This window comes from Micromys minutus (genome assembly GCF_963924665.1).
Source record: "Micromys minutus genome assembly, chromosome: 30".
Classification (NCBI taxonomy): Eukaryota; Metazoa; Chordata; class Mammalia; order Rodentia; family Muridae; genus Micromys; species Micromys minutus.
The window spans coordinates 3,164,242-3,452,599 of NC_137965.1; the positions used below are offsets into that span (position 1 = coordinate 3,164,242).

At 45.4% G+C, this 288,358-nt stretch overlaps 3 protein-coding genes across 7 annotated transcripts; 2 read left to right on the forward strand and 1 right to left on the reverse strand.

Annotated features, from left to right (window-relative positions):
* Positions 1 to 5,010: 5,010 nt before the first annotated feature.
* HEBP2 (heme binding protein 2) lies at positions 5,011 to 8,137 on the forward strand. Its single transcript, XM_080941959.1, has 4 exons — positions 5,011 to 5,157; positions 5,617 to 5,752; positions 6,416 to 6,596; positions 7,674 to 8,137. The coding sequence occupies exons 1-4, from the start codon at positions 5,056 to 5,058 to the stop codon at positions 7,870 to 7,872; spliced, it is 618 nt and encodes a 205-aa protein (XP_080798085.1). The 5' UTR covers positions 5,011 to 5,055; the 3' UTR covers positions 7,873 to 8,137.
* Positions 8,138 to 15,389: 7,252 nt separating this feature from the next.
* On the reverse strand, positions 15,390 to 217,786 carry NHSL1 (NHS like 1; the record flags this gene model as incomplete). 5 transcript variants are annotated; one of them, XM_080941498.1, is made up of 8 exons in its annotated part: positions 15,390 to 16,095; positions 19,370 to 19,490; positions 20,006 to 23,263; positions 33,006 to 33,137; positions 37,286 to 37,478; positions 48,746 to 48,870; positions 70,985 to 71,137; positions 217,495 to 217,786. In XM_080941498.1, 8 exons carry the CDS (start codon positions 217,784 to 217,786, stop codon positions 15,390 to 15,392), a joined length of 4,980 nt encoding a protein of 1,659 aa, XP_080797624.1. The 5 variants fall into 5 exon arrangements, with proteins under 5 accessions (XP_080797624.1, XP_080797625.1, XP_080797628.1 ...); XM_080941499.1 differs by lacking the exon at positions 217,495 to 217,786 and adding an exon at positions 135,020 to 135,221; XM_080941502.1 differs by lacking the exon at positions 217,495 to 217,786 and adding an exon at positions 73,789 to 73,877.
* A 53,784-nt stretch (positions 217,787 to 271,570) lies between these two features.
* CCDC28A (coiled-coil domain containing 28A) lies at positions 271,571 to 286,382 on the forward strand. The gene is made up of 6 exons (XM_080941834.1): positions 271,571 to 271,705; positions 273,599 to 273,795; positions 277,193 to 277,356; positions 281,818 to 281,972; positions 285,069 to 285,091; positions 285,885 to 286,382. The coding sequence occupies exons 2-6, from the start codon at positions 273,641 to 273,643 to the stop codon at positions 285,937 to 285,939; spliced, it is 552 nt and encodes a 183-aa protein (XP_080797960.1). The 5' UTR covers positions 271,571 to 271,705; positions 273,599 to 273,640; the 3' UTR covers positions 285,940 to 286,382.
* The last annotated feature ends 1,976 nt before the right edge of the window (positions 286,383 to 288,358 follow it).

The following is a 288,358-nucleotide window of genomic DNA, read 5'->3' on the forward strand; positions in this document are numbered from 1 at the left end:
ACTAAGCCTCTGAACCTGTAAATCAGCCCCAATTAAATGTTTTCCTTCATAAGAGTTGCCTTGGTCATGGTGTCTGTTCACAGAAATAAAAGCCTGAGACATCCTTGTAACACTGATTGCTCTCACTCCAAGAAACAGGAAACTTGAAAAAAAAATCACATTCAGAAGAATTAAATTATTAACAGCTAAGGAGTATTTGGGTGAGAAATAATTCTAGACAGATAAGATTAAGAATGGAAGGGAATATAATCAAACCACTGAAGAGAATGTGCATCTACATACAGTGAAGCAGAAAGTATCATTAAGGTATTACTTCAGAGAAAAAACCTTATAGTTCTTATTCATAAAAGGCTGTCTAATAGCTATCATGTGTCAGGACAGAACATGCAAAGTACTAGGCTAAGATATAACTTATTTCTTTATAAAACTCCTTAATAACCACAGAAGATGAATGTCTGTATAAGCTATTTTTTCTTGTTGCTGATAAAAAAAATCAACTTAAGAAGATGTATCTTGGCTCACAGTTTAAGGAAACAGTCTATTATGGTAGGGGAAACAAGCGTCAGGAGCATTAGGAGGAGGGTCACACTGGTTTTTTGTAATTAGAAAGAAAGTAGACAGAAAGGGGTGGAGCTATAAACTTGCAGACCTGCACCCCCAGAGCCATTTCCTCTAGTTAAACTCCACCCCGTAACATTCTACAACCTTTCAAAATAGTGCAACCATCTAGGGACTATGAATATATAAGAGACATTTCATATCCAATACACAACAGCATCTACTTATATAAGCAAAAGAGGTTAAATAGGGTTGGATCATGTGCCCAAGACCACACAGCCAGGAAGTAACAGAGTCTCCCTAAAAACACACATTTTAAAGTGTGAATTTTAGTTAAGAGGGAAGCAACATCTTGCGGTTTGGGGGAGGAGTGATGTCTGTGGTGGTTTGATTAAGAATGGCCCCCAAAGGCTAATATATTTGAATGCTTAGTCCCCAGGGAGTGGAATTGTTCAGAAAGATTAGAAGGACTAGGAGATGTCTGTTGTAATGGGTATGGCAAACAACAGACATGTACTGCAACACAGAAGCATGCTTTGAGTATTTTGTCTATGGAACTTGGGCTACAAATGCACATGAAAGAACCCCAGCCTAATGCTGCTTGTGTCATGTTAATATTGATCCCCAAAACTGCTTACAGTGTCTTCATGAAAGACACTGAGGGACCCTGTCCCCAGCTGGCTCTGTTGATAACTAAAGATGCCAGCAGCTAATGGTTGGGCACAAGAGATAGAGGCCGATTCTTTAGGATTCCTGGGATTGGCAGACGGTGGCAGAAGGAAGGGAGGAAGAAGAGAAACTCCATGAGAGGGATGTAGGATGGACCAGCCATGTGAGAATTCCAAGAGGTGGCTCTAGTGGACACTTCTCCGATTGGATCTGGGGTAGCAGAGATGAAATACAGATTTTAAGGATTTTAACTCCATACCAGAGGGGAACGTTTGTCAGCCAGGGGAAGGATTAGAAGTGACCAGCTTTTCAGCTAGCCAAGACACATCAAAATTAACTGGTGTGTGTGTGTGTGGGTGTGTGTGTGTGTGTGTGTGTGTGTGTGTGTGTTTCATTTGGGAATCCAGAGGGCTCTGGAGAGTGGCTGAAAGAGGGAACCATCGAGAGGCACAGCAGCTTAACTAATTCACCGATACTCTTCCCAATTTTGGAAGCCAATCTAAACTATAGATCCCACCTGGTGCTCAGATAATACAAACGGGCAATTAAAAATTATGTCAAAACTCATTAGTTTTTTACTAAATAATTTAAGCTTAACTCTGCCTAATAATAGATTTGAAATAGAACTAGACAGTGGTTTGCGGCCAGAGTTCTTCCCATGGTTGTTCAGTCAGGGAAGGGCAAAGAAAGAAAGTAGCTTAAATTATCATGTCCAGACAAATGGGTTGTTTTCCAGCCGTGAGCTAGACCAGATTTGACTCATCCCATAGCACAGGTAGAGCTTGAAATGCTACTGCTCTCGGGAAGTGGAAGAAACCAGTCCATATGCTCATATAAATGGTTACACATATGTAATAGTTATTATATTGTATATTATTGTGATTATCACACACTATCTGATTCTACTGATTCAAGAAATGCTCAGAGGAGGCAAATCTACAGATGGAGGACGAACACCCGTGGATGGCAGGGGTTAGCGGGGACACGGTCACAGGTGAGAGGGACTGTTCAGCATTGCAGGATTTCTGGTTTTTTTTTTTTTTTTTTCAATGGTAGAATAGAATTCTGGGATTAGATAGTCCTGCTGGGTTTACAACTGAGAGAATTTGTTAAACACCACCTAACTGAACACTGTACATCAGTGAAATTCACTGTATACACTTATGGTTTTCAAAGCCAGGAAACTAGAGAGGATGTAGGTAAATAGAGCAATCTGCTGGTCAAAAGGTTCAAGAACAGCTTGGCAGAAACTGTGTAACAATTTGTAGTGTCTCTCTGTCTCTCTGTCTCTCTGTCTCTCTGTCTCTGTCTGTCTCTGTCTCTGTCTCTGTCTGTCTCTGTCTCTGTCTCTGTCTCTCTCTCTCTCTCTCTCCTTCCCCTTCTGCCCTTCCCCACACAAAAGCTGATTAAGTCGTCCAATCTAATTGAAAAATGCAAACAGACATGCATTGAAAAACTAAATGTTTATAAAAGGCTTTCTCTAACCATTACATAGCGATGCTGTAACCTGCGTGAACCCTGAAGCCAAGGCAGTTAATCACAAACCCCAGCGTGGTTCTCTCTGAAGTATCTGAGGGCTGGGGGAAGATGCAGTGAATCTGGGAGACTCTTAGACCATCCTGGTTCTTTGACATTTTCTAAAAAGGACCCAAAGAGAGTCAGTCAGTCACCAGGGAGGGTGTAGGGGGGCACGGTGGGTAGGCCCTCTGATTCATTTTGTTTTTGTTTTTGTTTTTTTTTTTTTTCAATCAAACCACAAAGAAAAGTTCAAGTTACTAGTTTCTTGGAGCATGACTCTAGGAGTTGGGTGTATCCTAGTTCGCTTTGTGTTGCGGTCATAACACACTATCCAAAAGTGACTCGGGGCAGAGAAGAGTTATTTGGATACACTTCCATACCACAGACGATCACTGGGTGACATCAGCAAACGAGGGGCAGGAACTGAAGCAGAGACCATGGAAGAACTGCCTTGTTCCCAGGCTCACCTTTCTTTCCTTTTTGCTTTTCTTTCAAGACAGGGTCTCTCTACACAGTCCTGGCTGTCTTGGAACTCACTATGAAGACTAGGCTGGTCTCCAACTCACAGAGATCCTGCTAACCATCTCCCCAGTGTGGTGCTGGCATTAAGGGTGTCTATGCCACCACTCCCAGCCCCAGTTACCTTTCTTATACTTCCCAGAACCAGCCGCTCCGGGTGGCACCACCCATCACGTGCTGAGCCCTCCCACATTAATCATTCATCAGAGAAAATGCCCCATAGACTTGCCTACAAACTAATTTGTTGAAAGCAGGTGTTTTCTCTGTTGAAGTTTCTTCTTCCCATATGATCCGAGTTCATGCCAGACAGGAAAAAAAAAAAAAAAAAAAAAAAAAAAAAGGCAAACAAAACAAAAAAGCTAACTAGCACAGGAGCTTAGAACGTGCTAACGGCTGAGGTAGGGGAGATCATTAAAAGACGTCCTAGCATTGTGATTATTGTTGCATAACTCCATAAATGTAATTGAAAGCCATTAAGCAGTACTGTTCACTATTATTACTGCTTTTCTGTTTTTGAGGCATTCTTATATAGCTAAAAGGGGACGGGAGAGCAAGTGGCTTCAGACTTGGTGTGTAGTCAAGGGTCACTTAGAATTTCTGAGTTCCCTGCTTCCAAACTCGTAGTTCTAGGATTGCAGGGGCGCTCCACCGTGCCTGGTTCGTTAAACAGAGGTGTGTTAATACATACACGTGTAATTAAGAATAAGAATTTAAAATTTTTTTCCAGCATGGGTAAGGGATGTCTCTGGAGTACTCCTGGGAGCTCTTTGTCAGCAATGAGTTGCTTGGGACATGGAGACTCATTTGTTTTTAGGAGTGTGGGCATTGGTAGGTTCCCAGGGCCTCAGCCGATGCCTCCAGCCTAAGTGTATGTGGATAGTCCCAGCTGAATCCAATGAGTTAAATAAATACTAAAATAATTTTGGAAGGTGGGATGGGGTGGGATGGGGTGAGGTGGGGTGTGGTGCGGTGGGAGGTGTTTTTAGGAGTTGAAGGGGGAGAAAGGGACGAGTGGATATGATCAAGATAAATTGTGTATTGGTATACAAGTTTAAAAAAAAGAGATGAGTTTTATATATAAATCTGTCTTAATAAATATTTTGGAAAAAGTAAGAAGTCTAGCCAAAATATCTAAAAAGCACCAGTGCATGCTCTCGCCCGCCCCCCCCCCCACCCCCGGGCTGATGGGATGACTTAGATGGTTAAGAAAGCAGATAGCCCAAGTCTCCCCCTACTCCCAAAGTCGCTGGGTCTCCATCGACTTCCCACATTGAGCAAACCTGAAAACTGTTTGTGGGCCCTGGATGCCCTCCTAGGTCTGCGGATGCCAACTTGGAGTCTAGAGTCTAACCTGCAGCAGGAGTCTTGGAGCTGTGACGGTGGGGAAGGAAACTGACTTTGCAGAGGCGCTGGAGAGGCGCCCTGAATGGGTGCCCGGACTGGTTCCACAGAAACCGAGCTAGCAAGCGGCTCAGTCCTCCACCCACCACAGCCCACGAGCGAGCTCTGCAAAACAACGAAGCGGGAGGGACTCTGCCCGGCCCACGATCCGACCAGCTGATGGATCCAGACCACAACCCAGCAGAGGGGTGTGGCCAGGGCTGGCGCAAGCTCCGGGTGGGGACTCGGCTCCCTTAAGATCGCGACGCCGCCTTGCGGCTCAAACCGAGAATGCCCGATGGACCCGCAGTAAGAGCTGCAGGACCGTGCGTACGCCGGTGGGGCGGGGACTCAGAACAAGGTGGCCGGTGGACGTAGACGGGGCGCACCCCTCGCAAGCTGCCCTTGCTCATGGCAGAAGAGCCGGAGCCAGACCTCGGGGTGGCGGAGGGTTCGGAGGAACAGGCCATGGAGATGCCGACCTGGACGGCTCCGGAGGATATAGACCTCCAGGTAGGCGTCTTCCAGGGCCCGCAAAGATTCATGTGGGCTCCTTTACCGCGACACGAAGAGTTTCCTAGAGTAAAGTTTAAAAAGTACAATTTTCGATCCTGCGCAAACTAAGAGATGCGTTTTTTTAGCTGACCCCCCAGCAGAGAGCCATACATCCACTTCCGGTAGTGGGGGGGCTAGGGGGCGGGGTAGGGAGGGACTGGTTACTACACAGACCCAGCGCTTCGATTTAAGAACTGCTTGTAACCTGTCTTTAGGCCAGCATCTGCTCCCCATCCCTTAGGGAAACCTCAGGAGAGTCCATGATTGTCCTAAAGAACCGGAACCCCAGGCTAGACCTTGGGGAACCCAGCAGCTCTTTCAAAGGCAGTGAAGGAGCTAACTCACCTCCTAATGTTGTTCATGAGCTGCTGATGTTCATGAGCTGCCTCTCTTAAGTTTTCTCTGTACCATTTTTAGCCAGGAAGTTATGAGATCCGACACTACGGACCAGCTAAGTGGGTCAGCACTTGTGTGGAGTCTCTGGACTGGGATTCAGCCATTCAGACTGGTTTCACAAAACTGAATGGCTACATTCAAGGCAAGAATGAGAAAGGTAAAAGTAGCCTCTGAGATCCCGAGATGACTGAGTTTTAGCTTGCTGACCGAACCTGTTTTGTAATAGACAAATAAACAGACCCCTGAAACTCTAATGTTTGTGTTCACGAATGGCCTCAAGAACCTTAGTGTAGCTACAGGAGTGTGTGCTGGGTTCTGCTTGTCAACGTCTATAACTTTCCTCAGTGTTTGCTAGATAAAATGGGACTCTGTAACTAGGGAGAAGTCCTTTCCTGTGCCAAATGCCTCTAATAATCAGTGACTCATTGTGATAGCAAGGGACATGAAGATGTACAAAGGCATGAATCTCAAGTCACAATTGTGTGTGTGTGTGTGTGTGTGTGTGTGTGTGTGTGTGTGTGATTTTGCAAGTCTCTTAGCCTTAGGACCCCACTTTCTGAGATATAGAGAAAAAGAATTAGTTGGCCCAACGTTTTCTGTAATTTCATCTTTATGTTTAAAAATATATAATTCATGAACCCAAAAATACATACTGCAGAAAATGCTTAATGCAATGTGTCGTTCTACCCTTAAAAAAAAAGATGAGACATCTCAAGTGGTACAGTAAAGAGAATCAAGAAATTCACATAAAATAGATTAGGAACTTTGTGTTAGCCACAGACACACTAAAGTTGCTTTCATTTTGTTTTTCATGACGTAGAGATGAAAATCAAGCTGACAGCTCCGGTGACGAGCTATGTGGAGCCCGGCTCAGGTCCTTTCAGTGAGTCCACCATCACCATCTCTCTGTATATCCCCTCTGAGCAGCAGCCTGATCCACCCAGGCCTTCGGAGTCAGATGTCTTCATCGAAGACAGAGCTGAAATGACTGTGTTTGTACGGTAAGTGGCAGATAATTTACAGCCCTGCTGACTGCTAGTTTTACCTGTGAGCCTTCACCATTTCCCTCCTATGTAATTTTAGCAAGCTTTTCACTCTTCCATAAGAAAAGTCTACTGTATTTCAGGATGTTTTCCTACTCTCTTGGTTTTGAAATGTCACTGAAGTCTATTGCAAGAATCGATTCATTGAGAAGCCACCTTCCACATATAAAACAGCACAAATTACATCACCCAGAGCATAGGACTGTCCTTCCTGACAAAATAGATCGTCCTGAACAACAGTGCCTTCAAAGAACAGCATACGGTGTCTGTCCACGTCTGTTTGGGCTGCCACAACAAACCATAGAGACTCCATGGCTTACCACAAACAAGTTTGCTTTTTTTATTCTTTCTAGAAACTAGGTTCAAGTTCAAAGCACTGGCTAGGAACTGTTTCCTGACTCATATAAGCACCTTTGACCCTCTTTTGTAAGGGCAATAATCCCTTCCTTAAGGGCTCAACCCCCTCGGATCTAACCACCCTCCATTGGGGTGGCTGAGTTAAGAGGACCGTGAGTTTGAGGCTTGCCCCAGCTACACAGTGCTTCTAAAGGTTGCCTGGCTATGGAGGAAGACTCTCTGCTGCAGTCTCTCAGAGCAGCCTGAACTGTATACAAGAGAGAACAAAGGAAGAGAAGGGGTGGGGGGAAGACAGAGGACTTGGGGTGTGGAAGAAAGGTGAGCAGGTAAGGGGGCTTCTGCATGGTTCTCTAAATTGCAGCACCGGTATGTTTCTGGGAAGTTCCTTGTCATGCACTTGGGCTTTATCCCAGACACCCATTATGTACATTTTCGTAAGGTTCTATGGTGAGTTTTGTACGTATCAGTCCACACAAGAAGATATAAGTTCCAACTCTGTCAAAGGATGGGTCTTGATCGTCCTCCCGAGTCTCTCCTAGATGAGCCATGAGTTCAGTAGTTGCCTGAAAGCCACTTCTTCCAGCATTCGGGGCCCCAGACCCTGCTGTTTCCTTCATGTCACCACTGCCATCCGTAGTCAAGACGGCCACTCACGCACATCCGTTCTCTCATTCGTAGGTCTTTTGATGGATTCTCCAGTGGCCAAAAGAATCAAGAACAGCTCTTGACATTGGCAAGCATTCTGAGGGAAGAAGGGAAGGTTTTCAATGAGAAGGTCTTCTACACAGCAGGCTACAGCAGTCCTTTCCAGTTGCTCGATAGAAATAATGAAGTGTGGCTGATTCAGAAAAATGAGCCCTCCAGCAAAGACAAATGAGGAAAGGAGGGTCACTGGAAGGTCACCCCAGACCCCCTGCCAAATGCAGACATTGGCGGCACTGTAGTAATGCATGTCATGTCTTTGGTTGGCGCTACCCCTGGGTATCATGCTTATCCCCAGTGTGCCTTCCTAAGTAGCTTTATTTAGATACAGGGTATTAAGACAAATCTGGAAACGGGTCGCAAAACAGGTGGCCTCCGTTTCAGAGAGGGTCCAAGACAATGCCACGGCATTTCCCTCTAATTGGCGCTGTCACCATTGCCTTGCCTCTGCCTGGACTGACGGCATTTGAATGCTCTCCTGTCCTTAGAATAGCATCGAAGATGTTAAAGATGTATTCTGTGTAGAAGTAAAGTTACAATGGCTACAAAGATAACCTTAAGGCCTCCACTGTTGCGTTTTTCCACCGTGTCCTGAACCAGCTGTTGCTCCCCCAAACAAAGAAAGGTCTTGCCTTAAAGTGCTGGCAAAATTTGGAGGCAAGAAAAATAAGTTTTGCAAGATGATGAGACTTCCCATGCTGCTTGACCTTTAGAAAAAACACAACCTAATTGTAACATTCACTAATTGTCACATTCACTAATTTTAACAGTCACTTGATTTCTTAAAGTACCTCATACAACCGTTCTAGACATTGTATGGAAATCCTCCCTTTCCAAGGGTGGGTTGTTGGGAAGTCAAGGTTAGAAAGCCTCGCCTCCTTGCACTGTTTATGGTTAGGAAGATCAAGTCACACTCAGATCCTTGGAAGCTGTCATAGAAATGGCTCTCACTCCAGGGCAGGCTTCTGGGATGACAGCTCTGAGAGCAGCGAGGAAAGTGGGCTTATAATCGTTAAAGTGGCTCACAAGGGGCATGGTTTCCACTTCTATGTAAGCAGAGACCACACAGTCACTCCTTCAGAAATGGCCATGATGTCGGCTGGGGGTCCAGCAGACTGCACATGGCTAAATGACACGCGGAATCCCCCCAACTTTCATTGTGTCTTTGTAAAATTAAACTCTCTAGATCAGTGGTTCTCAGTTTTCCTAATGCTTTAATACAGTTCCTCATGTTGTGGTGACCCCCAACCCTAAAAATGGTTTTACTTTTGCTACTTCATATCTAATTTTTCTACTGTTTTTAATTGCAGTGTAAATATCTGTTTTTTCTGTTGGTCTTAGGCAGCCCCTGTGAGGTCATTCATCCCCACATGACCCACAGGTTGAGAACCACGGCTCTAGCAACATTTGGCCCCGCAGTGAAAGGTTTTTTTTTTTTTTTTTTTTTTTTTTTTTGTAGACTGTTCTGAGTATTTCACCTAAATCTTCACAGGCAAGCTTCCGAATGATCCACAGCTGAGCACCATTATTTTATAGAGGGTGAGGCTGGGGCGTGGAGTTCTTGGGTAACTCTCCCTAGACAAAACTCTAAGGCTCGCCTGGTTTTTCCATTCATTCTACTCTGACTGTGGTAATAAGCTTCTGGCTCAGAATCCTTTGAGATGGTCATTTTTGATACAGAACAAGCTACATTTCTGGTTCTGAAATTATTGTAGATATAAGAATCTAAACTCAGCATTATTTGCTTGAGTTGCATGTTAATTTTTATAACACACATATGTATATATATATGTATATATATGTATATATATATGTATATATATATAGTGTGTGTGTGTATATATATATATATATATATATATATATATATATATATATATATATATATATATATATATCACTAGCTGCCTTTAAGTCTCATCATCCAATGAAAAGCCCACACAGCACTAACTTGTACTGTTAAGAGGCAAATATTTTCAGTCTTTAATCTGTGACCTTGTGTGAAACGTGCATATCTTTTTAGTTAGCAATTTCCACTTTAAGTGAGAGGAATCTATTTCTGTAAAATTCAGTTACAGCTGAAACATACTAAAAAAGAAAATTGATTTTTGTCCCATTCGGGTTCAATGTATTCTGTTTTCCTCTCCTCTTAATAAGTTAAAACCTTTTCAGTCATGAACTGGTAGATCCATGCAGTGTTTCTCACGGCAGTAAATTTCATTTCATAGCTGACACTGATTGTGTAGCATACCTCGGAATAACAGACATGTTTAGACTTTCTTTTCCATGTTTCAGCTTTCCACTTTGCTACTGGTCTAAATTTGGTCCATGAACAAGATCTTGTTTTCTCTGCAGACTCAATACCCCAAGTCATTGCACCCAGAACAGACTCTGCTTTGGGAAATCTGATTCCCCCACAAGAAATCCTCCTTGTTTGCTTTGTTTTTCTCTTGACTCTCACATAGGGCAGTCCAGCCTTCTCGCTTGCTCATGCGCCATCCCTGCCCCCTTGCCTCTCTCTCCAGCGGCCCTGGAAAGAGTCGATCAAAGGCTTCCTCGGAGCTTTGGGCTACAGGTTAAGTCAAGTTTTTCAGAAGACGGGTTTGAAAAGAAGGCCAAAAAGAACTCACCATAGTTCACAGAATTCACTCACTCCTTTACAGTCATCACTTGGCTTTTTAAAGTTTTCAAATTTCTGCCCAATTTGGGACTCCTCCAATAAGTAGTCTTTGCTCTGGAGCCCCCTACTGGGCTGGTAGAGAAATTGTTTGGACCTGTATGGCAGGCAAAGAGCTCTCTTCTAAATCTTGTTTCCCCTTGTCCTGGTTTAACTCATATGAACAGTTCAAGACAGTAGGTGGAGACACTGCATTTGGAGAGGTGGTGTAGACAGCCTCTGCTGCCAACAGCTGTCTGGTTAGTAAACTGATAAAGTAGCATCTTTGGTGCAGGGAAATGGAATGACAGACCAATGATTTTATCCATGGCAGGAGGAGAAAGGGTGGATAACAAATACAAGGTAGACTAGGAGTTTGACGTAAGTCATCAACAAACAAGGGCTCAGTGATACACTGTTGCTTATGTCCTCTCTGTAGCTGTGATAAACACCATGGTCCAAAAGCAACTTGGAGAAAATTGTGTTTATTTCAGCTTGCATTTCCACATCACATAGAGGGAAGCCAAGGGAGGAACTCTACCATGGAGGAACACTGCTTAGTAGTTTGCTGCCACTTCTGGATGGTTCACAGTTACCATTCTTGTGCAACCTAAGCTCCTCTGCCCAGGGTTGGCACTACCCACAGTGGGCAGGGACTTTCCAATCAACAAGATGCCTTGACAGCTACACCCACAGGTCAACATGATGAATGCAATTTTTCCACTTAGGATTCCTCTTCCCAGGTACATCAATTCAGCAGCCAGGATTAGCCACCACACCCACTGTCCTGAAGAGCCTTGGTCCCATCTCCAGCACCTCAAGTAAACAAACAACTTAAAAATCACAAGGCCCTGAGGTCAATTCTAAGAACCATTTTAAAAATGCTCGGGTGTGGTGGTTTACACTTGTAATCCTACTGATGAGGAGGTGAACCAGGCAGGTGGCTGAGGCTTGTCCAGTCAGCTTAGCCTACTTCATGAATTTCAGGTCAATTAGAATCACTGTCTCAAAAAGTTCAGGTGATAATGCTTGAGGAATAACACCTGATGTGGTCTTCTGACTTCAACATGCACACACACACACACACACACACACACACACATACACCTGAATATGTGTATGCACACAAAGGCACAGATGAAAAAGATCAACTATTACAAGTCCTTAAGAAAACTCTGAAGGTCAACTGTGAGCTATAAAACTAGCTAAATAATACCAGGAAATATCCAACCAGGCCAGGTCTGTAATGCCCAGACAGAATCAGACAGAGGAATCCAAAAGATAGTGAGGACAGGCCGATAGATACACCATGACTAAAAGCAACTTACAGCACCACTAACTAGGGACCAAATACCTGTTTAGCCACCTGGACCATATGGTTTAGTAGATCCTGTGGCACTGGAGGTATTTTTGGTAAATAAAATAACAGACCATGTTTAGTGTATAGTGGGTGGTGGGACCAGATGGGAAGGAGATGTTTCTGCTGGTAAAGTGCTTGCCATACAAGCATGAGCATCTGAGTTCAGAACTCTGGTATCCGTGGAAGAAGCTGGGTATGGTGCTGTGCACCTGAAACCCCAGGACATAGAGACAAGCAGATCCCTGGTGTTCACTGGCTGGATGGCCTTGCTCCACCAAGCTCCATTTCAGGAAGAGACCCCTTCTCAAAAAATAAGATGGAGAACAACTGAAGACATTCAGCGTCAAACCTCTGACCTCCGCATGCATGCACATCTGGATGTGGGTGTTCTCTTTCTCTCTCTCTGTCTGTCTGTCTGTCTGTCTCTCTATCTCTCTCTGTGTCAACAGGAGAACTGTAATACAGGTTCCTGAGGTCCTAAAATCAAGTTCTAACTATAATAATTATATAAGACATGCGTAAGAATATCTTGTGGAATACTGTAAGATGCTGGGAGAGATGGAAACATGGGGCTGTGTTCCTGTGCCCCAAGCTGTTGTTACGTAGATCCTGTAAGAACCACCATGTTAATAACGTTGGCAGAGCTGCAACATCCATAGGTTGCAAACGATGGAGTCTCACCAGTATAAGCTTTTGTTCACGTGTAGGCTGAGAAAAGTATTCATGCACCAAGAATGGGATCTACTATGTCATGTACCCCCAGGATACCAGCTACAGAGTGTGGCACATCGCCTGTTTATGAAGATAAGGGAGACAATGAAATGCTGCTTTTTATTTCCATTATGATTTTTCATATGAACAGATACAAAATGGTCTAATATGAGCCTCAGACATGGAAGGCAAGCCTAACCTTTTCTCAAATGGTTTTTGATCCGTAGTTAGTTGGCTTCATGGATACAGAACTCATGAATATGGAGGGAAATGTGTATATTATAAATAATAAGTTTATTATATAAATATGTACCTTGTATAACTTAATGTGTAAATTTATTCATTCTTGACCCCACATGAAAGGTGACAGGTTTCAATGAAAATTCTTCAGAAATTCTCAGAGGACCACAAGCCAACCAAAGTTAAGACTGTTTCCAACATACAAACCAAATGATTATTTCTCCCCAACTCTTAGTAAAATGAAGTGGATTTTAACCCTGGGGCGTCTCTAACTCTTGCCCAGTTAACTCTCACAAAGCTGTGAGTACGACCTAGCCCACAAGCAGACATGGTCCTCACACCAGAAACATCAGCAGAGCTGAGAGTACTTACTTCTAGCTGAGTCTAGATGCGTCTTTCCCTGTGTATGACCTCTATCTGCCAATAGTTTTCCTATCTCTCCACACACCACCCCAAATAAATGACTGGTTCACCCATCACTCACACTTCAGGATGGTACCTTTGGATGTTTTTCCCGATGTCTTAAGAGGTAAGCAGCCTGTGGTGTTTGTCTTCTTTTCTGACTCCCAAGACATGGCCTGGGTTTTACTACTGGTCACTTCGTCTCCAGTGACATGCTCAACAATTCTATAGCAGTAAAGCAGTGTGGTTATTCAAAACTGTGCACATGAAAAGTAGAAATTAAACTGTCTAAGGGATCAAAGCAACAAACGGGAGGTGGTGGGAGGAGAGAAGAGGGGGTGTGAGAAAGATTATGTTCAATATACAATATGCACCTCTACGAAAGCATAAAAAATTAAATGCACACACAAAGAAGCTTCAAATATTGGCTTTACAATTGTTTTATTAAAAAAAACTTAAAACCTAATAAATACCTTTTAAATGGGGATTTAAAATCATTTTATAATTAGTTCTAATGCTGCTTATCTTACCTTCAAACAAATATTGATATATTAAGTTTAAGATTTCTGATATCCACAACATACATTCTAATCGTTTTTAGGAATCCAAACGTCAACATGACCTTTCTAAGATGTATGAGAGATGATCTGTGTGCCCCACGCAGCTGAAAAATGACATGGTGGATTAAAAATCTGTGGTCACATGTCGGGTTGTCATTTGTGGCTGTGAGAAATGCTTGGTTTGCTAAATTCTTTCCTCAGAGATGTATTTGAAATGGCTATCAAAGGTTCTGTGGAAAAAGCCTTGTGGTGCTTTGGCTTGTGTGGTTTAACTTCCAGATGCTGTCACACGTTGTCAACAGCAACGGTCAGCAGCTTTAGAAGCTCATTGTAACCAGTGTGAGAATAAGGTAGAGTGTGCTTTATCTGGATACACCTAGAGGTGGGTAAGGATCACAAGGGCATTACATTAAAATAAATACATTTGCACACTTTAATCCCCATTCTAGAGCATGTTTGGAATCCTGACTGGAGGAACCTGGAAGGGACTCAGCAACTCATAAACAAATATAAAAATCACACAAACCAAGCAGTGCAAAAAAAAAAATCATTTTAATCTAAAAACTCATTTTCCAGGGCTAATTTGTAGCCATGCCCTTCTGATTTTCATTCATTTCTTTCACTAACAAGAGTCAGCATTTTCTTCAGAGTGAGATAATGTATCATGGATTTTGGTAAACCTTCTAAATTAAAACAGGATGCTGTAAGCAGTTCAGGGGTGGAAAAATAGCCATATTATCTTTTCTTTGGTCTATCCAAAAGGAGCCAATGTCAGGTGTCACATTCTCCAGTGACAAACTGTCACATGGAAGTTTAAACTCTGGTTTTAAAACAACTCTTTTTAAAGGAAAAGCTTCACCCATATGTCTCCAAGTGCACGTTTTTCTGACTTAATTCTGAAAATATTTTATTTAATAAGCAGAAAACAAATCGGGCAGTATCACCCAGTCCCCTACCCTTCTCTCACGAGACCTCTCAGGCTCCTGACTCTCTTACCTCATTCTTCTCTAACAACTCCAGGAGGAAATTCATTTAAACAAACATCCCACCCATGCTTCTGACATCAGGGCTAGAAATGCCTGCAGTGGGCACAGGACACGGCCTTGCCACTTTATTCGTGTAATTTTTACAGGGGGAGGAGGTAGCTGTGGCAGCATGGCCTCCCCCGCCCCCTAAAAGTACCTGAACCAATGAGTTACCTAGCCACTTCCCAGCCCCTTCATGGTTTCCACGTGTGTCTTGAACGAGAGTAAGATGTACACACAGCCATGCTCTATACTCAGAAGCAGCCCACTGCCTGTTAGAAGTAACAGCTCCCAGTCTCTCAGTGAACTCACACATTCCCATACCCATAATGCATTAAGAGCAGTCACCACCCTGGTCCAGAGGACTCCGTTACTCTACCTGCACTCTGACCTTCTCTATTTCTATACATAACATTAGTGTGTGTATTTTATTAGAATGGAGTATTTAAAATTCACACATATACACACACACCCAGCAGTTTGGGAAAAACAAAACAAAACAAACAAACAAACAAACAAAAAAAAAACCAAACAAACCAAAACCATCTTCCCCAGGAAGCACTTTCAGAAGTTGAAGCTTCTACTTGCTTTTAAGCCACACGGCGAGTGAGTCCTAGGAGACCTGCAAGGCTGAGACCTCCCAACACCAATGCTGAGAGGGGTCCTCACCAGCCAGGAAACCCTACAGTGATGTACAGCTAACCTTCCTGCCTCAGCCATGAGAGGCAGGTTCTGATACTAACTCTTCTGTTCAGGACCCCCACACTGCTCGGAGGGACCGTCGCCCTCAGCCCTTCCTATCCCACCCACAGAGGCAGGATCCTCGCTACACAGCGGGCTGTCCTGGTCCATCTCCTGCCCGGCCAGTCTGTCCAGAGAGCATCCCCCGGTAGTGTCCAGGGCCCTGCGTGCTTTGTTGTCGGCCGGCTCAGCAGGCTCTCCCTCTCCCTCTGAGATGACCGTCATGGGGCTGCTCTGGATGCGGTTCCTCATGCTGTACCTGCTGCTGGCGGCAGAGGGTGGCGTCCTGCTGCGGCTGTACCGAGGGCCCGAAAAGGACAGACTCCGAGGCATCAGGCCTTCATTCTTGGCCCACTCCTCCTGAGCTCTCCTGTTCTTGTTCGGGGAGCAGCTGGATGGGCTGTCTGGAACGTCTGGCGAAGGCTCCGACCTGGACCTCTGGAACCGAGGGTCCGTGGACTTGAGCATCTCCGCGGCTGACATGCGAGCGCTGGTGTCCGTGCGACTCCCCTTCTTCAGCAGCAGAGCTTTGAAGTTGTCGCTGCTGGTGGTGCTCTTTTTTACGCTTCTCTGGATGGACCCCACTTGCTTTGGAGAGGCCAGGCTAGGGGCAACACTCGTGGGTGTCACAGGCGGGGAGGGAGAGTGATTTCGAGTGTGATCATCTTCTGAGTCTTTCCGGCCAAGGACTTTCCTTTTGGATCTGAAATAAAACAAAATTAAAATGACTTGGCAACACTTGCTCAAGTCACCTGCCATCTTCCTGTGACCACTTACTGAACACACAGACACACATACAGTCACACAGACACATACAGTCACACACACACACACACACAATGCATACACAGACAGACGCACACACATAGACACGCAAACACAGACACACACAGTTATACACACACAGACACAGACAGACAGACACAGTCTCACACACGCACACACACCCACACACACACACACCCACGCACCCACCCACACACACACACACACACACACACACACACACACTCGAAGAAATACTCAGCACCACTCTGCCTCAACAGACCTTCTGGCCACATGAGTGCACGTCTCTCTTGCTAACACTGACCCACCAGAGTGAGCCTGCTCTTCTCCATCTTTTAGGCTTTTTGGCCAAGGACCACAAGCCTGCAGTAAAAGTTATGATTGTGTTGAGACACAAGAAGACACAGCAACACTCTATGAAATCGAGGGCACGTGACTGTAGATACAGAGCTAAAAGAGACATTTAAAACAAAACAAAACAAAACTGGTGTTTCCCAGGGACTGCTGCCTTTAACAAAATGAACTAAATTTTAACTTCTCATACCTCTGTATATTCTCTCTCTCTCTCCCTCCCTCTCTCTGTGTTTCTAAAGATGGCATTTAAATAGTTAACAGCGGCTTAAAGTCTAATGACTTCAATAAATATAAAAACTTCACACCTCGACTGGTGCTCTATGCTTTCCGCCTTTAGATCTGAAAAGAATTTATCTGCACATTACAGAACCGGAAAGTTAGGCCTCGATTGGGATCGTCGTCTGTATTTACATCATGAATGCCAATGTTGTAGGACCCGAAAGCAGAGCTCTAAGGGACCCAGGATTCGGATGGACCCTGACCACATCTAATCCGAATTAGCAGCAGAGCTTGGAATGTATCCGAACTTTCTCTTTTTAATCCATTCCTAAGGCTACTTGGCCTTTAATTCTCCCCCTTGTACAGATAATAGTGGAATCTGAATGATTTCTGGGTCTGTAATACATGACACCATGTCTGTGGCAGAAATCACACATTCTTTAATGCCTTCTGAAGGTTACCAAAATAAAATATACAAGATCCCTTTGGTGTATTTTTAGAAAAAATAAATCTGCACGCAGTAACATGGCTCCGCAACAGTTGGGTTTCCTTAAGACAGAGTATTTAGTACACACAGCAACTTGGCAACACACATCTCTGTGGCTTGTGACTATAAATACAGATTCCTGTATATTTAGAAACACAGTGCATTCCATACCAAATGAAAAGCATTAAAGCCTCAAGAATATCCTGACAGTTAAATTCCAATTGGTTTCATTTAATTCAGAAAGTATTTATTGAGCGTTTATTGTGTGTCCAACACAGCTACAGTGTGAACCTCTCCACAAAAGCCACCTTATTTGCTTGTTTTCAAAAGATGCATTTCTCATTTCCTTGTTTTAAGGAAGAGCCAGGTAGCTAGCTCTCTTTTTCTTTTTAAGTTATTTATTTATTTAATATGCATACACTGTAGCTGTCTTCAGACACACCAGAAGAGGGCATCTGATCTCATTATTGTGAGCTACTGTGTGGTTGCTGGGAATTGAACTCAGGACCTCTGGAAGAGCAGCCAGTGCTCTTAACCGCTGAGCCATCTCTCTAACCTCACTTTCTTTCTATTTCTAATGAAAACAAAGAAACTAACGAGCGAACAAAGAGGCTAATTCTGTAGCTGAAGGGCGAGAACAAAGCCAAGAGGAGACCTGCATACTTTTCGTTGTTAACTCAGTATGCTGACTCACATTCTAGCTTGGTTTGCCCCACGTTAGATGGTCCTATGTTGCACAGAGTTCAGGTAAGGATGGGTCTTTCTTCTACCACACACAACAGTCTTTTCACTTAAACTCAGAAACATCAGAATTTGAGAGCTTGCTGACACAGGTTATTTATACTAGGAATCAAATGAGCTTATAGGGTACTTTGTCTCAGAAGGGAAATAAAAGATGGTCACTTGGGTCAGAGAAAAGTCTTAACAACGGCAGAGAAATACTCACAGGAGTTATCTGAAAACCTAGTAGAAAAATCTAAGCAGCCAGAGGTTCCCTTATGCAACATTGGTTCTTAAAGTACAAATCTGAATCTTATCATTAGCTCCTATGATGCCGATGTGGTTCGGGGGCACACTGGGCTGTTATACAGCCAAGGGATGTAACAGGTAAGGCTGAATTACTAATCAGTTACACTTAAACATAACTATCAGTTGTTACCAGGTAACAAGCAGTTCCTTTGAAAAAGCAACTGTTGTTTTAAAACGCCAGCAGATGGCGCTAGGGGTATATAGTAACAAATTTAAAGAGTTTGCTGTTGTTTTCCTCCTGCCGATTTCTTGGGAGACTTTGGACAGCTCATCCCTGCACCCTTACCAGCAAAGCTCTGGGATACAGAAGTAGTGGGTGGAAAGACTGTTGGAGCCAGAGATGGTGGACAGTTTTAGGGAAAATTAGAATTTTCTGGGCATGACAGGACAGACGGACCAATGAACTCACCACCCGTAAAAGACTTAAATAAGTTCAAGCTTCAAGGGGGTGACTGGGTATTTCAAATCACATTCCAGGGCATCAGCTAGGTGAGATGGCCAACAGAAATTGGATTGTTAGTGGCTTTTAATTTTTGATGGGGGGGTGAAAGGAGAAAGGGGGGAAGCAAGAGAGACGGAAAGAGAAAGAGAGAACGTAAAGTTGAACGGGGGTAGATCTGAGAGGAGTTGGGGGAAAAGAAACGAAGTCTTGATGAAATATGGAAGGAGGTTTAAAAAAGCAGTATGAAATTATGGATATTCTGAACAGACAAACAGAAAAGTAACAAACCAACTGAAGCACTCTTAGGAAGGTGGCTCTGTAGAGATAGTCTATGTACCTAAGTCCACAGAATGAAGCATCCTCACCCCAGACTGGATCCAAATCTCGTAAACCCCGGTCACGTGACCGACACACTAGGTCTTGCCAGCCACAGCTGTGTCTACCAGAAGGCATCACACTCTGTGCTCAACATCATTGTAGAAACCAACAGAACCAAGTGGAATGGAAATCCAACGTAAGAGGTACAAGAGATGCTTTAGAACAAGTAATGTGGAGCAAGCTGTGGCCAGCCGACAGACAAAACCCGAAGCAAACGGAGGAGCCCGTCTGGGAAGAAGACATTATGAAGTATATTAAAATATGACAAAAGTTTGGGGGTACCTATGAATGGCTGCAAACAGGTCTTCTGTTGTCCTGGGTCTAGTGGGAGTCAGCAACTCATCATCTCCTTCTTCCTTAGACAAGCCCACCGTGTCTGAAGAGGAGGCTTCCAGCAACCCAGCTAGAGAGAAGAAAGGCAGGAAACACTAGACTCTGTGACTAGCGCTTCGGTCCTAAGCCCAGCTCTGAAATATGCCAGTTTGCTGCCATTCCTGACAGTGTGAGAACCACCGGGAAGCCCTGTGCCTCTGTGGTTTGAATTTTTACCGAGAGAGGTAGAAATAATACAGAGTGATTTCCTGCTACAGACTTTGGACTAAACTGCTCTTGAGTTTGGTTAGGAGCCGTTCTTTGTAGCCCTGCCAAAGGGGATAACTCCTGCTACTGAATACCCAGCCTGCCTCGGACCTCCCTGCACCTCCACTCCCACCCCGCTCTCTTTCCCTCTCTTCCCTTGGATCCAGAGTTTTTACATTTTTCACAAAGCAGCTTGGGTAATAAGGTGTGAGAAGCCCACACATTGCTGGCTTTTGGCCGGTGTATAGGCTGCTTCCCTTGGTTCCGTGAGGGCTCAGTAGCCCTGTTTGGCTCATCTCCAGAGGCTCAGGGAGTACAGCAGAAAGCAGCCAGTCTTACCTTCTGTGTCCTGTTGAGACAGGCAGCTCTTCGCATTTCTCTCACCATCCACACTGTTCTCGTCTGACTCTTCCTGCGTGGCGCCCGGAGATGTACTAGGTTGGACCATGGGGGCATTAGCTTCCACAGTGCCAGGGGACAAGGACCCTGCAGTTCCTCTTTCTAGAACCGGACTGCCGGAGGTGGGGGCCGTAGCATGAGAGCCAGCTTGGGATGCTGGGCTGGATTTCTCCTCTTGGCTCTTCACAGCTTCCCCCTCTGCCCTGGTAAGGCTGGGTGCGCCTGGGAGAGCTTCGCTCCCGTTCTCTGTGGGCTCCGCTGTGAAATCTCTCTGCGGAGGTGGTACCACCAGGAACAGTTTGGGCTTCTTGGAGATGGGGGGTGGCTTCCTGCTGGGTGAAGAGTCTGGGAGCGGAGGGGTCCTGAGACTGGGACCCGGGCCTGGAACTCCATCGCTGCAGCTCTGAAGGCCGCCACGCTCGACTGCACTGTCATGGTCACCCTGACTCTGGCTCTTGGCAGGCATCGGAAGCGAGCTCGTCACACAGAGAGCCTGGCTTTCACTCTCCATTTCATTTATGCTATTTCGGGATCTGAGGGAAGCAGATGGCTTTAAGTGATACTGTGGAGCGGTCGGAGTTCGTTGTTCCTGAGCTGATGGTTCACAAAGCAGGACTGCCTCGGCACCTGAGTTCTTCCTCACTGGCCTCAACTGCACCATCTGCAAAGCTTCCGTGGTGATCAGGGGCATGGGGGGTCGGCAGCCCTCCTCCTTGTTGGCAGGCCGCCTGAGGGCCTCCCTAGAGGATTCGGGCTGGCTAGAGTTTTTGAAAAGGGGCCTGTTTTCTTTCATGAATTTGGGGTCCAGAGGTGGAGCGGGCGGGGGTTCTGATAAAGGCAAGAAAGGTGGAGGTGCTGGCGAGGGAGGCGAGGATCTTGGAAGAGAGGGGCTAAATGCCGTAGGAGGAGGAGAAAGGCACCTGTCAGTGGGGGAGCAGAAGGGAAAAAGTGCTTCTGGTGGTGGAGGAGGGAACACGGGAGAGGACGGTGAGGGAGAGCCCTCAGAGCAATCTGCTAAGGGAGGAGGAGGTGGAAGAAAGGGGGACTTGTCTGCCAGGCTTGGAGCAGGCAGAGGGGGAAGAGGAGGAGGGGGAGGAGCAAGGACCGAGGCCAGCGCCGGATCCGGTTTCTTCATGGTCCCACTTCCTTCAGTGGACGTATTAGAGGACAGGGACGTGGAGGACGAGGAGATTGACATCGAAGAGATCAGAGACGACTTTCTTTCTGGTACCTTGGGCTTGGCCTTCCCCTTCCCATTTGCTGGTGACACTGATTTTAAAAACACAGGCACGGGGGTGAGCGCTGTGGGCGTATTCGACTGGCTAGAATACCCACTGGATGGAGAGGTGACTCTCGGTAACTTCTCTGGTGAGGTGATCTTTGGTTTAACTGGGCAGCCCGGCGCTTGGGGCACCGGGACTCTTGACCCCTCCTGGGTGTGGCGTCCTGGCCCATTTCCGGTAAATGCCTCACTGCTGGCTGAGCAGCCCCCCGTGGGGTTCCCTGGATCTTCCTGCAAGCTGGTGTAGTCGATGTAGTAGCCCCAGGGGTCCGTGTATTCTGACTTGACGCTGCTTGTATCGCTCTGAGACGGAGTGACCCCGCGCACAGAATACACGTTGGGCGTGGTGGTGGAGGTCAAGCTACTACCCTCGCTCACAATGCTCTGGCTTCTGGACCTGGGGAGCCAGGGTTCCTCAAAGTCGCTGCAGGGGCTCTGGGAAGGGGAGCTGCTGCCCTTGCCGGGGAGGCTTAGCTGCAGGGAATGCTGCAATGAGGCGATCAGGCTCTCGTTGAGCACCTGCCCATTTGTCTGGTTCTTCTTGGGAATCCTTCGCAGAGAATCCGTCCGGGATGGTGGCGGGGGTGGTTTCTTGGCTTTCTTCAGAGAGATGTTTCTCGAAAGGATTTTGTCCTGCTGATTGGCCTGATCCCCTTGGCTTCTCTGGGACCTTTCATCAAAAACATTCACCGTGCTGTGCCTGGGGTTTCCAAAGCCATCGCCGATGCTGCACAAGTTCCCAGGCTCGTGTCTAGGATCGCCGTGTGTGTAGTAGCCGTCGTGGTCCTCTGAATACAGGGACCTGGCATCCTCCTTGAGAGATGTTTGGTCCAAACTGCAACTGCTCAGGTTACTTGTGGGAGTAGAGCAACCAGGAGTTACCAGGTGTGGCTTCAGTGGAGATGCCCGGCCATTGCTGGGGGCTTTGTATTCCCAGGACTCAGAACTGCCACACCCCCTGTCCCCTGAATAACTGTACTCGCTCTTGCCATCCCCGTCTGGGGGATGGGCAGGAAAGCTCAGGTTGTTTCTACAATGATACAGCATGGCTCCAGATCCGTTCTCCCTGTTGGCTGGGGCATTTAGAGAGACCTCTGAATCATGGAGGGACAGCAGTGCGTCGGCAATGGAGGCGGAGGAGGCGGAGGCCTTCGAATGAGCCATATGACCCTCATCCCAGTGATGGCGGGGAGACTGGCGGTCGCCTTTCACAGAGCATCGCGGTGTGGGACGGTCCCTGGGTTTTATCTTTGAGTACGAAGATGAGCCGGGTACTCTGCTGTCCAGCTGCGCCACACTCTGAGCGGTGTGAATGGCGATGACCTCCGAAGAGGACAGCAGCGTGGCGTTCGGGATGACGCTGGTAGAGTAGGCTGCGTGAGGTGAAACCACGCATGCTGGACTCTCCAGGAACCGCAGCTGCTGGGATTTGGGCCTCGAAAGCATCCCAGTACTCGCGGCACCTCCTAAATGTGCCGAGCTTTCGTGGCCCTGTGAGGTGCCCGCCTGGTAGGGAAAAGCGTCACCCCTGTGTTCAGCAGAGCCCAGGGCACCCATCCTTGCCTCCAGGGAATAGGTGCTTGCTCTTGTGCCAGTGCGTGGAAGACTGTGGAAACCAGCATCATCGCTGAGGCGAGACGGGAACACAACACCAGCTGGGTCGCTCAGCACAGACATGTTGCCGGAGGAACCTGAGAGGTGACTCATCTGGGCGGCAATGCCTACCCCCTTGTGAGCCCTGATCCTTCTCATCGATGGTGGGATGACTTTCACGTCTTCCGTCTGACAGCTGGAGTCCCTGGTTTCCGAGCATTGCCCGGGGGGCCGATAGCTGCCAAGCCTCCCTAGTGTAGAGTAGTGGTCTGGGATGCACAGCGAGCGGGCACTGCCGTTGTCATCTTGACCGGTGGCTGATGCTGGAGAATAAGCAGAAAGAAGCCTGTTATCTGAAAATTAAAAACCCACGTGTTAATAATATCACCTATGCCCTCGAACCCTGACTCTGTTGTGACAAAAGGAAAAGAGACACTATCAGCAACAAAACCCAACAACTCCTCTCTGTTTGCTCCGGTACCCAGGTGGGCTTAGCTATTCCTGGCATCCCCTAAAACCCCAGCCCTCAGTTTCATGTACTTTTCTCCTTAGTTTGCACTGTAAATGCTGTAACGTGAATAGCGCACATGGAGTTCTTGGGTGCCCCCTTTGAGACTGTGGTTGCTGAGTACTGTGGAGGAAATAGGTGTTTTTTTCATTTTATTATTATTATTATTATTATTATTATTATTATTATTATTATTATTATTATTATTTTGCAGTGTGTAGAAGTAAACACCTACAGTCTCAGTCCTGGGGGAGAAGAGGCAGACAATCTTGAGTGGTAGGACCGTCTGAGGTGTATGTACACTGACACCTTGACCTTGGCCCCACAAACAGGACCCAAGGTCAGGAAAGTGCTTGTCACCCAAGTTTGAGGATCTGACTTCAATCCCTAAAAACACACAGAGCAGCCCAGGATGGTAGGCTTGGCATAGCAACCTTGGCTAGGGAGGTGAAGACAGGGGATCCAAGAGGGCTCATTGGGTAACCACTCTAGCCTACTTGGTAATTTCCAGACCAGTGACACACCTGTCTCAATAACCAAAGTGGAAGGATCTGCAGCCACCACCTACACACTATGTCTCCACATCACACACACACACACACACACACACACACACACACACACACACACCCCACCCAAATAACTACTTATTAATAAAGACCTCATCGGAGCCTTTCCTCTACCACGTGACAGACCCAAGTACTTCATGCAGCAGGCATCCCATAAATGGAGCCCTTAGACAATAGGGCCAGAGAGATACCACTCCAATGATAATGGTCTGAAACCACTGTTAATTACATTGATTGTGTGTGTGTGTGTGTGTGTGTGTGTGTGTGTGTGTGTCTCAGAAGGAAGTCCTAAGAAAATGAAAATTGATTTATGAGCCCATCTGTGCTTCAAGCATTTCATTACCCATCTCAAGCCATTCTCATCTGTCTGATGGTGACATTCAAAATTCAACAGCAATCTGCTGTGTTCTGGTGTGTGTATGTGTAGGGGGCTAGAGGAACAGATCCAGGGAACAGTTCCCCAAATTAGGGATATTTATGCCTTGGCGTTTACAACCAATCAGTGAGTAGTATGTTCAGAAGAGAAAGAAAGACCAGTAGGGATAAAACAAGAAGTGGAGGGCAAAAACTGGAACTGTAAATAAACAGATGGCAAGCTACACAGAAAGGACAGAAAAACCCACTAAGAAATCAATCAATCCTCGGTACAAAGCAAATCTGTAAAAGCAGCGGCGAAACCATGGTTCCACGCTTTGTTTTGTTTTTCACTCAACAAGAAATGTGTGTGGGGAGAACAGACAAATATAATCAGATACCAACCAAATAATTCTATCAGAGTGTAAGATATGGAAATTCTTTAACGTGATGCTCACATACATCACTGCGTCATCTTGGGATGGGGGGGTTGCGGGTCATGTGAGTAGGGAAAGCTGGATGGACTTTAAGTGGGGAGGGAGGGAATATTAAAAACACTAAGACCCAGTGTTTGCATCTTAATTAAGCAGCACTTTGCTCTGTCAGCTGGTGGGGGAAAGGCCACACTGTTTGAAACAGCCATAGAGGGTCATATTTTACAGTTACCTAAAACTATTAATAATGTATGTTATATATACATACATATATACATATATATCTCGATCGCTTGGGATAATAATGCTCCCCCAGTGAGCTATACAGTAACTAACAAAGTCCTCAGTACCAGGCAGAAGAAACCTCTTTTCAAGCTGTTGGTCAGAGTGACTCCCCAAACAATAATATAAGGTATTGCTGTTGCCTCTGGTTGCCTCCCAGAAGTCGAAGGTAAGTTTTTATTGTTGAAAACATCACACACTTCGAACACAGGACTTGGAGGAATTAAACGGAAAGCCTCCTTCGAGGACTCCCCTTCATAGGACCGTGCGATGCAGGCTGCCAGAGGAGAAAAGCAATCAACAGTCCTACCCAGCTGTGGTACTTAACAAACTATGACAATGATCATCATGAAAAAATATCCCTGAAGATGCAACAGTGGCCAACAGCTGTCTCATTGGCCATAAGGGCATGTACTGGCTGGTTTTGTGTCAACTTGACACAAGCTGGACTTATCACAGAGAAAGGAGCCTCAGTTGAGGAAATGCCTCCATGAGATCCAGCTGTAAGGCCTTTTCTCAACTAGTGATCAAGGGGGGAGGGCCCAGCCCATTGTGGGTGGAGCCATCCCTGACCCAGCCCATTGTGAGTGGTGCCATCCCTGGGCTGGTAGACCTGGGTTCTATAAGAAAGCAGGCTGAGCAAGCCAGGAGAAGCAAGCCAGTAAGTAACATCCCTCCATGACCTCTGCATCAGCTCCTGCTTCCTGACCTGCTTGGGTTCCAGTCCTGACTTCCTCTGGTGATGAACAGCAATGTGGATGTGTAAGCTGAATAAACCCTTTCCTCCCCAACTTGCTTCTTGGTCATGGTGTTTTGTGCAGGAATAGAAACCCTGACGAAGACAGAGCTAATCGGCAGGACGTAGCTGAGGGCCAGTACACCTAATCAATTATCTGTGACTAGCGAAGGTCATGGATTTTATTGTTCCCGCTTCCCTAGGCTGATATAATTCCTGACTACATTCTAAACACACATCCTTATACCCAAGACAGGTGTAGCTTATACCCAAGAAGATTCTTTCTGTATCAGTAGACGACTATTAAAGAAATCCACAACTGGTAAAATGCTGGTAACAACTGACTGTGGGATGCTGGACACAGCTGACACCCCCACCCCCACCCATGTCAGGAACATCTGTGAAGAGGGTGCAGAGGACCAGGAGGTCTGCTCCAGGATTAAGTCCTGTTTCACCCATGGACTCTCGATAATATGACGACCTAACTAAAACTCCAACAAAGAGAACACCAGGTGGCGTCCAGTGTGGGTGGGGGAATTCTCAGGGGCCCCAGTCCTGATGAAGAGCAATGAATGACTGCTGAGTTATCCCCCTGGATGAACCAAGTGGTCCATTACCAAAGGATCAGTCTTTAAAACATATGAAAGAGCAGGAATCCAATATGGATGCCTCCTCAGAGGCTCTGCCAGAGCCATACTGATACAGAGGATGATGCTTGCAGCTAACCATCGGACTGAACATGGGGACCCCAATGAAGGAGCTAGAGAAAGGACTGAAGGAGCTGGAAGGGTCTGCAACCCCGATGGGAAGAACAAAATGATCAACTAACCAAACCCACCACAGCTCCCAGGGACTAAAACACCAACCAATGAGCACACATGGAGAGACCCATGGCTCCAGGTGCATGTGCAGCAGAGGATAGCATTCTCTGACATCAGTAAGAGGAGAGGCCTTTAGTCCAGCAAAAGCTCATTTTCCCAGTGTAGGAAAATGCCAAGGCACTGAGGTGGGAGACGGTGGTTGGGAGAGAGAACCTTCATGGAGGCAGTGGGAGGGATTGGGAGAAGGGGATAACATCTGAAATGTAAATGCAGGGAATATCCTATAAAAAATTTAAAAACCATATGAAAGAGCAACATCAAATGAACTCAGCAGAATGCATCTACATATTCATAAGTGTATAACACACATGCACACATGCTTGAAAGGAACAACGAATTTGGAATGGGGGTCATGGGAATGATTGGAAGGAGGAGGGGGATACTGTATATATAGGTATATATAGTACACATATGACATCTTGAAAGGTAAGTTTAATTTAAATAGAGTAGTAAGAAGAAAAGGTGATTTTTTTTTCCCTACTCAAATGAAATGGAAAGGAACAAGTTATAGGTCATTGGGTATGCTTTGGAAACAAACACTAAAGGAGTCAAGACCCAAGCTTTTCTGAGCACTGTTGTCTTACAAAGGACAAGGGTCGGGATAGGGTTCATAAGAATTTTCCCTGCCCCACAAATCATAAACATGTCATAAAGATGGACATGTTTCCAATTGTGTGTGTGTGTGTGTGTGTGTGTGTGTGTGTGTGTGTGTGTGTGCGTGTTCTCATCATCCTCAGAGAGGTCACAGTGCAAGGAAGGCTACCCTAACAAAAAAGCCCTATCTTCACTGTGACAATGGAGACTCTTTTTACACCCGTGCTATTAGCAAAGATGGCCTATCACCTTTTTCTACCCTCTGGCAGGGATTCACCAAAAACAGCCACACAGACATATACATAAAGGAATCTCCCAGAAGGAGGGCAGGTGTTACAATTCAGCCTCACTGATATCAGACCCTTGGAATGAGACTCCTGGCTAAGAGAGACCTCACAGTGTTTAATGAAGGATATGTGGCCCCTGCACGCTCAACATGCGGCACTAGGTCAGTAAGGGAACTATCCGAGAGAATGCCTGGAGAGAAGCTGTTTCTGCACAAACTGATTGGCTGTGGTGATGCGGAAGCGTTGGACTATTATAGGACCAGAAGCTAATCCCCTCATCTTAAGGACTTCATCCCCATGAACAGCAAATCCCTGTCTGTGTCTGTGTTAGAACCAGCACCCTGGGACTAATAGATAAAACCTTTGGGAATCTATTAAGCTACCAGACCACTAACTTCTACCAACCCAAAGCTAAGAGCATCATAAAGACAGCAAGCGAGGTGCAGAGAGAAACGCTCCCTCTTTGTGACTGCTGTGAACACCTCTCTGGCACACTCACCAATAGATTTTAAACTTGGCTTCCTTAAAAAGTCTTCTCTAGTCTGCAAAACTGTAAAACTTCACAAAGCTGCTTCTGTGTTGAACCATAAAATTTAGGGTAATTTAAATCTTAGGCCATGTTCATGTAAATTTGCATCTCAAATAAACTATTTCTTATTCCTGGAAAGAAGGAAGGGAGGAAGGTGGGCCCGTGGGCAGGAATGGAGGGAAAATATCTACTCTAAGGAGAGAAAAGTACAAGGTTCAAAATATTTGGTGGCCTGAAATATGCACCAATCTTTAAGTCAGTATTTTAAAAATAGAATGTAATAAAGGCATTTTGAGAAGCTATATGGAAACTTACTACTGTAGAAGCTTAGACAGACAGACAGATATATAAAAGGAATTTAAATGTAGTTACCACATAACACAAGAGAGAATGCCCCAACTAGACATCATATACCACCAATTAAGAATCCTAGAACCAGAAATCGGTTATATGTTTTTGAATTAATGGCCAAAGGGGACCTTCAGACCCTCTACCACCACTAAACATCACAGGCTATGGCCAACATTACTGGTTGTCTTCTACACCACTGCTGAAAACACTTCATACGTGTGGCATTACGCATGGAGAAATCAAGATGGCACCCAACTAGAGTCTTCCCTTTTACGGTATGTTTACAGTACAAAGTACTGCCCATGCGACCTGAAGACAGAGACTTATCAGCGTCATCCAGCCATGAACTCTCTGAGCTACGGCAGTGATCATGATCACTCTGCAAAACACACTGCTATAAAGTGACAGGAACGACCAACCACCTGCTGACCAAGTTAAGAATATGAGATGGAACCCGTGTCTGTCTGACACTGCTAGAGTGGCCAAAATAAACCTACTACTAGCTAAAGGAATGTAGCAAGTAAGGACTCCTACTGACATTCCCATAGACAAGTGCTTTGCTCAACCTTCAGTAAAACTTCAAGTACATGGGAAAGGACACAGAGACCCACAACTGGACAATATGTGGAGGGAGAGACTTTGGAGAGTTAGTTCTAAGTGGAATGTTTTCATCATCACCACCACCACCACCACCCCCCCCCCAAAAAAAAAAAAAACCCTGGGAGCTATTCAGAAAAGAAGATAGAAAGGTTGTAAGGACCAGAAGTAATAGGTGCTTCTAAGGCAGCAATGTCTTCTGGACCCAACAGGATTGATGTACCTATGAGATCACTAGACTGTGGCACCGAAGGCGAGGCCTGCGCAGGTCCAGGACAGACAGGCTCCCACACATAACCAAGAAGTTCTGTACAACTGATACTTGCTAGGAGAGGGAAGACCAGGTTTCTCCAATGCCGTGACAATGGATCACTTTAGTCAGGCTCCGGAGCAGTCGGCCAACACAAAGCACACTCCATGTTGTTGCTGTTTGTGTGTATTCGTGTGTGCACACATGTGTGCTTTGTCTTGTTTTTGAAAAAGGACATGATGGGTGGCTGAGGAGCCCGAGAGGTTCTAGAAGAATAAGAACGTGATCAGAATATATTGTATGAAAAAAACTGAGAACTAAAAATTTAAAGAGTTGTTATCTAATTGATTCTTTTTCAACCAGTTTCCTTCCATTGTAGCTCAACACTGCCTCACGCTTTCTGTGTTGGTGTGGTAACCCTGAATTTGCACATGCTAGTAAAATCCCCTAACACTGAGCTACAGTCCGAGGTCCCCTCACCTAATTTTGTATTTTTAACTTTGAGATAGTCTCACTGAGCTATATAAAACGGCCTTGACTTCCTCCTGGAGTCCAAGAAGACCTTGAACTTGTTACTCTCCGGCCTTGATCTTCTGAGTAACAGGATCACAGGCCTGAGTCACTGGCTTTCAGACCCAGTATTCCACGATGCCACCCAAGTACGTCACTGACCCTCTGGTTGTCTCTTGACATGGGAAAGGTTGTAGAAAAGACAACACAGGGAAAGCGATGCTCCTTCCAGCAAAGCAGCAATCCCAGTCACATGCAAAAGAGAAAGGGACTTTTCATCAACTAGAAATGATATTATAGTGGCAGAACACGGGACCGCCCTTGATGGATGGAGGCTGAGCTACTGGCTCCTCCTGATTGGTCCAATAATGGAAACGACTGAAGATTTTAGTTCTCAGGCCACAGGGTTGGCTCTGCAGTTAAGAACACTGTACCCCGGTTCAATGCCTACCACCTACATAAAAGCTTACAACCAGCTACAAGAACTCCTGTCCTGAGGGACAGGATACTCTCTTCTGACCACCACAGACACTGGGAATATGTTGTCTATATATGTGTGTGTGTGTGTGTGTGTGTGTGTGTGTGTGTGTGTGTGTGTGTATGTATGTATGTATGTATATGCAGGCAAAACATTAATATACATAAAATAATAAAATAAATCTGGCCCCCATCCTAACTCTCGGGTTTTAGGTTTAGTATAACAGACATCAGAGGACAATTCAAATAGAATGCTTGTGTAGATCTGCATCTTTATTGTGGCTAAACTATCCTTATATACTTCTGCACAAAATCATCTAGAAACCACTATTTTGGCTGGAAAGGCAACCTTAGTGGCTTACAAAGAGCCTAACTGCCCGATCACTCCTTTGAGGCACATCTTCTGAAAAAGCCAGTTCGTAAAGAAAAGGTTACGTGGAGCATCATGGGAGAGGAGCCCCACTAAACAACAGCTGCTCATATGAATACTGATCATTTTCCCACAGGCGTGGCCTGTGACCTCAAGAGGAGAAAAGGCTTGAAAGAATGAGATACAGCTCTTGTCAGTAATGTATAGATTCACAGACAGTTCATGGAGGGCTGGGATACCATGTGTGTGAACCAAAGAGAGGCATGAGAAACTCCATTAATGTAATTCAGTCTTGTGTGCTCTGGTGTGTGTGTGTGTGTGTGTGTGTGTGTGTGTGTGTGTGTGTGTGTGTGTGTGTGTGTTGTTTTTGTGGACAGTTCTGCTTCAGTGTCCCAAGTGCTGGGCCTCATTCCGTAACCAGTGGCAATTCTACGGCTTAAACCATCCAAGTGCACATCACTACCCCTGGTTCTGCCTTTGTTCTATTTTTGTTTGTTGTTGTTCTATGTTTGTTTTCTTTTCATTGTGTGGGATGTAGGCGTGTGGGGTTGGGGGTGCTATGTACTTGAGATTGTGAGTGCCCATGGAGGTCAGAGCTGTGGGATCCCAGGCAGGTATGGGCCACCACTGTGAGTGAAATCAAGTCATATATTATATATATACATATATTATACACATATATTATATATTGTATACGTTATATAGAATACATGTTATATATTATATATAATACATGTTATATATTATACACACACACACACACACACACACACACACACATATATATATATATATATATATATATGAATGATTGCTTTCACTCCCTTTGCCTTCAAGTAATTTCTCCAGACCCTGCCTTTGGTTTTAAAGCCTTGAACTGGAACCAGGTCACTGGAGGTAATTGAGGCAAAGCACCTCTGTTCTTACCCAAGTGTTTCTGCAGGGGGAGAGGATAAACACTCTGGGACTAGATGGCAGTAAAGGAGAAAATGCCAGTTAAGAAAGAGTGGGTCTGCCTTTCCTCCTACAAGCCATTTACACTGTGACCCTGGAGGAAAGTGAATGCAGGTAAATCTCTGTAGCCTGCTAAGCTAAGCTGGGATCTCAAGGCGCCGAATTAATATGTCAGTATTGCTAGGATAAGCTCATTCTGACTAAAAGACTTGCAAGCAATTTCAGAGATAATGATTCCTGCATGTCTCGAGTGTAACCTTCAACAGTAAATAAAAGTAAATTAAAGCATCAGGTTAGGTGGCCAGAGAATTGGCCCAGCAGTTAAGAGCACTGACTGCTCTTACAGAAAACCTGGGTTCAGTTCCCAGCACCCACATGGCAGCTCACCGTTTTCGATAACTTCAAGACCTGACACCCCCCCCCCCCCATACAGACACACATGCAGGTAAAACACTAGTGCACATAAAATAAAAATAAATATTATAAAAGACAAAACAAAAGGCCATCAGGTTAAAGTACATATTATGAAGGAAGCCAACCGGCTAGACAAATGTGGAAGAATTTCAAGACAGTAATATGCCCTAAAGTAACAGTGGCCATTACTGTGTGAAAGGGACCAGGTACATCCTGGAAATAAATTCATTTGGTCCCCGAACAGTGAACTCTGTGAAGGTCACCATCCCGTTTGTTGAATAGAAGGGGGTCCGGAGAGGTGGGGTTATGTGTGTATGGTTATCCGTTCAGGGGATAGAGTTGCTGCTGCAGCTGTGCTGGGCCCACTGATGCACAGGGGAGGAAGGCACATTATCTAGAATACGGGAAGACAAGCATGAACGTAACCGGGAAACGAACGGCGAGCTAAACTTCTCCACCAGCCAGATTTGTTTCTAAATTAAACAGAGGAAACGGTGAGACTGTTTGCTTTAGACAGAGGTATTACCAAACACAGATGACCGTATTTTATACTTCCGCTAAGTGTCCTTATTACATGAGTGTCATGGCAACTTTCTCTGTCACCTCAGACGGCTCCCTCTAAAGACAACATGCCACCAGCATTTCCAGGATTAGAAGGAGATTTTTAGTTTCAAGGACCCAAGATCCAAACAAAAGATCTAGATAAAAAACAAGCTGAATCGTAGATAGAACCCATGCTCAAGGTCCCTGAAGATAATAATGAAATTCTCCATTTCCATCTGTGCTAGGGCTTCCAGAACCCTCTTCCCCATCCTTCTTTCCCAAAGCATATCCACCTAAGACCTCCTTCCAAAAGCTGGCTATCAGGACGTGTGGATTTGACAGCATCACATGGGGGCCGGGGTGGTTAGTGTGGTAAATTCGAGCAGCAAGGGAGGAAGACAGAATGCAATGCTGGTGAGGCATACCTAGCTCCTTCTGAATGATGTCAGGGATTCCTGAAATAGTCTTTCTCCTTTTGACTTTCTTCGGTCGTCTTACCAGAGTGTCAGGGTAAATTAGAGACCGCCGAAGGCTGGCCTGACGGTCGAAATTCTCCCCTAATGTGGAATAGTAGAGCAAGAAAAGCGATGTTATCGTCAAGCAAGCTGACACCATGTGCGTTCTCCGAGAGGCTTGTAAAATGAGAAGAAAGTATTAATCATGAGGTTAGGCAGTCACATGGAGGATGGAGGCTGAAGGGCAAAAAAAAAAAGAAGAAGAAGAAGAAGAAGAAGAAGAAGAAAAGCACATTATCGTTAGTAGACGATTTCCAGCACCGCAAAGTGCTTCTTTGTCACTTGGGAACGAATCGCCCAGCAAGTGACTGCTTAGTAGAGCACTTTGATCACCAAGATCAGCCTTTCTATCGGCGTGTGTTCACAGCAACGGTCAGGCTGTGCTTGCCTAGTCATCTCGCAGAGACTAGTGCCTTGTGAGTGAGCAACGGCAAGTTGAAGTCTGCGCTTGCCAAATGCCGGTCAAGGTTAGCAATCTGGATGGGGTGTGGCATGATGACAGCAGTGGGTCTCGGCCTGTGAGCTGTGACCCCTTCGGGTTGGCTGAATGACCCTCCCATGGGGGCCGCATATCAGACATTTACACTGTGACTCATGACGGTGGCAAAATTACAGTCATGAAGTAGCGACTGATTTTACGGTTGGGGGTCACCACGACATGGGGCACTGCATGAAAGGATGAGAGGCAATTTTAATGGAAACCAAAAAGCCTCATAATGATAAAGCTGAACTCTTCCTTTCTTGTTCACAGTGTTTTTAAGGTGCTGGGGCTTGGAGCCAGGGCTCTTACACACGATGGGCAAGCGCTCTACCAATGAGCTGCATCCTCACTTCCTATCAGCATCTTTAAAGTTAATCCCATTGCAAGACCCCAGTACCACACCCACAGTCTTCCCAGAGTTCAAGCAGATTAGCATGTTATGGAGAACTCGAAAATAACAAGGTCCCTGACAGAATCAGTTTCAGACTGATTAAAGGAAAAACTTTTGATTAAAGGAAGTTTTGCAGTGTTTTGCCTTTTTACATAGTGACTATCTTTAAAATGAGATTTTAAAAAAAACCACATATTCACACATTTCTATCTTCATCTTAATCATGAGAAATGTATAAAATTCTCATTCTTGTTTAGTAATTCTACCATAGCTTCAAAGTGGATGTGTGTTAGATACACACATAGGAATGACGTGTGAGCCTGGTCCCGTTAAAACAAGCTAAAACCATCCACCGAGGAGCAATCTAATAAATGCTTGTAAATTTGACAATCTTTGCAACTTTGCTCTGAATAGAGAAAAACAGATGGAATTCGAAGCAGGCCCTGAGATGTTAGTGGGTACCATCCTGTGATTAAACAGGCCATGTAGACACAACAGCTTAAAAGGTGCCTAAAAATGGAGGCTGTTTAGTGTTTTGTTAGTGTCCTGCGGCAAAGAAAAGACACTCCTTCTATGGAGACATTAAAAACAGGCAAAAGTATTCCTAGAAAGCTGTATCTGTCTCCAGGCATTTTCCCCACTATGGGGAAGCAGGGTGTGTGTGTGTGTGTGTGTGTGTGTGTGTGTGTGTGTGTGTGTGTGTGTGTACCATTCAAGTACTAAGAAAATTAAGAAGTAAGCCATATAAGGATGGAATTCCTTCTACAACATTCACACTGTGACCCTAAAAGGCTATGTCACAATCCATTAACTAGAGGCCGACTTCTCTACCCTGGTGTCCTCAACAGCAATCACCTAACGTTCAGTGCCACGTAGTCAGGAGATAATCGGTCCAGTCGAACTGCTCCCTTTCTCTCCTACGCAGCATCAGCTCAAACACTGGTACAAAACAGTTGGCCGGTGCTTTCTGGGCGTGCTGACCCACACGCTTATCTTTTAGGTAGAAGACTAGATCCACGTGGCAGATGATGAGAAATGGTCACATGTTCTTTTTATTGAAAACGTTTCCCCTCCTGAACCTTTAGAACATACCAAGTCTCTACAAGACTGTAACTGAAGGGATTAGATCCCCGTTCAGGCCAGAGGATCACTTTGTTTCTGCTCTGCATCCCCAGGCCTGGGAGGCTGGGCTTTGGCTGTGAACCCTTACATGTATTGGCATTTGGTTTTATGAAGATTCAAATTACGGGGTCATAATCACCCAAATTAACAAGCATGTGACTATTTCCTACAAGCAATGGCATTTCTGTCTAAAGAAATCTGGGGTTTTAGAAAGGTATAATTTGAAGAGCAGGAGAGTAAAGAACCCCGTGCCAGTGCAACCCCCCCAAAGTGAAAACCTTAAACTTAACGCTTCTTTGGACCAGATTAGAGAGATGCATATTTTAGAGGCCCGTGTGTCTATGTGACACACAGATCCAGAAAGCAGACTAATATGTATATAACTGTCAACGCTGACATCCTGCGAAAACGCTCACAACTCACACTGTGTTTTCTAGGACTCGGGCTGTGCGCTGTGTCCTTGTTCGGGTTCATTCACCTGGTGTGGATGGCATTCAAAAGCCTCCTTCTGTATCTACGCAATCCAAATCCACCTCAGCTACCGAACTGGTAAGAATGAAATCTCAGAGAAACAGCTCGGTGATCCGTCTGGTAGGGTGGATTTCACTGCAGACACTTCTTTATGCTTGAAAACCTTTAGTAGCTCCATCTCAAGGCAGAATCTTTGACTCCAATTCTTTTTATCACGTTATGATATGCATTAGCTTATAACATTATGTTGATGCTTTTAATCCTATATAATTAATGTCTTTTTCATTTAATTACCTTGTAGAAAATATAAGCATACCGATGTCTAATGAAATATCAGTAAAATATCCCTGTTTTGCAGCATAGTTACTTAAACATACAGTTCTTTAAAGATATGAGCTAAGTGAAAAGAAGGTGTGCTCATGGAGGCCAGCAATGCTATTTACAAAGAAAACGGATTAAAATGTCATGCTGTTTCTTTAAGGCTTAAGTGTGTAAAAATATAAGAAGTATATATACATGGGGTTGAAAATAATTCATGTACTTATTAATCAAGTTTCATTGGAAATTCTAAATATAACTTCTGAACACACTCTAAGACATTTTTTTTAAAGACATCATATCTAAATGTTATTAACTCTTGCAAGTTTACGGGTACCATGGCAACAAGCCTTCCAGCAGCAATAGTCTCAGAAGATAGAAGGATGCTAAAGGGTTTCATCCTAATTGTTAATGAAAACTGCTTTCTTTTGGTCAGCCAGATTTACGGACATAGGGACCAGGCTATGTGTAGATTTTGTCTGTATGACACTCATCAATTATTTCTATGTAATACATGCTTGTTTAGATGGTAGATGCTACCAGTGTGTGTGTGTGTGTGTGTGTGAGTGCGCGCGCGCGCATATCCCCTGAGGATTAAACTGGGGGGGGGCGGGGCTCGTCCAGTCACTGTCAACTCTTTAACTACTTTGTGTTCTTCCCATACTGCTGACCAACTCTCTTTGCAGGTTGTAGAAGGGATAAAGATAACAAATTTGATTCTTTTTAATAGTTCTTCTAAAGCTGTGAAGTTCAGCTTGGAGCTCTCTGTGTTTTGTTATTTGTTGCCTTAATCATCAAAAAAGGTTGATGATTCAACCTGGCAATTAGCAGCCAATTCTTAAAGTCATTCCCTTGGTAGAAATGGATCTTTATTTAGGCTTAAGACTCAAATTATAGAAACCAGGGCATACTTTTATCATTCTACTAAGTTTTGTTTTTAAAGATATGCTTTAGTTATTCATTTACTAGATGCTTTTCTCTCAAAAACTCCCTTCATTTTCTATTTGAACAGACAAAGTAAGAAAATCAGAAACATAATGATTTTTTTTTTTCATTTCTAGAAATATTTCTCATGGGAGTATACAGTTTTTTTGCAGCTAAGGACCACATTTATGGGAGATCACCTACATAACCAAAATCTTAGCTAAGAAAAGTGCAATTCAAAAGCCATCTTTTACACGAATTGGCTGAACCACAAAGTTCTCTGACAGAACATTTGTTGTAAGTCTCCTTATCTAACAAACAACAGGTGTTTTTTATGCATACACATATGTAGCTCAAGTATTTCCCCAATCAAACAAGGAACAGGAGGCTAGATACATAAAGAAAATGCTCACAGCATAGAGCGAACAAAGCCACTGTGCTCTCCCAAGCACGCCCGGACTCTGTCCACACCACCAAGCATACCGGTTATGTTAATGGGAACTACATCAGCCTGGACTGTCTGGGCTTCCTGTCTCGTCTTCTCCTCTGGTGTTGGCAGCGGCAGAGACTTGGTCCAGTTCGTCTGGGTATGAAGGTCAGAGAAGTCACCTGAGGTTGGCGTTTTAGGTCTCCTGATACCGATAAATCTTTCTTCTTCAGATGAAGAAAGAGAATACTGCAGAGAGAAGGGAGGTGGGTGTGTAAGTAGTTAACAGGAACAGTTACAAATACAGTTGTTTTTTTTTTTTAATAAAATTAAGACTAGTTCACAGCAAGTCCAAGAACGGTCCCTTTTAAGAACAGAGCAACAATCTTCTCTTGCACGTGACCTTCCACATATATGACCCACCCTGCCCATGGTCTGGAAAATCTCAATATGGCAGAAGGTTCTGCAGACCTGCAGACACTTCACAGCCTCCCAGCTTTGTTTTATTTTTTTTTAAGCTTTGTTAGGAAGAGGTTGCATTGTTTTCCTTCTGCACCCGGAGGTACTTACTCTTCATTCGTAATGAATGTACATGGTAATGACTGTTGGGTAGAATACCAGTGAGCACGGCACACACAGCAAAGCGAAGCCCATGGACTGAAAACTCGCCAATTTTTCTTTTATTGCAAAAAACCGATAACAGTAACAATAATAAAAACATCATGGGGATAAAAAATATAAATCATATCATTAAATATCTGAGTATCAACTTTTACTGCCGCTACCTTACAAAACACGAAAAGAACATGTAGTTTGTTTTCCCTCCAGGGAAAATGTGGGTTAGTATTTGTGACTTGAAAAATACACTGAATGTGTTGAGCACGTGTCCCTGACCACTTATTTGGCAGCACTGTTCTGATGAGACCTTTCACAGATCCCTTAGAAAATTCCCAGCAAGATGGTTCAGTAGGTAAAGTACTTGCCACTAACTCTGATGCCCTGAGTTCGATCCCCGGAACCTACATGAAAGGAAATCATCGAATCTTTCAACTTGTCCTCTGACCTCCACCTACACACTGTGGCTGTGTTTGCTCACACATGTACAAAAATAAACAATATTAGGATTATCAAATGGATTTCTGAGGTGTCAGAAAGTTGAGACCACAGAAGCAAATTCACTTGTCATCTTTTTTTGCAGTTTTGACATTCTTGTTAAGTCTGACGGATAACATACATTTATCTATCTGCAAGGTGCAGACACACACAAATGCAAATTAAAACTGGTTTTCTTTGAGAATTTTCATGGCAGTTTGGATAAAAGTCACGTGTCTGGTGCGGAATCTCGAGCGAGCTAGAAGCTTACTCCAGCAAAACAAACAGCTTGAAATACAGCATTAAATTTGGAAGGTCGTAAGAACCAGTTCCTGTCTAAAGAGCTGTGAACAGAGGAAGAAAAGTGAAGGTCTGGACTCATGGAGGACAGAGGAGCTTGTGACACAGCCAAGGACTGGGGGACAAACACCCCTCTCCCTAGCACCCTGAGGAGACTCTGCAGGCCCACTAACCTACTTTCCTTTCAGATGGCTGATGATGTCAGAGACCACAGCTTTCACAGAACTTCCCTGCAGTTTTGGTTGCCATGGGAAGAACCCCAGAGCGGTTAGAGGGACAACTCACTCACAAAGCAAACCATGTTACCAAGCTCTCTTCTCTGGTGAGCAAATTTCCCAGGCAAGCGGAATGCAAAAGCAATATGCAAATGTGGCTGTTTCCCCAGTACCACCCTCTACTAAAGAAAAGGCCAGGGAAGGATCCAACTCCCAGGCCCCATCTGCTTATAAACACCACAGGGACCAGGAAAGCCCTGCCACGTCTTTCCCGTGGTTTCTATTAAGGGTTCTGTATGATGTCCACCCCATGTGCCAGACCCCTGCTTCCCAGCTTCATGCTGTTAACCAGTACTGGATTCTTGGGAGGTAGGTCGTGGTGAGGATGGGACTCTGTGTCCTTCCTTCTCAGGAATGTTTGCCTTCTGGCCACAGGTGAATGGTTTTGTTTCATTCCTCACTGATGCTGTAAATTGTTGCCTCTCCATAGGCCCCACAGGCCTTTTTGCAACACATTATTTAGTATTAGATGACAATCTTAGTCCAAGTTTTACTGCTGCAATAAAACACCATAACTAAAAAGCAAGTTGGGGAAGGAAAGGGTTTATTCAGCTTACACTTCCACATTACTGTTCATCACTAAAGGAAGTCAGGACTGGAACCCAAGCAGGTCAGGAATCAGGAGCTGATGCAGAGGCCATGGAGGGATGTTACTTACTGGCTTGCTTCCCTGGCTTGCTCAGCCTGCTTTCTTATAGAACCCAGGTCTACCAGCCCAGGGATGGCTCCACCCACAATGGGCTGGGCCAGGGATGGCTCCACCCACAATGGGCTGGGCCAGGGATGGCTCCACCCACAATGGGCTGGGCCCTCCCCCCTTGATCACTAGTTGAGGAAATGCCTTACAGCTGGATCTCATGGAGGCCTTTCCTCAGCTGAGGCTCCTTTCTCTGTGATGACGTTGTGTCAGTACGATGACCCCTGGTTACAGCAGCAGCCCGGCAACTGGTCTCCTCCCTCTGACTTGTTTATCACCCATTTCTTCTCCTCCCTCATGCAGCAATATATCCTTTTTTGCAGACCGTAAGGCACGCTGTGGTACTCCTCTCCCCAAACCACCCTCCTGAACACCTACTATGAATATTAGGCAAGTCAAAGATGAAGATACATCAGAAGCAGGCATTGCAGTCGTGAAGAAATGGGTGGTGCGGTTATTAATGTCACCCCTTTAATAAGTAACATGATACAATGAAAAGAACTTGAATCTAAGAGGCTCTTGACCCATCCCCTCCCTGATGCCAATTATGTGATTATTTGAGAGTATTAAAACACCCACTGCATGGGATTCTTATGGAAAATGGAAGCCGACATGGGACCAGATTCTGGAGATGTTCTAAAGTACATTGCTAGGATTAGAAAGCCAGGAACTGCCTGACTCATGATAGGACGCACTGAGGACCTATGAAGCCGGGATAATCAGATCATTTTTTATAAAGTAGCTGCCAAAAGCACTCAAATCCATCGCTTCGGGCACAGAACTCCATGTGGGCAGGATCAGAGACAGGATGATTGGGAGGGTGGCTAAGTTTTCATAAAACAGACATTGTCTATTGTGGCACTTTTCTTTGATGTCCGGGCTGGAAAAGTTTACCAAAAGTAATCATCTTTATCCAGGCACAGGGCATGGTGATCTGGTCACTGTACACAGTGAAAGAAAAGAGAATGTCAGGAAAAGATGATGTCCCGAGTTTCGGCACCAATGTTAGGAAAAGGATGAAGAGAGCTGTGTGTGTGGGGGGGGGGGGGAGGATATGCTCCATGGGGGTGCAGCAAGGCCTGGGGGTAAGGGGGATGCCTCTGGCGGACCATGTTGGGAATCCCTTTCCCCTGAGGGACCAGCCACATGAGGGTATAGTACAGAATAGAGTTTATTCAGGGCATGGGGAAGGGAGTTAAGAGGGTAGTAGAGGCAGAGAGAGGAGAGAGAAGAGGTGGGCCATGAGCATGTGGAGGGGGGGGAGAACGGAATGGGGGGTGTAAAGGGGCAATGGGAAGAAAGAACATGAGGGAAAGAGAGAGAGGAAGGGGAAAGCAACCCCCTTTACAGGTATCTGTGGGGTGGGGTTTATAGAATCCCAATATACAGGGCTTCACAGACATTTATATACTTAATTTTATAACACTTGGGGGAGGGGGGCATAGCACAGTGATATCATCTATCTCAAAACTCCAATACTTTTGAAAGCAAGGTCAGTACTATTAATAATTACACAGGAGAGCAGCTGCGGACCAGGGTTGTCCCCTGTGAACCACATGTGTTTTTATCTCTTTACAGTTACAGGAACCAAAGCTCCAGTAAGGAAGCAAAGGAACCAGCCTGAACAGGTGGGGAAGCCACCCAGGCCTGTGCTCTCTGCAACCTGTGCAGAGGAGCAAAGGAGCCTCCCGCTCAGTTACAGCCAGGAGGGAGGCTCCTGCTGTTTAATTCACAGTCTTCCTTTGATTTAAGTATTTCCTTTAACAAAGCCTAAAACACCCCCGGGGTGCCAGTTCAAAAAATAACAGGAAATAGGAAAGACAACTTCAGTCTCGGTAACTACCACCAAGGCCAGCCATTTATTGCCAACATTCCAATCCAACGCATCACTGCGAGGGTAAATTTTATATAAGAGGTTGAGTAACTGGCACCTGGTGCCCTTTCTCTAAGACAATGGGGCCTCTGTGTGTGTTTCCCAGAATCAATGAACTCACCATCAAATGCAGCCTCTCATAGGCAGCACCTGCAGAACCCCCCATCTTCTTGCAGGCAGCATTTTGGCACCTGTAATGGCTCACCCTTCAAACCTAACACACACCGAACGAACGGGATGCTGAAAGGAAAAAGGTCAACCCGAGAACAAAGTGACTTGTTTCTTGATTTGCAATTGAGGCATAAAAGCTTTTTCTAGAATTTCTAGAATTTCAAAATCCCCTCTGCTAGCAGCAGCTTCCCTCGGGCAGGTTAGCTTGCTTTTTAGGCTCACAGCACTGATGACTGGGAGGAATCTTTTTATTTTCCTTGCCACTTTCGCTCTCAAGGACCTGTGGCTCTCATTAGCAAATTACCTTTCCTCATCCCTTAAACTGAATGTAAAGCTTATACTGGGTACAAGTTTTTTCCACAAGGATAATTAAGGCTAATTATTCTAGCACAGTTAGCCAGAGTAAAGAAGCTGAATGCCTGCCCTCCAGGTTCTCTTGTCTAAAGGATCACCCCTTGCCCTCTGCCCTGTCAACAATTTTCACTTTTGGACACAGCTCCCACAGTGTCTAAAGGATCACCCCTTGCCCTCTGCCCTGTCAACAATTTTCACTTTTGGACACAGCTCCCACAGTGTGATGTTTGCAAACCAGAGGCTCTCGCTTGACCTTGTGAAGCCTAAGCCATTTGTTAACTTGTAAACTTTCTGTATTCTTCACCCTTCTCACCCTGTTGCCCCAAACCTCCCTAGAAAACAGAAAAGGGGTTTCCCTGTGGTATTTGCCCTCAAGAATGGCTTCTGCAAGCTCTGAAGTTTTTCTGCCTGGTGTTGAGAGTAAAGTTTTGTTTTGCTGGGCCTTATGTTCCTTCTATGATTACAGTGTTGGGATTCTGTAAACCCCACCCCTCAGTTACCTGACACTGTAAAAGGGGGCTGCTTGCCCCCTCCTCTCTCTTGCTCTCCCACCTTTACTCCTCCTCTTCCCCCCTCTCCACTTGCTCATGGCTGGCCTCTACTCCTCTATTCCTCTCTCTCTCTCTCTACCACCCTCTTAACTCCCCTATGACCTGAATAAACTCTATTCTGCATTATACTGTTGTGTGGCTGGTCCCTTAGGGGGAAAAGGGATTCCCAACATGGGCCCCCAGAGGCATCTCCCTTGCCCCCAGGCCTCGATGCACCTCCATGGGCCATATACACCCCCCCTCCGCCCCATACTCTCTTCATCCTTTTCCTAACATTGATGCCGAAACCCAGGACCGTCCTCTTTTAACAACGCTGGTGCCCTGTGTAAGAAGATTAGATTTTCTCACGACCGATATCTTTTTCTTTTCATACAGGAGCCCATCTGGAGTGAAGCATCACCCCAGTGGCTCTACAATTGAGGCCATTCCTAAGCTATAGTCTAGTTTGTGTATCAGGTTCTGCTGGCCCATGCATTCAGGGTCCACACTGCAAGATTCCTGCCTGCCAGCAAATCAGCACAAGCGGTTTCCCTTCCTCTTGTTCTTCTGTTTTTCAGTCACCATAGCTACTAATGCTTGACCCAGCCTCCATGGTCCTCTTCCAGTTGTCCCAAGACAGAACAGAGCAAATGCGTTCACTTCTCTATGGAGCTGACTGAGTTAGTTCACTCTGGAAGAAATGACAGTGCTTGTGCACCGAGGACATTTCTTCATGTCATATTTCTGCTCGTTCACACTATGCTAGAGCCTCCTGGTATAGATCATGTATGTTCCGTACTAAACTTACTAAATTTAGTGCCTTACTAAACTTGGTTCTTTTGTCTGCTATAGTAATTTTAAAATTCCATCTCTTACCCCAAATAGAAAAGCTGCTCAATTCTACATATTAACTTCATACCTTCCTAAATCAGTGAATTGCATTACTTATAAGAATTCAAAGTTTGTATGGTTCTGAATGTTTCAAGTATACATATTTAAATCTGCCAAGAGAAGTAATACGACCACAAACTTCCCAAATATTGTGTTTATCATATGGGAGGCAACTTCTGTTTGTTCTGTGCCGTCGGGTACTTCGCACAGGGTCTCACAGGAGTGCTAAGCAAGCATGCAGTCGCTGGGGGCGGGGCGAGCAGCTCCTGCTGGCTATACTGCCTTTCTAATGGTGCTGGGCGGTTCTTTCCACTCAACGGTAGTAGCAATGCTGGCGCATCCTCCTATGTCCCATTCTGACAGGGTCAGAACACATAGCAAGGCCAAAAAACAACCTTCAGGCCTGGCTTCTCTCCTTTCATCTTGGGTCCAAGAGACAGAGCTCAGCTCATCAGATTTGCACGGTGAGCATTTTGCCCTCTGAGCCCTCTCCCTAGCCCCCATTTCAATTGTCTGTGCCAGGAATTCAGCTGGGAAGTAGACAATTTGCTTAGTGTGTTAAAGGTTCTAGGTTCTACTTCCAGTTCTGCTTTAAATAAAAGAAGAAAAAAAAGAGAGAGAGAGAGAGAGAGAGAGGCTGGAGAGATGGCCCAGTGGTTAGAGCACTGGCTGCTCTTCCAGAGGCCCCGAGTTCAATTCCCAGCAACCACATGGTGGCTCACAACCATCTGTAATGAGATCTGATGTCCTCTTCTGGTATGTCTGAAGACAGCTACAGTGTCCTCATATAACTAAAATAAATAAACATATCTTAGAAAGAAACAAGTGAGAGATTTTCTATTATACACTCATGGTGGTTTGAATATGCTTGACCCGGGGAGTGACCTTTAAAGTCGGTGTGGCCTTGTTGTAGGAAGTGTGTCACTGCGGGGGTGGGCTTTGAGAGCCTCTTCCTAGCTGCCTGGAAGACAGTCTTCTGGCTGCCTTCAGATGAAGATGTAGAACTCTCGGCTCCTCCAGCACCATGTCTGCCCGAATGCTACCATGCTTCCTGCCATGATGATAATGGACCGAACCTCTGAACCTAAAAGTCAGCCCCAAGTAAATGTTCTTTATAAGAGTTGCCTTGGTCATAGTGTCTCTACAAAGCAGTGAAAACACTAATTAAGATACCATGCAACAAGTAAAACTCATTTACCCACTCTTTCTCTCCCTCCCCCTCCTTCTCTCCCCTCCCCCTCCCTCCCTCCTCCCATCCTTTCTCTCTCCTTTTCCTATTCCCACTCCTGGTGGTGAAATTTTCTGGCAGTGAGAGGCAACGATCCGATGTGCCCTGTGCCCTTTGCTGAAGCATCTGGTGGAGTGGTGTGGGGGTCACTGAGATGGAGAACCCTGTAGTGACTGGGCCTCTGTTGTGTTTTTAAGGGGATTCTGAGACTCCCCTTAAATTTGGACAAGTCTGTGGTATGGGAAATTGGGGCAGTTAGCAGACGAATGTTTAAGTTCAGGCAAAAAGGATTATATATTTAGATCTGGGCGAGGTTGTACACACCTTCGCTGTCAGTTCCCAGAGAGCAAAGCAGGGGGACTGTCATGGATTCAAGACAGCCTGAGCTACACTTCAAGTTCCAGGTGAACTTGGTCTACAATTCGAGACCCTGTCTTAAAAAGAAATGTAGAGAACTTCCATGCGTGGGATTCGAATCTGTTCCAGGGGAGCAGAGGGCATGGTTTGAACCTGTAGGAGAAAAAACATCTCTGACTGGGAGGTCGAGGGAGCCAGGAAGGGGTGTGGTGCCACAAAAGCTAAGGGGACACACTAAGATTCATAAGCGCTGTCAAACGCAAGATGAATTCTGGGAACCGCTGGTTTGGGGACCATGGAAGTGACTACTGGACACGAGGGTGGTTTCGGTAGTGGGCTGAGGACAGAGGGTTAGAGGGCGTCCATGAGACCGTGAACAGAGGCAGTGGGACACGTAGTCTAGACAGCGCTTTGGAGAAACAGAAGGAAACTCTGGTGGAATTGGAGGGAGATGAAGGTCAGAGGAAGGCTCCTTCAAGACGAGGGAAGACTCAGTGCGTTCGCACAGTGGTGGTTATGATGCAATCAAGGGCTCATTAGGCCAAAGGGGGAGGGGCAGATTGGACGTCTGATGTCCCCTAGGGACTGTCTTTATTTGTCCCACTGGGAAGACACTGAGTGCCTGCCGAATGCCAGGCTCTAAGCTGGTCACTTGGAATATAATGGGAGGGAAAAGGATTAGGACGGTTTACCCACGGTGGTGGCAGGAAAGGGTTGAATGTATCTAGGAACAGGCACACACGGAGCAGTCACACAGTTTGCCTTGTGATTGCTTTGGTTTTTCAGAGGCTGCACCAGACACAGGGGCGCAGGGTTTGGAGATGCAGGAAGAGGTGACATACAGCGGCCCTGGTGCCTTTCTTCAGCTCTGATGAGCTAGAGAGGCTACAACGCAAAGCAGGAGGAAACCTGGGCCAGACGGGGGCGGGGTGTGTGCTGGTCAACTGGCAGCAGAAACAGCAGAGCTGGACGAACACACAGAGATGGAGATGAGTCACATCGTGGGAACGGAAGGAAGGGGTAAAGGTACAGAATGGGGTCTGGGCTAGGTCCGCCTAGTAATGAGAAACAGCGATGTAAAGAATTCTTGGGATGAGCATTGAGAAGGATTGAGTTGAACAACACAGACTTATCCTCAAGTGTTTGACTCCAGCAAATCCCATAGGTCACACTTCAGAAACAGATCTAGAACCTCTACCACTGCCACTCCTGTCCCTGTCCCCGTATGTCCCTGGATTACACACACACACACACACACACCCCATCACACCCCATCCCACACATACACACACACCATCTCTCTCTCTCTCTCTCTCACACACACACACACACACACACACACACACACACGCACGCACGCACGCATGCACGCACGCACCATCACACACAATAATAAATAAGCATTAAAGTTTTTAAAATGGAAAGAAAAGAAAGAACATGTAGGCTTGAGGAGCTAGGTCTGTGGTCCCACTTTCTGGTTCCAGCTTGTCTTAGTCAGGGTTTCTGTTCCTGCACAAAACATCATGACCAAGAAACAAGTTGGGGAGGAAAGGGTTTATTCAGCTTACACTTCCACATTGCTGTTCATCACCAAAGGGAGTCAGGACTGGAACTCAAGCAGGTCAGGAAGCAGGAGCTGATGCAGAGGCCATGGAGGGATGTTGCTTACTGGCTTGCTTCCCCTGCATTGCTCAGCTTGCTTTCTTATAGAACCCAGGTCTACCAGCCCAGGGATGGCACCACCCATAATGGGCTGGGTCAGGGATGGCTCCACCCACAATGGGCTGGGCCAGGGATGGCTCCACCCACAATGGGCTGGGCCCTCCCCCCTTGATCACTAGTTGAGAAAAGGCCTTACAGCTGGATCTCATGGAGGCATTCCCTCAGATGAGGCTCCTTTCTCTGTGATAAGTCCAGCTTGTGTCAAGTTGACACAAAACCAGCCAGTGCACTGGTCCAGGAGTGAAAATGCATCCAAATCTTGCTGCAGTCAGAGGGAGTAAGCAGCCAATGAGAACTCAGAAACCAGGTGTCCATTCTACTAAAGATCTAGGGACCCATCACACTTGGATCCTCACACCTTACCCAGCCAGGCCACTCCTAGACACCCTTCCAGCTCATTCCTAGGCACTGCTTCTGGACCCCTCTTTGGCTTTTCCTCCTGTGTCGACCAGTGGAAGGCTGAGGTCCACCTGACTGCACATGGGTCTCAGTGTACACGTCACCACTGCTTTTCTAGTCTCCTTATTCATACCAATAGAGAGGAATAGGAGCTTTTGGTATTCGAGAACAGATCCATTTTGAAATGGCTACCTGAGCCATTCTATAACAATAAACAGCCATGTTACTTAGCAAAAACAAAACAAAACAAAACAAAAAAACCCTAGGCTAATATGTAAACATATCCTTAAGGAAATACAAAAAAACTATTCTGTGATTAAAAATCCAGGTAAGGAAGAAAGCAATGGAAAGTTGGCATACTTTTGTGGTCTCTGAAGTATCGGCATGTTATAGACTACCACACACTCCAGACACACACACCACACATTCTAGACACACACACCACACATTCTAGACACACACACCACACACTCCAGACACACAAACCACACACTCCAGACACACTGACCACACACTCCAGACACACAAACCACACACTCCAGCCATACACACACACCACACACACACACACACACACACACACATGCAGACAAAGTAAAACAATAAAAATAGATCTTTAAAAATGTGCTTTCTGAGCCAAACCTTACTTTCTTTAATTAATTCCATTGTCTGGCCACAACATTTAATAAAATGAAAAGAGAATGAAAACAAAAATCTCCACACACGTTCATTCTTTCGTGTGTATTTAGAACTGAGGAAGTATTCACTGTGATGTCTGTGTGTATTATAACAGATGGCATGAGAAAAAGGAACCCAAAGGTGCACAAAGTCACCAGCTGAATTGGAAGCTTGAGAAAGTATTACTTATACATCTGGCCTGGATCATAAACCACTTTTGAAATAGTAGCTTTTACTTTTTTTGCTAGGGTCTGAATGTATGGTTTACAGCTCCGAGGCCCATGTTTGCAAGCTTAGGCCTAAGAGGACAAATTTCGGGTGTGCTCTTGAAGGGAACAAGATAGTTCTTGTTGGAGACACCCGGCTAGTCCCTGGCATCGGTTAATGAGATGTGAACTGTTCTCTGGCACATTTTTTCCTCTCACTGCATCCACCAAGATGTGACAATCAGGAGGACAGTCACCAGAGCCCATGCCATGTCTGTAATCCCTCAAACTACAATCTACACAGAACTCTCCCAGTCAGAAGCAGCCGTCTTTGGCATTTCACTACTGCTGAGGTCTCGCTGACTGCAACAGAGCTCTTTGAGAGATGACTGAGCTTCCTGGTCACAAAAAACAAAACGCTTCTGAAAGACATCTCTGCCTCTCAAAACATATGTAGAGTACATATTGCTGTTGTGCATTGCTTGGGTCCTGAACTCACCTCTCTTTTTTATAAGAAGTAGAAGAGTTTTACATTGGAGGAGAAATTGAAGAGACAGTATTGAGAGTTTCTGACGGGCTCTTCCAACCATTTCCCCTAAGATCATAGAGTCGGGGTACTTTTGTCAAAACCGAGAAATTATCCTAGGGCATGAGAGTACTCAATCAGAATGGTTTATCTGAGTCTGTCAGCTTTCCCCTGCTACAGGGTGCCATGCGGATGCTGATGCTGAACATGGCCTCACCTTTCGGTCCGTTTCTGCATCTTCCTCTTGATAATCATCGCATGGGCTGGAGCTAGCTGCAAAGGTGGGTCCCTGAGAATAGTACTGAGAACTTCGGCAGCCATCTCGTCTCAGCTTGTCACATTCTGCGGGGGGGACAGGCAGCAAGGGAAGAAGTCATCAGAAGGCACAATTTCTCATGAATCCTCTTTATTTAACTTTTTAATATTATAATATTATAATATTATCCCAAGAAAAACGGAATTTCAAGATAAGGATGGTTAAGGCACTAAACATTACTTCAATGCACTTCAAATGGGGCTTCAGAATGCGGCGAATACGGGAAACACTTGTCAGCGACGCTGTTAGTGGAAACTGAAAGCCGGCATTATCAGAACTCATGTTCAGTAGGCTAGGCAAGGGCACGGTGAGCTCAGAATTCTACCCCAGGGCCTTAGTTACTGAACTAGAATTGTTCTAAGAACTGCCGATTATGTTGCAACAGCTTTCTAAACCCAAAACACAAGTGGTGGCCAAGCCTTGCTTGCTTCTAGGACTTAGGAGATGTGATATTGGGAAACCCTATAATAACTGTGATCTCCCTTACTTTACAGGAAGGCAGGGTTGGGGGATGGAGATGGGAGGGGAAGACAGGGCGGGGTAGGGGGAGAGCCCAGGACACTGGAAATGAAACACACAGTTCTGGAGATTCCGGGCAGGTGCCACACCACTCGGCTTGCAGTTTGGTTTTAATATCAATTATGTTGTGGGGTACTTCATAAGAAGCTGCGTGCCAGCCTGAGATGTCTGCCGGGCCACAGCGGAATGGCTGACAGAGGCATGGTCCACAGGCTCTAGGGAGCAGGAGGCTGTGTTTGCAAAGGGAAGCCACTACAGGGGGACTCTCATCATCTGGGCTAGTGGGTGGAAAAGTCAGTGGGGGCCTCTCAAAGCACCAGGTCCTTTTCTGCTGCTGGCCAGACTCATTGAAGGAGCAACTTCCAATCAAGAGGAGCTGTAATGTGGTTCCCTTAAAACCCAACTTTCTAAAGCAGGGGGAAAAAATCTGTTCTGAATGTTTCTCTTTACAGGACTTTTTAAAACCTTACACCTGAAGGCACCAAACTAATGGCTTCCCATGGCACCTGGGTAGCACTGGACCTACGACTGTCCCTCAGTAGAGAAGGCAGGCACTTCTGTGGAAGACACAAATATGAGGCTCTTGTTGTTGTTTTTAAACAGAGTCTAAAAGTCCTCATACTTTATTGCAGTGGAGTGGATGGAGGAGGTCTCTAATTCAGAACTGTGAATCTGAATTAACAAGACAAAATACAACAACAACAACAAAACGTGTCTATACAATAGTCATGAAGGTATTAGAAACGTGTCGAGGTAAACAGAAAATGAACATCGTGAGAAAGCTAAGTAAGAGATGGGCTGGCAGCCATTTTAACATACTCTGAAGAGCGATCTTCAAGTGCCTGAAACTTCTGAGAACCAAACAACTTTTAAAATTACATTTACTTATGCATTTATTTGTCACGTATGTGTAAATGAAACTTCACTCATGATCTAGCCCCATACAAAAGAACATGTTAACAATTCCCGAACAGTTATCACTGTCTCTAAGGTAAATTCAAATGACCTATGTCCTCATTCTACTGAGGTGATGTCACAGGAAACACGCAGGGAAGTTTCCAAATGGGATTCTCCAAAGGTTACTGGGATTCTTAAATATTGGATTTGGTTTTCTTTTTGATATCTACCTTATTGGAGGGTTAAAAGCAGTAAGACTCAATTCAATAGTTTTAAATACCATATTTTAGCACAACCCAGTGTGTTCAGTACTTAATTTTTGCTATTAAATTCACTTTCCTTTAGTCCCAGAAATAAACTGTTTCAACCGTCTCTGTCACACTGAGTCTTCTAAGGGCTGGAACAAACATGGCCACTATAAACCATTAGCATCTACAGCTACATATGCAACGCAGGCAGTCAAAAACTTGACAAATATGGGAAGCCAAAGCCTTTAAACTAAACTCTTGGTCACAATCTTCTTTTCTGGGCACACTAATTAGGCATGTGAAGGTCTGAATGGTAGCCACACCTGCACTCAGAGGGTGGAAGCAAGGATAAATGTTCACAGCCAACCTGGGACTCCACAGATAAGCCATGCCCTCCCCCCCCAAAAAAAAGAAAAAATAAAAGAAAGAGGAGGAGGGAGGAGGAGAAAGAGGAAGAAGAGAAAAGGGGGAGGAGGAAGAGGAGAGAAAGAAGAAAAGGAGGAAGAAGAGGAAGAAGGAGGAAGAAAAGAAATAGGAAAGGAAGAAAACTTTAATTTTTGTTTTATGTATTATAATATTTGAAACATAAAATTTTTTCCCTAGGAAGTATGGACTCTTGGACGAGCCCAATTCTAAGGGTGATATTACTTATTACTCTTTAGAGAAACGGCCAATAGTATTAAACACAGCTAAAGTGATTGGTACATGTTAAATCTTAAAAGCCCCAAATATTTCCAGAGCAGCCACCCGTCCATGATAAATCATGAAATCCAATTTCTAAAATGAAGCAAACTGACAAAATTTTACTGTCACTTATTCCAACTCTAGGGGACATTTAGGAGAATTTCCTTTATCAGCTTGAAATAGACCTTGGCCTCTAAAACCATGGCCTTTTCATTAAAACTGGATGTATTGAGTGCAAAACGAGACAGGAGTAGATCAAAGCACCACAGATACACAAAGGCCCCTCCACCACGAGAGCCAGGTAACCGCCACACAGTTCGTAATTTACAGTCCGGTCACACCAACGCCAAGACAGAAACAAGATCCTAAATGGAACCGCAGGCCCGCGTTTAGCACAGGCTTTTGGGATAGAAATGAAGGCTAAAAGTGAGCTATTGTCCTGGAAGGACTGCTTAGATAAGGATCGCTGTTGAGGCCTCTGCTTGCCCAACTCCGAAATTTCCCTTCTTTCCTTTCATGAAGGAAAATAAGCTCTTTAGCATAAGAAACAAGCATCAATGTTTCCAGTAAGCCAATTTTTTTTAGAAAGAAAGAGCAAGGTCATAAAACAAGACAGCCATCTAACCATCGAGTGAATTTAACTTAGAAATGGCAATAGAATCTACTGTAAGGAGGAGGGAAGGAGGTACCACGTGAGACTGGATCCCTGGCACAAATGTAAAAAGCACACGCACCCCTGTAATCCTAGTACTGGGGAAGCAGACAGAAGGAAGTACGGTTCAGCCAGTGAGCTCCAGCTTCAGTGGAAGCTGTCTCAGAGCAGAAGGGACAGGGAAGGAAGCAGGGGCGTGTTCAATAGGTAAGAATACTTTCTACACCAGAGAGAGGACCTGCATTTCTATTCCCTGGACACACATGCATGCATGTATGACTATGCATGCATGCTTAGCTTCAAGTTCAGTCAGAGATCTCTCAAAGAATTAGGTGGACATTGGTAGTAAAGGACACCTGGAATTCTCAGGGCACACACACACACACACACACACACACACACACACACACACACGCATACACACATCCCACATAAAATGTAAAAAATAATCTGTTATAGTATAGTTATAAATAAATAAAATATTTATTTATTTATTTATTTATTTTATGTATATGAGCACAGCGTTGCTGTCTTCAGACACACCAGAAGAAGGCACCAGATTACATTACAGATGGCTGTGAGCCACCATGTGGTTGCTGGGAATTGAACTCGGGGCCTCTGGAGGAGCAGTAGGCGCTGAGCCATCATCCTTACAGAAAGTTTTCAAGAGCTATTTTCAAAGTTTATTTCTCTCTGGGCACTACTGCGGGAACTTCTTTCTGAGGTTACTGCTTCTAAATCTACTTGAGCAGCCACTAGGAACTAGAAGATATTCAGTTCTGTAGCTACGAGTAGTTCCAGGTTCTCAGTGACTTAACACAACAACTTTGACAAGAGACTAGCTATACTTCCCTCACAGGGCCAAGACTACCTACGTCTGGTCTTCGTCCCCACTTAAAGTCAGGGCAGACAGAGCTCCAACCTTCCTGGGCACTTGGAGGAGATTCTGAAGTTTCTCCCACTGGTTAATTTGCACAGAAGTTATAGCAGCTCCGCCTACGCCGGTGTTGTTGGAAGGAACAAGCCAGATAACTAGATCTAACTTCAAAAAAAACGGGAGATGTAGCCCCACCTCTGGCAGAGGCAGGAAACTGGTAATGGTGGAAGAAGGGCACTGAGTTTCATCTCCAGATTCGTTCTTGCCTCTCTCAGCATGTCCTTATTTCCGCTCCGTCTAAAAAAAACGAAGCAGAGCCTTCTGACAAGCAGCTTGCAACTTCAATAAAGACCAACCCTTTTGTTTCCATAAAGGGTGACTGATTGTTATTAAGAGTATGCATTATCGTAGTCAAGCAGCTGCTTGGTATCCGGACAGACTTTCCACATAGCTTACGATGTGTGATGTCTAGAAAGCAGTGTGTGACTCTTAGGAACTCAAATTCCAATCTGTCCAAATACTTTCCATTCCTCTGTCGGCTTGGGAGCTGTGCTGGACTCCAGGGTACGAGGACTTCCACAGAGCCTCCATAGAGAGGGTGTGTAGAACAGTACCCACCCCCACCCTTACCCACTGCTGTTGGAATTCACATATAATCTCTAATGATCTATTACTAAAAGTCAGGAAGTAACTGCATAGCTAGATTTGCTTCACTGTAAAGTTATTAAATTCTGTTTTTTTAAAAAGCCATTTTAGCTACATTTTTACCAAAACACCACAAAGTTGTGAGCACTTCTTTTCCTAAGAATCCAAGACACTCCTAGTGGGGTCCTTTCACTGTCAGTGGCTGGGGCCTTTCTAACACCCCTCAGACCAAAACATAATCAGTCAAAATAATTTAACTCTCAGATTTATAAAAAAAAAGATTATATGTCTAATTAATTTTACTTGACACAAAGCTTCAAAATTAAAAGTGGTTTTACTCTAGAAAAGTAAATGTATGTCAGGTATATAGCAAATACATTGTAACTTATCACAAAACACATTGTAACTTATCACAAAATACATTGTAGCTTATCACAAAATACATTGTAAAATATCACGGCACAGGAAAAGATGGAGGCTTTCTGTTCTGAAAGTATGGTGTCTTCAGCCCAGTTGCTCACATCCTTCCGTGGAAATGAAATCCTTCCAGATAGACACAGGTTAAAATGAGGTTGTATAGAGTGTCGTGTAGTGACTGGGACTAATGTCCCTATAAGAAGTGCTAACGGGAAGACTCTCTGAAGACACAAGGGGAAACAGCCACATGAAGCTAGAGGCAAGAGTTTGGAGCTAGCAGGTGCCACAGAAGCCGGAGAGGCAAAGAAATTCTCCCAGAGAGGATGGAGGGATCATGCCTTTACCTCCAGTTTACTTGTGAACTTTCCGTCTTTAGACCCGTGAGACAAAACTTTTTTTTTTTTTTTTTTTTTTTTTTGCTGTTATTTTAAGCCACCCAGTTTTATAATCTATTGCCGTGACAGCCCTGAAGTCTTAACACAGAGTTCATCTCCAGGTCCTTCGGATAGGAAAAGTTAGGACAACTCACAGAAGTCCTAGCAGTAATGACAATGTCAATTATGCCTCCTTGGAGGAAGGGACTTCCTGTGTCACTGCTCCAAGAGACCAGGAGCAGAATGCTCACACGTTACACATGAAGACTTAAAGAGGCGAGAATGCAGCACGCTGCATGTGGTGGGACACACATTGGGACCTCAGAACTCATTTTCTCCCCTAGGAATAATACCATACATAGCTCTGTTGCTTAGAAGGGGAGATTACATCATCTCCAGTGTCCCGCCAAACCCATGCTGCAACTTAACTGCCAGTCACAGCCCGGGAGCTGGGAACTGGGAGAGAGTCACGGGGGCTTCGCTTGTGGGGGCTTTGCTCTCAGACTGGCACCACTGTGCCGGAGAGGAAGTGTGGTACAGGTGCTTCCCTAGCCTCTCTCTGCTTTTGGATCACTCACCCTGACTGGATCTTGGATTTCCCAGCCTTCAGAACCACAAGCAAAATGTCATCTGCACAAAGACTTCTCTCCTGACTACACAATGCACCCATCCACCACTCCGCCACCCCTGTGCTACCGTGAATTTGTCAGTATTACAGTGGTGTCTCTGTCCCCTCAGGACTTGTTTCTCCTGACAGCTGCCTTCTATTCCCAGGTCACTGTAATCGTCTCTGTCTTCATTGCTATACATTTTTCCTTCCCTTCTAGGCTTTAGAGTCTAAATAAAGAAGCTAGACCTCATGCATTCATAGGTCCTACTGTACCCCACATGGTACAAAAATATCAGACTAGGCCCTTTTGAAAGAAGAATAAGTAAAAGTTTACAGATGCACAAGAGAAGTGATTGCCAAAGAAGCAGATCATAGTGCCAGGAAATCACCAGCCTCCAAGACAGTTTTCCTTCCTCTTAGGTAGGATTATCAGGGCACAGCATCCCTGCTCTGAGTACCTACTATTTCAGCATCTACAGTTCTTAAGAATCTACCCCCTGCCAAGCACTGTCTCATGCAGAGATTTCCACAGTGAACAAAAACACCCTAGACCACAGAGCCTATGTTATGACGTCTATACAAGACAGTAGATAAAAACTGTAAATTTAGGGCTGGAGAGATGGCTCAGTGGTTAAGAGCACACTGACTGCTCTTCCAGAGGTCCTGAGTTCAATTCCCAGCAACCACATGGTGGCTCACAACCATCTGTCATGGGATCCGATGCCTTCTTCTGGTATGTCTGAAGACAGCGATTGTACTCACATATATAACATAGAAAAATCTTTTGGAAAAAAAAAAAACCAAATTTTTATAATAAGGTCCTAATTTGAAAAAGTAATGGGTTGATACATGGGAAGTAGAGGCTTCGGGGAAATGTAACATCCAAGAAGGGAAGTTGGCTTCTACTTCTTGGAGAAAGAACTGAAGGTGAACGTGGTTAAGACTGAGTGTGGGACAAAGAACAAGAAGGAGGAGGTTAGCCTTACCAGGACAGAGGGACAGCCAGAACTAGGCCTTCTAACCCCAGACACAGAGTAGCCTTTGGTAGCTCAGAGCAGAGGTGGGTGAGTACACTTACCGTCAGCACTCTACCCCCACCAGCTCTGAAAGCACAGGGAGTCTGTCCAGACTATGCAGACACACGGTCTTAATAAACCACGGGTAGCGTCTGGATGAAGGGAAGTCACCAGTGAGACCAGGACAGCGCCTGGTATTTACCTCCAATGTCTATACCTCATAAATGATTTCTTTGTCATATATTTAATCAGTGGGCTGGGATTGCGGGGGGGTGTGCGTGTGTGTGGCTGTGTCAGCATTCTCTGAAGTTGACTACAGAGAGCTACAGTATTATCTCGGGCTATTCTGGTGCTCTAATTAGCTGTATCACCCAACAGTCTAATGTCAAAATCTAGTAAGTCTCTTTGGATGGACAAAGAGCCCTCTAACTTCTGCCAACACAAAGGCTAAGAATGTCACCAGGTAGCATCTGAGGCGAGAAGAGATGTCCTCAGTTGGCGTCACTCACCTACCAATGTATTTGGCTGCGAGAGACAAACAAGTCTTGGTGTATGATTTTCTTTGTCCTGTGACTATAACAATGTCATGAAGGGCTGGCCTGATGGCTCAGTGGGTAAAGGCGCTCACCTCCTTCTCTGTGCTTGCTGCAGGACACGTGCCCCTCCCCACAACAGGAATCATAATTTCACTCAAAAGCCTTCATGAAACTGTTACCACACTGACACGTGGCATTAGTGATGTCTGCCCAGGCCATGGCCACTTGAATTGGCTCCTTCAAGGGGACAGCTGTGCTTGTCTGAGCTGACGAATCCCGTGAAAGATCTGCTATGCATTAAAGTTTTTCTTAGAGTCTAGAGAGATGGCTCCACAGTTAAAAGCAGTGGCTACTCTCCCAGAGACCCACATTTGATCCCCAGAACCCATAAGGGCAGCTCACAACCGTCTGTAACTCTGGGTACCAGGAATGCATGCGGTGTACAGATGCGCATACAGCAAAACAACCATGCACGTTCAATAAAACAACCCTAAAAACATCTTTTAGAATGTTACTGTTTCTTGGAGTTCCCACAATGATCGGGACATGGTCTAAGAATAAAATTTTCACTTCAATAGATAGCTAATGCCTCAGACTTGGAGCTGAAGGTACAGCTCAGTAGGAGAACCCTTCTTGTGTATTCACGGAGCTTGGTTTCAATCTTTGTAACTAGAACCTCCCCCACACAAGATTGCTGAATGCATATTCGGAATAAAATGCGACTATTTTTCTATTCCCCCAAAAGATAACACAGCAATATGAGTATTTGTTTCTAAAACAACTCCAAAAAAAAAAAAAAAAAAGAAAGAAAGAAAGAAAAAGAAAAAAAAAGTTTACTGGCTCACTAAACCATATGATAAGACAGTTGGATATATCCAATCAAAAAGCCAGAGGATCCAGTAAGTTTTCTACCTTGTCATTTTTCAAGCCAGTACAGTAGCAGCAGCGCATATGAGTCTATATTTCTTGGGAGAATGGGAGGTGCTATGGTCAGAGCAGACTCGGGAATTTCACAGCATCGGGTTCCAATATGTCATATTTTAACATCTGAATATGGTTTATCTTGAATAGTAGTAAATCTTCCAGAATCCTCTTACTAGGACTCAAGGTCATAAAACTTGAGGAGGACTCCAGTTCCAGCATGTTAATTGTAAGGATGACGGCCGTAATATGCTGCTCAGGGAAAGTGCCCTATCAGGAGCCGGGTGCTAAAACATTGTTTCCAGATCGCTGATTTTTAAAGCCAATACTCCTGACGTTAAAAAACAAAAAGAAAATCAGAAAGTCCGTTGTCATTACTTGATTTGTGTTTAAAATAACCATGTCTGAATTGAAGGAAAGTGTGTATTTTATCTGTTCCTCCTATCAGGAAACTCTGTGCAACATCTCTAATCGTCCAAATTTCTATAGTTCTATCCCAGTTACTTTTCACTGATTAAGATCAGCAGGGTCTAGGGTCAGAGCTAGCTCATCTTTGTCTCAGTCAAGGGATCTAAGAGCACTTAAGGTCTAGAATAAAATCAGTTCCAGGCAATACTGTGTCAGGTATGATGTAGCTAACAGAATCTAGTTTTGCACTTGTAAGGAAGCACATAGGAAAAATTGACTGTACTTAAACATCATGCTTTGTAACTATGCAAAAATGTTTCCTTCATGAAAATCAACCCAAGATACAGTTTTTATTTTGACCTCTCCTCTCATTAATTTATTGGGTTTGAAAAGATTGGAAAGGAGAAAAAAATCAAACTGTTTTCATATGCTACTTACTGATAATGAATTTCCCAAAATACATTTGGATTTTCCAAAAATTCTTTAAAGCAGATAATATTAATTTTATTTAAATTGTCTTCAAGCACCAACAAACTTGAAGATAATTAAAAGCACATAGATGTGCCAACATTTTAAGTGACTCACTCATTTAGAGAATTTAATATAGATCTTATCCATAGGTATTTTTCTAGATAATGTGACAGAGATCTTAAATACTAAGAAGTCAAATAAATATACACTTTAGGTTTACTGTTGGGCTAATGATCAGTCTTTCTCTCACTTTCAGTTAAGAGTTATGTAATTATACAGAAATATGGAATGGCATCAAAGCACATTTTTGCAATCTAAGTATTCAAATCATAGCTACCTTGTAATTCATGTATATTCTATGCAGAGACCAGTCCCTCATTAATTATCACTTCTGTGCTACTCAACATCAGAAAAAAACAAAGCAAAAAAAAAAAAAAAAAAGCAAACCCAAACAAAAAAGCATGGCTTTGGGCAAGGACATCTAGCCCCAGCCTTTCCAGGGTTCTAAAAGTAGGATCTGCTTAATTTTGAGTGAAGAAAGTCAGGCCAATCTGTGAGAGAAGGAAACTTTGGCCTAAGCATCAAGAGAGGAGACTCCTAACAGGACTGAATCTGACATAGTCTAAGAGGGGAGTGGAAAGTTTGCCAGAGCTTCTGGAAAAAAAAAAAGTAGGGAAGGCAAGTCTGTGACTCTGCAGACTGGATTCCCCCTGCCCTGTGTGTGTGTGTGTGGGGGGGACATATATGTAGGTTCACATGCACACAGAGGCTGACAAGTATCTTCTTCAATTCATCTCTCCTTCACCTTATAATGTGGTGAAGCTCCCCACTAAATCAATTTGGTCAGACTGGCTAACCTGCAAGGCCCAGGGTCCTTCTGGCTCTGCCTCCCCAACACTGGGATTACAGCCATGCACCCAACTCTGCCTTTTAACCTGTGTACATCCTTTTTGTATGACAGGGCCATCTATCTCTGCCACCCCTGAATGTTCTTCTCCACCTGAGGCAGTGTTAACTGAAGGGAAAACAGAGCAAGCAGACAGAGAGACACAAGTCAGAGAGACAAGAACGTCCACTTTCTCAAGTCACTTCTGCAGGTGGGTCTTAGTCCAGCCTTCCACGGTACTTACAACTCAGCTGTTTAATTAAGTAAGGTCACCTAACCTGGACAATAGCTCTCCAAACTAAGGTGACTCTGTGTCCTCAGGAGGGTTCATTAAGGCTTTGTCAGCTCTGCTCCTAATGCTCTTTAGGTCAGAGGTCATGAACTTTCATTTCTAACAAGCCCCCAGGTGACTGATGCTCATGCAACTGGCCCGTGGCCACCGTATGAGAACATGGTTCAGAGGCAGGTAATGTTTACAAAATCAAAGGTGGATAGTGTGATGACAGTTAGGTGAGGACTCCCCAAAGACGACAATAGAATTTTTATAGCTGGAGACATCCTGCATGCGTATTTCAAAGCAAGAAATTATTTCTAGGGAGAAGGGTAGCAAGATTGCCCATGCATAAAATACACACACACACACACACACACACACACACACACACTCATGCACACAAAATTTTTAAAAATTCCAAAAGAAGAAAGATGAGCTTTCATCATCTAGTAACTTAGCAAGAAGACAGGATGAAGATGGGTTTGGTTGGTAAGATACAATGGGAAAAACATTGTATCTGATAACTACTTTCATTTCCTATTGTGTTTCCAAAAAAATGAAAATAAAAGCTTCAATTCTGTTTCTTACAGGGGCATTTTATATGTCAAGATGCCCTTTAAGTGTGTGGTCGCCTTAACTTGTATTTGAATATCCCAGTCCAACTCCAAACATGGGGACAGCTTCCCAAAGGCTGTTACCATGCCTAACCTGAAAACTGTTCATCCTTTTTCCCCGTCTACAAACCTTCAGCACAAAGCTAAGTGGAGCCATTTAGCAGCAGTGAGTTAGATGATAAGACTCCTGAGTTTCAGTTTCCCCGGTGGCTTCCCATGTTCTGAATAGAAATGTCAAAGTCTTCCTAAGATCTCTAAGCCCCGAGTGAATTCAGTCATTGGCACCTAGCAGGTGCTGAGCACATTATAAAATAAACAAAAGGTTCCCAGGAGTTCGGTTGGCAGTGGACCCTTCAAACGATAAAGAATGAAACCACCACAGAGGCGCTCACCCCACGTTATCCTCGGTCAGACTTTCTACCCTAGCTTACCGGAGGCACATGGCCTGTGTGACTAGTTGGTCGTCTGTCTATTGTCAGTGTCTCGTGTTTCGGAGGTGGTAGAGGATAAGCATCAATATGGAGTGTAATAATCTCCCAGGAAGTTGGCCCTTTTTAAAGCTTACAGTAATGGAAGAACAGAGCAAGGTTAGCTGGGAATGGGGTAATGAGACTCAGTGCCCCTTCAGGTTATCTACGGAAAGAAACCGAGTCTCGGAATTTCAGAAAGACTGTTCTGGTTTGGAAATGAAACGTCCCCAAAGACGTATATGTTAAAGAATTCTTCCCCAGACAGAGCTCCGAAGTGGGGCTTTAGGAGAAGGACTGGGTCATGGGGGTTCTGCCTTAGCCAATCGGAGGTTAATCCATTGATGGGTTCTTAACTGAATGGACTATTTGGGTGGTAGAAATGGTGAGATATGGGGCCTGACTGGATCCCTCCAGGTCACTAGAGAGAAGGGATCCGCTTATTTCCTAGTTTCTTTCTCTCAAGTGTGAAATGAGAGAAACAATGCCCTGTCTCCAAAATGTTACCACTGCTGCTGGCCTAGGGGATGTTCCGCCTTTCTACCGCTGCTGCTGGCCTTGGGTGTGTGTGGGGGAGGGGAGGAAATGCAGTCATCCAATGGAGAACTAAACCCTCTGAAATGCTGAGCTAAAATAAATCTTCCCCTTCTAAGTCCTTCACTTCATGCAATTTGTCACAGTGATTAAAAAAAAAAAAAAAAAAAAAAAAACCAACGCGCCCACCACCCAGACACCAAAACCAAACAGCTGACTGCATCACCGGTAATTCCTAGACGCCTTCTGGCCAGCCGGATCACACAGATGTCCGAGGGAAAACCGAATTTCCAGAGAAAACAGCAGTCAAGTGTAAGAAGAGTAAGGCAGGGAAGGAGATAAGGACAGACTGTCACCGGACAGATAGACGGCTCTTTCTGCTATGGGAGACAAACCAAAACATATTCCTACCCAATTCTTACGGGGCTCCTCATTTCAGTTTATACGGTGCATTCAACAAAATCCAGACTGAGCTAGGGAAGGCGGAAGCCCCAGACAGAGGTAGGACACACTGTTTGCTGGTCACCAGCTCAACAGTCAAATGAAAGGGAATTCGCTGACTAATGTGCTAACACACGCTGTTTGTCCTGCGTGCTGGGGCCAATGTCACCCATCCAAATTACCACAGGCAATGTCAGTCTTACAATTTTATACATATGCAAATTATGTATGCACACACATACATCTATATGCAATTCTAAATTCAGATGCATGAGGAAATATGTGACAGGTAAAGCTGTGAAAAGCTTTAAAATCATTTTTGTGCACATCTCCCTGTACAGCTAATGAGGCAGGCAAGGGACTTTGGAAAAAAAATACCAACACCTGAGCCACTGGATTCATTCTCCGCAATAATTACTGCTAAAATGCAATTTACCGTCTTCTCTTCGCACCCCCCAAATTAATTTAAGAAGGAATGGAATCTGACTGAAGTGAGGGTGGGAACCTTCCGGCTGGCACCCATGTGTGAGCGAGTGTGTGAAAGCCAGGGGTCCTAGCCGAGCACAGCCAGAAAGCCATGGCGAGGGTGATCCCAGTTCACATCAGAGTCGGGGCAGCTACAGCAGCAGCTGAGGACTATCAGCAGAGGCCTCAGTATCAAGTAGCCCCCAGGGACTCTCGGCCCACAGCAGACACTGGGGCTGTATGGGGAGCCAGGGCAGACCTTATCAAGGGACCTTCAGTGTAGCTTTTTTTTCTGCCACACTAACTGAAGCACCGAAGCCACTCAAGTTACTTTATCGGGGAGTAAACGCAGAATTGCTGAGACAGCAGACTGGCTGTGAACAAAAAAAAAAAAAAAAAGCCAAAACAAAAGGTCTTTGTTTAAACAATCCCCAATGCTTTGTCCAGACCCAGATCATCTGAAGGCAGGGGTCTATCTTTTGTGGGCTAGTGACCATTAAAAATGGGGGGAGGGGAGTCCTCTTTACCCACTGAAAAGTGAAGATGGTTGACTTTTCCCAGCGCCTGATTACTCTCTCACGGGTTAGACCAAGGGAAGCCCCCCCAGGGTCTCCGTGAGGTAGTAACTAGAAGACAGCGAGTCCAGTGGGAGACATTAGGCAGCGCGCTTTGTCCAGTTTCCATCCCGTTGGCCCCATGTTTCCATCTTTGCTCCCCTCTATTCCTTAATAAAGGATTTAAGGCCTTGTTTCAAGTCAAACGTTTTTCCCTGGGGATAAAAATTCCACATTTAACGAATGCCAAACACGTTTTAAAAAAAAAAAAAAAAGAGGAGCGGCTCCAATTACATTATTGTGTCCTTGAAGACATCGGCCTAACTCAATTTGTAAGCACTGGGCACAGATTAGCCATTGAGGTCATCTTTCTCACCAAAGGGCTAAGGAATACAGTGGAGCCACATTTCCACCAAGCCTCCAGCACCTCTCTCAAGGGAACCTCATGGCTTCTGATTCCGACCGCAAACCTTCATTCTCCACGTGCCTAAGGAGACACAGGTCACACCTCTGGTGCTATATACACTGTTCCCAGATTCACTGCCTTTCAAAGGTTACCAGTGGCTTCCATCCAAAGCCTCAGACTCTTCCTGTCACAAGCCACTCCCTCCCCGTGACTTTCTCCTTCCACGGTTGCTTTCTTGCACCTTTTATGGCCCTTTCAAAATATAAAATAATTTAGGCTTGTAGGGTTAACTGAAATCCACCCCCCTTCTTCATTCCCATGCCTGGTACCACACACAGCCCTACGGTGGCTGGCTTTGACTCGGTTCTAGATCACAAATGGGAGTGGCGTTTCCAGTCTCATATGCTAGACTATGGGCTGCGGATACACAGGACAAAGTCCTGTCACTAAAGTTCTTGCTTTAGGCGGTGACCACACGTGGAAACACAATTGCTCCATGCTTTAAAACTGTCTCCATAAAGAGTTATAAGGTTCTGTGGGAACGTGTCGCCAGGCAGAGAAGGCTTGCTGGGAAGCCCAGGAGAGCCTTGTGGAGGTTCGGATACCTGTGGGACTATCAAAGGGGTGTAGTAGGAGGAGGCCCGGAGGTCATAGTTCAGAAGGGCAAAGACTGGACTGGAACAGTGGGGGGGGTGGAGTGGGGGCAAGGCCAGTTACAGCACGTTATCAAACTTCCCTGTAGAAATGATAAAGACCGTACAAGAGGGTCTGAGGTACATGGAAGAGAACAGGTGGTTTTGTGCAGGGACACACTTCACACTACAGCAGGGGTCACTTCACACGGGTTGTGGGGTTAGAGATCTGGACAGGAGCTAGGAGAGAATTTTAGAAGAAGCATAGAAATGATTATGTTCTGAAGCCCACGCCCAAGGGTAGGTGAGGCTCAACAACATCACACTAAGGTCTTATCTCTCCTCCTGGCTTAAGCTGCTGGAAGAAAGCGACAGTTACTCATCTTTGGCTCCATTACAATATCTACCCCAGTGACTCACATGCGATACTTGGCCTAGAAAAAAATTTTTTATGAGAACAGAAACTTGATTTTAGACAATTTGTCAGGATTTAGGCGCAGCAGCTGGTATGTCTCCTCGACAGTAATCTGCATGTTTATCACACTTACTGAGTTGAGCCAATTAAAATTTTGGAGCTTGAGGGAATAAAAAAAAAAATAGAGAGATAAACCATAAGCTGTTTTCCAGAAGCCAAGAACAACACTGAGATACGATTCCCAAGATGGACTTGCTGTGTGCCAACAGCTCGGAGATAGTCTCCCGTCTCAGTTTGCTGGAGTATTTATTGACCATGGATCAAGACCCTAATCCATTGCTGCTGTGCTTGAGGGAAATGAGAGAGCAGACCTCACGCCTGTGTTCCATGGGGCTTTTGTGACTATTTTATGGCCACCTCTGCCCAATTTTATGCCCATTTTTGTTTAAACTAGAAATACAGGGTATGGGTGGGGGGTAGACATGGTGTTTTGTGCTTAAAATCCCAGCACGGGGGAGGCTGAGACAGGATATTGACTATGACTTTGTGACTAGTCTGAACTACGCAGTGAGGTCACAACCAGGCTAGGCTGTAAAGTCCCTCTCTGAAAGACAAAAACAAAAACAAACAAACAAACAAACAAACAACAACAACAACGAACCAAAAAACCACCCCAGGACATGATTTTGAAAAATCTGTAAATAAATCACTTGCTCATAGAATTTAACGTGCTTTTTCTTTAGCTAGCAATACTCTGCATCTTTTTTTTAATGTCTCCGTGTCCTTCAGGAAGTCAGAAGCTAGGCAGAGTACCAAGTGCCAGTGACGGATCATTTACCTATTATTTCCAAGCCTTTATAGTTCTCCCCTGGAATCTATACTTCATATATCTTAAGTCTATTGAGGTACTAGAGACTAATAGAACCTTAGGAAACAAGCACCAAATGGAATTAAGATGGGCCAGTCACACCTGGAACCACAGTTCTTCTTGGAGCCTCCTGCACTAATTTGAATGCTAATGAAATCTGGGTGAGGAAAAGACTCCAGGGACATCTGTGAAGCTACCTTGGGCCACAATGAGCTCATCGGAATCCCCTAAATGAACTTCCTCAAGAAACCAAACCTGCCTTGAACATTAAGCTCCCGGGGTGAGCCCGGTCCCCAAGAACTTTCAGGAAGTTGACAGTAACTATTCAAGTCTCCTTGGGATGCCCAGGGGACTAAGATCACGATAGGTCTTCAGGATGGACATCCCTCCGCTTCTCAGGGCTTCGGTTTGTCTATCTACAGAATGTGAGAGGGCTGACCATTGGACTGATGGGCCCCTACCAGACCTCCACTGTAGGTGTTACTCAGAGGCTGCTGATAAATGTGGATGTCCTGAAACATAGCATCATGACTATAGCTTTCAATGTCAACTTACATCTCTCCCCTCTCCTCCCCCTCCCCCCTCCCCCTCCCTCCTCCCCTCCTCCTCGTCCTCCATTCTCTTCCTATAGTGTATGATGAGAGCAAAGCATTCAAGTACCAACTAAAACATGGCAGCCGTTTCAGAAAGGGACCCACGTTCTGCTCACTTATATCTGTGCCGCCATACTAAATTAAGACACACCCCTTCTTCCACAATGCCTCTTCAACAACGGGGGGGGGGGGGGGGGGGCAGGGATTTCGAGGTTCCTGTTACAGGATCTCCAGGACAAGAGTCTATTGCCTAAGACAGGAAATATATCTGTGAGGTCTCCGAGACCCACATGCCCGAAGAAGATGGATGGCAGCCGTCGGTCTGTCGCATCAGGTCCAGAGAAGACCGGATTCAGAAACCCGGCTGAGTGGCTCAGAAGCCTGGTCCATAAAGTGAAGCACGCTGTCCTACACCGGATTGGAGCAGGCTGTGTGAACGCACACTCTTCTCTCTAAGCATCTGAGGAAAGTAGTCTCTGTAGCACCGCAAACCCATGGTTCTGTCCGTTCCTAAAAGCCCGGGGGCCAGACTGAGTACTCCATCCTGTGTTTGCTCCTGTGTCTGCAGCCACGGAGCAAGCTGACCTGCTAAAGTGCATTTCTCAGCGAGGAACTTTGACGACAAGAACATTCCTGATACCAACAGCAGATGCTCCATGAACTAATTCAGGCAGCAGTGTACACAGACACAGTGACTAAACGGTCTTTTACACACACTGTGAGGAACTGTATTTATATCTCCCAAGTTGAGCTTTTTGGAGACTTGAACAGGATGCCTTTATTTCAGCCTTTAATGTGCTCATTATTTTCAAAATGAAGTCTGAAAACTATAGAGAAGCAAACAAGGACCCTCTCCTGGAGACAATCCCTGGCTTCCAATCCCCCTTCCCACTCAACTGAGATTCTTTCTAGAAAACTAAAGGCCGTGTAGATGAAATGTGGTTACCCAGAGGGTATTTTTCACCAAAGCTGTCTCCAGTAAAGTCATAAAGGTTCATGGGCTTACGGAGTTGTCTAGTTAGTGTTCCTATTGTTGTGTAGAGACACCGTAACCAAGGCAGCGCTTATAAAGGCAACTATTCAATTGGGACTGACTTATAGTTTCAGAGGTCCAGTATCACGGTGGCAGGAAGGACATGGCAGTGTCCAGGCAGGCATGGTGCTGGAGGAGAACCTTAGTGTTCAACATCTTGATCTGAAGGCAGTCAGGAGAAGACTGGCTTCCTAGAAGCTAAGAGAAGGGTCTCAAAGCCCACCCACTTCCTTCAACAAGACCACACCCACTCCAACAAGGCCACACCCACTCCAACAAGGCCACACCCACTCCAACAAGGCCACACCCACTCCAACAAGGCCACACCCACTTCCTTCAACAAGACCACACCCACTCCAACAAGGCCACACCTCCATGGGCCAAGCATATATATTCAAACCACCACAGGAGATAAAAAGGGTAAAATCTTCTGTGAGTTCAGTATAGTGCTAAGAGAATTAATTCTTCATGGATAATGGAATCCATCTTCAAACCTCTATTTTCTGTAAGCCAGACGTCTTATTAAATAAAACAAGGGGCTGGAAAGATGGCCCCTTGATTCTGTTTCCAGCACCCATATAATTACTTACAACATTCCAGCTCCAGAGAACTTAACACCTTATCTTGGTTTCCATAGACACCAAGCTTGCATATGATCCACAGAAACACATGTAGGCAAAACACGGATACACACAAAAATAAGAAAACCTTTTTTAAAGGGAGGTCCAAGAAACAAACGAAAGAAACATCAAGATGCTGTTTCCAAATGTAGCTAACAGACATCTTCAAGGGCAGTGAATCATAACCTAAATCACTAGTAGCAAGTGAGCAAAACCAGCATTTGCCCTAAGAATGTGGCCACTACGCTTTACCAAGCAGTCCAGAGACCGGTCGTGAGCCGTGAAAGTTCGCAAGGGACCCCTGCTTCCAGATGCGCCGTGTTAGACATCTGGAAAGACCAACTAGGAGATTGATGACGAACTTCCCTACGCACCTTGCTACACCTCACCTAGAGCTGCCTGAGTCATTAGGACACCAGAATGAGCCCCTGAAACGGGAGAGCAAGCGGCTCACTCTAACCCTCCTCACGTGAAGATGGGCCTGGAGGCACAGGCTAAAAATCCCAGCGCGGGGCATACGGCAGGAGAAGTCTAGGGCAGCCTGGGTAATCGGAACAAATAAAGAAGTGGACAGACGGGCAGGCAAACAAGTACTTGGGAAACGGACGCTCGGACGGCAAGCAGGTCCATTACCTGCCTCTGGGCATTCACTTAAACCTAACTTTTGAACAGCATGTTTCCCACCGGCCACCAAGCTCTGCCAGGTTACTTTAAGAAGAATCCATTTATTTTTATTTATCTATCACTGTTCACTGTACCGTTGCCATTTGCACGTTGTGGTCCTTAAAACGAGGCAAGCTTCCTCTCCTACAGAAAGGGACATGATCTTCCTCAAGAGTACTTGAGTGATAACAAGACAGCACTCACATATTTAGCAAAACTGAAATGTTACGTCTTTAAGATGAAAGACAAGGTCTCAGAGAGATTAGATTGTACACTACAGAGAATGATACTTTTCTGTATTTTTTGAGAAAGATAAAAAATAATGTTCTGGGAGAATTAACTTAAACCAGTAGCTCATACACGTGGAGATACTCAGTCTGTCTACACTGTGTCCACACTGTGATGCCCGCACTAGTGTTCCCGTGATGCTCTGAACCTTCACAGGCATGGGGGTAATGGACACCCTCCTTTTGTTTCTCTCCGTTTGCTAAGATAACACAGGGGAAGAAGGACAGGGGTCCTGAGTGGATTAGAAGTGATCAGAAGAGGGACGGGGGTCCTGAGTGGATTAGAAGTGATCAGAAGAGGGACGGGGGTCCTGAGTGGATCAGAAGTGATCAGAAGTGAACACAGAACAGAAAAAAACTGAGCTGCTCTGACACTTCATCCTACCCAGCCGCGGTTCGCAAAGCCACACGTTTAAAACCAGGAGGCTTAAAATCCAGACTTTAAGAAGTGTAGTCCAAGACTTTTCCAAGGTTATTCATTTTGGGAATAAAACATCTCTCTGATGGAACATCTCTCTGTTGAAGGCTTTAAAAAACAAAAACAAACAACTGGAATTATCTTTTCAAGGTAAAAGTTCAAGTTTTGGTGAAACTTGGGGTGATGCTATCTCCTGCGTGGTACTGAGGAATCCATATACAGAGCTCAGTCTTTGAAGGGAAGGGAAGGCCTGATGTGGGACTTGAAAATACAGGAACTGGGGAGTGAGACATAGTTTCCTGGAGAGCTATCAAAAGCCGGGGAGGCCTGAACATTCAGACTCAAACGTAGCATCACAGAAAATCTCTCTACATGCCAACCCATGCAGCGCCTGATGCTCAGGAGCTGCACAGAGCAATCTGAGCTAAGCACTGCCTCGAGGGTTTGTCCTGGGAACCCTGCCACGGTCTCGTTAATTATTTGGTGGAGGAAGGTAAGCTACACTGTGTAGAGATGCCGTCTGCTGAAACTGACTGAAGATGAACCACTGGGGAGCTGAACGGCTCTCCGCCATGGTTGAACTTAAGTACACTAAGCCACCAGTGCTATGAGGGTAAGTTAGCTCAAAGTATAACTCCAAGGCCGTGCGGATGAGCAAAGCAACGCTGCTCTCATCTCAGCTTGAGGTCATTAAACATGTAAGTTACTCTGGCTTAATGAAAGAAAAGAACCTGACGATGCCCTAAGTTTTAGGCCCTAAACAAGATACTTACTCTAAGACATCTGAGATAAGCTATGCATTAGGAAAATTACGGGGAAAAGAAAGTGGACAAGAGGGTTCAGCAGGGAAAGGGGCTTGCCACTAAACCTAAGGACCTGAATTTGATCCCCAGGACCTATACAGTGAAAGGAAAGAATTGTTTCCGTAAGTTAACAGGTTGCCCTTTGACCTACACACATTTGCCATAGCTTATACACACACACACACACACACACACACACACACACACACACACACACAAAATGTACACAGACAGACAAACAGGCAGGTGATAGAAAGACAGACTGACAGACAGACAGACAGACAGACAGACAGATCATCTATCATATAGATGTAAAAATGATTCAAGGAAGAAAAAAATCAGCAATAATTTTATGGTAAATCTACCACTTGTCTGTGGGTCTCTGATCAAAAATTATCATATTTATTTATTTATTTATTTATTTGCATTCCCAAAGAGCAGTTTTGTGCATACCTCCTGAGTGTTTTCTGTGGTGTGATTTGTACTACAATGCACTAATTCCAGAATAGTCAGGATTCTGACTTCATATTCTATGCTTCCTTCAGAACAATAGATTCCCAATAAATAGTTATTAAAGTCAGTTTAATAGAGTGATGAGTTCCACAGCCTAAGGGCATCCAAGTCTAAGTCCTGGTTGTTACAACTAACTCTGGGGTTTACCTCTGTGGATTATCGCTTCATCTAGGTGCAGAGTGAATACCAGAACAGCCATGGAGATGAAATGAGATGAGGCATTCGTAGTAAACTAGTTCTTGGGATTGTAATAAATCAGAGGTTCTCAACCTGTGCATCACAACCATAGGAAAACGCATCTGTGATGGGCCTCGGAACTGAGACCGGCTCAGAAGCAAAGCCACCGTTATGAAGTAGCAGTGAAAATAAAGTTATGGTTGGGGGCTCCTGAGAACATTGACAAAAAGCATTTCCTGAGGGTCGTGACCCGCAGCTTGAGAGCCATTGCAAGAAACTATCTGATGCATTGACACCATTGTGCTAAACATTAACAAACAAACCACTTAACAAATGACTGATACAAAGCCAGAGCTTCCTCCCGCTTTCTCCTTGGGTCAATGTTCAAGTTTTAAACTTATTACAAAGGGGTAATAAAAGTGGTGTTCAGATTCCTTACATTTCAAGTAAAGCACAAATACCTCTTTGGTTCATTTCTGTCCCAAATGTCACATAAGAGATCCGATAGGAACAGTGCACTGAAGGGGAAGGACTTTGGTGTGTTGTTTTATTACAAAGTCTCTCCAAGTCTTTCCAAGAGAACCCTTTCCTTCAGAAGAATCCCCCTGCCTCCCACTTTATGGTCTTTGTAAGGATCCTTCCACACTCATTTCAACACCAACAGTCTGTTAGAATCTTACAATCTCTGTAGAAATGTACGCAGGCCTTTTCTACTTTCTAGCGGCTGCTGCCAATAGAATCTATGGTCAGAAGGGCCCTGCTAGGTATTACCCAATTCTGATACCTTAATTAGTTAGCATTTAGAAGCACCTCCCCCCCCCCCCCGTCCCGCCTTCTAACATTAACCAAACAGAACAAACCCATTTAAAAGCACTGGCTTTTTAAAAATTTGCTTTCAATGCCTACAACAGCTTTAAAAGGCAGCAGCACAATCCCATGTTGGCCCAGGTTTATTTGGATGAGATTAACACTGGTGGTTGGAACACGAGGAGGGGATTCTAAGCATCACTGAAGGCAGATGTGCAAGCCAGTTCAAAGGACAGGGTCTTACAAGGCCCAGAAGCTTCTTGGCATATGTAAGGCTGTACTTATGGAGACATTCAGGGTCCAGTCACTTCTACAGACAGTGATTAAATCGGTTCCGTCAGTTCCTAACCATTAGCAACTCAAGTCCAGCAAGGCCAGAGAGACGTGTGTCTTACCCCTCAGCACTGATTTGAGGTTGAGCTTGGCTTGGCGGTGCAGGTCCTCAACACAGGGGGGCCTTGTGGCGGGAAGGAACACATTCTCCTGCTGGTGCCATGGGGCCGTATAGTGGACAGTCCATCGGCTCTCCTCATCTAAGTTGGAAACCGCTACAGAGGAAAAGAAGAGAGCCGCATGTCAGTTACGGACTATGAATTTGTGACATTAAGGTAAGGGCTCGGCCACCAGGCGTGGCGGCTCACGCCTTTAATGCCAACCATTGTGGGCTGAAGCGTGAAGATCCCTCCAAGCTTGATGTCAGCCTGAGTTCCACACTGGGTTCCAGGCCAACCTGCACTACACTGGTGAGTGAGAGAAAGATGAGGCAGGGGTGATTAACACACCCACGGGCAAGAATCTGCCAGGAACAAAGGAACAACCTCCTGGGAGGCTCCAGCTCAGGCTTTCAGGGCTTTTATCCACTGAGCCACATCTGAAAAGAAAAAGTGAAAACTGTTCTACCACACAATACCTGAGTTCACAGCTGTGCCTGCCCAGCTTCCTGCACCCCAAAACCCCAGCTCCTTTTCCATGTTTTAATGAGGGACAAAGTTGACAGGGGCCTCTCATTCCTCTCCACACACACACACACACACACACACACACACACACACACCAAACTCAAATTTACCAACTAGACAACTGTGAGGTCGGAATCAAATGTTTCTCTAACTAAAACAAAACAAAAAAAAAAACAAAAACAAAAACAAAACAAAACCACTGTTGTTACAAGTGTCAAGAAAAACTTTACGACCTGGCATGTTAGATTAGAACACCATCTGTGTTATAAACTTCTCTCATTTCTGCTTTCATGGGAAACTCACCCAGTGCAGCTGACTTCATCTAACACAAATCAATTCACTTGAAAAATTTCAATGCAAAAGTCCAAAACCTCGCTGGGAGGGAAAGTAGCCTAAGATGGATTTCGGAGATACTTTTCTTACACTCTACTAGGGCTTAGGGTTTCTTTGCTCTATATCTCCCATCAGCGCTTACTATCCTGGAGGGGGAGTGGTCATCTAGAAGCTGGCAGTACCCAGACACATCCGCCAGCGATGCCTTCTTGGTATCTGCCACATGCTAACACAGAGAGAGACTACACAGATGTAGAAGCCCCTGCCACATGCTAACACAGAGAGAGACTACACAGATATAGAAACAAGCCTCCAAACTGGGCTTCCACCTGGGCGGCGAATCTAACTCCTGCAGAGTCAGGAAATGTTATGACTGTGAGTCAGAGGCAGGTCTACCCTGACCGTACCCTGCAACGAACAGTTGCCCAGGACAGTGCGTACCTGGGGACTAGCTGATAAAAGAAAATCTCAGAAGAACAGAAAAAGAGAAATGAATGAACTAACGACTTTGAACATACTTGAAATTAGCTAAACACAGGGACTGAGGCCACTCATGAAGTAACTTGTATGAAGCACTGGCAATGAGCAATAAAGGAGCCCCCAGAACTATTCCCATGGGAGAACAGTGCCTTTTGTGGACTGGCTCCCATACGCCTAAAACCCACCCTACCAACAATTTCTCCTGCAGCCTAAAGGCCCATGAGTCTAAAAAGACGACAACTACTTTCTCCATTAATTGCTAACTGGTAATCGACATTGGGAAGCAGACCTAAAGTTAAAAACAGAAATGCCGTTTTCTGTGCATAACGTTTGACAAAGGCTGGTGTATCAACTGGGCCCCTGCTCTTTTACACATAAACAAGCATTCAGCAAGGTTCGTAACACCACCAGCCTTAACATATAGACTCCTGAAGCAGGGTCTTCGCTCTGACGTCTGGTTCCGAGAGTGACATAGCTCCAGGCAGCCAGAGGCCCCACAGAGTACACACAGGGATCATTACAATGCTTTTAGAATTTTAATCGCCTTAGATGGAAAAGGGGAAGTTTCCCTCTTTGCTCTTTACTAATCAAACCCAAGCGACGGTGTCTGAGCCCCTGGAAATACCACCAGCTCCAGGGCACAGATCGGAGCTGGCCCCTCTGAATTGTCTCTACCTGCCTCCCTCCCGGGCAGATCTGTATCCGTCTGTCCGTCCGTCCGTCCGTCCGCAGACAGGCTTCGAGCTAGAGAGATGCAGACATTGAAAGAGGGTGTTGTTCTTTGTTGCCGGCCCCCATCCCTGCGTACAGACCCCCCCCCCGCACGTTTATCCAGGCCGTGTCACGGATCAAAAAAAGCAACACGAAACCACACAGAGATAACAGAGGAGACGAAAATCCGTGACACTGTAAAATTAAATTTTCACGGGCGCGAAGAAGCACCTAGATTAATGTAATTCGAACTGGCAGGAAGGACACAAGAAAGCCACAGCACAAAAGCTCGGTGCTTTATGACAGTCATCTGTCTAGACAGTTTGTCCTCAAGCTCTGAAATCCGTAACGCAGAACACCAGGGGGCTTTGGAGGATCATCCCCGGCAGAACTGTGTGACCAGTACACATGGGTTCAACCAGTGCTCCACCCCAGCACTCAGAAATCGCGCAGTTTATCAAGGCAAAGTCAACACAAAGCCTTCTCCCTCCCTTACGGCGCTTCTTTTGAGAAGTATAAAAGAAATAAAAGCCACGTAAAACCCCAAACACAAATAAATAAGACAGACCAAGGGTACGTAATACTGCACATGGTATTTCAATGACCTGGTGTACCACACAGATTAATTTAAGGTTCTTTCACTGTGATTTCAGCACTCAGAAGCACACACACACACACACACACACACATACACCACACGCCCCAGAACTACTTACTTTTCTTCTTAAAAAGTTTAAAGAAAGATTTAATCTTTGCATTAATGAAGACCACCATTTCCTCTCGGCAGCACCTACATAGGTTCGGAATTAGAAGTCACTTTTGAACAAAAGCTGGGTCCAGTAGGTCGGTGACAAACTGCCCCACTGCTCCCGAGTCCACCTGTCTCCCTCAGGTGGCAGTCCTTCCACAACTGACTGCCAAAGCTGTAGTAACTCTGAGGTCAAGTTTATAGTCAGGTGGTTACAAACCATTAGCAACCCTTGAACCAGAAAAACTCGCAGCACTGAAACCTAATCTGAAAGGCTGGGAGCAGCCGGTGACAACAGGCAGAAAGAGCCAATCACGGTCCTCATTTGCATGAGCGCTGCACTCAGCGCCCAGCCTCGGTGCCCAGTTCATTTCCTCCTTACACACTGGAGTTTTTTCCTGTCTGGAGCCCGCAACTAGACAAATAGATTTTGCTTTCTGGAAGTCACACATCATGACGAAACAAATGTATGCCCCCTTTTCACGGGGCCACTGTGGACATCCAGGGTTTTTTTTTTTTTTAAACGGGAGCCAGAGAGTCTGAGTGTAATCCCACCCTGGGTGAAAGGGAGGTGAATTGATACAGGGGAAATGAACCAACCTTTGTTTCCCGGCCACGCCCCCGGCTCTGCCTCGGACACTAAGCAGTAGAGCTTTAGAACAGACTCACCAGAAAGCTTGGAGAGGTGACTTAGTAGCATTTTTATGCAAATGAGGGTGCTCAGTCTTCTTACACTTCTAGATACACAGCCTTGGTCTTGGGAAGTGTGACCTCATTTGCATCTAGCTGACTGGACTCTTAAAACACAAACAAAACCCTTTAACTTCCACACTCCAAAGAAGAAATTAGACACATTACTGGAATTACTTTAATCTCTTTTAAATGCAGTAATTACCTAACAGTCTAGTTCAAACGAGTACACCCCAGCTTTACTGGGTTGTAGTTTTAAATAAATGCTATTTAAATAAATGCTAACTCTTTAGCTCAATGTAACTGAAGGGAAATTAAGGCACTGTTAGAAAAATACAATCCCAGAGGAAAGAGAGATGCATGGGAAAAGCTGAAGAAAACAGATCAAAGACCAAAGGGGAAAGCAGAAAAAGTGCCCCACAACTCACCTCATTCCACACAGAACAGTCTGTGAAGCAAGTTAAAGGACCTCTTAGTTCATAGCTTGGGGCCAGACTTGTAACTGAATGGAAAAATGTAATAATCCTCTAATCCAAAACATTTACTTTATAACAAGGCTCTTAGTCAAAGAACTGCAGTCTATATCTGGGGCTCCCTTAGGGAAAGCTTGGTAATGGTGGCCCTTCAAACTTCCTGATCTTTTTCACCATATATTTAGAGCAACAAAAAAGGACCAGAGAAACTAACGTATCATTATCACACACAGAAATCCTGAAGTTTGTTCTTCAGTCTTTTACATGGCTTCACTTAAAAGTCATCAAAGTGTTACATAGCAAACGAGTAACAACCTAGACTGTAATCAGATTATATGGCTGTCTTAAATTGAGAGCAAAGTCCCCCTTCAGCTGTATCAGTGACTGTGACCTCCCTCTGTGTGTTACTTTAGAGACAAGTAGAGTTCCAGAAAGAAGCAAACCTTGAATACACTCAGTCCTGTACAACACACAGCTTTCTCTATACACAGTAATGATCTGCAAACACGGGTAGATTCATTGAACAGGTAAGTACCGAGCACCTACTAAACGCTCCCTCGGGCTTACGTTATTTGACGAGAAACTCTAATCATGTGGCAGATCAGAGAGTGGTAAGTTCAGCTTCGTAAAAGAAAAGTTTGGCAGGAGCAGAAGAGAAGAGGATGGGAAGAGAGGAGGGTGGGTCTTGATGGATTTGAAACAAGTCCTTGCTGGAATAATGAGGCTTGAGCATATCTAGACTTAAAGGAGAAGTAATAAAGTAAAACTCAGTGATAAATCCCACTGGCTCTGGGTTTTAAAACAGAGGGTTGGTTGCTTCTCACATCTCCAATCCCCCCCACCAGTCGTTGAGAGAATGTTCTTTCCCATTCTTGTTACAAATGAATTATAAGAGTCAAGCATGGAGTAAAATACATCCTTCTCTCCCCAGACTGTCTGGTGGTGAGAAGCTAGGAAGGTAAACCCCATCTGTTACACAGTAGCCAATGGTGAACTCTGCCACAGGAGACAGGCTTCCAGCCCCAGATCCAGGGACACTTCGTCTTCTCTGTGAGTACTTACGTACACCCTAAGTCCTTGTCACCGGGCAACAAACCAGATAAATTATCATGTTTATTAACTGTTACACACTGTTCTATCTCGGCACCCTACATTTTATTAACCATCAACTTCTCTTAATTGCAGTCTTCCCAATAATACTGCCACCTCGAAATTTATATCCTATGGCTTGGCCTAAGAGCTGGGACATTTGCCTACCATATAATGTGAGCGCCTTCCTGACATGATTTATTTAAGCAAATGTCTAGCAATTTGAAGTTGTTTAGTTTATACATTCGACAGGAAACACAAGCTGTGGACAACCACACGAACAGCAGCAGAAACAAAACATCTGTCAAATCCTAGACCCTCAATTCTGCAACCAGCAACCTCCTGTCCCAAGACAGAAGCTGCTCACAAGGAGACATCCATGTACTGCTTTGGTCAGTGGAGAAAAAGATGGTATTTTCATCTAGGGTTATTATCAGAACTTAAGACTTTATGATTGGTAAACTCCATGGGATACTTCTTTGGTATGTGGTAAGCATTTGTGTTGATTAAATCTGCGAATAAAATCAAGAAACAGCTAAGCACCCTTACCTTATGCTTAATAAAAATTATGCTTATCTTTTAAATTTTACGTGCATGTGGTCTATGTGAGTGTGGAGTGTGTTTGCGCATATGTGTGTGTGTGAGTGCATGGGTGAAGATAAAAGGACAACTTGCAGCAGTTGGTTCTCTCCTGCCACAGGGTGCCAGATCGTCCGGCGTGGTGACAAGCAGCTTTATCTATCTTCAATATTCTAGTGAAGAAGAATCAGCTTTGCTGACGCCATAATTATCTGTCCTCTGGCCTCAGAGTTAAGCCATCAGCTCTGCAGATGGCTGCTCTAACAACCGCCCATAGAGAATTCTTTTCTATCACCTTCACATGGAGATCTCCCCAACACTTCTCGGGCTAGCCAGCTGGCTTCTCAGGTGTTTGCTATACAAGCATGAAGATTTGAGTTCGATCCCCTAGCACCCCTGGGAAAAGGCAGGTGTGGCGCTGGACAACTATAATCTCAACCCTGGGGTAGCAGAGGATCCTTGAGGCCCGCAGAGCCGGGCTAGCTCCGGGTTCAGTGGGAGATCCTATATCAGAAAACGTAAGGCAAAAAGTGACTGAAGAACGTAAACATTAGCGTGGGGCCTCCACACACAGGAACATGTACGCACAAAACGGAAAATAAGTAAACGAATTGAATTAAAAATAAACGTGTGTGTCCTGTCCTGTTGCAGTAAATATTAAATATCAGACTGGTTCAACTCTTTATCGCCCCCACCCTGAGGTCTCACTCCACGGGTGCAGCACTGTGAAGCCTCGTGCTCGGACACTGTCACTCTGTCCAAGCCGCCCCCGGGGCCTCACTCCGCCTGCACTACTCCGTCTCTGGTGGAATTATCGCCCCGGCGTCTTTTCTCTTCCACTGACCGTCACTAACATAACTAAGGCCTGACAGCTTTTCCTACAGGTTTATATATTCAATTCTCAATCCACAAACCCTCTAAGACTACATCCAATGGACAAAGATACAAACTGCCCTTCCATATAAGATAAAAAACATATAAAATCCTTAAAATATTCCTATCTGCCCATCGCCAGTTAAGTCCACCTGGATCCAGTTCATCCTTCTTGATCTTCTCTCCCTCCCTCTTCCGCTTTCTTCTTTCCTCCATCTACCTCTCCCTGCCCAATCATGTAACGCCGTAACATAAATCTACAGTGGCCTAGTACTTAACACACTGAACTCCGATAATCCTATTGACTTATTCTGATACAGAGCTCTGGACTTCTGTTTCTATTCCTGTGCTACGAAATTTGTATCCTTATTTATAAATAAGCTCCAACTTCTCTGCTTAAACTTTTTACATTAATAAAAATCCTCTAGTAGTCAGTGTTATATTTAAAGCTTTTTCCTAGCCAGGAGTAGTACCAGATGTCTTCAATCCTGGCAGTCTGGAGGCAGAGTCTCTGAGAGTGCCAGGCCCAAACTGGTCTAAACTGGAATCCAGGATAGCCAGAGCTACACAGAGAAACCCTGTCTCAAAAAAATCAAAATAGAGCTGGAGAGATGGCTTGGTGGTTAAGAGCACTGGCTGCTCTTCCAGAGGTCCTGAGTTCAAATCCCAGCAACCACGTGGTGGTTCACGACCATCTGTAATAAGATCTGATGCCCTCTTCTGGTGTATCTGAAGACAGCTACAGTGTAGCTCATATAAAATAAATATATAAAAAAAGAAAAAATCAAAATGAATAAGTAAAAATAAAGTGGTGCTGTGAGCCTCTATTTCCAACAACGCAGGAGTCAGAACATTTGCTTGAGCCTATGAGTTCTCGTTCAGAACCGTCTGGGCACAAAAGTATCTTTATTAACAACAAATTTTCCTTGGGACATCACGCTATCACCTCCTCTGGTAGGTATATCCGACATGTCAGCTAAGAGAAGACATTAACCGTAACAGTGGTTTATGTTCAATCTTTACAGTTTTCTGCCGAACACTTGTTAGTTCGCTGTGTGTCCAGGATAAAAGTGCATCATCCCTGGCCACAGAGGTGCTGATGCCTACAATCCCAGCACATAGTAGGTGCAATCAAACTTCCCTGAATTCAGGGCCACCCTAGGCTACTTAGGGAAACCCTGTCTTGGAAACATTAACCTAGAGATAGAGCTCAGCAGTTACGTGTGTATGTGGATTGCTCACAAGGTCCTGGACTCTAATGCCTCCTTAAAAAAGAAAAAGAAAAAGGGCAACAGGCCTTCTTAGGAAGTTCACAGTCCAGTGGGGAAGACACACCCTAGAAGATAAAGATGGTGGTAAAGATGAGTGTGAACAGGAAATCCCGAGGGGAGGTGATGAGGAGAGAAGCAGACATCTGAGGTGCTGTCGGAGGTCTCAGTGACGAGTAAAGGGAGGGGCCACAGCTAGACTCGGGTCTGCATACCACGCTGTAAGAAGACTCTTGGGACAGGACAAGAGAACACCCATACTGCTCGTCACCAGGAGGAGGCAGCCAGTGGCTGAAGAAAGACACCATGAAGCCTGTGTGTGTCACCCTCCATGCTGAGAAGTGAGGAGATCCGCAACTCATTCACAGCTAACTTTCTTCACTCGCTCTAAACATGTGGCCCGTCTCAGACATGTAGTGGTCCCAGATCCAAAGCTGCCTGAGCAGGACCCTATGGGGCAGTGGCAGCGAGCCCCATGCCCGCCATGAGCGACAACAGAGGGCACGCATGCACATGGTGTATATACATGCATGCAGGCAAAACACTCAAACACACAGAAATAGACATTAAAAATTGGAAGAATATACACTATTATATTATATAAAATATGAAATCCTTGGAAATTTTCATGTACTATGTTTTTGAGGCTCACTGGACAAACTGAAAAACATCATGCAGTTTAAGCCTACCAGGCCAACTAGATTAAATTACATGTGCATACGTGACAAGAGACTGCAGAAAATACTAAAAGTTAACACAATCTACTTTGTATATGTACATATATCAAAGGTGTCTCAGAGATGCTGTTCCCAGAAAGAAAACATGCAACGAAACTTCACGCAGAACTATAACTGTCTCATTTATGCTATTCCACAAAGCACATTTGAATTCACAGACTCAATGACGGGATCTTCTGTTTCCAAATTAATTTTTAATGACGTAGCCATGATATATTGCAAAGGGTGGCTAGAAATCCCCCTTTACCAGTGTGTGGTGGAGGTGGTGGGAGGCAGAAAGGGGACCTTCAGAGAGAGATGCTGTTGCATCTGCTCTTCAGAGGGAACTTGATCCGGAATCCATCCTGCCCGTTAATTTTGGTGCCGAGAAACCCCCTCCGTTCTGCATGCGGATCCTGGTTAATAATTTAACCCGGCCCCGCCGTTCCCATATGCTCAGTCCATTTTAAACCGTCTGCCGTCGCAGCGGCTAGCTGAGGCAAGCCACAGTTCCTGTGACAGTGAGCGACTGAAAGGCAGACAGAAAACATGCGGTGAGATGAGGAACCCCTGCCCGCCCTCCCCAATCAAAAGCGCAAAACATAAAACATAAAAAGGAGCTGCGCTCGCACTGAACATTCAAAGTTCGGCTGGCCTGCAAGGATGGAAGGGTGCGAAGTCCTCCCAGACAGGGTGGGGCCATCTGCGGCTATACCGAGACAGGAGAAGTGATTTGCGGCCCACATGAGGCAGCTCTGTAAGGAGCAAGCCTTGGTAATGGCGCATAAACCCTAACATGGAAATCCAAAGGGGAGCTTTCAGGGGCACCGAGAGCTAGAATGGGAAGGAGCCACACAGAGCATCGGGTCGCTGGCTTCTCTAATGAGTGGCTTGCAGCTTGTAGTGTGCTACTCCTGGCTGAACTGAATACCTTGTCTCTAGTTTGCAAGATCCTACATGTCTATGCTGAGAAGGGGTCATGTGGCTGGGGAACCCCTTCTCATTTTCCCCCTTTGCATAGGCTATTACATTAATCTCCCTAGATAACCGGCCCCTGCCCTACAATTGACATGTCTCTGCTCACTGTACAAGTAACGGCCGAACGGGACCCTTCCTGAAGCGCTTTAACAACTTTACTTTTAAAATGTACCATTTTAACTTCAAGCGGTGGGCCGGAGAGTTGGCTCGTTGCTTTAGAAGACTTGCTGTTCTTGTGGAAGACCCAAGTTTGGTTCCCAGCACCCACATGGTAGCTTGTAACATCTAAAAGTTCAGATCCAGGGGAACCAACGCTACCTTCTGACCCCTGGGGGCACCAGCTGTGCAGACACACACAGACAAAACGTTCATCCATAGAAAAGAAATAAACCTAAAAAAAATTTAGTGTTCCAATGGAAAGCAAGCTGTGCCCCACAGAAAGAAAACCGGGCATTCCATTAACTATCGCTCCTACACTCAGTCAATATTCTTCATCATGTTGTGTATGTAGCTTACACCCTTGCGCCCAAGCCACACTGAGACCCCCGTTCACCCCACAAAGCCTATGGGTGCATAACGGCTCGGTGAGAGACACAGTGTATATGAGGAGAAACAAGCTTCACCGCGAAGTTAATTTGTTTTGCTGCCTGAATACACATTAAGGGTCTGATTGCTCTAGTGTATCTCAGAGAAAAGAGTAATTTTCCAGGACTTCAGAATTAAAATATGCCCTTTTCGTACTGGTTAAACGTAACCTACCTTAATTTAACGGAAATAAATTTTAAAATTTTAAAAGAAAAAATTATGTCACCTTTCTTGGTAAAGAAAATCTTTGGGGAGCAGAAAGAAAATGTCAACCTGGGATAAAGATCCAAGGTATAACAGGATGATCCTAGATATGTCTTTGAAAAGAGGCGTGTGATTAGCCAGTGCTGGGTAATAATAAGGACCTGCTTGATTGACACTTATGAAACATACAAGGAATTTATACTTGAGAAGAATGTATTGCAGGGGGAGAAGAGAAGGAAAAAGACTTCTGTTTTAGAAAGGGGAGGGGGAAACTGCCACAGAAAAAATGAACAAAATGAAGGCAGGAAGTCGCCACCTACAGGGGACACCAAGACACCTGTGTGAAGGACAGATTGTGAAAACGACCGTGGGCAGCCTGGGTTCAAGTTTTCTTTTACCCTCAGAATTCCTGTCTTCCTTCATGAGGGAAGTGTCCTTTCATTTCTGTACCCTTTGAGCTCGAATTTGAATAATTTCCTTCCAGAGGCACAGATATTCATAAAGTACATCATCTGTGACCGAGCCCAGTTAAAGAGGCTCTTGGTACTTACATCACTGCAGGAAAAGGAGGTGTGTATTGGGGCAGGGGTGGGTGAGTGTGTGAGTGTGTGTGTGTGAGTGTGTGAGTGTGTGTGTGTGAGTGTGTGTGTGTGAGTGTGTGTGTGTGAGTGAGTGAGTGAGTGAGTGTGTGTGTGTGAGTGTGTGAGTGTGTGAGTGTGTGTGTGAGTGTGTGTGTGTGAGTGTGTGTGTGTGTGTGTGTGTGTGTGTGTACATGCACTCTGTAGACTAGGCTAGCCAAATCTACCTGCCTCTGCCTCTGGAGTCCTGGGAACAGTGCATGTATTACTATGCTCAGCTTTGAAAAATGGGGTCTTAAAGAGTTTTCATACAAAGATGGTTCTGAAACACTATACAAAAACAGGAAATGCAGTTAAAGTGACCACTGGAAAATCAGATATATCACTGCCCAATTTCTTCACGATCAACCATCAGTGAGAATTAACACTCGAAAGATACCTAGAATTTGGGATTTTGGCCTGTAGCTCAAGAGCTTCCTGGTTTGGGCTCCCAAGTGCAGAACTAAGCCATCTGTTATCTGTCTTTCACTACGGAGAATTGGGGGGGCATCCAAAGGATATAACCAACTGTGGGCTGGGGAGACAGCTCAGTTGGTAAAGTGACCACCACACAACCACACAGACCTTTTCGGGTAAACCCGGGTGCATATGTGGACTCCCGAAACCCTAGCCCTAAGAAGACAGAGACAAAGGGATCCCTGATCTTGCTGTCTCAAACAATAAGGTGGGGCCTGGGGTTGGTGGATGGCTCAGCAATTGAGAACAATGGGCGCCCTTCCAGAGGACTGGGGTTTGTTTATTCCTAGGATTCTCACAGCAGCGTATAACTATCTGTAACCCCAGCCCCAAGGGACCTGATGCCCTATTCTGGCCTCTATGGGTTTCAGGCCTGTACAAGGCGCAGACATGTGGGCAAAACACCTTTATACATAAAAAGTAGTAATTTAAAAAATGATCAAGTGAACTACTCTGTCCTACACACACATGCACACGCACATGTACACACACACACACACACACACACACACACACACACACAACTAGAAAAACTTAAAAAGAACTTAGTTAAGACATAAACCATAGAACTAGAATAAGAGAAAAAGTGTGATGTGTCCCAAGTGAGCTAAGCCAGGTGGAATTCACCAGCATCCCCAGGTGGTGCTCACCAGCAACCTCAGGTGGAATTCACCAGCAACCTCAGGTGGTGCTCACCAGCAACCTCAGGTGGAATTCACCAGCAACCTCAGGTGGTGCTCACCAGCAACCCCAGGTGGTGCTCACCAGCAACCCCAGGTGGTGCTCACCAGCAACCCCAGCACTTGGTAGGCAGACACAGGCCTGATTTATAGTGAGCTCCAGGTCAGCTGGGCTAATAGTGAGAACTTGTCTCAAACGATCCAAGGATATCTACAAAGAAAATGAATAAAATTCCCCCAATACTACATAAAGCCTCCTTTAAAATGTCAGATGAACTCGGCTTTATCAGCAGGTCTGAAATACCTGTCTCTCTGAACGCAGCCAGCCACAGGAGTTACTGCGTGATAAAAAACGCAAAGTCCTGGGCTTGCTCCTCAGCACCGAACTAAAATGAAACATTGTTTAAACTGCCGCAGTCAGTTTTCACGTGCAGAGTCTATTTAATCATGTTTTGCAGCACCAATGAGCTTTAAAATACTTACACTTTCCCACCCTTGCTACATGTTTATACACAGTCACCTGTTATCCGCTGACTTCTAATTATTTCAGCAGGAGAGAGACATACTCACCAACGGCAGCCCACTGGATAGCGGAATCAGCCACAGATTCCAGACGGTATATTGCATTCATCATTGGAATAAATTCCCAGGGGTTTTATGCAAAACACACTTCATCAGGACAATCCATGCTAATACTGTGTAAAAGGCACCTCTTCCTTGGGTAACCCCATGTCAGCTACAAACCCAACTCCTTAGCCAGATACCTCTGCATTCTGAACTTTCAGCTTCACTGAGATTGCCCCCCCACACACACACCCCAGTAGGAAAATAAAGCCCCTTCATTTACAGCTGCTGGGCACTACAAATAGCTCCTTGTATAACTGGACTTAGAATGCACCCCAAACCAGACATGTTGAATGGCAACCTGAATGCTCCATTCATAGAGAACTCAAATGTGTAGAATGTGCTAAAAACACCACAGTGGTGAAGGGGGTCATTAGGAAGTCTTGGGGCAGAAGACTGCTTTTTCAGCCCCCCCCCCCCAACTCTTTCCAGGTCTGTGCAACTGGAGAGAGAAAGAGGTTTCAGAAGATTCCCACAGTGATCAAAGGAAGACGAGAAAACTCCCTGACCATGACCTCTAATCTCTATAACAAATGTGTATTCCTAATAAAAACTCCCTGGCCCTGACCTCTAATCTCTATAACAAATGTGTACTCCTAATATAAACTCCCTTGCCCGGAATCCACTCACGTTGCCAATCAATTGCCCATCCCTGAACTCAAACATCTTAAAGCAGCTCTGTTTTATTCCCAAAGCGCTCTACGCAGGGTAGACCTGCCTCTGACATTTCCTAGGGGCCCAGAGTCAAAGCCGCCCCGCACTATTCATTTTGCCCAGTGCCAACCTCGGTGCCAGGCCAAACAGATAGGATTTAGCAATTCGGAACTATAACAAAGATGTGTGGGGTCAGAAGGAGCCTAGAGAATTTAAAAAGAATATGTGTGTGTTAGGCTATGGTTTTCTAACCTGTATGAGTGGCCAGAGCGCTCGTTAAGGTCTCTTACAGAGGCCCTGGGCTTGATTCTCAGCATCACATGACAGCTTACAACCTCCTGTGAGTCCAGTTCTAGAGGACTTAACACTCTCTTCCAGTACCCATGGGAGGACTCTCCTCTAACACCCACGGGAGGACTCTCCTCTAACACCCATGGAGGACTCTCTTCTAACACCCACGGAGGACTCTCTTCTAACACCCATGGAGGACTCTCTTCTAACACCATAGGAGGACTCTCTTCTAACACCCATGGAGGACTCTCTTCTAACACCCATGGAGGACTCTCTTCTAACACCCATGGAGGACTCTCTTCTAACACCCATGGAGACTCTCTTCTAACACCCATGGAGGACTCTCTTCTAACACCCATGGAGGACTCTCTTCTAACACCCATGGAGGACTCTCTTCTAACACCCATGGAGGACTCTCTTCTAACACCATAGGAGGACTCTCTTCTAACACCATAGGAGGACTCTCTTCTAACACCCATGGAGGACTCTCTTCTAACACCCATGGAGGACTCTCTTCTAACACCATAGGAGGACTCTCTTCTAACACCCATGGAGACTCTCTTCTAACACCCATGGAGGACTCTCTTCTAACACCCATGGAAGACTCTCTTCTAACACCATAGGAGGACTCTCCTCTAACACCTATGGGAGGACTCTCTTCTAACACCATAGGAGGACTCTCTTTCAGTACCCATGGGAGGACTCTCTTCTAACACCCATGGAGGACTCTCCTCTAACACCGATGGGAGGACTCTCCTCCAACACCGATGGAGGACTCTCTTCTAGCACCCACGGGGACTTTGCATACACAGTGTACTTATGTATATGTAGACAAGACACTCTTACAGTTAAAATAAAAAACAAATCATTAGAAAGGAAAAAAACATAACAGCTCTACAGGGTTCATTCTTTTTTAAAAAGATTTGTTTATTTATTCTATGCATATGAATACACTGAGCTGTCTTCAGACACACCAGAAGAGGGCCTACCGGATTCATTCTTATTGCTTTAAAAATTAATAATAACATTAAAGTATCGGTGGGTTCTCAAATCAATAAAACGCTTTTAACCTGTGAGAAAGTCACTATCAGGAAACCATTCAATTCATTTGCAGATTTGCAATTAATCAAAGCTTTAACCCAGCATGCTGCCCTAGGCTCTGGGGATCCTGAGATGGAGAAATCCTCCCAGGAAGCCCTTCTTCACCTTCTATTTTATGGCTACTTCTGGAGTGGAGTGTCCGCCCTCTATCACATATTTATGCTATCATGATGTTCTTCTGCCCCAGTACTCACACTGTACTTCCCGGAGACAGGGACTAACCTATGCTGGCTCTGGGAGTTCTCCTTAGTTTGTCCATCAGATTATATGAGCAATGAGTAACCTCTTCCTTAGCCCAGGAGAGTCCCATTGGCTAGAAGAAGCCACATAAAATCTAACGGTATATAGGCATGAACTAGCGAGTTCATACCTGGAAGAGTAGTCATACAGAAGTAACGTCAAGGCAAATCTGATGGAACCGGTGATCCATGAGCTAGACTTTGATGAGGGAGAATTTGCTAGAAGGAGCATGCTACACATCCGGGGTAGCAAGGAGAGGAGCACAGCAAAAAGAAGACCTGATGTGGTGAGTTACAAATATGGAGATATACAATGGTGCACAGCCCCTCGCACAAGTCCCAGGCAAGCTGCCTTCTACAATGCATTGCTTTTCACACATGCTCTTACACATATGAATCGGTGCCTGGTCCAGTATTTGCAAAGTAGGTGCCCATTGCCAACTGGGTGACGTCTACTGACAACTCTGACTGTTGAAGTAACCCAAGTGTCTGTGTCTAGCCTCTGACTTCACAGAGGTTGGGAACATGTGACACTTACTTGGCTGGCAGGGTATTCAGCTGAAACAATGTGGTCACGGGCTCAAAACCTGGTCACTGGCTTTGCCAGGAGTGAGGGCCACCTCCCGGGTCAGCCTGTTGTGAGAGCTGTTCCTCAAAGTTAGGCTTGAGCTGATTCCCTAGCCTCTTCTGTTCATCCTCTGAGTACCACGTACCCAGGTGACATGTGCTTCTGCTTCTACCTCGTCACACCTCCTAGTGGCTGCTAGAGTTGGATCATGAACGAAGGGATGTGAGAAACTGCCTGCCACGCCTCTCTCAGCTGGAAATAGTTGAACATCAGAGGTTTTTTTGTACAAGATAGAGGTCTATGTATTGAAAAAAAACTGACAGGGCTGGGGATATAGCTCCATTGGCAGAATGCTTATCTAGCATGCATGGAGCCCAGGCTAGATCCCCAGGACTGCATAAGCCAAGAGTCACTGCCTGACTGTGGTCCCAGCCCTTCGGAGAGAAGTTCAAGGTCATCCTTGACTACACAGCCAGTCCAAGGCCAGCCTGGGCTACACAGATATCCCATCTTAAAAGAGGGAGGGGAGCTGGCAAGGACTCAGTGGATAGAGGTACTAGCCCGGCAAGTCTTACAACCCAAATTCAGTTGGCAGAAACCATGAAAAGGTGAAAGGAGAGAATCAATTCGCCAGGGTTGTCCTCTGGTCTCATGACCCCCCAACACACACACACACACACACACACACACACACACTTTTAAAAAAAGGTGTGGGTGAAAACTACTTGGAAAAACAACAGAGCAAATCGGTACATCCACAGTAAACTAATGTTGATGAAAGAGAAAGAGAGCAAAAGGATTCCCCTTTTGTGGTGGGGTCGCAGAAACAACAGTCAGGACCAAAGACGCTGCCATAAAAGGTTTCTTTGTGATCATTTTTAAAATACTGGTTTCCTGCCAACCTTATTCATATACAACTCTGAAGTATTAAAATTTTTTTTCCAATAAAGAACATATCACAAATCAAAGCATTATCTTTATTCTGGGAAGAAATATCAGATCATTGAACCAAAACAGACAGAGCCTTTTAAAAGTAGATGTCGAGGTAATACCAGGGCACACAGAGGCAAACAGAATCCACGCTAGCAATGTTGAGCAGAATAAAACAGAAAATGCACACATGCGTGTGCACACACACACACACACACACACACACACACAATATAAAGGACATCTGCCAAATCTCCAGACAGACCTTCTACCTAGCCAGGACTGCTACGGCAAAATGCACTGCTGCCCCCTGCTGGTCAGCGCTGATGGCACACAAGTCTGACGACCTACTGGCAGACCAGGGCTGTTCCAGTTGCCAGTAGATCCAGATTCAGAACGCGAGCCTGCTGCAGCTGCCTTGTTTGCAAACCTTCGTGTGACTGCAGGGGAGTCTGGAAGGCGGGCCAGCCTGGTAGGATGGAAAATGAGTAAGAGTGTGACAGTCCCCACTGCAAGCCGGGGAGCATTGGGAGTGACAGGAAGCCAAACAAGTTAGAGCAAACTTCAGCTCCAATTCCCCCAATGGCCCAACAATTCACCCAGCTGTGTTCAGCACCCAAACACTCAGTGTATCACTCAACACAGTCTTCCTCTCATGGACTGAAAAGCCAACCACAAAGTCAGCCTTAAAGACACCTCCAAACTCCTCAAGATGTTAAAAAGGCAACAAAGTAAAAGATTCAAACTTCACAGAATCTGGCATCAGAAAGGCAGAGTTCTCAGTGGGCTTCCCTACCCCACCTCGCCAACTTCTGACTCCCTGCAGTCACCCAACTTAACTAAAGCTGAAGATGACCAACGCACACCTACAAGTGTTTGCTCTTGACTCGCTCTACTCCCTTGTTCTTATGGAAGGGGCAGGGCAAGCAAGCACTGGCACAGTGATGCTCTTAAAATGTGTACCTTCACACACACCCACACACATCCACACCCACCCACAAACACACACACACACACCCCTAACACACACCCACACACACACATCCACACCCACCCACACCCCTAACACATACCCACACCCACACCCCTAACACATACCCACCCACACACACACACCCCACACACACATCCACACACACCCACACACCCACACACACACACACCCACACACACTGGGGAGGGTATTCTTTGTTCAAAGCCCCGTTCCCCACATCATCATCTAATCCCTTCCAACAAATCCTTCCCTATTCTGTCTCCTGTTCTCCTGTCTTTGGTTTTGTCTGCTCACGTTATCACTGGGGTTGCCTGCATCAGTGGGGGTTGATGGTTATTTGACTGCGTGGCTTCCTCACTAAGGAATATCGCTCCCCCCTCCACATGCAACCTTCTATAACTCCTCCAGGAGGGGCCTCATAAGAAGACCCTTCACAGAAGCAATAACTCTTAACAGTCACAGATCCCAAAATACTAAGAAAGAAAAAAATAACACTCCACGGCTAACTATCTACGAAGCAAATACGCTGTTTTTCAGAGCACCACAGCATAAATGAGCCTCTCTCAGGGAAGCTGAAAATCCCTTCACCATCTATGTAGCAACAGTATCAACAGCAACAGTGGATTTTCCAAAACATAATTTACTGGTAACTTAATACAAAGTGAATCTTGTAAAGGAAAAAAAATTGCAGTTTAGTTTTTCAGTGGATGAGGTAAGGATTTGATTGTTTGGGTTTTATTAGAAAGTTAGCCATAACGGCATACCTGTAATCTCAACTCAGAAGGCAAGAGCTAGCCTGGGCTACACAGCATACAACACCCACCCGCTTCAGCCCCACCGTGTCCATCTCAAAAACCACTCAAAGCCCAAGTTAGGGCTGGAGGTTGACTCCGGTAGAGTACTCCCCTGGCCTGGCCCTGTTAGCTGCTCAGCACCACAAACACAAAACAACAAAACGGCAAAACAAGTGTCATTACTCAAAAATATTGATTTCCTCATAAACATCCAAATATTATAATGAAACATTAAATATTCATAGTTTGTTTTGAATATCTTGGCTGAAGAGAGTGATTTGCAGCTGCCCCAGTTCCTGAAAGCTAGAACTAGAGACGTTTGCACACCACAGACTCACCCAGAGCTCATCAGGGGAGCCGTGAGTGAGGGCTGGGGAGTCAGCGGCATCCACAGACAAATGCAGGGTCTGCAGGCTGAACCAAGTCGGTGGCCCCCTAAGGCCCTTTACGGCAGCCATTCCTCTAGCAGTGAGTTAGAAGAACCAGGGCATTTGCAGTGGTGGTACTCTGAATTCCCTGCGGAGGAGAGAATTACCAAACATTTGCCTCACTACCCTATTATCTATTAATTATTACTATTGATGGAATTATACCCAGGGCTTTTGTGTAAGGCAAGTGGTCTCCCACGGAGCTACGCCCCAGCCCTGAAACATTCTCTCAAAGGGAAACAAAACAATAACAAGGAAAACTTCCAGAGCCACCCTTTTAAAAGTCAGGAGGAAAGCCAGCCAATCGAAAATTCTCCTATTGCCTTTAACTTGTTCGCTCTTTGTTTTCCCAGTCCTTAAATGCTTTCTTGAACCAGGGGGACACTCTAAGTATTTTTATCATGAACATGGACATTCAGTGTAAATTACTAACTCAAAATCAGTTTTCTTCTACAGGAAGTGTAACAACAGTCACATAGCAAAGCTCAATAGCTTATTCTAAGTGAAGAAAAATAAGTAAAATGTTAGTCTAGGGAACCTCGGCGTACAAAGAACACTGACTAAACAAGCAAAAACCCAAAGGACTAATCAATAAACTTCTAACTTTCTTAGCTAGAGTTTTCCTAAAGCCAGGGCTGCAGACAGGTTTGATCCCAGCACTGCATTCTAAGAACTCTAGTAAGTCACCTGATCTCTCTGGGCTGGGAACCATGACGCTGGGGATTCTGAAACCTGCTTTTCAAGGTCGCATTTTATGTGTCCTGTCTGTGCGAGAGGCCTGGTGAGTAGAGGCCACCTGCACATCTGGAGTCCGTCTTCTGAAGCAACGGCGCAGACTTGCCCTGACCACCATGTGTGGGAGGTGGGCATAAAGACGGAGTGAGAAGCTACTGCTGCAGAGCCAGCAAGAGCCGGACCGCTGAAAAGGAAACACATGGGTGGATCTCAGGTAGACGGGAGGAAGACTTAACTGTCCACTAAAAACAAGACGGACAGCTCCTACAGGCAGAATTCTGAGCGGAAAGTGACTAGGTGGAAGACCGTTGTCACCGTGTGGTTGAGAGAGAAGAAAGATTGGCTGCAGGGGGAAGAAATCAAAATAGCTAGGCAGGCAAGGGGAACACTCCGGTGAGCACAGGAGTCGGCAAGCCAAAGACAGGCCACAGAGGGTGCAGAAATCTGACACCTGCTGTGAGTATCCCAGAAGAGAATCGGGTGTGAGAGAAAACACTACAACCGGACTTGGGCGAGCCAAAAAGAACAGGTAAGAACTAGGGAGACCGGATCGTAGGCTTCTACTGTCAGGCCGAAGAGTCAAGTACTCTTGCCTTATGCAGCCCACACTGACTGAGAACTTGCTGTGTGGTTCAGAATGGCCCGGAGAATTCGAGATTGCAGACTGATGCTCATACCTGACCTACCTCCCCTGCCTTTCTGTACTCTGGGGCAGGGCAGTCCAATGCAGCCCAGGCTTCCCTGGGATTTGCACTGGTCTTGCTTAGATGTCCCAAGAACTAGGATGCTGGGTACACAGCACCACAGCCATCCAGGTGACTTTCTGAGTAAGAAAGTTCTGCCCCAAAGATAAGGAGGGAAACTGGATAGACACTCTAAGTCGGAACAGTTAGTGCAGAGCAATTTCGTTTGACTTTGGGTGTGTTTATCTCAAGCTTTGTTTCATAGACCACTTTATGAGTAAGTTTTAGATCCACACAGGATGTTAAGTGAAGATTGATGAATGACAATAATAATCCTCAGGCAGAAAGGCTGACAATTATCTTCCGAAATAATGAGTCTCGTTAATACACACAAACACACACACTGAAAAAGTGTGTGTGTGTCCATGGCCCCCAAGTCCATCTTATCATGATTTTTCTGAACAACTTCAGGCATCTCCAGTTTCCTACCAACAAAGTGGCTAGGTTTGGCTCTCTTATTTGGGCAGAGAGTACCCACCAAAGTACATTATAACTCATCTGGTAGTTTTTTTAATAATGGGGGGAAGGAAGGAAGGGAGGGAGGGAGGAAGGAAGGAAGGAAGGAAGGAAGGAAGGAAGGAAGGAAGGAAGGAAGGGGAAAGAGAGGGGAAGAGGGGGGCTATATAAATAGAAGACATGGGGATTCTTGGTTATGATGATGGGAAATGGTCAGGTCTGCAAAGGTGACTATCTGAGGATTTAAGGTTGGGAAAGGCCAGACCCAAGGCTTTTTTGCTGTAGGTCTAGCCTGACGCCAGGTGGCAAGATTGGTTCTCGTTGTAAAAAGATTACTCTTTAGAGAAACAAAACAAAGTAATAGCCAGAAGTGAAGAGCCCGTCCTCTGAACCACGCAAGCACTGTACATCACCTCGCTGGGCTCCCACCACATCCCTGAGCTGGGACCACTCTCCTCAAGCCCATGCTTTAAGACCAAGAAATGGAGGCTGCAAGAAGCTAAGCCATTTTTCAAGCTAACCAACTTGAGACGGACCAAGATTCTGGAGGCTGTTCTTAACCGCTCATTAGACAGAAAGGAGGCACCTAAGTAAACAGAGCCCCATGCAGACAGAGCAGAAGCAACGGAGACTTGCATCACACCTAACTGCTAAGCACACTTTTTACTGGGTTCAGACAAGTGCACATCTCAATAGATCACCATGGAGTGGGTGTTCACGGGGCTCACACGGAACCACCATCCAGACTGAACCAGTGATGTTTTTCTTTCTGGTTTTGGAGCTTTGGAACTGGAATGCATTCTTCTTTGTCTTGTGAAATTCAGCTAGGCAGCTGCACAAAATCGCACAACATTTATTCTTACGGTTGTGGGATACATATGAACATCGTTGTCGTGGAATGGTGTGGTATTAGCTTCCGGTTTTATTGTTAATGGATGTTTGTTTTGTCCGAGGTGTTTGGGAAAACATGCAGCTATGGACATTCTCACACAGTTTTTGGCGAGCACGGGTTTGCCCTCTGGTGAGTCTGCACCCGGCAGAGGGATCTGCTGGGTCAGAAGGTGAACACACAGCTGGCTTTCAGAGAGGCTGCCATCTGACTTCCCAAAGAGGAAATAGCACTAGAGTGATTTACAACTTTTTTTTGTCCTCATCATATGGATACAGCAAGACATAAATTAAATTTAAGTTAAATATGCCATAGGGCTGAGAGGCAGCTCACAGTTGAAAGTGCCTCCAGACAACACAAATTCAGTCCCTGGCACCCACACCGGGCAGCTCACAACCACCCGTAACTCCAGCTCCAGAAACCCAGCACCCTCTTCTGTCCTCCACGGTAACCGCACACAGTGAGGCATACACTTGCAAAGACATATACACATAATCTTTTAATTAAATGGATAATAAAAAGTATCAGAAATCCATCCAGAGATGTCAGAAATGGACTTAGTAACTATTTTGATAATGTCTTCAAAGCCTCACGTAATCAATGCTAAGGGGAAAACACTGGAGGAAAGGTTCTCAAAGGGGGTTTATGCAAAATAGCAACTGGGCTGCCTACGATCTCTGGTGAACTTTGGATGAGCTTAGATAGTTCTGGTCCTCACACTGAGACCATGATAGAGCTCCCAGCCTCTGGGCCTTGGGCTTTTCACCTCTACAGTCACCTTGGTGATGACAAGGTTGTACTCCACGGTCTATTTCAGGCACTATATTGTGTGGTACAGATAAGAGAATATTTCTGGCCTCTGAGTGATAGAGACGTCTCACTCCAACAAGTTTACTATATAATTCACCCAAAGCTAACGTGCCAGAACAGGGAATGTACTTTGGTACAAAATACAAAACCAACAATACCAAAAAAAGGAGGAGGGGGAGGAGGAGAACGGAGAGGAGAAGGGGGAGGAGGAGAAAAAGGAGGAGACAGAGGAAGAAGACAAGGAGGAGGAAGAGGAGGAGGAAAAGGAGGAAGAAGGACGAGGAGGAGGAGTTAGCTAGCTGGCCAGTTACACCAGGACACACAGGGAAGCTTTAAATAATAGCTCAGGATAAAGAAACTTTTAGGGGAAGGATTTGAAAATATTTGGCTATGATTATAACCATGAAAGATTAAGATGTGAATACACTCTAAAGTTATTTATTAAGATCTGTTTTCCCCACACACCCAATGTGAATACACTCTAAAGTTATTTATTAAGACCTGTTTTCCCCACACCCAATGTGAATACACTCTAAAGTTATTTATTAAGACCTGTTTCCCCCCCCACCCAATCTCTCTTTCACTAGTACCGTTCCCTATGCTCTCCTGCCAAGAAAGCCTTCAAGTAAATACAGCAAATATCAGTGAGTTTGATGTGTCCCCTCTATTTTTACTATAAACTCCCCCTACCCCAATAGCTGGATCCTTTGTATTTTTCCCCAAGGTGAGACCTTATGTTTTTTGCCCTTTGTTATTGTTGGAAACAACACTTTGAGCCACCTGTCATTCATTTCGAAATTAAACTTTCTGTTGTCATTTCTAAGTCCCTTTCCTTCTATTTTTAATCGTGTGATAGTGGATTTTAAAATAAGCCGACACATGGTTGTATGTCAAGCAAAACCCCAACCTGGGGGCACGGACACGTCTCTGTTACTCTTGTTAGCTTTTGAAATTCCGCAGGCAACTTTCCTGCTGCTTGATACTTGAAGATAGGCTTTCAAGAGACTGCGCCCTGTCATGTGTCTGACATTAGCTTCTTTGTCTTTGCTTTGTAGTGTTTAAACAAGAAAGCAAGTCCAGCCAGCTGTGTAAGCAACATGGGACTCCCTGGGGAGGTTCTTCAGCCTCCCTCCTTAACCTGTTGACACAGACGGTTAAGACCAGAGCTGGGGCTGCACGCTAGATTCTGGACCAGTAAGAGCATCTTTTCGTAGTACTGTATTTTGGAAACCTCATGTAGACACAGAAGGAAGGAACCAGCAGACATCAGAGCTCTGAAGGCAGATTACTGGTAGTTTGGAGAACACTCAGAACTGGGTTCTGGGTATCTAACCCAGGGAAGGCAAAAGCGAAAGGGGAGAGGCTCTTTTTATTTAAAATCTAAGCGAGGAAAGTAATAAGGCTTCTGAGGCTGGCAGCCGCCTCATTTACATCAGTGAATAGGGACTGAATTCATGGCTGAAGACAATGGCAAGCCAGAGAGGCAGGGCCACCTTGTCCTGGCATTTGTGGACACATTTACATATGAACAGTCGAGAGAAAGGGGTGCACACTCTGGCCCGTGCCAATCCACTTAGGAAACTGAAAACCCAATGTGAAAAGAGCCTCCTCGGGCACTGCGGTGTGACAAAAACCCGTCAGATGTTCGGGGGCCGTGTAGCATTTAACACACTTAGAACAGCAAGAAAACGAGTGGTTAACAATTATTGGGTAACCAAGCTCCAGACAAGCCGTGTGTGCATGGTCCGTTGAAAGTTCTTAAGGCTCTTAGGAGCCAGGGACCACCCATTTAAGAGATGAAAAGAGCCGGACCCCAGGGAGCTAAATGGCTGGTCTCACTGCAATGTACTTCTACCCACGGAGCCAAAGTTATTAGTGATTAGAAAGCCCGTTCCTGTCCTCCCATCTTCACCTCTCCTACAGGCCTCTGAAGCACACACACGGCTGCTCTCTACAGACCTCGGAAGCACACACACGGCTGCTCTCTACAGACCTCGGAAGCACACACACGGCTGCTCTCTACAGACCTCGGAAGCACACGGCTGCGCTCCAATGGGTGTTTTCAAATCCAGTAGAAACTAGTGAATTATACACATACGACTCAGATGTGATAATTACGCTGAGAAAACAAGCTATTTTAACATAATTATAAGGCTGTATAAGTAAATATAATTCCAGGTGATTACATGATAAGCCCTAAATACCAAGACTTTATGTCTTACATTACTTTTTAAATATATCCCTGATACTCAGAGAGAGTCATTCCAGTAACAGAGAAATAAAGGAGGGTGGCAGACCAAAAGAAAGACTCTGCAGGGTTTTATTCAGAAGGGAAAGGTGAAATGGTCTTTAGAAGGGGGAAAGCCTCAAAGCAGGTCAGTGTTGTCAAGTGTACTGAGCGCTGAACAAGAAAAGAACTTGAATGACAAATACCGGCCAATGTGGCCTTCAAATCAAAATGTGCAGCGGGCGTGTTCTATTCTACATCAGGGCTTCTTTGGGGGGAAAATAATTCTGCTAAGACAGAGATGTCTTCGGAAGGTGGGACGATGTAATGACAAGCTTATGTGAAGGAGATTTCAGAGTGGGGCTGAAGCTAAGCAGGAGCACACATGCTTGGCACATACAAGGTCCTGGGTTCGATCTCAGACACACACACACACATACACGCACATACATACACGCATACACACAGACACACACACATACACACATGCATGCACATACACACACATACATACATGCATACACACATACACGCATACACACAGGCACACATGCACACACATACATACACATACATACATGCATACACACATACACGCATACACACAGACACACACATACACACATGCACGAACATACATACACACACATACATACATGCATACACACATACATACACGCATACACACAGGCACACATGCACGCACATACATACACACAAACATACACACAGGCACACACATACACACACACACAAGACAGACAGACTCACACACATGCACAAACACTTCCTCTATAATAAGCTCATTTCAAAAGTGAGCAATAGTTTTCTAATTCATTACATGTGTAAAATAAAACAACAAGAGAGGAAGAAGAAAACCCACATGTTCTCATAGCCTTGTAGTAAGCAGCCTGTCTTTAATGTCTACTCATGGACTCATTCGAATGGTTTTCTACAATCATGTTATCTGGTGTTCTAAAGGGAATCATTCCTGATTACTCCCTGAAACACATATGCAGGAGTCCCCTGACTTCTACAAAGGTGAGGACGGAGGTGGGAGTTATGAACTATATTTATGTCTGGCTGCTGTCGCCTTCTGACACACACCTAACTGCTCTCTGCTTTGATACTGAGCCAATTGTTTCGCCAACTGCCAAAGACTCGGCCTATCCTGTTTATAACAATTTAAATGAATGGCTTTCATTGCTGCAGTCAGAAAGTTCTGTTAATGTTTCCAAAGGGAGGTAAACATCAAATGTGTGTCTGATGGACAAAAGATTAGTATGTTTGAGGCACTTGAGGTTTGAAAGGGGTCCTCTGACAAAAAAAGCCTGGCTCTCGGTGACAGAAGAAAAAGCTGTGCTGCAAAGAAGTAAACATCTCAAACATGTTTCCACAAAACATTTGGAGAGATTGAAAAACGAGCCTTTGATATTCCACCACCAAAAACAACCTCCGCTCCTTTGATTTAGTATTTTTAACTTTCCTGAACAAAGTCGCAACGGTGTCTTTGGTTGCTTTGTCAAGGAAACCCTCAGAGGTCTGAGACACACTCAGGACTGTGCCTGGGTGTTTCAAAAGGTATAGAAAGATCTTCGGTCAGACGGAGATGAGGGCCTCACACGGGTGTCAGAAAGGAATTCCATTTATTGTCTGTCAGAGGTAAATTCAATAATAGGATTTGTGGAAGTCAGATCTTCCTAACAGGAGGGTTTGGGTACAATCCCTTCTCCCAACTCATTTATGGCTTACTTGGTGTATCTGTTTTCTATTGCCTCTAAGAAAGGCTATTCCCAATCTGTGCTGTCTTATGAGACACTAATACCAAGTTACCATGAGTCTGGCACCTTGAAATAATAGCCCTTTATCGTCCACATTCCAGTAAGGTGGTGATCCCACAGCCAGGTTGGGATCATGGGTAGTCTCAGGCCTAAAGCAAGGCGTGGGAAGGGCAGGCTTCAGCCTGGCTCAGCTTGGTAGCAGAGCCCAGATCTCGCCTTCCCAGTGCCCGGCTCCTTCAAGCAACCACACCGATTCTTTCTCATACTCATCATCTCTAAGGTTTCCCTACATCATCAGATGGAGGTAGCTCTACCTTTTAAATGTTGCCGGGACAACCTCAGGCGGGCCTGGGTCATCTAGGCTAGGCACTGGCATGTAAAGCTGTTCTTACATCTGCGAAGTCTCTTTCCACCATACAGTGTAACACCCTAACAAGGCTTCACACCAGGAGATGAAGATCGTGGTGGCCAAAAATGTTACCCATTGCTATGGATACAGTGGAATAAAAAAAATGTTCAGTTACTCATATTCATCAGTTCAAAAGAACACATACAAATCATCTGATTTGACAAATCAATTACAGATGGGAATGGAAGCAAAGTCTGTCTCCTCCCAAATTCCCATGTTGAAACCTTAATCCCTAAAGCGACCATATTAGGAGGTGGTTGGGTCAGGGGATGTAGACTTCATAAACAGTATGTGGAAGTGAAGAGGCTGCAGCCCACGGCCCTGAAAAAGAACCTCTGGAGACCCCCACGCTGGCACCCTGATTTCAGACTTCCACCCCACAAAACCTCAAGCAATCTTGTTAGTTGTTTGTGAATCAACCAGTCTGTGAACATTTCTTACAAGTGACTGAACTAGGGTTGCCAGTCAACCGGTCAATGATTTATCTACATCTGAGTAATGAATCTTAGACACTTAGCCTTGAAAGTCCTTGGTTTGGATGATGGTTGGTGTCTCTACTAATTTACTTAGGGGTGGGGAGGGGAGAATTCCAATAATTTTAGGATGTTTGTTTCTTTTCTGGCCTAGAATCTTCTTTCCCAAATATATGATCTCACTTGGAAGTCTTTTTTTTTTTCAATCTCTGCTTCACAAGAAATTACTTACAGAGAACAGAGAAATAGGGCGTGATAGCTTTTCTGCTGTGAATAGCAGGTGACTTTTGTGAGGGCAAAGGCCAATGCTTTCCACTTTGCTTCTAATACTAAGCCAGATGGCATGCCAACATCCTTTATGTTTTTAATGATTTTTCGATTAATATGAATTGATTCCGCCAATATTCATGTGAATCTTGGCACTGAGTCGAGTGGAAAGTTCAGAGACCCTGCACTCTAGGTTCCAAGGACTATCGCAAGGAGACGTCGGAACAGAAAGGGATGGTTCGTGTTATAGAAAGCCTCCGTGAGGAGGAACCATCTGAGATGCGTCCTCCAAGCCCCATTAAATGCCAAGTTCCTTCTAGGCAGAGAGGCATGAGACACAAAATGAAAGGGGACGAGAAGGGGACAGGGACAAGGAAAAAGGTTAGTCAATTTGGGACTGGAGGGGAAACGAGCAAGCACGATTCCAGAAACACCTCTCCACATCACAGATAAACTTATACTTTATCCTGAAGGATATGGGGTGGTTGGGAACTGAAGACTTTCAACCAGAAAAGAAACACATTGAGTCCTGATATTCGCACTAGAAGGGACTCTGCAGGATCTAGGTAAGGAATCTGTGAATGAGGAATCTCTGTTCAGCAACAGAGACATGAGCGGATAATCATAACCTAAGGCAGTGGCGACCTGCAGGGTGAGGGGAGACATGGAACTGTCCATAAATGAGGAAACATTGTCAGGGAACAGAAGATTCCTGTCACATTCTGGGCATCTTATCTCTTTTTCTACTCTATAAAAGTCATTTCACTGGGTCAGCATGACAGTCGCCTCTATTTATCAGATACAGCTATGAGTTGAGTATTTCAGTAGCTTCTCCAACATCAGTAATGCTAAGCCAGACCCAAGACCTGAAGCACAAAGACCTCTGATTCTTAAACGCCCTTCTGCATCGCACAAAAAAGTCCTTTTGTTTTATAAATTTATTTAACGTATATGAGTACACCACAGCTGTCCTCAGACACACCAGAAGAGGACATCAGATCCCATATGGATGGTTGTGAGTCACCATGTGGTTGCTGGGAACTGAACTCAGGACCTCTGGAAGAGAGGTCAGTGCTCTAACCACTGAACCATCTCGTCAGCCATGAAAAAGTCTTATAGTGCATAATATCAGAGATGTTCTTAGGCTCATCTTTAATGTTTGAGGAGGCGCACACACACACACACACACACACACACACACACACACACACACACACACACACACACGGGGTGGGGAAGGAGAGAGATGGGAAAAGGGAAAAAAGGAGGGAAATAGAGACAGAGGAAGACCCAGGGTGGCCTTGAACTCAGCATCCAGGGTGGCCTTAAACTCAATCTTGCTGTCTCTGAGCATTGGGATTATTGAAGTGCACCATAACGAAAGAAAAACCTTTCATGGTAAAGTAAGATCTCAACTGGGCATTAAAATAATAGATCTAGTTTTAAGACAAAAGCTATAACCAGAACCTACATCAGAGGTCTAATGTCCTTGTACTGTTTTTTTAATGTCTACAGGAAATGGGGAAAGAAGAAAAATATGGTGCCTATTCCAACTAAGCACCCAGGCACTTACTAGAAATAAAAAGAGCACCTTTAGGTGCTCCCTGAGATGGGCCCTGCCTGATAAACAGTACATTTGCTTGGTATTCATTCAGTGCAGACAAAAATGGCTACAGTCAGGTTGTAGATGCTTTTATAGAGGAAAACAGAACAAATGTTACATTGCTACAAAAACCAAAAGGATGTGCCTGAGTGGAGCCCTACAAAAGTATCCAGGAGATCTAAAAACAGAACAAGGGACGAACACCAAGTGAAATAAGGCTATAAAAACATTTCAAACAGAAATTACGTGGTGGTATTTCATATTTAAGTGATTATCTCATGAGAAAATAACATATTTCTATAAATCATTTCCCCCACTCTGATCAATTGCCTAGTCATTAAACAGGTACTTCAAAGACCAAGGGCAAACCTGGGCCATGTCTTCTCCAGCATCACAAAGCCTAGGCTCCTTTGCTCAAACACCAGAATTCCTAGAAACACATTAATCTTTCTTTCCTCGATTCTCTTACCTGTAACCATGATTCCAGTGATTAGTGATTAATCTGTTTCTCTGTTTCTGTGTCTTTCCTCCCATCTCTCTCCTTCCTCCTGGGTTCTCCTGCAGCCAAAGCTGGCCTTAAACTCCCTCCACAAACAAGGACGGCAAAACTCTTTATAGTTTACCTTTACCTCCCAAACCCCGGGGTTACATTGTGTGCTGCTATCCTAGGCTTCATTAGGTTTTTCTACTGGTTGTTCTAGAAAACAAGACAAAATAACAATAGCAACAAAAGGTTCGGGAAAATGGCGGCGCTTTCTTGTTTTACTTAATGCTTTACGTACTTTTAGTCCTGTTGAGAATAGCAAGCCTACTTTTATATTTTATGCTATCTTCAAAAGAGTTATGTTCACAGAAAGCAATGGTTAATAAGCTTTTAAATATGCCATTCCTTTAATGGGCACGTATCCATAGAGACCTTTCTTGGCTCAGTTAATGAGCTAAGCCCTGGAGGGACCTACTCAAACCCTGCTAGGGAAACCGGAGTTCCTCAGCACTTCCATACAACATAAGTAGTCTCTGTCCCAAAGAACATGTGAATGCTAATCCATGAGCCAGCGTGAAGCCTGCCCTCCATCTCATTGCTGCTAGTGAAGAAAGAGTCATACTGTCCTGTCCCGGAGAGGACTTTACCATCGGAACACAAACCAACCTGAACCCAGTAGCCATGCATAAACCTATCTAAGCTGTTAAGCATTTAAAGTTTGCTTTCCAATTTAGACACACACACACACACACACACACATCACACATACCCCCCATTGTTGTCCTAAGTGGATCACCATCAATAAAGCCACTAGAATTAAATTTTCAATATTCTAACAGGAATTCTATTACACTAAGTTAATAAAGCCCAAAGGGAAATCTCTGCAGCTGCATTTAGCATTTAGACTGCCACTCTCAATGACAAAATGGGATGGAGTGAAGTGATTTTTTTTTTCCTCTCACATTTTAGGAAAATATGAAGTCACTCTAAAGACATACCTTCCACGAGCTCCGGATAAGAACATGGCTCACTTGGGATTGCAGTTCTGGCAGAGAACCTTTTTTCTTGTCCTTCATAGAATCAGATTCTAAAGTAGAAAGTTCTGCAGTCCCTCTATGGCTTAGCTTTGGTCTGTGGCTGGCGCTGTCAAAATAGAGAGCTGGCCAACAGAAGCCTGTACCACGAGAGAAAGGGGGTACGCTACAGGGAGAGTTGGCTCTGGCTCTGTAGCAGAAGCTTCACAGCGGAGTGTAGACTTCAGATACAAACTTTGAAGTTACACAGAATACTGGCTCATCCAACCACAGGACTCTCCATCCTGACTGCAGAATCCTTGACGCACCAAGAACCGTTCCCCTCCCCGAGGACAGGTTGCCTCTTACTGCTCTGCAGAGCATCTATACTGTCATGACCCAATTCTTGACCCCTCAAGGTCCTTGACTTGAGGTCCGAGTCAAGGCAGCTGGCTGCTCGTCATGAGGCACAGAACTTACAGGCCACTTTTCAAAACTAAAAGGGGGAAAAAAATAAAGGATCTCATCAAGTGAGCAGGCTGGAGAATTCCTGAGCACGTTACATACCAAAGCAACCCCATCCCAGCTAACAGAAACATTCCAACACTGGGTCCATTTTACAGTCTCATGGAAGTAAGTGAACTCTGGGGACACCAATGACACCCTATCCTCAGGACGATTGTTATATCTCGGGGGGTAGAAAAGACAACATGTTTCACACCACAGGCATGGGACAGTTAACACAGAAGTGTCCCAAGAGTGACTGGCCTTGGCAACTCAACCCTAAAACTAATGACAAATATCAAACTGATATTTTATATCTGACTTGCTGGAACTTATCAAAAGTTAGTCATTGGTATCTAACCCTTGCAGAATTTATTAATGCTGTGATTTTAGAGACACATATACACATATTGACATCTCTTCATTTATGTGACAGATTTTGGTCCCAAGATGCTCAGGATCAAAGGCAGCTCAGATTTTAGTTTAGTTTTAATTTTGAAGACCAGGGCTGGTGGTATAGTAAGAAATCCTGGGGTACACCCCCAAGTCTAAGCAAACCCTCAGCTGTTCACATGTACCTGTACATATGTAGCCTAAAAATAAACAGTATAGGGTTTGGGGTGTCACCAGTGTTTTTGACTACAGCCAAGCCAATGATGATGTGTGTGGAAATTTCCACTTATACCACTGCTTGGGATCTATAAGCATGTCAGACGTGTGGTTTTCTGTAGAGGAAGTTCTACCTACTGTTTTAAACGTTCATTGTGATTTGTTAACATTAAAGCTCACTCGCCATTTTTCTCTCAGATGCAAGGCAGGCTGGTGGTTATCAACAGAAGCAATACAGAAAATAACCCCCAGGTCAAAACGAGCTCATTAGCGGTCCCTCAGCAGGGCACCCGGCCTATATCAGTAAGAATTAAACTATCCACCCGCACGGTCCTCTCATCTGGCTGTGCAGAGATTTTTTTTTTTTTTTTTTTTTTTTTTTTTTTTGTAAAAATAAAACACGGTTTACAAAAGGCACCATCTGAGCATTCCAAATCTCACTTTAAATTTTTTATCAAGCATTTGTTCTGCCAGGAAACCTTTCCAAAAACTGAAAGGGTTTGTTTCGGTTGCTGTGGCAGCAAAAGCTTCCTTTGGAGAAGTCAGAGAAGCCAGCAGGAGACTGGCCCAGCCTCCACGAATTTCGGAGTATTGTTCTACTTCAACCCTCCTCTGCCAGGACACTCAACATGGGAGACTTTCCCTTCATCTGGATGTATTTATACAACTCAGAGCCCAGAAGACTTTGTATAGCCTGACCTAAAATGGAAAGTGAGGAATATATCTGCTTATATGGAAATGCGGTGATGGTGCGCAGTGATCAGCAAACTAGCATTCATGCCCAACATTCCATCAAGATGTCCATGCTAACTTGATGAACGTCAGGTGTGTCAGAGTGACAACACATTCTGGATAATAAATCTAGACATGTAAATGAGCTCTCCTGTGACAATATTGGATGTTATCACTCTACTACATGATGGACCAGAATGTCTTTTGTCCGGTTAAAATTAAACCTGGGTCTGCTTTAAGGGGGGCAGGGGACTTGGTAGGACGTGGCTGCGGAGGGTGGGGTGAAGTGTCACTGTCCCTGGGTACTACGTGTGTTCCCACACACTCAGTTTTCTTCTGTCATGCCTTCACCTGGAACCAGCAACTGCTAGGTCCCTTTTCTAATTTCCCAGAAGTGACGGGATGGCAGACACGTCACTGCTCTGGCTTCTATGGAGCCCAGCCCCCACAGTCATCTCCCCGCTTCCTGAGCGGTGCCAGTCTGGCTCCCGGCACGCTCTGCCTCTCTGCACCCTACACCTCTTCTTTCTCAAGACAAGCCTCAGGTGCCAATGCCTCCTGCTTCCGCTTATCCCCTCTCCTCCCCAACCCCCCACATAACTGCCTGTCACAACTTTACTGTTTGGTCCCAGATCCTCTGGGCTGGCCTGGAACGCACAATGTAACTCAGAGCCCTCTCAGAATCTAGAACCTTCCTGGCTCAAGCTCCCCCAGTGCCCAGATTACAGCCTCGAGCCCCCACACCAAGACTTGTTTGCTCTAACTTTGGCTTAAAAGTTTTGAGTGTCAATGAACAAAGCTGGCGTTAGGCTGCTGCTCAGTGAAATGGAACAGCATGGGCCCCACACAGCCTCTCTCCACCACAAAAGATGGTGTTCCTGTTGCTCTCCAAAGCCCTGCCTTGCAGTTCTCCCCTGGAACAAGTATGGGGTCTTTGGGAAAATGGCTGACTATGTCAGTATAAATTCAGGTCCATGACATGACAACTCACCACTCCTAACAGCTCCCTGTGCGCTGTTCAGATCTTTCCCATGGAAAGTACTCAAAAGAAAAAGAAAAAGTGGCCACGAATACCCCCAGTTCTCTCACCCTGCACCCACCTACCCTCCTGTTTAACCCAGTGCCAAACTAGCTCGTCCTTTTGTTCTGACTGCTCTCGAGACTGACAATATTTTAGCAGTGAGAGATGTCAAGGAAGAAAGTCTAAACTCAACCTAGGCTAATAAAACCCGATAATGATAGATAGTCACTAGACAGAAGGTGAACAAGGGTGACATCACACCAGATGCCTTTTGTTGGGTGCAGCCAGCTTACAGCAAACAGATCTTCATTTCAGTTGCTATATATCATCTTATAAAGTATACAACTTTCAATCTACACTTAGTCTTTACACCCTCAAGACCACATCTTGCCAAACGGCTTCTGCCAAAGCCATGCTTAAAGACTTTTAGACTGTTGTTGGCATTCGGTCGTCCAGTTTAGTTAGCGCTGTTCAGAACGCTACGCGACATAGCCTGAATACCTCTATGCCCAGCCCACAGCACGCTGCTCTGACCACCTTATCCCCTCTCCGCTCACCTTCACTGAGGCATGCCGAGACTACAGATCACGTATTTGTACCAGGGGAGACCCAGCAGGACACGGGTATAACCGGGCACCTGTGTGTGTGGTCACGTGGATGTGGTCACGTGGATGTGGAACGTCTCTAGCTCACATGTTTGAACACTTAAGTTCCCAGCGGATGGAACTGTTTTGGAAGGCTGTGGGATCTTTAGGAAGCAGAATCTCACTGAAGCACGTGGGTCATTAGGAGGCAGATCTTAAGGTTTTATATCCAAGTCCCACTTTCTGGTCCACTCTGTGCTTCCGGATAGCGGAAGTCATCTGCCTAACCACCTCAGGCTCCTTCCCCTGTGCCGTTCCCATATCCCCTTTAAAACTACGAGCCAAAAGGTGGTGTTTTTTGGGCATTTTCTCTAAGCAATAGGAAAAATAATTAATACAGACCGTAAGACAGAAAGGCGGCTAAGAAAAGAATTAAAAAACCATCGGAGAAGCGCGAAAACAAACACAGGTTAAAATAGAGATGCGGATATAGCTCCCTTTTTCAGGTGTCTGCCTAGCATGCGCTAGGCCCTAGCTTCTGTACCCAGTGTGGCGAAAACTGAATGAGTGTGGCAGCACACACCTATAATCCCACCACATAGGAAGTAGAACAAGGAGTTAATTCGGGGTCCCTCCTCCCCCACACAGTGAGGAAGACAAAGCATGTGTTTGCCAAGGTTTTCCTTTGCTTCTGCCCCAAGAGGTCCACAGCTTTATCTTTGCACACAGCAGGAACTACAAATGGACAGAACTGAAGGCCTGTGCCCTTTGTGCAGCAAAACCAGAAGCTGCTCTTTCAGCCCTACGGGTCGCACCTCCTAGATGATCCCATTGCACATTCTGCCTAGTGAGGGGACCAGGCCTGCCCTGTAACAGTTACATTAACAAGACATGGCTCTTTGTGAGTCGCTTGCTTCTCTCTGGTTTTAGAAATGTGAGATCCCTGGGGACCCACCCCATACACAGTCACCAAACCCAAGCACTATTGCTGATGCCAAGAAGTACTTACTGACAGGAACCAGATAGAGATGCCTCCTCAGGGGCTCTGGCAGAGTCATACAAATACAGTTGAGCATGCTTGCAGCTAACCATCGGACTGAACATGGGGACCCCAATGAAGGAGCTAGAGAAAGGACTGAAGGAGCTGAAAGGGGCTGCAACCTCATGGGAAGAACAACATTATCAACCAACCAAACCGTCCATAACTCCCATGGACTAAATCACCAACCATTGAGCACACATGGAGAGACTTACGGCTCCAGTTGCATATGCAGCTGAAGATACCAGTGTCTGGCATCAATGTGAGAAGAGGCCTTTGGTCCAGGGAGGTCACATTTTCCCAACATAGGGAAAGCGAAGGCACTGAGGTGAAGAGGGTGATTAGGAGAGGGTGCACCTTCCTGGAGACAAGTGGAGGGGGTGTTGGGAGCAGGGTGTGTGTGGGGGGGAAGGGATTACATTTCAAATGCAAATACCGAGAGTATCTAATAAAAAATAAATTTAAAAAATGTGAGATCATAAGAGAGTATTTGTTAGAAGTGCTAATTTAAATGGCAGGTGTAAAGAATTCCCCTTGGTAGCCACAGATTACTGGCTGCCAATCACAGGCAGAGTGCAGGAATGAGAGACACTTTTAAGAGAGATGGTCTAAAGCATCTAAAGGCACAGCCAACTCACAGGACACCCAAACTCTGAATGTCTGACAGTAAAATACCGAGGACTCCACAGAGGTGATATTACCAGCGTTACTTTGCTTTTTCTGCCTCCAAATGAATCTAAGAATCAACCAGGAAGCCAACAGGTTCTTTGCTTACTTAACGCCTGCTAGACAGCTCATTGGGGGACTGAAGAAAGGGCTGGGTATGGAGTACACCAAAAATCCCAACACTCAGGAGGGGGCAGGCAGGAGGAGTGAGTTTCAGACCATCACAGTGAGACGTCTCAAACAAAGGGGGGTGGGAAGGGGAGGTTGGGGAGGGACCTTCGGAAGCAAATGGCTGCTCCCTAACACACTTGAAACAAGCACTTGTTCCAGCACAGAACCAAGTCTGTTTCTGATTCCTGACATTGCTTTCTAAATGCTGCCAAGAGAAGAATCCGAGGAATTCTTCTGCATACACGATACACACATGACAACTGGTAAGAGGTCAGTGCTCCATCCCAGGGAGCACGTCTACGAAGGAGCAGGGAGCACTTGTACGAAGGGGTGGAGCTGCTTTCAGCAGGAGCTACCCCGGGGAGCACATGCCTGAGATGGTTCGTGGCCATTCTCTTGCTCTCTAGCATAACTCGCTGCTATTCTTAGACAACCAGAGGGTTTCCTAAATCCGTAACTTGTGGAGCAGAGAAGAGTACAGAAAACACTATCATGTGGAGCAGGTAGGCAGCTGGGACACACCCAACTGCACTCCATCAAACCAGCTTTCTAGATCTTGGAAGACGCCAAAAAGAACCCAGCCCCACATCAACCCCTGTTTTCAAATCCCTGTTTAAGAAATACGTGTGTGTGTGTGTGTGTGTGTGTGTGTGTGTGTGTGTGTGTGTGTGTGTGTCTGTGTGTGTGTGTGTGTGTGAAAGACCAGAGAAAGCAAATATAAAATTCAACTACTTAAGGCCCACAGTATACCTTATGTACTGAATTGATTCTTTTTGGCCAGCCTGCATTGATTCCTCCCAAATCAACATCATTTTTAACATATTGTCTTACTTTTGTAACTCCAGACTAACATAAGCCAGAGAACAGTGAGAGGTGGATCATCTAGAGGCCTGAGCTATCTAATGCAACTGTTTAAAGTTCGGCTCACGTCGAGCGGACTGCAGCAAACTTAAGTTCAGCCTTGTTTTTCTGTTTTTCCCCTTCTCAACAGGATAAAAGTTCATGAAGGAAATAGAGTCGTGCAATGGAAGTTTTTATTTCGCATGTCTGGACTTGAGTAGACTTCCAATCAATCTGTGTACAAACTGGCCTTAAACACGCACTGTCAGGTTTCAAAAGCATCCTCAAAGCAGCTGTGCTGGACAATTACAGCAGATCACAAGCATATCTCTTACAGAGTTTACACATGTTCTACTCTACTGGCTTCTATGGTGCCCTCTCAGAATCCACATCCACCAGAACTTCAAAATAGGACTTTACCTGGAAACAGGTTCTCACCGGCATGTTCAGTGAAAACGAGGCTAGACGTGAGATTAGAGTAGGCCCTAATTAACTGACAACCACCCAACACACAAACAACAGAGTACCACACAATGAAGGTCTCTTGAAAACAGGGAGAATCTGGTGGGATGCTATTACAGTAAATGAATGTTCAGGGTCCACCAGAAATGGAAGAGTCAAGAAGAGTCTCTTCTAGACCCATGTTACATGGGAAGATGCTCACAACTGCCTGTTCAGTCCAGAGAGGGCACTGATGACAAACCAAAGAAATAATTCTACCTATGTGTCTACCTTGGTGGACTAGTGAGGTTAACCTTAGTTAGAGCTTTCTGCCCAGCTGACCTTGCAGGCAACTCCACCAGGGAGTCTCTTCTTCCCCAATAACAGCTACACACACACACGTGCACACATGCACACACATATGCACACCACACAGGCACACATGAATATACACATGTGCACACACACACACACGCATACACACATGTGTACACACACAGGCACACACACATCACAGGCACACACAGCACACAGGCATACTTAATGCACAGGCACATACACACACAACCTTGAGGAGAGGCCTTCTAAACCTTGTAATTGTGTGTATGTGTGTATATGATGTGGGTATGTACAGTTTATGTGGAGGTCAAAGGACAACCTCAGCTGCCAATCTACGATTTTCACCTTTTTTTGAGACAAGTTTCTCTAATAATTGTTGCTACATGGGACAGACTAGCTTGCCTGTAAACTTCCAGAAATTCTCCTGTTTCCACCCCATATCAAGCCTTAGGAGGACTGGGATTATGGACTTACGTACGGCACCTGGATTTACAAGGGTTCTGGGAATCCAAACCCAGGACCTCGCCTTTGCAAAGCAAGCACTTTACCAACTGAGCCATCTCCCCTGCCCAAATCTCACTGCTGTCTGAGCTTCCCAAGCCCTGGAAGTCCCCTTAGCTACTTGAGTACTATGATCCCCCTTCTCCTCTCTCCCACAGGGAATGTTTCAGTCAGGCAGACATGCTTACATGCCAAGACAACATACCTTAGTTTCACATGTATGACTTGTGATGCTGCTCTAGTAAATTAATGCAGGTTTTTCTGCTGCTGGCCTTAACAGGACAAAACTCTGCTGAAGTCCAAAGAGCAAGTGCGTCGTGACATTGTGGTGACATCGCATAGCGCATGATTTAATGCTTATGATGTATGTTAATGTATGTAATGGATTAGAATATTTTAAAAATATCTGCCCCACATTTAAAAAGCACTTAAAGACAACATTTATAAAAATGAAAACTAGTGTACTGTATTTGATACATTGATAACTGGTATCCCTTGTGATTTTGGTGGTTAATATTGAATTTTGGTTTTGGAAGACAGTCATCTATGACTATACATTTACATAATAAACATATGGTGGTTTATTATTATAATGTTCGGTCAGCTAGAAACTTCCCTCCTGGACCTCGAGGGATCACTTAATAGATAGTGTAGGAACATTGCTTATCCGTGAATCTGTTAACCACAGGAGCCTTGGCAGAACTTCCCCAAGAGACTAGGAGCTCAGATGTTGCTCGAACAAATTAATTTGGGGGTGGGGGAATATACTGAGATACTTCAGGGTTGACAGCGAACAGTGACTCTCTTTACTAAAGAATCTATCAGGCTCATTGATACGGAACAACTGTGTGCTGGTCTAGTAACAGTGATGGTAATGACAACTTCTTCTATAGAGACATTTACCAGCACAAAACCAAGAGAAAGCCAAGAAAACATGACTTTAGAAAGAAAAAAAAAAAAACAACTCCAAGAAGAGAAACATTGCGTCAGTGTGGAAGGAGCCTATCTGATTAGAATGTTTTCTTTTAGCAATTACAAGAAATACACAGGAACACGATTTAAACCAAGGGGGGGGGGGGTCAATGTTAATCACAGTCACATACTCAATAGCTCCAGGACAAGAGCTAGCAACAGAAAGAAACCAATGATGAAAGTGCTGTCCTTTGAAAGTGAGAACACCAGCCATCAACAAGTGATCCTTAGTATTCCTGTGTTTAATCCTACTTTGTCATGGTTTTTCCTCAATAGGAACACAAATGACTATCCACAATGCATGTGCGAACTAGTGGGCGGTAACTTACTGGAAGGGTGAGGATTATCATAGTTTGATGCTTGGGGGGGGCTTTATTCACTCTGCTCCAGCAAATGTTAAAACACATGTTAAGACACACACTTTGCACACACACATACACCAATATACACACACATTCACACTGCACACACACTCATACTACACACACATACATTCACACTGCACACACACATACACAAATATACACACACTCACTCTTTTCAACATCAAAGTACTTAGTTGTCACTATATACCACACTCCTGTCTTAAACCTGTCCAAAGTTGACTCTGAAACTGAGTCCATGGCATATCGATCAATTGTATCATATAATTGATCAATTGATCAGTAATATTGTTGACTTCCTACACCTTTTCCCCCACCAAGAAAACATAAGTTTAAGGGAATCAATTTCACCACAGTTCATAATCCTCTTCATTAAAAAAAATTACTTTTTAGAAATACTCAAATTCGCTCAGACTGAGTCTGGAGAAATCCACTGCAACTCTTTACCGTAAGAACTAATCAAGGCTGGGCAGTGGTGGCTCACCTTTAATCCCAGCACTCAGGAGGCAGAGGCAGGTGGATCTTAGAGTTTTGAGGCCAGCCTGGTCTACAGAGTGAGTATCAGGCCAGCCAAGGAGACACCATGTTTATTAAAAACAAATAAATAAAAATGAAATATTAGAAAAGGAAAGAATGTGATGTTCTTTTCATTTTTGTCCCCTCAGTTTGGTCACCTCTGTACTTGGTAGAGCAACAAACACCTCCGACCTAAAGTAAAACATCGAAGACTCTGGCGTGTTTTAAAGAATCAGACTTGAGCTGAACCCCACAACCCACGTGTGTCCCCCACTACCAGACTGAGAACAAAGGGGTGGCATGCAGAGCGAACAAGGCAGAAACACCTTCTTTCACAGAAAGGCTGACAAGGATCTAACGTCACCAGGATGACATGAAAGATATGAGCGTCACACCCTGCTGTTCCAAGGAAACAACTCCCTCATTTCGACAGTCTCACAGAAAAAGCACATTACCACACAACCTAAGTTCTTGAGCTGGAAGAAACATAATCTTCAAGTTTAACTGTCTAACAAAGAAAATCACCCGTTATCCGGGAATCACCACAAATACTCGGTTCCTCGTCACATTAGACAACTTAGGAAGTCACAACTCACATGTAGCCAGAGTAAGACGTGCCCTCTACAGTCAAATCAGTTTAATTCCTGAACTCATGCACCAAGACTGGAAGCAATGGAATTCCCCCTGCTCTATTGTAACTGTGCAGGAGTGATTCCTAACATGAAAAAAAAGTCTCCTCTAGGATGCACAGTACAGCACTAAACAATTCTTACATTATAGAACTTACTTTAAAAAAAAAAAACAACTCTTTATCTTGAACTTTTAATCACTTTTGTCTATGACAGAATAATGCATACAGAACACACTGAAATGGAGAAATCTTTCGTCTAAAAGAATTTCATTTTTCTTCCTGCTTGCAATCAAAAAAAAAGAAAGAAAGAAAGAACAATACTTTCACACTAAACTCCCTCAAATTCTAATTGCAGTGGATCCAGCCCTGTGGCTCGAATGGCAGTTTTCCCAAAGCCCCCTCACCTTTCAGGCAGAACATTTCTCAGCAGTTCCATGGAGGGGCTGGCGTTCCGGAGCCGATGTGGCCTGCAGAGCTAGGCACAGCTGTCTCCCACCCACCTCCTCAGCGGCCCCCGCCAGAGAGCGGGGCAGCCGGCCAGCGCCTGTTACTACCGGAAGCCACTACCCAATCCCAGCTTTCTGGGCTGGCTGCTAACACCTCCCTATCTGTCCGTCATTTCACACCAGGAACCAGCCCGGGATCCTCTAGAAAGAGAGGGAAGCCGGGGGTCAGCAGTCTCTGTTCATCCAGTCTGCTGCAGCCCCGGGACACAGAGAGCCCGTGCGTTTGAGCGCATCTCTCGGTGTTTTCCAGCCCAGCAGATGGGGCTCTTCATGTGATCGACAGAAATCACTGGATTCGGCTGATTACCACTAACCTTGCCTTCCCTGGTCCTTTTTGGTCACATGCTCTCCTCTCTTTTCTGATGTGGGACAATCACATACTAGTGGAATCACATACACAACAGAATACTACAATCACATACTAGCGGAATCACATACACAATAGAATACTAAACTCTGCACAACTGAATACACACAAACCGGTGGATACGTATGAAACATCCGTAGACCCAACAGGAAATCCCAGGTGCACACTCACTATTATTAGCCTACAAATGCTATGAATGGAGGCATTGGCATAGAGATGGGAACTGTGTCACACTTCTGTGGCATCGCCCCTTTCTCAGATGACGAAATGAAGTCGGTATTAGTGCCCACTTCTAACTGCTGTGGCACAACTGGGTCATTTAATCTCTTCACTTACAATGGAAAGCTAAAGCTAAAGCCCTGGCAAAGTCTCCACCACGGGTTCTAATGAGAAGAAAACAAAGTCCATGGATGCTGACTACATCCAGGGTACTCCCATCTGAACCCCGAGTGGCCCTTGGGGTCCTTCCCCACATACACGGACTGCAGGAAGTGAGCATTGTTCACAGGCCCAGCTGCTGGCAGGCCTTCCTCTGGACACCACAGGATGCAGGAAACTGACTCACAGACCCGATCTGTCTGTCTGTGGGCTGGGTGCCAGCTCCAACCCTTTGCTGCACCGCATAGATGTTCTATGCCTCTGCTTCCAGCTCCTGACTCAGCATAACCAAGCCGAATGGCTCCTCACCATCCTGGATCATTTACTACTTCCTATGACCAAGGAAACAGGAAATGAGGTCTTGGGCAAAAAGACACAAGGGCCTAGCCATGAAATGACACACCAGGACGTGTGACTCCTAGAACACAACTACAAGAACCTTCATGGCTCAGCTGGGTCAGTAAAATCACAAGGCAGTCCGTTTACCTAAGCAGCCAGCCATATCAAGTTCGAAACCACACTGTGCTCTTTCATGTCACCCCCATGACCCTTACTTGATGAGCAGGGGTCACTCTATGTCCCTGCTATCTGCAGTGACCGCCTATGTGAGGCATGAATTGCAAATGCACTCCTAAAACGGTTCTTGCGGGTGAGATTCAACATTTTAAATCTGTACACTTATGTACTTTTACTTTTTACGTGTGGGTGTTGTGCCTGCGTGCTATGTACACCCTATGGCCACAGAGGCCAGAAGAGGGCGTTGGATCCAAAGGAATTGGAGGTGTAGACCGACCGTTAGGGGTCACATAGGCGCTGGGAACCAAATCATGGTTGAATGGAAGGTGAGTGGAAGAGGGAGATTATATTTCAGTGGTGGAGCACTTGCCTGCCACGCCCTGGGTTGGATCCCAACACTTGCACAAGTTGGGGGAAGGGCATAAAGAGGGGGATTGCTAGAATCATTAGGTTCTATAAGTAAAGCTAAGCAATAGAAGCACAAACTAATAATGATCAGTGATAGGCTGTTGTCCGTTAGCATCTAATTAAGCTGTTCTGGTTAGCCACTCACAAGAGAGCAAGTGTAACTCGGAGTTTGAGTCATAGGATGATTGTGTGACCGTGTGCACACAAAGCACCAGACTGTCTCCAATGTCACAGGAGCTGGGCATGGTGGAGCCAACAGGAGGACAAGGCTTTCAAGGTCATCTTCAAGGTCATCTTCAAGGTCATCTTCAGCTACACAGTTAATCAGAACCCAGACCAGGATGCACACACCCTGTCTTAAGGGGGGGGGGGGCGCAGGCGGGGAATAGAAGGCAGTCTAATCCTGTGATGTGGTTAACAGTGCCCATCCAAATTTCTCCTCTCTCTTCACAACGTGATGTCATCCCTTACAAAGTGACCTCATTTTGAGCAAGGTCTTTACAGATAGGACTAAGCCCAGGGTCACGATGAGGTGACATGAATTAGGTGGTTGGCCTCTGCATCCAATGAGAAGATCCTAGTCAGAGAGAAAAAGACTTACAGACATAGAGAAGGGCTTGTGAGGACTGGATAGACGGTAACATGATACACCCACGGGCCAGGAACACACGCAGCCACCGGAGTCTGGGACAGGCAAGCAAAGAGGGCCCCCCCCATCCTGAACCTTCAAAAATAAAGTAGCCTGCTCCCCAATTTCAACCCACATCCTCCTGATCTATGGCACTGCTAATTCCTGTCATCATGGGCTGCTGAATTTGAGGTACTTAACAGAGAGGCCCTGCATTTAACAAGGCAAAATCATAGAAAAAGGATTTTTTTTAAGTCATCTTCAACATATGATTAAAGAGAGACTTAAAATCTCTTCCTTTCATACCCCTTTATTTCTGAGGCTACCTTTTTACTTAGATAAAAAAGGGGGTTCCTAGAACACAATATTCCCAAGCAACACAGACTCCATCTTTTATCACATTCGCAAAACTGCAGACATCACCACGTATGAAGTTCGCAGCATTTATCTGGGGTCATGACCGGCCTTCCAACAATGGCCAGAGGATTAGCTTGAGACGCCCTTATTTCTGAGTCAGGAATAGTGCCACATGCCTATAATCCCAGCACTCAGGAGGCAGAGCCAGGCAGATCTGTGAGTTCCAGGCCAACCTGACCTACAGACTGAGCTCCAGGGCTACACAGAGAAACCTTGTCTCGGAGAAAGAAAAGAAAGGATCTTATTTCTGACTATCCAATTGTGAACACACCTAAGACTAAAACATGAAGAAACACAATGTTCAAACTTTGCAAAAAAAAACACTAAGGACCATGCACTAAAATTATGTTTTCTGCTGCTACGGATCACGGCCGTGGGGGAACTATGCAGACTCTGACACGGAGAAGCAGGCTGGGAGGGTTCAGAAGTACACCGGCCATAGCCCTCTGGACAAAACAAAGATCTTCCCTGCCAACGAGCCAGGGCGGCAACCTCTTCACTCCCTTGTGGTATTACGACATCCAGCATCATGTTAAAGTTTGATATCATCTCTACAGGGGAGAGCGATCAGCAGCCATGCACACAGTCAAGCTCTTTCAGAGTTTTCTTCCCGGCACTCCAGTGACAGTTCACTTCTATAAAAGAATTGTCTTTCAACAGTGGTGATGAGGAATGGATTTATATAATAGAGAGAATTTTCGAGTCAAAGCCAGGCGGTGGTGGCACACACCTTAAAATCCCAACACTTGGGAGGCAGAGGCAGGCAGATCTGTGAGTTCAAGACCAGCTTGGTCTATGGAGTGAGTTCCAGGACAGTCAGGACTGTTATACAGTGAAACACTGTCTTGAAAACAACGACAACAACAAAATTAATGAGTCAAGATTGACTCAAAGCTCTATTTCATTTCTGGAAAAATATAATAAAACAGTGGAAGAAAATAGGGAAAGCAAACACTAAGAATGCTGGGTCTTCCAAAGAGGTCTAAGGACCCTGGTTAAATCCTGGAAACCACCTAAAAGGTCAGATGTCAGCTTGCATTTGCAAGTCCAGCTCTTCTAAGGTAAAACTGGAGTCAGAATCAACTGGGAAAAAGGGGCTGGGGGATCCTTGCCTCAGAAACTAGGCAGGGAATAAAACACTTCTTGCGCATGCACAGGGCCTGAGTTCGAGCACCTCCACCACTGTTCACCTGACAGCGCTCAGGTTACGGGAGGAGCTCAGTCAGGCCTTGCCCACACACCCCCAGGCACAAAGAAAGAAGACACAGAGTCACAGCATTACAACTTCAAATTGGTTAATTTCGCTTTTTCCCTAGTTGGCTCATTCATTTCTTCAGCCTGACATTCATTTCATTCATTCCCACTGGGAATTAAAACTAGGTCCTTCTGCATAGTCAGCAGACTCTCTCTCATCACCAAAGTGCTAGGAATTGAGCCTTGGTCCTCGTGCGTGCTCAGTAGACTCCTGGCTCTCCCTGGATAGTTTAAATTAGTCCATCATTACGACCATCGCAATCTGGCCACCTCATAGACCAGACATTCTTTTCTGTCCTGAAAGCTGCCACCTCCTCCTCCTTTCCCTCCCCCCCTCCCCCCACGTCCTCCTCCTCCTTACCCCCCATCCTCCCCTCCCCCTCCTCCTCCTCTTCCCCTCCTCCTCCTCCCCCTTCTCCCCTCCCCCCCTCCTTCCCCCCACCCTCCCTCCTCCTCTCCCCCCCTCCTTACAAGATGTCAGTCTGGGCCTTGGAAGACACTTTGAGACAAACATGCTTAAATCTGAAATGTACATGGGAGGGGATAATTTTGTTTCTGGGTAACGGCTCCTCAGTCAACTCCAGCAACGCATGACAATTTGCCAGTATAACGGACGTTACAGTGATTTGGAAAAAACACAAAACAAAACAAAACAGAAAAACAGCCTTAAAACAGAAAATCAGTGCAGAACTGATCTGTGGAAGCAACCTGGGGACATTTGGATGGGGACAGAGGACAGAGAACACCTGGAACACTGCACAGGCAGCTGTCATGGGGACAGAGAACACCTGGAACACTACACAGGCAGCTGTCGTGGGGACAGAGGACAGAGAACACCTGGAACACTACACAGGCAGCTGTCGTGGGGACAGAGGACAGAGAACACCTGGAACACTACACAGGCAGCTGCCGTGGGGACAGAGGACAGAGAACACCTGGAACACTACACAGGCAGCTGTCGTGGGGACAGAGGACAGAGAACACCTGGAACACTACACAGGCAGCTGTCGTGGGAGTCCTGAAGACTCAAATACCAGCGACTCAAGTACCAGCAAGATGCGAACAGCAGTGGATCTCGTCCGTAGGGTTGTAGATGTGAACAAATATTTTTCTAAGAATTGTACTAGAGGCCATGAATGTCACATTCTGACAAAAAAAAAAAAAACTTGGCCACTTTTTTTTCTATTTCCTGACACATTTGTTTGACATCAGGCTGAAGTGAAATCGGTGGACAACCGGATCCGATGGAGGAAGTCTCAAGGCAGGACAACCTTCAGGTTGTGGCCGGAATACCGCTGGCTACTTTTAGCCAGAATGACAGTGAAAATATGAACTTAAAACACTTGAAACAGATTAGAAAGGTTTGGAAAGCTTGCGAGTAGGCCGGAGAAAGAGCACGTTAACGGGACAGATGAGGAGAACGCTGGTGCTGAAGAGACCTGTGCTTCTAAAGGGAAGCCAAGACGTGGTGAAGTCAGGAAAGATGCCTGAGGAGCTCTGGGAGTCAGCAAAGCCCACCACAGGCTCCAGACCGTATGAGAAGCGCCCCCGATTCACCTTGTTGCAAAAGCTGTGAGGCTGAAGCCGGGGATGCGAGGGAGACTCTAGAAAGGTGGAACATCTGTGGAGAAGAGCTACAGGACGAGCAGACACAGGCCAAGACGGAAGCCATGGGGGCTGCAGCCAGCCAGGAAGCCACAGCTTCCACTTTCCCAGGCTGCCAAGCTTGGGCTGCAGGACCTGACATTTATTCTGCTGGGCTTTGTCCTTGCTTGGTTCCACCCCCTCTTTCCACATCCCTGTCGTAGTTAGGGTTTTACTGCTGTGAACAGACACCATGACCAAGGCAAGTCTTATAAAGGACAACATAGTTAGGGTTTTACTGCTGTGAACAGACACCATGACCAAGGCAAGTCTTATAAAGGACAACATTTACTTGAGGCTGGCTCACAGGTTCAGAGGTTCAGTCCATTATCATCAAGGCAGGAGCATGGCAGCATCCAGGCAGGCCTGGTGCAGGAGGAGCTGAGAGTTCTACATCTTCATCTGAAGGCTGCTAGGAGAATGAGGGTTTTTAAGGCCCATGCCCACAATGGTACACCTACTTCAACTGGACCACACCACCTAACAGTGCCAGTTCCTGAACCAAGCATATACAAACCATCACAATCTCTATTTATTCTGCTTGTGATGGGTCTAGTCTGGGTCATTGTGTGTCCAAAGTATAGAACTAAAACAAACAAACAAACAAAAATGGATTCATAGCTTGAATCTCAGAAGCGATTTTAGGTTAGAAATTCTGAATAATGTTGAGAGTGTTCAGACTTTTGGCAGGGCTTGTACTTTGCAATAGGGAACAGGCATAAGGCCAGGGGTAGGATTTGTCATGGCTTGGATACAGTAACCCCAGCAAAAGGCCTGTTTCCCAGCTGGCGTGGCTATTGAAAAGCGATTAGATCATGAGAACACTAACTTTATCAGAGGATGAACCGGGGATGAGTTCACAGCGGAATGTAGGGAGGTAGGCCGAGCTGGGAGAAACCAGTCCCTGCAGAGGGTGAAGTGCGCTTCTCTCTGCACCACTCCTATTTCCTGGCTGCCAGGAGGTGAGCATGGTCCCCTGTGATGCCCTCCTGCCATGGCTCTGCCTGACAACCAACTGTGGAACCAGCTGACAACTATCCAGAGACAAAACAAACCCACTTTACAGACAGACCCGGAGGAGTGCTAAAGGGATTTTAACCATTCGGTTTCTCCATTTACGTTATATACACATGCATATACATCCACATATATACATATACACACATGTGTGTATGGTATGTATATATACACACACAAATATATATCATACACACATACACATACATATATACACTATACATACCACATATATACATATACCACATATATACACATACACATATATATACCACACACACATACACATGCATATATACACTATACACACCATATATATACATATACACATGTATACATTGTGTGTGTGTGTGTATCAATCACATATACATGCATCTGGCAATAAAAGCTCCTCTAGAATTAGACTTGGTTCATTTTGCAAACTCCTTCGGACACACCTATCTGTAAGTGGGCCCCTTCAGCAGGCTTGTGTCACAGATCATACAGTCTCCTACCCTGGTTATCTTTGAGAACTCTGTCATTTGCTTTGTCTGGAATGTAGCCCAGCTCCCACTTTGGGTTCTTAGCTCACCACAGCCTTATCTGAGCAGCTCCCTCTCTAGAAAGAACGAATCCCTGCTGTGTTTCCAGCAACACTTCTCACCCAACTGTCTGTGTCATAGCTGCCCACCTGGAATGGGACTTCCTCAAAGCAAGGCCACCGCTAACTTCCCATACCTGAGTAACCAGAACATGACAAGACAGGTAAACAGTGACTTGTAACATAAACATAAAATCCGAGTTATTATGACTTCTCTAGCACATCCAAAAACAAAGAGTTAACGGAAAGATACAAATCCCCGAGAAGACACATATGCCCAACAGTATGCAGATTTCTATTTTTAAAATCGTATTTAATGTATTTCTTAAAAGTTATATAAATGGATATGGTTTCCCCTATTAAAGTATTAAAAGTCTGCGTAGGTGGGGCCTGGTGGTTCATAGCTTTCATCCCAGCATTCGAGAGGCAGAGGAAAGAGTCTCTGTGAGTCTGAGGTCAGCCTAATCTACACAGCGAGATCCCGCCTCAAAAGCAACACAAAGCTCCTTGTTAAGTCACTGACACTATTCTAAGTGAGCCACCTTGTCACACCACAAACCATCAACCTGCACAATCAAAAAGAAACCTCCTGAGGACTCAGTTTAGGATGGTTAATAATCTGACTTAATTGTCGAATTTTTAGGAGCCATTGCTTTGGTCCTTCTGCAGTGACTACATATTTGAAGGCTGACACTGGAGGAATAGAAGGGAGATAATTCTTCTGGAATTATGTATTACGAGACTACTGAGGCTGGTATGTCCAGCTGGAGGGTGGATACCAAAAAATATCACAATAATGACACATTCAAATCCCACTTCTTAGGAAAGTTACAATGAAATGTGTAATAAGAGACAGACAAAACTGCCGGAGTCTCCCCCGTCCCTCCCTCCCTCCCTCTCCCTCTCTCTCTCCCTCCCTCCCTCCTCTCCTCTCTAAGTTCTGCCCTTGTCACTGTGTCTATGACACACGAATAAACCACCACACAGAACAGACACAACATCCTAGATTCCCAGGCTCTACGCGTCTTAAGTGCGATACTTGGCAGACTGGCTTCCGAAATACATAGATCAACCACAGAAACATGGACCCCCAAAATTGAATCACTGAGATCATGGGTCATGCGCGTCACACTTTCCCTAAACACTAGGTAGTCCAGGGAGGTGCGGCTAAAGTTCCAAGAGCAGAAGTAGAGCCTGCTATCTAAGCGGAGATCATCCTAAGTTGTTAGAAGCCAGCCTAAGTCAGAATTATTCAGGCTCAAACAGCAGCCAACCACCAGCACCCCGAGTTCTACCACGGCGTATGTATGACAGATTCAAAACCAGGGAGCACATCCAGATATCACTATTTACGTCCAAGCCGAAAGATTAAAAAATAAAGATACAGTAAGATGTTGGTTAGTGGGGTAAATAAACTAAACAAATTGTTCAGATTCAAGATGCACGCCTTTGGCCCCAGCACTTGGGAGGCAGAAGCAGCAGATCTCTGTGAGTTCAAGGCCGGCCTGGTCTACAAAGCAAGTCCAGAATAGCCGAGGCTTGTCACACAGAGAAATGCTGTCTAAAAGCAAGCAAAGAAAAAAGTACAGATTCCTGACAACTTTTATCTAGAAAACTAAGTGTATTGTTCTAATACTTGGCTTCTTTAAGACTTGGAAATTTAAAATAGATTTTTTTTAAAAAGATTTATTTATTTATTACATATAAGTACACTGTAGCTGTCTTTGGACACACCAGCAGAGGGCATCAGATCTTATTACAGGTGGTTGTGAGCCACCATGTGGTTCCTGGAATTAGAACTCGGGAGCTCTGAAAATCCAGTCAGTGCTCTAACCGCTGAGCCATCTCTCCAGCCCTTAAGATAGATGTTTAAGAAGAAAAAATTATATATTTGAAAAACTCAAAGCTCTATACAGAACTACAGAATTCCAGCTGGGTGTGGCTGCTCCCTCCTGTAATCCCAACAGTCAGGAGAAGACAGAAACAGGAGGGTTCTTTTCTGTAGAAAAGGGAGACCCTGTCTCAGAAACAGAGAACTCAGAAACAAAAGCTACAGAATCTCCATTAAAGGTAGTTTATTTCTCAAAGCCCCACATTCGCCAACTTTTAACCTACTTTAACCCCGGTGACCACACTTTAAGGAAGAAACTCACGTTTCCCTCGAAGCTGCCAAGTCTCCGTCTCCTAAGGAGCTGGGCGGTTTGAAATGGTAAAGTTATTTCGGGACCCGTAGGATTTGGAAGCGGTAATGGTTTGAGGAAACCCACCGAAGTTGGCCTCCTTGAGTCTTTTCCTCTATCCTTAGGAGTTTAAAAATAGGCACAAAAATGATCCTTCAAATTGGTAGGGCAATTTTAGGGGTGGAGTTCATGCTGAAACCCATGATGATCACAGAGTCCCTGGGTCTGCAGGGCACAGTACATCCCACAACACAGCCCTCCTCTTTGATTAGGCCTCTTCAGTTTTCATTTCTACTATCCTCTCCCTCCCCCTTCTCTGGCTTAACATCAATAAAGTTAAATTCCAATCCAAGTGGCTTACAACTCTGTTATGGGTAAAAGACTGAGATTTACTTTTTTTTTTTTTCTTAAACATGCATCTACAAATTCTACTATGAAATCCACAACCAGTCAAGTGGAGAATAGGGTGTATATCTGTCAAACGTGGAAGGCCACGTTGAAAGTTGAAAAATGTGTCTGCTTCTTTGGAGGAAGGTATGAGTCTGACTCCGACAGCTCTACTACAGCAATTGTCTCCAGGAACATGTAGGCTGCAGCCGGGCTGCTGGGGTTCAAGAACACTGGTGTAGACGAGGCTGCAGCCGGGGTGCACGGTTCGCTCCCCCACCCTTTCCCTTTTCACAACAGAATGAATGACGGTTTTGTCTGAGTGAAATTAAATTAACACTTGGGATCCTCAAGGCTGAGCTTCTCCCCCTCTGTCTTTGCGGTAGGAAGTCGCTTGTCCCTGCCTTGTCCTCTTAGAAAACCTTCTTCTGGCACACAGAGCAAAGGCAAACTTCCAAAGCCTGCCCGTGGGGTCAGTCATCCATCTTTGACCTCCACGGCAGCCAAGAGCAGCAAAACTAAAGAAACTAATAGAAAAGAACACACTCTCACATAGCGCTCAGAAAGGGGAAAAGAACAAAAGGTGAGGACCCCTGCTGGTCACACTCACAGGTCTGTGTCTCCTTCATTTGTCAGACACAGAATAGCACAGGGCTCTGAGAGACTCTAAGCCTGCTGGGAGGGTATCTCTGATGGGAACCCTTCACATCCTGGATGGAGTTATTACTTACACACGATCTACTAAGACACTTGGCGCTAAGACAGGGAAAGTGACATGGTTGTTACTGTAAGAATTTCACTTCACAAATTACTCAAGGTGTTTCTCAAGTTAGAAAGAAGTCTTTAGGGGCTGGAGACATGGCTCAGCAGTTAAGAGCACTGACTGTTCTCCCAGAGGTCCTGAGTTCAATTCCCAGCAACCACATGGTGGCTCACAACCATCTGTAATGAGAGCTGATGCCTTCTCCTGGTGTGTCTGACGACAGCTACAGTGTGCTTATAATAAATAAATAAATCTTTAAAACAAACAAACAAACAAACAAACAAACCTCAGCCTAGTAACACTAAGGAATTACAGTGTTTAAACTTCAATGTTTTAGAAGAAATAGGATTTTACAATGATGCCAACACGCTCACTGGAAAGAGAGAGCAAGGTGCCAATATCACACTGGCCTCGGACAGGGTAACCAGGATGCGCGTACGGTCTGCCCAGACCCTGCCCACAAGATGACAAATTAGAAACACCAAAGTGCACAGCATGGTGATCCAAATGCAGGTTTTATTGTTAGGGGACACGGCAGCGGTGATCCAGCTCCTGTCAAAATAAAGATATTTGAAAACCGTGGTGCTCATAGGGACTATGACAGATGACTATTCAGCATCTATTCACAAACAGACCAATGAGTGGGCTGTGCAGAGCTACTGCAGGGTCATGGAAAGGAGATGGAACACACAAGAAGTGGGTTCAAATCCCTTCTGTATCATTTCTCTCCTGCTGGCTGCAAATCAGTCATTTAATCTTCCAGGACCTGCCTGCTGGCTGCAAATCAGTCATTTAATCTTCCAGGACCTGCCTTGTCACCACTGAGGGAGATAAAGCCACCTGCCCTACCCAGAAAATAGGACGGCCATCACAATGAAATGAGAACATGTGTGTATGTGTGTGTAAACTCTGATCTGCAAACAGGCTCTAGACACAGTGCAATGCAGAACCAAACATCTCAAACCATTTTAGATTTCCACAAGGTAAAAAATCCCTTTTTCCTGACTTGAAATAAGGCTCACAGAAATCCCAACAAGTTTTAAAGAAAAGAAAAACTTTCCCTTTGCTGCAGGCTAGCCCAGTGTGACAGGATTGTTTCTCTCTGACCAACCATCGGCTTACAGTTCTTGAGGTTGCTAAGGAAACTCAGCCTCCTCCTCTAGTTAGTGTGCGCCTCACTACAGACAGGCTAGAGTCTAACAGTTCAGAGGTAAGTTTAAGTGCTAGAGAGATGGCTACTGTACAATCACGGGGACTGTGTTTCCTCCCCAGCACACACGGAAAAGCTAGTGTGGTAGTTCTAGAGCCACAGCGCTGAACTGGGTGGGGTGCAGGGAGCGAGTGTGACAAGGCCATCTCTGGAGCACCCTAGCCAGCCATTCTACCTTAACTGGTAAAGTCCAGATTTGCTGACAGACCTGGTCTCAAACAGGAAGGGGGAGCGCAACCCAGGAAGACACTCAACGTCTGCATGCACACAGATGTACGTGTTCACAAGTGAACACAAAGTACATTTATACACACATACACAAACCCAAAATAAATTTAAGTGAATAAAATGCCTCTACTAATTTTCCCATTCTCGGGGGCGAAGGACAATAAGCTTAAAGAGTAAGGTAGGCAGACACTAGCCGGACATTGCTAGTCACAGATGATTTCCCCTGGGGTCAGCCACCAGGTGCAGGCAACCAGCTCACGTGATTGGCAGCCACTTCAATGTCACAGGATGTCACGCTGAGGCAGGCGATGAGGCTCATTCTGCCATTTCCCCCGCCCCCCAGGGTTGCTTCTTATACTTGGTCCTGAGCTGGTGGCATGGAGGAAAACCCAGAAGTAACCTCAGGGTTGGGGGGGGATGCTTTGGCGTCACACGGTGCTTTTCTCAGGGGCAGCCCTACCCAGGCTGAATCTCAGGTGCCTGAGGTTTTCCAGACCTTTCTGTGCTGCGGAAAGACGTGACCCTAGCCGAAAGTACCGATTTCCTGACTGGAGGCTGTGATCTGACCGGGAATAATACAGCTCACGAGCTGCCAACCGTCTCAATAAGGGCTGATAAATGACAAAGAGGGGTAACCCAGGCAGACGTGTGGGGCAGGCAGTTAGCTCCACAGAGCCTTCATGTGTGCGCACAGGTCAACCACATATGCACTTGAAACAAGGAGAAGGATATTTATTACCCAGACTCAGGCTAGCCTGAACACCTCTGAGGGGCAAACAGCTACAATCATTGTTTTGGTGATTGAGCCAAATATTTTCACGCCATGGAAGTTGTGAAAGTTGCTTTCTCTTCTAAAATCAGCCTCTATTTCTGGGGCAGTGGGAGGAGACCCCCAACTTAATTTTCAGAAACTAGTAAAAATTACTTCTACGTCATATTTTTGTCCGGAGTATCGGCGGTTGAGGTAAGACTGTGAGCATCAAGGTTTCTCAGGTGAGTGACGCGAGCGGTTCCTGATAACAGTCATTTAAACCAATTCATGTCTCAGACACTGGCTGGGATGTGACCAGGGTCACATGAGCCCAAGTAACACACAGAGAAGACACATCCTCACTCCTGAAAACCCTCTTATAAGCCAGCCAGACACAGAATTCTCAGGTCAGGCTACATTCAGGCAAACACACTAAGGAGGCTAATAAGGGTGGGGGAATCATTTCAAATATCTTTTTATGCTAGGAATAGAGTGTGTTGATCAACTAAGCAATGAAATGACTGTAAAGTAGACATCAAATCTCTTTCTCCGGGAAATCAGAGCGCTCTCTGAACTTTCTTTTGTGGAGAGAAAAAAAAAATTACATAAATAAGGACTCAACAGACAAGGTGATCACAGCAACCAAAGCAAGCGCAGGCCGCAAGCAGCCGTGAAGGTTACCTTGCTGACTGCTTGTCATGCTTTGTAAAAGAATCCCTGACCAGTCCAGACGGAAGCAATACTCGCCTGGGTGCAAGGAAGACTCTCGGCTTATCTCCAAATGCATCCCAGGAACACTGGAAACCCGGCTTCTGCCGGAGCTTATGAGTTTCTGGTTACAAAATGACAGCACACCTCAGGGGACAGAGGACAAAAATCAAAGGACAGAGTTTACTAAAACCTTGGCTGTCTGTGGTTGTCGCTTACAGCTGTCCCCCAGGGAAGGACAAGAAGCCTTGGAACTCACACTTGCTGGCTTCCTCCCACAACTAGAATTCTTTCACGAATGACCGGCCAGCTGAACCCTCATTGGTCCACATTCTTTTGAACCACGTCGGAGACACACAACCTGTCATCCTGGAAGCATATCCAGAAATCTGACCAAGTCATCAGAGATGGGCGCTCCTTTACAGGAGAAAACTCTCAGCAAAGAAGAAACAGTGCCCAAGTGGACTCGTGATCCCGACTCTCTCACAGCCTTTGGCTTCTACTTTATCGCTCTCCTTTGATCTTTCATTTATCACATTCCGTTCTCTTCCATTCACTATGGCTCTGTGTGGTCTTTCCCAAAAGTAAGAGTGCGGGAAAATGGCAAGGTGGAATGCCATCCTATGGTGTAACTGCTAAGGAAAAGTCTAAGACATATGCCACTCCATGTGACCTCTAACTTAAGCCATTGCCACACTGGACCTGGAAAAGGCTTGCTACTGGGCATGGCTCTCTCAGAGGGCTGATTTACTATATCTAGTAAGCGACAGACACTCTTAAAGCACAAGTCCCCACTATGCATATTCATGGTAGATGGGATAAAATCAATAGAGCTCTTAAAGCACAAGTCCCCACTATGTGTATTCATGGAAGATGGGATAAAATCAATAGAGTTCTTAAAGCACAAGTCCCCACTATGTGTATTCATGGTAGATGGGATAAAATCAATAGAGCTCTTAAAGCACAAGTCCCCACTATGTGTATTCACAGTAGATGGGATAAAATCAACAGAGTTCTTAAAGCACAAGTCCCCACTATGTGTATTCATGGAAGATGGCATAAAATGTTCACGGAACTCTGGGACTACTCTGGGGAGGACCGACTGGGAAACCAAATTGCCAAACTCCTTCTGGGGAAGACAGCCTTCAGCTGGATCTCACTGCTTCCCTGGGCCACCACCCTCAGTCACATTTGAGCATTGAGAGTCCCAATGAAGCAAGAACGATGGGTCCTAGGGAGACTGACATAACTGTTGGCTTAAAATCAAACGTAACTCGTCAGATAGCCGTGAAATGACCAGGACGGCCCTGACAATGCTGCATTTGATGACACACAGACGTGACACGTACTTAAGCAGTACACATGTACATAAGCAGTATGAAAGCTGGTTATTAAAACATCTTCTGGGCTGGAGAGATGGCTCAGTGGTTAAGAGCACTGACTGTTCTTGCAGAGATCCTGAGTTCAAATCCCAACAACCACATGGTGGCTCACAACCATCTGTAATGAAAAATGATGCCCTCTTCTGGTGTGTCTGAGGATAGCTACAGTGTACTTATATGTAACAAGTAAGTCTTTAAAAGAACAAAACACAGGTGTCGGCACGCCAGGAAAATGTCACTATAAACCCATGAGGTCACCCAATAAGGACAGCGGCTGGGTAATCTGTAGCTCCGTAAGTGCTTTCCTTGTGTGACTGTATGACTGTTTCAATGCATGCTTCGTCTCTTCTCGTGACTACAGTCCCTAGATGGCCTGGCTCTAATGCTCTGTGCTCTGATCCACTTCGCCTGCCATGCCCCATGGTCTACTGACCCCATATTCCCACAACACCTGTGCACTGACCTACAAAGCAAGGCTGAGGCACAGGAGACTCCAAAGAGCTGCGAGTCCAGGAGAGATCGGAAGCACGCCCCCCTGAACCCAAAGAGCACTACGTCCATGACCCCAAAATGGCCAAGGTATTGCCAATATCACTTCTGTGTTTGGAAAATTATACGGGAGTGGGGGGGGGAAGGAGTGGGGGGGAGGGGCACAGGGGGAGGAGGGGGAGGAGAGGGGAGAGAGAGGGGTGGGGGAGAGGGAGTTTTCTGTCTGACTACAGGGAAATTTCACAACCAGGTCCATTCTAATGGTCTCGCCCTGTCCTGATTATCAAATCAATTGCTTTACAATAAATGGCTTAGGCAATATCTATAAATTAAGTTAACTCATGTACAGTGTTATTAGTAGTATTTAGCCCTGAAAAGCATCCGCCAAATACCAGCTAATGCTAATAACTGGGGTTGAGCTGAGTGACTCAATGCTAACCTTTGGTTATCTCAGGATCTGACAGAAACACTGAGGGCTAGGTTCTTAGGAGGATTACATAATCATAGTCATAGCTTACACCTGATTACACAACCACTCCAAAGATACTTGTTTCTACACTGAAATTTTGCACTGTATGCTACCTTCGTTTAAAAAAAAAAGTGTGTTTTCACTCACTTGACTGTTGATAATGCCTCAACCTGCAGGATGTAACAGGGAGGTCAAGTCACACATTTACAAGGGTCATATCTCAGATATCCTGCATATGAGATGTTTAGATTACAATTCATAAAAGTAGCAAAATTATTTATAAAGTATCAACATAATAATTTCATAATGGGGGAGAGTCACCACAATGTGAGGAATTGTATTAAAGGCTGAAGCATTAGGAAGGTTGAGAAACACTACTCTAAGGTAATACAGTATCTAAAAATAATAGACTTTCATTCAAGAAACTGTATCTGCTAGTGATCTATGAATACAGTATACCATTCATTGTAAAGAGTTTACGTGAGTATCCCAAGGCACACAATCAGCAGGTAACAGGAACAAAATATCCACATTCTGAATAGACACCAACATCACTCACTCCTTCACTTAAAAATGTATCAGGCTAGAAAAAATGTTGGTTACTAAATTGGCACACATCTCTCCTGATTGGGAGGCTAAATTCTACTTGGAGGAGAGATAACGTTGAGCACTAACACATACAATGTATAACATACTAGATGGCGGTGAATGTTTTGGACGGGAAGGGGGTGGGTGATTCACGGGTCAGGAGAAGAGCCCGTGTGTACCTAACATACAGTCTCTGCGCCAGCTGAGGACTGGAGACTGAAAGGTGACTGAGAGAAGCAGGTACAACGCTGCTCTAGGAAAGGAGAGGCCAAGTGCCACCATGTGAAGCTTAGTACCCTGGGAAGGGGCAGGGTGGTGACAAGCAGAAAACACATGGCATCCGTCTTAGCGAACACTGTAAAGACACGGCATTAAAGTGTCTGAGAAGAAAACCTACAAGTCAAGGCTCCACTGCGCTGCTCGGGATCACGGATGCTGTCTGTGTCAGGAGAAGTAGCCTGGACTTCCCACGAGCGGAAGCAAGGGAAAGGGTTGAGAGAAGACCTGAGAACCACCCCACAGCCTCTCCTCACCGGATGGCCATCCCGCCTCTCGGAACTCATCGTTGCTGACTAAACCTTACTCAACAGTCAGCGTGATCAGATGTTTCTACAACGTGCCCGGTGAACGCTCGCCCCTAGAGCAGCAACAGCCAATGATGTCCCCACACAGTGAACCTTGTCTTCTCCTAGAGTTCAGATTCCAGGCACATAGTTATCCCAACCTACTGTCTCTTTAGCCAGATTCAAGCACGTGGCTGCCTGGCCTCTGCAAGCAGCACCACGGACGACTCCAAGGAGGTTACGTTCCCGTTACTACGCTGCCCTTTACTAAGCACCCAGCCTTGGTGGGGGGAGGGATACATTTCTGTCCTGGACGACTTGTCAAGTTCAAGAGTCAGACGAAAGCAAGCAAGGAAATGGCAATTACAGGGGACGAGGAAGCAGAGAAGTGACAGAGAAAGGGGTGATCAGCGCAGCCTTCAGCAGTGAGTTTGGAAGGTTATGTAGGAAATTAACAGGCACAAGAGGTGCCTGCAGCCTTCTGTGACAGGAGGAGGAAGAGATGAAGTGTGAGTCCTGGATTTGTGAGAGAGCAGTGAGTACACATACACACACACTCACACACACACTTGGATTTGTACAGAGCAGTAAGTAAGTACACACACTCACACACACACACACCTGGATTTGTGACAGAGCAGTAAGTACACACACACACACACACCTGGAATTGTAACAAAGCAGTTAAGTTAGACACACACACACAGATTTGTGACAGCAGTAAATTTTACACACACACACAGATTTGTGACAAAGCAGTTAAGTTAGACACACACACATACACACACACTCACACACATACACCTGGATTTGTACAGAGCAGTAAGTACACACACACACACACACACACACACACAGATTTTCGACAGAGCAGTACGTTTTATACACACACACCGCCACATTGTAAGAGTTAGGGCCCTGACAGGTCAGAGCACATACTTCTGGGCTGGGTTAAAGGATGGGACCCCAAAGACCAACCTGAGTGGATGTGCATCTTAGAAGCATCACCCTGGAAGCGGAGACTCAAGGCCAGCTCACAATAGAACAAGAGTAGAGAGCCGATGAGGACAGGAGCCCAGACAGCAGAGGCCGTAAGGCCTGGTCTACACAATGCATCTCGGGATCGCCAGAGCCACAGAGACTTGATGGGCAATATTATAGTTTAAGAGAACCCCTAAAATTACAGAAACAATACTGAATGCTTGTAACTGTATAGTATTCTCAAAATTATTTTAAAAAATAGATAAATCAAAAGTTGGGATTGGCTGGCATCTTTAATGCCAGCGCTTGGGAGGCAAGTCAGTCTCTGAATTCCAGGCCGGTTTGGTCTACATAGCAAGTTCCAAACCAACCGGGGCTACATAATAGGAATCAATTTGGATAAATAGATAAGTAAGTAAGTAAGTAAATAAATAAATAAATAAAATCAAAAATACAGTTCATCATCCAGTAAAGACATTTCAGCAATGGAAAAAGCAAAAATTACTCACTTGCAAGTTAAGGCCCTAGCAGGAAGTCCCTTACTTCACTCACAAGACACATCAAGTCATTTAAGGACGTGCCCAGTCTCCCAGCAAGCCCACAAACTTTTTAAAGTTAAAAGGGGGAGGATATTGGTTCAAACATCATTTTAATAAAAACTCCACAATTTAATTATGAAAAAGGGGAGGGGGGGTCATTTTTACAACAAAACAAGTCACAGCGGCAGCTGAACCTGTCAACCTAAAAGGAACGAGAAATGACCAAAGGTCAGTAAAGGGTGGTCTCAGCAGAACAGAGCAACACTAAGTGGCACTCTGTTTCTTTCACAGAATGCCAGCGTCCATAGGAATTTGAGAAAGAAAACAAGCCAGCAGCAACTAAGAACATTGTGCATTTGTGAAGATAAAAATCTATCCCGACGCTTTCCTGACAGAGTAACCGCTGAATAAATAGAGCCTGTCTAGTTTGAAGCACCAATTTGGAATGTTACTTTGACAATATTTACCAGTGTTTCTTCGGCTTTCTTAACGTCAGTGCTGTTTCTGAGTCTCATAATTTTACGTGTACTTTATTATCAGAAATAATAGAGCCCAGCTGCTAATATGGAAAGGAGAATTTGAACTTGCTGCATTAGGTCTCGGCAAACCATTCTTCCCCATTATAACACATGGTCATTAATAATCAGCTGTGTACCGTGGGCTTGTCTTCTGCTACTCTCTTATAAGGAGGGATTCTGAGATAAAATAAACATAGCTCCTAATACAATTTACATATAGCTCCTCCATGCAAAAAAAAAAAAAAAAAAAAAAAAAGATTACCTAGGATGCAAATTGTTCTTTATCCCTGCTGCCCACAAAGGCTGCCCTGTTTGTTTGTTATTTGGGAGGCGTGGCTTGGGGGAGAGAGTAAGGGGGAGGACGGGAAGTGCTATAGACTGAATCCAGGGCCTCGCTCCTAGGATGTAGTGTACCAGAAGCTGAATCTCTAAACCCACGTTTGAAATTACAAGCACGGAGATACAGACAAGTCAGACTTGACAATGTATAGAAAAGGTCAGATTTAGATGGCGAACATCTACACGGAGACAATAAAAATGGTACGTAAAGCTTTGCACGTCAGTTAACCTATTTGTGGAACTGTCCATGTCCAGAGTCATCCGTCAAGCCCCCCATCCAAAGGAGAGCTGGGGCAAAACAAAATGGGCTCTGGACAACGGGAGGACACCCCACCACTACCTCACCTCGTTCGACTTTCTTTCAGTGAGCAGGAAAGGGGAAGCCCGGGATGGAGACAGGTCATCGGTTTTCCCTGAGAGCTTTCCATGTTTCTGGTGAAGAGCCGGTCACCACACACTGCTGAAGTCCATGCTTACAGCAACAAGGATGCAGAAACCAGGAAAAGGCTGTTTCAGACCAAGTTCCTCTTCCAGCCTTCTCTAAGCTACTTGGGCTGTCTTTCCCATAGTTAGTGTTTGCTAACTGCCCCTCAGACGCCTTCTGTGCTTTTCTGTGGAGGCAGAAACGTCAGGCAGCAGTACAGGGCCTATACACCTTCACGCCCTCCATCTCCCCTCTCGCGTGAGCCTTCCTTCCTGCCATGTCCCGGCAGAGGTAGCTACCTGAAAGCCTGCAGTGCAACTACATTCTCCCTTTCTCTTACTCGGGCACCTCACGGTCGGATTCACCGACTCGAGCTTCTATGTTCTGGTTTTCATAATTAAGTTGAAGCAGGGCCTGCTGAAGTGGGTCACAGCCCAGCAGGAACAAAAGAACCGACGGGCTGTGTCAACCACTCACTCTGGCTGCTTTGAACCCATCTGTATGAAACTTCGGTGGCTTCTCTTTTTCCAATGATGTGTGTACAGGGAAAGATGTGCACTTGAGTGAGGATGGCCTCAAAGTCTCAAGACAGTGTCAGATCCCCTAGAACTGTGGCTACAGGCAGCTGTGAACTATCTGACCTAGGTCATGGGAATGGAATTCAGGTCCCCTACAAGAGCAGTAGGGGTTCTTAACCTCAGGGACCTTCCTTCAGCCCCACTTCAGGTCACTTTGAAAGGTCATGTCATAGAAAGATACCTACTGGTCACTTCTAATCTTACAAATAGAATCTTTCAAGAAATCTTGTTTTACCTTGGTGACCATGTAAAGTAACCATGTAAAAAACTTGCATTGTGACTGTTACTGGCCGGCCTAGAGATTCACATAAAAAGGTCTTCTGCTTTGCGAAATTAACGAGTGTGTTCTACAGCTCAGTATTCATTCGCCAAGGTCCAGTGGGTTGGCTGTGCTAAGAAGTGTTACCCGGTGACGACGGGCGTACCCAGTCCCCACAGGGCACAAGCAGAGTTGACTTCCCAATGACCACTGCCTCACCGCCATGTGTCGGGCTGAAAGTAGGCAGGGAGAAGGCATGGACAACAGTGTTTCAAAAACATATCAATCAAAAGTCTATGGGTGTCCTGGGAGTTCGGTATGGAAGTCACCTCGGACTCAGATCATGGAGGTAAGTCTTGGGTGCTTCTTTCTCTGTGACCCTATCTCAATGGTCCCCCCACAGCAGTGGCCGCTAAACCAACTGATACAGATCCGGCTTCTTTGTTATTCATCAGAATAAAAAACAGAAACCTTGCATGATTTCCTTGAAGGTGGCTCCTCCTTTGGCCTACTAGTCTAAACAAATGTCACTTCCACATTTCTCTAAAGGGAAGAATGAGGACGAATAAAGACCAACTGTTAGAACACGTCCCTAAGATCGTCGGAAAAGAATGACAGCCAACTTTCTTCTGTAGGCTGAACACAGAAACAATGTAAGTCTGTGATTTGTAAGGTACAGGAAGCTTTTTACAGAGTTCCCCTAACCCCACATGTCAAAATGATAATATTTATTCTGGGCCAATTATTTTTAAGAACCTGTACGTGTACACATTGTAGTAAGCCCTCCTTTAACTAGAGGAGGCTACGGTGCCCCTATTGCATGAAGGGATAAAAGGCACGAAGTTTTGTACTATAAACAACTCTGCCTTCCTTTAGAACCTGTCCATCCCCTTCACAGTGACAACTTTATTTTCTACAAGTCAAGTATACACGACTTGCTTCACTTTCCAACTGAACCGAAGGCCTACAAATTCGGTCTCTCTCTCCTTGTAAAGTTAACTTATATCAACCATGGACAGTGGAAGCCCTAGAGGAAACCACATGCTCACACGTATACAGCCTTCAACAGAAACCTGATAGCAGTTGGTCTGAAGCAAAGTAAGTTCTGAGACGCAACTCTGGCAAGGGCTGAAGGGCGTCAAACGTGTAGCCCCTGGTAACCGCAACACCATGGTGTCCACCCTACCAACTTGTTTGGCTCAGACATTACTGTCCCAGTCTCTTACCAAAACCACAGCTTATTCCTGATTTAGAAACGTAGTTCACAGATGTGAATGACACAGCTTCATCCAGAAAGCCGAAGCCTGTTTCCGTGCTCACAATCATGAAGTGTGAAATCAAAAGCCAGGTTTTCAAGCTCAGTATGTGTAGGCTGCTGGTGACCAACTCCTTGATACAATAACTAACATCTTCAAAAAAAAAATATATTAACCAGCCCTTCCTCTATCAGTTCAACAGACAAACACAATGGCAGTAACATCCGTGGGTTTTAATTCTCAGAGTGCTCAGAGTACCCGGAAGCATGCAGGTTAGCTAATTCTCACGTTCCTACAGCTGGGGTTCCCCAAAAAGAGGGAAGAATGGGTCCCCAAAATGTTCCAGCAAGGTTTCCCTTGGCAGAGAGAGCGCACAGTAAATAAGTCACACACAGTCCTGGCAGTGTCTGGACTTGACCCCTCCTAACACCAGGAGTGTTTCCCTGCTGGACTCTGAACAACATCCAACGAAGAAACCTTTTCAGAGCTAAGCAATTCGGTCCCTACAGCAGACGTCCTAATAGGCAGCCGTCAGAAATTCTATATAGGAGCTAGGGGGCGTTATAAAATACTAGCATGCACCCCTGTCCTCCAGCGAAGCTATCATTTTCCTTGCCTTCCAAGGGGTCTAACATGCTAATCCTGAGAACAGACGCCAACACTGGTCTGACAAGGAACTTGACAGAGATCTAAAACTCTTTTGGCCAAGAAAAGTCCCTTGTGTCCATCTTCCTCCCTGCCACACTCAACACACTCAACACCTGCCCGAGTCACACATTCACCAGACTCATTCATCTTCTCAGAAAGAAGCTGCAAAAAAGACCATCCACAAAGCCCCGAGCTTTCTCAGAGCAGTTACAGGAAAGAGCCCATGACTTGTCCCAGACCAGATGACCCCATCGTGGGTGATAACCTTCTTACTGACTTACCTAAGTCACAGGAGAGCAAGGACGGGGGGGGGGGGGGGGGGGGAGTGCACCTGCAGCAAACAACAGCTATTTAACCTCCTTGGAAGGCTACGGTCTCAAGCTTTATCTTGGCAGAGCAGGTTTTTAGATGAACACTAGGAAACTCCTCGTGGAGTAGGAGAGGAATGTGACAGAAAAGGAGTGAAAGTAACAAAGAATTCCACAGTGCAGACTTTGTAAGAGATGCTTAAATTAACAATAAAATTCAGTCACCTTTTCTGGGCTGGGTCCTGTATATCCAATTCTCATAATCTGCTTCCACCTGCTGCCCACAAACGGACAGCTCTCCATCACTGCGGAAGAGCCTCTTTGTCTGCCTGGACAGGGAGGAGAAATTTATCCAACTCACAGCACGGGAGAGGGCGCCTGGGTTTGCCTTGGTTCTGAAGGAACCTGAGGAGCCTTCCTTTTTCATCTTCTTTCTCATCAAAAGCCTCCAGAGACAAAGGGCAGCCCAACAAACAAAACCCTGGTTTCTCAGAATTGGCCCGGATCCTCAAAAGGGGCCTGCCCCTTCCCACACATCCAGACAACGCTGGGAGTACGGGCAGGCTTTGTGCTTCTGCGTGCCCGATTAAAAGGAAAACGAAGGATTAAAGATAATTTAAAAAATGGTTTACTCTAGCCACATTGTAGCACCAATTTCTGGCGGGAGGTACAAAAGCAAAAATAAAAATAGTAAAAAATAAATGTTAGTACAGGCTTTAGAGAAAGAAACAGTATAGTCATTTCAGGCACACTTGCCAAGACTTTGCGAAGAAAAGCCAAGGTACCCCGACTCTTGGCTGTATGGCTAGCATCTCTAAGTGTAATCCTACGCCTCTCCAGGGCATCTTTCCTTCTGAAGGCAGAAAGCCAGGCTTCTGGAGCTAACTCCTTCCTCCTCACCCTGTAGAAAAAGATCCAGCGTCAAGCAGGCCCCCAGCTTTTCACCCACACAGGTTACTCAGGAGAAATCAAAGGGTTCGGCTCCGTCGTCCTGGCAGAATTATAAAACGCCCACTTGCCCTCCTTCCCGTCTGGGAAGCGCTCCTAGCCTCAGGACTCCACAAACAATAAAACAGGCTGCGTGGCTATCGCTTGGATTACAGAGTAAGCACTCCTGCGAAAGATGATAGGCTTGCCCGACACTGAAGGCACCTCATTGGAGACAGAGAGCCCCGCCCCTCCACACACCACACTTCAGTGGTAGCTCAAACTTCTGAACTCCGGCAAAGCAATGGAAAAGCAAGCCTGTGCAGAATGCAGACATCTCTCTGCAGATCACAAAAAAAAAAAAAAAAAAAAAAAAAAAGAGTATGATTACCGGTTATTGGACCCACTTCTGAAAAAGCGTGATCGCCAGAAGTGCTTTTAATGCGGTTTCTGGTCCAGCATTCCGGGGTGGGGGTTGGGGGGACACGGGTTAAGAATGCCTCTATCAAGGATAAGGTGAGCAGTTTTCACCTGACTTCCTGCTTTGTGCAAAGGTGAAATGCAGCCACATTTGCACCTGTTCCTGTCACCAACAGGCAGAATATGGAGCCAAGCCCAGAAGGGGTCTTCAGGCTGGCCCCAGGAAGGAATCCTCCTCTGCCTTTCCGAGGCAGCCCAATCAGAGAGAATCCTGTCTGGGGAAAACATTAACAACATAAACGCGATGCTAAAGCAATCAGCTCCTAGTTAAAACAAAGCACCTAGAAATGCACTGGGGTGTAGCACCTTGCAATGCACTGGGGTGCAGCACCTCCTCAGTTTCTTGGGGATCCCCTAGTCCCAAATAGCGGTATCCCCTGGCCCCAGACCGAAACTCAAGAGTGAGGCAGTCTAAAAGCAGCGGGGCAGAGGCACATGCCTTTGATTCCAGCTCACAGGAGGCAGAGGCAGGAGATCTCCTAGTTAAAGGCCAGCCTGATTTACACGGTGAGTTCTAGGACGGCAGGGCTACACAGGGAAACCCTGTTCCAGAAAACAAAAAGTTCTAAAGGCAAGCTTTGTGTCACAAGTATTCCAGCTCTCCGAAAGACGGGGTTCGTCAAGCATGCCAGGGTGTCCACTGAAGAAGGTAAAGAGCAAAGCGTCTGCGGTACAGTGGATTCTCGTGCCACCCAAGAAGACACTGGGGCTGAAGAGCCAGCTGAGAAAAGTCGTTAGTACAGATGAGGTCAGAAAAGTTAAAGGATTCTCAAGAGACCATGTTGCTTAAATCCCTCAAGTTACAGAAAATCTCAAGTCCACGCGTACCCCACGCCAGAGCAGTGGTCAGGGATGGGAAGCAGACACCACTGGGTCCAAAGTTCACGCCTACTGGGAGCAGACCGTGCCGGTCCTGCCTCAGCTCTTAACTTCCAATGATGTGTCTACGCTGGCCGTTATTACAGGTCCGAGATGATGAAACCGCCAGGCACAGTGGCGCACACCCACCCTCCTGTTAGGTACAGCAGCCACCCTGGGCTACGTGACGTCCAGTCTCCAGGAGACAAGACGTAAAAGGAATTAGAAATACAAAAATAAGGGATTTTTAAAAGCACCCCAGAAAAATGTGCAAGAACCCTCAACGCATGCCAGAGTTTCGGCTAGACCATTCCCATTACATACCTCTGCCCTCTAAGAACGCATGGGCCCCAAACCGTGCACAGTGCTCTCCGACCTGCTGTCTGCATCTTATTTATAGCTGCGTTTATAGCTTCACAATGAACCCCTGCTGTCCCTGATACACCCTGGATACACTTGATACAGCTGAATTCTCAACAAGTCCCTTGAAGTGTGTGTGTGGTCTCAATGCACCCAGTCCAGTAGCTGGTATATACTCCTCACATATCCCCAGCCTTACACACTTCTAGCAGTAACCTAGCAGAGAGGCAAGGAGAAAACTCACTGCAAGCAAACAAGAGAACTAACTGGCCTATGAGAGCTAAGGTTCAGGACTGTCCCTTAAAGTTGTTTCTATTTATACAGACAGCTGATATTTTCTTTTTAATTTTTTTACCCTAAATATAGGCACACTAACAAACTGGATTTCTAGAAACTGTTCCTACAAACCACAAAACAGAATTGATTAGTCAACCTCCGAGTACTGACTAGTCTGTGGTCTAGATCAGAGGTTTTCAACCTGTGGATCTTGACCTCCTTGGGGTCCCATATCAGATATACTGCATACCAGATACTTACATTATGATTCATAACAGCAACAAAATTACAGTTATGAAGCAGCAATGAGATAATCTCATGGTTGGAGGTCGCCGCAACACAAAGGACTGTGTTAAAGGATTATAGCATTCGGAAGGCTGAGAAACACCGGCCAAGATGGTTGAATATTTGCTAATACAAAGAAAATCAGTGGGGGGGGGGGCACCCTCATAGAAGCAGGGAGGGAGGGTGGGGAAAAAATCACAAACATTCATTTAACAACTGAATCAAATTTGCTATTGGCCTACAGCAGACACAATGGTTCTTACTCAGTCCTGGAGGTCACAGCTTTATTCGTGCTTCATGTGGGTTCCAGTTATCCTAGAAGAACCTAAGTAGGCTGCCTCAGAAGCTACTACACTCCTTCAAGTTCCATTCATTTGGCAACTACAAAGAACACACCTTAATCAATGGACTACTTGCCCCGGGCCATGGGCACTGTGTATCTCGTACCTCACACACAGCGAGGCATCCCCACAACGGTGCTTTCGAGGAGGAGCGTGCCTTTAGAGGGTCGTGGGTTTTCTCCAGGAACCTCAGTCAGGATCTCCAGCACTGCAGAAGTGTAATAGTTTAGCCGTTTTCCCACCCCATGAAAGGCTATGAGAACATACCCCTCTCAGACCTTGGAAACAGGCCTGCTGAACAGATTTGATCCTGTTCCTTACTGTGCTGGGTCTTCCCATGTCCCCTCCTGCCAGTAAGCTGTCACACCACAAGGTCTGTCACCACTGACATAGTGTGTGCTGCCTCTGCTTCGACTGTGTTCCAGGTACCAGGAAAGCGGATAAGCAAGCTCGCTGAAATTACATGTGTGTGGGGGGCGGGGCTGGGGCTTTGCACAAAGAAAAGCACTGCCTCCATACAAGGGCTTTGCCACAGCTGCCTCCCTCAAGCCCCCTTGTCCCTTCCTTGTCTGACTGAAGCCCAAAGGTCAGCTGTCTGAATAATGACTCCAGGATGGATCTGTATTAAGCTGATTGCCTCTCTTTATATTAAGTCTTGCCCCTTTGGGTCACTTGCCAATCGCTACTAACAATACTAGAAGATGTATTATTTCAGGAATAGTGTAAAAAGTAAATAATTGAAGTTATCTATAGGAAAAAAAAAAAAAAACTGAGAGGCACCAAAATGTATTATTAGGGGAAGTTCTACAACCATCTTCCTGAGTCAACGCCCATGAATTTAAAGACATTTGCTTTTTGACCAAGAGTCAATGGGGTCGAGTGGATGCACTTACAAGCCGTTTGCTTTCTGGGTATCAATATATACCAGCACCCTTAAAATGGAAGGGGGTCAATTTAAAGTTCTCCATGCAGTAGAAATTGTTAAACATGACGGGGTATGCTGTGAAACAAACCCCTCCACTAGTCAGGCATGAAAGTACTCTACTTGCCATCTGTGGGAAATGCCAGCCAAGAGCAGGAATTCGTTTCAAGTGCCATGAGTTCTTTTGGCTTCTAAGTGACTTCTAATTTCCATGTGCACCTCGTCTGCTCTGATGGGGGTGGGGGGAGAAGCCAACAGAGAAGAGCGCTAGGTTGTTGAGTGGGTGGCAATGCTCGGTCACCCTGGATGGTAATTGGGTGCCAATCTGAAGGCTCTAGAACAGAGACAAAGGGGGCGGGTGGCACACACAGCAGTAGGAAGCTTCAGCCAGGGGAGGGAAAGAACAGCGCAATGTGTCCCTTGTCACATTTCCACCCAAATCTCCCAGACGCCCCCTCAGGGACCTTTCACTTCTGGGACAGGGTGCAATAGGTTTCCCAACTGTCACTTCTTATGAATAATTTAAGGGCAGAGTTAATTGAAATATCTTTCTAGGCAGTAGTTTGTACGCACTAATAATTCACGTCCACCTCCATGGACGAACTGTGAGTAAGCTACGGTTAGTCTGATCCGAGGAGTGGGTGCTTGGTTTCTGCTTGGTTGGTGTGTTCCGTCTGGCTGAAGCAGGGTTTTAAGGAGTCCAGGTGAGGCTCAAGCTCCCTGTGTTGCCAAGGCTTCCCTTAGCGTCCTATCTACCTATCTATACTCTATACCTCCCAAGTTCTGGGACGGCCCCAGCCGCTTTCGTCTAAGAAACAAAACGAAAACACAAAGGCAAGGTCGAGTTACTCCCAGTCACACCCGAGGGCCCCTCAGTACCCACACTCACCAACCTCTGCATCAGTGTAGAAAAGGGACAAACATTAGCTTGGGGAGTTGGGAGGGGCTGCTACATGCCTGTGACCCCAACACTCGGAAGACATAGGCAAGGAAGCTCGAGTTTGTCCTTGGCTGTACAGGGAGCATCAGACCTGTTGTGTTTTACAAAAAAGAAACAACCGGGATATGCTTGCTAGAGGCACAGTATGGTGAGGAAAAAAGGGGGTGCCTCTGCGGGCCCATGCTGAGGTAACCCTTCCCCTGAGGTACCAGCCATATGATATAGTATAGAAGAGAGTTTATTTAGGGCATGGGGAGGGGGTTGAGGAGGGAGTAGAGACAGAGAAAGGCAGAAAGAGGGAGGAGAGGGGAGGAAGGGAGAGAGGGAGAGGGAGGGGGAGAGGGAGAGGGAAAGATAGAGAAGGCTGTTCACAAACACATGGAAGGGGAATGGGGACAGAAGGGACGGAGAGGTTAAGAGAGTAAGGAGAAGTCAAACAGCCCCTTTTATAAGTGAGTCAGGCTGTTGCCAGGTAACTGTGGGCGGAGCCTACAAGGAATGCTAACAAGATAACCAGCCTGGGCTACAGCAGTCCCTGTCTTAAAATAAAAATGGGAAATGGACCTGTAGTCTACAACCCAACACTCCAGGCGCTGAGGCAGGGAAATCGGGGATTCTGTGCCAACTTGGGCTAAAAGGTCCGGCTTTAGACGCCATTTGCTGCTCCGTGTGCATTTGTTCCACATCTGTGAGTCAGACAAGGCTGGGAGATCTGACACCCTGAGCCTTACCCCTCAGCCCATGGGATCACTTGATACAGGAGCAATATGGCAGTGTCAGTCTCCTGGGTCCCCTGAGGTGAAGCACTCGGTAAGGAATAGCATCAGCAGCGGGGCACAGGATGCGGGTGACAAGAGCGTGGAAACCATCGGAGGTTGTGAAGCAGTCAACAGCCAAGAAGGGGAAGTGTACTGGGCCTCCACCCTATCTAAGTGGTCCAGGTGAGAAAATCCCCTAAAACCTAGTATCAGCATTGAGACTTCTCTTTTCAGACATAAAGGCCAAGGGTGAAACTGTGGAAATGAAAAGCTAAACCATCTTTGAAAAATCTTGACTTCCTTGTCCTGATTCCTTACCAGTGGCTTCTGCAGGAACTGGCTACAGTTACAAACATTTCCTCCTCCTCTGTCAGATTTTTATAAGCCTTATTAAACACATAGATCACAGGGGATCTTATTAAAACACACAATCAGGTTCAGATCTGAGGAAGGGCCTGAAATTCTGAACTCCAAAAAAGCAGCTAGATGGTACCAGCTCCCCAGATCACCTTGGAGCCAACAAACCCTGGAGCAGAGGGAAGAACAGAACAAGGGAACACATTCATTTTCACAGGCTGTATTTTTGAGCTTATGCTTCAAGATAAAGATAGAACCAACAAGGTGATCAATCCTCAATCCCCAAACCCCCAAAATCAAAAGTTAAGCTTACCAGGATAATCTGAGTTAAAGACTAAATTATAAAATCTCATATCTCACAGTCACACTGTTTCATTTTGGAAAAGGCTCCATGCCTGTCTTAGTTTGTCCAGACCTGACCAAACTCCGGAATTGGGCCCCCATCTCAGTCATTGTTGCAGTGGATGCTAAAGCAAAGTCGGAAGAGCAGCCCCACATTCTTCTTGGTTTTCCAATGAGGCAGGGAGGGGCCCTGGGCTCTGTCAGGAGAAAATAACTGGTCAGAAGTAGTGGGAAGGTTTTGTGGTTGGTGTTTTTGACAAAAAGGTTTTCACGCCACCCAGGCAACCTCACAAAACATTCATTTCGTTTGTTTCTGTTCTAGCATCCACTTTGGCTTACCCAGTACACAGTGTCAACTGGGTTTGTCACAGGCTTGTCTTCAATTCAGCCACCTTTTGAAACTTTTCTGTTCCAAGTCAGAAACACACGCCCAGCTCAGCACCAATAGTGGTGATGCAGGAGAGCTAGACAGACCTTCTAACCCAGCCACTCAGCAGAGCTGGATACAAAGTACTTAAAACACTTTTGATGGTCAGGTGTGTTTATGCACCTCGACTAGTACAGCGCAGCACTCCCGAAGCTGAGGCAGATGGATCTCTTAATAGCCCAAGCTATACTGTGTTACACTTAGTCTCAAGACACCCAAACCAAAAGAACCTAAATTCACATTCCTCTCCAAATAAGTAAATATAGAGAGATACAAATATGTACAGCTGGGATGGGGTGCAACTGCCTGGGCCTCGGTTTTTATCAGTTTGTGACTCATGATGGAGTGGGGGGGGGGAGCAGGTAAAGGAATCAGTTCAAATATGTATTGATCCCCTGCTAGGAAATGAGCCAGGCTGTAAAATACAAAAGATAATGCTAGCTCACGGGGGGGGGGGGGGGGGGAGGGGGGAAATGTTTATTACAGCATACAAGTATTCTCAGTTACTTGTAGCATGACAAGAAAGAGGGGGTGGGGTGGGAAGACAAGAAAAGTCTTGGGTTCAAGGTCCTGGGAGTTTAGTTGTTGGGAATGGAAATACTGCAGGCTGAGTTTCTTGTAGTCAGAGAGGTTTGATCCATGGATGTTGATCTGGTAGAGCAGCTCACTGGTGTGGGAGTTGGGAGATGGAGGAAGCCTTGATTAGCATCATTTGCCAGTTTCCATGGTGTAAAGACTCCCACCAAGGTCAATTTCAAGCTGGCAATAATTTACAACCAGCTGCTAATATCCTGAAAAGAACTGGCTATCACACCACAGAATTTGGCCAGCAGATACTTGGAGGATGATGTCATTATACAACAAGGCAGGCGGGTCCAGCCTATCATTGGATGAGAAAAAAAGGTGTGTGTGGGGGGGGATGACGGAAAGGAGAGGAGGAGCAGGAGAATCAACGTGAAGCCGGTGAAAGAGGATTTGGACCCAGGTGGTCTTAATTGTCAATAGGTAGAGTATTTTCAAGGGTTTCTATAGGTCAGTTTGTCTTATCTAGGTGGGCAGCTTATATATTTGCCAACTGGTTGTAAACTTATTGTGTGGATGTATTGTGAATTGAGAATTTAACATATAAATCTGTTTGATAAATTATCGATAGTTGAGTCATGGTTTTACTGGGCTGTAAAGGACAGTGTGGGAAAGCAGTGGCCAAGAGGCAGCTGGATGGAGCTTGGGGACCCAGCTCTGTTGCCCGCAGCAGGTGAGAACACATGGGACCCGAGGAGTGAGATGTGTGTGTGCCACGAGTGGTAACTACTCTCCTAGGGGACCCTGTGGACAGTGTGGCAGAGTAGCAGCTGGGTCTGCACTTGCCAAGTGGCCCTAATGGTGCCGGCATTACCACGGAATAAAAAGTTACCTTTTTTAATAATTACCACAACAGATACTTTAGCAAAAACAAAAAAAAAAAAAATGACTTGGTAGAGCATAAACCACAGAACACTTGCTTGTTTCTTGTAGTACAGGTCAGAGGGCAATTCCTGAATGACTTTATATGGGGAGAGTGTATACACCTCTGACTGGATTATGAAACTCCAGTTCCAGAGACTACAACACCTTCCTCTGGCCTCTGCAAGCACCTGCACACAATGCTACCCATATAGACACGTGAAATAAATTAAACAAATAAATCTTTAATAAAACAATTTTAGATGAGGCTATTATCCTGGGTTCTCTTGGGGGAGCACTTAATGAAAGCTCATGCCTTCTTTCCACGTCATGGAGGAGGGAGATAAAGCATCAAGGCTGAGCAGAAGGGATGCCATCCTGGATGCTGGCTCTGGATGCAGGAAGAACCGGGGAGCTGGAGCTTGCTGGAGGCTCTGTAGAAAGCACAGCTCAGATCTCCAGGACTGGCAGAGAGTAGCCATCAAGTTTGAGAGAAATTGTTCTTGTTTTTCGTTTCTCAAGACAAGAGTTTTTCTCTGTGTATCCCTGGCTGTCCGGAAACTCACTTTACACCAGGCTGGCCTCAAACTCAGGATCCACTTGCCTCTACCTCGCAAAGCATGTGCCACCTCCTGAAGTCTGGCTGCTTCCAGAACAGTCTGGGAGAGGTTTTTACAGGTGCATCAGAAAGCAATGTAAGGAAGCACTGAGAGAAGCTACCGCCGGTCGTGTCTTTATCAAGCTCTATACAAAGAAATCTGAGAGTGTGTCTGTGTGTGTGTGTGTGTGTGTGTTCACTCTGACATACTCCAAATTTTCTAATTTCTTTTCAATAATCTATTTCAGGATATTTGTAAGACAAAAAAAAAATCTTGGGAAAGTGTGGCCTAGTAGGTTAGCTGAAGCTAAAGTTTTCAGCAATGGTAATTCAGAAAAATTTTGCCCCCCTCCAAAAATCTATTAAGAATCAAATGTAGGGGCTGGAGAGATGGCTCAGTGGTTAAGAACACTGGCTGCTCTTCCAGAGGTCTTGAGTTCAATTCCCAGGTACCACATGGTGGCTCACAACCATCCGTAATGGAATCCAATGCCCTCTACTGGTGTGTCTGAAGACAGCTATAGTGTACTCACATACATTAAATAAATGATTTAAAAAAAAAAAAACTCAAAACTACATATATTCTGAACACTTGACACTGAGTTTGTGATTTACGGAGTGACCTTACACCTTACTTTTCTGTGTCTGTTTGCTTCTGTTAGATACAAATAAATATACAAATATTATATTAATAAGAATAATAATGACATCTTAAAAATAGGAAGCTTTCAGTTTCTACTTTGAGACTCTACTAAAACTTCAAATTTTTGTCACTAATGCCTGCTTTAGCATTTAGAGGTATATCGGGACATAGTAAAATGTCCATTTTACTCGGTGGTTCTAACGAATAGTAATTTACAAATTACATCCATATAGATGCAATGCAGTAGGTAATCTTCTTAGGATGTATTTTTGATTTTATGTGTACCGGTATCCTGTATGCGTGCACATCTGTGCACCAGGTGCTGAGGTGTGATTACACATACATATGAAGCCACGTACAGCTGGGAATCGGGCCCGACTCCTCTGGAAGAGCACCCAGTACCAAAGGGCGATTTTTCCAGCCCATAGTAAGAAATCTTTTATTACTTCCAATTAAAATTCCTACAGCTCCCAAAACCTTTTCCCCCTGGAAACAACTGTGTAAAAAAATAATAATAATAAATCAATGAGATATTAAAGACTTATTTTTATTTTATTTGTATGAGTTTTGGCCTGTATGTACACACACACAGAGAGAGAGAGACAGAGACAGATAGACAGACAGACCGACCAACCGACCGACCAACCAACCGACCAACCGACCGACCAGAGGTGTGTCTGGTCCATATGAAACCACATGAGGGTGTCAGAGGTGAGCTACCACGCATGTGCCGGGAACTGAACCCAGATCCTCTGTAAAAGCATTCTTAACCACTGAGCCATCTCTCCCGATCAACGGATAATTTAATAAACAAACAACACATAAAGGTAGACCTACGAAAAGTCATGAATCTAACAAGCAGCACCGGCCACGCTGTTCTAAGCCAGCCCTCGCTGCCAGCCCTCGCTGCCGCGGGTTAAGTACAGAGTCCAAAATGTAGAGATGGAGAATGTTCTTGTTCCTCCACGGCCAACTCAAGCACAGTACTGAAATTATGCTCTGAAAATCAAACAAACATTTAAATTACCCATGATGCCCTGCCTCTTCCTGGTGTCACTTAAAGTACGTATTACAATGAGAACTCTCTGCCCAGCCACACCTAAACTTCTAGGTGTCCAAAACAGAAGTTAGGGTGCAGTCCAGACACCTGTAACACATAACCTGGATTAATGGAAGGAGGTGGCCGAGACCATATCCAAAAGAAAAAAAAAAAATCACATTTAAATAATCTTTCGCGATGGACTCCAAGTCTGGTAAGGCTTCAAAATCACTACTTCTCCACTGTTAAGCTACAGTTTTAAGTAAATATGCATAGTTGAAGCCACTACTTATGACTTCACAGCAAATGCACATGCTTTTTAGAGCCAGTGGAGACATGGTGCTATTGAAAGGAGCCTGGGCTGGGATAATGCATCTGAGAAATTATAGCTATTACAAGTAGAATGTGGCATAATCGGCAGGTATCGTGTTTCAGTTTTGTTTATGCATTTTCTGTAAGTTTTGTGGTACACATGAGTGATAAATATTCCAACCACGTAGTCTTTAATTTTTTAGTCATTTGTTCGTTTTCAATACTGGGCTTCTCTGTGTAGCCCAGGCTGTCCTGGCACTCCAGGACTTTATCAACCAGGCTAGCCTGGAACTCAGAGATCTCTTGCCTCTGCTGGGATTAAAGGCATAAAGCCACCAAGCCGGCCTAGCGTTTTCATTTTCTTTCAGGTTTTTACTGCCCATTATAAACCACAGCTATGGTACTTAACGGCCCTCCTTGTTCACTTCCCTAGGTCAGCGTGTGGATGGATGTGTGGGGGTCCGTGTTTTTGTGGGCGCGGATGCATATCCATGCACGTGGAGCCGGAGTTCAGCCTTGGCTATCATTCCTCAGGAGCTGTCCACCTTGATTCTCCCGAAGTTTGCAGAGGAGGCTCGGCTCGCTGGCCGGGGAGCCCCTAGAGCCTCCCCAGCAGGAGGAATATATCAATTCTTCATGGGTTCTGGGACCCAAACTCGGGTCCTCGTGCGTGCATGCTGAGCTACATTCCCAGGCCCTATTTCATCTTTTTATTAAAAAATAATAATAAAAATAAAATAAGATGTTACACATAAACATCTGCCTTTCCCCTACCACCCGTGAGAATGATTTTTCAAATTAGTGTCATTCCAAACAGATTGGCTCACACTTTACCTCTGTGTTTGCTGAGACGTGGTATTGACTCGTCTGTTCATGGTTCATAAACGAAATTGTACTGCCCAGACACCTTTCAGGCTTTTTTCTTTTCCTGAATAGTATTTTAAAGTTTCCACTCTGGAATTAAAGGGCTCACACACTTGATTCTTTTCATGAGCCAGTGCACCTGATCCTCTTCCTACGACTCCATTTGGGTAACTGGGCTCCATCGCGGCTGGACTTACCTAAGACGGTGGCCAAAGGGCACGGTGCCTGTGCTTTTCTCTCATGCTGTGCCTATAATAATCGCACGTGTTTTTAAGAGTTTCCTTAACACACCTAGCTTTCTGGGGCACGTGGAAATGCTGAGCATTAGGAGACACCATCCTAAAATATAAATGCCACTTCCAAAACACGCCTCGTTGGCACGCGTGAGCTGATACAGGAGTAGTTTGAAAAGTAACCCTTTGGCAAAGCCACTTGTATCTAGAAGAGAACTCTATCTCAGAACATAGACAAGAGATGCTCCAAACAGCATGTATTACTGAATGTATCCATCTGTACAACATGGTACTTACTCACCTATAGCCCTACTGCTGCTCCCGTAAGGAGAACCCCTCCCCTCCAAATGCCCAGATGCTTCCTTTCTGCAATCCAGATGTTGGCTGAACGTAAATGACAGGCCTATGGGTCTCCGATCCTATAGACTCCCTGTCTGTGCACAATTCAATGACGTTTCTGCTGCTGAACTGTGGTCGATCAACTCAGTAGCTATGCCAAGGGCCCAGGAGAATGAAGGGAGGCTCCTTGACACACTCACAGCATGTCTCCCCACGGCCCAAAGTGGAGCTGTTCCACAGAGAGAGCATCTGCTATGGTGCTGCTCCAAGCTACGCTATGAAAAAGAATTCGTGTATCCAAAAAGGAACTTCAGGGGAGGATAACGAACGTCATCAAAGCAAACACGAGGTCCTCTCCGCTGAGGGTGGGTGGGAGGGTACTGAACTGGCCAAAGCTGAGGCAGGCATTACAGCAGAGCCACTTGAGGGCTTCCCTCGATGGCCCAGCAATGCTGTCTGTCTCCAAAAGTCCCCAAAGTGAACACAGAGCTCTGGGACACACAACTGTACCATGTGGGTCTCCTGTCCCTATTGCAACTACTGTGCGCTGGACATGAAGGGTTTCATTTCTCCACAGTGAAAGCTCATGGGAACACACAGGCACCAATGTGCCCAACTGCTGGCAAGGTATTTTCAGCAGCAGAGGAAAACAGGCAGCAGAGGATCTCATGGTACTTGAAGTAGATGTGGCTAGTGAACAAAAAAACAAAACAAAAAGCCAGGAGCAGACCCACAGTCACACCAGGCTGTTTGTAGGATGCAGACCCACAGTCACACCAGGCTGTTACAGGATGCAGACCCACAGTCACACCAGGCTGTTGCAGGAGCAGACCCACAGTCACACCAGGCTGTTACAGGATGCAGACCCACAGTCACACCAGGCTGTTGCAGGATGCAGACCCGGAGGCCTGTCAGGGAAGGGCTTCTCACTGTGAGTGCCCAGGTTTCACCACAGACATCACTCCAAAGCTCCCGTACTTGTCACTATAGTTCATCCCCAAAATGATGAAAAGCAAGAAGTGGTTTACAAAGAAGTATGAATCCTGCCATGTAAAGAGAAATTACTATGATAAAAATAATAATTATTATTATTACTGCTGCTGTACATGTATGACCACTTTACCTTACCTAAACTGAGAAATCAGCAGTTTAGCTTAAAAGTAAGATAGATTGGTTGGTGGATGGATGGATGGACGGACGGTCAGACAAACGCCTCTCTATGATCCCAAAACTCAGGAGACTGAAGCAAGAGAACAGCTATAAGTTCGTCTGTGCGTGTCTCCAGAAGCACACAGGTGTGACCAGTACTGACACCACGGATGACAGCAAGATCCTCCAAAGTCAAACTCCCTCTCCCTCCCCTCAAAGCGTGTTCTGAGCAGCCATTAAAGTTTGCTGCTCTGATCACTTTTTAAACATAACACGGAAGAGAAGGTATCAGTCTCCTGTCCTCTGCAAGCAAGACACATAGCAGGACTGGCTGTAGTCCATCTGGCTAAAGGCAGGCTCAGGTCTTTTGTTCATCTTTCGGCACACAGGCGGTCAGGGTCAAGTGAAGCAAGCACTACTCCAAGAGCCAACTAAGTGTCACTAAAAATTAATGTGTAAGTTCATTATTTGGCCAAAGCCAGATGAGTCTTCCCCTACAAATGAGATTACATCGAAGGCTCAGAAAAGATCAAAATCTGACTTTCTTAATGAGGCTCTAGCCTCCCAGGAAAGAGGCCATTGGACTAACCCAGTGTTTGTCCAGTAGTCTAACAAGGTGGGGGAGGGGGTGCAGGCAGACAAGATGGTGTCCCTTTGTGAGGGCCAGGGGCAGCACAAGGCCCTATGTACTGGTGCCTAGGTTCTCAAGCATGTGCAATGTTGGAGCCATGTTTTACGAAGGAGTGACGTGCACTCCTCATCCCTGTTCAAGATCAATCTGTCCTTTAACCGGTTCCTTTTCCTTTGTAGGTAGAGCTGCCAACCTAGATGCTAGGTTACAAATAGTTATATGAAAAGGGCAGAGAAGTAAACATGGCTACGTAGCTTCTAATCTTTACTATGTAAACCTGTCTCAGATGCATCAAATGCAGGGGCTGAGGAGGCAAAGTAGTTCGGTGGCCTTGTGCTTCCCTAGCTCTGCAAGCTCCACCCCTACACCATAAAATCAAAAAACTAGAACAAAAAGTAGAAAGGGGGGGAAAGGTGCATCCAATACAAAGCATGAACTCTACCTTCAAAGAAGCTTCCAGAACACCTCACCAAGGTCGCTGTGTCCCTGAGTCTGACCACTTAGAGTCACCCAGAAGGAATCAGCTGGTGCCTCTGGCTGTAGCCATGAAAACAAAACCATGTACTTCATGGTATGTTTCAATCACAGAAGCTTGAGAACACAGGGTCTCAGTGATAGTCCCCAGTGAGGAGAGAGTCACAGTGAATCACACATTACACAGACACCCCCAGCTAGGCTGCTGATCCTGTCAGGCCCTGAACTGAGCAGGCGCTCTCTTAAGACTTTTAGAAATTGTTACTTCCTGGTAAAACTGAGACCCACAGCCTGGCATGGTCAAAGTGATACCAATAACAAGGAAATGTAGCCATTTTCCAAGCTCACACCTCTCCAACAGCATGGAATCTGAATCTCGGGTGCCCTCCCAATGCCTCCAGCCACCAGAATCATCCGTCCCTAGAATAGACTTGTGGCATATTTTTTTTAAAAATTCTTTCTGAGATTAACATAGAAAACTGATCCCTTAAAATATGTTAAGAACTATTACATTTTAACACCTGAAACTGAAATACAAGTTTCCAAAGGAGAGGGAGGTAGCTCTGTCAGATTTGCAGCATTATGTGTAAACCATGCAGCTCAAACCAGCTGGCTCTTCAAAAAAACTGTCATTAAGCGTCCTCTGTCTGCTGAGCACTCCGTTTGAATGCCTGGAAACATGATTTGCACTGCTGGAGATGACCAGCAGGTGGCAGAAGACACAACCCACCTGCAGTAAAGCCACCACCAGAGAAAGTGGGGAAATCACCAGGACCGAGCTTTCAGATTCAAATACTGCCCCCCCCCCCCCCCCCGGGACTGAGGAACCTGGCTTCAACTTCAAACCTGTGTGTGTGTGTGTGTGTGTGTGTGTGTGTGTGTGTGTGTGCGCGTGCGTGCGAGCGCACATACGTGCGCACACGCGCAGCACGAGGGATTGCCATCGGCAGTGGATGAAGGACAGAACAGAAGCTAAAAGATGGCTTAGTGGTCCAGAGGACCAGGTTTGATTCCCACACCCGTAAGGTGGCTCACGTCAGTAACTCCAGTTCCGGGAGAGTTCTGATGCCCTCTTCTGGCCTCCGTAGATGCCACGCATACAACACGGTGCACACGCAAACAGGCAAGATACCCATAGTCGTAAAATTAAAAACCAAAGTAACAAAATTAAAAGCAAAAAGGGCAGGACAAAGAAAAACAAAAGACCAGTGCATGTGCTGGAGACAAGAGGATCCATTCCCAGGGTTCACTAGCCAGTCAGCTTAGCTTAGGACACTGGGAAGTTCTAGGGCAGAAGACCCTGTCTGGAGGTGGGAGGGGGGAATCACAAGGTTAACAGCCCCTGAGGAAGAAAACACGGGGGGGGGGGGGGGGGAGGAGGCAGAACAAAGAACAATGTTCCAATCAGCCTGGTCCCATGTGACCTCTCTGAGTACTTAATTACAGACCCCTGGGCTCTACCCCAGAATTGCTGCCAAAGGGCCCGAGAACCACCTGAGAGGTCGAATCTGACACGCGTGGGGTCAGCTGACTGATGCAATCTATACGTGGTCAGAAGAAGATTGATAAGGAGGTGCCTTCTGGGACACACTGGGGTGAGGAGCACATATGTATGTAGTTCAGCAGTGACTAGCTAACCAACCCCTCTGTCTCAGGGTTTCCATGACTGTGAAGAGACACCATGACCAAGACAACTCTTATAAAGAATAGCATTTAATTGGGGCTGGCTTACAGGTTCACAGGTTCAGAGCAGATTGTATCACGGGCAGCTAAGTAGACAGTTTCAAAGCCCACCCCCATAATATCACACTTCCTCCAACAAGGCCACACCTCCTAATAGTGCCTCTCCCTGAGGCCAGAATACTGAAACCTCCCTGCTAATCACAAACAAGAGGCCTCAGGTTTAGCTAAATGACCCGTGGCAATGTCTCCACTGATGTGGGTTGATGATGGGACAGTGGAGAGGTAGGAGGAGAAAAGGTAGGAAAATGGAAGAGGGGCAGGGAGAGAAAGGAGGAATCAAGATGAAGCTCACGGAGGGTCTGGATCCAGGTGGACTTAATTGGCGATGGGTAGCTAGCAGTATTTTAAGGGATTCTACACGTCTTTTATCTCATATAGAAGGTTTGTACCTTCGTCCATTGGATATAATCATATTGTGTAGAGAGAGTCTGGGAAGGGCGGCTTGTGGACCCTGACAGAGTCCGTGCGCTCTGCTCCACACTAGAGTGAGACCCCTGGGCCGATAAAACCTTAAGTCCTTCATTCTAATATTTACAACTTTTCTCTCTGGCCCCTCCCGCTCAGTGGCTCCTCCCCCTCGGTGTCCCCTCCCCCTCGGTGTCGTCATCTCCCCCCATCAGTGTGCACCTCTCATCACTGCAGTCGCCTCCACTTCCTTCTCTCCCAGCAGTGGGCGCTCACGCTGCTTTTCCAGCCTCCAGTTACCTTGCAAGGAACCGGATGAGGCTCTGTGCGGACGGAGAACAGCCACTGCTCCAACAGAGCGGAGAGTGCTGACCCGGTTCTCCCTTCCTCCCCCAGGAGAGTGCTGGGCCCACTCTACCCGCCCCCACTTTTGCGCTCTGACCCTGTCCAGCCTTGCTTCCAGACCCTTCACGGCCAACACCCATATTACAAATCCAGCCCCGAAACGGAGCCTGGGTTCTTCTATTGTCTCCTAAAAGCATGGCTTCTGATCCTCCCGGTCCTCAGAAATCAAGCACAAAGTCCCTGCGTTTGCCTGGTGTCCGAGACTCCAGCATCAGCCCTTTTCTTGACCCCAGGGATGAGCAAATTTTAACTCTGAGTTCACAGTAAAAAGTCACTGGATGATGTGAGAAGAGACGTTCTAGAATTTTCCTTTGGCCTTTTAGAAGCATACTGGGACAACACAGAGTGGCAGGCATCACAAATACTCGAATTAGGCGGAGCTGGACCTTGATTTCAATGTAAGAGGACAGCGTCTCTGAAGCACAGCAATAGCGCCACCTTGTGGGACAGACATGACTACACCAAACTCTTAAGCAGTTCGTACCCAGAAAAACCACTGCCATTTTTAGAGGCATCTTTTTGAGGACTTGTGAACGACAGATAATCAACCAAAGGATAGGTAACAGACTATTAGTACCAGATCTCCAAGGAGTAAAAGTGCTGGTAGTTAATACGACGCTGTTGGCTCAAGGTGAATGGATCGAGAAATAAAAGCACGCAAACCTTCAAATACCATTTAACTGAACGCGACGCTAAGACCAAGCACCAATATTTGAGACTTATATCCAGATAGCCTTTTTAGCATAATTATGATCATAAGAAATTAAAACAAGTTTGTATATAACCTTTAAGAAAACAGTCAAACCCTCTGTTCAAACATAAAACAAAGCGAGTGGGGGCGGAGCACAGTTGGCGGAGTTCCCTGCAGCATCCACAGGCCCTGGGTTCACCCCAGTGCTGTTCACAGGACCACAGAACGGGCACGGTGATCAGGGCCGACACTTGACAAGCCTCATGCAGTCTGTGATCTATAAGATGTCCCAGGACTACACCAGACGGTCACCTTCTAAAAAATGGCGCAGGTGACTTAGAAATAGACCTAGCGCTGACATTTTAAAGGACCTGTCCATCTACCCTGCGAGAAAGAAAATAGCTGAACGAAAACTGCAGGACCCAAAGGTCCCCTTAATACGGACACCAAAAACTACGTAGGCGGGGCTAAACACGGGAAGGTGGCAAGGGGACGAATACCTGCTTTTAAGGCAAACACGACATTTTAATAGGCCGGTCTGAACACTTTCTAAACACACTGCAGTGTATTAAGCAAGATAGCAAGGAGCTGTTGGAAGAGAAGCTTCCTCTAGCAGCAGCACACACTGCACACAAGTGCAGTACCCAGAGGCCCCCATGCCCGTGCCTTTGCCACCAATGGGCGTGCGCTGCGTCCTTGCCTTCTCTAGCCGAATCCCTCTAAGCAGCTCAGTCCTACACAAGCCAACAGTGAGTCCCGTGCAGACTGGTGAGTCTGGAGGGATGACGTAAACCCTCCGGCGAGATGACGCACAAGTGACGCTGTGCACACGAGAGGAGACTGGGCCACTGTCCGAAGATGTGGTCGGCAGTTGTAAGCCCAGGAGCCTTCTCCTTTCTCCGTCCCAGCTCTTATTCCAACCAGGCTTCAGGTCTGGCTGTGAAGTTAGCTCGCACACACACACATTCACACATACATACCACACACATTCATACATACATACCACACACACTCACACACACTTACACATACATACCACACACATACACACACTAAGCGGTTTTTCTGAAAATTGGTCTCTCACACACATACATACCACACACACACACACACAGACATAAACTCACACTCACACACTAGGTTTTTTTTTCTGAACGTTGATTTCCCCCCCCCCACACTCACTCACACACACTAGGTGTTTTTCTAAAAGCTGGTCCCACACACACACTCACACACTCACACACCCCTTGATACACAGTTCAAGCACATCCGTGAGTCACGCTTCCACTTCCTCTTGGGACTCCCACAAGTCCTCAGTGGCACAGAGTTCATTCATTCACAACAGTGCAAACTCAGTCACACTGAATACTCACACTTGGGAATCACCACCTTCCACTCGATGCTCAAATCGGCGGCTATAAAGCTAACAGTAGTGAGAACTCCGACCCCCAGCACTGTACAAGTATTTCCTTTCAACCTACTGTAAAACAACCACCTCGCTTTCGCTTCCCTCAGCAGAGGAGCAGTGAATCACTGTTCTCATCCGGCGGCTCCCAGGCTGCTCACACACACTAGACTTCACGGGGCCTTTAAATGTTTCCCTGTTGGAAGTGTTCTCCCTTTCAGGTCAAAGATTATGGTATTTAGCAACACAGAGGAAGGAGGGATACAGTTATGAATTAGTAAAAGGCCAAGGTTTCCATTTGCTAATTCACTCGGACCTGATGGGGATTTGGAACTAGGGCTTCAGCTCTTGGGAAGGACCTTCAGGAAAAAAGTGAATTGGCCAGTTTTCGCCCAAAGCTGGGGTTATGGGGGTGGGGAGGGGGGGTCGATTCCTCAGCTTCCAGCAAAAAGAGAGCCGCCTCTTCCTATGCAAATCAGTTTTGTTTACCTCAAAGTTTTGTGAAGATTGCTGGTCTTCTCCCAGGGTGAACCCTTCCCACCCTTTGATATGCTGATTGAGCTGTGGACTTCTAAAGACCAGGGGGACACATCAACTACTGGGGGAGGGGTGGAGAAAGTGGGTGCAGCAAGGGAGGGGTGGCAGAAAGACTTCTCTAACTGCCAGTTCGATTGGTCTTTGATGGCACACAACAGTCAGATTCCCATTGAGCCCAGGAAAGCACTGGGCGAACAGAGCTAAACAGAGCCAAATTCTTGACAGCTTTACTTCCCGTGGCCAACTCGGATGCCAGCTCCCTGGACTTCTTTTCAATCTCCCTGGCGCTGAAAAAAAGAGAAAAAAGAAAAAAAAATCCCTTCTTACTTCTTACCTCTTCCGAGAAGCAAGGTGGGACCCTGCTGCCTTTTCCTTGTATGCTCTGATCCAAGTGCACTAGTCTGTGTTGGTATTTGTAAACCATGGCCATGTATAGGACTTACCTCGGGAGCTTTTAACTCTACAGAAGTGTGGGCACAATGCCAAGTGCTCAGAACCCTAAGGAACAGCAGCCAGAGCTGAACCCGCTTCTTCCCGGAAGATCAAGACAATAGACACATAATTGTTAGGGCAAGTACAGCAATTGAGCCCACAGAGAAAAGACACAGAAAGGTTGTGATGAGTCCCCCAAGCTGCCAGACAAACCCTGTAAGTCCCCATGGCCTTTCTCAGAGAAACAGAAGTCAGAGGACCTTACTCAGTACAGGACCCTGGTCAGGTACAGGCAGCTGCCGCTAGGTGGCTGCTATTTGCACAGAGCCAAGTCCCTGCGCACCCTACCCAAGGCCCACATAGCAATTCGACATTTCTTGGGCCCTTGGGGAGGTAAACTTAGAAAGTTATAACTTCACGAAGTAAAAAGTTGCCCACTATGCCAACACCTTGCGCATGGGAGGACTCGGCGTGGAGAGGGCTGGCGGTCCTGTAAGTCAGTCGGTTATCTGTGGTTGGAAACCGGTTGCTAAACAACTACTTAGGTCATTATATGGCTATCCGTACAAATAGAACTAAAATGGTCCTGCACAAAGACTAGGCTGAGCTGAGGACAGCTGAGGGGGAAGAAGGGATGTCCTGATTAGAAAGTAGACCGTGAGAGGCCCAGAGTCTGGGAACGCTCTTGGCTGCTCCTGGCTCCATCTTTGCATGTGTGTGTCACAGGTCTGTATACTGCAGACACCTCCAGCACCTCGGCAGATAGTCTCCATGACGGTCGGTGGCTATCAACCATAGCAAGCACTGAGCCCATGTAACCCCCTAGGCACATATACCTATGGTAAAATTTAATATATAAACAATGCCCAGTAATAGATCAAAAGTGGTAAAGTATACTAAAAAAGAAAAGAAAAAAGAAATCAATATACTGCAGTGAAGGTTATATATGAGGTGGTCTCTCTTTTCTTCTCCTCTCTTTCTCTGTTTTCTCGCCCCATTTGAGACGATCTCTTTGTGGTTCCATTACTGTATATCTGCACCAATATCCTTGCACTTTGGAACCATCCTTAAGTAAAACGGGGAAGTAGTGCAAAGTTACGTCGCACGACTGAGCGGTGTGCAGTGAAAACCTTATTCTTAACGTGCCCGTAAGTGTTTTGGAGGCTCCAGTGGACATCATACAACTGCCACAGTGGAAATGAAACCCCCTGGACACGGGAGGACTATGACAAGTGGCAGGGGTGCCCCAGTAGAGCCTAACTTTCTGGGTTCCTTCCCTTTGAACTCTATTCTTTCCTTTCGGAGCCGAGGAGAAGGAGGAGGGGAGGCAGCGAGCATAAGCTTATCTTCAGAGAGTAGCCAGATCTTTTCCTCTGCAGGTCTCGGACGATTCAGCTGGAAAGGAATTTCCTCAGTGCCGAGCCGAACGTCATCGGTCAATCTGGTAGTGAGGGGACGGACAGTCCTTGAAAGCTTAAGGAGAAGGCTGGAGGCCTGGATTCTTCTGCCCAGAGGGATAAGCCTGGAGCTCTTTGGGCCAGCAACGGTAAAAAGGAAGGATGACCGCCAGCACTAGGTGGTCAGAATAAACAATGTGACATCCCCACCATTGTTAGAGTGCCATGGGAGGCCCCCAGGGTCACGTGGAGTAACTTTTTAAATCAAGGCTTTTCCATTCAGTCCATGAGAAGCACTTCTAAAATCTCAAAACGGGCTGAAAGGATTACGTGAACAAAACAAACTTATGATTTTGATGGGAGAAAAATGGGAGCACCAAGCTGCCGTGACTTAGCTGAACCTACATAAAGGGACTAAGAGTTTCATTTAGTAAGATGCTTACAATTATGCAGGGGTGAGCCCACTTGGCAAGAGCACCCAAGACCACAAAGACATCCCAGGCTGCTTGCCACAATTAACAGCCGAGCTGTCCCTGGGAAGGTTAACAAATCTGTGTCAGGTTTGAAATTCACATCCATTTCTCACCCACATTCAGCTGAGGCCTGGGTGGGCGGGGCACTCCCCACTCAAAGCCACAAAGCTTCAGATGACCGGGATCCCTTAGGGACATTCACCAGAGGCTATGACAGCAACAAATTCATCCTGCCTTGCCTGAGCTGCAGAGGAAACCCCCGCCCAATGTAAAACTCAGGATTAGCACCTTGCAATCACAAAATAAAACACTGACTGCAGCCACTTTTTAATTGTTTGGAGATGGGGGTCTCACACACTTCTGGCTGGTCTGGATTTGTTAGTCAAAGATAAACTTGAAGTTTTTAACATTTAATTTTGGTACAAAAGTGCTGGCGTTTGTTGAATAAACATGTTGAGTGCCGTTTCTGAAGGTTCTGTCAGCTATCATCCAAAGAAAGCTGAGAGTCAACACGGCACCTTACTCTGACATTTCCTCCGAATGCCTTTAGTCTCTGTCACCCACAGCAACTATAACTAAAGGAAGAGACTTCGGTAGTGACAGGTGTTTTGTGAGGAACTGAAACTCCATGGGTTCCACCCACCTTTCCCCAAATCTCCTGTGATATTTACAGTGAGCTTCTCTCTGCCAGGCCATTTAACCAAGGAATCAAACTACAGGAGAAAAGAAAGACATAGTAGAATGTCCAAAAACTAACCTGTAAGGAACCAGGAAACTTCCTGAAATGTTGGGAGCTGTACTTCAGAAATCACAAAGCCTCATGGGAAAGCGGCCCATAGGTTTGTCCTTACAAACCCCTGCAATACATGGCTGGCCCGAGGCTGGTCTATCTGGGAAATTGCAGGGAATGGACCTAACCAAAGTCCCCATCACTTGATCAGGATTCAATATTTGAGCTTGCTTCAAATTTGATCCAAAATGGTAGAGTTGGCTTTACTGGTGAGTGGCATCTGTCCCCATGTGGTTCTCCAGCATCTGTGGGCTTGAAATAACAGCCTCAGCTTCAGCAAGATCAGACAAAGGAAGTACACTGGAAGGGCACAAGTACAAGTAGACAGATCTGGCGCACAAGTGACCTCAAGTGACCTTCAGGAAACACTGGAAGTAACAAACCGAGGATGTCTCCATCAAATATGTGGCTTTCTCTCTCTGCAGAGCATCCTTCAGGGGTTCGGTTTCTGCAGGGCAGGGGTTCCAGAAATCGTATGAATTCAATTATAATCCCCAACCTAAAAGAAGGGGAAGAGTGGAGTGGAATGCTAGCAGCTTGTTTAAAGATAGAATCTTCATGAAGGTAATCAAATTTAAATAAGACTGTGGCCAAGGCTGGGAGATAGCTCGGTGAACAAACTCCTTGCTTTGCAATTGTAAGGACCTGAGTCTAATCCTCAAGAGCAACTTAGGAAAGCCTGGTGCTCTGATTCTTTTGCTCTGTGTCTCTTTCCCTTTCCCTTCCCCCCAACTCCAGGCTCCTATGAGGGTCCTCTGCCACTGAGGATTGGTGCTTGACCTAGTTCAGTCAAATGAAGCCAAGAGACAGGCTACCTGAGCAAACAACACTTTGCGGTAGGCTCAGGGACAGGCCATGCATGGAACTCAGTTCGCGGGAGTGTGTCCAGATTTATATTCTTCGGAATGCAACACAATATTATCTGGGGTGATATTAAAACAAATCACTGTTGCTAAACTAGTCAAGGCCACTTGTGTCCCGCCTTGACTGCTGGGGCCCATTAGTCATTAACATGCAGACAAGTCACCTAGTCACCAGCTCTTGCTGATCAATTCCATTGTGATAGTCAAAGCTTGGCGGTTACCAGGCTGTACTGACAATAACATTGAATGGTTAGATGTCCCCAAGAGAAATCCCAATAACGGTCCTTCACAAAAGCATCTGCCATGATCCCCGGACTATGGGGAAAACAGGGTCCCACAAACATTCTGAAAAGGGACAAGCGAGTTTTTAACCTGACCCTCGGTGTCTTTGTATTCACAGATTAATGTAAATCATCCTGTACACACTCCCTAGAGTCTTTGCCCAAATTCGGAGTACAATCTGTCCCTGTCACTATCAACTCCTTATTTGCTACACCCTATGAGCTCAGAGAGACCAGAAGACCTCCCACTTCTAAAGAAGCGAGTCACCACAATGTGGTAAGTCACTGAAGTTCCCAGGAGTGGTGTGCCTCCTTGGTGAGCTCCCTAGGGAAGTATGAGTTAGTTACTTGGGGCTGTTACAATTACCAGGTGACAGTTGGTAGCCAGGCAGCGGGGATGCTGTCCATGGTATAATGGGGACCGCTGTCACTGCTGCTTCTGTCACTGCTGCTTCTGTACAACTAGGGGCTGGGCGATAACTTAGTCAGCAGTGTGCCCAGAACTACATTTTAAAAGGAAAAAGGCAGGTATTGTCACAACCTTGTAATCCTAGCACTGGAGAGGCAGAAACATGCAGATCTCTGGGGCCCACGAGCCAGCCAGCTCAAACATACATGGCAAACTCCAGGCCAGTGGGAGACCCTGTCTCACGAACCAAAGTAGACAGTGTTCGGTTTCAGACCCTGAGACAAGGGACTGAGGTGCATATTTCACATAGTAAAGCAGACCTGGCCTCCAGGTTCTCCCAGCATCCCTCAGTCCCCACCTGGCACACCCTGTCCCCACCCCTCAACTTGCCAGCTGCCCCCCTCCTTCTCTAAGTGCTGGTGTGTGCACTCTTAATCTCTTCCTCTTCTCCCTCCCCACTTGTCTTTCCCCATGGTGAACCCCCTGGCCTCAGTCCTTGGGGCCAGCGAACTCACCCAAGAGCAACTCACAACAGACCTGCATGTAACATATCCTGATCTGGCTTGCACTGGTTCATTTCACCAGCAGAGAAATAACCTATCAGACACTACTCTGGGAACAACACCCAAGGTTGTCCTTTGCTTTCCTTCCTGGACACCTACACACACACACACACACACACACACACACACACACACACACACACACACAAAGTTTCAATAGTTTTCATATTCCTACTTTTTATAAAAGTAAAAAGAAAAAAAAGAACCATTTATGTTTGCCTTAATGAACATCAAAATTTCTTGGAATACACTGACCAGCAACCTAATTTTGGTGGCCAAGTTCGGAATTTTATCAGGCTCCCGCGGGACTTGTGAAGACTGCATCACAGACTAGCGCTGCTCACAGTTTTCCCTCTGCTCATTCCGCCTCCCTGCGCGTCTCCGAAGAACTGCTCGCTGTCTATAAACTGGCACGGTTTTGTCTGAACATGGTTATGAAAAGCTGTAAGCAGGACTTTCCTTTAACTCCTCCTTTACCTTAGAGCCAGGCCATGATAGAGAGGACTCTAACTGTAGGTACAGATGGGTTCCACCACCCAGGAAGCTCGCCCTCAGAAGGCTGCTGTGTGGCTCCAGGCTAGAGCACCTGCCCAGCAAGCATGTGGCCCTGGGTTTGATCCCCAACACTGACACATTTCCATTTCTCTTTCTACCACTTATTAAAGTCCCAGTTCTGGGCAGAGAAAAAAAAAATGCTACGAAATACAAATTGTGGATGAACTGCACTAACCTAAGGGTTGCTCAGACTTCCGTGGTTCCATCGGCCTAACTTAGTGCAAGTTACGCTGAAAATTCCCAAGGGCTGATGCCTGTGAAATTATATTCAGTGTTCCTAAAGCTTCTCCTGAGTGCTTCAAGGAAGGAAAAGGGAAAAAAAGGAAAGGGGCCCTCTCTCTACCATGCCCTAGGGAATGATCTACCAACCAGAGAAAAATGACACCTGTTTTCTCTTCCCCCTGTAATGAGGTGGCTGAACAGCGCCTGCACTCTCTGCACCATAGTGAAGGTGAAATTACAGTCAATGACTGGATACACATTTCTTTTGAATTCGGGTCACGCCTTTGCTCTCAACCATTGGCCTGTGAGGGAGGCGTCTAAGGGCTGCGCTCATGGCCTTGCTTTCCCTCCAGTTCCCTCTGGGACCATGGGTAAGTCACCGGAGTCTGTAGCCAGCAGCACCAATCCAATATATGTGCTGCTATTTCACATCAGCATTCGGTACGGCCTCAGATGTGGGACAGGATGAAGCTTATGCTCCCCCCAACCCCGACAAATTCTAGACAACATACTATTTAATGTTAATCTGGAGTCTGTTTTTTCCCTTCTGTAACATATTCAGAAATCATGGTTCTAGGAAAACTAGAACTGGCTTATCTGCTCAACTGTGTAACCCAGATACTTGAGAAATGTCTAGTTACTCACTGAATGCCTTGAGATTATCAAATGACAAACGTTCGGTGAGGTCCAATCTGATCTCAAGGGAAGGCCCCTGGTTGGGTCAGGTTAGCATCTGTAGAAAGGACCAGAAAGTACGTTTCCAGCACCATCTCATCGGTGGGTGCTAGAGAATCCAGGATACTCAGAAGAGTGAAGGACAATGAAGCCGTAGGGCAGCTGGGGCTGAGCCCAGTTCCCTCCCGCTCACGTTGGCAACGTCTACGGCACGAGATGCAGGATCCATCGGCACCACGCAGGCTGGCCAGGTCCGTGGTGGCACAGCAACAAACCAAAGGTCTTTCCCACCGCTTTCAAACATCTGCGAGGCTCTCTTTGCTACTTAATTGACGCTTATGTATTATGTGCCCCTGTGTGCACATGTATCGGTCAGAGGACAACTTAAGAAAGTTGATTCTCTCCCTCACCTGTGAGCAGGCCGTAAAGGACTGAACACCAGTCACCGACCTGGGATGCCTTCACCCACTGATCCATCTTAGCCGCCCCATTCTTATTTTATGTGTCTGCGTGCTTTGCTGACATGGGTATCTGTGCATCATGTGCACGCATCTCTCTCAGAGGCCAAAAGAGGCGGGGCCAGATCGCCCGGAACTGAAGTGATGGCATTCTACCTTCCTGAGACCCGTTAGAAGACAAGGGGTTTTGCTGGTGGCATTTTTTGGTTTGTTTTCATCCAGTTTGCTTTGGTTTGTTGTCTTTGGCTGGTTGTCTTATGGCCTTGATTACTTTTCAAGAAAAACTGCAGGGAAAAAAAATTCAAATGAATTGTGAGGAGCAAATACAGAAAAGACGATTGTGAATCCCGTTAATGCAAAGGTTTTCCTAAGGGATGCTTGCGGGACCGCAGGGCGTCCTCTCTTCCTGGAGCTGATGATGCCTTCCTCCCCAAGCCCTGCCAGGCGTCCTTGTGTTGCACCCCTGAGAGGAACGCACGCTTCACGGCAGCCGTCGCTGTTATTTTAGGGATCTGTTCGGTTATGCTCTCTGGTTTACTGACTCCCAAGCTAAAGCACGCAGGATATGGAGGACATTCTTCACAGTCCACTGAAAGCCCCTTAACCTTCTGTAGTCCTCTAGCACCTCAGGCAAACCAGGCCACAGCTCTCCCGACGGGAGCCTGGGGGAGGAAGAGTGCTTGCATAAAATTACCCCTAGGTAGTCAGAGATAATGACAAAGTCAGGTGCATACGGGCACAGACACCTGGGGACTCATTGGTTTTTAAAGACAGAAACAGAAATGGAGGTTAAGGAACTATAAACTATAACTTTTTCACTGAAAAGCACCATTGGATGGTGAGCCCCATGAACACAAGACTTCCCGGGACTAAAGAAAAGCATCTGCATACAGTGAAAGGCGGCGCCCAGGAATTAAGGGTTTTAAAGATCTGAAGAGAAATACCACGTCTGGTTTTTCTATCTGGCTGCTTTGAAATCACTGATAAGGGCCAGTGAGATGGCTCAGCTGGTAAAGGAACCCGCCTTGAAACCTGACCTGAGTTCACCAGAACCCAGAGTGGAAGGAGGAGCCAGCTCCTGAAAGTTCTGCTCTGACCGGCACAGGTGAGTGTGTGCTCACACTCTCTCATACTCACACATGCGTGCACACATATACTCACACGTACACATGCACACACCAATAGATAATTAAAATATATAAATGTTTTAAAGAAACCATTGACTATAGGAAGTCCTATAGAAGATTTTCATACTGGGCCAAAGTATAAAGCAGAAATCAATAAATTGGCAACTGAGCAATTCATACTTTTTATTCAGTTTACCAATGACATATACATAAATTGGGGTGTGTGTGTGCACGCCTGTGTGCCTGTGTGTGCCTATGAATGTGTGTGCCTGTGTGTGTGTGCCTGTGTGTGTGTAATCTCATGGCATCACTATTGGAACCACCACCAAAATCAACACAATCTTGCAACAAGACTCAGTGCTCTTCCTTTAGATCCCATGCCTAGTTCCCCAGACACTAACCTCACCTCTGCCTCTGTAATTACATTACTCCAAGAATGTCCTACAAATGGAATTACAAAGGACACTTCTGTTGAAGTTGGCTTTTCCCTTCATCCACCATTCTTTCCTTAGGATTCTTCTAAGGTGTTTTATGCACCACAGTTTGTATCTTTTTGCTAATGAGGGTTAATTATTCTGGATGTGAATGACCCATAATTCCCTCATACACGGAAGAACATTTGGGTACTTTCCAGATTCTCGAAATTAGGAGAAATTACACATAATGCTACTACGAATGGCACGGGTAAGTTTTCATCTCAGCTACAAAGAGACAAAGACAGACAAACAGAGAACAACTTCCAGGTCACACAAGGTCATTGTCAATGTTAAGTAAAAAATTGCTGAACTATATTCCAGAATGTTATACCAAAGAGTAGGGAAGACCTGGCCTCAGTACCTTTGGAGGCGCACCACCCCTGAGATGCTGGGATAAATAGTAACTCCCAGTCTCATAACAACAAATACTAAATAAACTATCTTCACACACTTTGGCTTATCTTCCAGCTTGGCATGTCTTTTATGTGCTTCGCAATCTAACTATGTTCTCGAAATTCTCTAACATTCTAAACATCTTGGGCTAGATGCTCTCCTAGTGTGCACTGACGTCTTTGGTCCTTTTTGAGAGAATCTTTACATACGGCACAGGCTCAGGTAATGACTCATTTTCTAGCTGGAGATAACCCTAATCATATGAGCATCATTTACTGAAACGTCTGCTCTTTGTCTTTGAAACTGCTGGGCTGTGGGTGGAACAGCGCAGGTCTTCCATCTGATGAACATGGTACAACCCTTCGTGTACCGTGCACAGCTTGGAGCGTCTTCTATTTGCTAATATTTGCTAATTTTGGGCACACCAATCCAATACATGTCCCATTACATTTGCAACTATTTCGTTTTCATTAAAGTCAACAAGGGTGGTGCATTTTTTTTTCATTTTAGTTTCCATAGAAATGAAAATGTCTATAGGACATGTGTGTGTTGTGTGTGCACATGTGCACGCTCCAATGTACACATATATGGAAGCCTGAAGAGTATGTCATATGCTTTCCTCTAGTATTGGTCACCTTACTCTTTAAGCTGTGTGTGTGTGTGTGTGTGTGTGTGTGTGTGTGTGTGTGTGTGTGTCTGGGGTGCATGAGTTCACACCCACATGCATACAAGAGGGTGTGGAGGCTTCAAGAACGCATTGAATTTCCTGGAATTGGAATTACAGGCAGTTGTGAGTCACCGTGTAGGTGCTAGACACTGAACCCACGCCTTCTGAAAGAGTAGGGAGTCTGCAGACGTGTTTTTAGCTACTGAGCCATCTCACCAAACCCTTCCTCTTATTTGGGGGCAGAGTCTCTTATTGAAACAGATGTTCCCTTTTTCAGCGAGATCAGTTGGTCATCCTGCTTTCAAGGGCTACTCATCTCTGTCAGCCCTCCAACCTTGGTTTACAGGCACATGCAGCAAGCCCAGCTCTTCTCTCGGTGCTGGAGATTTGAGCACAGTCACGACGAGCACTCTTACCTGCTAATCATCTTTCCCAGATCTCATGAAGCCCTCAACTCACTGTGTAGCTGAGGAGGCTGACCTCAGACTCCTGGCCTCTCTGCCTACACCTACCAAAATCCTGGGGTTAGCCATTAACCTTTATTTCACCTAATTCTACTTTTTATTTGAAACAAATATTGAAGGCACTTACTGGTCCCACAGGTAATGCAGCAAAGAGATTCCCCCAAAGGGCAAGGGGCAAGAATTTCTGGTTTGTGTCTTAGATAGTCATAGCCCATAGATGTTTAGAATCACTACTGTCACCATGACATGCATTCTGTATCCAGTGCCCTTCGTCCAGCATCTCCACAATGTCCCTGACGTCACCTACGATATTTTAACACAAGCTCGAAACCGACTGGCACCAGAGAGATTAAGGAGTCCGCTGACCTAACCCGATCCTGCAACCCACCCAGAGCTCATCTGCTCTTTCTTCTCATGTAATCAAGCGGAAAAATAAACTTACAAGCCTCACAAAGGAGATTTACCAGAACTTAAATATTGCAGGGGTAAAAAGGAAAGAGCATGGGGCTGGAAAGAGGCTCAGAGGTTAAAGGCACAGGATGCTCTTCCAGAACACTGGAGTTTGGCTCCTAGCACCACATCAAAATTGCTCACACTCGCCTACAATTTCAGCTCCAAAAGATCCAATGCCCTCTTCTGACCTCTTAGGCCACCATGTGCACACAGACATAAATAATACAATAAATATTTTATCATAGAGAAGCCACATTTTCATTGGCTCTAAGTATATGGCCAATTAATACTACACACATACACACACACACACACACACACACACAGAGAGAGAGAGAGAGAGAGAATAAAGACAAAGGTAGTTTTCTTTGTTCTTCCTTTGAAGTCTGTGTTTGCCCAGTATAGCCCAGACCAGCTCCCAGATGTTAGAATCACCGATGTATTCCACACTGTATCCTCTAGACCAGTGATTATTGACCTCTACTACAATGTTTGAAGGATATTTCAAAGACATTAGGAACATATATAAAGGCAAAAACTCCATCAAAAGTGAGGCATCAGGTCCAAATTAACTTTCCTTCCAGAGAACAGACCCAACGCAATTCCTCTAAGGTAAGTTTGTCTCTGAGGGAAGAGCCACACGGGGAGAATGGCAGGCCCCTCTGCTGCCAAGCAGGCCAGACAAGGAAAGACAGAGGTTCAGGAGTTCTGGACCCCCAAACTTGAGCCATAGCTTGCTTGCAACAGCAACAGCAGAATACCCTGCACCCCCTCCCCTTAGTCCCAGCACCAGGCAAGCATCCTAGCACTGAGGGCTAGCCCCAGCTCCAGCACTTTTTCTTTTATTGTAAATATTTTTCATACAGTATATTCTGATTACAGTTCCCTCTACTTCTAGACCCCTCAACTCCCTTCCTATCTGGAGCCACATTTCTGTCCCCTCCTAGAAAACAGACACTGAGAAATAATAACAAAATACAATGAGGTAAATCGAGGCAGAGGCAGGCCTATCTCTGTGAGTTCCAGGCCTGCCTGATCTAAGTTCCAGGACAGGATTACAGAGATACTGTTGTCTCAAAGAAAAAAAAGGGGTGGGGGGGAGAGAAAGAAAGGAAAGAAGAAAGAAACAAAGAAAGAAACAAAGAAATTAGAATATGCAGAATATGGCAAAACAACCAAACAAGAAAAAGAACCAAGGGGGGGGGACATCACAAAAATACACAAAACAGATGCTGAGACACACATGCTCTCACACAGTAAGACTAGAAAAAAAAATCCAAAACCTGAAGCTATAATAAACACACACCAAAACCAACAACAAATGTGTGTGTGTGTGTATTAGAGAGAGACAGACAGACAGACAGACAGATGGACAAACGGACGGATGGACAGGAGGCTAGAACCATGTCTCTCATATGCTCTACAAGGCCCTCCATAGTAAGGGCTTAGTCCGTTTCACAGATGCCTGGACGCCAACACCTTAGCCAGCGTCCCCAGCCTCTGCATACCCAGCTCTGTAACGTCTGTGATGGCAGAATCCAGCCCACTTGGCATTTGGATTAACTATCCCACCAGGAGCAAGTGCCCCAGGCTCTCCTCACAAGCCTCAGCCGATGCCATTGAAGGGATCCCTCTTCTTCATCTCCTTCCCATCGGTCTGCTTTGTACCTCTAGAAGCTGACACTCAGAAGTGCTCAAGTGATACATGCATTTATTCATTCATGCAAGTCATAGCCAGAGTTCCCCTCACAAGTGCCTGACTCCAATGCTCTGAAGATGATTTCTAAACAAGCCTAAGTTACTTCTAAAAAAAGACCTAAATATCTCTAAGTGTAATTTAAGTATAAATATATTTTTAATGTGAAGAAATATGTAAGAAAGAAAGAAAACAGAATTATCTATACAGATCAGCACTGAAACAAATCTGATGGCAAGCCACTTCCCTAGTCCATAAACAAAGGAGTACACACAAATCCGTCCGCACAACTTCTGGGTTTGCACGCTACAGTTTAATGTTGAGCAACCTCCTCTGAAGTTATATGGCCACTGTCAGCATTAAAATCCTGACCTCCGAGGTTTGTTTTTTCCTCTACAGCGCATTAAAGCTTGGGAACAAGTTGGCTGGCACGAAAGAAAGCAAGAGCAAACATTAGAACAGAAGCAAGAGGGGCCCCGTGTGGCACCTGCTGCAACAGTGCTGGGCCGTGCAGGTGGGGGCTCTGGCTGGCCTCCCTCTGCCCGGCCAGCGTTAAGAGTTAAAGGCTTTGCTGTTTCAGGACAGCTAGCGTCTCAAAGGAACGTATTTGGAGGCCAGATGGAAAGTTTGCCATGCCTTTTATAATCCTATGAAGCCCGTTCCAACATCACACAAAGTAAATGCCAACAATATCTGGCAAGAGGGTGTAGGACATCTCCTCCAGATAGGAGGTACAGCCTCCCTGGAGGTCCTTCGGGAGCTGCGGTGACATTCCCAAGCATCCTCACAGAGGGGCCTCTGCTTTCCTAAGGCATTGAGAAGCTGATCTTCAACCCCCAAGCCTCCTCCTTCACTGTCTAGCCACAGAGCTCAGCGTGACCGCCCAGCGGGGCACAAGGTTCTGCAACACTGGATACCAACAAAGGAACTGCAGACTGAGAAACTGCTTTGTGTAAGCACATATTTTAACTCAGGAGAAAAGAAAGCCTCTTAAATGGGGCTTTAGATTGTTTGAAAGGCACTAACATGTCTGTCCATCAAAAAGTCATGAAAACTGCTTTGAATGACATGTTTTTCCTACCAAGCAATGTCTGAGATAAAAGAAGCCAGTTTTCAACAACAAAAGTCTGAAGGCTTTCAATCTTAGCACCAAAAACCTAAACAAACAAAACAAAACAAAAAAACTGTCAGTGCACAGATGTATAAAAATTTGGCCTTAAAAAAGCTCATTTTCAAGTTCCATATATTGTTTAAAAAGTTGGAATTTTCATGTATGCTTCAATGAAACGAACTCAAAGGAGCTGGTTGGCCATCTCTCTGAAACAGGCTCATTTGCACTCTGTGTACTTAACATTTCATCAGAAAACTCCTAACCTGCCTCTAAGCCCAAGAAACTGCAGTTACTACCTAGAAAAGGGTGACTAGCCCAAAACCCAAGCAGAATCTTCCTTTAGATGCCACTGTAGTCCAAATTCTACAAATAAAATAAAATGAATGAATGAATGAATGAACAACCTAGAACTATTCCATCAAATATATAATACAGGGCAAGCAAAATGGCCCAGCAGAAAATGGGGCTTGCCACTTTGATGAGTTCGATCCCCAGAATTCACATGGTAGAAGGAAAAAGCCACCTCCGCAAGCTGTCCTCTGACCTCCACACATAGACCACTGTATGCACACACCCACCCACACACACACACACACACACACACACACACACACAATACATAAATGTAATAAAAGCGGACTTAAAAATTAAACAAGATACAATACAGAGAAAGTGAAACTTCCTTTCTAGAAGAAACATGGAATCTGGGAAAGACATTCACATGATGACTGTCCCTTCAACACCACAGCCTCCTACATAAACTCTGACAGAAACGCGATATTAGGCATGTGCAAAAAAAAAAAATGGTGGTTTTTCAGAAGCCCACGGAACTACATGCAAATTACATACATGAACAACAGCAATGGCAACAAACTACATGCTTTGCAAAGGGGGACAAAACTCACGCGTGTTCATGATCTCACAGTACACAGTAACTAATGAGTAAGCGTACAGAATATGTATGTGGCAACCATTAAAAAAAAGGCCGAGAACAAGGAGCAGGGCACATGAGAATCGTCAGGAGAAAGAGAAAGAATGGTGCAATTAGATTTTACATAAGTACAGACTTATCGGAACACAATGGTCTGCAAGACAAACTGTTCTAGTAAAAGTGGAATGTTATATGACCCACAGTATCACACTATACGCTGTTCTACGGATAGCTTCCATGGGTACTACCAACCACAGAAAAAAATCTAGAAAGATACACGAGAAAGTGAAAAGATGGTCCCTTTGCAGAGGAGACTAACTATGAAGGGAGGAGGACCTGCAACATGCTACCCATGAGCTCTGCCGTGGAGCTACATCCCCAGCAGAAGATTTTGAACATCCTCACACACATACACATAGACTGGATGGATGGATGGACGAACAGATGGATGAACAGGCAGGTGGATGGATGGATGGATGGATGGATGGATGGGTAGATGGATGGGGAGAAGGATGGGTGGATGGATGGATAGATGGATGGATGGATGGATGGATGGATGGATGGATGGATGGATGGATGGATGAGTAGATGGATGGGCAGAAGGATGGGTGGATGGATGGGGAGAAGGATGGATGGGTGGGTGGGTGGGTGGATGAGTGGGTGGATAGGTGGATGGGTGTATGGGTGGGTGGATGATGTTCATCTTCCAATCACTGTCCCTTTTAACTAACCTTCCACAGTAGCATTTACCTTTTATTTGTGAACTTCAAAAATCCATCACACAGGGCCGCCAGCCAGACAAGTCAGGACATGCCTGTAATCCCAGCAATTAGGAAGGTGAAGCAAGGTCATCATGAGTTCAAGACCAGCCTGACTACACTGAGACTCTCAAAAAGAAAGAGCTACATATAAAGAAGCTGGCTTGTGGAGTTTATACAGAACTTAATATAAATTCTTTAAGATAAACCCTCTTTGCTAATTAGTTGTAAGGGGGTTCTGAGGTACTACTTTTCGTGTTTACCACGCCAAAAGGCCTTCTGGTCCTCACCTCACAAGCCAATAGCCAATGCAGTCAGAAATAAACTAAGTGAATCCAGAGACACCAGGCCCCCCTTTAAACGGAGCCTGTCATCAGTAAGTGTAGTAAGCTACATCCATGGGGTTGACACTTCCTGTCGAACTTTACACAGGCCAAAACACTAGTTTCTGTTGGTGCGAAGCCTACAGGACCCAGCATGTGTGTTTCCGGTATCCGTTCCCATCCTGAGAAAGTTTTCCATGTTTCTGGTTGAGGTGGAGTTTAAGATGACGCTGTCTAGCCTCCTGGCTCTCCCCACAGTCAGAATCACTGTGAATTGTGATGGCCACCACTGATGGGAAATACAGTGCCTGTCTGATGATGAGCCTGTTGACAAATCCCTCCTTCTGTCTCATTAACTCAGAATGGGAGTGGAGTGCCAGGAAACCCTGCAGAGATGTGTGGGCCTACGAACTGCTTTAGGAGGAAGAGGGCAAGGGGAGGCCCAAAAACTCTACAGATTCACCACAAACCCATGATATCTGCCTTCCCAGCACGGATAACGGGCTGTCCTATATTCAACCTTCAGGGTTGATGGGGCCCTCACTAGCAGTGCCCCAGTTGCTCCCCTAAATGGCTCTGTAGTGAGAGAGGATAAAACTGAGCAGGCAGGAGGACAGAAAAGGGCTGGATAGAAGGTCTATTCAGGGACAGCAGAGAAAAACAAACTGTGGCTTCCTTCTAGGAATGAGTCCCCAGCAGGGCTTCCCACTCAAATGAGCACTAATAAAGGTCCCAAAACAATTCTAGGTCAACAAAACAATGACTATACTGAGGACAGGTGTGCCTGTCCAGTGTTCCTTTCCTGACCCTTCCTGGGTGCTGGGAGACATAATAGTATACCCACTCTAAAAGCCCAATTCCCTTTCCTCCCTTATAGATAAGGCTATGTGACAAGGTTCGGCCAACCAGACATCAGTGGCAACGGAAGGGGGTTCTTTCACATCTCTCCGAAGACCAGCTGCTACCCTCTTCTGACTTTCTGCTTTCTGCAGACCCCGAGTGTGAAGGTGGAGGGTCCTCTGGTGACTGTGGGTCACAGGGATACACTAGCGATGACAGAGAAAACTCTAGAATCAGAATCAGCGGTGTTTGGGATCTATGCTGCTAGGGACTAAAGGAAACAGTCATAGCCAAGTCTTGTTCTTGAGAACTTATCCCCCGGGTCCAAAGTTACCATTTCAGGTAGCTGCTGCTCACGTAACAAAGGGAGGCATGGAAAACTCAGACCATACACTAGACCACCAAACGAGGATGTGAAGTCAGTCGGTTTGACTTCCAGCTCCGAGAGAATGTGATTCCATCCCTCCTCAGGTCTCATCCCGAATCACAAAAGGTCCCATAAGCCCCTGGGCTGAGCAGGGTGGTTACACTTTCTTTCTAGCCAAGGAAGCTTCACAGCCCTTCAGATACACACACAGACACACACACACACACACACACACACACAGACACACACACACACACACACACACACACACACACACACACACACACACACGGAGCTTGGTCCGAGGCCCTCTTGCATGTTTAAAATGTTTATGTTTATGCTAGGCAAGCAGCATCCTACAGAGCTGAAAAGTCGGTGAAACACAGTCAAGCGTTCCGCTAAAGAAGATTGCCCGTTCCGCTAAAAAGAGAAGTTCACAGCATGGAGAGCAGAGGCTAATGAGAGAGTATCGGGGTGAGGGAGAGGGTAAGGGGGAAGTTCACTTGGTACAGCCTCCCTACTAAAGGATTCAGGTAAGCACTTGGCAGGGCGGGGCACTCCTGCCAGTCTGGATGAAGCAGCCTATGAGGTCCACAGACAACCCGAGAACCAGAGGGGTGAGCCCCAAACAGGTCTCGCTAGATCTCTGGAATGCCTGAACGCTTGCTGCAAACACCCCTTCCCAGCACGGCTATGAGAAAAGTCTAGGAAAACAGCCTGGTCTGGTAGAAACAGGTCCCAGAGACAAGCCTCTGGTCTCTGTTCTGAGAACGGTGAGTCAGTCAGGGGCAGAGGTTAATCGGCCAGCGGGCTGTGAGTTGGGGGGAAGGTAGGAAAAGCAGGGCTCCTTCCTGGGGTGTGAAGCTGCTTGACAGGACCTCCCTCGGGCACCAGGGCAGCTCTCCTGGTGGGAACAGCAGGGCCAGAAAAGCACGGTGGCCCAGTATGCAGCCACAGTTTAGGAGGTCACTTGACCTTTAGCACGAGTGAATCAATATGTAAATCATAATTAAATAGGAAAGTAGGCGGGCGGGAGCCCGGCATTACAGCACCTGGGGGCGGGTGGGGAAGCCTGGAGGCTGGGAAGGGAACACAGGGCCACAGAGAGGTGAACAAGGCTTACGTGTCCTGGGGAAGGCTGGTGAACCAGACAGAAAAAGGATGAATCTAGCAGAGGAAAGGTCAAGGGAAACAGGTATGTGAGGTTACCTGGTGTTCTTGCTTGCTGCATTCTTCAACTGCTTCCTGAGGCTCATTGTCCCTCCTACATACACACTCTCTGTCACAAACACACACACACACACACACACACACACATGCACACACACTGCACCATTTCCATTCAAAAGCAGCAAGCACACTTCTCATTGGCTTATCTACTTATTACTAGCCTCCCCCTTCCATATTTGTTTACAGAATGCTGTTTTCTAGAACACAAGTACGCTGGGTCGAGAACAGGGGGAGGGAGAAAAGCATGTTGTAAACCAGACTGTGGGGAACGCCGCAAAGACATAATATAGAAAATTAGGGGCTGAGGTTGACATCGCTGAACTTGTCAGGAACACGCTGCAGAGCTATGGAGCCCGGCCCGCTTCCTTTGGTCCAGAATAGTGATTCAGGAAAGCACGTGCCCCCGTAGCAGCTCTTTGAAAGTGACCTGTGCCCATGGAGCACAGTGGACAGCGTCTAAGCGGAGAGGGAGGCACATTCTCACATGGATGGCTGCAGCTGCCACTCAAGTTCTGAGCCAACCATCAGCATCTAATTTCTCACGAAGCCTTCAACCCACACGAGGCCTCCGACTAAAGCCATGGAGACGCAGCGCTGGACAAAGACAGAGAGGATGCTGGCGCAAGACTATTGTTCTAGCTACTGGGAGAGGGCTGAGTCCAGAGTCGATCAGGACAACAAATTAAACACTGTTAAAAAGAAAAAGAACAGAGGTTCAGCTACTGTGTTGAATATCTGTGAACCCCAGTACCTGAGAGACAGAGGCAGGAGTATCACACATCTGAGGTCAGCTTGGGCTACCCAGGGCAAAGCCAACTCAGGAAGTGATAGAAAAGCTAAGAGAAAGGAGAGAAGGGAAGGGAGGGGGGAAATTAGCAAATTCGACACTCAGGTCTATATTGGTGCTGACTTTATATGTGAGCTACTCAGAGAACCTCTGTAGACATCTGCATCTTGTAGGAGGAACTCCTGGTGGGTCAGTTCCCCTCACTGTACATCAGCCACCCAAGGAAAGTGATACACTCAGCCCCAGGCTCAGGACGTTCTGACTCAGTGGAGCAAGAGTACTGCTCCGACACGCAGCCTTGGAAAAGCTCCTCCAACCGCCTTCTGACAGAGTCAAAAGCTGGTGAAAAGCCACCTTCTTCAACTGACAGGGCTTCTCAGCTTTGTGAGCCCATCCCCGATCTAAGCTGGTGAGAGAGGAGGTGAAGTTGATTGAGGATTGAGATCAAGATTGTAGAATGTGTTAGAGGGAGAGAGAGAGAGAGAGAGAGAGAGAGAGAGAGAGAGAGAGAGAGAGAGAGAGAGAGAGGAGAAAACTTATGATACAAACAAAAGAATCCTTCTCTTTGATATAAGGGAGAAAAAGGACCTGAAAGCGAATCCATACAAAGGAAAGTGTCATCATAGTTCTACAGAGGACAGAAGAGAAGTAATTCATGACTTAAATGATTATGAAGCAGATCAGGGGAGCTGGACCACAGGAGGCCGTAACAAAAGCTGTCAGCAGACATGGCCATGAACGGTCTACGCCTTCCCAGAATGAAATGTTACTGGCCCGACAGCTTAGTGGGTAGAGGTGCTGCCAAACTTGAACTGAGTTTTCTCCCAGGAACCTCATGGAGGAAAAAGAAAGCCAGCTCCCCAAAAGGTGCCCTGCAACCTCTGCATGCAAACTGTGGCATACATCGCTTCCTTCTCAGGGCAGCGGCATAAAAACAGCTCAGTCAGTTTCCCACACTTGGTAGATCTGCTGACTACGGAGGCTGTAAATTTTGCAGAGGCACTAGGTACATTTGACATTCCCCTGTAAAGGAACAGCTTTAACTAAGTGTTAAAATTGTTAAAACACCTTTCCTGATGGTCCAACCCTGTGTGCTAACAAACGATAATCTTCCAAACTTTCAACATTCATTGATATTGCTTATATAATCAAAGAATGTTTATAAAAATGATTTTTCCTTGTTAACAATCGATTTTGAAACATCAGATAGGTTTTTTTTTTTAAGATTTATTTATTTCATATAAGTACACTGTAGCTGTCTTCAGACACACCAGAAGAGGGCATCAGATCCCATCACAGATGGTTGTGAGTCACCATGTGGATGCTGGGAATTGAACTCAGGACCTCTGGAAGAGCAGTCAGTGCTCTTAACCACTGAGCCATCTCTCCAGCCCCATAAGTTTTAGAGAAATGGAAATTACAGTTATGACCTGAGAATACCAAAATCATCTGTTGCTCCCCAACATTGCCAAAAATGAAGTAATTTCCAGAGAGTGGTATGCTCACTCGTTCATACTCTTCTCTCCTCCCCTCTCTCTTTCCCTCCTTCCCTTCCTCCCACCCTCCTCACCCCCTTCAGCTCACTGTGTGTGTGTGTGTGTGTGTGTGTGTGTGTGTGTGTTTGCTGTGAAGGTATGTTTGGAGGCTAATGGTCGACAATGAGACCGCTTCCCAAATCTCTTCTCCACTTGTCTGATTTGTTGCTGTGTTGTTATTAAGGTGTTTGTTTGAGGCAGAGTCTCTCACTGAGCTTGGAGTTTATCATTTCACCCAGAGTGGACAGCTAGCCATCCTCTGGGCCCACCTGTCTCTGCCTCCCCACACTGGCTTTTTGTGAGCGCTGAGGATTCAGGCTCAGGTACAACCTATGCGCAGAAAGCCGTAAGTCAGGCAGACAGACGGTAAGAAAGGGATCTGTGTGAAGCCAGGCTTTCCTGCATACCCCGACGGGAAACAAGGAGCACGCTCTTCCGTTATGGATTCTCCCAATTTCCTTGAGTGGAACACAATTTCTTCCTCCCAAAAATAAACAAGCTTCTCTTACAGGATCCAAAACTGCCAAGCCCTAGAAGCCTTACATGTTGCTAACTCTTTTCAAAGCCATCTTTCAAAGGCATAATTATGTCTTTGGAAGAGTGTCTCAGTGTGTGTTTTCAATATTCTAGAAGGGAAATAACTCATTTGACGTTGTAACCAATGCCATTTTTATAATCAGTTTTACTTTGGCCACATTGCCAACAGCAGTTCTTAAAAATGGTTTAATATTTGTCCAACTGTATAAACACGCTTAAGCTGAAAGAAAAAAATATGCAAGGCTGAACTTGATCAACCCTTTTCTTTTCAATGAGGAAACCATATGGACTGTCAGGGAAGACAAAAAAAAAAGTTAAGGTCCCATCCAATCTACATTTTAGGAAAAGAGAAACCCAGAAAACCTACTTAAAGTCAGCTGAGAGTTTAAAGTAGCCAACTGACTGGACAAAGGGACCTGGGTTCGATCATTCCTCAGATGGGCATCTTTCCTCAGACGCCTTCCACAGTCTCCTGCCCTCTGCTGCCTTCTCAGCCGCCGTGGACGCAGCTGAACGCTAATGAGCCGAAGCAGCCTGAGTAGAAGAAACTCAGCCAAGAATACGAGGACAATCAAGAAAAGAGCTCACTATTTTCAAGAAAACATCTTTTGGAGAGTTCTGGTCTCCCAGAAGTCAGGCCAAAACAGAGACAAACTGCCCCTGCATGAGGACAAACACGCTCGCGTTTTGCCCAAGGGGACGGCCAGGCACTTCCTTTCCTCTGAGCCATCTGGTTTGCGAAATTAGGGCGAAAGCACATTCACACCCGCTTCGGAACGGCTGATCTGCCTGGAGATGCAGCGAGGGGAAGTCAAGAACCTGAAGAAAATCTGTGTTTGTTTATTCTTTAGTGCCATCTACAAAACATCAGGCGGACTTTTTCCACCTGGGAGAAATTATTAATATCTTAGGAACTATTGAAAGATAAAATATGCTATCTAAATGAGGGCAGGGAATACGCTGTATTTCACTCACCGCAAAACCTAGTTCCCACAGAAGAACTTTTACCCGTTAGCCGATTAAAAGGCTGCGCAGGAGACCTTGAGAACAGAGGCTGACATCCTTACAAACGGCTTTACAAACTCTTTAATTAGGCAGCTCAGCTTTTTTGTCTGAAACGTTGAATCTCATCTGAATACCTGCTAGATTGCCATCCTCCCTCTGGCATTTCTCACCAGTCAGCCTCAGTCCCAGGAAGGACTGCCAACAGCCCCCATCTTTGAGCTTTCTGTGCTACACACCTACTGGCCCAGCACCACACACTTTTATGACCATTCCCCCCATTCTGAATAGCCCCAGGCCCTACCTTCCAGTAACATTGTTACCTACCAGTCTTTCCGTCCTACAGCACCTGGCTCGCCTCCCATACCTCATCCAAGGTAGTCATGGAACTGATGAGCTCACTGGCTTTAGAACGTGGCGGAGCTGGTACGTGGAAGGAGGCTGCATTCTTGTCTTTAGCTGAACTAGGGCAGCTGAACTTCTCCCATGGTTCAGTACCTCTTAGTCTGCTCACGACGGCTGGGCTGTCAACATTGCTAGGGCATGGGAGGCATAAATCAACGCGGGCTGATAAGACTGAAGCCATCTTCGATACTGGCCCCATCTGTGCACACCAGCTCATGTTTCACTAGGCTGAATTTCCTAAACTTGTAAACACTGTCAGCTTCTGCCCATGTGGTGGCCCTCACCTGGAATACTAAAGAGACAGGCAGGCAGGTTGTGAGGTGAAGACCAGCATGGGGAACATTTACGAGGCACAATGCTGAGGGGGAGAAGTGGAAGGGGGGAAGCAGAGTAAGGGGAAAGAGAGAGATGGATCCCAGTAGCCTCAATGGATGCCTAAAATCATGGTAGGCGCCAAATCATACATAGACTGTATTTTTCCCACAGACACGTGCCCGTAATACACTGTGACTTATCCACTAATTCAGTAGCAGCTAAGGAACCAAAGCAATTATAACAATATGTTCCAATGGAAAGTGTGTGAATGTACCTTCCCTATATAGATCAGAAATACCTTCTTATAGTTATTTACTTTTATGTGTGTGTGTGTATGTATCTATTATATATGTTTGGCTATAAATGTGAGTGTAGAGAGACCACATCAGTGGGGTTGCAGCACGGTCTTCTGTCTGTTCTGACTCTTTCTTGGCGCTGGTAGCTGCCTGGACAAGGTCCTTTAATATATATATATATATATATCAGAGTTTTGGGTCAACCAGATTGACCTCAGACTCTGTGCAGCTAAAGATGACCCTGAACTTCTGAGCCTTCTTCCTCAGCCTCCTGAGTGCTCCGATTATAGGCTTGCACCAGCGTCAAGTGATTCTAGGGATCAAACCCAGGACTTTGAGTATGCTAGGCAAGCTCTCTACCAACTCAGTTACATCCTGGCCCTCTGAGAGGAACGTAGAGTGCAGGAGGCTAGAGAGAGCTGATATCTGTGGGGAGCCGAATGCGGACGCCATTACAAGATGGCGCTGGCTCCCTCATGGTTTGAGGTAAACAACTCCATATATAGTAATGCTCTTGTCAGCTAAGGCGCTGCACCCTGCTCATGCGCAGTACATAACCTATCTCCGGCCAATCCCGAGGCCTCTGGTGACAACCAATCATGGCAAGCCCGTATGTGCTTCTCCCTATATAAGTGGACAGCTAGGGTAGTTCGGGCCCCTCGCTTCCTGCTCTCCCCTTCAATCAAGAGGCTCCCACAATAAAGCGTGATCTGAGAAGAATCCTCTGGTGGTGGTCGTCTTTCCTCGCTGGTCGAGGAGTGCGCCGCAGATATCAACCTAGTCTCATTGTTGCTCCTCCTCCCCTCCTTCTTTTTAAGAGATTTTATTTATTTGTTTATTTATTTATTTATTTATTTGTTATATAAGCACACTGTATCTGTCTTCAGACATACCAGAAGAGGGCATCAGATGGCTGTGAGCCACCATGTGATTGCTGGGATTTGAACTCAGAACCTCTGGAAGAGTAGTCAAGCAGTGGATGCTCTTAACCACTGAGCCATCTCTCCAGCCCTCCCCTCTCCTCCTTCTGTCTCCTCCATCCCTTCCTTCCTGCCTCCATCCCTTCTTCCCTTCCTCCATCCCTTCCTTCCTGCCTCCATCCCTTCCTTCCTCCATCCCTTCCTTCCTGCCTCCATCCCTTCCTTCCTCCATCCCTTCCTTCCTGCCTCCATCCCTTCCTTCCTCCATCCCTTCCTTCCTGCCTCCATCCCTTCCTTCCTTCCTCCATCCCTATCTGCCTTCATCCCTTCCTTCCTCCATCTCTTCCTTCCTCCATCTCTTCCTTCCTCCATCCTTCCTTCCTCCATCTCTTCCTTCCTCCATCCCTTCCTTCCTGCCTCCATCCCTATCTGCCTTCATCCCTTCCTTCCTCCATCTCTTCCTGCCTCCATCCCTTCCTTCCTCCATCCCTTCCTTCCTGCCTCCATCCCTATCTGCCTTCATCCCTTCCTTCCTCCATCTCTTCCTTCCTCCATCCCTTCCTTCCTGCCCTCACCCTTTCATTTATACTCTCTCCTTTTAATTCTTGTATGAGAGAATTTAAAGGCATCTGCAAAACACCAGAGAAACACTTCCTCGTTCTCCATCAATATCCTCCGCCAGAGCCAGGAACAACTCTGTGTCCTCCAAAATATTTCCAAATGTAAGAAGGGAAATGTTAAGATACCATATGGTATACTTATTATAAATGGAGGGCTTTGTTTTTTGGTTGTTAGTTTTGTTTTGTTTTATTCTAGACATTGAACCTCATGCCTCACACATGTGAGAAAATGTTATATCAATGGGCTATATCACCAGTAAAATTAATGATTAATTTTTTAAAGTAGTATGTCCTGTGGACATCAAATTAAATCTCTCCTTATGACCCGTACTAGACTCCTGATTCATTTTAAAATCAACTTAGTAGCCAAGGGTGTTTGAGAATAGTTAAGTATTTCCCAGGTAAATCCTTAACGTGATTCATAGGCTACCTAATTCAATCCGAAAGGGTTCACACACACAAACACTCCAACATAGACAGGGTCTCCTGATACACACAGGGTCAGCAGGCTGCACACACTATGTTTTAGCAACTGTGATCAAACCAAAGCAAAACGAATAAGGCTCTGCATTACGGTGAAATGTGAAGTGTAAACAAAGGGTTCAAACTTTTCATCGAGGCAATATAAACAAATTTCCCACTGGAAAAAGTGGGCAGGAAATGTAGCTTGGGGGGGGGGGGGCGTTGTGCTTGTCTAGTTTGCACAACGCCCTGAGTTCAATCCCTTGCACAGGATAAACTGAACACGGTGGCACACACAATCTCGGGACCTAGCAAGTGGGAAAGGAGAGTCAAAGCTTCCAAGTCATTCTTAGCCACATCTTGACACAAGGCTGTAAGGGCCATGGGCTGCCCAAGGGAAATTACAAAAAGGAAACATAAGCGAAGGGGGAGGGGCTGATGGCTAACGTCTAGTTTCCTAACTGTTTGATTGGCTAACTAAAGCCGACAGAAGCCAATCGTTGGGCAAAGACATGGAGGCTGGTTTTCCGGGTCCCAGAGAGGAAGAGGAGGATGTCCAGAAAGGCCGGTTCAGCCAGGTGGAGGAGAGAGGAGCACCGGCACCATGTAGCTCAGGCTAGACCTGGAGGCTGCCTCTGCTACGGGAAGAATTCTAACGGAATAGCTAACGAGTTTGGGATGACAGATTCCGAGCGCGGCGCTTGTGTCATCTGGCTGACTTTAAAGTGTTAGGATTGTCTGGTGTTTCCCATTTGTGCCGATTCAGGTGGGCAAGAGAAAGAAAGAGAGCGCAGCCCTGCGGTCCAGAGCCAGCCATGGGGGGCGGGGAGGGGCGGATGGGAAAAGCATAAGCTAGGCGTGCAAGCTGGGCGTGACCACTGCTGCCAGCACCTAGCCTGAGCAGGCGTGGATTAATTAAAATGACGCACAACATGCGTGAGTTCTGAAGAACGCTGTGGTGAAAGGGTATTGGCTCCCAAGATCTCTTGAAATATCTGCCTCGTCAGTGTGCTCAGCATTGAAGCCGCTATTTTCAAAGGGCTCCTCATGGAGAGTTAAGGAAGGCGTCCGGGACGGAAATTCAAACCCATGGTGCACAGGTAAGAGCACGCGCAATGCTGGACTTGCTCAGCACCAACCGGTTCCTCAGGGTTCAAGAGAAGAAAACAGTATGCATGTCTTGAGTTCTAAGAGGTATCTCGGCTATTTAAGATTTTAGCTTTTTTACTACGAATAAAATGAATTTCTCGCATTTCTATTAGTCAATTTAAAATAAAAACCACGGAGCCAGAAGAAAATAGTTTCAAAAACATTTACTTTTTAGTTACAATATTCAATAAACATCTTCGGACATATCAAGTAGTTGATTAAAACCTTTGTGGGCAGGGGAGACCACGCCACTCAGTTTAGTTTAGAAGTGTGTGCCTCACAGGCACGAGGTGATCTGTGCTGTAACCCCAACCCTGCGGCAGGGCACACGAGGATCCTGGGGGCTTACTGACCAGCCAGCCTAACCAGTGAGTTCCAGGTAATGAGACCTTATCTCAAAGGTGATATCCTGAAGATGGCACCAAAGGTTGTCCTCGGCCCTACACATCCGTGTACACAGCACACACACTCACACACAAATACACACAACACACTCACACACACATACACACATACACTCACACACTCACACACACTTACACTCACACACACTCATTCACACACACTTACATACACTCACACACATATGCATACACATGCACACACACACACACATATGCACACACATGCACACACGCACACACACTCACACACTCACATACATACTCACATACACACACCCTCACACACACACTCACACACACTTACACACTCACACACACATACACACTCAACTCACTCACACACACTCATTCACACACACACTCACACACATATGCACACACACCCCTATACTTGGTGGGTGGAGAGATGAAGTAGTAGAGCAATAGAAAGGTCCTAGGGAGGGAGGAAGATGATGTTTAGAAGTATATGTTATCTCAAATTTAGTTTTGATATAAAGGAGCTGAGCCTCTGAGGTGAAGAAACGGTGATAAGAAATGAAAGCCCCTGATGTCACACAACTTTAATCCAGCGCGCCGAGGCAGAAGCCTGCCTTACATTCTACTGAGAAGACATTTCTCTACAAAACTGCTTTTGCACAATCATGAATTAACCCCAAGAGGGAGCAAAGGCGGGCGTGTCCCAGTGAAGACTGCACTCTTCAAGAATTTTAATTAAAACCAAGCACAGTATTTCCTGGAGGAAATAAAGTTTGCAACTCTTAATGTGAACGTTGTTCTCCTTGTGTCAAAATAGCAATTCCTAGTTTTACAATGTCTTTGTGCCAGTCGCTGGCACCAATCAGAGCTCGGGCCTCCAAGTGTGAGCTCTTTTCATTAATAATCACTTTCAAAAAGGGGGGTCACCACAGGAACAGCATTAGTTACCAAAGTGAATATATTTTGTTCTGCAGTTTCCTGTCCTGGCGACAAAAATACAAAACAACCCCCCCCCAAAAAAATGGAGGAACGCACAGAACAAAATATCCAACCAGAGGCATCACGCCAGAAAAGCAACAAGAACGTTCTACACTCAGCCAAAGGCTCCGGAGTCTCTTTTAAATTTTTAAATCGTGACAATTATCTTGATGCCTCTTGATGAATCAGATCTGTCTACAGAACAAAGGCTTGCTTGGGAGTTTTATGTACTTTGAGGAATAATTATTTCCTAAGCTTATTCGCTTTTTAAAGAAAGCGGCTCACGGGCAGACTTGGGGAATGGTGCGCTTGAGGGGAAACATTTGGGTAAGTAAACTTCCCAAGACATTCTGCTCAAAATAACCAAAGGAGCAGACTCCAGGAGGAAAGGATAAACATTCAACCAATTTCAGACGCAGTGTGTTCCTTGCGTGTGCTTCTCTTTCAGCTTTGATTTAAACTGTTGTCGTTTTGTGTTGAAACACAAACAACTATTCCTAAGACATCGTTAGAGTTACAGTAGAAAACTGCTCATTGTAAGACCCAGTGATGCCCAAGTCTCCCGTGGCTATGGTATTGTTTTCCTTGCCTTGTGATGTAACTCCATTAGTCAACAGCATATATTATACCGACAGATTCACTTAATCTCAGACTAGCAACAGTTTATACCACACTTTCCTAGCAAAGTTATACAACCTGTTGCCAAGGAGCTGCTATTACAGTGAACACTGGTACAGGGGTGTCTTTATTCATCTTCATTCATCTGTTGCTACAGTAACAGGACACCCTAGAATTAAGACTTTTTTTTTTAAGTCATTTACATACAGTTCTGAAATCTAGGCTAGACTATTTGGTAGCTCCCTTCTGCACAGCTCCACAACCATCATATGAGGTTGCCTTCCCCTGATTACAATCAGCCAGGAGACCTGGCCTGACCAGCTTCCTCATGCCATGTAGCACTGAGGTCTCCCTACATACATGTGGCCTCTCCATCTGGATGGCTGTCCCTCCTATGTCCCTGCAGGGACTTCTCAAAGCAGGGGCCTGCACCTTATTAAGCCAGGAACGGTGCTTTATGTGGCAAACAGACCATAACATGGAAGGAAACAACCAACCCCCCAAACCGCTCTCCTCTGTGCCCACCAGTGAGTGGTGATACTTGTGTGACTATGCGCCCAGTAACAACAATAAATGAGATACTTTTGTAAAGGATTGGGAAACACACAGACAACACATTGTTCATCCCGAGGTTCTTACACCATAAGTGATGGAACACCCACCTCTAAAGGAACAGACATAGGTGGGGGCAGGATTTCTGACAAAAAGGCCATTGTCTATCCATAGGCTTCACGTTCTAGAAATATGAACGCCCGCCAGGTCGTTACACACCCACACACTGAATGTTCCACTTTCTGAAATGTTTAATTACCTCCATTTATAATAATCACCAGCAGGTAATTTCCTAAGCATTACAATGGTGGTGAGCTGAGAATTCCTAGCATCGACTGCCAGATGAGCATTACCTGGCCCTGAGGAGGAGCAGCTAACACTCAAGGGTCCCCACCACACTTGCTTTCCCAGTTGTGCACACAGAACCTTTCAACTGCTCGGTGAAATTCTGTTCTAGAGGGTAGAAGACCTCCACCTTTCACTCTGAGGCCACATTCTGGGCTCTCTTGGCCCGTTAACAGCCCCAAGTCCAAGAGGTGACATCTATCACAAAGCATGTAAGGATCTCTTAAGGATCACTGGTCTTGGTTCAGAGAGATAGCTCAGTGGTTAGAGGCACCTGGCACCAAGCCTGAAGAGTTGAGTTTGATCTAAGAGACACACGTGAAGAAGGGAAGGACGGACTCATACATTGTCCTCTGGCTTCTGCACGCAGACCATGGCTCCTGTACCACACACACCCATATTCACACCCTAATGATAAACAAATCAAATATAATTTTTAAAAAGGCCCTTTAGTCCTCAACCTTCTGACGAGTATTGAAACTACTGCCAGTTTATCTCTCAGATGCTATTATCAATCACTGCTTCTGGTGGAGTTCGCTCCGAGAGCAGCCCCTCCCCCCAGTCCAGAGACACATGTGACATCACAGTGCAGTAGGTACATGCAAACTTAAAAACACGTAGATTCAAAACAAAAAGACATACAAACCGCCAGCAATTCACCACCAATTTATATATGCTCTGTACTCGAACACAAGTGACCGCAGGTGAGGAAACCACTGTGGCCTAATCACATTTCATAGCTATAAAAAAAGAATCTTTTTAAAAGTTCCAGTACATTCAGTGTTGCTGAAACAGATGTGAAAATACACTTAGAAGACCATGTCTTCATATGCCCGCATGCACACACACCCATATATGCACGCACACAAGCGTGCAAACATTTAATCTGGAAGAAAGCCAGGAGGATGGCTCAGTGGGTAGCCCTTGCCTCGAAGCCTGGCAATCAAGTCCAATCTCTGGGACCCATGTGGTAGAAGAGAAGGAAACCCAAGTTGTCTCCTGACCTTCACGTGTGTACTGTGACACACTGGCACACAGACATACACACAGAAAGTAAACAAATATTTTTTAAAAATTTAAGTCCTTGGAGGAAGGATGCACCATCGTACACTAAAACAAAACACAGTTTCTGTGTGCTTCGGAGACGAGATCAGGGGTGGCGGTGCAATTGTTCCCCAGCTGCAGAACAATACAAAGGACACACTTCTAATTATGTGAGAAGAAAGCAACCACACTCTTGGCGTGTGTGCTGGGGGCTGACAGAGCTGAGGAACATGAGAAAGGAGCTCAGCCGTCTGATGTGGTCCAGAGCTTGGGTGTTTTGGTCAGTGGTGGTAGGCACTGAGCCCAGGACCACACTCATGCAGTCCACACGCATGCAGTCCACATGCATGCAGTCCACACGCATGCAGTACACACGCACGCAGTCCACACGCATGCAGTCCACACTCATGCAGTCCACACTCATGCAGTCCACACTCATGCAGTACATACGCATGCAGTACACACGCATGCAGTCCACACGCATGCAGTCCACACGCATGCAGTACACACGCACGCAGTCCACACGCATGCAGTACACACGCATGCAGTACTCTACCACTGAGCTTCACTCCCACCGACTTCATGGAGTCCTACAGTCTTTCTGTATTCATGATTTCTTATATTAAATTACTGGTATTTTATATTAGAAAAAGTAAAACCCATGATCTATTCAACAAAGCCTAAATGGCTATTTTGAGAACTGGGATTTATTTGGGGGCGCCTATGGCATGGGTATGTTTTAAAGCAGGAAAAGTCTGGAAGTTTAGACCAGTGTTAGAGTGTAGGGTTACCATGCACAAACATCCCCACGCTAAAAACATCTTTAAAAAATCCAGAGGGAAAGAAATGCAGGTATAAACACATTTCTAAGTGACTTGAATAATAAAGTGTCTTTTTCCTTCCTCGTTAAAGTGACAAGATCTTTCCTAAGTACACTAATTAAACATCATAAAATGTTGTTCAAAACTGGGTGTGGCGGCACATACTTCCAGCCCCATGGGAGGCAGAGACAAGAAGATCAAGAGCTCAGGGTCATCCTCGGGTACCCAGTGAGCTTAGGAGACCCTGTCTGAAAGAAACAAAAACAAGGGGTCACGTGTCCACTGCTTCCCCGCACCCACACCACGAGGCTCAGAGCAGCCAGTAACCCCGATCCAGAAGACCTAATGCACTCTGCAGGTACCCACACATACCCACAGAGACACAAACTCATACACATAAGTAAAAACCAATCTTCACTGGCACTCGGGAGGCAGAGGCAAGTGGGTCTCTGTGAGTTTGAGGCCAGGCTGATCCTCTGAGCGAGTTCCAAGACAGCCAGAGCTGTTACACAGAGAAACCCTGAGAAAGAAAGGAAGGAAGGAAGGAAGGAAGGAAAGAAAGAAAGCAAAGAAAGAAAGCAAAGAAAGAAAGCAAGAAAACAAAAACAAAAAATTAAAACAATACATAAATCTTAGAAACAATAAAAAATAAGGAAAAAAAAAAGAAAAGAAAAGCAAAAAAACATTGTTTACTCCTTACACACCAAGAAAACTTTGACTAATTATGGGTTACATCCTGTTTTACATGTACTTTATGCTCATTGTAACTAGTAAGATCTTAATGCACACTATCAAACCTTTAAAAAAAAAAAGCCAAGCAATAACAAAAGTGTATTTGTATACTTTTATGCAAAAATGCTTTAAATTTGTACATTTCTTTGTTTTTTTTTTTAAATAAAGTTCTTCAATAAAATAACAAAACCTACACGCAATAAGAAACAGGAAATTAAGCAAACACACTACATGTGTACCTCTCCATTGTCACCCCCTAATCAAAGCCCGTGTTCCACATCTAACTTGTACTTCAGGGGTCCCTCTCACAGTTCCTGGTCAGTCAGACAGCAAGTTCCCTCAGTGACTGTATTCCATGGACTAGAAAAGACTCCGTGGAACAAGTCTTTGTTTCAGCTTTTTGCTTCTTAATTTTTTTAAGCACGTGTGAAACCAACCTAACATGGCTTTAACCTAACTTGTAACACTGAGATGAATCGTAAGATAGAGAAACAGACTCATCAGCAATCACTGGAAATGAAATTACAACCAGCCTCTCCTTTCTAACACAATGAATACTGTTCTTTATCATTTTAATAACTGAAACTGAAAAGAATTAAGTAAAGCCAGATGAGGTACTATAGTTTTATGTGACCAATTATTTCAGGAGGATTGTAACCAAAGAAAACAAGAAGAATAGCATTCCGAGGTATACTCTGTGTTTCCAACCCCAGGATCAGGCCGCTTGCTCTCGCTAACAGAACACCAAGTGTGTTTAATGGCCGCCATGTGCTATTAAAACACAAGAACATACACGGTTGTGGCCAATGTGTCGTGGGCAGCAGTGTGGCCATCTGATGGCGCAGTCAGAGAAGGAGCTCATTTCACCTGAAGACAAGCTGAGAAAAAAGCCCTCCCTTCTTCGCCCTAGTCGGCTTGTGTAAGTCTTGGAGAGGCTGAGCTGGGGAGAGGGTTCAATGGTAAAGTAACTAGAGGACCTGGTTCCCATCCCCAAAGCCTATGTGAAGAAGACAAGAGACAGGATGACTGAGAACCCGCCAGCCACTGTAGGCTACTGGGTGAGTTTCGGAAGGAAGGTCCTAACGCAGGACATAAAAGGGGACTAGCTCTTGAGGAGTGATACCTGAATGTATGCCCACTAGTTCAACACACACACACACACACACACGTTCTACAAATCCAACAGTTAAGAAGCTGTGACTTTGAGGAACACTTGTGACAAAGGGCCACCTTCCCACATACAAGAGGAGTCTAGTGGCCAGTCACAGTGACCAGCTTAGTGACCAGGTCTTCTATGTCAGGAAGAAAAGGAACAAAGAACACCATCTGTCTGTCTGTCTGTCTACCCCAATGCTAAGCAGGGAGGAGGGGGTGACTCTGAGCTGCTGAAAGCACTCTGGACGTTAAGCAACAATGAGATGCTCTCAACACGGATTTTGCAGCAAAAAGGATATAGAACGATGTAGGAAAGAGAAGCCAGGGAGATAGAACCATTAGGAGAGAGAAGAGGACAATCCACCCATGTCCACACCACACAGATGTCGGCATTCACTCCCAAAGCCAAACAATGCCCCAGCTCCCTTTCTAATATACCCAATTCCCTGCCTTCAGCAACTCTAGCGGAAACGAACACTGTCTGGATCATAACAGTACATGCTGATTCGCCAGCTAAGGAAACACAAACCTCAGGCAGAGAGGTTCTCAAAGCCACCACTTTTCCTAAGAAAATGACCATGAGGAAAACCAGCTTCCCTCCTTGTTTGAAATGCTGAACTTCTCCTTCTATCAGGTGTAATAATCAGCGGTCATTTATAGAAAACTAAAAACTGACACAGTATTGCTCTGATGCGTCTTAACGGTCCCCCTGCCTAGAAAACACACACACACATACACACACACACACACACACACACACACACAGGGTTTCCCTGCTGACCAGGCTCATGTATAACAAGGCAATCATGCACATATGTGCCCCTCCAAGAAGGCTGCGTGATTTACAGCCAGAGCAAGGTCCTCCTCAAGAGAGCGGCTTCTCCAATATACAGAAATCGGTACAATGTCTGTTCAGTTCTCAGAACTGGGGTTCATGGGGGAGAGAGGGCATTATTTGCATTTTAATTATTTGTACTTTATGTTTATAATTATCTAGAACCTTCCAGAGAAACTCAAAACACATACTGAAAGGATATATAAGCAAACACACAGCGGTCCTGGGTGGTATTAGAAACTTGGGACCAGGGATGCTTTTTTGTGAAGATACCCAAAGGACTCATCTGCAGTCATGTATAAGGGCTTAGGGCCTGTAATCCCAGCACTCAGGAGACTGCAGCAGAAAGATCATGAGTTTGAGGCCAATCTCAAAGACGAATCAATAAATAAAGAGAAAAAACAGAAAGGGAAAGGGGGGAGAGGAAAGAGTTACCCCGCCTCACAGAGGCTGACGACAGGCAGTCACAGGGGAAGCACAGGTGGTCAGCCTGAATACTGAACGATCACACGTGAACATCTCAAGTGTTAAGGAAACAGTCAAACACTAGAGACAAGCTACCTGCCTCTGTGAAAGGCCACCTTCAACCTCTGTGACATGCGATGCTACTAGAATATTCCTAAATTGTCTAACTAATTATCTACACTAAACAAAAGGAAGAGGAACCTAAAAATGAGAAAATGACTATGGGGGAAAAAAATCATGATTCAATATCTGAAAACATATTCCTGAACATATGTTCCTGATTTAAGACAGGAAAAGTACCATGGGAAAAGTATACAATCCAAACGTGAAGGCTCTAACTTATTACTGGGTTTTGTTCCAGCCCAGGAATAAGACGGTCTGGGTCCCTCTAACTCCCCACCCCACCCCTACAGCTGCCCATTAGCATAACAGCAACAAGAAAATACCAAAGACAAGTCAATATATAAAGAATGGCTCAGTTAGTGAACGTGTGTGCTGTGCGTGTGCAAGCATATGACCTGAGTTCAGATCACCAGCACCCAGGCAAAAGGCCAGGAGTGGCAGTGTACACCTCTCAATCCAAGCTCTAGGGAAGCAGAGGCAGGGGCATGTCAGAATACACCAGCCAGCCTGTCTGGCTCAATCAGTGAGCTCCAGGTTCAGTGAGAGCCAGTCACAAAAAATAAGGTAGAGGGTGATTGAAAAGGGGCACCTAATATTGACCTCTGGCCTCCACGTGTGTGTATGTGTGTGTGTGCACACACAAATACGCAAGCACATGTAAACTAAATGAAAAGATAGAAGAATCTAGGGTCCCACTTTCAAAGGCAAACCTCCAAAGATCTGAAGTCCTTTCACGAAGCCTCTCCCGTGGAAAGGGGCCCCAACCACAGCCAAACCTTTATAACACATTCTAGATCCGACCTATAACAGGGTGGCTGACTACACGTATACAGAGTCAAAAACCTGCTGCAAACAACCTGACTCACACACCACATCTACCACTTCATCGGGGTGCTTTGTATCACACCTTGTTACCCATGGTCACCACAAACATCATCTCTACCCAGCTCACTCTCCATACGTGACACTATGTACCTCCAGACACCCTCTAGTCCCCCCTTAGCAACCACTCTATTGTGTTTCAAGAGTTGACCTTTTTAAACTTCGTACCCTATAAGTTTACATACCAGTCAGTGTGAGATAAGTGTGCAGTAGGTCCCTCGTCACTTAGCACAGGGCACTTCAAGTCTATTTTCTTTATCCGTTTCTCCCCGACACTTGCCTTGCCTACTGTAAGTAAATACTGCAATGAACACAGACATGCGGATAACAGAGTGGCCTAGTTTCCTTCACATAAATACCATCCCACCAGCTGGGTCCACACATAAGCACTTCAACTTTTAAATCATTTCACAACATCGAATATAAAAGAAACTCCCCGAAGATTAGTAGAAATGAGGCGGACTCTCGGTTCCCTAACTTCCGGTGTTTTAAGCATCCTTGTCTTCCCATGCCTCTTGTACCTACAGCTAAGCTGACCTGCACTCCACAAGAGAGACCAGAGCATGGGCCCAAGGACTGGCAAAGGGTGAAGAACCGTCAGATAAATGCAGAGTATGCTGAGGTGAAGGCCCTGACTCTTAGCTTATGGAAAAAAGCATCCTCAGACTTCTCTTGCTGTGAGTTTAAATAGGAAAAGTCCCCCAGAGACTCACTTGGTCCAGATCTGGTGATACTGTTTGGAAACACTATAAAAATCTTAAGGTCGTAGAGCTAGTCACTGGGCTCGGGCTTTGAGGCTTTGCAGCCCAGCCACACTTCCCGGCTTCCCGAGTACAGATACTATGTGACCAGCTGGTCACCTAAACCTGCCACCATGCCCTCCTTGGGTGCCACCACGTCTCCTCTGCCATGACATCCCTTTGGAACTGCAAACCAAAAACAAACCTTTTATTCCCTTTAGTTGCTTGCCAAAGTATTTTATCACAGTAATAAAAAGGTAACTAAGACAACTAGCTACTAGCAAAAGAATAAATAAACTTAAGGCATTTTGGAATGTCTCGGCTGTAAATAAGAATTAATATTTCCCTAGGATGAAAGGCAAGCCAGGGTTAATGATGAGGACGGCATGTAACAGTAGTAGATACATTATGACATTTTACTTATTACATTAATTGACCATAATGCAAGTCAAGCAATTAGAGACTTTTTCCACCACACCCTCTTTAAAACACCTATGCTGCCTTCTCCTCAAGTAACGCCTCATACTCCCTTACTTCTGCGAATTCAAAACACAAGGGACGCCCCTACAGTCTGTGGCCTCCCTTCAGCGAGCAACAGAAACGATGCCTCCATGGTACTTCTCCTCTGTGGGTCCTTCCTTCCCATCTCCTCTAACGCTTAGCTAAGCCAGGCTGTGGTGGCTAAGATTTCAGTGATCTCTCGCAGTGGCTGGAGCACAGAAAATTCCAGGTCAACATCTCTTCTCACTGTTGAATGTTCGAGGTACCTTATAAACTTCACTACATGGGGGGAGAGGTTATAATAAAAGTGGTCATACCCTGGAATCTTGGAGGGAAAAGTACAGAAGTTCAACAAAAATACAGAAAACAAAATATTTGTGTCCCCCAAGGCCCCTTGGTTTATTGGTATAGAGGAACTACCTCAAATCACTCACACATCTTCAAAATCCCAAAAATTGTGTAATGATATTTAAGCAAAAAAAAAAAAAAATGTTGATCAGGAGGACATTGAAACCTTTTCCCTCCTTGTGGTTCTGCTTCCATTTCATTTATTTGTGGTAGGAGACAGAAATAAGAATACTAAAACTAACCGTGCCGTAGCGGGTCTTACATTTCACAGATGTCCCTTGAGCTGCAGGGGAAATGGCGGAGATCTGAGGCAGCAGAGTGCCCTGAATGGCACCCATGTGTCCCTACAATAAACCTAGTTTTCCAAAAAGGAAAAAAGAGAAAATCTCAAAATAAGTGGTGGTTCTTAAGTAAATTATCTTTTAGGGAGCCTTCCATGGGTAAAACCTGGTGACCTGAGGTTCAGTCCCTAGGACACACTGGGTAATCAGAGACACACAGGCACGCAATACACAGTATAAACGGGGAGAAAGAAAAACCTACCAACACTCCCTGAGAGAAAGGAGGAATAAACACTGCGACTCCCACCAGTTCTCTTCCCTTCCGGGAAATTCCTGAATTGTCATCATGTGATGTTACAGCTACAACTGGATTATAAACGTTATGGGGGGTGGGGGGAGTGTCTAACCATTGGTATTTAATCATTTCCCTTGGGAAACCACTGTTAAAGTGGGCAGTCCAGCCGACTCTCATAGCTCAGAATCTTAGGACAGTAACTGGGGAGACGGGGCTGAGAGCGGTCTTGCTTCTCTATGCTATACAGTGTGGTTCCTTTCAAGAAAACTCGGCTGACTGACTTGCCGCCTCCCATATTTTCTCATTCCAAGCAAATAAGTGAGTCACCCCTCGGATGCCGCAAAACTGGCTACTTAGATGTCAGATGCTCAAGCTTTCTGTCCAAACAAGCACGGTCTATAATGGCGATCAGCTTATCCAGGTAGAATCACTAATGGCTGAACAGGTTGAACAAGATTTTATGCAGAATAGTCAAGAGCTGGGAAAAAGCAAAACTGGGCCAGAGGTGGAGCTCTGGGGTAGAGTGCTTGTCCAGCATGTCCTGTGGAGACATGGACCAATGCAGGGACAGAGAAAGTAAGCAAAGGGAGCAAGAAAAAAGGATAGAGGACAGGAGAGGAGGCAAAAGCCAGTCATTTATCTCTAGTAGAATCTGACACACGTATTAAAAATAACACCCACGGAGCTGGAGACGGCTCAGCACTTAAAAGCACTTGCTGCTCCCACAGAGGTCGTGGGTTCAAATCCCCAAAACCACATAGTGGCCCATAACCTTCTGTAACTATAGTTCCAAGGGATCCAAACACCCTCTTCTGGACTTAAAGAGGCACAAGGTATGCATGTGCTGTGCATCTATTCATGCAGGCAAAATACATACATGAAATAAAACTAAGTCAACCTGTTTTACAATGTAATACACAGCTAACTACAAAAATGATACCGTGTCAAAGATATACATCCAATCAAATAACACCCACAGTTAAGTGTAGCTGATGAGCTCACAAGCATTTTCCTTTTGTATTGTTTGGTTTTAAATGTCTCCATGAATTATTTTCCAGTTTGGCTTTGTATGGATGAAACTAAATCATAAATATTTGAAAGGTTAAAAAAAAAAAAGAAAGAAATTTCACAGTGGCTTATACTTCACATCTGCCATCCAATGCCAAGTCTAAGCAGAAGACTGAGCTTGCACTCTTGTCCTCCCTAGCTTTGGGTCACACAGGCTCTGCCTCTTCTAGTGTTTCCCCATCCACTTTCCCTCCTCATATCACACTTAGCAACCAGGCCAGAACTAAAGTCTTTCATTCAATACAAACTCAGGGACTATCTATCTGCCCACACCAAGCATTGGAAAACTCTGCTATACAAAAAAGTACGAACAAGTGCTACTTGGTCTGAAGGGGGACATATTACAGGAACACACAGAGCAAGAGCAGAATCGGTGACTTTCTGAACAGGAAACATAGTCTGTCAACTCAGAGAATCGGGGTGGATCTGAAAGCTAAAAAACAAGTTGAGCAAACAGAACAGGCAAGGCTTACATTGGGAACCTTCAGAGTAACAGAAACAATAGGCTGGATATGTCATCATATGGCTGGAGTCACATAGATAATACAGACAGACAGACAGACAGACAAATGACTGGTAGGTAGATATATGATGAATACATAGATACATGATGACAGACAAGGGATTAAGCAGATAATAGATGGTAGATGATAAATTAATTAGATAGATAGATAGATAGATAGATAGATGATAGATAGATAGATAGATAGATAGATAGATAGATAGATAGATAGTATGTCTTAGGCTACTGTTCTATTGCTGTGATGAAACACCATGACCAAGGCAACTTATAAGAGGATACAATCAACTGGGCACTTGCTTACAGTTTCAGGCTAGTCCCTGGTCATTATGGTGGCAGGTAGGCAGATGTGTGAGAAAAGTATTTAAAGAGTTCACATTTGATCCACAAGTTGCAGGCAGAGGGTGAGCAAAACTTAAAACCACTCCCAGTGACACACCTCCTCCAATATAGCCATACTTCCTCTAAGGCTACACCAAGTAACTAATCCTTCCCAAGTGGTTACACTAACTGAGGACCATGTATTTAGTATCCCAAAAAGAAGCAAACATAATAAAATTAGGAGTTACTGTATTTTTCATCTTCATTGATTTGTCTATTTTCCAAACCCCCTTTCTTAGACCAAATATACAATGTCCTCATATTTCCAGACCTTACTCTGAGAACAAGGCTTCCAGGAACTGCTGCCTTCTGAACCACACCATAACAGATGCTCCAAACATCCTCGGTCTTCCAGTTCTAAGCATGAGGATTACAATTACAAGCCCATCTGGTATTTACATGTATTCTGGGCATACTCAACTCTGGTTCTCACACTTGGGTGGTAAACTCCTTCATCCCTGAACAATCTCGCCTGCTCTTGGGTCCTTTGTGGCTGTGATACAAAAGTAATATCCCTGTTTTACCAGTACATTTTATTTTCTTGGCTGACTTGTTTTGTTCTGGCCATGCTGAAGATGGAATCCAGGGCCTTGCCATCCTTGTCAAATGTTCTACTACCAAGTTATACACTCAAGCCCTGCTCTATAGAACTGAACCTAGATTTTTCTCCCCAGGCAAAACCCCAGACTTCCCTGCCATTCTCCCTACTACTGTGGTTGACCGTGTATTTAACAGGCGACAGTGTCTGAGTGGGAAGGAAATGGTCCCTAAGACATCCTACAAAGGAAGAACCAGAGCAGAGCCCACAGACGTTCTAAGAGCACCATGAAAAAGCGAGGAGAGGACCAAGGATTCAGAAAACAGTTCATGACTTGCCTCAGATGCTACTCTTTTGACAGAGGAATTGAAACCTAGAACTCAGGCATGGAGAGGAGAATCAATCAAAGACAAATCAAAATATGAGTTAACTATAGGTTCAGAAATAATCTTCCATATCCAAGCATGACCCAAAAGCCAATCTGAGGGTTGAGAATGCAGCTTAGAGGCAGAGAATGTACTTACTATGCACAAGGTCTTCTATTCCATTCCCAACATCACCAAAAATGTAATGTCTAGTATATAGTTCCAATTATAAAATATGGAGAAAACAAATCTCTCTTTCTCTCTCACTCACACACAAACACACACACACACACACACACACACACACACACACACACACGGGTCAGATACACTGAGACAAATATCATTTACTACATTAACAGTGCCTAGGACGGGACATATCAGTAATACAGCTCATGAGGACAGAAGCAGGAGAATCAGGAATTCAAAGTAAAACTCAAGTACATTGAGAATTTGAAGCCAGTCTGAGGTACACAAATGTAGAATCAAAAAATAAAAACTAAAAATTAAAAAACCATTCTTCTAGATAAGAAGAGACATTTTCTTCAGTGATGTAGCCACCAGTAAGATGTGCACATGCCTGTAAACCATCCTTTACCCTTGTGTGGGTTTATGTTAAGGCGATACATGATTGGACTGGAGAGAGGTAAATGGGGAAAGGTCTAGGAGCAGAAGAGGGGGCAGGAGGTGGAGATTAAGGGAGGGATATTATGGGAAGAACAAAGATGGAGGCAGATGTGTATGTTTCTCTCAGTGCATCTCTTCATAAATAAGGTTGTTATGAACGTTTTATAAGGGATGGAATTATATTATACCTACTGGATCAGAGTAGTTTGGTGTGTTCTTTGATGTGACTACTTAATTGAGTTCAAAGGGTGTAATGGTGGAGCACATAAAGCTCGCCACAGAGTTGGGCTGTGTGTGTCTAAGGCTTGGCAACAGCACACCAAGGGGAAATGAGTGAAAACAGTACACAGGGCGGTTATATCCAACCGGGACAGAAGCAGCAGGGCAGTGAGTGAACCGTGCCAGAGTTCATAGAGGCGGCCTGGAGCGCCAAGTGGTGTGGGGACCGCGTGGTGTGTGCTCGGCTCTGCACTAGAGCGGCGTCCCTGGAGTGAGACTGTGAGGGCCGATACTTTAAGCCATCCTTTTAATATTTACTATAATACCTTGTTCCTGCATGTCACCTTAATGAAACTCATTGGGTCATTATGGGGAGAAAGGCATGAAAACAGAAAGGGGACTTGTTGAGATGAGGAAGGGGAGGGGGACCAGTAAGAATTGGAAAGAGACAAGTGAGGATGGGGGGGTAATTATAATCAAATTGTATTATGTACATATATGAAAATGACATAAATCCATTATATATAACTAATATAAGCTAACAAAAACCAAAAGAAAAAAATAAAATTTTCATTTAGGAAATATGAAAAATAGCAATTTGAAGACATTTACTGTCGCAATTTAGAAACCCATCCTGTAGGATGGAGTGGCTCAGTGGTTAAGAGCATTTCCCATTCTTCCAAAGGACCTGGGTCTGATTCCCAGCACATATATACTGTGGTTCACAACCAGTACCAAGGGATTTGATGCCCTCTTCTGGCCTCCACGATCACTGGGCATATATATACATGCAGGCAAAATACTCATACACATTAAATAACGTTTTAAAAAAGAAGCTCAACATGTAGACCAAAACTAACCACCATATTTGCTGTCACGTAACCTTCGATGCTCCACAATTAACCCTACCCTCTTCAAAGGACAGCGTTACAGCACTTCTTGGTGGTGGGTATCACAGAGTGTACATGCACGGATGCCCCCTGCAGCGTGACTAGAAAGTACTCAGAACTGTAAGCATGTCTACCCGCAGGAGAACAGCAGAGCAGACCGTAAGACGTGTGTGATTCGAACCCGGCAATCCTGACAGAAGATGTGGGAACTAACATGGAAGTGAAAACGGGAAACTGTTACAAAGGGGAAAGTTCTGGAGCTGTACTTGGTGTGCCGTGTAATCCCATCGTGAGTGTGCTGACACGCAGGAAGGGGTGAATATGCACACGCCGACAGTGACTGCCTCTGCAGAGAGGAGCAGCCGTAACACCAGAACGTCCTCGGTGGGAATCCAACCATGCCTATCGCAAGTACAAACCAAAGATATGTATGGTTCATGGACAAATCGACAGATGCAGATTTACCTGGTTAAAATTCACTGCGACAGGGCCGTGGCGGTATACGGCTGTCATCGTAACACCTGGGAGACAGGGCGAGACAGGAGAATTCAGAGCCAGCATCAGCACACAGCAAGTATGAGGCTCGGTTGGTCTCTACTAAGCACTGTCTCAAAGAACAACAAAGTCAAAGTCGTGAAGCAGCTTGAATCCTAAATTCCCATCCTGGTAGAAGCTTAGATGTTGATCCTCTAAAACTGTTAAAACACGCTTCCTGGAGAGGACACAGTTGAGACTTACCACAACACAGGGCTCAAAGGATCAGAAGGGTTCTACATGCCCAGGCTCCCACCTGCCCTCCTTGGAGCTCCTGGGGACCTCACAGTCTCCATCAATAGCCAAGAGATTAGGGGGTCATTTCGGGAGAATCACTGCAGCCTAGAACGAGCTCATCACTAACAAGATGCTCATCAGTTTGCCCATGCAGAGGGCCAGCGTCCATCTCAAACAGCCCTCCACATCCACGCTCAAACAGACAAATACGTAGAGAAAACATGAAGGGACTTAAAAAATGAACTTAGTAACTTTTATCAGAATTAAAAAAAATAAAAATAAAGACTCAACTTATCAAGTAACCAACAAACATCAAATAAAGTCCAACTGCACTCCAATGGATGAAGAGTGTGAAAGTTTTCAGGACACTGGGATCACAGAGCTGACCTCAAAAGCTTTTGGAGGAGGAGCAGATGCCAGGACTGGGGCTCTCAGCAGTGCTGGGGAGGAGGAGATTAAAGAAGAAGAACATCTCCAAAATACAAAGGGGGGAGCTAGCCCAGCAATATCACTAATTAAGGTGTGGGGGGAGGGGAGACTAGGGAACGGGTTTCCGCTAACCTTTCCCCAGGAAGCTTCCCAGGGCAGGGATCTACTGCTGTGGCTCAGATAGGAAATATCCCTCAAAAAATGAATGAATGAATGAATGAATGAATGAATAAATGAAAAGCCTGGTCCCCAAAACAATGATACCAGTGGGCTACGGGTCCCCCAGTCAATGGATTAATCCATTGATGGATTCATACTTCAAATAAGAGAGGCACAGACTGACTTGGAAGAAGTGGGATTGGGAAAGAGGGTCTCTGATCTCTTCTTCTTCCTCTTCCTCTTCTCCTCCCCTCATTCTCCCCCTCTTCCCCTGTATCCTCTTCCTCTCTTCCTTTATCCTCCCCTGCCCCTCCCCCTCCCTCTCTCCCCCTCCATCCTCCCTCTCTCCCTCCTCTGCCTCTCTCTCATCCTTCCCCTTCTTCCTCTCTCCCTTTATCCTTTTCCTTACCCCCTCCCCCTTCCCTGCCCCTCCCCCTTCCCTGCCCCTCCCCCCTCCCCCCCTCACCTCTGACTCTCTCTCATCCTTCCCCTTCTCCCTCCCTTCTCTTTACCAGATGCCAAGACACAAACAATGTTTTTATACCACAAAGTTCCATCCTTACCTAAGGCCCAATGCACAGGACATTTTGGCTTAAAGCCTCTGGGGTCAGGGGAAAGAGCCAGGGCAAAGTTCTAGTGCTTGACAAACTACAACAGAAATGCCTGAGCGAAGGGAAACTGGTTGACAGGAAATTCAGGACAGTTGGAGTCTTTCTGAAACACATACCCCTGGCTCCAATCTAAGTACTTTGGAGCTGGGGTGTAGCCCAGTGATAGAGTGCTTAAGGCACAGGCGCACGTTTCTGGGTTCAATCCCGCTGTCACTAGAATGCCACCAAGTTTGTTGGGTCACACCTGTAATCCCAGCACGTATGAGGCTGAGGCAAAGAGGACTACAAGTTCAAGGCAGGCTGAGCCGCATAGTGACGTCGCAATGAGACTCAACCTCACAAAAATAAAAATCAATAAAACTCTCCAAAGCGAACTATATTCCTTTGTAAGGACAATATAGTAAAAATATTTCTAGATTATTCCTCTCTCTATCCTCTACCTATCCCTTTCTCTCTCTACAAAAAATAGAAAAGTGTAAGAAATATCAAGTTCCATTCTGGCTGCAGAGAGGGGGAAGCCCCATTCCATTCAATACAATTGCCACACAGTTCAAAGAGATGGGGAAGCCCAGCTCCCTTTAATACAGTTGGCTGCACAGCTCGAAACCTCTTTGTTGGAACTTTTTTCCAACTTCAACTTAAAAAACCAGAAGTTCATTTTCACTCTGGAAAGCCAAGTTGAAAGTACACTGTGACCTCCCAGAATTTAATTCGTTCCCAGTGAACCCCTTACGAACATAAATTGTTAAGACACAGTCACTGGGGGAAACATTTCCAAGTCAGGTTTGACACGCAAAGCTACATGAAACTTGACAGGGATCCTTTTTACAAGCTCAACGTGATTTAAAAACACGTTCTTCACCAAAGCTCCTTGGATTCTATGAACGGCTCAGCTCCTTTGACAGAGAATGCACAGTGGGAACCCCACACTCTCTGAAGAAACGTCCAGTGTAAATGCATGCCCGTATAAAATGAGCATTTTCTTGTATTTTACATGCAGATCAAAGAATTCAACCCCAGATGCTTCCTCTCTCATCCATTTCCAGCCTCTGTGAGGGAAGCACCTTTACACCGTGTTCTCTGTCCACTCTTGCGGGCACCACAGGACCAAAGAGTTGGGGCTGAAATCCCAGGCCAAGGTAAACCTTCCCTCATCGATTTTTACTTCCTGGGGGGGGGGGGGCTTTGTCATGATAATGGCAGACTGGAGGAAGCAGAAGCCCAGAGCAGCTTATGGTTTAATGTTGTCACTTAACAGGTTTCTAAATTGGACATTTTCTGCATGCAATAAACTCAGCACACCGGGACTCTGCACATAAGACCTCCTCACAGTCTGACAAGAGGGGAAAGGTGGCATAAAACCAAACGCCCATGAGAGACAGCAAAGTACCATGTGGAAAAAACAATGAGTATCTTCGACTATCTTAAGCTGAGACCCTATACCCTCATAACCAAACTGCCATGTTACCTTAAAAAAAAAAAAAAAAGTCCTCAAACCCAAAAATGACAGCAATCCCATCCACCAGATCTCTAGAAAGTTCAACTAGCCAGAACCTAAATCCTGTATCATTAAAATACAACCAACCAATAAGTCAATCCTTCTTCATTCTAACCCTTAGCTTTGAAGTTAGATTTGATTGGTTGCTTGGTTGGTTGATTTGCCTTGTTTCTCTCTATGTACTCCTGGCTTTCCTAGAACTCACTCTTCTGACACAGACGTCTCAAAGATCCACCTGTAGCAGTAAATATTTAAATAAATAAATATAGATAGATAGATAGATATATAAATAGATAGATAGATAGATAGATAAATGAATAAATAAATAAAATGGTAAAATGGGTTCTGCGCAGTTATTGTCTCCAGAGGTCTCCCCACCTCCACGGCTAGCCTCATGCAGTGCTGCCCTCCCCCAGGCTGGCTCGGCTGAAAGACTCTGCTCACATTCCCAGCACCCACCCTCTGTGGTTATTGTCTCAATTCCCAGTAACCCAACAAAATCAAAACTCAAGAAGCTTGTAATTTATCCATCAGATTTATATCACCAAATTCTCACTCCACAAAAGGGCCACACAATAAACTCAGAGCCAACTGATATTGATACAAACTGCCCACCTAGATAAGACAAATTGTCCTGTAACAATCCATCCCTTATAAGATAGTCATAGCTACCTGTGTGACTATTAAAGCCACACAGGGGTGGGTCATCCTTCTCCTCCTCCATCTTCTCTTCTTCTCCCCTCTTCTCCCCTCTCTCCCACCTTTTCAAAACTCTGCCTCCACCTCTTTTTCACTGCCCAATCACAGGCCTTGCTTATCTTGTGCCTGCCCTCACCTGCATCTAGACATGCAATTCACCCTTCCTAATTTTTTAAAAAAGAACTTTTCTCTCAAGTGTAAGCTGAGCACAACTGTCACCATTCTGTAATTTACAAAGTATAAAATACACCTGACACCCAGTCTACCATTTTTGTCAATTAAATAGAACTCTGTTATCTATCCTAGCTTAAGAAAGGCTTAAAATCCAGTTTTCCACCAGCCTCTGCTTCCCCATGGTTGAGTTTAAAGGCGTGTATCACCATGTCCAGCTAAATTTAGATATTTAAATCCACTGGGAAAAGGAAGAAAATTACTGGTACAAAGAATAAGGTCTGGAACAAAGTAATAGGTGGAGTTTACTATTTACTGACATTCTTATTGTTTAGGCTGGGCACCCCTATAGACATACAATTTACCCTAAACATCGGCCTACAGCATCAGTGTACTGACTATTTTACAGAGAAGAAAACTCAGCTCACAAAGACTGAGTCAGTTACTCAGGATTACCAGCTAATAAATCTCATTTCTTTTTTTAAAAAATATTTTAATTAATTTTTATTTATATGAGTTCACTGTAGCTGTCTTCAGACACACCAGAAGAGGACACCAGATCCCATTACAGATGTTTGTGAGCCACCCTGTGGTTGCTGGGGATTGAACTCAGGACCTCTGGAAGAGCAGCCAGTGCTCTTAACTGCTGAGCCATCTCTCCAGCTCCCATAAATCACATTTTTTAACTACTGTTCTCCCCGGCTTTTGCCGAACTATTTTGTTTCTCCCTAAGATCCCCAAATCGCAGTGACTTATGCCATACTAAGAGAAAACTTATGATCATATGAACAAGAATAAATTAAAAGGTTGAGTTATAATGGGTTAAAGTAAAAGCTATAAACAATAAAGTACCACACTGATTCGCACTTATAGAACTGTCTCACGTTTATTCATATTCAGCTCATTCATGTGTAGAAAAATCCCGCTTACCTCCCTTACTTTCTCCTAGTTACACTAGAACGTGTTATCTCTCCCTAACATCCCAAAACGAAGCCTTGTATAATCAGTATTCACAGAGATTAACCTTCCCTCCTGGGGTTTCCATCCAAAAGTCCATCCCCGCCTTGTGGTTGTGTTGAATCACCTCCCTGAACACTGTTTGAAGTTCCTGGGAAAAGAGAAATTATCCTAGATCCCAGACTAAAGAGCCCAGGGCGGTTACTAATGCCCAAACAGGCACAGCAGCTGTACCTCCTACTGTCCCCCAAGATTCCTGCTGCTCCTTCTCAAGACTGTACCCTGCACACCAAGGAGCAGTTCCATTAAGAGACAGTTAAGAAACATTAGCCTGCTCCAAGCATAGTCTGTCTGGATGTTAAGACCTTGAAGCTAATTCAACCTTCTGGCCATAGTCTACATTCACAGGCAGTGGTGGTCAAAGAGCAAGGTGATGCTCTCCCATCACCTGAGTGGCTGTGGGCAGAAAGTAAGCCGTCAGGGTCCAGACCAGAGATTCAGATTTAGTGCAGCAGGGGTGGGCGGGGTCTAGTGGACACCAGCAGATACTGACATCACTGGTTGTAGGGCCACAGCTGGAACAGCTGATTCAAGGTGCCACCACAAAGCAACATGCAGTTAAACATCCTTTTTACACTAAAAGAAAGAGTTAAGAACATAGCTCACTTAGTAGAGTGCTTGCCTAAGCATTCAAGAGCCCTGGGTTATACCTGTAATCTAGCACTCCAGAGGTAGAGTTGGGAGGATCAGAAGTTCAACTTTGTCACGGCTATAGAGCAAGTTTGAGGTTAGCCTGGGTTATAGGTGACACTATCTTTAAAAAAAAAAAATCAGAGGAGAGAGGAGAGGACAGGGGGTGGGGACACTAGAAAGCCAGCTTTAGCAATGTTTCTGGCCCTCCACTCCCTACCAAACTAAACTAAGCAGCTACAGACTCATGAGATTTGAATGTAGTGAATCCGGGAGAGTTTTTAATCTTAGCATATCACTTAACCAAAAACAAGCCTGAAACGAAATTTGTTCCTGTGATTCCAGTCCTCTGACCCTGACCATGAATGTCTGGCTGAGGAAAAGAGGCCAGAAGGACAGAAAGCGCCAACAAAGACTCTGTGTTCAGAGGCTAGCCTGTCTTCCAGGGCACTGCAAAGAACCAGACAAACTTGGTTCCAATCTCTGTAGATTCAGAACAGCATGGTCGGCGGGCTACTGATTTGTCCCTGGGGCCATATGCTATTAGGCAAACGGCAAAATAATTTCAAAGAGTCAGAACAGAATAGGAAATACTTACTTAGCCTGAGCTAAACTCAGATGCTGTTCAGTATCACAGTGAAAGGAAAAGTGAAAAAAAGAAAAAAGTTAAGCATAGTGGCATGTGCCTAGGGTCCCAGCATTGGACTGCCAGGAGTTCAAAGCCAGCCAGAGCTACACACTATAACTATCTGGGCTACAGAGTAAGACCCTCTTTAAACATAACAAAAATGCCAGGCATGTCATGTTTCTGGTCCCAGCACTGGGCGACAGAGGCAGGGGGGTCAAAAGTTCAACCACTGAAAGTTGTTTTGAAGGGAAATGTTCGATTCTGTGCATAAGAATGGAGCATGTGGGAAACTGGAGTCAGCGTCACAGATACCAATGGTTGAGAGAGACAGACACACAGACAGAGAGAGAGACAGAGAGCAAGAGATACAGAGAAACAGAGAGAGACAGAGAGAGAGAGACACAGAAAGAGACAGAGAGATACAGAGAGAGAGAGAGAGAGAGAGAGAGAGAGAGACAGAAAGAGAGAGAGGAGGAGGAGGAAGAGGAGGAGGAGAGAAGTTGGTTCTCCAGACAAACCAAGTAACCTATGAAGAAATTTACACTTCTGTGGCACCATTACCTCATCACTAAAAGACAGAGATACGATTGTGCTTTTTTTAAAGATTTATTTATTATATATAATAGCTGTCTTCACACATACCAGAAGAGGGAATCAGATCCTATTGTAGATGGTTGTGAGCCCCCATGTGGTTGCTGGGATTTGAACTCAGAATCTCTGGAAGAGCAGTCAGTGCTCTTAACCACTGAGCCATCTCTCCAGCCCACTATTATGCCTTAGGAAAGCTAAATGGAGCAAGCATGTAATCGATAGGTTATCAATACTAGTTATGGATGCTGCCTTACAAACATTAATATAGTGTAATTATTAAATACAATGATAATTTGTAGTTTACAAGTAGCATGTTCAGGTTATAGAAGTATTCATGAGATGCACAAACATCTCTCCCGACCCACTTACACAGCTTCCTTCTGTCACCTTTACCACTGGCTCACAGTCCCCAGACCGCTCTGTACCCCTGTTCTTTAGTTATGTTCTCCTGCATGTACGAGATCTAAGGTTGTCAGGAAACCAAGAACCAGAGCTGCAGACAAGAGAGTTGACAGCCTCTATCTTAAAAATCCTCTCGAACTAAATCTAAACAAATAAACACACACACACACACACACACACACAAAGGAGGCTCCCACCAAGGTGAGTCAGCTGGAGACAGATGTGTGACTGACACTCTGGTAAAAGGAAGGGAATGTTTGTTTGTTTGTTTTCCTTTTTGTCCTTTTGTTGTTGCTTGGTTTGGTTTTGCCTCGGTGCCTTATGTGAGCATTTGGCAAGCACCCTCCCACTTAGTGATAGTCCCGGCTTAATATAGTCTCCTTTATAAGGAAAAACAGAAGGAATAGACATCAGAACCTGCAAGTCTGACGGGCATGGTCCTCCGCTAGACACAGTGGAAGGAACCGTGTCCACCAGATGAGCTGATGTGCGGTAAACACAGTCCTGCTTTGAGTAAGTGATCCTGGATATAAAAGATGGTTGGCTTTCCCAGAAGACAGTAATAAACTCTAAGTCTTCAAAACGTGTCTACTGATAATTTTCCACTACACCCCCCACCCCGCAGGCACTGTTTCATGAGTCCTATTCAGTGGTTCACAAAGAACTATTTAACGACATAAAGTAGGCCTTGATCCAGGCCCAAGTCTTCACCCGCCAGTTCTGCATGAAACTCTGGATCCCATTGGCCACAGGTGCTTCCTCCAGACGCCTCCCGAGGTTCACCTTTACAGTACCACCTAAGACACTACAGTCCAGAGGTTAAAAGCCACTGGGCTACCCCGAGCTAGGTTGGCTCGTTTCTTCCTGTGTACAGTCCCAGCAGGCAGATCACCAGCTGGGATCATGGTGGGGGGGACGGGACTGCAGACACCTCCACAGCATTCTCCATTCTTCTCCAAATCCGATTACACATACCAGAGCCTACTTAATTCAATTCTCTCTGCTTCTCAGTCTCCACACAAGGAGCATTTTTATCAGATACCTGGCATGGTCAGATAGAACTCATTACTTCACAAGCCTTTGTATACTGCTGTTTGGTTTTGGTCCCCAGGACAAGGGTCTGAGGTGTGTATTGTAATCAAAGCAGACCTGGTCTCCTGGTTCTCCCAGCATCCCTCAGTCCCTACCTGGCATGCCCTGCCCCCAACACTGAACTTCCCAGCCCAGGCGCTGGGCTGCCCTTCCCTCCAAAGCTCTTCCTCTTATAATCCATCCCTTTCCATTGCCCTCTCTCTTGGCCAGTGCCCCCTTTTTCTCTGCAGATATATTTCTCTTCCCACCCTGCCCTTCTCCCTCCCCATGTTGACTTCAGTGGCCCTCAATCCTTGGGGCCAGTGAACTCGCCCACCCCAGAGCAGCTTCCCAACAGATCTGCATTTAATCTAATCTAATCTGGCTTGAACTGACTCAGTTCACCAGCGGAGAAATAACTTATCACTGACAGGAGGGATAATATAAAAGATTTCCCCATGGGAAGAATCTAAACAGTTGTCTGTCCTTTGGGGAGAAGAAAAAAAATGTTGCTTTCTATGTCTATGAAAGAAATCAAGAATAAAGGACAAAAAGCAGTAATAACAAAATCACCACTCCTGGGGTATGTGGGGGATGTGGGGGGTGGGGGTGTGTGTGTGGGGAAGGGGGTGTCTCATGCCAGAGGGTAGGCGGGTTTGTTTTGTTTTAGAAAAGGTATCCAATAGTCCAGAATGTCCCCGAACTCCTGATCCTCTGGTTCTAACTCTCAAATTCAACCATGACAGGTATGTGCCAACACATGTGGCTTCTGATTGCTTTAAAAGCAGAATTTCAGGCTGGAGAGACAGCTCAGCGGTTAAGAGCACTGACTGCTCTTCCAGAGATCCTGAGTTCAAATCCCAGCAACCACATGGTGGCTCACAACCATCTGTAATGGGATCTGATGCCCTCTTCTGGTGTGTCTGAAGACACTACAGTGTACTTATACATAATAAATAAACAAATTTAAATAAAAAAGCATAATTTCTAGAAGATATACTATATAACATTTGAAAACTTTTCAGGGTGGTAGGAGTGACAACATCCCACGAACCTACAGACAGGTTTTTGTTTTTTAAGTAGATGTCCCCTAAAAATGGCCATTTCTAATTCGGAACAGATAGATCGTCAAGAAATAGCACCTGACTGGCACTTGGGGGAAGACTGGATCACTTAGCCAGATCCCAGCTCAAAAACAGAAAACAACAACAAAGTGGTTACTGTGTGATTCTCTTTGGAATCCAGAAAGCAACGGACGCACAAGCCAAGCAATGGGGAACCGCTCCACCACCTGGACAGAATCCTAATACACAATAGCCTGGTATTTCCAAAACCTGGTTTATCACAATCACCTGGGGTCTTGTTGGCCCAGGCTCTTCCTGGCCTCAACCCAGCCTCTGATTCAGAATCTCCAGGGGCGGGGTCTGAGAACCCGGGCGAGCCACGACTCAGAGTGTGTGGGAAACAAGGAGATGAATGAAATGGTCCTAGGGGTTCCAAAAGGCCCAGAGGAGCTGAGCAGTCGGTGCTGAGTGGATCCACAGAATGGTGTTTGAAGAGAAGGCTGTGGCCTGTAGTCTGGAGAAACCTACACAGTGAGGCTTGTGGGGGGAGGGGGGCTCTTCCACAGCTAGGAAGCTCAGTGGGAGCCCAGCCGGCTTCCCAGTTCCCACAATAGGAGGAAATAAGAGGAGAGAGGGCCTGAGAAAGAAAAATCGACATCTCCTGAGAGTCCCAGGAGAAGGGCTGGCAGTCCCAGCCCCCAAGCTCAACTGTGTGTAAGACAGAGAGAAAGCTCTGCCCCCCCCATTCCTGTCAGGGACCACAGATGCTTCCAGAATCTGTGCAGGATGTTTTGATTTCCAGTCGCTAATGTTCTCACATTTATCTCTCCCACCAGTTCTCTGGACTTCCAGATCTCACCTTCCAGCCTCCTGGACCAACCGTCGGCGGTGACAAGGTCATAATGTGCACATAGGTGCTACACCAGCTGTTCCTGTCATCGAGGCAAAAGCAGCAAATGTGGGATAAGGGTCAACTATGTCCCAGGGCCCTCACTAAGACCGGTCTGCTCAGGAGGAAAGGAACTGCCACCCAAGCCTCATGTGTCTGGAACTGTATCTTGTGGTAGAAGGAAAGAACAGGATCCTGAAGGGTGTACACACACACACACACCCCAAAACACACACACACACACACACACACACACACACCCCTCTTTTAAGAGCCCAAAAGCCTTTTTAAAAGACAGGTTCTTCCTGTGTGACTCAGACCATGCCACATACTTATTCAGATTTTGTGATTTTTTTTAACTTTAAGGTATAAAGACAGACTTCAGCCCTTTCCTCTTTTAGGCTGGGTCTTTCGTAGTCCATGCTGGCCTTTAACCCTTTGTGTAGCCAAGATAACCTTGAATTCCACACTCTTCTGCTACTGCCTCTCAAGTGATAGAACTGCAATGTCCCACTACTTAACCCAGGGCGTGTGCAACCCTGCAAGCATGCTAGACAAGCATTCAACGGATGCAGACCCTCCCCCACTGCATCCCCCCCCCACCCCGTCCTCACTTGCAGCTAACTGGCTCAGGTAGTACTGGAAACGGAGCGGGCAATGTTGGAGCGGGCTGACCTGAGGTGCACCGTGTCTAAAGGAGCTGGATTTCTTATGTCTCCTGTGGGTTCTGCCTCAGGGCTGAGGCTGCCCAGCAGCCCTCCTCCGGGGACCTTCATGTGGCTGTCCTCTTTCTTTCACAAGCCCTTTTAGCCTCCATTTCCTCCTATTGTGGGAACATGTCACTATTTCAGAAGGAAAGGGAATAAAGGCTGGGACCTCCATGCCCTCTCCCTGGAGTCCACTGAAAGACCAGCTCCAGCTCCACAGTTTCCCAAAGCATTGCTGAGGAGAACGCTGAGAGATGTGGACGGCCAAGAACCAGGCATGGCGGCGCAGGCCTGAGGATGCCCATGGGGAGAGGGGAGCGGAGGCAGGATGAGAAAGAAGTCTAATCCAGACTAAACTTGAGACCCTGACAAGAAAAGAACAGGGGAGCGGGGGTGGGGAGGGAGGGGATGGAGGAAGGGAGAGAGAAATTGAAAGCAATACACAGAAGTGATATAGTCCTCAGTGTCTGCAGAGTTCTGACACGGCAGAGAAGAAACCAACCTAAGCAGAAACGAAATTAAATAAGTTCTCAGGCCTCTCAGTTAGAGACAAGCCCATCTTACTTTATACTTAAAATATGGCCTTTTTTTTTTTTTTTGCGCATGATAAAGTAGCTGTGTTGGTAACGTGTTAGTCCAGCATGCACAAAGCCTTGAGTTCCATCCCAATATCAGTAAAGCAACATGTAATTGCACGGGCCGGAAATGCTGGTGCTTGGGAGGCTTTAGTGTGTAACACGGCTGGCTCAGCTACACAGCTATCACCCCGACTCGGCCTCTGGAGTGCTGGGGCTGCAAGTACACCGTATCCAGCAAGGACTTTAAAGTCTGGAGAAATGGCTGCTCTCCCAGAGGACTGAAGTTCCATTCCCAACACCCATGTCAGGTAGCTCACAACCATGTGTCTTAGTTAGGGTTTCTATTCCTGCACAAACATCATGACCAAGAAGCAAGTTGGGGAAGAAAGGGTTTATTCAGCTTACACTTCCACATTGCTGTTCATCATGAAAGGAAGTCAGGACTGGAACCCAAGCAGGTCAGGAAGCAGGAGCTGATGCAGAGGCCATGGAGGGATGTTACTTACTGGCTTGCTTCCCCTGGCTTGTTCAGCCTGCTTTCTTATAGAACCCAGGTCTACCAGCCCAGGGATGGCTCCACCCACAATGGGCTGGGCCAGGGATGGCTCCACCCACAATGGGCTGGGCCCTCCCCTCTTGATCACTAATTGAGAAAATGCCTTACAGCTGGATCTCATGGAGGCATTTCCTCAACTGAGGCTCCTTTCTCTGTGGTAACTCCAGCTTGTGTCAAGTTGACACAAAACCAGCCAGTACGATGTAACTCTATTTCCAGGGCATCTAAGGCCTTCTTCTGGGCTCTGCAGGTACCCACACATACATGACATACACTCACACAGACATACCATCCACATGAGTAAAAATTAAAATAAACCTTTTTCCTAAAACAATTTCAAATAAAGCAAAGAGAATATAGTGCCTTACTTTACTGCTTTACAATTATCTTTCAAAATATTAAGGAACTCAAATATTTCCGTTTTATTAATTTTTTTCCCCAAGGGGCTAAGAGACAGGTCAGTTCTTAGCTTTCACACCAGGTGGCTCACAACTGCCCATAACATCTGAAGCCTCTAGTCTCCTTGGGTGATGCAATCGTGTGTGCCCACGCTCTTGTGAACACACACACACCAACATGCTTAAGAATAAATGCTCACAATGTCTTCATTTCAATCACTACTTCCTGTCCTAAAACAATCCACACAGATTGAGTTAATGAGCTTTCCCCTCTATATTATCTCATTCTCTCGATGTGGGAAGCTTTATGTACTTCCCAGGTATGGTGTCCCAAGAATCCGTGAGTAGGCTGCAGTCTTACATCAAAGGATGCACCCTCGTAGCTCAAAACTTAAGTCCCATTTTACTGATCTGAGCATTTGGCAAATGCTGCTCAAACACAGGTCTCTTTCCAAGATGGCTCCAGCCCCATCCACACAGGAGTAAGGAAGTGTGAGTGTCATGTGTACAGAACACACACAAATAGAGACATGGAACATCCACACATCCACATGCTGACAGTGGATACATGGGAAGGTAATTCGGGAGGCCCTGAGCTTCTTCCTCAAACTGCAAATAAAAACTAATCAATAAAATGTTGATGGAAAGGGGGTCTTTTTAGTCATGGATACTTAATTCTTTAGCATAAAAATCTAAAAGGAGATCTTGTTCTTTTTCTTCCTTCCTCTTCCTTTCTGTTCCTCTTCCTTTTCCTCCTCCTCTTCAGTCTTATGTCCCCAGACTAGCACAGAATTCCTTATCCTCCAGCCTTTAAAAGCCCCGCCCCCCAACCAGGTATATGTTAATATACCAATCAGGCAACTATTTTCCTCCTTCCTTTCTTCCTGAAGCAGTGTCTGTCTATATAGTCCTGGCTATGTAGGCCAAGCTGGCCTTGAACTCACAAGAGATCCACCAGCCTCTGCCTCCCCAAATGCTGGGATTAAACGTGTGTGCCACCATACCAGGCATAGAGAAGCAACTCTTAAGGTCAGACACACAAAGATTGCTTGATCTCACACACAGGCTGCCCACTCAGCTACGTAGGCTTCTGTTGGTGTAAGAACTCTCAGTAAAGGTGGGAGGAGACCAAGCCCCCACCACACCTCTCCTAGTGTGCCGTATGCTTCAATGAAAGCAACTCTTGTGCCAGAGCAGTGAGCCAGCACCTGTTCTTAGAAGTGCAGCAAAGTCTCCACTGTGTCTGTAGAACCCCGCCCCACACACTGCAGAGATTCATTCTGCAGAAGCAAAGATATTCATTCTGACATCAGCCAATTGCAGGTTAGGTCAGAGGGTGACGGACGCTTGAGAGCGGACATCTACCACCTAAAACACTACTCTCAAGTATTAGCCCACACAGTCTACTGAATTCCTTAAGACCTGTTCATGCAAAGACAATGCCCATACAAGCAAATAAGCTACCCTTTTCAAAGGGAAGTCAACTGCTCGAGGAAGAAAGAACCTTGCATATGCCCAACACATGACCCACCACTGAGCTACCCCCATCTAGCAATCTATCTGCAAGAGCATTCATCTTGACCTTAAACACTATACGGATCATACCGGGTCCATTGTGTGTGGGGGTACAGGTGGGGCACCCACAGTATAAAAGGTGTCCCTGTAATTGGGTGGCATAACAAAGGCCTCTTGGCAGTTCTGGAATCTAAAGGGGTGGGAATCTGTCTTTCCACAACTATTATTTTAAAGTGTTAATACACTGTCTTTTCCTATGCTCTATTGGTTATAGGTTTTCATAAGTATTCAGGAAGTTCTGTGGTGAAGACAGGTGTCAGGTAGCCCAGGCTGGCCTCAAACTCACTCTGTAGCCTGGAATGACCTTCACTTCATGATCTTCTCTCCTCTATCCCCCAAGGACTGGATTTCAGGCTTGTTTTACTACAGTTTCATGCAGTGCAAGGGACTAAACCCAGGTCTTTCTTCATGCATGCTAGGCAAGCAATCTACCACTGAGCTTCATTAAGTGCTTTTAAAACAAACTGAAAAGAGCTTTGAGTGGGGGCTGAAGGGATGGCTCAGTGGTTAAGAGCACTGACTGCTCTTCCAGAGATCCTGAGTTCAGCTACAGTAATATTCATATAAATAAATATTTCTTAAAGATTTATTTATTTCATGTATGTGAGTACACTGTAGCTGTCTTCAGACACACCAGAAGAGGGCATCAGATCCTCATGACAGATGGCTGTTAGCCACCATGTGGTTGCTGGGAATTGAACTCAGGACCCCAGGGAAAGCAGTCAGTGCTCTTAACCATGGAGCCATCTCTCCAGCCCATAAATAAGTCTTAAAAAGAAAAAAAAAAAGAGTTTAGAGTAGAAATCACAAGACTCAGGTCTATCTTAGTTATTAATATCTTTTACTAGCCCTGAAACTTTGATTTCTCAATCTATATATTGGGCTTAAAAATACAGCCTAGCCTTTCTATTTCACCCGGTTTTGGAATTAAATAAGAAAGTGGGGGAGGGGTGACTCAGAGATTAAGGGCACTGGCTCCTCTTCCAGAGGACCCCAGTTCAATTCCCAGGACCCACATGGCAGCTCACAACTGTCTGTAACTTTAGTTCCAGGGGTCTGACACCCTCACACAAGCATCCACAAAAGCAAAAACCCCAGTAATAAGAAATGACAGGCAGATCTGAATGACAGGTTTTTAATGCACAGTCATACATCGCAGGAGCATGGGACAGTTAGTTAGGGAAAGAGTTTGCTTGGCTAAAAGAAGTACAAAGCCCACAGATAGCATGAGTCCACGTGTCTGGAATGTTCAGAGCGGTTAAATCCAGAGACAGAATGTGTACTCGTAGTGACCCGGAGATAGGAAGGTCAAGAAGAAAGAGAGAAGACTCCCAGTGCTGTGGGGGTTCTTTCAGGATCATACAAGTATATTAATTAGACTGTGGGCACCTTTCACATGTCTGAATACACTAGAAGCCACTGGCCCAAACATTGTAAATGGGTGAATTGTGTCTCAGTAAAATTAATTTTAAGGCCAAGCCACAGATCTGTCATTCTAGCTACTTGGAAGCAGAACACGGAGTTCAAAGGCTGCCCCGGCTATCATGTGATAGCCCAGAGATGAGCTCTAGCTCAAACACTAAGGAGTCTGGGGATGCAGAGAAGTGGCTGAGGACCTCCTAGTCTGCCCTAAGTCAGATCCCAAGTACTGAGGGTAAGGGAGCACACTTCCACAGACCTGAAAAATAAAACAAGGCCATGCCAGTGAGTACCTGTTGAGTTCTCCATAACAAAGGCTTTTGATTATCAACAAAGCCCAGGCATAACTGTCCACATTTCTGCCTGTTGTTACTATTTTCAACGTAGCCTTAATTAGTCAGCCGCAAAATTAATCAAGTCTTACTTTCACAGAGGCAGGACCAGTGAGATGGTTCAGTGGATAAAGGCACTTGCTACCAACCTGACAGCTTAAGTTTGGTCCCTGGGTCCCACAAGCGGGGAGGAGAAAACACTCCAGCCCTCTGACTTCCACATATGTGTCATGGTATGTGGTACCCGAGAGAGATGGAGGGCACACTCAAGCACGTGCACACACACACTCATGCACACACACTAAATGTAACTAAAATTTTTAAGTATACGTGTGATAATATCACGTCCCAGCCACTGTACTGAGCTCTACAAAAACAAACTTGCTATCATCACTGACCTCACGTAGCTTGCAGTCTGGCTGAAGGAAGCATGCGTAAAAGATTGGATTTCAGAAATGCAGCGTTAAGGTCCAGAGTAGTCAAGGTTCTCTAGAGAAACAGAACTGACAGAATGAATATACATACATACATACATACATGTGTATACATATACATATACACACACATTATATATATACTGAAGACCAGCTAAGACATCCAGCCTCATAGACCAAACAGCTACTGGATTCCTGTTGGTACACAGCTATTATACTGTTGGACTAGGGAACACAGCCTACAAGTCACTCTAATAAATCATATGGATAGATAGATAGACAGACAGACAGACAGACAGACAAATAGATAGTGTACCAACAGAAAGTCCAGGAATCCAGTAGCTGTTCGGTCTATAAGGCTGTATGTCTCAGCTGGTCTTCAGTGTACAGTGGAATCCCAGAGCAGTAGGCTCTAACACCAGAGAAGGCACCGGCCAGCAAAGGTGAGGGCAAGCAGGCAAAGAGAACAAGCAAGCTTCCTTCCGCAACACCCTTCACAGGGGTGGCCACCAGGAAGTGGGGCCCAGATTAAAGGTGGATTAAAATCGGGTCTTCCCACTTCAAATGATTAAATTAAAAACAAACAAACAAACAAACAAACAAAATCTCTCACAGGTATACCGAGGAGCTTGGGTTTAAGCTAATTTCAGATGGAGTCAGGGTGACAACCGAGAGTAACCACGGCAAAGTGCGTCCTAGGCCACTTTCCACAACAGATACAGCAGCACAGGAATCCTCACAGGACGTGGGTGGAAAAGACGTGCTTTTCCTAACTTAAGCCAAGCTCTGTAGGACTTCCTACCTGTGACACTTGAAAGATGGCAAGCCTGAGGAACTACTCCCCGCTGGCCCGCTGGCTGATCTGGTGTGTCTTCAGACTGTACCACTGCCGTGCCGTCTTGCCTGTGGTAAGCATGGCAGCCATGACTGGACTGCACCCGCCCCTCTGGTGTGCGCTGCTGGAGTCTGTAACAGGTTTATCTGACCAGAGGGCTGAAACTGAGCTTCATAGGTTCACGGAATGTGTCTACACTTTGATTCCTCTTTCCATACACTCCTAAAGGGAACTTACACATGCAGTGGACAGCCAGGAGTCAAGCAAAGGTTTGGGCTCCAGCCCTCAGCCTGGACAAATCACTTAGTCTTCTGGCCTTGACTACTTCTCTGGTTATGAGCTCATGAAATTAGGTCGACTTACAGTCAACTCTCAGTACAAAGGTTCACTAATGAAGGCTGTAACTTCAAAGACCTGCTTATAAAGGACCAATAAGTTAGGTACAGTGGTACCTTTAATCCCAGCACTGTGAGTTCAAGACTAGGCACCTCTGCATGCTGGAATTGCAGGTCTGAGCCACTATGCTAAACAAGGCATTGCTTTGAAAGAGACCTGCAGGCGCTAAATAGGAAAAATGTATAGGGCTTTTATTATATGAATATATAGGTTCTTAGCACACACAAAAAAGTTGTGTGTAAAAATGGGGCCAAACCTAATAATGTCCTTAATGAGTCACCTTTTTCTCTGTATGCACACCTACGATCTAAGAATAATTACTTGTGGCTACATGAAAGTGATCAACCAGGATTCCTGGCATGAAATTAAAACCACTTAAAAATGACATGCCTGTGAGAACTCTGGAGAGAATTATTTCAGTCAATTCAGAAACAACTTTAGAGAGAATTCGGGGGACTGTTGGGCAGGATAGCATATTGGAATATACATATTCGAAGAAAGGAAAGGGGGGCTGTTGCTGTAGATATTAAAAGGGAATGGCTTATCCCTTTATCCGCCCCTGTGGTCTCACTCCACAGATACCACTCTAGTGTGGAGCACAGCACACGAATTCTGTCACTCGGTCCGCAGGCTACACTCTCCATGAGATTCCCTTCCCAGACGGTTCACTCCACCCGCCCTGTTACTTCCGTCCCCGGTGGATACGACCACCCTGACGTATACCATCTCTCCATTGCCCGGCACAAACATGACTCTAAAGCCCGACAGCTTTTCATGGTTGTTTGATATATTAAATTCTCAATCCACAAATCCTCTACACAGTAAGATTTTATCCAATGGACAAAGATACAAACTGCCCTTCCATGTAAGATAAAAGACCTATAGAATCCCTTAAAATATTCATATCTACCTATCGACAATTAAGTCCACCTGGATCCAGACCATCCTTCTCCATCTTGATTCCCTCCCCCAATCTCCTCCCCACTTCCGGTTTCCCAGCCTTTTCCCCGCCTACCTCCCCACTGTCCAATCACATACCGACTTAACATAAACCTACAAGAGGGGCGGCCATTTACCTGTAACTGCACTAGGAAATTGGAGGCAAGATGATAAGGAGTTTAAGGACCATCAACCAGTCTGCACTACGTGAGTCTCCTTCTAAAAGGAGGGGAAGGAGGAAAGGAAGGAGGTGAAGGAGGAAATATATTCAAATGCAAAACAAAACTAGCAAAAAAAAAAAGTCTTTTTCTTAGTTTATTTTTTGTGCAGGGTGTTTTGTCTGTGTGCATGTCTGTATGGGGTGTTGGATCTCCTGTGACTGGACTCACATGAAGCCGTAATCTGCAATGTCGGTCGGCACTGGGAATCGAACTTGGGCCCTCTGGAAGAGCAGCCAATGCTCTTCACCTCCGAGCCATCTCTCAAGCCAGCAAAAGAAAATAAACAAACATTATTTATTTTTGTACATGCTAGTTTAAAAACTGTAATTGGCCTTGTTTTGCAATTACAGAATGGGGCAACACTCCATTCCGAGTAACTAGGACGTGTTCTCTTTGTTTGTTTCCCTTAGAGTTCTTCACCCAGTAGTCAGGCCTGCCTCACCACATTTGCATGTCAGAGATGAAATCCTCACTCACCCAGAGGTACACACACCCCAACACAAAAAGGCACAGAAACAAACAGGATTCAGGATTGCCAGGTTTACCGCGAAGGTCCCCGGGACAACATATCCTATGCGTGAAGTCATCAGTCACATATTCTGATTATGTCCCTAACAAATTATTAGGTCATTTTGACTCCACGCCCCTTCTCATCCCCTCCCACTCTCCTGGGTCAAAAGCTGTCCATAGTTTGGAACCACGTTTTAAGCACAATCTGAATCAAGTTGATAATATATATATTACATATACATAATAAATATAAAGCCACCATATGATAAATGCACAACCTAGAGAGACACATGACAGAGGCCTATAAAAGTGGTAGATTTAAATTAGTGAAAATTCGAACTCCTAGGCCGAGAGATGATTAAATGTGACTTGGGTTTTCTAAGCTGGAAAACAAGCTACTCCGGATTACGCACGGATGAAGTGATTCTAAGCCGAGGCCATTCTTCATGCAGAGCTGCTGAAACCTAGGCGTGGGCTGTCAGTAACTCCCCTCCCACCCTGGGATCCATCAACCAGCCCCAATTTACTCTTCGCACTGAGTATTACGACCAAGTTCACCTACTGGAAAGGGAGAAACCACCCAGGCACCACACTGAAAGTTTCGTAGTTTGGGCCAGCAGGAAATTCCAGTCGCTTCATTCATCAGAGCCAGTTAAAGCTGCTGAAATGAAATGGGCACTTGGAGATTGCTAAGTCAAGACATAGACTTAATTTGGGGAGTTGAAGAGGGCCAGACAGAATTCCAACCCAAGGTCAAGGTCCTCTGAATAACAAAGAGCCAATGGTCAGTCTGGAAGAGGAAACAAAATCCAAGGCCAAAAGTAAAAACCTCAAGTTAGTGTGCTTTCTTTGGTAGGTAATTTGCCACAGGTACAGTATTTTTCGGGGGGCGGGGTGTACAGCTGTGACAAGCTGCTGCAATCCTCCCAGCGGTCCCCGGAGATTGTCTACAAACTGATCCTCAAGTGTGAAGCGCTAGAACCATTCTGTACCCCTTGACTTGACAGGACACTTTTAGCCATCGCTGTGGCTGCTGTCACTTTCCCACTTGACAGTGCTGTGGGATGAGCCATTCCAAAAGCCACACTCCGAGCCCACTCTCGGACAACCTCTTGGAAGCCAGAATCCGGGCTCACCCCATGTCCCTGCTACCTGGACTGCCTCCCCACCCGAGCCTCCGACGCCCGTGGGCTCCCGAGGAGGTCAGAAAGCTGAGCCTGGGCCGCCAGGGGGCGGGAGGCAGCAAGCTGGCCGAGCGCCTCGGTGCCGCGGTGCCCTCCCCGGGGCCGCCAGCCACTCACGGATTTTCACTCGCCGGTGGTCCAGGCGCGCGGCGGCGGCGTGCAGGGCGTCCAGGCGACGGTGCAACTCGGCGGTGCGGTGACCCAGCGCGGCCGCCTGGCTCTCGAGCTCCCCGAAAATGTCCCCAGCGCAGCGCGACAGGTCGGCCAGCTGCGCGAGCAGGCACACCAGAGTGTGCGAGCTGACCTGCTCCAGCGAGCGGAAGAGCGGCGGGTCCCCAGCCCGAGCCACCACCGCTTCCTCGGGCCGGCGCAGCCGCGAGGGCTCCACGCTCCGTTGGTGGAAGGGCATGGCTGGGCACGCGGAGTGCCGGCGGACCGGAGATCACGGGGTTCACGCCGGGCCCCGAGGGCGATGGGCGCGGGTCCGCATCCAACACAAAGGAGAGTCCCGGGGCAGCTGCCGCGGGGACGAGGCCGGGCGGCTGGGAGGCGCGGGGACGGCTCGGACCCCGTAGCCGGGTGCGGCGCGGCTCGTGCCTCCTCCGGGGCTCCGGGGCAGCGCGGCCGAGCAAGTTCCCGGAGCAGCTCCCGGGCGGCCGCGGCGGGTCGCGCTGAAGTTTGCAGGCAGGAAAACGCCGCGGCTCCTTCCCTCCCTCCGGATTGGAGAGGGAGGAGGAAGCGGGGGAAGTGCCGCCGACACGGGCGCGAGGGAGGGCGGCGGGAGAAAGGGAAGGGGGAGGAGAAAGGCCGCCTGGGAACCACCTGCGGCTCCCGCGCCCGCCGCGCCCTGCGCCCAGGCCGGTGGCCGCCCGGCGCCCCAGCGCACCCTGCTGGGGCGGCCGCGCAGTCCCGGAGCCCCGGGCGCCGCCCACGCCCCCACCCAGCCGAGCCCCCGGGCGCCGGGGCCCAGTCCCCGCCCGCACCCCAGTCCCGAGTGGGGCGCACCACGGGCGCCGCCGAGGCGGGAATCCCGCAGCTCACCTGCGGTGGCGGCGGGTGAGTCTCGGTCCCACCTCCCCGGGAACGCCGGGCGGCTGGTCTGAGCCCCCTTGGTCTCGCCCCTGCGAGGCTCTCAGACTTCTGGGACGCTTTGGGAGATCTCGAGGAAGCCCTCACTCCAATAGTCACCCGGTGGTTAAGTCTGTACTCAACTGGGAGTCCAGAGGAACAAAACAAAACAAACAAACAAACAAAACTCCGAAGACCGTAGAGATCCTGGTGCTTCAAGGGTTTTTCATAGTGTCTCCTTAGTGGCTCCCTGCCCTTCAGGTGCGAACGGATCAGAGATAGTTGCCTGTTCATCCATCCCTCAAGCGTTGAGTTAGGTTACTAGAACCTAGAACCCCACTCCAGGGCCTGGAAAATGTTTTAACTTAAACGCCCTTGAGATCATAGTCACGAGACGCCCAGCTAACTCAAACCTTCTGCTGAGAAGTGCTTAAGGAGACGGAGTCCAATATCCCGAAGCTAAAAACCTCATTGGCGTGTTTGCTCAGAAAGGATCTTCTCTGGTTTCTGTCATGAGGTTGACCCACATCGCTGCACTGTCTTTTGACCTTGGGATAGGTCTCCAAAGTGGTGCTAGTTTGCCTCTGCTGGACAGGAACAAAACAAGCATGGAACTAGTAAACTGGGAAGGAGTGGGACTCAGGCTTTCTGTAATCCCAGCACTCAGAAAGCAGAGACAGGCTGAGGTCGAGCCAGCCTGGTCTACAGAACAAGTTCCAAGACAGCCAGAGCTACAAAAACAAAAACAAACAAACAAAAAACCCAAAACAACAAAAAAAAAACCTGTCTTAAAAAAACTTAGGAGACAAACTTTTCCCCTCGTCCCCCACCCCCTTTGTTGTTGATGGTGTTGTTTTACAATATATGACATTAATGATCTCAGATTACTTAGTAGGACCACCTGCAGGGTTGTAAGGAAAAGAAACAGGGCTGGCTGGTTTTTAAAACCTTGACGTTTCTGAAGTGCCATATCAATGGTATAAAGGTGTCCTGTTTCTCAAGAAATGTCCTGAAGTGAAAAGGTGAGTTTCTTCCCTGACTTCGTGAGACGGTGAATAAATGCCTTAAACTTCCATGTAAACCAGCCTACCGGTAGCACACACCTGTAATCAGGCAAAAGCATCAGGAATTCGAGGCCAGCTGCCACTGAGTATATAGAGACTGCCCCAAAATACAGAAAATCTGTACAGCAGAATCTCTGCTTACGGTGAACTGTTCCTTTGCTTTCTAGTATTTTGAGGGTCATGCAGACACCACCAGAGACTATTTGAAGCGTTTACCCACTCCTCACGGGTTTCTTTATACCCTAACCCTATACTAACCATATGCAGTTTAGTCCTGGGGTTTTTACATACTGGCTTACACTAGACATGGCAAGCATTCAGTTTCTGTTTATTGAATGTATGAGCAATGTTACAAAGGCTCACATCCAGGCTTCAGTGTGGACATACTTTTTCCTTTCTGTCAGGTATACATACCTGGGAATAGAATGGAGGGTCACATAGGAACTTTGTTTAGCCTTAGGAGAAATCGGCTGCGTTCCCAGGGGGTGGCACCGTTTGGCATTCCCACCAGCACTGACCGAGGGTTCCACCTCTTCACTAACACTTGTAATTATCCCTCATTATTATTACAGCAGCTTTTGGATGTGTCCTGATTTGCATTTCCCTGAGAGCTAGTGATATCTTTTCCTGTGCTCACTGGTCTCTAGGGAAAGGTAATGTTGGAGAAAAGTCAGTTTAGGTTTTTGCTCTGGTTTTTGTCTCTTGTTTCTGTGGTCCTTGGGACTGAACCCAGGACTTTTCAGTGCTCTGTCGCTGACCCAAATCTCGAGCCTCCACCCCTTTATTCAGGAGACAACCATCATTATGATGTAACAGGTCTGTTTTTTTCAAACCCCTTATATGCAACATTTACTTTCTAAATCCACTGAGACTAAATTAGTCATTATTTAGTTTAATTAAACATGCTGTCTTGTTCCATGATTTGGAAATATGGTTCAACTGTGTTCTCACATAAATTAATAGGAGAGCAAGGATACTTTGCATGATGTCTGTAAGCCTGGAGCAATCTCAACTTTTTTTTCATGCTGAGCATCAAACCCTGGGTATCCAGCATGCTAAGCAGATTTTCTACCTCTGAGCTAAAACCCAGTTCCTGCATCTTTTATCAAGGATGAGATTTCCTTGCCACTGGGCTACACCCCCTTTTTATATTTTAATTCTTTTAATGAGTTGATGAAGTACTTAGGCCTGGGTGTGCCTCTATGTAAGTGTGGAAGTTTGAGGACAATCTAACCTCTACAGCACTCTTTTTGGTTTGTTTGCTCCTTGTTGTTTGTGGGGGTTTTTTGTTTTGTTTTGTTTTGTAGTCCAAGCTGGCCTTGAACTCACAGCAATCCCTCTGCCTTAGCTTCCTAAGTGCCAGGGTTACCTGTGTGAACCCACTATTCCCAGCTTAAACAGATTTTTGTTTGTTTGTGTGTGTGTGTGTGTGTGTTTGTGAGTATGTGTGTGTGTTTGTGTGTGAGTATGTGTGTGTTTGTGTGTGTGTATATGTTTTTGTGTATGTATGTTTGTGTGTGTGTTTGTATGTGTGTGTGTTTGTGTGTGTGAGTGTGTGTATGTGTGTGTGTTTGTGTGTGTATATGTTTGTGTGTGTATGTTTGTGTGTGTGTATGTGTGTGTGTTTGTGTGTGTGTATATGTTTGTGTGTGTATGTTTGTGTGTGTGTATGTGTGTGTATGTGTGTGTGTTTGTGTGTGAGTATGTGTGTGTGTTTGTGGGTATGTATATGTTTGTGTGTGTGTTTATATGTGTGTGTTTGTGTGTGTGTGTGTGACTGTGTGTGTATGTGTGTGTGAGTGTGAGCTCCACACTTGAGCATGCTGGCCTGTACGGGTGCACCTGTGCACATGTGCCTGTTGGGACAGGATTTCTCTGTGAACCTCTAGCTGTTCTAGAACTCACTTTGTAGGCCAAACTTGCATCAAACTCAGAGATCCACCTGCCTCTGCCTCCCAAACACTAGTATTAAAGACATCTGCCACTATGCCCCGCCTTTAAACAGATTTTTAAATGGACAACCAGGAAGAACGTTTAAATGTATAGAATTCAAATTCAGCTTCTTAACCAGTGAAGTCCTTTTATCCAAAAACCTATTTCCGAAGCTGGATGTGGAGATGAAATCCCAGAACTCAGGAAGGTAAGGCGTCGCTGAGTTCAAGGCCAGCCTAGACTACATAGGGGAACCCTGCTTAAGGAGAGGGGAAAGAGGGAGCTGGAGGAGGCCAAGTGAGGGCAAAGATCTGCTTTCTGCACTGAGAACCTTTCCCAGTTCCCAGCAGGAACCCCTTGTGAGTTCCCAGTCCAGTCTGTCTGTCCGTCCCACCGCACCCCACACTGTAGGAGGGAGAGCAGGGGAAACTGAGACAAAACTGCTACAATCACATCACACCTGCTTAGGCGTGCACTTTCCAGAACACTTCTGGGCTCCACCTGGTCACACTGCCTGGCCCAAGCAATGGATAGTTCTAATGGCTTCCTCTACCCCAACCCTGGCTTCCCTTCCCCTCAGCACAGTACTCCCTGCCTTCACAGTGTGCTGGACTTTCCTCAGGTGGGAGTCACACTGAACCACAGTCGGTGGAAGAATGTACCAACACCCTTAATAGACATGGAAAAATCCTTTGGCTGTAGCTCCTGTGTCCCCATGACATCACATGTTGAAATTTAGTCCTCCATTCTGAGATGCTGAGATGTGACTCAATCTGACTATGGTTTTGAAGGGAGGCCTTTGAGAGTTGATAGGGACTAGATGAAGGTATTAGGACACAGCCCCCATGATTGAATACTGCATAAAAGGCCAAAAGACAGAAACATACATGTGAGTGCGTACATACATGCACATATACCTGTACGGTTTTGTACCTCAAAGATGCTGCTCTGCTAAAGGCCTGGTCCCCAGATGATGAGGTGCAGACGCTGGCTTACCCACTGGTGTAATCCTACTGGTAGCTTCATGTGTGAGGGCATTATTGGAGAAAGCAGGTCACTGGGGGCATGCTTTTGGAAGGGGTGTCCTGGCATTACCACTTCTGAGTTCTAGATTCTGTCCTCTACCATCACCCCCACCACAGTGCGTGTGCCTTGCTACAGCCTACAAGCAGTGGAGCAGCCAAGGACTGTGAGCCAAATTAAACACGTCTTCTTCCTTTGTTTTCCTCGGGCATCTACTCACTGTGTGATATCACACACACACACACACACACACACCCCTTCCTGTCTTTTGCCATGTAATACCTGCAGCATCTCTAAGCAGGGATGGGGAGAGGATAGTGCAGGGGCTGAGCACATGCTTAGTATGTGAAGACCTGGATTCTATCCCCAGTATATACGTCAGGTTTCCGATGCAGCTTTTCAGCCCGTCCCTCCAAACCCGTAAGCCCAATTGTACTCCTATATAAACCTGACCTGCCTCAGGTATTTTGTTGTGGTAATAGAGGAATGGACAACTTCCTCTATCTAAAATGGTGAACCTTCTCACTCTATGCGGCACTAGATGGCAATCGCCTTACCCTCTGCTGGGTAAGAGTACTTTAGTGCAGCTCTGTCCAAACAGATTCTCAAAAGCTCTCCTGGAAGGCTTAGAGCTCTCCTGGAGGGTCTAGAGCTTAGTGGGGCAGCACTTGCGTGGCACACTTAAGGCCCTAGGTTCAATCCCCAGCTTTGGAAAACCAAAACCTTTTGGGGCTGAGGAGAACTCAGCTAGCCAAGTGCTTGCTATACAAGCATGAGGACCTTAGCTGGAGAGATGGCTCACCAGGTAAGAGCACTGACTGCTCTTCCAGAGGTCCTGAGTTCAATTCCCAGCAACCACATGGTGGCTCACAGCCATTGGTAATGGGATCTGATGCCCTCTTCTGGTGCGTCTGACAGCTACGGTGTACTTATATATAATAAATAAATAAATCTCTTTACAAAAAAAGTATGAGGACCTGAGCTCAATCCCCTAAGGAACGGAAGTGTCGGGAGGATTCTTCCTGCCAGTTTCTTGGTTGGCCAGCTTACCCACAAACTCCAGGTTCAGTGAGAGTCCCTGCCTCAAAATAATAAAATTAAGGTGGAAAGCAACCAAGGAAGACATCAGATGGCAACTTCTAGTCTGCCACACCCATGTACTCATATGTGCATTTGTGCCTGCACACACGCTACACACACACACACACACACACACACACACACACACACACGAAAATATACACAAAATCTCTCACCCTCTAGTCCCTTGACTTCTTTCTACTCAACCATTTACTTGGTACGTAGTAAATAGAACAGAAGGAAACTGTTCCACAAACGTACTTCTTGGGTAATTTAATGTCACTAGTGGTTACATGGTTAGGTTCTGTGACACTGTAGGTCCTCAGCCACGGCCTGTGGAGGGTGGTGACGACTGCTCATTGTCTCCCTCAGCCTTCTGAAGAGAAAGGGACATTCCGTGATGCTGATTACTACACAGAAGTTGTAGGTGTGTGAGTGTGTGTGTGTGTGAGAGAGAGAAAGAGAGAGAGTGTGTGTGTGTGTGTGTGTGTCTAAGTGCATAGCACACCCTCCAGGAGTAACACCCATTCTGAAAATGAGCTCACAGTACAGATAAGCTATAGATAAGCTAAACATTTTCCAGCTCTTTGATATATAGTAAATACTGGTTCTGTGTCAAAAGTCTAATGGTTGGTGTGTTTTTAGCATCACCCACTGAGGGGAAAGCAACAAATTATTTTGGTGTTAAGAAAGCTTCAGCAGGCCCTTTGGGATACAGTCCATGAGATACTGTAGCCTAGGAATGGAATCAGCTAAGAGGCAGTAACCTTTGTCCATCTGGAAACTTCTGCAAACCTGAGTCTTTTCAGCCACTAGCAGACACAGATGTGGTGATTTTCCTGCAGATCAAAATCAGGCCTGGTCTTCGGTTAGCCAGAGATCTACTAGGTTCAAATCTAATTGCATCCCTCCCCAGATCAAAGCCCTAAGGCCTTTCAAAAATTATCTTTAGGATTATCTCTGAGGACCACAATGTGCCCAGGAGTATAAGTCCCAGCCCCGCTGTCAGCCCTGTGTCCTGCTTCTCTCCCTTCTCCTCTCCCACCTCCTCCGCCGAGTGACACACGCCTCAGCCTCTCTATTCTCTACTCTGACCACCCTCCTTTCTCCTTATCTTCTTTGTTCAGTTGGCTCTTTGGATTTGAACTCATGTCACTTCCTTGGCAAAACATGCCCTCAACCTCCCAGGCCGGCTTTGATTTAATGTGCTTAAGTGACTGACTTCTGCCCTGTGACTCTTCGGAACTCAACTAAATCGTCAGGAGAAAGGAGCCCTGAGGCCCCCAACCATGGCAGTGTTCAGTAGGACAATGAACTTACCAACACACGAGAACTTGAATTTAAATTTTGGTTTTGGGGGTTAACGATCTGTATTTGAATTATGAAAGAAAACAAACTACCTCGTTCAATTATGAGACTTTAATGAAGAACTCACAACCAGATGTCAGACACCAAGGGACTAGCAAGCCCAGCAGGGTTAGAACTCTTGGATATGAAAGGTGTACAGAAAAACCACCTAGACCCTCACCCCCACCCCAGGATGGCAATGCCCACCTGATCAGCCAATAGAAATAAGTACCACATTCTTGAGAGGGAAGAACAGAAGGAGAATCCGTTCAGGAGGAAGACTGACAGGTGGAACTCAGATAGCCGATTCAGAATCACAGAAGAACCATTAACCATACCCTGGAGACTTCCTCAAAGCAACTTTCACCTTGACAGCTGTTGGCAAATACAATTGTCTCCAATATTTGTGTGCTGTCTCTTTGAGTCTACGCAGCCCATGATGACATCAAACTGTATACGTAGTGAAGGCTGACATTAAATTTCTTTATCCTTCTACCTCAACCTCTCCGGGGCTTTTGATGTGTTTTAATCTTTAGATTTATCCTTTTTATAATTTTATGTCCATGAGGGTTCAGCTTGCACGTCTGTATGTATACCATGTGAATGTCCGGTGCACACAGAAGTCAGAAGAAGGCATCAAATCCCCTGGAGTTGCAGATGGTTGTGAGCCAGCCTGTGGGTGCTGGGAACTGAACCAGGGTTCTCTGAAAGTCCAATAAGTACCCTTAACCACTAAGCAATCTCTCCAGCCCAAGCTTCTCTGTGTTAACGCTTAATGTGTACTCAAGGACTGGAGTATAGCTCAGCTGGAGGAGTGCCTGCCTAGTATGTATAAGACCTGGATTCGTTAATTCGTTAAGCCACATAGACCCAGACATGGCCCGTGATTGACTATACTTAGAATTCACTTGGGAAGTACAGGTACAGGAGAAGTTTAATGTCATTCTCGGTGACACAGAGAGTTCAACGTGTGAGAACCTGCCTTTTTTTTAAAAAGAGTACAGCCCAGTAAGGTTCTTCACACTTGCGGTCCCAGACCTCAAGAGGCTAAAGAAAGAGAAGTTTGTATTTAAGGAAAACCTGGGCTATAAATGACGTGGATACTACATTCAGGTCTCCCTCATTAGATGATTAAAGCATTTCTCTGTCCTTGGTTGCCTAATTAGTTAGTTATAATCATTTATCCGCTCTTCCTTTATATTCAAGCTTCTAGAGCAGTAGGTTCTCAACCTTCCTAATGCTGAGACCCTTTAATACACATTCTCATCGTATGGTGATGCTCAAACATCCTTTTTTATTTTTGGAGGAGTGTTGCTCCTTCATAGCTGTAGAAACATTCTGTCCCCCTCCCCCACGGTGTCACAACCCATGGGTTGAGAACTACTGCTCAAGGAGAACCTGCATTAGGCCTCTGGGTGCACAAACTGTATGCAATCGGCTTTCTCAGCCATCATTCCTTTGAAATGACTGTCCTGGTACCTGCCAGCAGCTCGAACCCTTGGCTAATGCCGCATCACATGTCCTGACAAGTCACATCTTCTCTGTACTTTGTCCCCTCTTCCTTCTACTGATTTACTAACTTCAGAAATTAGAAGCTATAATTTATAAGCTATAAACACATCAGAAAGGGACCCTGATAGGAAATATTCCTCTAACTCCTCCTCCCTCCCTCAAGTCCATACCGTATACACAATTGATAGAGACATTTCAATGTGAAAACTACACCACACACACACACACTCACACCACAGCCCTAAAGTACATCTACTCCAGGATCAAAGCAGAAATATCATTCAAGACACTAAAACAGGGGGATTGTAAGCTTGGTGCCAGTGCAGGCTATATTAACAAGACCCTGTTTTAAAACAGAATCAAAACAACAACAATATCTAAACCTCTGGGTGCTGATTTAGAAAGCAAAAGGAACAAAGATAACAAAATCTCAAACACAGTGACCAAAAAGTTCTCTACAGTTCTCCAATGACCATTCATGAAGTTTGCAATGAACAAGGACAAGACTCTGAACCAGACCCAGGGCAGAAACATCTCCCCATGTGGTGTCAGAAGGACCAGGACCTGCCGCGGCATGTCCTTCTGTCTGTTATTTTCATGCCTGTGTTTGATTAGCTGCCAACTGCATCTGCCTCATTCCAAGGTGGCTCCCGGTTGTCACCAGGCGTATCAGTGCTTATCAGGAGACAACACAAAATGCAGATCCCCGACCTCTACTTGGTACGGGAACTGTTCACCACACCTTCAGTTAGAGAAGCTGCTTTTAAAAACTTTCCAGAACTGCCATTTTCTGGAAGAAACAAGTATTTTTATCCTCATACATAATTATTGTAACTTTTTGGTAAGTCCTAGTTTTCTTTATATGTCATCTCTCTCTCTCTCTCTCTCTCTCTCTCTCTCTCTCTCTCTCTCTCTCTCTCTCTCTCTGTGAGTGTGTGTGTGTGTTTATGCAGTTCTGAGACTGAACCCAGGACTTTGTGCATGCTAGACAAATGTTCTACCAAATGAGTTTCATCCCAAGCCCAAAGTTGGTTTCTGAGCTACTTCCTTGTGGAACAGCACTGGGGTAGGCCTTGTGCTCTATCTGTGCTCCCTTATTCATCACCACCATCGTTTCCTGGTCTGTTTCCCATCACCATAAGCTTATAGTGTGCTTCTCCTCCTATTTCTCCTCCTCCTCCTCCTCTTCATCCTCCTCCTCTTCCCTCCCTTCCTTCTCCTTTGTCAAACCTGCTTCAAACATGAGGAGTATATTAAATATAATATCTAGTGAATTACTTAATATGAATGACATTATTACCAATGAACCCCTCCTATACTGCTTATTTTGGCTGTTTCGATTTTTAAGACAAGTTCCACGACTCTACTCAATTTGGCCTCCTACTGGAGACCTCGCCTGCGTGCTGTTATAGGAGTACACCGCCACACCTGTCTCCGCTTTCTGCTTTTTACTGTTTCAAGGTTTCACGTGTCCCTCATGCAATATCAAAAGGAGGCACTGACCCAATCAAGCCCCCCCCCCACCATGATTAACGCAGTGGCTGCCCAAAAACCCAGATTAAATAAACCAAGCAAATCCCTGAAGCAGAGCTGCTCCACCTAGGCACGTCAAATCATTTAACAGAAGCAGGAGGCCTCTCCCTTTCCACACGTGCTTCAAAGGACAGACATCCATTAAGGTGCTAAGTTGGAACTGGAGCGAGGGCTGACCCTCTCTGTTACCTGCCTAAAGATCCTGTGCCCCTAACTGGGCCACCTTGCCTGGCCTCAGTAGGAGAGGATGTACCTAGTCCTGCAGTGACTTGAGGTGCCAGGGTGGCGTGGTATCCAGGGGGACCTCCCCCTTCTCAGAGGTGAGGGAGGAACTGGGAGGAGAAGGAGAGCTACAATTGGGCTGTAAAGTGAATAAATGAATTAATGGAAAGAAATACTTTATTAATCTAAATTTAATATACCAACTGTGAGAAAAAATAAACCTTATCCCATTAAAAAGTAAAAGAAAGAAAGAAAAGATGCTGAGTTGGGACAGGCTAGGTCAGGCATGGGGACACATGTCCTTAGTCACAGCACTCAGGAGGCAGAGGTAAAGGTAGAAAAAGGCAGACTTCTGCGAGTTCAAAGCCAGCTTGGTCTACATAGAGAAATCCAAGCCAGTTACAGCTGCATAGAGAGATCCTATCCAAAGGTCAGGGAAGGAGGAAGAGGAGGCTGGAGATCTGTAATTCCAGCAGTCTAGCGGTAAAGGCAAGTTCAAGGCCAGCCTGTGTGAGACAGATCGTCAGAAGTCCTGTGAGCAACCGTAAGGGAACTTACTGGGCCACACCCACACATGAGAGAGAGAGAGAGGGAGAGAGAGAGAGAGAGAGAGAGAGAGAGAGAGAGAGGAAAGTAGGCTTGAGGCTAAGAGGGAGGGGGAGAGAGATTAGCGAGAAGGGGAGGGGTAAAGGACAGCTATGGGGGGTCAGAATAATCATGTAAATACATCGAACTGTCACACTGAAAGCCTTAACTGCTCATGACGACACATGCTAGTAAGTCATTAGAAAGAGATGAGGCCCAGAAGTGTCTGGTTCCACACAGGACAGTCTCTCCATTCCCAGGCTCCACTGCTCACCGTCCCTCTCCCTCTCTCTGTAACTTCATTATTGCACAATTTGCCCTCTGAAAAAAGAGGGAAAGCATGACCAAATAGATGTGTGCCTGACACAGGGATGGAAAAACACCAGACTACAATTCTTTGCAGTCAAAAAGGGAAAGTTAAGGGATTCTTTCCTGACTCCCATTTAGCTCTGAAACAAGTTTATTCCAGAATTATAGGCAGAGATTGCCTGTGTCTCCCACCTGAAATAATGGTATCACTGACAACTCTTTGTTGCCGAGCTCCAAGAATGCTGTGAAAATCAACAAACAAACGAAAAACGCTCTTTTCTACTTACGTAGGACTCGTTTTCAATTTAGGATCCTTAACTTTTCCCGTTTTAATCCATCTGCCAGCGAAACCTAATATGTGCATATAACATTCTACAAGAGCATGGTTGAGGGGCTCCTTTTCACACTTATTAGGTCTTCAGGCGGAAAATCTCCACTGGGAAAGGCTTTCAGAAATATATAATCCTTTGTAATCCATTCCTCACAACACATGAAAGTAGCTAGTTATGATTTTGGACATTTCTTTTGGGAAAATGCAAAAATGTTAATGCTTTAATTATACTCAGGTAAATAAAACCTGGTAAGGGAGTCCTGTTGGGAACAAAATAACTTCGTGCAGGTGGTTGATAATCTGCAATATTGCCCATCCTGGAAGATCAGATCCAGAGTTTTTTCATTAATTTGGGGGATCGGAGAATGATTATCAATTCCCACATGACTTTAGTCAGCACAGGATTTACTATGAATGAAAGTGAAGCCTTGGGGCTCCTCCTTTCGTTTTTCTTAGCCCCAGCAAGGAAGCCTTTACTAATGTTTTCAAAAAGGTCACACACTTTTTTTTTCCCTGCAAAAGATGTTCTAAGGTGACTTAAAGTGACTTAGGTTTCTGTTTACATAAAACCTGGATCCTGGCCTCATCTAACTGAGGAGCAACTTAGCAACACTATGCTATAGCATCAACACACCAGCTCCTCTTTGTTCTTCTATTACTGTGTGTGTGTGTGTGTGTGTGTGTGTGCGCGCGCGCGCGTAGGCCAGAGAGAATTGTCAGGTATGTTCCTCTGTCATTGTCCACCTTACTTTTTGAGACCGTGGAGCGCCACAATTCAACTGTGCTGGCTTCAGGGATCTCCCCATCGCAGATTAGATTAGAGCAGAATTATCAACCTGTTTACACATTAGAGAGTCTGCATATCGGACATTTCCATTGTGATTCATAACAGTTGAAAATTACAGTTATGAAGTAGTAACAGAATAATTTTTGGTTGGGGGGTCACCAAAACATGAGGACCTGCGTTAAATGGTCACAGCATTAGGCAGGCTGAGGAGAACCCTGGCTTAGAGGCTGTGACACCACAGGGCTCTGTTTTCCCTGGGCTTTAGGGATCTAACTCAGGTCCTCATGATCATACAAGTACTTTACTGAATGCCCCATCTCCCCAGCTTCCTACTCTCTACTTTACCTCCATAATGCTGAAAAAAAGAGAAGTGTGTCCATGTGCGTCTTCAATGTCATATTAGTATCAAAATAATGTGGCAATATAATGTGAATGAAGTAATTTTACTATCAAATAAGCCCAACTGCAATTTAAAAAAAAATTAGGCTCAAACTTCCATTAATAATTTAGCCATACTTCATGTTATTTAATGAACTACAGAAACCTGGTAAATAATTTAATATACAATTAAGAAATCAAAAACATAACCTTTAAAATTTCTTGCCTCTAGTGGATTTATAACACCCTATTATTTTCCTTTTCACAACAAAGTACACTAAAAAGTAACCAATGTGGTAACACCATAAAAATTACATGTCCAGTATAATTTTTTTAGGTTTGGAAACTGAACCATTGTCAAATAAGGGCATGTATTATAATCCTCAAAAAACAAAAACAAAAAAACCAAAAAACCAAAAACCCACTCTCTGTAGTTTGATTCCAGGAATTCTATCTAAACCTAGCCATGTTTGCTAATCTTGGCTAAGAAATTCATGATACGGCTTGGTACTCAAAGCCACCCGCACCCAACACCTCAATTATACTGGGAACCAACCAGACAGCCGAAGAGAAACATGGAGCATTGTTCTGAGAAGCTATAATTTTATCCCCGGACGTGTGCTCTCTGCAGTAGTGGTTTATTTTATTTACATGATCTGCAGGTTCCAAAGTATGTCTTTGAGTAAAGACATCAGCTCCAGATTGGCTTAACCATCCAGCACATGGCTGCCATAGCTGTCATGCCCGCCCACTCCTAACAGCTGTGGGTGGCAATACCATGTCAGGTATAGCAAGCCAGCAAAGACCACAAGTGCCCTGGATAACTTTGCCCACAAGCCCACCTGGCCAAATACTATATTCTGTCTGCAAACTTGTTTGAACTTGAATTGTGTTCCATATAAATCAAGTGCCTCAAACTGGATGGTAGGAACCAAAAAGCAGGAAGTGTCCTCCCAGAATAAGTCAGTGGCTTCCTTCTTCTAAAAGGGCTGACATTTTCAAGGCACACATGCTGGGCCAGACATGGTTTACCTTAGTAACTGCAAACAGGACGATGGGATTGTCAGTATTGCCATTGTGCAGATAAGGAACAAATTTGGAAGAGTGACGAACAAAGGAACAACATGTTTGGAAGACAGACGGACTAGGTTTTGGGGTGGCCCATCAGACTCAGGAGTCTGGATATGGAAACGTTATGCCAGTGGGTCTTATGCTAGCTAGTTTGTTGTTGTTTGTTTTGTACTAGATACTCTCTGTATTTACATTTGAAATGCTATCCCCTTTGCCCACCCCCTCCCCTCCCCCTCTACTTGTCTTTACGTGGGTGCACTAGCTTCCAGTCACCTTCTCCACCCCAGTGCCTTGGCTTCCCCTGCATTGGGAAAACGGGCCCTCACTGGAACAAAGGCCTCTCATCACATTGATGATGACACTGCTGTCTTCAGCTACTTATGCAACTGGAGCCATGGGCCTCTCAGTGTGAGCTCGATGGTTGGTGTTTTAGTCCATGGGAGCTGTGGAGGGTTTGGTTGGTCAACAAATGTTGTTCTTCCCATGAGGCCACAACCCCCCTTCAGCTCCTTCACTGGTTGCTTAGTTTTTGACAACTTGACATAGACTAAGGTCACCGGGGGAACAGCTGGCCTCCATCAGGATGGCCTCCTTCAGGCTGGCCTCCATCAGACTGGCCTCCATCAGACTGGCCTCCATCAGACTGGCCTCCATCAGGCTGGCCTCCATCAGACTGGCCTCCATCAGGCTGGCCTCCATCAGACTGGCCTCCATCAGGCTGGCCTCCATCAGAATGGCCTCCATCAGGCTGGCCTCCATCAGGCTGGCCAGTAAACAGATCTGTGAGGCATTTTCTTGATTAATGACTGATGTGGGGAGTTCGTCCCACTGTGGGCAGGGCCACCCTTACGAAGGTAATCCCAGGTCCTTAGACAGGCTGATCAAGCCACGGTGAGCAAGTTATTAATCAGCATTTCCCCCAAGCTCTCTGCTTCACCTCTTTTCTTGCCTTGAGTTTTGCCTTGGTGTCCCTCGGTGACCGATTGGGACGCTCAAGCCAACTAAACTCTTTCCTCCGAGAGTTGCTATTGTCATAGTGTTTATCATAGCAACAAAAGGTAAAATTAGGACCGTTTCTAAGGTTCTAGTTTGTATAGGCTGCCTCATGCATGAGAGATCGTCTATTTCTCATGTGTGTGGTACACAGATGGTGAACCCTGGGGCTTCAGGTGAGTATTTTGCCACTGAGTGACATTCCCCCACCCTAGAAAGTAGTTTCTAGAATGTTCTTCCATCCTCTTTTCCTATCAAGTACGAAGGCTTAGCAACACTGTTCTTGGGGCCATGCCTGGGCTCAGACTTTTCAGTTAAGAAAGTGTAGCTACTGTGTGACATTTCCTGGCATTTGTTTCCTATTTTGTTTGGGAAGTGCTAGCTATGAGGCCTTGCTGGAGGACAGGAGTCACTGCAGGCTGGGCTTGAGGATTTTTAGCCCAACCTTACTTCCTGTCCTATTTATCACCTCTGTTCCTTGATTAACGATGCAATGTGACCAGCTGCCCCATTAACGGAATTCCTTCCCTACTTATAGTGACAAATGTGGGGGCTGGAGAGAAGGCTCAGTGGTCAAGAGCGCTGGCTGTTCTTCCAGAGGTCCTGAGTTCAATTCCCAGCAACCACATGGTGGCTCACAACCATCTGTAATGGGATCTGAAGTCTTCTTCTGGTGTGTCTGAAGACAGCTACAGTGTACTCATATACATTAAATAAATAATATTAAAAAAAAACAAATTTGGTTTCTTTCAAAACCCAGTTATTTTATATGAATGTGATTTGGTTTTAATCCCAGTTGTTGGATATGGGGCTGCTTCAGATTTTCCTCAGCAGCTGACTATGATTTGTTTCGTGCTCTGGCAGGGGCGTGATTCTGCCAGCTGAAGCTAGTTTACCTTTGGAATCCTGAGTATAAAAATGCCAGAGCCCCAGAAGCTGCTCCCCCTGCTGCTACAGTTTGTCAAGTGGTCAGGAGCAATGGTATGAGAAGAAACTGGATATCCTGACTACAGGGATTGGACTTGCTAAAGCATTCAACGCCTAATCAGCAGGAAGTAGTCTAAAGAGATCTATGTACCCCCCTACCCTCTCTCCTATCTAGAGTTGGGGTGCTGGAAGGGATTAGAGTAGAGAAAGGTGATAGACATAAAAACCAATAAAATAGCCAGAAAGTATGGCTATACCTTCTGATGTAACGCATCCCTTAGAACTGCAAGCCAATATAAATACCCCTTTCTTAAGTTTCTCTAGTCACTAACCTCATCTGTCATATCCCTCTCAGTGATGACTACAGGATAAGGTGTGGCTCAGTTAGAGTGCTTACCCAACATGCACAAAACTCTGGATTCAACGTGTAACAACATTACATAAACTAGGAGGGGATACGTGTCTGTATTTTTAGCATTCAGAACATAGGGGCAGGAAGATTCAATGTTCAAGGTTGAGCTGGAGAGTTGGCTCAGTGAGTAAAAGCACTGACTGCTCTACCGGAGGTCCTGAGTTCAATTCCCAGCAGCCACATGGTGGCTCACATCAATCTGTAATGGGATCCAATGCCCTCTTCTGGTGTGTGTCTGAAGACAGCTGCAGTGTACTCATATGTAAATAAAAATAAGCCTTTGTAAAAAAAAAAAAAAAAAAAAGTTCAAGGTTATTTTCAACTATATAAAAAACTCTGGGCCGGTATATGAGTTCTGTTTCAAAAAAAAAAAAAAAAAAAAACCAAACTCCTCCTCACCCCCACCCCCAATCAAGAAATAATGGCAGAAAATCAGGAAAATGTCCCATATCAGAATAGCAGTACCACCTTTGCCTGGTTCTTACACAATGCCTCACTCAGCCAACAGCTACCATATTAGGGGTTCAAATCACACAGAATGTGCTTATAGACCGTGGTAGAATTAAGTTAGAAATCAATAACAGAAAGCTCTCTGGAAAAAAAAAACAAAAAAACCCTCAACTATTTGGAAACTGAGTACTGCATGTCTCACACAGGACAGGAAACAAATCAGAAAAGGAAATTTTGAAATTCTGACCTGAATGAAAACTAAACCACAATTTAGAAGAAAAATTATAACATAGACCTGTAGTAGAAAAAAAAGTTTTAATTTGTTTTTCTTCTACCCCTTTGACTCTCTAACACTAGATGAGAGAGGAATTGGGATGGAGAGCAAAGGAAAGAAATCCCTGACAAAGTCATGGGTCAGAGAGGGAGTGACATTATCATTAGACTACCTCCTGCTGATTAGGGACCTTGAGTTCCTTGGGGCAAGTTTGATCTTCACCATCAGGATATCTAATTTCTTCTCATTGTTTCTTTTTTGTGCACAACACCTTAACAAACCGTGATCAGTAGCAACCAGCAACAACCAGCCAAAAAACTACTCACTTTCTCGGGGTCCCAGCACTTATATAACCTCTAATAAGTTCCCAGAATTCCAAATATCACACAATCACAGAAACAATCTGCAGCTGGCAAAATCGCGCCCCTGCCAGAGCATGAGGAAAATCATAGTCAGCTGCTGTGGACAATCTGAAGCAGCCCCATATCCCAGATCTCAGATTAAAACAAAAACATACTTTATAATATTTCTTTAAAAAAAAAAAAAACACACAAAATTCCAAAATTCTCACTACAAATATCCTTGGGCATTCTACTCAAGCATGTGGCCATTGGACCACATTCCTCAGTCTTCGCTTTTGTTTTGAGGAAAAATCTTTCTATGCAGCCCATGGTGACCTTAATCTCACTGTCAGAGCCTTCCAAATAATGAGGGTACTTGCATGTGCCACACCATGCCCCACTCTAATGTATTAAGTCTAATACTTTTTTTTTTTAGCCTGTTTTTGGTTCTGTGCACCATAACAGTAGTGGAATTGTGTTTAAGAAATTGTTATTTAGTGCTAAATGTGGAGGCTCATGCCTCAGATTCTCAGCACTTGGGAGGTGAAGGCTAAGGATCACAAATTTGAGGCCAACCTGTGTGATATTAAGACATTGTCTCAAAACAAAAACCAACCAGCCAGAGAATTAAAAGAAAAGAAAAGAGGAAGAGGAAAAAGAAGAGGAAGAGGAAGAAGAGGAGGTAGAGAAGGTGGTAGCAGAGGGGGGAGTGGGGAGGAGGAAAAGACAAAGAAAAGTATTCCTAGCAGAGTGGGAAATGGGATGGGTTGGACCAGGAACAATGCCATCTCTAGGAAAGCATATCTTGAGTATGTCTGTGCCTTCCTCAGGAGAGACATGAGAAGTTGCTCGGAGGTCTGCTGTCCCTTCTTTGGATGGCATAGGAAGGCCCAGTACTCATCTTTGCAGAGTATATGCCTGCAAGCAAGCTGTGGCAACATTCAGACCTGTGTGCCCTGCTCTGGGGGTTGTGGGTGCTCTCTCTATGTTAAAGCTGTCTGACCCCCTTTCTGGACACAGCTAGGTTCTAGTGAACATATTATTGCTATGAGCCATTCGCAGAGCGGTGGGGTAGATCAGAAAGCTCAGCCTTGGAACTATACCATTCCCTACCCTTACCCACTTCCCTGGCCTGCAGTTGGCTCCCTTACGGTTCCCTCAGTGAAGGTATAGTCCACAGAATAAGCTGAGCTACCCGTGTATCAGAATTAAATCTTTTTTTTTTCCCCAGAAAAGATCTTAAAGGTTTGTTTTGTTTTATGTGTATGAGTGTTTTTGCCTGAATGTTTTTTTGTTTGTTTTAGCTCTTTCTTTTTTTCTTCTTCTTGGTTTTTGGTTTTATAGAATTTTTCTGTGTCGCACTAAACTACACTTACTGTGTAGTACAGGCTGACTCTGAATTCAAGAGATCTTCCTGCCTCTGTCTCCCAAGTCCTGGGATTTACAGTGTATGCCACTATGCCAGGCTCTGAGTTTTGGACTTTGTCTGATTGGGGGGGGGGGGTTGGTTGTTGTTTGTGGGGGGGGGCATGTTGGAGGAAAGTGTTTACACTTTCAGTTACACTTCCATTTCACTGTTTAACATCAAAGGAACTCCAGACAGACCTCAAGCATGGCAGGACCTGGAGGCAGGAACTGGAGGCAGGACCTGGTAGAGGAGTCACTGAAGAGCACTGCTCACCGACTTGACCCCCATGGCTTGCACACCCTGCTTTCTTATAGAACCCAAGCTGGATCCTCTACCAACAGTCACAAGTTAAGAAAATGCCTGACAGGTTTACTTACAACCTGATCTTTTTATTTGTGCTTTTAAAAAAAGACTCATTACATCTTGAGTAATTCTCCTGTATCCATCCACTCCTCTCAGTTCCATTTCCCCAACACATACCCCTTTCCCCTGCCCTAGATAGACTCCTCCACTTCCCCCAGCTCCCAGCAAAAAAGAGCAGCCTCCCACTGATAGCAACCAGACATGACATAACAAATTACAATAAGACCAGGCACAATGACCAGAATGCAAAATGTGCCCATGGGCACAAGAGTGTCCCAAGTGCTAAGGGGGAAACCAATGCTTTCTGATACAACTTAAGCCCACTCCACGGGAGGCAGCACATGCCAGGGAGTATAAATATGACTGACAACCCATGGTGGGGAATCTCATAGGTTCTATGGGTGAGCCTGCAGTTATTTTGCTAAATGAACACAGTATCAAACTGACTCTAAATTCACATCTCTTTGCCCATAGATTGGCACCGCTCTCAGATTTCATCTGAGTTTTTTTTTTTTTGTTTGTTTGTTTGTTTGTTTTGTTTTTGTTTTTTGCTCAGTGCACTTTGGTTCACAAAGAAGCCCACAGCTGGCCCCAGTGCAGAGACTAAGTTTCTGGGTCATGCTCCACCACAAACAGGACATCTATGTCATGCCCCACCCACAGAGCTTAGGGACCACCTACCATAAGAACTAAGGCAGAAGGATGCTAAGTACCAGAGGTCAGGGAGAGCCTGTGGGAAACAAACTCTCTGGATAAGATCGGACCACTACACTCATGGCTGTTGTGGTCACCTTCACGAGGTCTGTGCAGGGTTAAACCCGCTGACACTGCCACATGGAGGCAGGCGGGGTTCACCGTCCCCACCCCTAGCTAAAGGGCGACTACTGATGGTTGGTAGCTTCTCTGAGTTGGAGAGTCAGTTTTGTTTAAGGGTGTGGGGTGTGGTCCCTGATGGGTCGACCATATACCAATGGATGGCTACCCAAGAGTACATAGTGCAAATTGGACACAGTGGGTTATGAGAGAGAGAGAGAGAGAGAGAGAGAGAGAGAGAGAGAGAGAGAGAAGAGAGAGAGAGACAGAGAGATATGAAGTTGGGGGGGGGTTAGGGTGTAAGTGGGGTCTGGGAAGAGTTAAGTGGAAAAATGCAGGCATGCATATATATGATCAAAAAGACACTGAATGCATGTATAAGGCTTTTAAAGAATTAATAAAAAGTACATTTTTTGTTAGCTTTTGTTAATTTAAGGACGGATATTCTGTTCAAGTTAGGCATTTTTGTGATCAGCAATGTTCAGATGTCCTTATGAAAGAAACCCCACAAAAATCTGCTCATGTAAATCAATAAAATGCTTGCCTCCAAAGAATAAAGTTCTTCAGTTGAAACTGCCCATATTCAATAAAGTGAATTTCAGAAATGTGTATTTCAAACTTTTTGTTCTTTTTTTGGCCATATGTTCATTATTCTTAATGGTTCTGCTTTAGTCTTGAATAAACAAACACCAGAATATTCCAAAGTACTCAACTGTCTGTACAGGCAGAACAAACAAACCATCCCAAATGACCAAAACCCAAAGGTCATAAGCTGTTTCCCTTCATTTTGTCATTTGGTCAGAGATATGTTACTCTCAAAACACAAGCTACAAAAGCAGCTATTTAGAGACAAGACAGTCCAAATCTATCATTTCCAAGAGGAAGCAAGTGGTAGGAACATTGCATTCTGAAACTGGAACCTTGTGTTTGTTTAAAGCAATTCCACATGACAAGGCCTCGGGAGACAGTCCCTGTCAGTGGTGGCCGGTATGAAAAGCCAGCTCAGTCAGCACCAGCCTTCCTACCTTCCGAATCAGCATTCTTTTGCACACAGGCCGGAGAGAGACGCTTTCTTGTATGCACTCCGGAGCGGAAGAAGGATGCCCCTGTGACCCAGTCTGGCTAATGTAGCCTAAACAGAAATGTCTCCTGGATGATTCCAGAAAACCTTCTAAAAATACTCTTCTGGTGGAGCTGGAGCAAGGGCTCTGCCAGTGAAGGCCTTGCTGCTTAAGCACGAAGACCTGAGATTGGAATCCCAGCGCCCACGTAAAAGCAAGGTGCAGTGTGCTGTCCGAACCTTAGCTTCAGGACGCTAAGACAGGTGAATTCTGGGATCTTGCTGTTTAGCCAACCAACTAGTTCAACCAATCTAACCAAAGTGACTAAGTTCGGGTTCAATGAGACCTTGTCTTACATACACAAAAAATAAGGTGATGGGGCTGAAGAGACGGCTTAGAGCAGAGGTTCTCAACCTGTGGGTCTTGACCCCTCTGGAATTCACCTATTAGAAAGCCTGTATATCGTACATTTACACCACAATTCACAACGTAGTCAAATTATAGTTATGAAGTAGCAACAAAATAATTTTATGGCGGGGGGTCATCACAACATGAGGAACTGCATTAAAGGGCGGCAGCATTAAGAAGGTTCAAAGCTACAGGCTTAGAGGCCAAGAGCACTTGTGGCTCTTCTAGCAGACTTGGGCTTCAATTCCCAACACCTACATGCAGATTACAGCCTTTCCGAGGATCCAGTGCTGTCCTCTGGCCTCTTAAATACTGGGCACACATATGATGTGCAGACATGTATGTAAGCAAAACACCCATACACATTTAAAAATAAAAATTAGGAAAAAAAATAAGGTAGAAAGTGATCAAGGAAGACACCTGGTCTCTAGGCATGCATCTGTTCCCTCTCTCTCTCTCTCTCTCTCATATGCATACGCGCGCACACACACACACACATACACGGGGCGGGGAGGGAGAAAATAGGAGGGAGGGAGGGACAAAGGGAAAAGAATAGGGAAAGGGAGAGACAGACAGACAGACAGACTGTACTAACAACTTCCTGTCCATTTTGTATTTCCTTTCTCTTGTGTTTTAGATCAATCACATGATGGTAACATAAAGCTACCTTTCAACTATTTCAACTGTGAAACCTACATGAAAATGCGGTTTCGGTGACCATCTCAGCTCTGGAAGCTTGTCCCCAGTACCACAGAGCTTGAGTCATATAAACTTTATTTGTGTCTCCTCTCTGCCTTGGGTATTAACAGTTTGTAGGCAAAGCACATTTGCAACGAAAGGGAAGCAGATTTCTCTTTGACAGTAGTAACTGATCTTCTAGAAACTCTAAAGTACTCAAGAGAAGATTTACTTTGTCAGATTCAATGAGGACTACCCGAGAAATCTGACTTACAAGTGCACAGTGAGAAGTGTTTTTTGTTGTTTCTAACCAGATTTTAATCCTTATGAAAAAAAAAATGGATGCTTTTTCTTTTTTTGTAATAGAAAATAAATATATTTTATTTATACCTAAGAGGATCAGCAGTGACAGGGTTGTTTCCGTGCTCTTCCTGCTGAAACATCAAGGCACAAGAAACACAAGCTGATTTTATTCTGGAGGGGAGTGGAAGAGATGAAGATGATGTGAGTATATCTTAGAAACAAATATTCGAAATGCCTAGCTTTGTCACCAGTTCCCTCACCCTTCAGTGCTGAGATGATGGAGATCTTTGAGAGATATCTTGGTTATTCTAATTTTTACAACCAACGTGACATGATTGGACCTTAAAATAGAGGGGAAAGTCCTGCTACCTGAATTAGTTTGCTCAAAAGGACACAGAGCTTTTAGCCACCATGAAAACTTACCTGGGATTTAAAAACTCGGCATCTAGGACTGGAGAGATGGCTCAGTGGTTATGAGCTGTTCTTCCAGAGGTTCCGAGTTCAATTCCCAGCAACTATATGGTGGCCCACAACCATCGGTACTAGAATCTGACCCTGGTGAGCACAAAAACAAAGCACCAATACACAGACTAAATAAACAACAATAGCAACAAACCCTCAGCATCCACCTGTTTAGTACAGGGCTCTGGAACCTGCCTGCCTGGAGTTCTTACCATCTTAGGACTCGGTTCAGAGCTGCCCACCATAGGTACAGGTTAGGGTACAGTGTCCCTCGGGAGTTCTGCAGAAGCTCTCATGAGAGAAGACTCAAATAGACGAAGACTTTGAAAGACCCCCACTTTTCCTGCCCCATCCCACACCTCTACACTTGAATTTGAGGTGCAGTGAATACCCTGAAGGGGCCCTGTTGAGGCAACTTCACACTGCTCTGAGGAACTAAAACGAAGTGACTATATAAACACACACACACACATACATCCTCATGGGCCAGCAAGATGGCCCAACAGATAAAAGCCTGCCTAACCAAACTGCACTCTCAGGATGGAAGGGGAGTACTAATTCCCTTTTGCAGGCTGCTCTCTGAGACCCAGAACCTCCGGCAGTAATCTTATGCATGTAAAGTAAATAAATAAATGTAACTTTAGTAAAGTAAACCCAAATCATATTTATTTTAGCTTTACTTTGCTTGGCTACATTTTAAACAATTTAACCATATGTTTGGCATCTTAACATATAAGCCAAGTGTAGATTAGTAGATTAATCTCCATCTCAAGTACTGTCAAAAATGAGATATGACAGTAATTGAGTTGAGATTGCAGGATAGGGAATTATTAAGACTCTTACAAATATATATCTTTGGCTGGAGTTAACACGGCATTTATTCATTAGCATCCTCGTACACATTAAAATTGACTTGGGTTAGTAAATTAGAGCAGTAAAACAATTGGGTGGTAAATTAGTAAATAAGAGTTTAGGACTACCTGACTCTCTGGTTGTGGGGAGCCGAATGTGGACGCCATTACAAGATGGCGCTGGCTCCCTCACGGTTTGAGGTAAACAACTCCATATATAGTAATGCTCTTGTCAGCTAAGGCGCTGCACCCTGCTCATGCGCAGTACATAACCTATCTCCGGCCAATCCCGAGGCCTCTGGTGACAACCAATCATGGCAAGCCCGCATGCGCTTCTCCCTATATAAGCGGACAGCCAGGGTAGTTCGGGCCCCTCGCTTCCTGCTCTCCCCTTCAACCAAGAGGCTCCCACAATAAAGCGTGATCTGAGAAGAATCCTCTGGTGGTGGTCGTCTTTCCTCGCTGGTCGAGGAGCGCACCACACTCTGGTTGCTAATTCCTCAACTGTATTAACTAACAGCACAGCTCATGAACCTACAGTCACATCTCAGCAAGAGTTGACTCAGCTGCTTAGCAGTTCCATGATTGTGAGTGCTCGTATAATTCCTAACAATAGGATTGTTTTTAACCTCCCCAGGGAGTTGTCCCTGTGAACACATATGAATCGAGAATAGCATGAAATGCTACTGACCGGCTAATCTAAGGCTAGAGAAAAACAATCAGATATTTCCTGAAACTTCACTCTTAGCTGTGCTGAAGCCTTTCGACGATATCCCTGGAGCAACCATCTTGGGGATACTTCACGGTCTGTTTACTGTAAACCCTTAGCTGCCTCCACTGTCCTTCTAAAACCTTTTCTAAAACACGTGTATCTGTTATTCACCTACCAGAGTTTGTGCCTGATCTTCCTTCTTCCAGCCGAGGGGCGATGTGGGTAGTGGAGGAAGCCCTGAGGGACTGAAGTCCAAAAGAAACACGTCTACCTTAGTGAGTGTTTTACTGCTGTGCAGAGACACCATGACATCAGCAACTCTTGCGAAGGAAAGTGTTTAACTGAGGCTGCCTTACATTTCAGAGGTTCAGCCTATTACTGCCATGGCTCGAAGCACGGTGGTGTGCAAGCAGACGAGGTGCTGGAGAAGGAGCTGCGAGCTCTATGTCTTGACCTCTGCAGGCAGCAGGAGAATGAGGCACACTTCCTCCAACAAGGCTAACCTGCTCCAACAAGGCTAACCTCCTAACAGTGCCACTGTCTATGGACCGATGGGGTCCGTTTTTCTTCAAACTACCAGTGTGTCTACTGACACAGGCATAGCCGTGCCTAGGACCAGACCCATAGGAAAATGGCAGCTTTCTTCCATCCATCCACCCAAGACTCAGAGGGATGGCGAAGCTTCCTCTGGCTCACGTGCCAACGCTGACAGTGGATACAGAAAATGTCCACCATAGCTTTTCCTTCCTGGACATTTACATCCACTACAGAGACTGCTCCTACTGAGATTAGCTAAGCCCAATTCCTTGATCCAGCGGTATGCAATAAACCTGCCTGTAAAATGATATGTAATAAACACACGGAGCTCCTGCCACTGGATCCCAGCTTTTCTGTGTCTGTGTAGGCTTGTCTCTTCACCGTCCCCTCATTGTCCCAGTCAGGTGGTAGACAGACACACTGAAAGTCCCAAGAATGTCTTCTGTTAGGCCTAGATCAAGACAAGGGTGTCTTTTCCCATAAGCTCAGGCATCTGACGGGGAAGTCGCAATCCACGAAAACAAGCACCGGGTTCTATGGGAAGAAGGAAGATGACTCAGCTCAAAGGAGCATCGATGTCCTCGGGCCTCCAGGACAGCCCCAAGTGTTCCTTCTATCTTTGATGTGTCCTTTAACCCTGGCCAGAAAGTGAGGTTGGACTGACCAGTGGTGAACACATTGGCTAAGCCTGAGCTACTGCTGTTTCCCCCAGAACCTGAGGAGGTTTAGCCTTCTCCCTAGGAAGCATTTGAACATTTGACTATTCCTATCTGTGGCTCTGGGTTTTCTCCATTGAAAACATCCTTAAAGGCAGGGTGGACCGCTTAGTAAGTAGGATGTGAGCCTTTGATCCCAGGACCTATTTGGGAGGCAGAGGCAGGTGAATCTCTGAGTGTGAGTCCAACCAGGTCTGAGTTCTAGGGCAGCCAGGGCTACCCAGAGAAATCCTGTGTTGGAGGATGGGTTCGGTTGTGTGGGAGGGGGGAGGGGTGTAAAAGCAAACACTTGCTTTGTGTCTCTGTCACCTGGAGAAAAATCTCTCGTTTGAGGAATGTATTTGATGGAAGAGACCATATGTGCCTGGTTTTGGAGGTTTCTTCTAAGTCAAGAAATATCGAAGAATGGAGTACGGCAGCTTTGCAGAGGAGTGATCTAAGGAGGAAAGACATCAATAAAGAAAGTGATTTCAGAGGCTGAGGGTAAGGTCAGAGATACAGGCTCTGGGAATAATCTAAGGAAACCAGAAAGGAAGAGACCTCTGTCAACTCAACTCCAGCCTGACAGCCATTAGCAATGGATGTGAACCTGAACCCATGGTCTGAGATGTCTTCATGTGACATTGGGAATCCCCCACTGCAGGACCTTAGACTACAGGATTTGTCCATTGCAAAACCGATGTACCCAGCTGTTTGTTAATCTCTAAATAAAACATGGTTTTACCACACTGCAACTACTGATTTGCAAACATAGTGGACAGTTTTTGTTTTCTTTTCTGGTTTGAGCTCATTTCAAAGAATGTAACTACAGTAAAGAGAAACTGTTGCTTACGTTTTCTGCTTTTTTCTTTTCCTCAGATGGTAATTTTCTCTCATCTTAACAAGCCTTTTATTTTAGCATCTTATCTGCATATAGTCGATACTTCGTGGATATTTGTTTCCTTCTCGTCTTTTAATGTCTTCAGTATATCTGGCATGATGATTAGCACATGAGGCATTGTGCATGTCTAAGTTATAAAATATGTCTTCTCTAAAAGCAATGCAGGAATGGGTGTGGTGGCACATGCTATGGTCTCAGAACTTAAGAGATGGAGGCAAGAGAGATCAAGGATTCATTTTTAGCTGCACGATATTTGAGTGTTAAACCAGCCAGCCTAGCCTGCCTGAGACCTTGCCCCCATCCCACCCCACAAAGGCTCTTACAGTCTTAAGAGAAAACAAAGTATAAATGCAGCCTTAAAATATTACAGTTTTGAGCATGTCCGTAAGCCCAGCCGTTGGGAAACAAACACAGGAGGGTCAAGGCCCAGCCTGGTCTACACAGTGACTTCCAGCCCAGCCTGGTCTACACAGTGACTTCTAGCCCAGCCAAGGCTAAAGTGAAACCATGTTTTTAAAAAAAAAATGCTTTTTAAAATCACAATTTTAAAGAATGTTTAACATATAAAATTGATGAGAAAGAAACTGAAGAGTAGGCAGTATTCAAAAATTCACACATTTATTGGAAGACCCCCAATTACATAGTGTATATAATTATGTAAATTTTATAATTTTCTTTAACCAAAGTATGAGTACTGTTCTAGTTGCTGTAAAAACATACTTGAAAAAGCAACTTAATAAAGGAAGGGGGTTGTTTGGGCTTACAGCTCATGATGGTAAGGCAGGCAGGACTGGTCCCAGTGCATCAGGAAGCAGAGAGAGCTGAATGCTGGTGTTCCTTTACTGTTGAACCCATGGAATGGGACTGTCCCCCTTCGGAGTGGGTCTTCTCTCTTCCGTTAAGCACCTAAAAACGCCCTTGAGACATTCCCAAACATTTGTCACCCAGATGATTCTAGATCTGACAGGTTGATCGTTCAGATTGGCTATTGCGGGCTGGAGAGATGCCTCAGCAGTTACAAACACGTGCTGCGTTTGCAGAGGACCTGGGTTAGGTTCCCAGAGACAACATGACAACTCACAACTGTCTGCAACTCCACTTCCAAGAAAGGGATCTGCTTACATCTTCTAACCTCTACCAACACAGTGTGCCTGTGGTACACAGATATACTTGCAGGCAAAATACTCATACACATAAAAAAATTTTAATTAATAACAAAAAGATTAGCCATCACAACTAAGTATGAACTGATCTCCTGAGCCCTGCCAGGCTATCTAGCAGACCTTCAGCCCTTCGTTTAAATAGTCAGAGGTTCAAACTCCCAACAGCAGAGCAAGGTGGTGCACCACTACAATTAGGAGGTAGTGAGTTCCAGGCTAGCCAGGGTTTCATAATGAGACCCATCTTAGAGAGAGAGGAAGGGAGGGTGGATGAAGGGAAAGAGGGATGAAGGAGGGAGTATATTACAACTTTTTTAGTTCTAAAAAGAGCAAGCAGAAACATCACTCTCTGACGCATGACAGTAAAATACTAACAAATGGCAATGTAACTAATAAGATACCAATGAAGTCAGAGGATATCAATGGAAAAATGCATATATTTATTTAACTGTTAACTTGATACAGCCTAGAGTAATCTGAGAGGAGAGTCTCAATTAAAGAGCTGCCTACATCAGATCTGGCCTGTGAAGGCCAGATGTGTGTGGGGGGTAGGGCGGCAGGTCGTCTTGTTAATTGATACAGAAGGGTCTAGCCCACTGTGGGCGGCAGAATTCCTAGGCAGGTAGTCCTGAACTGTATGAAAGAGCTGAGTATGAGCAGGGATGGGATCCAGCAGGCAAGCAGCATTCTCCATGGGATCTACTGTACTCCTTTGGTTGTGAATTCTCTGGTCAGAGGTAATGCCGTATGAGATACTCATCAGGCTTGTCTTTAAACTCTTTCTTTGAGTTCCTGCCTTGACTTCCCACAATGATAAATTGTAGCCTGGATTTTTAAGCCAAATAAACCCTTTCCTCTCCTAAGCTGTTTATGGCCAGGGAATTTTTATCAAAGCAAAAGAAATCAAACTAGTATGGCACTGGTGGTACATGCATTTAATTACAGCACTTGGAAGTTAGAGGCAGGTAGATCTCTCTGACTTTGAAACCAGCCTGGTCTACAGAGGGAGTTCCAGGACAACCAAGGCTACACAGTGAAAACTTGTCTTGAAAAACCAAAAGATAAAAAGGAAAGAAAACAAAACATTATGTCCTTATATATTCAAAAAGTCTATTCATCCCCATCAGTTATAATTATTAGAAAATAAGAACATAATATACTTTAATTAATAATTATTTCTTGACCATATTATTATATATCAGCAATGTTGTAAACCAAGTAAATGTATCAAAAATTAGAAGCTTTTATCTCTTGTCACTTATGCTATAGGTTTGTGTAAGCATCAAGTGGTAAAATCATGTCTATGTACTATATCAGAACAAAACTGGACTGGAAGTATCAGTTGGTTGTAGAGAACTTGCCTAGCATGTCTAGGTGCTGAGTTTGATCCAAGCACCACAAAAACACAAAGCAAAACTCACTTAAGCCTGATATGTGAGCTGACGCTGTCGCTCACGGTAGAGTGTTTGCTCAGAATCTAAAAGCCCGAGGTTGGGTCTCCAGTATTACCAGAGGGTTCTAATACATATATTAAGATATTAATTTTATATTAAAAGTTAAACAATAAAGAAGCTAGAAGTTGTACCAAAATGGAAAACCAGCCATGCCAGCTTCTAGCTTCATGGTTCTCAAGCTACATGGAAGCTATTGTCTTCCTTTGAGAATCTTAGTAGTTATAGAAAGCACTCACTCCCTCAGGGTATATTAGTAATAGAAATTGAGGTCAGAGGGCTGGAGGAGTGTTAAGGTAAATAATAAAGTGACTTAACCTTTTATCCTGTGCTTTTCCGGCTCCTGCAGGGCCATCTGGCATTATGGGGACTTTTAACTTGGCGCTCTATGCTGCCTCTAAGAACTCAGGTGAGGTTCACTCCACCACCCCTATTGTTTCTGTCACAGGTGGATACGACCGCCTCAGTGTGTTCCTTTCCTCCACCACCTGGTATAAACATGACTCCACATCCATCAAATTATAAAACAGCTTTATATGTTAAATTCTCAATCCACAAACCCTATACACAATAAGCTTACAACCAATGGACAAAGATATAAACTGTCCATCTATATGAGATAAATTAGACCCATTGAAACCCTTAGAAATAACCATGACAACCCCATCAAGCTAGAGATGCACCGAGAGAAACATACACGTCTGTCTCCATCTCCTCCTGCCTCCTCTTCCACCTTCCTCGACCTTTCCCCGCCTACCTCTCTACTGTCCAATCATGTACCACCTTAACATAAACCTACAGAGGAACGGAGACAGAGTTCATATACAGTGACCTTGTGGACTAGGTTGGATTATTGTCCACAATTATTCTCTCCAGCCTTCAGCCGCATAAACCTAACAATATACGATGGTGGTGTGGTATGTCCCCCCCCCCCCCCCCCCCCCCGCTGATGTTCATTCACAGGACATAATGATACACAAAAAGGATTTAGAGGTCCTCTTGTCTTTGGTTCGACCTCTGGCATCAGCCCAAAGAAAGCATGTGCCAATTAGCAGCCTCCTCTTCAGCCTGGACCCAAATGACATACACGGAGACAGTCTTACGTCTGACCACAGACTGAAGCCAAGCCAAGAGGACATGTCACAAGACAAAGAGCTGACCCAGATGACTGCAGTCCTGCGTGCAGAACAGTAAGTGGCTCATGTTGCAAGGTACTCAGTGTTTCGGGAACTGTAAGCATGATTTGAATGTAGCAATAATTAGCTTAGTTATTAATTTAAATATCACGGTCGTTCATACCAGCAGGTCTAGCTTGTGGTATACCACCCAGTAAATTTCAAGGATCTTATGTAATTGTACAATGTGACTGCAACAAGTTCTGCATATTTACCAGTCATTTATGTATTTTTGTCTATCCATCTATCCACTCATCTCTATGTTCTTACCACCTACCTACCTAAGCGTTAAGGATTCAGCCTAAGATCTGTGTATGTCAAGCAAATACTCATGGTCCAGCTACACTCCCTCCCCCCCCTTCTTTATTTTGAGACCCAGTCTTGGCTAAGGTGAACAAGCTGACTTTGAATTAGCTCTACAACCTGGTAGACCTTGAACTTTTTAGATCCCCGACTCAGTCTCCATATTAGCTAGGGGTCCAGGCGGATACCACTTTGTCTAGTTCAGTTTAAAATTTTTGTTTTTTTTTTTTTTTTTGTTATTGTTTTGCTATTGGGGGGGTATGAAGCACCATTTCTCCGTGTAGCCCTTACTGTTCTGAAACGGCCTGTAGACCAGGCTGGCCTCAGACTCAGAGATCTGCCTGCTTCTGCCTCCCGAATGCCACCACTGCCTGGCTTATTTAAAATTTCCAACAGAAGTCTTGAGGAGGTGGCATTGAGGATGCTTGGTCTGCAGGCATGAGAACCCAAAACCAGAATATGAATCCCTAACAACCATCTAAAACGCCAAGCATGCTAGTAATCCTAGCATTGGGAAACAGATGGGTGGATCCTAAGGTTCTCTGGCTGACCAGCCTAGACAAAATGGGAGCCCTCAGTTCTATAAGAGATCCTGTCTCAAGGCAATAAGGCACAGAGTTATAGAGGAAGACACCTGAATTGCTCCGGACTCTGAACGTGCATATGTAGGCTCATGCATTTGCACACTCATGTATAAGTAACACACACACACAAAATCTCCAATAGGCACAATTAACCACAATGTTGCAGAATGGTGAGAAGCAGAGAAACAGGCTGCCACTGAACACTGTCTAGTACATCGGAGTGTTGTCTATCACACTACCGAATGTTGACATGTCTCAAATCGACAGTCATCATTATCGACAAGCACAACACGTCTATTTCTACTTATATTTGAATATATCCTCATAGACCAAAGACTTTGGCTTGAGTCATTTAATACCAGAGGACCTTAATCTGCTATCAGCATAATTTGAATGGCAAGTACAACTGTATTCTTTTAGAGAAAGGTCCAGAAAAATACTTATGCCAAGCACACACCAGGAGGAGCACTCTGGGTAGAGGTTTTGTAACAGTCTCCAGAGATGAGGTAAAGATTCATTAGTACGTACCTCACATGTAGGACACAAAAGCAGGCATAACTCTGATAGACCTGCCACAGGTCAGATGTGTCCAAATTGGGAGCAAAAAAAAAATCGATTTCAGTAAATAAAGCATCTGCTATTGTGCTATTTATTGATTTGGTCTTGTCTGATTCCACAGTTGCATTAGAATCTAAGTTGTTTCAGTTTTTGTTTTGAGAGGTTCTTGACCCATGCCAGCCTTGAACTCACTATACAGTGTTGAGGGCGACCCTGAACTTCTATGCTCTCTCACAAGGGACGGTACAGTAGGCATGAGCGTGGTGTATGCAGAATGGAGGATGGAACCTGACCTGAGTGTCACGCGCCCCACTTCCCGCCGGTAGGAAAAGGCATGCAACCACAGGATTCTTCTGCGAACAACCTTTATTGTACAATACTCTGAGCAGGGGATCTCCCTGAGCAGGGGACTACTCCTTTGAGCAGGGGACTTCTCCTTTGAGCAGGGGACTTCTCCACGTGGGAGAGAAAAGCATTGCTTATATATGCCCAGGAGACTCGTGTCGCTACCTGATTGGTGTGCCCTCCAGTAACTCAATAGTATGCCCCCCGAGAGCGGGCTATGACGTATGTGGCGCATGCGCATTAAGTCTCTTGGCTGGGCAACAGCTCTGTTTGCTGAGTTCTCGGCGGGAAGCCGGCACCATGTTTGGGTGCGGCACAAACGGCTCCCTACACCTGAGAGCTGTTATGAATGCCAGGCAAACACTGCCGAGTGGTCCCTAGCCACTGCACCATCTTAATTATGTCTTTTAGTTCACATTTGGCTACCTCAAAGTAGTCGTAATACTTGGTGGGTCAGTTTAAATACTGTGACTCCCTGTCGGATGAACACGGTCTTTACTGGGAAATGTTAGAGCATATGAAGAAACAAGACATTGTCAGAGAAGGCAGCAGTGGCTCCTGCACCCAGCCCGTGTGACCATCATCACAGGATCAAAACGACTTCCCACGTGCACTCACTTGTCCACCACTTACCAGTTGAGCCAAAGCATCACGTGTGTGGAACTAACGCCAGCGGCAAAAGTGCTGAAGCAGTGGCAGGTGTTGTAAGCTCCATGAACAAGAAGCATTTCCTTCCCAACAGACTGGAAAGGACATACATTTTAAAAAGACAGTCTGAAAGGACTGCATGCTTTATTTAGATTTTTAATTATTTCTAATTAAGGAGGTTAATGTATAGAATCCTGAGTCCTGATGGCATCCCCGCTCATATATGTCACCTATGTCATTCTCTTTGCTCCATACTCACCTTTTCTACCCTAAGCCTGCTCCGCTTCTTCCTCTAGCTAGACGGCCACTTCTGCAATCTGTGGCCTTCTTTCCTGCCTCAGGACTGTTATGACCCACAGACAAGATCACTGTCTTCAGAGGCTTTAGAAAAACTAAAACCCAGTAGCTATGCTGATCAAAGTGCTTCTTTTTGTGTGTTGTAACAACAATGACCTATACTTTTGTAGTTATTTTTAAATCCTTTATTTCTTTAACACTTTCACACATACATACAATGGAAGTTGTTGTATACATCCCTCTTCACACTTCCTGACACTCCCAACACGTTTCCTTCTCACCCTCAGGTCTTTTTTGGAACCTGTTAGTGATATCTGCTGGTAGACTAGTGACAAATATTGTTGGTCCGATCTTGTGCAGGTCACTATATATAATATATAATTAACATATAATTAATATATAATATAATATAAAATATATTAATATAGAATAAATACATAATATATAATATAAATAGATTATAGAATATAGAATAAATATGTAGACTATAGAATATAGAAAAAATATAGGATATAGAATGTAGAATAAATAGAATATAGAGTAGACTATATAAACTACCATAAATCCATGAATGCAGTGGTCATTGTCAAACCCAGAAGGCAGCATTTCTCAGCACTCTTGCCCATACTCAGGGCCACAGTCTTTCACATCTTCCATGAGACACCCCTGAGCCTTGGGTGAATTAATATGAATGTCCTATTTAGAGACAGCACCCAAATCTGCTTATTCTCAGAACTAGTTAAGAGTTTCCTGCATGAACGGCTGCCCTCTGCAGAAGCTCCTCTGGCTAATGTTGAGGGCAGCACTAACTCTCGAGCTGCTGACACCACTATACTGAGTGAAGTTCTCAGACGTCTCTGGCTCTGCCAGGTTCCACACAGTTCTGGGCACAGAGTCGCAAGGAGCCGTTGGTCTTTGTTGTTTCAATATTCCCAGGGTTCGGGCAGGCTGAGACAGATGCTAAGTTCTTTCCTGGGAGCTTCCTTGGACTCCCACACTCTACTGTGTCCTGTAGGTTGGATGTATATAAGAAGTTCTTTTGTTGTAATTTTTTTAACAATTACCAAAGAAGTGACGTCTTTGTAGTCGTCTTTTTGTAGAAGCCTTTTGGGTTTTCTTTTATGACTCTAAATAATGGTCCTTTTAGAGTGTCCTATTGTATTTTCCAGTACAAACTCAGGAATTTACCTGCGTACAGTACACCATTTTAAACATGTGCATTAGTGAATAAAGAATGTCTCTCGGCAGTGTTACTGGTTTTATTGTTTACTACATACTTTAGGGCTATCACAGAAGCACAAATCTCTCTTGAAACGTTGGAAAGTGGTTAGAATGTGTAAGCTAATGTAATGGCTCTCGCCTGCCTCTTAAAGGTACAACCATGGGGGGTGGGGTCAAGGATGCCTCAGCAGGTGGAGATGCTTTCTGCCAAGTTTGATGACCTGAGTTTGATCTCAAGAATGCACGTGGTGAAGCCAACTCCCACTGTAGTCCTGTCACCTCTGCTGGCCCACCATAGCACAAATACACCCTCCCTGCACCCGACAACTAATGAATTGTAAAACTGTAAGGGCAGCACTGCGCGAGAGGTCATCAATGGTGTCGCTAGGCCAAGCAGAGCTGGGATGCTGGCCACAGCTCTTCACTCCAGGCTTAAAGCCGCAGTGCCTTCCCAGGCCCTGAAGCTTTTATTTGCTGTGTTAGGTCACAGAAGATCTCGTTCACGGCTTGAGGTTTGTTTCATTTTATTTGAAGAAGATTCTAAGGCTGCACAGCTACTCCGATGCCTTGCTACCTTTGTCTTAGTCCCTTTTCTAGAAAGCTTCCAGATCACACTTACATCTTGCCAGTCTAAATGAAACTCAAAAGGCTAAATAAAGTCAAGGTGTCAGCAGGCATGTATACCTTCTCAAGGTCTGAGGCAAAGTATGTGTTTCCTTCCATGAAGACTGAGAGACCACCCACATCTGCTAGGCTAGGGGCAGGCTCACCAGCTATGTCCAGCTGAGTTTTCTCCTGGTTTTCCCTCTGTTACCCACCCCCCTTTGCCTTTTTCTCACTTTGCAGCTCTGGCTGTTCTGGAACCCACTGTGTCCATCAACCTGGCCTTGGATTTACAGAGATCTGACCGCCTCTGCCTTCCAGTGTTGGGATTAAAGGCATCTGCGTGCTGCCCAGCCTTGTCTCTACTTTCAAGGAACCCTGTGGTTCTACTGGGCCCACAGGAATCAGGCAGCACCCCCTCATTCTCCCACCCCTAGTTGTTCTTGTCTATTATTTTTATTAATTTTGTTCATTGACAATTTCATAATGTATATAATGATTTGATTTTTCTTCTGTTAACCCACACACCAGCAAGCCTTCTCTTCTGCAAATCTCTCACATCCATGACATTCTTTATAGAATTTCATATATGAGTACGTATATCTCATTCACACTTCTCTTTTCTCCCCACACTCTCAAACTCATGGTCTCTTATTCTTTAATTATTGTTGTTACACATGCATAATTTATAAATACAACCTTCTGAATCCACCACGGGATGCTAACTGGTGGTATCAACTTTCATGTCTGCTTGGGCAACCTCATTGCTGAGATGTGGCGGGTGCAGCTTCACGATGTCTATAGAAGACACAACCCTGTAGCAACCGTCTGGTCCTCTGACTCCTGGACCCCCACAGCTCAGCTGATAGCTCAGGCTGTCTTCCTGAAGCCTCCACCTCCCAAAAGCCATTGTTACAGACAGGTGGTGTCCCAGACCTTCATTAGAATATCTGTTTAGCTGCTGGCTTTGAGGCTCTCACCTGCAACCCAAGCACCGTAGGAGGCAGAGGCAACAGGATCAAAACATGTGTAAATCCAATCTTGGCTACATACTGAAGTCAAGATCGGTCCCGGCTAACTAGTTGAAGGCTATCTTGATCTTCCTGCTAAGACTCTGTCATTAAACCAGAAAACAAACAAACACAAGCTGATTATCAACTCTAACTTGATCTTCGAACTTCCGTTTACCATGTGACCTAATTTAGTCACAGAATTTGGAGAGCAAGAAGTGGACTTCTAGTTAACCAGTCTGTGGTTCTCACCTTTAATCCCAGAACTCAGCAGGCAGAGGCAGGAGGATTTCTGAGTTGGAGGTTAGCCTGGTGCACAGAATGAGTTCCAGGTCAGCCAGGGCTCCACAGAGAAACCCTGTCTTAAAACAAGAAAAATAGAAATGGACTTCTCTAGTGGCTCCTGGAAACTGGATGTTTCCGTATCTTCCAGATTCATTCATGTTCCAAAGGTATCTGATGAGAGGGTCTGTGGGAGGTTATGAGGCTAAAGGAGACACAAAGACCCCCTGGCTTTGTCCATATGAAGAACATCATGGTAATTCATGTCATAATTCTGGAGGGGGGGAGGTGGCTCTTACCTCAATGACACATGAATCACCCAGGGCCCTTGGACTTCCTAGCCTCTAGAGCCATGAGAAATGTCTAGATGTCTGTGGCGTTTGCTATGGCAGCCAAGTGGACTATATGACAGGGTCTTTACACTGCACATTACACCTGCTAGAAGATAAACAGCTGCAGAGGTGACTCGGTGACTAAGAACGCTTGCTGAGCTGAGGACAAGAGTTCAGATCCTAGCACCACAGCAAACACCTGTAACTTCAGCTCCTTCTTCAGGTCTCCACATGTGTATACATACACACTCACACAGACACAAAACACATGTATACACACACATACAGACACAAAGACACATGTATACATACAGACACAAAACACATGTATACACACACATACAGACACAAAGACACATGTATACACACAGACACAAAACACATGTATACACACACATACAGACACAAAAACACATGTATACACACACAGACACAAAACACATGTATACACACACATACAGACACAAAGACATATGTATACATACAGACACAAAACACATGTATACACACACATACAGACACAAAAACACATGTATACACACACATACAGACACAAAACACATGTATACACACACATACAGACACAAAAACACATGAATATGCACACAGTAACAAAACACATGTATACACACACATACAGACACAAAACACATGTATACACACACAGACAGAGACACTAAAACACATGTGTACACATACATACACAGACACAAAAACATGTATATGCATACACACTCAGACACAAAAACACACATATTTTGGGAAGAAAAGGTTCACACACACACACACACACACACACACACACATATTAATTGTCTTTAAGAACTTTATTAAAGAACTATTCAGTGGAGTTTGATACGATTGTAGTTGGGGATGTCAGGGAAGGCTTCAAGTCCTAGTGACGTGGGCTCTGTAGGAGTCGGGTGCAGAGAAGGCAGAGGAAGAGGCTGGAGGATGTGTGACATGAAGTGATGACGGAGAAAAGCTGGACTGCTCTGGCTAAGGAAAGGCACATGAAAAGGCAGAGGCAGGAGTAGGACTCACACGAGCCTGGCTGACAGAACCTAACCAAGAGACACCAGGAAGCCCTTGAACAACACAGACATTGCTCGAGGGCCATTAGGAATTGCAAACTTTTTAACCCCATAACGTTTTGACAAGACACGTTAGGCATCAGGGAGTTAGACAAAGCCTAGGTTCAAGTACATAGTAGAAAGGCCCTCTGGTAGACTTCAGCAAGCGACCACAACTCTATTTTATTTTTACCAGTTTTAACTTTCTACACATAAAAAATTTACATTTTTATTTTATTGAAAAAAAACTATAGATTATTAAATATCTCCATTTAAAGCTGTTATCACATGTCTCGAGCCCCACGTCCCGCCGGCAGGAAAAGGCGTGCAACAACAGGATTCTTCTGCGAACAACCTTTATTGTACAACACTCTGAGCAGGGGATCTCCACGTGGGAGAGAAAAGCATTGCTTATATATGCCCAGGAGACTCGTGTCGCTACCTGATTGGTGCGCTCTCCAGTAGCTCATCAGTATGCCCCGAGAGCGGGCTGTGCCGTATGTGGCGCATGCGCTCTAAGTCTCTTGGCTGGGCAACAGCTGTTTGCTGAGTCCTTGGCGGGAAGCCGGCCATGTTTGGGTGCCGCACAAACGGCTCTCAACAATCACATGCAAGAATGTTTCTTATACGAGCAGGGGCTCTCCTCTACACTGTGACCTCCGGTGGTAAAGAGCAACACTATGGGCCAACCTCTGGGACCAGGAGTTCATTTGGTAACAGTGTTGTCAAACGGAAGGCCACACTTCACAGGTGCGCCTAGTCTCGACTGCATGAGGCCCACTGTGTCTCTGAAAATGTATTCTGCACAACGGGAAAAGACACACCTTTAATCCCAGCAGGAGTACATGGATCTGAGTTCAAGGCCAGCCAGATACTCTCAATTAATTAAGTAATTAAACAACAAGCACTTTAAAAAACATTTAGTTACTTAGTGTCTGTGAGATCTGACTGAAAACAAACGCCCTTCTCCCCTTAAGCCAGGCAGCTCTTTTACCTCTGCTGAGCGATGACGCCTCCAGCGTGGGCAACAGCGCACCTCTGAGCACTCGTGACCCTGCTGCTGCTCAGCTGCACTCTGAAGTTCTCCCATTAGCCACAGACACACAGGGAATGGGTGTGGCCGGGAGACTTTAGTTGGGAAGCTGGGGATGGAGCTGCAATGAGGAACTTGACATGCCCAGAGCCCAGGCTTCAGTCCTCAGCCCTGCATGCATGAAGCACGCTAGCACGGTCTATCCCCGGCATGAAGGTGACAGTGGAAGAAGGATCAGAAGTTCAAGGTCATCCTTGGCTACACAGCGAGTTTTAGACAAGCCTGGGATAACGAGATCCTCTCAAAAGGCAGTAACAAACCATGCCAGCCAACCAGGCCCCAAAATCCAAGAAACAGGCATGCAGACACAGTTGATGACAGGAATGCAGTGTTCCTCGGGGACAGGGACCCCACAGTTCTCAGAGGAAAACTACTGCATTAAAAGGTCCCAGGCGTGAAGTTCCACCGAGACTACGAGGAGACTCAGAGGGAAGTTCCCTAGATGGCTATGGACAAGGCATTGTGAATTATTTACATTTAATTATTTAATATTATATTGTAAGCATGCATGTGTGTACTATATGAGGAGGGAGTGCACTTACCACAGTGTGCATGTGTGTATGTATGTATTTGCTGTATGAGGAGGGAGTGCACTCACCAGTGTACGTGTGTGTGTATGTATGTATTATGTACATATGTATGTATGTGTGTGCACTCATGTATGTACTGTATGAGGAGGAGTGCACTCACCACAGTATGCATGTGGGAATCAGTTCTCTCTTCCACCATTTCTGGTCTGGGGCCTTTACTGACTGAGTCATCTTGCTGGCCTCGGAGGAGTCTTGCCCAAGTCCTCTTGGTAGGAGAAGTGCTCCAAGGGAACTGTCTCATCAGGGTCTACCTCCTCATTTGCTTTCCTTCTCTGCTGAAAGACAAGATAAAGTAAAACAAATACCCTTGTGAGAAGTTTGCAAAGACCTGCACAACCTGCACCTGCTAAACCACTGAGGGGGCGGGGAGAGCGGAGGAGGCTGGGACTGGGACACCTCCCATCTCAAACTCTTCCCAGGTTCTATGTGATAACAATAGCCTATGACAGTAGGTGACCCACAGCCCAGCCTGCAGTGGTGAGAAGATGCCACCATTGGGGGAGCCCCCTGGGAGGACAAAGTCAGCAATCCAGGCACTCTGAGGGGCTGGACTCAGTCTAGGTTTGAATCAACACAATTAGCCACTCTAGAACAAGCTACCCTGTCTGCTACTCAGTTTCCTTATCTATGAAACGCCTCTGCGAGACAACTGAGGAAATTAAATGACTCACTATAGTGAGGCAGGATGAGGCCGCTCACACCTGTAATCCCAGCAGTTTCAATGCCAGCCTGGCTTACACAGGAGGGGACAAACGGAGGGACGGATGGACGTTAGTTCACTAGGGTACCTAGAACCCATCCTGTTGAGTGCTCTAAGAACTCATGCAGTGGACTTCAAAGTGGGCTCAGGCCAACCCAGCTGTACACATCCCCCCCATACGGCCCCCCATGGTTCTCAGCACAGCCCCCCCCCCCCCCCCCCCCCCCCCCGCCTCCAATGCTCCTCCCCAGGTATTCTCACAGCCCTCCCGCTCACTTCCAGCCCACAGCTCCTCCTGCTCCTCATGGCTGGGTTCTATCTATGCTAACACATGTTTTCTCTCAGTCCAGGGGTTCCCAACTTTCCTGATGCTACAACCACTTGCTACTAATACAGGTACCAATGCTGTGCTGACTCCGGATCATACAACTAACTATTCTTGTGGCTGCTTCATAGCTGTAATTTTGTTACTATTATGAATCATAATGTAAGTATCTCATATGCAGGATATGATATTCTACCCTGGCTCTACCACTCCAAGGGGTTATCATCCACAGGGTGAGAATCACTGTCTTACACACCATATTTTTCTTATTAAAAAAAATATTTTTTTTTCTATCCAGGGCAGCCAGAGTTACATAGAGAAACCTGGTCTCATAAGAAACAAAAAACTTTCAACCCTTCTACAAATACACCTCTGTTAGTGCAGACATTTTGTTTTGGTCACTGATGTATCCTCAATGGTCAAAACAGCACTGGTATACAGCGGCTGCTCAATGATCGGTGAGTACTTCACACACGCTCATTCTTGTGGGACGGTGAAAGCTAAGACTAGAAGCCCTGGAGACCCTGAAGGGACAGTGGGAGCTTTGCCTGCTCCCAGGCACCGGGCCCTGTCACTAGCTGCAGCCCCCTCCCCATAGATTGTGGCCATCAGCCACATAAAGGCAACACTCCAAGCCCTCCCACATGTAGAGAACCACAGGTCATGTAGGCTCAAGACCGATCTCCATGATAATGAGGTACCTAGAGACCTGGAGGCTTAGCTAGGAAGCTTTCCATTCCAGACATTCCTTCCTACAAAAGGTGTTTAATCTCAGTCCCACCCTGAGACGTGGGGTACGGTTTTACTCCACCACCTTCTTCGGCCGTGACAATAAATGCCTTAAAACCACAGCCTGCCTCTTCTCACCGGGATCACTGTGGGCAGCCATGGAGAAGGCCTTCCCCTACAGAGCTGCCTTCTAGTCTCCCAAAGAAGGCCTCTCTGCACTCCTAGCCTCGACAGCTCAAGTAGCCTCCCCTCAAGCCAAGGACTCACCCCTACCCCCAGCAGTAAGAGCGGTCAACTTCCTGTGTCCTGCCTCCCTGAGCTACTACTGTATCCTGTGGCTGAGCGTACACGGGCCCACAACCCTACACTCGTAAGTACGCACGTCACACAGGGCAGTGAGCATTCTGCACATATTCCCTGGCTCCCTTTGTATTACAACTCCTGGATCATGGGGTGAGGACAGCTTTGGTTTCCCGTTACTTTCCAGAACACTCTGTATTTCTATTCCCTCCTGCTCAGAATCTTGAGGGTACCGGTGTTGTTGGGCTTACAGAGTTCCGTGTCTGTGGTAAGACAGGGTGTCTTGCTTTAGTTATTTTATTACTTTCTGGTGATTTAGAAGGGGGAGGGGAGAAGGCGAGGAGGGGAGAACAGGAATATACACAAACTCGTGGAGGATGGTGTCTCCTTCCACAACGTGGGTTCCAGGGATTAAACTCAGGTCATCTGGCTTGGTGGTGAGTACTTCTGCCTGCCAGCCATCTTACTGGGCTTAGTTCTAACTTTTGTTATCTGATTCCTAATGAGCGTGAGAACATTTTTGTGTGTTTACTGATCATTTTTTCTCCTCTGTAATGACTTGTTCTAATTTTGTTTTTCATTTTGAAAGTGTCACTAAGTTGTTCAGATTGACCTTGAATTCACTATAGCCCACGCCAGCCCTCTGTGAGCATCCTGACTGGGATGCAAGCCCCGCATGCCGAGCTCATGAAGCCTGGAGAAACCCACTCGCTGAGGTGCTTGATTTGGAACTCCAAGCCTGACTTTGTGTAAGAAAAGCTTAAGAAGCTGTAACACTCTTATTATTCTAAGGGCTTTAACTTCCTGAATGAAGTTCTGAGAGCCAATTAATATGCTCTTCTCACTTTATCAGATGCCTGATGACTGTTAGCTCCTGAAACCAAAACTCTGGCCGACAGTGGCTGTGAGCATCCTAACCTCCTGCCTCAGACTGTCAGGAAACCATGCAGACTCCTTATCAGATCTGATCCTTCCAAGTCAGAACAAGAGAGGGCTCTTGGAACTCAACTCAGATCCCCTTCCCATTACAATCTCAGGAAATGCTTTGATTATCTAAACAATATTTAATTTTTTCATTCAGTCCTATCTTCTGTTAATTTGCCCTCACTTCCTCATAACGTAATCTACCTTCTACATTACTGAAGTTTAATAGTAAGGTTGTCAAAGTAGTTGGCTGGACAATAAATAAAATTCATACACAAGGTGTGTTGTTGGAAGATAATTTATTTTCAGTAGAAGCCACTGCCTTTCTCAGTGTCATAACGAGTGTGTGTGCATACATGTGTGTGTATACATGAGTGTGTGTGCATACATGTGTGTGTATACATGTGTGTGTGTGTGCATCTGTGTTGAAAACGGGGCCTCAGAGCCACATGTACACTACTGATGTACCTTTTTTTTCTTTTTAAGAAAGCCTTATATATCCCAGACTGGTCTTGAACTCCCAATGTGGCAGAGGATAACCGTGAACTTCTGATCCTCCTGTATCTACGTCCTGAGTGCTGGGATTTTAGGGGTTCACCACCGCTCCTCGTTCATGCAGTAAACCCCAAGGTCAAGCTAAGCACTCTCCAGCTAAGATACATCCCTGTGCCAATAACATCTTAAGAAGAATGACTTAACAATGTCCAAGTAATCAAACTAAGACAAAATGAAAAATCATTCAAAACAGGAGGAAGAGCCCTGAAGATGTGACTTCAACTTGGATGCTTTTAGCTTATCCACACAGAAATGAAGTTTTATGACAAATCAACTAACAAAAACAATGGCTTGCTTCACTGTAAAATATTTGCTTCAATATTTCGTCGCCACCCTGTAAACCTGCTCTTTTGGATATTCAAACAATACCAATTGTTTTCCTCTGCTCACATCACAGAGCAGTACTACAGACTGTGAGGATGGCCCAAGATACAGTATGAATTCTGACACCACAGCGCTTCAAACTGCAGAAACCAGCCTCTCCTCCTGGATGTTCTCATCCAGGCTGCGCTCTCTTTCCCTTTTTATTATGTTGCTCAATTTGTGGGAAAGGTTATTTTCCTTGGCAGGAAATGAACCTTTTCTTACAACTTGGGGCCCAGTGTCTGTCAGGACAGAGGGCACATGCTCCCCAGGGAGAACTGCAGGATGTTGAGCCTATGAAGAACATATGGAAATTCTTAGATGCAGATCTTCTAAACAGCTTTACCCCGAGAACATGTCCCACTGAAAACAGAAAATTTAACAAATTTGGAAATCGACTAATTGTCATCAGACCTCCAAGACCATTCTTTTTGTGGTCCTTATTAAATGAGTTAACCTTTTGGAACTGGAAAACAGGGCTGAAGAGATGGCTCAGTGGTTAAGAGCACTAACTGCTCTTCCAGAGGTCCTGAGTTCAAATCCCAGCAACCACATGGTGGCTCACAACCATCTGTAATGGGATTCGATGCCCCCTTCTGGTGTGTCTGTTAGTACACCCAACACTGTACTCATATAAGTTAAATAAAGAAATCTCTAAAAAAAAAAAAATTAAAAAAACAAAGCTGCAAGTATGAATTCTAAAAACATTCTTTTTTTGTAGTGTCTTTCTCCAGAGATAAACTAAAAAATAAAATTGATTGCTTTGATTTTATAAATGACATAAAGATTTGGGACTAACTAGGTCAGTATAGGGGTGGGGATAAATTTAAGGTTTCATAAAAAAAGATGCAAATAAAATATTGGAGATGAATATAAAAAAGTTAAAAACTTGACAGCTATAACTGATAAGTCAAGTCATAGGACTGCTCACTGGGTAAAGCACTTGCCACATAAGGGTGAAGCTGAGAGTCTGAATCCTCAAAACCCATATAAGGCCAGAGGTGGTAATGTAATCTGTAATCCCAGACGCTGAGGGCAGAGAGAGGAGGAATCCTTAAGAGGTGCCAGGCCAGGTAGCCTGGCACAGACAATACAACGGTAAAGAACCGAACGGAACAGGATCCTCCCTCAAACAAGGAAGGCAAGAACTGAAGTCTGTGTTTGTTTTCTAACCTCTGCACAGAGGCAGGTCTCACACACACATCCTCTGGTGTACACACCACACACACACTCACATATTCACAGCCCCCCCACACACACTGGAACACACGCACAAAGTCACAAATAAAAGATGGCATTGGCTGTGAGAAAAAGGCCTGCAATCAAATACTTAATCATTTCTAAGGCTCTTCCAGGAAGGTCGAGTGTGGCATTCAACCCCGAGGGAAACACAGCCGATCCTCTTTCCATCACTGAGTTAAATCCTTAGCAATTGTTCCTGTTCTGGGAGGGGATGGCAGGATCCTGTTCTCTTTCAGGCCAGTGTAGATTTTCCCCTGCTCTGAAACTCACACTGCTACAGACACCTTCACATTACACAATACATGGAAGGTATTGGGCAAGACACAACTGCACCTGTGATGGGGCACCTTGTTCTCCATGGACTCGTCAGATCACGTGTGTCAGGTCACACAACCATTTGTGAATTCAGACCTATCTCTTCTCTTTCCTTTCTGCTGAGTGCCATGAATTTTACTCTTTGGAAAAAATATGCATGTATGTGTGACATATAATATTGACAATAATATAGTATATTTTGACCATATCCACCCTTCCTCTAGCTTCCCTCTGAGAACTCTAATATGTCCCCTGCCAAACTCATGTCCTTTTTTTTGTTTTTAATAACTCATAGAATCCAATTGTGTAGTTCATGTGCATGTACACGGCTGTGGGTTCATTCGCTTGGATCCGGGCAGCTTACCAGCATCAAGTGTCCAAAGAGAACTGACTCCCTCAGCGGCCTTCTACTGCAGTATCTCTGCAGCTAGGGGTGTGAGCCTCAGGAACCAGTCCCCTGCTGACGCTGGAATTCTGGCTGGTCTGATCGTACACAGGTAACAACAGTCCCAAGTTCATGGGTGCAATGGCTCCCCTACCCAACCTCTTGCATTCTTTTTCTCTCCTCCCTTTTTTGATATTCCTTGAGCCTCAGAGTAGGTGAAGGTTGACAGGGATGATCCACCAATGACTGAGCATCCATAATTGCTTATTCTTAGCACTTTGATTAGCTTCTACCTCCAGAAGAAGTTTCTCTGACCAAGGTTGACAGCAACACAAACCTATGAGTATAAACATAAACATTTAGAAGACAGTTAGACAATTAACTATTTAGCCAACACAACAGAGGTTCTACCTGTTGTGGGCGGCCCTGGTGCTGTTTGTTATTTTGATGCTAATTCTGCTTCCCCAAGAGGGGCTGCATCAGAAGAGTGGATTGTGTACTCAGGTGATTTCAGGGGAACCTTCTCCCCGTTTTAACTGGTCAGACAAAGGCTAGAGCCAGAGATTGGGCAGTAGAAGGGAAAGGTGGAGCTGGAAGTTTTAGGGAGAGAGAGGAAGAGGCGGTGGGAGCAAGATGGAGCTGAACCACATGGCCTGGAGGAGCCACAAGTAACAAGGGATGTCATAGCTGGGGACTAGAGCAGTGCAGCGGTGAATCTGCCCAATCCAGGCATGCAGCTTATAAATATTATAAGTGAGTTGTGTGTTCTTTGCACAGGCTTATTAGGGTTGGAGATTTACTGCAACATCTCCCCTAGCCTCTAAGATATCCTCACCTGTGAGCTTTTAACCACATTAAAAGCTTTTGTATGAGTTTTTGTAACAAGACTAGGCCTGGTGGAACAGGCCGAAATCCAAGCAGGAAGGAGTGACTACCCTGTAACAGGCCGGCTCTAATGTTCTTACTTTTGCTATCCATATTTTCCAAAGTAAACACTCCATTTTGGTGAGTGGGTACATAGCTCAGTAGGTGAAAGCTGTGAGCCACCACATGGTACATGATTCCTGCAAGAGCAACAAATACTCTTGACCACTGAGCTATTCTTTCTCCAGCCCCAATATTCAATTTCATTGTGTGTTCCTTTTGAGACAGGGTCATACTGTATAACTGATTGCCCTGGAACTCACTGTGCAGATCATACTGGCCAGGAGTTCACAGAGACCTATCTGTTTCTGTTTTCTAAGTCCTGGGACTAAATGTGTCAATCACATTACCCTGAGTCTGACTCTCCAGCATACACATAAAAAGGTGGGCAACATGTCTGTTGGCCAACCAGCTCAGCCAAAACAAGAGCTTCAGATTCAGTGGGTACCCTGTGTCAACAGAGTGAGGCAGCAAGTAAGGGGGAAGTAAGGGGGAAAGACAGTAGATGCCCTGCTTAGATACCTGGATACTTATATACTGCATGTGCCACACATAACATAGAATACCACACATATGCCTACATATGCCACACACATAACATAGAATACCACACACATGCCTATATATGCCACATATACATATAAATAGAATACCACACATATGCCTATATATGCCGCATATACATATAACATAGAATACCACACATATGCCTATATATGACACACACACATATAACACAGAATACCACACATATACCTATATATGCCACATATACATATAACATAGAATACCACACATATGCCTATATATGCCACATATACATATAACATAGAATACCACACATATGCCTATATATGCCACATATACATATGACATAGAACACCACACATATGCCTACATGCACACACACATAGAACACAGAATACCACACATATGCCTACATGCACACACACATATGACATAGAATACCACACATATGCCTACATGCACACACACATATGACATAGAATACCACACATATGCCTACATGCACACACACATGACATAGAATACCACACATATGCCTACATGCACACACACATGACATAGAATACCACACATATGCCTACATGCACACACACATACATACACAGTGATTTTTCAACTTGCACAAAGATGATGAATCATAAGGGCTGTTATGGTGTATATGGGGAAATTCTTAGAGGTGGCTCAGGGCAAAGTGCTTGATGTGCACACTTGAGGAACTCAGTTTGCTTCCCAGAACCTACATAAAGAGTTGGGCACAACTGTGTACCCCTAGAGAGGTGGAGTCAGGGGATCCCTGGGACTTGCTGGCCGACTAGTCATGCTAAGTCAGCAAGTCTTGGAATCACTGAGAGATCTTAGCTTATCTCAGAAAAAAATGGGGAGAGTAGAGGAGACCTGGGCATGAATTTCTGACCTCCACATACACATACACATGCATGTGCGTGTCCCTCCAACACAGCCACCCCCATCTCCAGCCTTGATCTGATGATGCGTCTCAGTGTCACAGAGTTTGCCTACCAGGTACAGAGGCCTGGTTTCTACCCTTAACACTATAAAAATAAATATAGATAAAATTTCCTAACCATGCTGGGATTTGGGAGAATTGTGAGGAAGGCTATTTGGGAATTTATGTGCCCTGTTTATGTGCCCTGTTTATGTGCACTGTTTATGTGCCCTGTTTATGTGCACTGTTTATGTGCACTGTTTATGCAATGCTGGGGATTGAGCTTCCTTCTTAGGCCTCAGGACAGAAATACGGACATTGACTGACATGTGTGTTGATTGCTGGTTAGCTTTGCTCTCTATGATGTCACCCTCGGTTCCCCTGTATCGATGTCCTCACTCGATCAAAGCACTTTATTCTCATCTCTGTAATGTTACACGGAAGTGCAGAAGTGCTGTGTGTGAATCCCAGTCTGTGGAAGCCAGAGCTGCTGACTCACAGGGACGGTCACCCCCTAGGCGTGCCTGGCTGGTCTAACAATGTGCAGCCTTCATGCTTGGGCAACGGGCATGTCACTGACTGACCTCGGCCTAGCATTTTTAATTTTTTTTTCTGGAAGCCACAAGCAGACATTTCTGTTTTGGCTTCTCTGGCCACAAGGGCACATGGGCATCCTCCTTCAGGTCCAGAGTGCATCCCAGAAAGCATCAGTCTCTGGCCTGTGCCTAGAGTCACGTATCTGTTCTTCCCATTTCTCCTTTCCTTCTTCTTCAGACCTCAGCTCATTATTCACCCCTAGAATCCCCCTGCCTCAGCTCCACTCTTTAATCCTTTGCCACCTTCTGTTAACTGTTCTCCAGTCACTTCAGGTAAAACTTGTTACCTGATTGTTCTGTGAACACATCTATAACTGCTCCATTCTGGTGGGTATGCACAAAGTGGGGATTCACAACACCTTCAGCTAAGGAAAGGGGGGCCGTTTTCTTTGACCTGTAGGATTCTAGACTCAGGAAGAATGCCGGCTAGTGTTGCAGACAGCAGTCCAACGGTTCACTTCCTTCCTTCCTCTCACCTGGGCCTGTGATGTGCAGTAAAGGCTGCTGAGGACTAGCCAAGGACCCCAGGTTAGTGTCTTCGCTATGTGGCTTGGAGTCACTATTTAGCCTTTGGGTTCTCATCTGTCAAGAGAGATCTTAGTATACTCTATCTCTCAGGTTATCATAAATATTAAAACGATTCCTTTAAATGGAGCACTTTGGCACAAAAGTAAAATAAACAGAAGTTAGAGACACTTCCTCAAAAGTGAGTATTCAGGATTAGACATTTTTGCTTTTATTTCTTCCTTTTAAAAATACCATTACAATAACTTTTCCCTTACAAGGCACATCTTAAAACTGCAAATAGTGCTTCAGCCATGTGATTAAGTACACACAAAAGTAGCCTATGTCCCAACCACTGCTGACCTTGTTTCTATGGATAGCTTGCCTCTTTCTCTTTCCGATTTTATGGTTTGGGGTTGAGCCCAGGAACTCATTAAAGTCAGGGCAACTGCTCCACTGTGGAACTACATCTCTGGCCCCACTAACACAATTCTCAAGTACAATCCATTTGGACCATAGATGTTTATGATGCATACAAATACATATAAAACAGTACCTAATATTTAGCTTACTGGAAAATCTGTAAACGTTTGATAAGGAATTAACATGTTGTCATTGTTCTACATTAGCTCTTCTGCAGTCTAGAGTCAACTGCTTGTTCAGTTCGTGTGCGTGTGTGTGTGCGTGTGTGTGTGTGTGTATTCGTGCGCACGTGAGTGCCTGCGTGCGTGCATTGATTAGAACAGGGCTTCAGACATGCATATTTCCATCGGCCCCAGGATTTAGAGTTTTCAACTAGGCACTCAAATCATAAAATACTGTTCATATAAATTAACTGCTTTGGGCATGTCGTGGTCACTTGCTAGAGGGCTCAGTTTCCCAGAGTGACCGTCCCCTCTGACGAATGGAAACCTCAGGGTGGAGCACAGAGATCAACAAAGTCAGATTTACAGCAAGGAAGCTGAGCCTACCAGCTCCTCCCTTTTCATTCTCTCTAAATAAGGAAGTGGCACGTTTCACCCACACTCCTATATTTTTGTGTTTTGAAGGAAAAGCAGTACAGCAACCTGTCACACACTCTTTCAAGTTTCTAGAAGCTCCAAGAATTACCAAGAATTCTCATTTGCATTGAAACTGAGGAAGAGATCAATAGTCTCATGTAATTAAACTATATTTTATTTCTTAGCTATCTCTGTGCAATTACAGAGGACTACATTTGTACTTACATGAGCTTACTTTCTCAGTTAGTGAAATCTAGTTACTATGAGAAAATACTGCCCCCTGGAGATGAGAACACTTTCTAACTGAAATTGGAATGACAGGAACACAGGATTTGACCACACCTTTCTATTAAGCCAGGAGAGTTTAATTTCCCCTAATTGAGTCACATTGACTAAACTTTCTCTTTTGGCTTTTACTATGCTGAGGACACTATGCTGACATGGATAAATGTAAGACCCAGATCCTTCTTTAAGGAACTAACAGTTTAGTGAGAGAGAGTCAGGTGTGACCCCTAGAAACCCAAGATTCAAATGCCTAGTTGAATCTTAATCACATGCTGGCACACTTGTAATCCCCAGAACTCAAGAGGCAGAGGCAGAGGCAGGAGATTAACCTCAAGTTGAAGGCCACCATGTTCTACATACTTAACAACTAAATCTATATAGCAAGACTGTCTAAAAAAAGGAAAACTTAAAGCCTACATGAGACTTACATGCCTTACAGCTGGATCTCAAAGAAGCATTTCCTCAAGGAAGGCTCTTTTCTCTGTGGTAATGTAGGCTTATGTTAAGGCCATACATGGTTGGACAGGAGAGAGGTGGGGAAAGGTCTGGGAGTGAAAGAGGAGGCAGTAGGCAGAGATTGAGAGGAGAGGATTCCGGGAGGAACGAAGATGGATGTAGATGTGTATGTTTCTCTTAGAGCATCTCTTCATAAATAAGGTTATGAATGTTTTATAAGGGATGGAACTGTACAAGATCATTTGACTTATCTAGGTTGGCAAATTATATTATACCTATTGGATCAGAGTAGTTTGGTGTGTTCTTTGATGTGACTACTTAATCGAGTCCAAAGGGTGTAGTGGTGGAGCACATAAAGCTCACCACAGAGTTGGGATGTGTGTGTCTAAAGCTTGGCAACAACCCACCAAAGGGCGGTTGTATCCACCTGGGACGGAAGCAGCAGGGGCGGTAGAGTGAACCAGGCCTGAGTTCCTAGAGGATGTATGGAGGGACAGATAAGTGCCAGATGGACCCCTGGGAGCTGGCAAAGAATGCGATAAAAGGTTAAGGCATCTCTTTAATATTTACTGCAACACGGTAACTCCAGCGCTTGTCAAGTTGACACACAAAACCAGCCAGTACAGTTGCCTAACTCCTAAACTTGGTAGCCTTAAAAAGGAATTGTAGACTTGAAATACAAAAACAAACAAAACATTAGCATTGTAGAACCCCCAGAAAATAAGGTTTTGGTCTGTTTAACAAGAAGTCATCAGAACATCCAAAGGTTGGGTAATGAGATTCCTCATCAGACCTCTTAGAGGAAGGCAGAAAGAAAGCCCCAAATGCTCTGCTGAGGAAGGAGCACCTGCCTGGACACTAGTGATGCTTGTCATCCGGTCAGCCTTGTGACTCGGCCAGCTCCTTCAGATGCTTCAAGGGCCGCCTAGCCAGCTCTGATACCGAATAACTGAGATACCACACAACCGCCATTTCAGCATCTGGGGAGGCCAAGGCAGGATTCCACATCTGAGCCAGCCTGGCCTACAGCAAATCCTGCCGAAAAGAGCTAAGCATGATTTCATGTGTGTAAGGCCAGTACCCAGGAAGTTGGGTAGGAGGACCGTGGTGAGTTTGAGGCCAGGCTCAGTTATACAGTAAGCTCCCTGTCAGCCAAAGCCACATCAGAAGATCATATATACGGTGGCAGAGGGGGTGGGGCAGGGGTGGCAGAGAAGAGACTCACTGCTTTATTTTCAGAAATAAAATTGGAGAACTTTATTCACTCATGACATTTACTGAGTACCCATTTTATGTCATTCTCTGCCATGTGCTAAAAGTATGAAATCAACACATATCTGCTCTTAGGAAAGTTACAGCTTAATGTAGTGTAGTACGTTTATCAAAGACTGTACATGTAACAATTCTTAAAAATGAACAGTAAAATATTTGAAATAATAAGGGTTTCTTGTGGTTTTGTTTTTTGCCTCACATTAAAACCTTTACATCTCAAAGTAGAAATGAAGTAGTATCCATTGACTCATTGTTTTGCCTCTTTGGGTGCCAAAACTCAAACCCAGGGCCTTGGGCATGCTGGGCCAGTGCTCTGCCATTGAGTCCCGCCCCAGGCCCTGCTGCTCCTTCTATGACACAATACGTACATTCTTGAGAAAGTTACTCATGGCTGCTTCACCCAGTGGATCGTCCTTCCGGAACTTCCGGTTCCCAGGAGGTCTCCAAAAGCCCACCGGTCTCTTCAAGAACTCTCTGGGTGTCCGAGGTCCTAGAGAGTTCTCCCATCTCCCAGCACCGACTAGAGCTCACCTCAGCAGAGAAGGCAGCAAGTCTTACAAGGGTAGCCAAACAATGGCATTGCTTTTGGGATAACTTGCCCATTAAGGTCTCAGCTCCGAAGCGAGTCACTATAATACCACCTTGAACCATCGCTGCCAGGATATGAAGGTGTCACCTTCCCATTCATTCACAGATGGCCAGTGACCCAACTCAATCTTCTGAACCTAACTGCTAGCAAAGGTTTGGGAGGAAGGATAATGAACCATCATTTGGCAAGGCCTGCTCATGCAACTATGACAACTGGAGACACCGAGAACGATGAGAGGAGGGTTGTAGCTATGTGCCTGGCTTGTAACTGTGATAATGGGGGAAAACCTCAACAGTCACCACTATAGGAATTTCAAACAGTTTATAGTACCAAGACATTAAAACAAACGCTGTGTGGCAATGCTTACCAATACAGACAGATCCAAAGGGACATGTAAAAACCAAGCTGTAGATCAATTCACAAAATACAATACCACCCAGAGACCTCTAAGGCCACTTGATACATTATTTAGGTTATGTAGTAATAGTGTAGACACCTAGATTGGCAAGCTCCATTTCCTAGTGACCCTGGTGGTCTGTGGGAATCAAGATAACCAAAGGGGATGAGAACAGGAGGTTCTGTCTTTTCTAAAGTTGAAGTTCTTTAACCTAAAAATACCAAATCATCAACTATTAACATGTGTTCTAGAAACTGGGACCATGAATGCTTTGTCTCTGTGTGTGTTTTGTTTTGTTTTTTTTAAAGAATTCCAGGTTTTTGGTTTTGTTTTTCCTAATGGAAGAACATCTCATAGCAGAGTTTAGGTACTTAGTAATTCCATGTTTGCTCTGCCTCGCTAGCTCTGACATAATCCCTAGACACAATTTCTTCCCTAGGTAACAGGGGAATTGAAGGCCACAGTCGCTTCAACCTAAGAGGCTGGGAATCTAAAGTTTCCCATCCCCACTCTAAGGAAAGAAAGATAAGTTTTCTTTAGTTGAGAACTGAGTGTTCTTGCTCAATCCTCAATTCCTTCTCCCATGGATGACGTGGGGAGTCAGACAACACGATCGATTAGCCTTTTTTAAATCTCTGATTTATTTCTAAAACGAGGATTATGACATTATCTTAAAGAATTGTAGTGAGGTGAAGCGGGACGGGTGGCACACATACCTGTACTCCGGGCACTTGAGAAGCGCAGGCAGGAAGATCTCTACAACACAACCAGTTCCTGAGAGTAGTGTCTGCTATACAAGACCCTGTCAAGAAGAAAAAGAAAATGAAGACAAACAGACAAACACACAGAAAACCTGAACAAACTCACCCCCAACTGCATTGCTTAGAAACTGGCTATTTACAGAATCACACTTGGAGGTTCAGCATCGGAGAGGCCGAACCGAATCCCTCTTTTCAAGCCAAGCTAAAAGCAGCCAATCCGAGTCGTGGATCCGCTGCTAGGGTGACAATAGACTCCGCCTTCCGATTTGTTCGAAAGGCATGCTGGGAATTGCAGTGCGTGGGGGCGGTCCTTCACCTAGGTGGCTGGCCGCTTCCTGTGAGGACAATTATACTGCCAGCTCCCATGAGGCCATCGCAGAGGCAGAAGTGGAGCGGCAACTTCTCTTTCCCATGGCCGCCGGGCCTTACTTGAAGGCGGCTACGGGAGCCCGGAACCCAAGCAGAGACGCGAGCGCCGCTAAGGTACCTGGGAGAGGCGGGGCTTTGCCTCGCGATGGCCCGCCCCGATTACATCACTTCCGTAAACAAAGGGCGCTTGCCCCGGGTTTGTGACCCAGTCTGGCGACTTGGGCTCTTGCTGCAGCTCTGGCAGAGGCTTTGAACACTCTCTGACCTTTTCCAGCCGAGGAAGGGTAACCGCAGCCCTTTCTCCCTCCGGTATGTAATGGGATGAGGGGACCCCGCAACCTGCTCCTTGGAGCCCCTCAGCCCCTGCTCTGGTCACTGCTGGGTATAGATGGGTCATCGCTGGGCTGGGTTGCGGAAGGGAAATGAGACGAAGTTCAGAGGCACCTCCGTTGATTCTGGTTGGAAACAAGGCCTGACATTCAGCCGTGAGCAGTTCGTCCTCTCTGGAAGGGCCCCCTGTGTTTGTCGTACGGAAAGGATTTCAGGGTCTTGGGACAGATGTTATCTTCCAGAAAAGAGTAAATCGCAAGTTTGGTTCCTCAGAGACCATTGGTTTATTGGCGATGCTTTATGTGTTAATTGGTTTTTACTCCCCCCCCCCCCTTTGCCAAATGTGTATTGGCATTCAGAGATTTGAAGGTTAGTTTGTTTATGGGTATCATCAATTATACAGATCTTCATCTCTTGGAAATCTGCTCAGTCATCTTTAAAGTTTTATTTAATCTGTATTACATCTAAACAATTTCCCAAATGACTCAAGTGGATTCACTATTGGTATCTGAGATTAGAGGCTGAACGTTGTACTCTTTTAACAAGAAAACCCTACATTAGCTAGCAAATCAAAACCCCTACATTATCTGTATAATTCCCAACTAATTCTTTCAGGAGTGACAGTAGTCAGTTTCACTCTTTTAAAATAATCATGGCCAGGTCTAAATTCAACACTTTTAAATTTTACTAGATGACTGTACACCGGTGCATACTGTGCCCCTGAAATCCATAAGGGGGCGCTGGATACCTTGGGACTGGTTACTGTTGTAAGCATCCTCGTTGGGCCTAGAAATCAAAACAGATCTCTGGAAAAAGTAGCCAGTGCACCTCGCTGCAGAGCCATCTCTTCAGCCCCACAGTATTTTTTAAGACCTGATATTCATGATTCGAATAATAATTGGAAGGGAGGAATAGATACACATTAATTAAGAAAAACTCAAATCTAAACAGCTAGTCAGTGGGGATAATGACATCCCCATTATCCCAGGGCTCAAGAGCAGAGGGGGAAGTCATCCTGACAATTTGGAGACCAGCATGCCTTAAATAGTAATTTCTCAGCCAGTCAAGGGCATAGAGCAAGATTGGTTTGTTTTTCAAAAAGAAAAGGTGAGGTGGTGCACACTTAGATTAAAGGAGGGTGTGCCTTTAATTATGTAGGAAACAGAGGCAGGTGGATCTTTGTGAGGTCCAGGCCAGTCTACAGAGCAAGTTCCATGTTAGCCAGAGCTACCCTGTCGGGGCGGGGGGCAAGGGCTGGAGGGAGAAAGAAAAGAAAGATCAATCAGTCCAGGAGTGGTGGTGCATAACATACCAATAAAACATGTATTACATAAGCCTTCAAGGTGCAGTTCAGACTACTAATGTCCTGATATACATTTGGCTGGGGTGTTGAATGGGTGATTTGTTTATATTGGTCACTTACATAATGGTGCCTTCTTGAGGTTAAGGGCTTTGTCTAACTCATTTCCGTTTTCCCAGTACTGACCACAGTACTTGGCTTGTGGAAAGGGGACAATAGAGACTTAGAAAGATGTGTGGATAGAGAAAATGCTTTCAAAATTATCAGACAGGGCTGGAGAGATGGCTCAGCCATTAAGAGCACTGACTGGTCTCCCAGAGGTCCTGAGTTCAATTCCACATGGTGGCTCACAACCATCTGTAATGGGATCTGAAACCCTCGTCTGGTTGTGTCTGAGACAGTGACAGTGTGCTCACATAAAGTAAATAAGTCTTTAAGAAAAGTTATTAGACAATTGTTTATGTGCATTAGCAAAGTCGATTCGACACAGTGGCTTAAATTCCTGCTCCTTTGGTCTGTGGAATGCGCCTCTGACTCACTTTTCCTTTATGGCACCATGTTTTCATATTTAGGTCTCGAGAAGCTGGTGTTGATGCAACGAAAAATTTAAGACAATGGAAGAGCGGAAAGCAAAGAGGAAGAGTCCCAAGTCTTTCAGCGTCCACTCTACTCAGGTTAATGCCAAAAAAAATGCCATCCCGGCTAGTAAAAGCACAGGGTTTTCAAATCCCACGTCTCAGTCAACTTCCCAGAGGCCAAAGTTAAAAAGGCGAGTTCTTTAACATCTTCACAGTAAAGCGCTATTAAGCTATCCTCTTGATTCAGCCTTTCCTCCTCTCGTGATCTGACGTTTTCTTCAGTGCTGGGTCCTCACATGCGCTGTGCTCCACCTCTGAGCTACAGTCTTAGCCCATGCTTTGGCTTTTAAAGCAACAATTATTGCAGTTCTGTTTGAGTAAAAACTAAGAAAGGACTTTTCAAGCCCGAAAAGATAGCTCAGTTGGTAAAACTCTGGCCTTACAAACCCGAAGGCTTGTGTTTTTATCTCTAGAACCCATATAAAAATTCCCGGGTGGTAGCTCATTCCTGTAATCCCAGCCCTGGGGAAGACAGGAAGAACCCTGGCCGGACAGTCTGGTTTAATTGGTGAGCTCCAAGCAAATGATACTCCCTGTCCTGAAGAAAGTGCTCCTGGGATGAGATCTAAGAATGTCCTCTGACCTCCACATGCATGCACACAAACAGGCACATACGTGGACACGCACACCCTCATGCACTGACACATGTGCATAAAGGAAACAGATTTTAATAAATACGGTTTTATTGTTTATGCCTGCTTTCTCTTTTGGGGGAGGTGTTAGCTCATGAACTTACCTGGTAGATAAAAACGTCTAAATTTGAAAGAATAAAAGTATGTCTGCTACACCAAAACTTTAAAATCCATAGCTCTCCACTTTAGAGTATGGACATCGCGGGAAACTTTTAAAGATGTACATTCTGAGTCTGCAGGAATGGGTCTTCACATGACCATTTGTAATAAGTTTGCAGGTGAGGTAGTGGACGGCCCTGTGGTATTTCTTGTCACCTTGATGAAGGCCAGAGCCACCTGGGAAAAATGCCTTCATCAGATTAGCCTGCAGGCAATTCTTCGGGGTGTTTTCTTGATTAGTGATTGATGTGGGGGGAGAGAGCCACATGCAGACAGTGCCACCCCAGAGGAGGTGGTTGTATAAAAAAACAGGTTGAGTGAGTCAGGGAACAGAGTCCCTTCATGGTTTCTACCTTGAATTTCCTGCCCTGACTTCCCTTCAGGGCAGACTGCAAACTGTAAGTTAATGAAACCCTTTCTTTGAAAGGTTGCTTTTGGTCATGGTCTTTATCACAGTAAGACCAAGCAAACAGATACTGACTAACATGATTTAATTCCATATAAAATACCTTTAAGAAAAATACAGGCCTTGGGGCCGGGGCGACTGCTCAGCAGTTAAAGTGCTTGCTAGACAAGCATGAGGACCTAAGTTCGAATCCCCAGCACCAATGTAAAAATCACGGTGCGGTAGTGCACATCTGGAATTCCAGTGCCTGTAACAGTATGGACATAGGGACTCTAGGAGCTTGTGGCTAAGGCTGTCTAGCCAATATGGCAAGCTCTGGGTTTGATGAGAAAGTCTATCTCAAAAAACAAGGTAGAGAGTAACAAAGGAAGTTACCTGACATTAACCTCTGGCCTCCACACAGGCATGCACACATGTGTGCATACAACCATATACATAAATGTACCATGTGACACACGCACACACACACACATGCTATGCAGGCCTTTCCTTGTGAAGAATTGTTACTGACTGTGAGTTCTAAATTTCTTTTATTTGGTTATTGCTTGCTTTGTTTTGAGACAGCATCTCACTATGTTACATTGGCTTGCCTGGAACTCACTATACAGACTAGGCTAGCTCTGACCTTGAACACATAGGAGTCTCCCTCTGCCTCCAGAGTGCTCGGGTTAAAGATGCGCACCACCACCCCTAGTTCCAGATGCTTTTTAAATTTTATTTGTATGGGTGCTTTGTCCTCATATCTATCTGTACGTGCCTCATGTCTGTGGAGGGTACTAAATCCCTTGGAACTGGAGTTTCAGTTGTGAGCTGCCATGTGGGTGCTGCAAACTGAACTTGGGGTCCTCTGGAAGAGCAGGCAGTGCTCCTAATTACTGAACCTTCTCCCCAGCCTGAATTCTAAATTTAAGAGTTGTTAGTTTCTTTACCCAACCCTTGCACTCCCAGACACTCACACAAAGGTGCACATTCAGACATGTGTGCCCTTTTATCTTAGCCTCGTGAGTATAGTTGCAGGGATGAGACCTTCATTCACTGTTGTATGAAAATTGAGTACTGGCTCTAAGTATGTGGATTACTGAATTCAGAATCTATAGGACTAGTTAAAGATAATGCCAACCCCGTGTGCGTAAGGCTTCTACTTGGATGGCACCTTTAGAAGCCTCGCTGACTCCGAGCTGCACGAACTCCTCTTTCTGTTTCCTATGTCATAATGTGAATTTGCATGGTATCATCTCGTGTCTGAGAGCCCGGATACGCAGGTGTATGTGATAAGAATTGATTACAGGCTCCTGAACGCCCTTCTGGGGACATAGCAGCTAGACTGAGACCTGAACGTTTTCTGAGCAGAAAGTGAAGGATCTGGATGTAGGCCCAGGACTCGGATGAGAAGACCCTAGGAGGCTGATGAGGTTAGGAGTTAGTTTTGTTTTATTTGAAACAAGGTCTCACATTTTAGCCCTCACTGTCCTTGGACACGTTGTGTAGGTCAAGCTGTTCATCCACCTGTCTCTGCCCGCTCTGTTTCAGGACTAAATGGTTTCTTAAGGGTATTGGATTTAGGCAGGCCTTAGCTCGTGAAGGCTTAAATGGTGTGACCTGGCATTGTCTAGAAGTGGACTTGTCTGCCTCATGGGGAGGAAAGGGGACCAGGGCCATACACAGGACCGGGTGGGCCAACTGAGATGGTGTTGGGAGTTGTTAAGAGACAGAATGATGGCCGTGGCTACGGAGAGCAATAGGAGTTAGATTGTGTCAGTCAGTCAGTCAGTCAGTCAGCCAGCTTCAGAACGACAGGAGGAGGCCTGAGGACCATGGCAGAATTCGGGACGATAACTTCCTGATTATGGATTTTAAATGTCTTTCTCCTAAGACCAAGCTAGCATGCCATCATCAAAGCAGGAACCCTATAAAACCTCTCACCCAACTATAAACAGCTAAAGGATGGCATTTAGAAAGAGCGCAGGCTGCATTTTACTGCAAAATAAAAAATGCAAAGTAGGATATCGGAAAGATTTACCAGTTTTCTTCTCAATATCTTTCCAGTCTAACAAATTAGCATATTGCACAGACTTACGTACATCTTTGTTTTCCGGAGGTTACACTTTAGGTGAAATTTTTTTTCCTGCCACCTGCTTTTTTTTTTTTTGTCTCTGGCTTGAGGTTTTAGGTTTTATTTAGTATTGACTTCTGATGTTTTTAATTTATTTCCGAGAAAAAGTTGATTTGTTTGCCTGAACCATTAAACAGGAGTTTAACCTAGAGCATCGATAAATTAAATAATTAATTTAGTGAGCGCTCTAACTAAGGATGACTGCATCTCCTCTGCAGAGTGATGAAAGAGAAGAACAGACCTTCAGGGGGAGAAGGGAAAGGCGCCCAGGCCACCCCCATCCAGCACTCCTTCCTCACCGACGTCTCTGACGTCCAGGAGATGGAGCGAGGGCTCCTCAGTCTGCTGAACGACTTCCACTCTGGAAAGCTGCAGGCGTTTGGTAAGACACCCGAGTGCTCCTCACCGCTGTGCGTGCTCCTCACCGCTGTGCGTGCTCCTCACCTCTGTGCGTGCTCCTCACCTCTGTGCGTGCTCCCGTCTGCATTTGTCTAACCCTCCCTTTAGTTAGGTATGCTCTTGTGTGTGCACGTGAAGCCAAAGGACAGCCTTGGGTGTCATTTCTCACAGCACCCGCCTTGTTGTTTGAGAAGGGCCTCTCGGGGCTGGATGTGATGACTCCTGCCTGTCATCCCACTGTCTAGAAAGCAGAGGAGGAGGGATGAGAAGTTCTAACTCATCCTCAATACAAAGCAAGACTGAGGCCATTCCGGTCTCCATTAGGCTGTCGTAGAACAAGAAGGGCCAGGGAGGGCTGGGTATGCACCATTGCTGGAGGTTGGTAGATTGCCTAATGCTTACAGAACCCTTGGTTCAACACTAAGCTCTGCATAAAAGCCAGGCAAGGTAGTGTGCGCCTCTAATCCTACCACTTGGGAGGTCCAGGAAGTCCAAGACATCCTCTGATCCTCTGCTTCACATGACTTTGGAAGCTACATGAAACCTGCCCCCCAATGTCCCGAGCAACCGTCTCGCCAGCAAGAACGACTCGGCACACGAAATAGGATTCTTCTGCGGTAAAGCTTTAATGCATCTCAAGAGGCAGAGCATAAGCTTGCAACACGTGAAGACGAAGACCCCGAACTATCTAGCCCATCCCCTTATATAGGAATCAGTCCTCACCTTGGACGTGGAGCCCCCTGATTGGTTGAAACTCATCAGGCCCTATGACGCCACGGGAGAGGCAGAGCTCAAGGAGTGGAAAGTTATCCAGCCCGTGCGCACATGACTTGTTTACTGCTAACTCCAGCCGGATGTCAGCGACATCTTGTAATGGAGAATGTGCAGGCAGCGCCCCACACCCCAAACAAAAAGAGCGCACGCTCAGAGTTCTGGGTGAGAGGCAGAGAGGGGGGCCATGCGGTATATAAACATAAAATGTGAGAACTTTAGGTTTTATTGTGATAGGATATAATTAATGAGGGAGTTTTTAGGCCAGAGATATGGCTCAGTACATAAGACAGTTTGCTGCACAGCCGTGAGACTGAGTGTGTGTTCCAGCACCTGTGTAAAGAGCCGGGCACGGGGGTGGACCTGCCTGTCAGCCCAGACATGTGGAGCAGATTTCTGGGGTTTGTTGACTGTCAGCCTTGGTCCAGGTTCACTGAAAGATGTCCTCCTCTGGCTTCTACATGCCAACATGCACAAGTGCTTTCCTGCATACTGCATGACACCACACACATGTGCACACATGTTCACAGGGGAAGATGAGCTTAAATGTTGAAGTAGGATTGCTATTATGGAAAAACCATGCTGAAACTTATTTAAATTAGGCTCTGTGCTCCTGTGTGTGGTCTTTTATGACCCTCTGGTTTTTAAAAGGCAACCTAACCCATTTCTGAAAAACAAAACAAAACCATATAATGTATCTATTTAAATAAGAAAGGACGTCTTTATCATTTAAATGGATTTAGACTTAATGTGTCCGGTTTGCTTTTGTAATTTGAACCAACTAAAGGTATTTCTGTTATGTAGAATATAGACATTTCTGTCATGTAGAATATACACATTTCTGCCATGTAGAATATAGACATTTCTGTCATGTAGAATACAGACATTTCTGTCATGTAGAATACAGACATTTCTGTCATGTAGAATACAGACATTTCTGTCATGTAGAATATAGACATTCCTGTCATGTAGAATACAGACATTTCTGTCATGTAGAATATACACATTCCTGTCATGTAGAATATAGACAGTTCTGTCATGTAGAATATAGACAGTTGTCATGTAGAATATAGACATTCCTGTCATGTAGAATACAGACATTTCTGTCTATGTAGAATATACACATTTCTGTCATGTAGAATATACACATTTATGTCATGTAGAATATAGACATTTCTGTCTATGTAGAATATAGACAGTTCTGTCATGTAGAATATACACATTTCTGTCTATGTAGGACTATAGACAGTTCAGTTCCTGAAAGCATAGTCTTTGCTTTTGTTTTTGAAACAGGGTCTTCTGCATGTCCAGGACCTGACTGTCCTGGAGTTTGTGATCTTAGGCCTTAGCTTTCTGCACACTGGGGATTTTTCTTCCCTTTCTGAGACAAGGCCTTGTGTATCTCAGGCTTGCTTCAAACCCACTGAGTAGCTGAGGATGACCTTAAACTTATTTTCCTGTTGCCTCTGGCCTCCAGCTGCTAGGATAACAGACATATACCATGACACCCTGTTTATATAGGGCTGGGGATTGAACTCTGGTCTTCATCACTGCTAGACAAGAGTTCTGCCAACTGAGTTACATTCTCAGCCCATTCACTTTGTTTTTTGAGGTGGGCTCTAGGCTGGCCTCAAACTCATCACGTAGCAGAGGCTGGCTCTTAGATTCCTGAACTTCCAAGGGCTGAAACAGAGGAGTGGGCCACCACACCCAGCTCTGATTTTAGTTCTAATAGAAGTATCTAGAATGCTTTCCAAACAATACAGTTTCTTCTTTTATTGGAAGTTTACGGAAGCACCCTTTTCTTTGGCTTCTCACCAGCAGTAGGCATTATCTTTCAATTTTTGCCAGTCAAGGGAAAAATCTTAAATGACCATTAAACTTAAATTTCCATGTCTGCTTGCTAAGTAGTTGATTGCTCTCTTCAGGGCTTTTACGTAGGTTTAGTTTGGTAATTTCTTACTGCATCATTGTCTAGAGCTCTTTCATGTTTTACATGGAAACAATACATCTTTCCAAATACACTTATGTCTGTTGAGTTTGTGTTAGTACATTTAATTCCGTGGGATTGTGGGGCTTCGCGTACTCATCTCTCTTCTTTCATGGTTTCTGAGTCTTTAGTCCTTAGAAATACTTATATGTGACAAGGAGCCGGACTGAGGCCTGCAATCCCAGTAATGGGGAGGCTAAGGCAGAAGAATCAGGAATTCAAGACCACATTGGATTATATAGGAGCCCCCGACTCCAAAAAAGGTGTATGATTTTCTTCACAGAAAATGCCCCCCCATGCTCCACCCAACCCCAACAACACAGTATCCCAGAATACTTCATTTCTTGTGCTTTTCCATGCTCACGCTAGTGGCAATTCTCTCCTTGAGGTGATCAGGTGACTTGTTTGATTGCCGTCCTTCCTCCCCTCTGTGCTGCCACCAAGCCCAAGCTGTAAGGGATGCTGTGAGGATTCCATTGCTAGGCAGTTTCGTTCTTACTGGGCCATTGTTTTTTCCCATCTTAATGCCTGCGAATTGGTACTGCCCCTTCACCTGCAAGATGTGGGGCTCTGGGGACTCCAGCAGGAAACCACTAAGCCTTTCTTAGCTGCTAAGGCTTTTGTCTGATGAAGCTTGTTTTCTCATGGCTGGCCACCTAGGTATGTCTTCCTCTCAGTCTTCCTCTGTCAGGACTACATCCAGCGTTCATTCATTCATGTTCCCATTCCTTCCCTCTCCCTCTCTTTCCTGTCCTCCCACACTTACCTCCTCTCCCCCCCTTCCTCTTTTGCCATGAACATACATCTCCAGATGCCGATATACACACTTCCGGCACATACCTAGGTGCGCTTCAGCTTTAGCTGATTTATAGTATATTCTTGCAGTATATTTAGAAAAAAAAAGCTTGTTTTGTTTTGTTTTAATTGGACTGCCAAGAGGTTGCAGAGGCTGCACTTAAACCAGGCGAAGGTGTAGATTATATTATGTACATATGCAAATGTTAGTTGTCTGAGCAGGTAAAATCTCACCACACTGCACCTAAGTCATAAATAATGGTACTTGAGCCTTAGTGAGGTTGCCTTGTCCTACCATATATATTGTTGAAAATATTATACTGTGTACTCTAAACATCATGCTTCCTAAATATTTGCATTTATATTTCCTAAAGGAAGAGTTTGTAACTGAATGGAAAAATAACTTGTGGTTGAAATTCTTAGAGAATTCTATGACTCAGCATACTACAAAATGTTGGCTTTCTCAGTTGTGTTGGCAGTGGTCAAAATGAACGTAGTTATGGTGCGGTTGCTTCTATATACAATGTTACAGAGGCAGAAAAGAATACACCTTCCCTACTTGAGGAGTAATTCTGCTTTACAAAAAAAGATATTTTATGCACAATTTTATTTTAGGTTGGTCATTGTTTACCTGGCCCAAAATTGTATCTATTCTCAGCAGTCAAGAGGAAGATTATGAGTTTCATCCAGCCTGCATACCCTGTCTCAAAAGAGAAAGTCAAAAGATAAATAAAAAGACTTATAATTATACATAGGAAATAGTTATTAACAAGCCAACTTTGGAACAAAGAAACTGGATTTCTTCTGTGCACCTGGAGTTTAAAAGCTGTTCTTTGAGGTTGTTGGCTTTAACACTAATCTTCGTTAATGTTCTGGACTGTTCCCCAGGAAATGAATGTTCCATAGAACAGATGGAACATGTCCGGGGAATGCAGGAGAAATTAGCCCGCCTGAATTTGGAGTTGTATGGGGAGTTAGAGGAACTTCCTGAGGACAAGCGGAAAGCAGCCAGTGACGCAAACCTGGACAGGCTTCTGTCTGACGTGAGTAGAGAACTCCGTGTATTAGTAAAGAACACCTCTGTGCAACAGCACACACACCAGTTCACATTTTAACCATCAGTGACTCGTTACAGGATCCACAGGGACTTTGCAGACATCACACTGTCTGATTGTAGAACGTGTCATCATCCCTTAAAGAAGCCCACACTTCAGTGTCTGTCTTGATGAACGGGGCTCGGTGAGCACTTCATGCAGATGACATTGTACAGTGTGTGCCCACAGGGCAGGGATGGGTGGGGTCTCTTAGTGTGGTATCCTCAGGGTTCATCTCTGTAGCATTTGATTCTCTTTAAAGAAATACAGTCTAAGAAAGTGCTTGAATTTAGATTTGTGGGAGCATGTATTATCAAAGTCCTGGCACACTTCTAAAGGACATAGTTGCTTCTGAATATTCTTACATAAGTGCCTGTGTTATTTAGAGACCTTAGGTATTTACAGATCTTAAGTACAAAGAGGCCACTAGTCAAACGACCTTTGCCTGCCTGGATGGTTACTTATTTTTAAATGCAGACCAGTGTTTATAGCAGTTTAGAACCTTGCCACATCTTTCGGTCAGCTAGAGCTATCATAACAAACACAACACACCCGGGGTTTAAACAACAGGAAGTTGTACCGTTCTGGGAGCTGGAGTGGGAGACCAGCAAAGTTGCCTAAGGTCTTCATTGTGGATAGGAATCTGAATGCTCATTTAATTTTTCTCCTGTGCACCCCAGTGACCCCATTTTAATTCCGTTGCCTCCTTTAAAGGCTCAGACTATTCTGGTATGTTATGACTGGGAACTAGACTATCTGAGCTGGGGATGGGTGGAGTGGGCCGCCCCCAGCCCATAACATCTTGTCAATTTGCCTCTTTAAAACCTTTTTTAGGGGGCAGAAAAGCTGACTCAGCGTCTAAAACTACTTGCTGCTCTTGCAGAAGACCCAGATTCTGTTCTCAGCACCCACATGGTGGCCCTCGACTCTCTATAACTTCAGTTCCGGGGATCTGAAGCCGTCTTCTGGCCTCTGAGGGCACCAGGCCCACATGCGGTGCACATGCTAACATTTGGGCAAAACACAGATTCCCATAAAATAAAAATCAATATCTAAAACCTTTCTTAGGGAGCTAGGGAGATGGCTCAGTCGGTAAAGTTCTTGCTACAGCAGTGTGAGGGCCTGAGTTCGGATCCTCGGCACCTGTGTGTAAAGTGCTGCGATCTCAGCACTAGAGAAGCAGAGAAGCAGATCTCTGAGGATTACAGGCCACTCTTTCTTGCTGAGTTTGTGAGCTTCAGGTTTGGTGAGAGATCCTGTCTCAAAGAAACAGGTGTAGAGCAGTTAGGGAGGACACCCAGCCGTGACCTCTGGCCTCCTCCTGTGAACCCCAGCATATTTTAGCTCCGTTTTCACCGGAGATAAGAGAGCTTGTTTCTGCAACTTTTCTTTTTCTTTTTCCTTTTAACTTTTTTTTCTTAAAAAAGTAAATATAAGGCAACTGCATGCCCACACTTTAAAAACTTTATACCTAAATTAACAGTGCATTCTGGTATTCCCAGCATTTGGGAAGGAGGAACAGAGTTTAAGGCCAGCCTGGGCTATATGAGACCTCTCTCGGAAAACAGACAAAGCCCTTCAAGCCTGCTCTTAAGTGCCAGCTCTGCCAAGTATTATTTGGCCTCACAGTATTCAGTTCATGTCTTATGCTCCGTTTCTCTTAAATATAAGTTTAGTTAGCATACCTTTAGAGCATTTGGGGAACTTTACATTAAACCGGGGGGTCTACTATGAGGGGTCCATCAGTTGTACCCGCTGACAGTGAGCAGTCTAATTAACCTCCCACCCACATCCGTTCTCTTTTAAACTGTTTTGAGGTACTGGAGATTAAGCCAAAGGCCTCGTGGAGGCTAGACAAGAGGTCTACCACTGAACTACAGCCCCAGCCAGCATTTCCTTACTTTATATTTCTCCTCCTAAAATTAAAGGTAGTATGGTGTGAATGTCTGTGTCCTTCTAGAACTTGTCCTTTCGAGTCCTCACCCTGAAGGTGGTGGCAACAGGAGACAGGTCTGTAGAAGGTAATTAGGTCAGGAGTGGGGCTAGTGTCCTAGGAAAAGGGGCTGAAAAGAGACAGCCCTGTTTCCATCCTGTGAGCGTACCATGCACAGTGCTGTTCTGTGAACCAGACACCAGCTCTTTTAGCGGCTTAGTCTTGGGTGGCTGGTCTCTCGAACGGGGAGAAATGGCTTTCTTTTTTCCGCAAATGACTAATTTAATGATATTTTGTAATAAGAACCCAAATGGACTAAGACAAGGAGTGAACAATTCTACTTTATAGTGCTAATTGAATGACTTGTGAAGTATTTTTATAAATAAAAGTTTTAAGGAGTATGATCATGGAAATGGTATTTTAGTTTAAATAACAAAAGAAAGAAAAGAAAAATAAACTATTCTTTAAAAGCTAGGTATGAGCCCAGCAAGATGGCTTAGGAGGTAAAAGTGCTTGCAGGGTAAGCCTGGTGAAATTTGGACCTGAATATAATGCCTGTAGCTCAAGTAAGAGCAGAAGGAAAGAACCAACTCACAGGGTTATAATCTGTCCCCACATGCATGCTGGCTTCATACACAGACAACACTGTACATAAAATAGTGACCAAATTTCTGTTAAAAGAGCACAGTGGTACATGCCTGTGAACATAGCGCTCTGGGGGCTGAATCAAGAGAATCACGAGTTAGGACTGTCCTGGGAGACATAGAGTTCAAGACCAGCCTGGGAATGTACTAGACTCTCTTTAAAAACAAACCAAAACAACAACAACAACAAAACACCAACACACAGTGGAGATTCTTGCCTTTGTAGGTGACTCTAAGAATACTTCTAAAGCTTAGTCTGCATCGTTTGCAGTCAAGCTACAGTGACTTCACAGTTACTTTGTAAAAAAGATTTCCTAGTCTAGAAAATTTCTTGAGAATTCTTTTTTCTTTAATAGTTTGCTCTTCCAGTTTAAACCTACATGAAGCTAATTTAAAACATGGTTTACAGTGGCCTACTAATATCTCTCTTGTAAGAATTAATATTCAGTCTGTTTCTTTGTGTTGCAGTTAGAAGAACTGAATTCTTCTATGTATCCTTTTCCTACTACAACCAACAGTGTAAAGGCCGAAATCTATTTTTCAGGGTTAATTTTACCATGTTTTATTCATTTGGTAGGGCTACATCTCTTCCCCTTTAGTTTTCAGCTCATTTTGTTTCAGGGTTGTTTTGTGTTTGCTGATGTCCCTTGTCCGCTTTGCTCTTTGTTACATATTGCATCTTATATTTTCAAAACAAATTTAATTGTTACTAAAAATTACGTGGTAGGCGACAAGAATTATTTTGACTCTGAGATTCTGAAACAATCTGGCCGAGATCCAAAGATACATTTACTATTACTTAAGGTCCATAATCCCGAAATTCAGGTACCACTGACGCACAGCTTCTAAGGGCTTAGGAAGCAGCATCTCCACGCTGAAGCCAGCACAGTGTCCACGTAACTTGAAGGAAAACACCAAGTCGTAGGAAGGTGATTTTTGATTTTGGTATTTCAGTTTGAAACAATGATTTAGGGAGCTTTTCAAACTTTTTTTTAACATGTTTATAAACATGATTGGTAATACATAAGAATCCTATGAAATGATCCTACCGTTGACATGCTTTCTAACTCTTTGAACACAAGAATGGCATGAGATAGGACTTTTGAAATGTCCAAACATGTTGGTCACGCCACAGCTTTGCCTTAAGCCTCTCCTGCTCTCCCTCCACCCTTCCCGCCTTCACTTACCCCATTTCTTGTGTTTCCTCGCCACTGAGTGTAAATTCCTGAAACTTAAAAGAAGCCCTTGCTTTAAAACAAAACCCTCCTTAACTGATGAATCCAGACAGAAACTGCATTTGGCAGATGCACAGGACGTCCCCAATGCGTCCAGCAGCTAAAGCGCTCTGCGGCCGGCCCAGTCGCTACGTTTCCAGCCGTCCGGTAGCAGAATCATCTCCCGCAAACTGAGTCATGAGAATGCCAGTGCAGTGATCACGTTCACCCGCCGCTTCTAGTCCACGTGCTCGCCGCCATCCACCGCTGGGGAGGCTGTGGCCTGCCTGCAGGTCTCATCAGGAAGTGGGATACAGAGCTGTGCTGCTTGCTTCCTTCTGTTGCCTTAAGGGTTATACTTGAAATGCATTGTGCTAAACATTCGGTCGGGCTGTAGGATTTGTCCTTGCCATCAACACACCGACCCAGAGCCGGTCACACGTTGGTGGTGCACAGGTGTCCTGTAGCGGTCCAGCTCCCGTTTACGTCAGACAATCAGTACACACGCAGGTGTGTTTCCCAATGGCCAGTGACAAATGTTTAATAAGTACTTGTGAGATTTGCTATTTTTAATAAAGTGATTGTTGTAAATGATGGTCTCTGTTGTCTGTCTGGAAGACCTAGTAGCCCTCAATCTGGAAACGGGAGTTCAGTCCTCCAAAGTAAACCATGTGTACACAGTGCGAGGTTTTTGTGGCATCTCTGGTTCCATCTCCCTTCTGCATGTCAAACACCGTTCACGGAAGCCCGTCGCTGTAAAGGTAGCCCTTGACTTGGATCCCCATTCTTCCCATTAGCCTTCCACTGAGCCTTTACTCAGGCTGAGCTAAACTTTCCTTTTCAGTGGAACCTCTGAGAAAGGACCGGCCGGTAGTGGTGGCATAAGGAGTAATAGACGCGTACAGAATAAGATGCTTAGACGCTAGGAAAGCCCGGCAGATACACTTTCCTCCTCTCTCTCCTTGTCTCCATGACTCAACCGGTGCTAAACTAACACTCTCACTGAACTTCACCAGCCACCTTTTCTTTAAATATATATATATTTTTAATTCTTGACAACTTGGTGTATACAGTGTGTCTTGATTATAGTACCCCCAACTCCCTCCTTCCATTCCTCCTTTTTTTTTTTTTTAGTAATTCAGTAATTTTTTTTAGGTACTCTTAGTGCTGCCTGGATGTGGAGCAGCCTACAAGTAGCCGTAAATGGGTGTTCTCCTTTTCCCCAAGAACTATCAGCTGTGAACAGCTCTGCAGTTAGGGGTGATGTCCCTCTAGCTCCTCTCTCATTCATGGGGGGGATGTTGAATGGTTTGATCGCATGTAGGTAACCAGAGTGACCGTGTCAGGTCTGGAAAACAGCACCTCACAGCATTCCCTCCATCCTCTGGCTTTTACATGCTTTCTGCTTCTTTTTCCAAGATGTCCCTGAGCTTCGGAGAGTTGATATAAACGAATGTCTTCTTTAGGCTGAGTCCTTGACAGCCACTCACTCACTTCCAACGCTTTACTCGGTTATGAGAGTGCCACCCACTGAAGCTTCTCTGACCAGGGTTAGGAGCAGGATCTGTGTATATAAACATGAATATTTAGAAAGTAATTGACAATAGTAGGTGCCCCCTACTATGTCTCCAGCCATGAACTTTTAACCAAATTTATAGTACCAGACATGACCTCCCTGCTTTGAAGCAGGCCTCAGACCCAATCCAAAAGCAGCTGGTTGCCCCGTGACCGGTATTATTACCCCAGTGGGCACATCTGGTTTGCCGGGGTAGTGTCACAGTATGTAGGACTCACTACTGGTAAGTCTGTAAACTTTTCTCTCCCAGTGAACTCTAGTCCTGTAAAAACTAGACAGGAATGAAGTTTCCAGGTTAATTCCAACCTGACTTCGATATGTGTTCATCAACAGGGTCCTACCTTTTAGCTATGGTGGGCAACTAAAAACAATAACGAGTCATTTGGGGTCCCCCCGGGTCCTTTCTGAGCAGTAACTCATAGGGAGGTGTCCCATACGCGACACTGAGATTTTCACGTACAAACCCTGTGTTCTGGGAGAACATTGCCCACTCACTGTGGATACCGCTGTTCAAACTCCTTTTAAAACTGTTTACACAAGAATGCAAAGCTAAGACTTTTCATACATTCTTGGCTGTGTTTGAGCCCCTCACACCACGACCCTCACTCCTGCTTAGCCCCACGCTGACAATGCCCCGCCCACACACACGCCCACTTCCATATCACGTTTGCTGTGTTCAGCCCCATAAGACCTCCCTGCCCCTAGATGGCTCTTGCTAGTTTTCTGACCTCAAATAAAACATGTAGAATGTCGAAGCTAGGATCCACACACGAGAGAGTCGTCTGTGCCCAGAGCCTGGGTTACTTCAGTATCATATACTTCGGTTCCATTCATTTGCCAGAAAAATACCAGATGTCCTTCTCCTGACATCTACACACTCTGCCCTACGACGGGGCTAATTTCATTTCCTAGTTGATGTCAGCAGATAGAAGGCATCCTTGTGTAGATTATGGAATCCTTTGGGTCTG

Coding starts and splice junctions, on each gene's coding strand:
- HEBP2 (XM_080941959.1), top strand. CDS start 5,056: ATGGCAGAAGAGCCGGAGCCAGACCTCGGGGTGGCGGAGGGTTCGGAG. Junction 5,158..5,616: donor CGGAGGATATAGACCTCCAG/GTAGGCGTCTTC, acceptor TACCATTTTTAG/CCAGGAAGTTATGAGATCCG. Junction 5,753..6,415: donor TCAAGGCAAGAATGAGAAAG/GTAAAAGTAGCC, acceptor TTCATGACGTAG/AGATGAAAATCAAGCTGACA.
- CCDC28A (XM_080941834.1), top strand. CDS start 273,641: ATGGAAGAGCGGAAAGCAAAGAGGAAGAGTCCCAAGTCTTTCAGCGTC. Junction 273,796..277,192: donor CAGAGGCCAAAGTTAAAAAG/GCGAGTTCTTTA, acceptor TCTCCTCTGCAG/AGTGATGAAAGAGAAGAACA. Junction 281,973..285,068: donor TGGACAGGCTTCTGTCTGAC/GTGAGTAGAGAA, acceptor TTTGTGTTGCAG/TTAGAAGAACTGAATTCTTC.